The following is a 205861-nucleotide window of genomic DNA, read 5'->3' as shown; positions in this document are numbered from 1 at the left end:
CTGCCCTTCTCCATTTCAGGCGCAAAATTTATGGGAGGCGAGTATTTAAATCATCAGAGTCATTATTTATCACTCCCAAAAAATCACGTATTAAACCAGGCGCTAACTGGTAGATTGCATTGTTCATTATGGAAATGATCCGGTTGAGTGTTTAACATTCCACAGCCATCTGCGCTTTTATGGAATTGCGCTCTCACCCTAATTTGCCTTGTTTAGTAAATCTGGCCCTTAAAGCCACAATATGAAATTTTCCCCCGTTACTAGAGGCCGCTTATTCAAAACAAACGCAGATGACCGCTTCCGCTTCCTCTGGTCATGTGTATGTGGGGTAACGCAGAAAACGATACATTTGAGTGTGTTGAAATGTATTTTACACTGCTATCCTGTGCGTTCGCCCGACGCCTATGAAACACTTGCTGCTCACTGCTGTAAGCTAGATCATAGTAAAACATGTACTTGCAGTAAATTATGAAAACCAGATTTAAACAAAAGACTAACTGTGTTGAGCTATATAACGATTCGTTTTCAGTCAATGAATGTATCCAAACAGTTGCTCACTTTTCTAATAAAACACAATACATCTTTTGATATAAAATCACAATATTTTTTGTGTTTCCATGGTTAAATTAAAATAAAACCTGAAAACGACGATAATGATTTATTTGATAAATGACTCATGGGCATGATCCGTGTCCTGGTTAAAATAGCTTGTTTCTCTGGATTACAATTTTTTTTGGAAACATTTGAGATAATGCTAGTACAAGTCAACAAAATATTTAACTTTTAGAGGTTTTTGCTTTTCCAGCAGCCATATCACCCTGTAGCCCAAGACTGGTTTCCCACTGAAGCTTAGCAGGGCTGAGCCTGGTCACTACCTGGATGGGAGACCAACTCGGAAAACTAGGATGCTGCTGGTAGAGGTGTTAGGCTGCATTTACACTGCTGGTCTTGATGCACAATTCCGATTTGGTGACTATATCTGATTTTTTTTGACGACTTGCTTACATCATCTTTTAAAAGCGACTCATATCCGATATTTGCATTTACACTGTACATCGGCGAAACAGCCCAAAACGTTCTTAACCGGAAAAGGAAGCAAAGCGGCGCGATATGCAACGGATGCACACAAAATGATTATACAATGTTTCGCTTAAAGCACTTTTCTACACATCTTTAAAGGTCAGCAAAACATTTCTCTCACAAGGTGGAGAAAAAGTGGAGAGCCCTTGATCGCAGTTCGTGTCCACTCGAGTCGACGTCCTTCGCTTCCGTCCCTTTTTCAACGCCGTACGACTCACATTTACTGGGGAATATCCTATTTGACCACTTACATGGCAGACACAAATGCATGTATCCCATTTATTTCGGATTTATTACCACATGAGTGAGGCTTGAATCCGATCTGAGGATATCGGAATCCATGTGTTTTTCCCCCCTGCTTACACGTTCACGTCATATCCGATCTGTGCCACGTGAGAGGAAAAAAATCGGAATTGGGTCACTTGATCCGTGCAGTGTAAATGGGGCCATAGTGAGGCCAGCAGGGGGCGCTAACCCTGTGCACCCTGGGGTGGGTCCTAACACCCCAGTATAGTGATGGGGACACTGTACTGTAACAAGCACCATCCTTCAGATGAGACGTTAAACTGAGGTCCTGACTCTCTGTGGTCATTAAAAATCCCATGGCACTTCTCGTAAAGAGTAGGGGTGTAACCCCGGTGTCCAGGCCAAATTCCCTCCATCGGCCCTTACCAATCATGGACTCCTAATAATCCCATCCACTGAATTGGCTCTATCACCCTCTCTCCTCTCCACCTATCTCTGGTGTGTGGTGAGTGCACTGGCGCCGTTGTACTGTCGCTGCCGTCGCATCATCCAAGTGGAGCTTCACACTGGTGGAGGTTGAGGAGAGACCCCTGACATGAGTGTAAAGTGCTTTGGGTGTACAGTAGTACATATAAATGCCTCATTCATTCATTCATTCAATCATTCTTGAATCCAAAAATCTTAGATGTGCCTTTAATTAAACCAAAACAAATCTATTTTGAGTTGAGTGTCCCATGTGGAGCACTATATAGTGCACAGTTAGTGTAGTGCTCTCCAAATCACTCACTTTTACAACTTTTTGTGAAATATACATACAAACACACACTCTTCAAATAAACCAGAAAGGAGGAAAAAAAAACACGACACTAATATGCAAAGGTAAACTAAGATCTTTTTTATTTCTTCCATTTTTTTTTTTTTTAATGTATAGATCTATTTTTTTGTTCCTTTTTCTACATACAAGTCCTTTTTTAAAGTATGTCGTCATGCTGGGTGCAGCTTCGGTGAAGTAGCTCATGCAGGTGACCCATGTGGATATTACGAAGGACAGGCAAAAGACGGGATGGACCGAGATCGAGCTGGACCACCACCGGACTCCACTGTACAGTCACCAAATCACAAGACGTTTAGAAACGGGCTGGCCGGGACCAGGAGGATGAAAAGTCAGGACTTTTTGCCAAGACGGGGCTCAGATTCCCAAAAGAACACAACAAAGGAATAATCATGACATCATCCGCTGGCGTCTCGCGCCATCAAAACTCTCCGTAACAGAAGACGCGTTGAAGAGAAGGTGAAGACGAAATTAGGATGATGAGAAAGAAAGAACGTTTTTCTAAAACCCCATAAGTCTCCCGTCCTTGAAAAGTGTCACCAGCAGAAAGAGCTACTTTTTGCTGAGCCACATTTATGTAGAGCCGCCTGTGCTCATTAATTTCAGGCCGTAATCGTTTCCATTAGAGCAAAAGGGAGTCAAAGTCTACAGTCATTAATCATTACAGTACCGCAGATCCCCACACGCTCATATGGGTCCGTCAGAAATACATTACGGCCCAAACCACGGCCACGCTCTGCAAGGACACGGCAGCCCTGGCATTTTGAGTAAAGACCTTAAAACGAAATTGCATGTTGCTTTTTGAGTGAAAAATTAAAATTAGTAATACATATGCAAGGAGTCTACTGTAACGGCATTGGAGAGGGTCACAATATATTTACAGCAGTGCACCAGAATACCGAGGATGACGAGAACGTCCCAAAGCCAGTCCCGACCGATCCCACTCAAATGCACGTAATAAAAGACAAGACAAAAAATACATTAGTGAATATGAAAGGACAAAACTCAACCAAGGCTGAACTGTAAAATGCTGAACAATCTTTGCACCAATAACGTTCTCGTCTTTTAAAAAATAGTCTCCGTTTGTTTAAATGCTTCAAAAGGAAAATGAATTGACATCTTTGGTGAAGATTCCACAGCAATCTCTCAGTCTTGGTGCCGTGACGTCTCTGGGCTCAGCAGAAGGTGCACGAACGAACACACTCGAACCAACGGACGGACAAACACGCATACTGCTGGTTTCTTTAAAAGGTTCAAAATCAACAACAATCCTGCTGGAGAAACCTGACGCCGTTGAGCGGGAAATGGAATGATAGCACTGGCAGAGTGAAGCAGGTCTGATTTCATAGAAGTCTCATGGAAGAACAGGCTCTGCGACCCATCGAAGGAAAACAAAAATCCAAACCTGTATGTGGTTATCTTTTCATTAGGACTACATATGAGAGCTTTTGAAGAGTCTTCACGCAGCTTTTCATGATGACCATGGTGTAAAAAACAAACAAAACACTGTAAAATATTCTTTTTTTATCTTTTGACAAATCAACTTCAGATAATATATTTTGAGTTTCTATTTATTAAACCAATCTCCTTCATTGTATTACCTCAATGATTTATTTTATTTCAATTAACTCAATGTTAAGGCAACCAGGTAACTTACTTTTTACATAATTACGTAACTTACGTAATTTAAGTTAAACCAACAATAATGTCATATATGTCAATATTCATTATTTATGACTTTACCAATGCAAAATCTTTCCTTCTGCTTGTTTAACATACAGTAATAAAAAAACATACTTTTAATCATAAAGGATGCATTCAATTGATCAAAAGATACAGATAAGATATTTATAGCATTACAAACGACTTTTATTTTAAATAAATGCTGTTCTTTTGAACTTTCTATTCATCAAAGAATCCAAAAAATATTACGCAGAATAAATGTTTTAAACATTAATTATAATAATAAAGTGTTTCTTGAGCACCAAATGATTTCTGAAGGATCATGTGACACTGAAGACTGGAGTAATGATACTGAAAATCCAGCTTTGATCACAGGAATAAATTACATTTAAATATATATTCAAATAGAAAAGTGTTAGTTTCTATTGTAATAATATTTCACAATTTTTACTGTATTTCTGATCAAATAAACATCATTTTGGTGAGCATAAGAGACTTCTTTCAAAAACATTTAAAATTCTTACCACCTGAATGACAATGCACAGAATATTCCAAACTGCAACTTCAGTAATTTAATGGATGGGAAATTAATTAGAGAATGATTTCTAATATTTTAGTCTGTTCCTCACACAATTGTTTCCTGCGATCTGATTATGCTGGTTTTATGGTGACGATTTGTCCTTTTTGAGCCTTTTGTCCTGTCATTAGCTATGTTTCCATACAAAGACTTTTTTTTTGTGTTCAATATTTACAAAAGTATATAATGTGAATGTACATCATGAATCCTTTCTCCAAACCATTTTTTTGTCTTACCCTTAATCATTATGGTACAGTTATAATTAATGTTTATATAGGGACTATTTCAGGCCAGACTGGTAGGTTCCGCTGTGGAGGAGCACAGTACCTGCGTGATCTGCCATAGACATAATCAGAGAGAAGTAGCTCCGGCTGCAATGTTCTTCCGCAAGACGCATGCAGTTCTGTTTATTAACCGCTTGAGCCCAAAAAGTTATGGACAGCATCTTTAACTTTAACTTAACTTTAAAAAATGGGCTGCAGTAGAAGCCATTATATATAATAATTTTGTATATAATAAAAAACTTGCACCTCCGAGCGCACAGACGAAACGCAATCGAGTTATCTTGCTTTCGGATACGGACGTCTGCTGTTTGGGAACACAGTTGTGTAAGACAGTTCTGGAAGGTAATTATCCTGAACCACCTGACAGACTTTGTTCAGGCATTTCAGATGCTGCGTGTGCAACGAGAACGGTCCACTGGTTGGTCCAATTTTGCTGTCCCAAGTCACATGACATTATTGATGTGCATTGAGGAATTTATTCCGTTAATATGTATCCACTGCAGTTTATGCTCATACATGCTTATCCTATCGGATAAAACGTTTATCTGACTAATTTGAGCATTTGAGCACATACTTTTTTGAATGCACATTTTTAGAATTTACATGTATTTTGCATAGTGTTTTTTTTATTTATTTTTTATCCAATATTCCAAAATGCCCATTAAAATAGGTGGATGGAAACATAGCTATGGTCACTATGAACTGCTGTTGTACTGAAAAGAGCTGCATGAAGATCCTTCAAAAATCTCCTTTTGTGTTCCAAGGAAAAAAACTAAGCATACAGGTTTTATGCTGAGCAACTCCTTTTTGGGTCAGCTACGCAGCCTTGTATCTTTCATCTTGTGTGTCAAATCATATGACTGAAATGTAATAAATCCTACCAGGAGTTTATATTATACAGCAACACTCCTGGAGTCTGAAAACCACCAAAGCTCAACTTTAAAAAATAATGATCGGTACAGAAAATAGTTCTGCTTCCTAGCTCTCCATAACCTTACCCAGTCAAACATGCTGCACTGGATAAGCCATAAATCAAAGAGCGCCTGAGCTCCTGGCTCAGACCTTCCGACAGCAGGGAAAACCTCATTCTCGAGGACACAGCTGAATTCAGCCTTACAGAGACCGTCTCGGAGGATTCAGGTCTATGCAGGAAAAGAAAAGATCCTCGAAACAAGACGCAAGGATAAAGTGAAAGTCAGAGACGCCCCTGCAAACACTCACTTCCGCATGCAGAGATGACTTTTGTCAATAATAAACGTGCATCGTTTTTCAGACCATTCTGCCATCTTGGAAAAACTCCCACAATGCCCTGCTCTTAAACCTGCAGTGACTAAATGCAGCATGAATGTCGAAGGACGAGTTCAACCAGAAACAAGCGGATTATTCACTCACCTACATGTCGTTTCAAATGGTGCTGGTCATGCAAAGTTATTATTTGACTTCAGAAGATTTGGAATAAAGTCATATGGAGTGCTTTTATGGAGCTTTGGAACGACATGTGGGTGAATTTTCATATTTGGACGAACTGTTCCTTTCGACCACATGAGCAGATCAGGCTTTCTGGGAAATCTGCCGTCTGAGTGATCCGATGGACTCCATGCAGCTTAAAGTCAATACAGTGTAGAGACGTAAAAGAAAATTAGGGCTTCTAAAATGGTCCATTACAGTATTTAGCCCAGATAAAGGGCTTTCTTTGAGTGAGGCCGGAGCCTTACATAATTCACACATGCATTTAAGACCTCTGAGAAATTTAAATAGCCACGCCACGTCATTTAATAAGATCAATGCCATTTGGTTGCATCCATAAGACTACTCCAATTCAAATAACCGTTTGAGAATACAGTTTTCGCTTCCAAGCGCTCAAGGAACCATATGCAAAAGTTCAAGTTTCCCTCTGAGGTCAAATTAAAATATGAAATCTATTCCGACTAGAAATACGGCGAATGCTAATTCTACACTATAGTCCTGACAAAAGTGTGTCTATCTAAAGGGACCATGCTGTATAATTATGATCAATGTGAATTTTTTCCCCTTTTAAAAATCCGGAGGGAACGGAATAAAAAATATAAATATGCTTATGTTTTGCATATCGAGGAGAATCATGCTCAAAAAGGTGAGCCAGCATTTGGGTAGGCTGGACCAGGAAACCTTCAGACCCGTGCGCACAGCTGTGTGGTCGACCTGAAGCCACGTAACGTACACGTTTACGGCGTCGAGGTTTTGTCAGAACAACCCTCTCTCGTGAAAATAGTTTGAAAAACTAAAAAGAATATTTTTCCAGTTACAAATGACATTACATCCTGTTATCTGCTGAAGGCTAATGCCGCTAACTTCAAAAACAAACATACGTTAAATGACAACCTGCTTCTACATTACAAATTAAAAAGGCAAAGTCATGATTCACACAAAGAGAGCAAAAAGACAGACACTAAAGGGCTCTTAGTTTGTCTGAGAACAAACAGCAACACACGCACGCGTACAGGCACACACGCGCACGCACGCACACACACACACACACACACACACACACACACACACACACACCAAGTGAAGTATTAACAGCTGGTTGTTGTCATGTCCTGGTCGTTTTATGTCCCCTCTTCAAGAGTTCAGGGAGAACTGGTCCTGTTCTATGGGCTTTTTCACCCAGGCACCCAGGCCCGCTTTGTGAAAGGCCTTGATGAGCGTTTGCTTCGCCGTGTGATACTCCACCGCTGCTTGTTTGGCTTCATGGTATGAGCTGGGCTTGGGCACTTTGATTCGCAGAGTCGATGAGAGCTGCCAAGAGGAAAAAAATTACTATGATGTTTTGTGTTTATTTTTGTAATATTTTGTAATATAACGCAACACTCATTAAAGGACAACTCCGGTGAGAAATGAACCTAGGGGTAATTAACAGATGGTTACCGAGTAGATCGTTCTGTGGGATGCGTTTTCATGAAAATCAAATGTAAAGAGTTTTATCTCTAAAAAAAGATTAGCTTATAACACTAGTCTATGGGGCACAGGGTGGTAAAATTAAATCGCTAGGTAATAGGCTCAAAATAGCCTCACACTAACACAGTAGCATAATGAGAGTCCCTACATGCAAACGGAAGCATTGAGAACTTTGTTAGTGAACAAACAGTTTAATAAGAAGATACTTTGTAAACACAGTGCATTAAGCGTTCACGGACAGGCGCCATCTTGGAAAACAGTCTTGAAGAGTCGAGCCACAAGCGCTGTGCTAAGTGATGAACTGTGACTTGGAGTCTCATATGGTCCGTTGTTTCCGGAAGAAAGCACTGAACGCAACAGAGAAAATAATGGCACCTGTCCGTGAACCGTGATTATAACTTACAAAGTTTTCAATGCTTCGGTTTGCCCTCATTATGCTACTGTGTTAGTGTGAGGCTATTTTGAGCCTTGTTAGTGGTATTAACTAGAGATTTAATTTTACTACCCTGCCTGTGGCCCATAGACAAGCGTTATAAGCTAATCTGTTTTTAAAGATAAAAAAAACGCATCCCACAGAACGATCTACTTGGTAACCATCTGTTAATTACCCCTAGGTTCATTTCTCACCAGAGTTGTCCTTTAAGCCGTTTATTTTTACACTTAAAATAAAATTAATAAATTAAAATTTAACTTTTTTCCACGATGCCACAATTATTTGAACATTCATGAAACCTCTATATTAAGGCACACTGTAATGCACGGATCCAATATAATGTTACACATGTAATGTTTTTTCCCCTAACAGTTAACCAAACGTTTAATTAAGATATAACAGATGATGTTTACATGAATACTCGCCATGACAAATATTTTGAAATACTGTAATTCTGTGTATATGTGAATATCAGGATCACGCACTGTCGGTATCACGATACCAAACTTATGCTGAGGGGGAAGCGCCTTCGAGAAGCGTGGACAAAGGAAAGGTTCTCCTCTCAGAAACCGTACAAACAAATATACGTATATATTAAAACAGATACTTTTAGATGTTTAATTGCTATCTGGAACATTGGGATCGCTAGATGAGGGTTTAATGAATTTATTTTTGCGAAAACTTCAAATTCGACATCTTTTATTTGGTTTGCCTGTAGCTTGAAATAACCTGTGCGCATTCTTAACTAATTTTGTCAGCACAGGTCACACACTCACAAACACAAATATATATGTAACTATAATAGTAAAAAATGATATAAAATGCTTCACGTTTTGCAAAAAAAATTATAACGCTAAAAAATATTTAACAATCTATATTTTTATAATATATATACGCTGGATATCATCTAAAATGTGCTGTGACTTACTGGCCATTTACACTGCACTGTTTTCAATTTAAAAAACTGAAAACTTTTTATGAGTTATGGCCGTTTGTTTACACGACAACTTTTTGAGATCCTGAAAATGCAAAATTTTGCAAATTATTATACTTTTTTTAACACGATACATTTATTGTGTTTGTACAAAAACGTGAATTTGTGAAAATGGTCATGTCATATGTATTACATTACATAAGCGCGTAGTGGCCTGGCTGCATAACACAGCGTTATTTTAAATGACAATGTTGTCGTCTGTATGCGAAAAATGCGAAGGATTTTTTTTTTTTTTTTTACATTTTTGCACTTACAGCTCTGAAAAAAAAGAAAAGAGACCACTTAACATTGAGAAGTGTTTCATTTTTTCCCAGGGCTGTATATTCCAAAGCACTTATATAATGCAATTAACATCAAGCATGCAAAACAGGCACCAAGTGCACACATTTGGATTCAGAGAAAGAGAGAGATACCCAAATGTGCCCAAATGTTACACACATTTTACACACAGCAGTTTTAGTTTCGCTTTAAATAAATTTGATTAGGCTTAGAGTTTTTAATAATTATTGTTTATAAATACCACTATATTTTTGTTTTATACTTATTTTTTTATTTTTGTTCTGTATAAAGGATTTGTTGTAGAGATAGGTAACTAAATACTTCTTTATAGTGTTTATAACATGCTTAGCGTTTACATTTTTTAAAACACAAGATGTGATAGTCGTACCTTAGTGTGAAGTGGCACCCAGCGGCTGTATAGGGCGTGCTTACAGAGACGTGAGGGTCTGCCCATGTCATCCTTGCCTGTGGTGGCGTTAATGACTTCTAGAGCCTGATCTCCCACCGTCCAGTTCACACTGAAGTTGGGAGCCTTTCCTGGCTGCCGGGCCTCAGCATTACTGATTCCTGCAAACACACAAATACACTCATCATAGTAGAAGACTAAACCCAGAGATGGCCTTGGTGCATTTGTTGCAAACATCCAGTGTGGCCCCTTTTTATGCAAACTAATACATTTCCTGAACGCATACAAAGAAATTTATTTCAAGGCTTCTATTTTTAATGAAAGAACACGAATACAACAATGTGTTCAAGGTTGTTTATTCAGTGGATGTGTTAAAATGTCTTTGCCGAGTTTCAATGTGAGAAATTCACATTTATTTTCCAGAAAAAGTCCGTCACTTTTGACAGTTCCAGGGCTTTAGTGAAAACTACAGATTACATTTATGCATTCCCGCCCATGGACAGTCAGATCGACCAGGGGGTTAATAACAGAACAGTTCATTTAAGGGTGGCTTTAGCACTGAAAATTGTATTGTTCTATGTCTACTCTTTAAATAGCATTATGGTAATAATGGTAACAAGCTTTGGGCGGAACTGACAGAACAGCAGTTTCTTTCAGTTTTCCCCTCTGTTTGGCCTTAAACACTGTGTTCATGGTCATCCAGTTTGAAATGTTGGCTAGTTACGATTCGTTGCAGCCTTTAGCCACTGCCTACAATGCGCTGCTTCCTTCACTGGAAACCTAAAGTAACTTACTCCCTGCACTCAGGAACAACACAAATTGACAATCTAACACAAGCAAGGCAGTATTTGACTCTGGTCAAGTGCATCCATAACAATTGCTGGGAGTGGCCTGGGACATGCCCAGTGCATTATGGGTGTTGAAGTTTTCCTACCTATTTGGCAAAAGGGAAGATTGCTGCCTTATTTCTCTGTTTTCTCTAGTCTGGAAGCACCAATTAAATTCCCCCCCCCCAAATTTTCTTAAAAGCCTGTTTTGTCAGCGGTGAAGTATCCCTTTAAGCTTTAGGGTTCCAATACTTTGTAACCAATGAATGTCAGTGACTTACATACATTTTTTTTAGATTATTGCTGGAGTGGATTTCCATTGGCATGTCAGCCAACAATAATTTGAACAAACTGATTTAAACAATTCAGTACTTATAGGCAGGGCCGTGTTAAGCCTTTGCGGAGCCCTGGGCTAAGCCTTTGCGGGGCCCTGGGCTAAGCTTTTGCGGGGCCCTTGCCCCCAATCCCAGATATACAAAATAACCAGATTATCACTTCAATGCATGTTTATTTTAATGCGAACAACGTTCTATCACTTTAATTCAGCGCGTCCAGCACAAAATAAACTCTGTGCAGAAATGTCGACGCGCTGCTGCAGACGCACCTGGAAAGCACTGCCGGACCGCACCCGTGTGTATTGAGAGCTGAAATCCGTTAACATTGGGACGTATAACAGGCGATCTATTCATGATCAAACTATTTGTGTTGCAGATCTAAGCAGTTTATAGGAGTCACTTGTTGGACTACTACACAATAATTGAAAGACGTGTTATATTGCTATTCTCTCATCACATTTGAAGTGCCGCTAATGTAAATCTGTAGAGGAACAATTTATATTTTATGCATTGGGAATTTGGGATACACTAGCTGCCTGCTGGGGTGGCAATGGTCTTTCTTTTAGAGTGACAGTTGAAACCCTGGTAGATCCGCCCGTGTCATATTTTCTTACATTTTCGTTCGACATGTTGAGGTGACGATGTACTGGGTGTCCGCTGTGACTCGACAATGATGCTCAACGTACGCATAATTACCTCGATCCCAAAAAAAAAAAGAAAAAAAAGGATAACACATAAAAGAATTGTCTCGGGGGCCCCCTGGTGTTCGGGGCCCTGGGCTGCAGCCCATGTTGCCCATTAGGATAACGTGGCCCTGCTTATAGGTGCAAAGGTTTCCAATAAAATCCTAAACAACAGGACTGTGTCTTACACAACTCAAAAAAGGTAATACCCAACCAACAACATTTTTTTACAGAACAAAACAGAAACTGTCTTAATTACCTGAAGCAATGGTAATTAATTGAAAAACACTTGAAGGTTATATGGTATTATTTTAATCTTTTGTTCTTTAAAATTTATATACTTATTAAGATAAAAATAATATTAAATTATTACATATTAATCGTATAATATGTAATCTTACAATACTATTTCAATTAAGCTCTCAAAAAATGGCTCAATCCCTTTACTTATTGACGACATGAACAAAAAGAGTTGACAAGTGCAGTTACGCTTCAACCTCCCACAACACATCATCAAATGGAGATTTTCAGCAGTAAGCCATTAAAAACAAGTTCTGCTAAGAATCTGATGTAACTTAGTGCAAAAGCGGAGGGTGTTTCTCATGAGGAACAAAAGTGGGAAAGGAAACGTTCTCTCCAAGAGCAGCCGACATCTCCCTGATGACGCTTTGAAACTCAAGCAAGTATTTCATGAGGTAACCTAAGCGTCTATCTATACCCAGTGCTGGGTAGAAAGAAACTAGCTAAAAGTTGTGACGCTACTAACTAACCAAAGTATTTCAGAGGCATAAAAATTGTTCACCCTTTTTATAAAAAAAATCTCAAGGATCGATATCAGGGTCAATTATCTACTGAACGGTATCGGCTATTCTAAGCCAGATCCTTTACTTCTGCTGTCATGCATTTGTATTACAGTAGGTGGCAATGTGCACCTTCAAGTGGGTTTGCCATCCGCCATAAGGAAAAGAAGCTAAGGCTACGTTTACATGTGGGCGGCTATTTTAATAAACAGACATTTCAACCTCTCCGGTTTCAACTTTGTGCACATGTCAGTTTTCAGAAAAGCATTCACTTACACGTACCCGTGTATATATGCTGTCAAGAGCATGCTAAACCTGTAGGTGGCGGTGTAACGAGAAGCTCAAGCCAACGTAAGCCAATCAGAATCCTGAAAATAGCGTCGGCGCTGGCGGTGACGTGGTCTGGTTTTTCGTGTTGGAGGGAGAAGTTGTTCCAAAATTGCTGACCTCCGAGCACTCATTCGTCTCTGCTCCTCGACATAATAGAGCAGCTGTATTTGCAAATGCAAACACACAAAAAGAGTTTGCACCAACATAAATGCGACTGCTACTCTGAACGCTTCCACTATCACATGTAAACATAGGTTGCACTTTTGACGTAGGTGCGAGCTCTGGCGCATACTGTGACGTTGGCTGCCTAAACACCCGTTTGTCTCCGTTTACATACAAATGTGCAAACGAAGATTTTCAAAATCTCCACTCTTGCCGGAGTTTTTAGAAAGACTCGTTTTCAGAGGCGAATTCTCCATTTGTGTGTAAACGAAGGGGCGCAAATGAAGGGAAATTTCCCAGTTTTTCAAAATAGCCATAAACGGGGCCTCAAATGTGCACAAGTGACACGCGAGAACCAATTAAGTCTTCTCTAGCGCGTCACACGTCCGAGGTTCAGAGCTTAGAATGTGCACTTTTGTAACAAACCACTCAAAAGTCATTTATTTGCTGTTTTTTGTTTGTCGCCTCAGACGTTGTTGCCTCTACGCATTGCTATGGGTTGCATCTTGCTTCTGACTCCAGACTAGCATTCTGACACCTCGAGCTTCATGCGTTTCTCTTTTTAAATACATTAAGTTTAAATCCGTAGTCCCATATGCGTAATTGTGTCCACAGTACGTTTACAATGTCTACTGTAATACATGTTTACCAAAATTTAAGATCAGGACTCTGTATAGGCAGTCTCTCAGTATTTAATGATTCTGATTGGTTTGGGGGCAAAAAATAAAATAACTTGATAGGGACATACAATACAATATTCATTGTTTTGTACCATGTATAAAAACGCAACCTGTTAAATTCTTTAATTTAATAGTTGTGCATTTGCCTCTATACGTAGACAAACCACTTTAAATTTCCCAACACTGCTATAGAGTGAGTGGGATTACTTTTAAAAAGATTTAAAAAAATTGTGAGAGAAATCATCAGGGGCTTCTGCGATTTCAGGCATGGTATGAATTACTGAAACAGGCTGTCGGTGTGTGATGGTGAGATGAAGAGCAGGCCAATTCCAGTAATTTATCAAACCACAAGGAAATTGAAGGCGAGTGGAGGGAAAATGTCCATCTAGTAAATGGTAATAGAATTTGACATCGGTGCCATTTTCAATGATTTGAGAGTGAAAATGCGAGCCCGCCCTATGATGTTGTCTTACCGCTGAGCAGAGGGCGGTTGAGGGAGAATTGCTGGGGCAGGTCTTCGATGTCAGCAATCCGCTGGTACATGGCTCTGGACAGATGATCAGCGTGATACAGGCTGCCCAGGATGATGCTGGAGAAGTAGAGGGGTTCAGTGAAGTAGCTCATCAGAGAGCCCTGGATGCCCACCACGTTCCACCTGCAAGAACAAACCCAAACACCTCAGATCAAGGCTTCGCTTCTTCAAGACTAAGATTCCCCATTGGACATCAAGTGGTAACTTAACCCAAAAATATATAACACTAATCAACATAGTAATTTATTTCTACTTCTATGAATTGCATAAAACCAACAGTATGCAAAAAACATAGTTTGAGTGGGTATGCAACAATAAAATGTATCTATTTTGAACAATAATTCGTTTTATTATATTTAATTTTCAAATTACATTTTTTATATGCATTTTGCATTGATTTCTCCCTGCTGTATGCAACCCCATCGAAACAGATCTGCGGCCCATTTATAGAATTTATTATTAAATTTAATTATATTTTAAATCTTTTTCAGAACAGACCTGCGGCACATTTTATTACAATAATTTTTACACTTAATTCATTATTTTATTATTGTCATTTTGCAATGTCGCACTCCCCCCTCATTGAATTTCATTAAACTTATTTATAATTATTTTACAATTTTATTACTGTTTTGCATTGATTTGCCCTGCTGCTCGACATCAAACCTGCCAGCCAATTGTATTATATTTAATTCAAAGTTAATTATAATAATAATTTTTATATTTAATGTAGATTTGGAATATAATACTTTCTATTATTGGTTAATATTAATTATTGGTCTATTAATATTTTTTCCTCAGCTGTATGCAGCTCTATCAAAACGGCCTGTTTTTGGGTCACGGTCCACCAGATGACAACCACTGCATTTTACCTTTACTACATTGACTCAGCTGGCTTTTTTAATTTATTTTTTATTTTAAGTTTGTTACTAGCCTGAAGTACTTCCAGCCCTTTTACATAATGGAGTCCTAATTTCACTCCACCAAAAACACTAAAAATTACCATGTAGACGGAGCATATAAGACAATCAGGAACTACAAGAATCACAAAAGATGAAAAACAAGAGAGCAAAGAAACCAATCTGGCCAGCAGCAGCCCAGATGTAAATGAATTTCAAATGCCTGTTATATAAAAAAGCCCCAGTGGATGAATTGTTCAATTAGCGCTGTTCTTCCAAACCACCTCATTTACTTCTTCACAGGTCCCAGACTCACCCACTGGGTTCCCTCCTCAGCCATTCACAATCAAAAGGCCTAATCAAGGCCAAATCTGCTCCCCAAAACAACACCTGCTGAACGCGGCTAAAAAGATTCCAGACTCAAGTGATTGGAGATGTTCTTTTCAGCTTGGCCAATCAACAGCCTCCGACGCCAGAAAGACACAGTTCAACTTTTACTACTGGTACTGTTGGCCGTCAGATATCTAATGTACCTGCTAAGACACTACATCCTGGAAAACTTTTGACAAATGCTGTGTTCGTTTACGTTGCTTCGAAGCCGGCCAATCAGAAAGGAATTTTTTACATGCCTGTGTTTGTGTGTGTATAGGCAGTATGTGGTCAATGAATGGACTTCTGAGACTAGCCTATTACTGGAACACTTGATTCTGATCATAAGACAAGGGCTCTAATCAAAAGCACTGCGATGCAAAAAAGCCACATATTGCATTTTTGGGTAAGAACAAACAACCTATAGGTTAAAACCTCAGTGGCACATAATTCACATGAATAATTTAGGGCTGGAAGAACTCAAAGCTGCAGTTAACACACAAGCATGGGATGGGTGCACAATTTGATGCAAGCCTGCCTTTGATTTCCATAAAGACAGCATATTCAGCAAAGATGCATTCAATCAATCAGAAGACATATTAAAGAACTTAACTGAGGATTTCTAAAGAATCAAGTGACACTGAAGACTGGAGTAACGGCTGCTGAAAATGTTACTTTTTCATCACAGGAATAAATTACATTTTTAAAACATATTAAAATAGAAAACGATTATTTTAAACTGCAATATTTCAGAATATCATCACTTTTTACTGTATTTTTGATTAAAAGCACAGTTCTAGGTTTGTTCTAAACAAAATAAAACAGATGATTAGGAAGAGGGTTTATGTATGACAGACTTAAAGGAGCAATGTGTGATTTTAGCGGCATCTAGTGGTGAGGTTGTGAATTGCACCCTGCTCCCTTTCGAAGCACATAGAGAAGCTACGGTGGCTGACACAGGACAAAAATGTTGTCGTTGGAGACAGCAGAGTGACTAGCACTCTGTAGAGCAGTTTGTCCATTTAGGGCTACTGTAGAAACTTAGCGGCGCAAAATATTGATTTCACTGTAAGGGGACCCACGGTGTATGGAGATAGAAATGGCTCATTGTAAGGTAATAAAAACATAACGGTTCATTATGTAAGGTCTTTATACACCACTTAAAACATAGTTATGTATTGCATTTCTGTCAATAGATCTTTATAAATACTGCACCTTTAAACTAAAGATCAACAAAAAGACATGTACAGTATGTGTCATTTCAACATGTTGCATGTTTTGGAGCTGCTGTTATTCTTATTTCAGACACTGCTGGATCAGCACCTTCCATTAAAAATTCACAGGAACACCTTCCACCCACTGTGTGTCCCAGTTTGAGACTCACATCTGGTCATGTTTCTAGAAGAGCAGGTACAGGCTATGGCGGAGGAGACACAGCATTCTATCAAAACCACACGCTCATTCATCGAAGCAGATGGGCTGCTTTTCCTTGAGTGAGAGCTGTAAACATCAGTTCTGCGGTGTGTGAGTGTGTCAGACCGTCCCTGAGCAACACATAAACTAGCTCAGTTCTCAATAAACACCGCTTTTCACTGAAAACCAAAGCAATAAAGTGAATCAGCAAACAATACTGTATCAAAAAGATACTGAAAACACGAAAGGCTCATTGGCTCTCTAGTTTATCTAGTTCAATACGTCAACGGATGGATCAGACATCAATACATACAGTAATGTATTAAAGGGATAGTTCACCCAAAAATAAAAATTAGCCCATGATTTACACCCCCTCAAGTCATCCTAGGTGTATATTATGACATTTTTCTTTCAGACAAATACAATTGCAGTAATATTAAAAGATGACTTAACATTATTTTGACTTAATAATATTAAAAGATGATTATAATCGTGAATTGCAGCCCAAAATTGGACGCCCAAAAAAGTGCATTCATCACAAAAGTATTACAAAAGTATTCCACAAGGCTTTTGGGGTTAATAAAGGCTTTCTGAAGCTGACCGATGGGTTTGTGAAAGAAAAATATCCATTATTAACATGTTTCTTAGTAAGTTGAATACAGAAGGCGGTCTGGCAACTTGTGATAAATATGAATATTTTTCTTACAAAAACCCATCGATTTGCTTCAGAAGGCCTTTATTAGGCCCCTGAAGCCATGTGGAGCACTTTTTACTAAAAAGACTTCGGATTTGGGTCACTTGAACCATGTAAATGCAGCCTTACTGTCTTAATGAGTGACTTGATTCATTCAAACAGTTGATTCATTTAGGGACAAAGCAAGTGGCCGTCTTTATAAATGGGTCACTGAATCAACTGCTCCCTCGATTCACTAAAAACAACAACAACACAGATTCATTCAGTAATGAAACGCCACTGCACTGTAAAAAATTATTTAGAAAAAAGTTACCTGGCTGCCTTAAAATTTGAGTTAATACAATGAACATTTTTTGAGATTCGACAACCTTTATTAAAATATTATTAAAAGATTTTGTAAGTATATTGGGTAATTGTGTGTGTTTTATTTTTGATGACGCAGTGAAACATGCCAAATAGTGCTATTTTAATGATTTATTCAATTTTTATGTGGTTCAGATACAATAATATTTTGAGTTTCTATTTATTAAACAAATTTCCTTCATTGTATCAACTCAAATTTTTTATTTCAATAAACTCAAAATTTTAAGGCAACCAGGTTACTTCATTTTTTAAGTTAAACCAACAGTTTTTGTACAGTGTGTATGTTGCACACAACTGTTCTGCTGTGGCTTTGTTTGGAACTATTTTCATTGCACTGGACTGTGTTTCATCACACAGTCAGTTATTGCCCTGCATCATGTTCCTCACTAAACTAATAACTAATGTAAGATAACACATTGGCTGAGGCGGGTGCATTAATAATTTTAACAGATTATTTTCCCATAATTAATTGCACCAAATTGACGTGTTAAATTAATAATAATTCATTACATTTATATATCGCTTTTCTAGGCACTCAAAGCGCTTTACATAGAGGGAAGAATCTCCTTAACCACCACCAATGTGCAGCATCCACCTGGATGATGGGACGGCAGCCATATTGCACCAGAACGCTCGCCACACACCAGCTGATTGGTGGAGAGGAGACCGAGTGATGAAGCCAATCAGGATATGGGGATTATTAGGAGGCCATGATGGACAGTGGCCAATGGGCAAATTTGGCCAGGATGCCGGGGTTACACCCCTACTCTTAATCGAAGGACATCCTGGGATTTTTAACGACTATATATATATATATATATAGCAAAGAAGCTTTGCTGTTTTATATTCTATTAATTGAAAACAAAAAATAAGAACAAATTCTGCAGTTTCAATGGAGTTCTACCATTATATAAAAAAAATGATTCAAAATGAAAGTATAATTAAATAAATACGAAGAGACTGCAGGATAAGGATAATGCATACATGTACTACCGAGTGACAGTTAAAGTGTGTGTGTACTGGGTATTCTCTCATTAGCAGGGACAGGACCTGTGCTCTTTGGTCACAGCTGTGTCTGACATGTCCTTATCTCTCCGCTCACAGCTGCTGGGCGGCAGGGACAGACACATCGCCACATTGACCCCACAGGATAAATGAACGCTCCCTCCTACACTGATAATGCTGTCTTCTTTATTTAACTAGGGTTATAGTAATGTTGAACCCATGCACCTCTTTCCCTGTCAATTATGAAGTCCGGTAATAGCCAACAAGCAATTAAATTCACAAAGCCCTTATTCTCTTCCCAACAGTGACAGGTACAGCATCTACCTAGCGCAGTGAGATTAACCAGAAGGTTCCAGACTGCTGGTTTTGCTGAGCTGTCTATTATTCTAATGAAGAGGGCTGACAATAGCTCCAACTTAGTGAGCTGCTTAACTAGGCAGATTTTTAAAAAAAAAAATATCATAGAAGCAAAGGTAGGCAGGAATATTATGCTCATTATGGCCAAAATTTGAATGCAACATTACATCCTTTACAGAGGACATCCCAGAATGCATTGTGATGAACTCAGTGAACAGAATTAGAATATATTATTATTTTGTAACATAGCTAAATTTGATATGGTTATTAGTATGTAAGGTCAGGCACTGCTGTTGGACGAGAAGGCCTGGCTCACAGTCTCCGCTCTAATTCATCCCAAAGGTGATCTATCAGGTTGAGGTCAGGACTCTGTTCTGGCCAGTCAAGTGTGTGTATTATATCTGTGTATTTTATATATGTATATGTATATATATATATGTATATATATATATATATATATATATATATATATATATATATATATATATATATATACTAATGTAAGATAGCGTACATGTCTTGGCTGAGTGATATATATATATATATATATATATATAACTGCACTTTTTTATACTTATAATGTAACAACTAATAGCAACTAGTGAAGACATTAAGTGCAAAACATTACTGGCCTTGGGACAACCTTAAAACGGAGCAACTGGTAAATATTAGTGTTGTTTCTGAGCATCAGATGCCTATATAGGCAGCAGGCAAGACAAGCTCTCTAGGTTTTGGAACAGGACTCGTATGTCAGGGCTTTAGACAAAACATTTAATTAAAGAGCCAATGGCTTCTATAGGAGAAAAAATAGGAGCCAAATTATTAAGTGCCACAAAATAATAAATGTGGTGTTACATCTGCCTTTCTTTCCTTTTTTTGCATTTTCATCCATCATTTGGCCACAGAGCATGGTTTGGCCTTCTCCTAATGCACCCTATGAACAATATGTCTTGTACACACCTATTCATTTTTTCCTTCATTAGTAATATCTGATAGGATAAATTTGGTGAAATGCAGCTCTTCAAATGCAATTATATAGGCAATGTTGAATTTCATTTTTAGCTACTTCCATTCTTTATGTAGAAAACAGATTAAGTAAAAGTATAAAGATTATGTGAACGCATATATTTAGCAAAGTGCCCCTTTCTATAGTTATTTTTCTAGCTGACTAATGAGTTTATGAGCATTGAATGTCTTTTCCGAGGTAAATTTGACATGATTGTTCTTAAGCTGTTTTACACAAGCTCTTTTCCAAGGTCAAAATGCTGATTGAGCAATCTATCAGGCCACATTAAAGGGTGCCAGAATTACATTTATTGCTTCTATTTAATGATAAAATCGACAATTTAGTTTACTAAAATTAACAAACACATTGAAAGCAACATATTAACATTCATTGACGCATCTCCATCTTTTCTATCTCTCTTATGCTGGCACAGTTGTCAGTGTTGTTGTTCGATAGAGCTGAAGGCTTTGGAAAAGCAATACATTTGCATTCTGAGATGTGTTTCTGAAACTGAAGATGATCCTCGCTGTTTCAGTTCATATTTTGACGCTCAAACTCGCTGAGTTGAGTTTTTCCCCCATTGCAACTTTTCTGTGCGTCGACTCATTTTATTACATCAACACAACAAAAGATGTGATGGGCTTCTCGTCACAGAACATGTAACATGTCAGTTATAAGTAAATTCATATGGTCGCCAGTGGCGATCTCAGCAAAAATATAACTCGCAAACTAATATTTATTTGTTGCAAATGCGACCATTATAGTCGCAGTCTGGAGCCCTGTATGTACACGTGTTTGCAGTCTGTTACCTTGCGATTTTGTCACTGCATGACATCGTGAGCAGCCGCTCCCCCTGCAGAACTCCGTCCCATGTCTGTATGGTGTTACTAGATCGCACCGGGATGGTTCCCTCTCCAGACTCGATCTTGGTTCTCAGTTGGCCCCTTGCCTTTCTGTTGGGGTGTCTGTCTCCCTGGTCTGAGGAGAACAGAGTTAAAGAAACATTTTAAAAGAATGAGAGGCACTTCCAGGCAATGTTTCTGAAAATGTAAATCTACTTCAATTAAACAACAGATTTAATCAGCGAATAAGAATATCTTAAAGAAGAGTAATTGTTTTTTTTTGCTTCAGCTGAATAATTGTATGGCCATTAAAGCGACACTCAAGAGCAGAATTAATCAGGCCAAAAGGGGAGTCGACAAAGCCAGCTAATTAAAAACATTGATGAAATTTGTTTTTGAAACGCAGTCAGACAGTCAAGTGAAATTATAATGAAATGCGACCTGATCATAAGAGGGCCTATACTGATCTTAATTGAACACAACTATTCAGTTTTGATCATTAATTTCCAACAAGTGTTTGAGTAAATTAAAGTCCTCATCCACCTCCCGCTTGATCATGCATAAAGAAGTGAATAGTCTGATTGAATAAAGACTCAGTTTCACCCTCTACGCCCGCCTCGTGAGGAGAGAAGATCCGAGCGTCTCCACAGGGCGACGTGCTGATGTAAAGATGAAACTGGACGTTGTCTTTCAGCCGGAAGCCACGTTTGTCACACTGCGTGAATATGGACTTTTGGTGCTCCTCTTTATTGTTGCTAAATTTAGAGAGAAAGAATACAAAAATATAATTTTCCCCACGTTTTTTTTTTTTTGTCATGTACATACAAAACAAAATTATGGCTTGCACGACCATAAACATTGTGACAGTAATTTGAGATACTAAACATTTAAAGGTGTGATCAGTATCCGTATATGTATATATTTGGTGGTTTAAGAAATTGCACAGACCATTTCATTAATAATCACAATTCATTTTGCATCTCTATCTAAAACTGTATACAATAACAAAGTGTAAAATTAAAAATGGTTTATGAGTTTAATTTCCCTTTCTGCAAGACTAAACATCATCCATCATCCTATGAAGACAAACGAGACGTACACACACATGCAAGACAGTGACGCCGGTGTCTCACCTTAAGAAGTGCTCCAGCTGCATGTAGAGATACCTGATCAGGGAGCGACGAGCAATGATTTCAGCGTGACAGTCGTTGAGCGCCAAGCCGCGGTCGCTCATATACTCGCCGTTTATACACTTGGTTCCCGTGGAGACGCAGATGACCTGAGCGTCCTTGACATCAGTGCCTGAGTTAAAAGCAGGAGCAAACATACTAGGACTGAATACCGAACCAACAAAAATCACACAACACTCACTCACACCTGAAAACTATTTTAAAGGAACTGTATGTAAGAAATGTATTTAAATTAATCATAAAATGGCCCTGATATGTCACTAGGCATTAAGAAATCATGTTAATTTCAAATACTTATATCACTGACAACAGTAGTCTGGCCAGGATATAGTAATTTAAAAGTTGTTGCTGCAGCCCTCAACTGATATTGATGTTGTCATGTTGTGTTTTGGCCTGAAGCTCTGCCCTCCACCTATCGACCAATCATGAAGTCAGTAGTGTTTCTGCATCCAGGTTGCCAGATCTGCTCTAGTTACTACAGCTGCAGCTACAAATATTTTCTGTTGGATCATGCAGATATCTGGCAACCTCGAGTCAGAGGGGAGGGGGAGATTCGAAAGTGATTGCAGTACCAGTCTTGACCACAATCTCACATACACTTCCTTTAAAGTCTAGGAATATCTAGAAATGTTACCTTTCTAGTTGTTAAATGATCTGATTCCTCGATTTCATTAAGATTTTTTTTGTTGTTGTTGTAAAAGTAGACTTCAATACAAGTACATGAAAAACCATCATGCAGTCGGCGAGTGATTCATTAGGCTGATTCAAAAAGATTACTAATGAGTTCAAATCTTGACATATTGCTTGTTAAGAATGGTCTCAGAGCCATTTGGTGGCAAAATGCAGATGTTCAGCTTTTAATTTATTTATGCAGAACTCTACCTGTTGTCATGACAACACCCGCCAGAACTTTCCGCCGCGCATGTGGAGACGTGAAGTTGTCAGTGAGCTCGCTGAATTTGTCCACAACCAGACGAGAAACGGCATCTGCAAGAACCTGGTAAAGAGTAAACAGCTGTCAGACTCAGTAATACATGAACACACATGAAAACATCTTTCACACCGCTACAGGCAGACATAAAAACATCAAGTCATCCTTACCCTTTTTATCCTATCCCCTTTAACAAACCTGCATTAATATGTAATACACACTTCTCATGATTTATTCAATTCCAGATGGATCAAATCAAGTCAAGGCCCTACATTTTTCTGGTTGAATATGCTGATTTAACTCAGAAACATTCAAGATTAAAAGTAGAGGTTAACACAGAATAGTACAGACAATTATACTGATTTCTAATAGAATGAACACAAATTAAATTCCATTCAATTGACCCTGCCCTCTATGGATGACTGTAAAGCAGAATTTACCGTAGACCTCAGATTCACCTTCGGCTGCTGCAATATAATATCAATATTTCATCGAAACCCTTCAGGCACCTCGGTGATTCCTTTCCGCTAACAGTGCCCTCCACTTCACATTCCTTAATATGCTGGAAAATGATTATGCCAAGGAAAAATCAATGGCCGAATGGGCATGAATTAGAGACATTAGTCTAACATTGCTTCCCAAATACTTCAGAGTCACTCAGTCGGAGACGGCTAATGGGAGTTTTAAGCGGAGCATCCCGATACATTATCAGGAGATGGCGAAATCTCCCTCCGAACAGAAGGCTGCATTTTTTTCCTCATGATAAAACACACTAGTTTCCACCATCATCTTTATTTGCTTTCATTTTCCATTAGCGCCTGGGGACAGATGACAGAAAATTCACTGGCCAACTAGACACTGACAGATTTCACAGGAGAGCAGTCTGGGAAACTAAGAAAGTGGGAAAAAAAGGACGCTAACGCAGAGATAAAAAAACATTTCAAAGACAAATAACATTCTTGAGAATGTTTCCTATGTTAAATTACATGGAATTAAACCACCAAATGCTATATAAATGTAAAAATGAAATATATTTAAAATAATAAAAATGATAATAATAGAGCTGTCAATTTAATATGTTAATTATGGAAAAAATATTATGTGTTTAGATTATCTGAGCTTGTCTGTCCACATCAGACTTGACGGGACTATGAGATGCAACAAATCGATCAAAAAAATCACAGCCAATCAGAACAGCGGGCTCTCGCTTCAAGTGCACGGCACCAGAGATTAATTGTGACGGCACTCGCAAGAAAATGGATAAGTACATTCAGAAGTACATCAAATTCACATATATGACACCGTTTAAACATTACTAAAAATACACTAATATAGAGTCGTTTAGAGTCACTAAAACAATCTTTGTCATAGAATATACTTGTTTGTTCACAGTTTGAATGTTCTTGTTACCATTTGTTTAATTTCAAGATCTGAGGTGATTTATTCATTGGTTTTTTTTTTGTACGACCATGTTACAAAGCTGGGAGCACTGAATGATATTCAAAGTCACATTACACGCTTTTCACACTATACAAAAGCACATAAACATTACCTGAGATTATCATTAAAAGAGCCTTTTTATACAAAGCCCTCAAGCTATGGAATGTGCTTTCTCTGCCCATCAGAAATGCACCAACGTTGGGTCATTTAAAAAAAGTTTATTAAAGGGTTACTTCAGCGATTAGCACATGGCTTTGTATCAGTAGAAACCCTGGAGTATATTCAAATTATTGTGCTTTTCCCACTCGTATCTCCCTGAGACAAGAGATTTATGCATTTTATTTCTGGAAAAATTCCTCCTATGATGCAAATTGACGATTTTTGCATCATAGGAGGAATGTTTGCCCAAAGGCTTAAGACTACAGCCAGCAGAGGGAGCCATTACCGCATGTTTTGAATCCGCGCATGGGGGATGGGAGATTACACACAGCTTGCAGGGAGAGCTCAGCTGGCAGCTTACAGGCACTCATTTAAACGAAGCTATGGTGAGCAATGTAAGTCTTTTAACTTCTCAAATTAATTTCTATGAAAGTTAAGCTTGTAAAGGCATGAACTGAAAAGTGCCAGACTGAACTCGCGTTGTGAATGTATGCCGCAAGTGTAGTCGCGATTACCTCAGCTCTCATCACTCCTGCAGTTAGTGCTCAGTGCTGTGAGACTCGCGCGGTGACTCACTCATTATATTGAACACACACGTTCAGTTTTTAATTGTAGTGTCTTCTCTAACTCAGTCACTGTAATCAAGTTGGTGGCGTTGGGAATGGCACAGGGCAGCGAAGCATTCTGGGAATTGTAGTCTTTCATCCCCATGGGACAAAAATACATTTTCTGTCTTTTCTCAGTCTAGAAGACACCAAATTAAAAAATAATTTCACATTTCTACTACATTGATGACCCAGTTTAAATACAGATTCATCTTCCCAGCGCTGAAGTACCCCTTTAAGACATATTTGTTTAAGACATTTTACTGCTCATTTTACTGTAGCACTTTGGGTTTAAGAAAAGGGCATCATAAATAAAATGTATTATTATTACCGTCGCAGAGATAGAAACCGTTTCTAAAATCGTCGCATTGCATGTAGTTAGGACACAGTGTAAGAATGCAGTAAAAATGCCACTAAAATTCAAGATATCAGGGCAAAAAAATGCCTCTTCTATGGGTTTTTTAATTGTGCAATATAATTTAACAATCTTACACAATATTGCCTGTTTTTGCTCAATTTCGCCAATTAAATTATTTCCAAACAAAGCCACAGCAGAACTGTTGTGCGCTTCACGACTGAATGAACGAGTCTGCGTTCTTTAAAGAATCCGGTGAGCAGTTTTTTCTGGGACTCATAAAGATGGCCACTTATTTTGTTTCTGAATTAATCCGTCATTTGAAAAAATAAAGTCGTGTGTAATAAATACTGTTGAATCAAAATCTTTTTCTCTAAAGCTACTTTTTATGTAATGGTTATTCAGTTATTTTCTCATCTAACACAATAATTTTAAGTGATCTTTTGGTGCATGATTAATTAATTGTAAATTATTATAACAAATTAATAAAATGAACAGCCCTATAATATGTTTACATTTTATGCAAATTACTGAAAAAGTTTTTTTCTATCATTTTTATATAGTCCAATAAATAAATGTAATACTATTAGTGCTATTAGATAAAAAAGTAACTAATTAAATCACATGTTTTTTGCAATCAATTTGCGATAAATCACACCTAACATATATTTATATTGTAATAATTTGACATTTGAGTCTCAAATTAAATACAAAACATGCATTTTGGCATCATTTTGTGTTTTTGTCCATTCAATCGCTGTCTGATGCAGCTTTTTGTGCACACAAGTGAACTGCGTTCTCTTTTGCGTCTTATCGTGATTGAATGGTTTAAAAGTTTTGGCATGAATAGTGCTAGTCTAAGGATTAAATGGATACTACGTTAAATGGCTTAACATTTTTAAAGTGTTAAACTGAAAGAAAAAATAAATCATGTGCGTTAACATGTTCATTTTGACAGCTCTAAAATATTAGATACTATAGGAAATTTTATATATTATATATATATATATATATATATATATATATATATATATATATATATATATATATATATATATATATATATATATATATATATACACATACACACTGTAAAAATTGTGGTGGTTTTTGTAAGTTTAACTTAAAAAAGTAAGTAACCTGGTTGCCTTAAAATTTTGAGTTTATTGAAATTTGAGTTGATACAATGAAGGAAATTAGTTTAATAAATAGAAACTCAAAATATTTTTGTATCTGAACCACATAAAAAATTTGATAAATCATGAAAATAGCACTATTTGTCATGTTTCACTGCGTCATCAGAAATAACACACACATAATTACCCAATATGCTTACAAAATCTTTTAATAATCTTTTAATAAAGGTTGTCGAATCTCAAAAAATGTTCATAGTATCAACTCAAAATTTTAATTTCAATGAACTCAAAATTAAGGCAACCAGGTAACTTTTTTTCTAAATAAATTTTTACAGTGTATATATGTATATATAAAGTAGTATAACAGTGCTAATCGGTTTAAGTAATTTTAATTTTAATAAGTAATGGTAACAAGTGATATCACAAGATAAAGTCCTTTTACAGTAGAATATCGTCTTTTTTGCTAAATCACACAATCCATCCCAGAGCCCATCTTCATTTCCATTAGGCTTTGTTCCTAATTAAGACGGCCACAATGGCCTATAGCCTTCAACTTTCCATCCTTGATGTAAGGTCAGTACGTATACCCACATGAATGGAGAAAAAAGGAAAACGATCAGTTGTCCCATGATGAGACTATTTAACCTCTTGCCATCTGGTTAAAACAAATACACCTATTTGCCTCTGGACTCATATTGACAACATGTTAAATGTGGGTATCAGATTAGGAATGGATAATTGGGTTTTGCATTCATGGTGCTGTATGTGTCACACAGACAGACAGCTCAAGAGCAATCAGCATCAGAGACAAAACATGCGGCTGACAGGACTGCTCTTTAGTGGACAGGTAGTGGGCAGGCTGAAACAAAATGTTCTTGTTTTGACACGGTTCAGAGGAAGATGTTAATTAAGATTGGGTCGCTTCCAGGCCTGGCCTTATCTCAAAAACAGGATTAACAGAGGATTTTAGAAATGTGTAAATAGACGTCTTCTCAGACAAACGCCAGTCGTCGGTCATTTCGGCTCACTGCATTGTTTCACTGGTAGGGGTGAGTGAAATATTGAATATGCATGACATATTCAAAATGCTCTGCTAGAGACATGACATTACGCAGCATCCCATATACCATAATGATTTAACACGCTTTTTATTAGGCCATTCAAATTTCCTAAAAAGGTCCAAAGTATCAAGGTCCTTCTCACAACTTGCGAGTACAAAAACTGTAAAAGAGAAGCAAGTCATTAGGAGCTGCAGTGTCGTGCACAGACCTCCGCGGGGGCGAGGGGGGTCCCCCTCGGTACGAATCGCGGAAGGAAGGTGTTGGTTTAATCAACTAAATCTATCTAGTATTACTGGTATTATCTAATTTTGTACTTAAATTTAACAGCTGGCAGCTGATTGGTTGATTGTAATCCATTACATACCTTTCTATCAAAGTTATCTGATATTAGCAAGGTGCATTTGTTGCCATGATAATGTGAGAAATGTTGAAGGTGTCTGAATACACTTTGGTTTGACTGTATATACTACAAGTAAGTAAAAAAAAAGAAGAAAAAAAAGCTATTTCACTTATTCCATCCTAATGTTTTAACAGAGCTCATCTTTCATTTCCACTTTGTTCTTGATTAAAATGGTCTAATGTGCCAGAGTTGTGCATTACGGCATAAAGGCTTAGATGATGATCTCTGATAAACTTAAATGGATCAGAAACGTCAATTAAACATTTTTGAGATGTGAAAGACCGATGTCTGTTTTTTATCAGATTGTTACACATCAGATACAATCAGACTTTATAAGACAGTCTGATGTGTGTTTAAAGGAAGCCACAGTACAAGAAAATGTTTAAATGAGTTTCAACATTAAAGTAGTTTCTGCAGTGCTTGTTAAAATAATCTATAACTTTTATTAAACTATAACTGTAATGCAATCTTCTTGTATAATATTTCTTTACCAGTTGAGGCCTGCCTATCTCTAAGGTATAAATAAACCATTATAATACTGCTGCATAGCTAGCTATTAATAATTAAAGTCTCTCAAAAAATGTATAACAAAAGGGCTAAAGGCTGTTTATGAAACAAGGGAATTGATTTGTTGTACTATATCAAGCAGTTTTTAATGCTAGAATTCAACCCTCATTTATATTCCTGCCACATTGCGTCTCAATGTTGCTCATAACATCTAGTCTAGCGTTTTTCAAACAGAACATTATCTCTCTGTGAATGACCACTTAAAGGGTTAGTTCGCCCAACAATAAAATATCTCTTATTAATTATGCAGTCTCATGTCGTTCTAAACCCGCAAGACATTCACTCATCTTTGGAAAACAAATGAAGATATTTTTACTGAAATGCGAAAGCTCTCGGACCCCTCCATAGACAGCTATTTACTTCCAAGGCCCAGAAAGGCAGTAAAGACATGGTTAAAATCATCCATGTGACAGTGGTTCAACCTTTCTTCTAGCCTGTGTAAAACTCTTACGCTGTTGATGCAGTGTAAACAGCGCAGTGCTTCCTAGTTCTACAGCAGAACAACTTGATCGCATGTGTTGTGGCGCTCACGTGAACAACGTCGGCCAATCGTAAGCCAGTGTTCTGGAAGTGCTGCACCATTCACACTGCGTCACCAGCGTAAGAGTCTGACACAGGCTAGAAGAAATTGTTGAATAAAGTCATTATTTATGTTGGTTTTTGCACACAAAAAGTATTCTCGCCGCTTCATCAAATTTGGAGTCACATGGATGATTTTAATGATGTCTTTACTACCTTTCTGGGTCTTGAAAGTGTTAAAGGGTTAGTTCACCCAAAAATTTAAATTATATCAATAATTACTTACCCTAATGTCGTACAACACCCGTAAGACCTCCGTTAGTCTTCGGAACACAAATGAAGATATTAGTGTTGAAATCCGACGGCTCAGAAATGTCTTCATTGACACCAATGTCATTTCCTCTCTCAAGACCAATAAAAGGCACTAAAGACGTCGTTACAAAGACCCTCTCTCTCATTTTATGAAGCGATGAGAATAGTTTGTGTGCGCACAAAAAACCCTAAATAACGACTTATATAGTGATGGGCCGAATTCAAAACAAAGTTTTGAACGTTATGAATCAGTGTATGAATTAATGATTCAGATCTCCAATGTTTTCAGCAGTTTGTCACGCGATCTGAATCATGAATCGATACACTGATTCATAACAGTCGAAACTTTGTTTTGAAATCAGCCCATCACTATATAAGTTATTTAGTTTTTTTGTGCACAAAAACTATTCTCATCGCTTCATAAAATGATTGTAGAGTCACTGTAGTGAGATGGACTTTGTAACGATGTCTTTAGGGCCTTTATAAGTCTTGAGAGAGGAAATGACATTGGTGTCAATCAAGGTATTTCTGACCCATCGGATTTCAACAAAAATATCTTCATTTGTATTCCGAAGATGAACCGAGGTCTTACGGGTGTCGAACGACATTAGGGTAAGTAATTAATGAATGACCCTTTAATTACATTGCTGTCAATGCAGGAACATAAAGCTCAAAAAGATCATCATTTGTGTTCTGAAGATCAACAAAGTCTTACGGGTTTGGAACGACATGAGGGTGAGTAAATAAATATCAGAATTAAAATTTGTGGGTGAACTAACGCTTTAAAATACATCAATCATTCTGTGCAGCAAAGTTTTTGGGCTAATCCTAAAACTAAGGCAAATCTGAGGTTTGAATCTCTTACCTGCGGCAGGTGCAGCTGTAGGCCCTCTCTGGGAATGGGTTGGCGGGACGGGGTCTGGTCCAGTTGCATGTTGAAGAGCGCAGACAGAGCCGCCTGGGCAGCCCGGGCTTTAGCGAGTTTCTTATTTCGGCCCGAGCCCTCGAACGTCTGCGAGTCCACAGTCACCGACATCACAAAGTTCTTTGCATGGCTCTCCCCGCTCTCCGACACAAACTCGTATTTGAGGCCTGGCCGCAGCTCATTGAGAATCATGACGGGGTTCTTGCCGCTGGTCGAGGAGGTGAAGGAGGAGGGTTGCGGCAGGGGCGCCTGCACAAGGCTGTTCGTACCTGGAGCTTGGGGCACGGGATACTCTCCCAGCGGGTTTAAGGAGCCGTTGCCGTTGGAGCCCAGAAAAAATGATTCCTCGGGCGGTGCCGGCGTCTCAAACCCGTTGAAGAGCATGTCAGGGAAGTCAGCCTGGTCGGAGGTGAAATCCGTGTTGACGGTGAGCGTACGGCCCATGGCCAGGTGCGCCTCAGACGCGTTAGGGAACTGAACAAAGGAACGCAGAGCCTTCTCGGCAGCATTCAGCTTGGCCTTTTTCTTTGTGGGGCCCGAGCCCTCGAACAACTGCCCGTTAACCTCGACGGTCATGACGAAAACCGGCGCGTGGACCGGGCCGGTCTGCGAGAGAAGCTTGTACTGCAAGCCTGGTTTGATCTCGTTCAGCTGCATCAGGGCGTTCTTGGGCAGAACCGGCCCTGGCGTTTTCTTACGTTTCTTGGCTCTGAATTTCGAGTGCGCATGGCCATTGTTGCCCTCCTCCAGGGGGCGCTTGCGACCCCCTCCTCCACTACCATTGGGGAGCTGCTCCACCAGGCCAGCTCCCTCCTTAGAAGAGACGTTGTCCAGGTTGCGGTTTTCCTTTACGTCGGTGCTGCATGAACCTGCGGTGCCCAGAAAGAGTAACTTACAACGCCTTCGTTGCAGGATCTTGTAAATGTAAAATTTATAGATTCCTTTATCTTTCTTTGTAACCAAACAAGTGATGTGTGTTCCTTTTTTGTGTGCCGAGATATGCTAGCATGATACATTTTAGACTAATCGTGTGAAACTTTAATATGAGAGGAATTTCAGAGATGACACTGAAAAAAACTATCAAGAAAAAATAACAGATTAATTAACATAATTAAGGAAAACCATGAGGTATGAAATCTAAATGATCATAATCATCAGTTTAATTTAAAGTACAGTTTGAACATTCAGTTTTGCAGGCAATGGCTCGAGCCGAGTCAATCAATCATCTCATTGGAGATAAATTATGTGCTAATGGGGAACAGAAACCAAAGCTTTAAAAGCCTAATAACTAATTAAATGAGGCTCTTTTTGAGTAACAAATGCAACGTCCCTCCATATAAATGGTGGCTATACAACACCAATAATATTGTGTTTACAATAGTTACATTTTTATTTTTAAATAGTAAGTATTGTCAAGATATTGTCATATTTCAACCCAAAATCCAAAAAAAAAAAAAAAAAAAAACTGTCAAAAAGTCACAATAGGGATGTCAATCAATCGTGGTTATTCTTTAATCAGTTAGTTTAAAATACATTTAAAAAATTTAATATATAATATATGCCTACAAGCAATTATTAGGTATTGTGTGCATGTATGGCATTCAATATTTATGCAGTGTCCTTCGCTCATCTGAAGGTTTAAAAAACATCTAATTAAATAAATGCCGTAATTTAAAAAAGGGAAAAAAACAGCATGACAATAAGGCAGTATATTTAATCAATAATGTGTTAACTGCGAGAGCAAAAAATGGACATTATGGTTTTCTGAATGAAAAATATTATTTATATAACATTTGATTTTATTTCGATTTTGGGGTGAAATAGGACTAGGACAAGTTTTCATGAAAATTATTTTCTCGTGTGTATATTTACAGGTCACGATTGCTTTCCCTTAATAAGAAGGTCTTGCAGAGGAAACACACATCATCATGTCCTGTTGACAAAGCTGATGGAACTTTGGCTAAATTTTCATTTATAACATCCTTCAGCAAAAGCTCGCTAGGTTACTGCTTTCAGTGCTCTGGTAGAGAGAATAGCGTCCGTGAACAGTAGGGGAACAGAGTAAGAGCGCTCTGCAAACAGTAGGAGAAACAGGGTGGATAAGGGAGTGGGTGCAAGACAGGAGAAATAAAATCAAGATATCTGAGAAGAGAGAAAGTTGTGTGAGGGAAAACGCAAGGGGGGGGGGGTGAGCAAGAAAGAGAACGTAGAGGACAAATAAAGAGAGGGAGAGCGAGAAGAGAGAGAGAGAGAGAGAGAGAGAGAGAGAGAGAGAGAGAGAGAGAGAGAGAGAGCGAGAGATACAAAATACAGTCTGAAGAAGAATCTGAAAATCAAACCCTTATTGTACATGTCAAATTGTAATACACATTCGCATTGCACCCATGTGCACTCACACACACATGTTGGTATAGGTGGTTTTTGGGAATATTCCATAGACGTGATGGTTTTTATACTGTACAAACTGTATATCGTGCCCCCACTAACCCTTCCACTAAACCTACCAATCACACAAAACTTGTTTCATTTTTACATTTTTTATATTTTTATATTTTTATTTTGCGTTTCGTGACCTGAAACCTGAATATAAACTCATAACGTAGGTCAAACCATTGCACACACACGCTCATGTAAGCGATTACTGATGGAAATCAAGTGTTCTAAAACATCCTAGTTAGATGTCTACAATAGGCAGACCACTTTTAAAATCCATTCATAAAAATAAATAAAAAAATCAGCAAAAACATTCTAATGTACTATTTTGCTTCTTTTTTTTCAGTCAGATCTGAGCTTGCCAAACCTAAATTGCAGTTAAGATGTGTCCTTAGAGTCAATGTTACACTATCAACAAAGAATGCCCAAATGACTTGTGCAATGCAACTTCAACTTTAACAGCCTGGAAAAACAAAAACAGTTTCAAGTTTACTAGAGATATTAAAGCTATCTGTTTATCAGTCTGCCAACCTTCAGCTAAAGAATTAAATCAACTGCACATGCTGGAAAAAGGAACAAGTCCTAAACTGCACTTACTTAACCAGTAAAATGCACTGGCTCACTATAGAAAAAGGAAAAAACGAACACCTGCAGTGGCAACAACAGCTTAAATCACATGCAGACAGGAGCCATGAACTTCAATCTGCACAATGGTCCAGAAACAGCAAAGTGCAGCAATTACTTTCCTCTGTTAGCAATGTCAGAAAGGCCACCATGTTGATTCTCGATTGGTGAACGCCACGGTAATGTAGTCGAATGCATTTCTTATCAAAAATCTATTACATTCTGAAATTCCTATGGAGAAAATGAACGGGGAAACATGGGTAAGACTGCTAAAAAAAAAGAGTGAAAAACAACTTGTTGGTTTTTCACTCAATAGGGCTGGAAAATCAGGTGCTGAATGAGCGTATATAACAGTCACTCTTGCCAAACAATAAATTGCTGCCCAAAATCCTGTAGTTTCCTGCTTCTAACGCCTAAACCTGACTGAGAAATGCACACTGTCAGAGATAGAAAGCTTTTGGATATCAAGTATGCTTATCGGCAGAAAATCTAAATAAGAAAACGTCTGCTCCGCTACAGATCCGCAATAAATGACAGGGACCTCCATTGTCAGTGGCTCTGAACAGAAGCTGCGGAGTGACGGGACAATAGAGCGTAATATTTCCTCTGGGTTAACAACTCTTCCCAGAATCTTCTATTCATTACATTACTGAAAAAAAGAGGAACGGGACTCTGAGACACCCAGAGGAACTCTCTCCATTCTCGAGTCCGGTCAGTCTTCGAATTCATTCAAGTGAAAAGCACAGTCAATTATTAGGCAACGCAAAATTTCTAAGCATCTAGTAATACTGTTTTTTTTGCGCTACCTTCTGTTTTAAAACAAATGAAACTATAATTGTATTATACATTGCATTTTTATTCAGCTACCATTTTTAGCTAAATTTGCAGTGGCACAAGAACGAGAGCTGTAGAAAAATGACACTTAAGGAAATAGTTCACCCAAAAAAATTACAATTCTGTCATCATTTACTCACTGTCATGACGTTTTATGATGTATTCTTCTGTGGAACACAAAAGAAAAAAAATGGAGAAGAGTCAGTACAATAAAAGTTAATGGGGTTCAATGTAGTTTGGACCCCAATGTTCTTCCCTTCTGTTTCATAAAGACAGTCATAAAATGTGAGTAAATGAAGATTCATGTTTGGGTGAACAATCTCTTTAAACAAGATTAAGAAGCAAAATCAAAAAGCAGTAGTAATTTTAAATCGATTAGGAATTGGACATGCTTGAAAGGTAGAAGGTGTAACACCCAATACACAATGCAAGCAATGTTTTACTATATGTAGATAAATCTTTTTATATGCCTTATATGTTTAAATTAATATAAATATTTATACATCAACCACAATGTTACTAAGTTGACTAATATTTCACATTATTTGAGTCAGATAAAAATGTACTGCAATAATAAAAAATGACTAAACAGCTCCAATTCCAAGACCAGTGGTCTGACCACGGACTGAAATTTCAATGTAAAAATTTGGCCCATGTCTAAAAACTCTAGACATCTGTGCTGGGATTGTTTAGCATGATGGGTGTATAGAGGGACAGGAGCGCACATGAACGGTTCACTAAATGACACAGATCAGTAAAGGGGGTGCGCAGGGCTCTGTGCTGGAATTTGAGGTTCAGGTATGGGCACTCACTCATGTTCTCCTCTTCATCAACATCCATGGTGGTGAAACGCCTCGACTGGCCCTGCGCTTGCTGCGCCCCAGCCACACCTGACAGAAAGACAGAGAGAAAGAGAGATCATCATTAGTGCTGTTTGCTAAAGAAAGCTAAACAAATATAATGACAGTTATTTCTGCTTGACCTTGAGGTCAGTGGCTTCGACAAACCCCCGCTAATAAGCATTCACCGTGATAAGCAGCACAATTCACAGAGCAACACATGGGGACTACAGTGCTACAGACATGAATGACAAAATTGATTGAATTCATAATTTTCACCTGGTGGATGGAAGATATTGCATAGAGTTACATAATGTTTCCACCACCGGAAATTTCTCCAAGAACTAGGGACTTTGGGAAGGTACTCTATAGCCCTGTTTCCACCGCAGGAACTTTACCCAGGAAGTTTGGGTGGTACTCGGTGCGTTTTGACCACAGGAACCAGGATCTAAATTAAGTTCCGGGTAAATATGTCCCCCTCCAAACGGCCCTGCTCGTGAGGTAGTACTTTTTCAAAGTTCAGGAACTTTCGAGGGCAGGACTTGGGCGCTGAACATGCTGATTGGTTTAGCATTTTATTTCAACCGCCATTTTTAAAAGTCTTTTGCGAGGTTCGTTCAGCGTTCAGTAAATATCAGTCTTGCTCTCTGTCTGATGGCGCGCGTTCGTCTCAGCCAAGCTTTCTGAATATGCTAGTGCTCTTTTCTGTCGTTGTTAATTACCTCTTTAGTAAACCTATACATAACCAGCAAAAGCAGCACAGCTTGAATCTCTTCCATACTCGTTATTCATTTTTTACAGTCTATTTTTTACCATGTAAACGACCTGACCGATTACTTTTAAGTGTGCGCCCTTACATGACGTGACCGCGCCCGGCGCACTCATGTTGGCAAGAGAGGAAAGTTTATTTTTCTGAGGGGTAAACTTTTTATTTCGTAAGTTATGAAGATAATGTTGGAATAATGACAGCGTATATTGCCCCAGGCAGTTTTTACTTTAACTGCGCCTGACAGAAGACTTTTTTTTTTCTGAGATGATTATTACACTTTACAACAAATAAATAGCTTATATAATACTGTATTAGTCCTGGTGGCTGTTAAGAGTTGCTATGGCTACAGTTAACACATTCCAGCTGCTGGAGAAATCAGCGTTGACATTTTTGATGCGGCAGACAAACTGCATGTGACAAAATGATTGCGATTGAAAGTCATCACATGTAAACACCAGATGGGTTTAGATAACGTCTCATGTAAACATTCCACTAAATCTTTCAATCGGAATGACAAAAAAAGTGTGCTTGTAAACGTGGCTAGTGTCGCGTCAAAATGATTACTGTCCGTCACTGGGTTGGAGGAGCAGTCGCACGCAGTCCTACATCACCGGACTAATTTGCCTAATCCTCACGGAACTTTAGATCGCGGTGGAAACGCAGACAGCTGCAGGTCTGGGGGGAGAAAAGTTCCTGTAAAAAAGTTCCTGGTACAAATTGTTCCGGGTAATTTTGGTGGAAACGGGGCTTATGTGCTTTGACCGCAGGAACCAGGGTCTAAATGAAGTTCTGGGTAAAAAATGTCCCTCTCAAAAAGTCCTTGCTCATGAGGTAGTACTTTTTCAAAGTTCAGGAACTTTTAGGGGTGGGACTTGTACGCCAAACACACACACATTTATTGAGTTCATGCAGTATTTTGATTGGTTGATAAAACAATCTCAACTGGCATTTTAAAAAACTGTTGTGGTGCATGCACACTCTCAGAAAAAATGGTACAGTGCTGTCACTGGGGTGGTCCCCTAAGGTACAAAAGTGAAAAGGTACAGCTTTGTACCTTACTCACCCCCAAATGGTACATATTAGTACCTTAAAAGGTACATAGTAGAACTTTAAAGGTACATATTAGTACCTTTTCGGTTTTGTACCTTAGGGTACTGCCCGAGTGACAGAAATGTACCTTTTTTTCTGACAGTGCAGTAAGAGTGGCTTGCTATTCGAATCAACAATGGAGTTTAAAAAACACGACCAATGGACCAACGATGAGGTTCAGGCTTATTTTAGCTTATATAAAAAGGACAAAATCCAATGGGAACTGAAAAGTCGAGCTCAGTTCTACGTCCCTGGACTAATTTGCCTCATCTTCATGGTTCTTTAAACCGCGATAGAAACACAGACAGCAACGGGTCTGGGGGAAAACAAGTTCCTGGGACAAATTGTTCCGGGTAATTTCGGTGGAAAAGGGGTTATATACACACATTTTGGAGATGGTATGATTTTTAAATGTTTTTGAAAGTCTATTTTCCTCTTTTCTTCAGTTATTTGGATACTAAATACAGTAAAATCTTGTGAAATTATGACTATTTCTATTGGAATATATTTTAAGATGTAATTTATTCCTGTGATGCAAAGCAGAAATTTCAGCATCATTACTCCAGTCTTCAGTGTCACATGATCCTTCAGGAATCATTCTGATATGCTGATTTGCTGCTCAATTATTATTGGTGTTCAATTATTAATCATATCATGTAAAGTATGTTGACAGATAAAGTTACTAAACAGAGACATTGGTAACAAAATATGTCAGCATATCGGACACTTCATAATGAATCATTTTACAATTATCTTTCTGTAATAAAATCATGCATTTTGAATTTATGATGTCTTAATGATCAGCTATATTGTTAGATGTTATAAATATAGGACTCCAACAAATCACAAGACTTTTCCAGTGATTAGTAAGATGCAGATTAAGATTCAAATTTAGAGTGAATCCTAAATGTTTCAGAATTAAAGCAGAAGAATCAATCATGCTGATCTGTGAACTGGCTTGACTGATTCAAACAGACCGGACTGAAAAGAATCAACTCAAAAGTACAATTCGCTCACACACTATGGTCTTGTTCAAACAAGAGCAATAGCTATAGAATTACAGAAAGTTGAAATTACTTTTCCAGGTCTAGAAAACAGCATTTTAAAATGACCTGATACTACCAGATTTTCTAAGATTGTGGAAGAAAAAAACACTTCCGTCCAATCATTAACCTCACTACAGTGCACTTAAAAATAATATTAATAATAAAAATAATAATAATAAAAACACTTTATAGCAAAATATCTGGTGTTGCAAGTATCAAAGAGAAAGTACAGGCAGTCATATAATATCTCTAAAAAATAGCATTGTGCATCCAAAGCTGCTTTATTTAGATGACTGGAGTGGAGCAGGAAGAACAAGAGGAGGAAAAAATGAGAAGAGAGGTGAGAAGAGGACAGAAATGAAAGAGGAGAGTAGAGAATAGGATAGAAGAGGAATGAAACACCATTGACTGAGGTTAAGCCTACAGTAAGTGTATAAATATTCAGCAGGAGAAACTAATCTTTGAGAGAAAGGGCCGTGCTTGACAGGCCGTAATAGCAGGAGCAGTCTATTGTGACTTTAATATCCATTCGATTAGACCTCATCTTCAGCTGCCTCGGAGGAAAAATACAGTTATTGACATCTACGGGCTTTTAGTCCCCCATGACACAGATGCTGCTCGAGATCAGGTGAAAAATACAACACAAACACAAGAGGAAAACTCTACATTTCATTAAAACATTCCTCATAATAGAGGCGAGATGCAGGGCTGTGTTGACTCGAGGCTATAGTGAGGCAGCTTTTATACGGTGATGTGACACAGAGCTGATACAAAGAGCTTCTAGAGTAAAAGAAAAAAGAGATACTGTCAAAAAAATGTCAGTATTCCTGTTTTGTCTTCCTTTAAAATAGACACTTGAAATATTTTAAAGGCATAGTCATTATTTACTCATGTCTTTTCAAATCTGTATGATTTCATTCTTTGAAACACAAAAGGTAAATTGGCAGGTAAGACACCTGAACAAGAGTACAAAACTGTTGATTCGAATTCTTTACCCTCTATAAGTTGTGTGACAAATACGGATGCCTGAAATAATGAAAAGGGAAAATCTATTAAAAATCCAGTATTGGAGTGTCAGAGCCGATGGCCAGCACACGTCAGATGAAGCACAGCTGTGCTGCGGCAGACCAGCGTTTGAGTCCCGGCTCAAGAACCTTTCCCAGTCCTGTCCCTCTCTCTCTCTCTCTCTCTCTCTCTCCCTCCCACTATGCCTTCTGTCCGTCATTTACTATCTTAATAAAGGCCAAAATAAATAAATAAACCAAAAATGTATATATATTATATAAATATAATTGATATAAAAAATCTAGTTATTAAGTTAAATGCAATATTTTATAGAATATCTTATAATATCTTTAGAATAGAATAATTAATTAGAATTTAATTTCATGTGGCTTTAAACACATTTAAAAATGTTTATTTAAAAGATAAATGATGTAACTTTTTTGTTTAAAACATTACATCATAAATCCTGTTTGTCTTTAAAAAAATGTGGTATGCTTAACATAAGGGTTTATATTTTTTAAAGTAATTATGTTTTCACAGAAAATTGCGTACATCGACACTCGTCCATGTATAGATAGAGAAAAATAGAGATACGTTGTTTTTAAAAAACACTGAACAAAGTAGAGTCTGCTGGCAAAAAGATAGAGCTCATAATAAAATGATGATGTGATATCTATTTAGCATTTGAAAACCTGAACACAGTCAAATAAATAAATATAACACAAATATAAAAACTGTGTGTGTGTGTTTGTGTGTGTGTGTGTGTGTGTGTGTATGTGTGTGTATAAGAACAATGTCATATGACTGCTAAACGGCAGTTATTTATTTTGAATTTTTTTACTGCTTATTCAAATAAATAAAAAAAGTTTTAATTTAAAACTACCGTGATTATTTTATTTTCAGATTTTATTTTAATTATTACAATCTCTGGACAGCTATACCATCTAGACAGTTTGAGCACATAAGGAATACTAATAAATTTAACTTTAATTAAAAAATATTGAAATCATTGTTTGCAATAACTTAATATTTCTGGACCATAAAATTAAATGAATAAGAGCAGTATGATGTCATTGAGCAACCATTAAGCAACATTTTCAGCCATCAATACTAAAGCACACACAATACTATATGTGAGACGGCCCAATGAAAGCCATTACAAAGCACATAAAGAAGCCAATCACAGCTCTCTGCTTTTGCTCTGGCCCATTCTTCATGGGCGACACTTTCTTAAGCTAAACTAAATGGCCTAATTAATCTGGTCTAATGGTGGGTGACATCAAATATGCTACCACAATTATTACCCTATTAAAGATTAATATTCCATAAGAAAATTGAAAAGAGTCAGGGGAGTGGTGTTGTGAGAGTATTTGTCTGAGTGGAGCTGAAATTTCAGCAGACGTCAAACGGCTCCTTGATTTTCATCTCTCTGCTCTTTTCTCCTCTTGCTGGTCTGCTAATGGTCTATGGTGTAATGAGCGGCTCGGAGACTTGAGCTCGTTTTGTGTCTGTCGCTTTTGATTTAGCTTCCTCTGCTGTTCTCATTTTGCTCATGAATCCATAAACAGCAATGAGATCAGCTTCAATCTACAAGTGGTAGACACAAAAATCACAGGCGGGGTGCGGGGAGAGCGTTTTAGGAGGCCGCCGAATGTGTCATCTGCATCTGTGGAGCGCAGGAGACTGGAGGATCATTATACCAGGGCAAGAAGGTCATTGTCTCAGCTTCACTTCACATTTATACTGGAAGCTATTGATGTTGTGACTGATCACAGAGCAAAAAAAAAAAGAAAAGTTTGAAGCTAAACTTCTTGAAAAATGGCTATTTAATACAAGAATAATAATATAAATGAATAAACTTTCAAATTAATTATTAGATTATAAGTAATATAAATAATATAATAATTTGTGCTGACAAACCGAATAAATTAGCCTAGAAATCTAGACGCACCCTAGCGGCAGCAAATCTAATTTGCCGTGAGTGTCATCTAGCTACTCTCAATTCACTTCTGAGCTGTAAACGGCAAACTCTGGTCGGGCCAATCACATCGTGTATAGAGTCGGTGGGCGGGGCTTAATATAATGACGAGCGAGTTGCGCTTGCGTGCTACTAGTAAACAGAAACTGGCGAACAGCGGTCTTTCGAATCAGCTATGGCCGTGAGCCCGTGACTCTGGAAGACTTGGAGTTAAGCTTTTCTCTGAGAAAAGAATGGCACTGAAGTCATTCTTAAAAAGGAAGGTCAAAAAAAAAGGTCAACTAGCTCTGTTTCACCTTCATTGCTCTGATTGGTTGTAGCGCTATCCTATCGCGTGCAGAGGGAGTTTGAAAGACAACCGTTTATCCCGCCCCTCGGATTGAGCCCTGTCAATGATGAGTTTCCAGACCAAACATTTTGACGTGGGTCTGGCTTGTCGAATAAATCACATCCCCAAAAAAAGTTTGTGATTACATAATGTGTTTGTGTACTGTGCATAATTACCATATATATTAATATTTTTATAAATATACACTTTTATTTTGGATATTGTAGCATTTGGAGTCTCTCTCTTCAGGATTAAAGATGAGTCAATGCTGACGTTTATGGTCGATAGCTTTTAGCCACATATAAATTAGCGTCCCGATGCCGATGAGTCTGGGGGAGATGACACCTTCAACGGTTTTGTGACCTAGCCGAAGTAGAACAGGCAACACCTTTGAAGTACTGTGACAACTTCAATCAGTTTCAAATCTGGTTTCATGAATCAGAAATGGAATCTGGAATTTGGAATAGAAATGTACCAGTTTTGACACCATCATAAATTAGGCAAATTAAGTCATAAACAGAGACAAAGAAAGTTCTCTCCCGTCTAAAACTCCTACCCATGATTGGCCATTTCAGGAAAGATAGGCATATGTTACTGTACATTTAAATAACAGTAACCCACCTTTTCTCCACTCTTTCTCTGACCTTTCCTCCCGTCCTCTCACCCCTGCTCACCCCTCCCCATGCGATTTCGGCCCTGGCTTGCCGTCGCACCATAGACTTCCCTTGAAGTCGGCAGGCTTCGCTAATCAGTCCTCGGACAAAGGCGGACAGGCACCGAGCTCTCAGCGGTCATGGAACTTCCTCGACTTTGAATTAGACCTTCCTCTCATTTTTGGCAATATTCACTCTCAAACTACCTTGGGAGAACAGAGAGTGTGCTCCAGCTCACAGAACGCTCTGAGAGACTCACAGACACTTTATACTCAACACAAAAGCAGCCCATACAAGTATACATTCCATCGAAATTTAGATGCGTTTTAAGACTAGTAACCCTGTTTAAGGTGATATTGTTCTTTGCTGGCTGTCTGTAGTAATGTTTGCGAAATTGCCATTTTGAACCCTTCCTTTCTCTTCTTTCTCTCTTTCTGTTCTTACTTTTGTTACTTTTCAATATCCTGTATATACATGTATTCTTTATTTAGTCATATGTTTTCGGAGTATCAATTATTAAAACCATTTTATCCACGTTTGATTGTCATTGTTATCGCTCACAAAACATAATTCACTTTAATGTTCAGATCTAGCTACAGCTCTCATAAGTATCTTTGAATACTTTAACTAATATCAATAGTTCGGAAAGTTATACATACATACATACATACATACATATATAATATATATATATACATACATACATACATACATATATGCATACAAGCAGTCACTTATCAGCTTCCATTTCTGTTAGGATGCTACTTGGTGTTGAACCAAACCCACAGACTCAAGAGTAACCACTGAAAAGGTGTTGACACTGGGACTGAAGCAATGCCACATTTGACTCATTTCAAAAGGAGATAACAGGATTTCATGTTTGCACAGCTGTGTCAGGTCCCTCCATCTCTAAGTACACACAGTCCAGCGACAGCTTAACTAGCAGCTGGACACACATCAGTTCATTAATGTTACTAGTTAAACACAAACAGAGAGCAACATCTGCTCTTTCAGTGGGTCCCAAAGCCAGCTTGGAGGTGAAAACTACCAGCATGCAATTCTCAGAGCACATCATATCAGTACACTGTGAGAGGAGACGCTCCTGCTATAACAGAGAAAGAGCAATGCAATATGAAACCAAAAATAACAAACCTCTGCTCGTCTGGCTGATGTAAAAGTGCAGGACTGTGAAATACAGAAACCTGGGAGATGTACATGCACTCGCTGATTTGTTTTTCATTCATCTTGCATGACTGTGGAGGAGATGTCTGGCTATATAAAACTTCTGAAACTTTCTGTCTCTTAATCATCATGTCATGCTCTTATTTTGCAGTGGAAAAGGGGAATTTTTGAAATATCTTTTTAATAAATAAATAAATTCATTAATTCCTTCATTTGTTCAACACATAACATTAATGTTCACTGGCTCATAATAACCAGGCTTCTGTAGCTAAATATTTTTGTGTGAAGAACAGACCTAATCTAACCATCATTCCTTGAAAACCTTCCTGTCGGACTCAACTTTAATATGTATTAGCCATCTTGTATTATATGCTTGTATATATAGCTTGCCATATTCAACACAGAAGTGACTTACATTACATTGAATAAATCCATTTTATCATCCATGGGTTTGATTCTAAGGGAATGCAGACAGTGATTAAATATATATCTTAAATGCAATGCTAGTTTCTTTAACTAAAAACCAATGTATGCCAAATGCATAAAAATATAATGTAAATGTGAAGGGCGACATTTTCAGTGAATTAAGATTCCATAAATTGTCTATTTCTCACAGAGCAACCCTTTCAGATTCAAAACAACATGAGATCATTTTTATTAATGATCTCTTTAAATCATCTGGATTCAGGCAGATTTCCACAATAGAAAGTGCCACCCTGCATTACATGTCACATGTTTTAGTCATAAAAGCATATTTAGCAAAAAACTGAGGTGCCCAAAAAGTCTTAAGTGGATTTTTACCATATTTTCTGCTTAAACTCTATATACAAACACACTTCTACACATTGCCATGATGCTTACACATGCATGAATGCTGTAAAGATGTCAATATGAGCACCAAACCAAGTTTACACCACACAGGTCAAAGGGGAAGAAAGTTTTTTTCTGATTCGTACATCGGCTCCAATGGAAACGAGCATAAAGAGATGATTTTCTCTGAGGTTATGTTTAGCGGCATGTTTGGCATTGAAATTGCCAGAAGCATTCCCCGCTCTCAGTTCTTATCTTTCAAAGATGTGATTTAGAGCAGACTGATGTGCGTTTCGGAATAAAAGCATGTTTGATGAGCCATGGGCAGAGAGAAGAAAAAGGGGGCTATTCACCCTTAGAGTCTTTAATGCCATCACATTCAAATGAAGACTGATCTGCAAGAGTTCAAATCTCTGCTTATTGGACACAGGCATCCCTCCACAGTGTCAACATTACAGATAAAGAAGAGCCAGATGACAGAGGCAAGCAGTGAGATGAGCGTGAGGGCATTCACCGTGATCTGCCACTTTAGAGCGCACTATGTAGTATGTAATTTCACCAAAGTGGCCTTTGGCTGGTATTGACGGACAGATGAAGGGTGACACGCCCAGGGCACTTTGGCCGTACACCTGAGAACATTCTATCACATCTTTAACTTTAACTGTGGCTGTCATGAGTCATGCTGTTAGAGAGAAGCACATATAAAAAGAGAGATGGTCCCGCATCCACATTAAATCACACCCATTACCACTAAACATCACGAGTACAAGGTGTTTTTCCAGATTTGAAACGTTTTTCAAGGTAAAAAGATGTCTTGTGAGTCAGAGCTTTTTTATACATTAAAAATCAGCGTAAGTAAAAATTAAATAAACATTAAATATTATAAAAGGAAATATTAAATTAATATTGCTTAATTAAATATTTTGTATTATTAATAAATATTAAATATATACATCTCCAAATATGTCACATGTAATATCATTTAGATTATTAATTTAAAAACAATTTTGTGCTTGTGTGTGTGTGTGTGTGTGTGTGTGTGTGTGTGTGTATATATATATATAAATATATATACAAAAAGCTGCTTTTGCTGAATTAAAGCCCCCATGCATTGTTCTGATCAAAAAATTGACATGATTATATGAAAAATGTTATGCCAATGTGTTGGACAGCATAAGCAAAAGACGGCCAGTTAGGAAAAAACTTCTACATGATGTAACTTTTTTCAAAAACGGTATCCTAAGTTGTGGAAAATTAAACTGTATGTCGTGCTGAAGTAAATTTCTGGAGTGTTAAAAATTAAAAGAAAAAACAAGAATCATGCCGAACTGAAAACTGTGATAGGAACCGAACCGTGGGTTTTGTGAACCGTGCCACCCCTATTAATTACATTAGGTAATTGTTTTATTTATAAACTACATTCTAGATATACATGCATTATAATTTATATAACATTATATGTGATATATTTTAAAGTAAATCTAATATAATTCATAATAAAATAAATATTATAGCTATTACAATGAAATTAATAATAATAAAATATTTAACAATATATAAACACATTATACACATTTATTTATTATATACTGTGTATGTATGTATGCATGTATATGTATGTATGTGTATATATATATATATATATATATATATATATATATATATATATTATTTTATTATGAATTATATTAGATTTACTTTAAAATATATCACATATAATGTTATATAAATTATAATGCATGTATATCTAGAATGTAGTTTATAAATAAAACAATTACCTAATGTAATTAATAGGGGTGGCACGGTTCACAAAACCCACGGTTCGGTTCCTATCACAGTTTTCAGTTCGGCATGATTCTTGTTTTTTCTTTTAATTTTTAACACTCCAGAAATTTACTTCAGCACGACATACAGTTTAATTTTCCACAATTTAGGATACCGTTTTTGAAAAAAGTTACATCATGTAGAAGTTTTTTCCTAACTGGCCGTCTTTTGCTTATGCTGTCCAACACATTGGCATAACATTTTTCATATAATCATGTCAATTTTTTGATCAGAACAATGCATGGGGGCTTTAATTCAGCAAAAGCAGCTTTTTGCCCAAACTTCAAAGGCCTGTTTAACTTATTAAAACTTAGTTTGAATAACTTAGAAGCTTATCTTAAAGCTACACTGTGTGATATTTCCCCCCATCTAGCGGTGTAAAGGTATATGACCATCCAGAGAATATTAGTTTCTGTTCCTCTCAATTCTGATTTCGTTTTAACTCCTACGGTGGCCGATTTAGTCCAAGATTAACATGGCAATCCCCCTCTTCACATTCGACACGGTGCCATAGAGTGTTAAAACACAAAAGGCGAAGCTTGAATTTATGGATATGTCCCTTTTAGGCTAACATACTTTCAAGATGGAGGGGCAACATGGCAACCGGCATTCGAACCCCTCACCCTTATGTATTTTCAATGGCATATTATAAACTTACGATAATACTTTATTACTTGAAAGAAGTAAATATACATTAAAGGGGGGGTGAAATGCTGTTTCATGCATACTGATCTTTTTACACTGTTAAAGACTTGGAATCCCATACTAAACATGGACAAAGTTTCAAAAGTTAAGGTGGACGTTTGATGGGAGTATTTCTTTGTCAAAAATACTACTTCCGGTTAGTCATAAGTTTCGGCAAGTTTTTTGCGATCATGCGTCCCCATTGACGTTAGTGGGGGCGGAATTTCCTTGTATGGGCCTTACGGACAATTCTACCGGAAGCGTGTGAGAGAGAGAGAGGGAGAGAGAGAGAGGGAGAGAGCGAAAGCAACAGGCTATGCCCATCAAAGCGCTCGTAGGCTGCGCTGCACAGGTAATGTGCACAATTAACAATGACATCAAAAAGTGCGTTTTTGGTTGCCAGACCAAGACAGTCCTGCACAGATTCCCCCAAAACCCCGCGTTAAGGCAACAGTGGATGTAATTTGCTTTTCCGGATCAGCAACTGAGTTGCGCGAATGTTTATATCTGTTCGCTGCATTTCGGTGCCGACTGTTTCATAAACATGGCCCAGCATGACGCCGGATTTTCCAATAGCCTAATGCTGAAGGATGGAGCAGTCCCAACGTTAGAACCGCGGGCGGTGAGTTAGACTGCTTCAAATGTCTGTGTCTATGCTCATCAAGTAGCCCAAACATGATCACGTATAGTTACTATATATATTACTATATATAGAAATTGATCAATGGAGCATGCGATGTGTAGTGCGTGTACATTTGTTTAGCTGGCCACTATATGTGTAACTTTATGTTTGTGTATTGTAAAAGCACTCAACAATACACAAAGAGGGGGGAAATATGTTGAACTAAATAAGCACGCTTCTTCATTCAAATGCGCTACTATTCCGTGTCTATCTATGTAAACACTAACTTAACCTGTCTACACAAACCACGCGTAAACACACAAACACACGTGCACAACTGCACTTCCCACATGTACACCTTCAAAGACAAAAATACGACGATATAATTCAAGTATAAATATGTAAATAACACAAGCCGCTAAGCATATTATATAGTTAGTGTATATCGTACCACATAGAGACGTCCTGCTCTAGTCGTTTTTGCTGCTGCTCCTGTTCAACTGCAGCCTCTGGGTCTGATTCCGGATCATAGATGTATGGCTGTATCTGATTAAAAGCCATATTTTTATTTTGAATAAAGTTTTTTCCCCGCTGTTAGGGATGACAGCTTTACGACGCACTCGACGCACTCAACACAATAGCAGCAGCGAGCACACGTCATTATTTAGCTCCGCTCACACGACACGCCCCCACCCGCTCGGCTTTTTTCGGAAAGACTCGGAACAGCGCATCTTTCTTATATAATTATAAAAAAAATAAAGACTTTTCGGAGATATGCAGGATGCAATGCTACTCTATAGGTACTCAAGATTGACATGACACTGACTGAAACTGAGTGTTTCACCCCCCCTTTAATGAGCACATATATTTTTGAAAGAACTAAGTGTTTTTAGCTAAGAATAAACTAAAAAAGTTACACAGTGTAGCTTTAACTTTAATGTTGCATTTATCATGTCATCATCATCATATCAACTATACTTATACAACATGTTATATGCATGTGTGTTTGGGACAGAGGGGAACACGGTCACATTTGCAGCAAGTATATGCTGCTCATCATAAATCAAAGCAGGAGAAAGACAGATGTGGGAGGAGAACACCGGAAAAGGTGACAGAATGGAAAATTTTCATCTGTATTTGCAATACACAAGCCAGAGTTCAGCTGCGCGAGACAAACGCTGGCATTGTGAATGCGCTCCCGCTCTCCATACGCACTTCTGCTCTGCCACTGCTTGTGTGCGCGTTGGGAAGCCGGCGTTATACGACTCATCCTCCAACTCTGCCGAGCCTTCCTTATCTCTCCCATCTGCCATTTCTACACGTGACCTGCAGCACTCCACTTTTACTGTATATCCACACACGACTCTTATTTCGCGTGAAAAGGACACCCACTCTCTGAGGGCACGAGGCTACATAGCGCATGCGTCGAACCGTGTGACACACATGCTCCGAACCCAGACAAGCCAACCGAACGGTTCGTTTTTTTTCATGTACCGTGCCACCCCTAGTAATTAATTATAATAATAAAAATAATCATCATCATCATCACAACAGTGAACTCAAATTCAACTCAATTTTACAATTTAAAAAGAAAAAAAAAAGTTATGAACTACAATAATGGTGGGTCAAAACTATTGATATAAACTATATATACTAGGTGTGTATAAACTATAAAACTACTTTAACATAACCATTAAAGACTATAATAAATCATTGTATAATGACTTTTTATGATTTCTTTATTTTTGGAGCATAACAGTAAAAATCACAAATTCACATGTGCTCGGCGGAAAAGGCCAACGCAGGCATTATACCTAAAATGCTAATTTACGTTTAACAGAAGAATACTGGCCTTTACTTAATATTCATAAATAGGTGCTGCTAAGTTTGAAACACATTAGCTATTCTTCAGCATGCACTACAACCGCATGTTTTCTACACATATGGTCCTCTGTCAGATTGAGCCAAACACCAGCCCTCAGGACAAATAAATTCAGCTCTCCAAATAAATTGAATAATACTGCTGCTGATATGAGTTCCTGCTCTCCGCCCGCCTGAACGCCAATTACTGTGCTCTAATAGAGTGCTGGGGGGCAGGGTGGCCAAAAGCCCAACATGTGTCAGAGGCTGATGGAACGCACTCCTACAACAAGACCAGGGACTTCAGGACCGTGGACAGGGCTGCAGCCCTCAAACCCCAGCAGAACCAGAGACAAATGGCCTCAGAGATTCATTTGCCTTATTTTGAGTGCGGAATGTAGTACATAACACTTGCTTACCAATTAACATAGAACGTCTCGTCTGAAACACTAAGACTTTCCGCTAGACAAATATCCTCTTTGAGTGTGTCCGAAACATGAAAAATGCTGCCTTTCTAGGTGATATAAGAAGGAACAGGCGTAAGGTTGAATACTTCCATAAATCTGCCCCATCTGGTCTGTTTAAAGACAGCATAGTGTAGATGAAATCTTCTCTTCGCTACATCAACGCAATGAAATTAATTCATAAACGTCCATTTATTCCATTCTTGTCACCTTATGATTGCATTTTTACTGCAAAACAAGCACGGTCGTCATTAAATGACTTTGGTTATGTCTAAAGCTTATACTTGGAAATTAGATTAAACAATTAAATAAAAAGAAATAATATAAAAGCTAATTTAATAAAAATGGAAAATATTACATTAATATTAAATGTAATTTCAACACGCTGTAACTGATACTGAATGAAAATTAATAATTCAATTTACCATAGGATACAAAATTCTCATTACAATTCAATTTCTACTGAGAAGCAATCGCATTAAATATATCTTGATTATGTCTTTACATTATAGTGCCACTCAACATTATATTTTTGTGCTTTGGAAGCTGAAACTAGTTTGTTCATCCAAAAAACATTCCCTGACCGGTTTCAGACAAAGGATGATTATGAATATTCTACGGATTGGAACTCCACGGTTCCAGCAACATCAAGGTTTCTCAAATGATCTGAGGGTTTTCTGAAAAGGCAGATTCCTGCAGCTTGAGCCGAGGGCAGAAACTCTTTTACTGTGTTAGTGGATTTAATAACTGACAGCTGGCTGTTCATCACTCTGTACTAGAGTTGAAAGAATGGCTGGCAAGGAGAACGAGAAAGTGCAGGATGAATTTTTTATATGATAGCTTTATGCGAGATTGCTTTCTGTGGAGGAGATGTGAAAAGCTGAAGGAGTAAGAGAGGGCAAAGATCATCATCTTCAAACCCTCCGTGTGTACACAAATGTATGGAAATACATGCAGAAATTCCAGCAGATTAATAAAACAAAATCTCCCTCTCTTTTATAAACGCCTCTCTCAAAAATATCACATTTTAATCACTGTATGAGTGATTTTATCACTACATCAGTAATTCACAATATAGTTACTCGAAAAATGGGCTTGGGTGAATTATTGTATAGCACAGAAATAATGATACTGTGTGGTCGAAAAGATGCTGCTTCATAGATGACAACTGCTCTCTCTGGCTCAGAGACAACCTGAACAGATTTGAATGAATGTTTGCTGCGATTGTCAAAGATATAATAGACACAGTTGCCATTTAGGAATAAGATGGGTGGGTGTTTGAATCGAGATTACAATCTTTAAAACTTCATACAGACTCTCAAAGTATCCGTCACAGTCTGGAGTCTTGCAGTATAAACAGTAAAGCAAAAGCACATTTCCACCGCCACACAGCCCTACAGCACACAGTTTATACATTACACCCGCCCACCAGGCATAAATCACCCACATGTGTAGCTATGAAAGTCCAGGCACTGGAAGAAGGCCAATAAATGGCTGCTCTCCCAGAGTCCATCATTCCAAGGTCGAGTGACCGCCGCACTCGGGACAGATGACAGCCTACCTACTCTATCAATCCATCCGCCTCGCAGGCTTTAACAGATGCTTCTGTATCCATTCCTTTCTCAGGTCCCCCTTCATTTGTGACCTCCGCTCCATTTAGGCTGAGAAATACAACCCGATGGCACTGAATGCTGTCTCAGATAGTGCTGAGCTAAGGATTTATGCCCCATTGCTTTAGTAGCTTCATAACAAAACTTACAAGGAGACTCTCACTTTTACACACAAGCAGAAATGCAAATGGAGAGGGATATGAGACGTGCAAAAGTTCACAAAAGTATTATCCACACATCAGAAAACCTCGACACGTCTAGGCTAGTAAGTCGGAATCTTAATGTCTCAAGAAAGAAAAAAAACAAAAATAATAAGATTTTTTCCCATGTTTGAACACTTGTCTACATAAATGTGATGCAATAAAATGCAACTCTTTTGAGCTTTTCAGGAAGATTCTTCCAAAGGTGCGGGTTTCAACAGAGGTCGCAGCATGGGTGAGCTTCTGGGAAAAACAGAACAGCTCAATGCCGCGGTGTTAACGGGATTAGAGCGGTCAGCACAGGGAAAACCCGGAGATCTGGGAGCGCAGGCTCAACTCTACACATCATTAGTACAGGAATTAGTATGAAGCATAGGAAACGAGCACTGGTGCAAAATACATTTGCAAACAGGCCTAAACGTTAAACTCCAAGAACTGCACAGCAAAAAAAAAAAAAAAGGTAAGCAGAGAGTTTGTTTGGACACCTTAAAAGGTTCTAACAGCGCTACGTATTTGGAACCCTCTTCTATATAGAACCCTTTTTAAGGGTTCAATCAAAAGAACCCTCTTTGTAACCAGGAAAAAGGTTCTATATGGAACATTTTAGGGATTCATTCATCATTTGTCTTGTCCTTTCTGGATTTTAATATTTCATATTATTGACAAACATTTCACTGCATTATTCAGTGTATTCAAATGTATTTACACTGTAAAAAAAATTGTTGGTTTTTGTTGGTTTAACTTAAAAAAGTAAGTAACCTGGTTGCCTTAAAATTTTGAGTTTATTGAAATAAAAAAAATTGAGTTGATACAATGAAGGAAATTTGTTTAATAAATAGAAACTCAAAATATTATTGTATCTGAACCACATAAAAAATTATTCATGACAATAGCACTATTTGGCATGTTTCATTGCATCATCACAAATAAAACACACACAATTACCCAATACACTTACAAAATCTTTTAATAATATTTTAATGAAGGTTGTTGAATCTCAACATTTTTTCATTGTATTAACTCAATTAATTGTGGAAACTATGATAATTCTGTCAGGATCCTTTGATGAAGGAAAAGACAGCATTAAATGAAATCCAAATCTTTTTTGACCAAGTCTTTTTAAACAGTAGTGTACATGCAGAAAAACAAGACTGGTAAGAACTAAAGGGTTTAAATGAATTTGTGAAAGAAATTAAACGTTTAAAAGTGCATGTAAACACATCAACTGGGTAAAAAAGGGCAGATGCAAATGTGGATTTCAGTCAGTCGCAAGAGTCACCATCATTAATAAAACCCATTACAGAAATAATTAAGAGGAAACCGAAAGAAAAGCTTCAGCTTCTGAACATTTCTTAAAAAAGGAGAGATGATTTAGACTAGAGGACTCTAGCGGCCTTGAGTTTGTATTTTGTTAATTGTATCCAGAGGCCTTGATACTGTATGACCTTGTCTTGCTAAGAAAAAATGCAGTTGGACAAACAAGAGAAGAAAATACTTATGCCAAGGTTCTCTATGCTGAGCTTTTCTCTTTTTTTCCCGCAGTAATGAAATCTGAACATACAAACAAATATGACACAGTCAAGGCTTGGGATTGAAAAACTATTTGCATCTCTTAAAGGAAATACAAAGAAAAGGACCAAGACCATGTATGCAAATAAAAATATGATGCAAGTCTACAAAAACAATTCATAGCACATCTAAGTATCTACAAAACCAAATGTAAATAGAGCCCGTATGTAAAAAACTTTATGAACCTGTCACTCACACGAGATCCACTAATAGCAAACCACAACCATTAAATCTATTCCCCACAGAAACAATTTATGCTGCCTTCACATGCTCTCGGAATTACCGTAAGCAAAAAGTAAAAAGTTTCCTATAGGTAAAAATTGCACATGAACACCCTTTCATTTCAAGATTTGAAAGCAATGAGCTCGTAATCACAACTTCAGTAGTGTGAAGAACCAAATATCCGATAGCACGTGAAGGCGGCTTAAGTCCCGCCCTACATTTTTTCGCCCAAGCAGTTTTACTTAGATATACATTACAGTAGGGAAGAAAAGGATAAATCGCAACTTCCATTTCATGCCAAATGTAATACTATAAACAGACTGTTTGAGAAATATTAATACAAAACCACCTCATAAGCACAGTGACCACACTTTTTTTATATATACTCGCAGTAACTAGGTAATTGCATTTTCAAGGCTACAAACGTTCCAAAAACCAGCCTGTGAGGTGCATCTCATTGCCAACATCTACCGCAGGTCAAAGGGCCCTGTGCAGGAAATGTGTGAGTGAACGAGTGCATAAAAGACAAAAAGAGAGAGGGAGAGTGGACATAGATGGATGGGCTGTGCAAATGGAGAGGGATATGAGACGTGCAAAAGTTCAGCACAGAGTCTGAACCATCATAGCAGCCCCTGTGTGGCCTAACAGAGATGGATCGCTCCACAGCCTCAAACAGCCGGGAAGAAATAAGGGCCTCTTTCCAGAATGGAGGTGCATCCACATTCATTAAGGCCACAGAACTGTATTTTAGAAAAAGTCAATATTTCTCCCTCTTCCTCTCTCATGGCATTCATCACTTTTGTTATCTATAAAAGGTGGAAAAGGCTAATATAACAATAGCAAAGCTGATCAACTAAAATGAACAGAAGTTAATCTGAGTACCAACTACACTGTAATTTTGTGTTTGTTTTTTTGTTGGTTTAACTTAAAGTAACCTGGTTGCCTTAAAATTTTGAGTTTATTGAAATAAAAATTTGAGTTGATACAATGAAGGAAATGTGTTTAATAAATAGAAACTCAAAATATTATTGTATCTGAACCACATAAAAAATTGATAAATCATGAAAATAGCACTATTTGGAATGTTTCACTGCGTCATCACAAATAAAAAACACACAATTACCCAATACACTTACAAAATCTTTTAATAATTATTTTAATAAAGGTTGTCGAACCTCAAAAAAATGTAATTGTATTAACTCAAAATTTTAATTTCAGTGAACTCAAAATTAAGGCAACCAGGTAACTTTTTTTTCTAAATATTTTTTTACAGTGTAGCTGATTACAACAATGAATTACACTTCCATAAGAAACATTTCACCAAAATCTCATCATTACAAATCCCTGCAGTTAGACATTTCAAACTTCTCTGAACTCGAACAGGCTTTGAAAAAAAACTTAAGACTAGTTGGGAAATTATAGAAATGTGATAAAATTGTCTTTAAATAAACATATTTATATGCGTGTAGGACTCTAATGGCAGCAGTCAGTTAGGTTTTCTAGAAGAGGTCGCCCGATTGATCGCTATAAAAATCGGTTTCAATTGTAACAGTTAATATTACAGTACGAGAGTGGCCTCTAGAGGCGAAATTAATACCATCACTGACGCCTCGTGGAGTGTGTTATGACATTGCGCGCTGCACAGCACGGGACACTTCAGATGCAGATTTTAAACAGGCAATAAAAAGGTAGGTATACAGTACACTATTGTACATATCTTCATAAAGTCATTAATTAGTTGACCAGATGCTGCATTAGTGGAGAACAGCAGTATGTTTGCCGTTGTACCTCAAGAGGTTAAAACTATGAAAGTCAGTTTGGACAACTAACTTTTAGTTTATATCCAACTGGTCATTTTTATGCATTCATTATGCAGCGAAGTTGCATATTTAAAGCTAATGACATGAGAAAGGGAACTTTATCGCCATGCAGCCGATGCATTCGATTTCAGTCCTTTTTACATGACTGTAAACACTTGTTTTTTATTAAGATAATCAAGTGTTCGAAAATTAAAAAGCGAATAAAGTGAGAGTATACATACAATAGTGTCTCAATGCTATGGCCTTGTGCATGACTGTTTAGATTATGAAACGTTAACACTTTACAATAAGAGTCCATTTGTAACACTAACTAACGTTAATAAAAATATTGCTTATCGTTAATTTCAACATTTACTTATACATTTTAAAGCTGTATCTCTTAAACTGTTAATGCACTATGAACTAACATGAATGTTCAAGGTATAATTAATAATTTTGACATTTCAAAAGTAAAGTACACTTTTTAATTGTTCAGTATTGTTTTTACATTTGTATAATAAAGTTCAGAACTATTTTGTGTTATTTAAAAAAAAAAAATACAGTATCCATCGGTTGATTAATTGTTATCGGGCAGCGCGGGCCAACCTAGTCATCGGTTAAAAACTAATCGGTTGACCATTAGTTTCTAGGTAAGGTATGCGTGTTTAAATTGTTATTTAACATATTGTTCACTGCAGTTTTTAATTTTGGACAGACATGTTCTCAGCTTTTGTAAGATTCTCCCAATTCATGGTAGTTTTTCATGCAAAAACTTTAACACATTATAAATGAATGATAAAAAGTGATGTGACAAAAAGAATCAAGATTGTGCCCTCCTATGGTTCTTGGAAGTGTCCTCCAGCGCACAAACCAGTCTTTCCTCAAACGTGTCTCCAGAGTCTCTCCTCACCTGCTTCTGCACCTACGTAACGATGCTTAATGGACTACACGTACGGCAGACGCTGGCCGGCCGAGCACCTAATGGAGAAGGGTCCCTGTAGATGGGGCAGGCTGTCGCTCCACCTGATTAAAACTGATGGGCCGGGCATGTTAGGAAGACGAGCGCGGCCACCTCAGAACGGTCCGGGAGTAGCTAAACCACCCCCCTCTTCCCGAATGACTGTCGCCATAGCAACCAGGCGCTGCTGAGAACATCCAGCTCTATTATTGAATTTCAGCACTTTAATGACCAATAACAGATTTGAATTAGTCTGCCAACACTCATTTTTACCTCGCTGCAAATTACAGGGTTTTTAGACCGCAGACACATTTAGGAGTTCCTGAACAAAAGCTTGCGACGAGACACTTTGATAAAGTGGCTTCTAATATCTGGGGCTTGATAAATGAAGCCGCTGTCAAAACGGGAACAGCAGCTGCCAGGCATGTACCTGCAAAGACCTCACGCTAGAACACCACCAGGAGAGACTACAGCCAGCACGAGACCCCTTTAAATCCACAAACTCTACTAAAACTCATGAAATATGTTATGTGACCATGGGCTTATTAGCAGCAATAAAATTAAATTTTCACATTTTCTGAAGATCACTGAATAGTGGTGCTTGTCTGTGCAAAACTCACAGCTATGATCCCAGGGTGGTCAAATAGTTGCTTAGGAATTCTGAATGTCCTGAAGTCCCCATGGACATTTTCTTTTAGTATGAATATGTAAGGTTACTTCAACGATTTAGCATATGGCTTTGTATCAGTATCGTCATTTTGCGTCATCTGAGGATTTTTTCAAGGGGGTAATCTAGCGCTCGGAAAGCGTTCCACCCCTAGGGGCTGCCATTGCTAACCAAGCCATCACCTGCTGTTAGCATCCCATTGACTCCCATTCATTTCTGAGTCACTTTGACAGTGAATAACTTTACATCTGAGATGTTTAAAGACTCCATTTGTCCATTGTTTATTTCTAAAGAAACACGACAATGCATAAAAGGCTCCATTACCTTGTATCTTACACTATCGCCCCGCAGAAGCTGTTTTTGTAAAAATAGGCTAACGATTGCGTCATAACCAACGCGACTCTGTCGCACAGTTGAGAAATTACCGTATAGACCTGAGGAGACGCTCGCAGGCAATCTTTTACTGTCTATGAGACAGTCGGGGGGACGTGGAGACATATAGTCTGATAAAGTCAAGGGGGAAGAATGGGGAGAAGCCCATAGTGAGCCAAAAGCAACGGGAGATAATATTTAAACAACGGGATTCAGCTTTCACTTTCCACATCTACTAGAAGACCTACAGCTGTCAGACAGGAGGCTCACGTCACATCTACGTCGTCAAGCTCAGTCTGAGCCTGCGCAGTTCGCTCAGCCATCAGGAAGTGAGTGCTCCTATACTGACATCACTTAACGCCGTAGAAGGCAATGGGATCCCTCCGTCCATTTCTTTTACTGTCTATGGATTTTTTGGCCAGAGGCTAAAGACTACAGCCAGTAGAGGGAGCTATTTCCGAATGTTTTTAACCCATCCATGGAGGAGTGGAATCGTACTCACAGCGCTGGGCTCGCGCAGGCATTCATGTAAATGGAGCGGTGCGGAGCAAAGTGAGTGTGTCCACTTTCCAAATTAGGAAATCAAGTCCTTTGAAAGTTAAAGGGGTGGCTCCGTGTTTTTTTTTCTAGGCTTGGTTGTGCTTATGTGCTTTTTTAAACTGTAGTTTCTGTTCTCTAACTGAACTGATTTTATGAAAATGGACGTGGCGGGAAAGTAAGGTGTTCCAGTAGCGGTGGCCTTTGGGAGTGGCCTCGTAGGTCAGTGAAGCAAGTGCATTCTGGGAGTGGTTGTCTTTCATCCTCATGAGAAATACATTTTTTGTCTTTTCTCAGTCTAGAAGGCACCAAATAAAAAATAACTTCTCATTTCTACTACATTAATGACCCAGTTTAAATACAAAGCTTAATGCTAAATCACTGAAGTAACATTTTAAGGTCAGGGCTCTAGAGTGCGCCTAATTTGGTCGCACATGCGCCTAAAATTTTTCCTAGGTTCGCACCAGTGCACCTAACGTCCTTGCATCTGCTCAGCTCAGCTGCCTCCACGAACGAAGCGTTTTTTCTCATTTGACGGAACACACACACTCATGGTTGGATCATGTCGTGGTCTAAACCAATCAGAGACAGAGATGGGGCGGGTCTTTGCCTCTGATTGGCTGTGGTCCAGACTCCTGATACTCCTGCTCAGTGCTGTGTGCGGCCTGCGAGTGATTTGAAATTGCGACCTAAGAAGCACCAGGTAGTTAAACAGTATCCGCAAACTAAAGGCGGCGGTTTGTGAGCCCATTTTACTCTGTGTGTGTGTGTGTGTGTGTGAGAGAGAGAGAGCGCTCGTGTGTGTGTAAGAGCGAAAGCATGTGTGTGTGTGTGAGAGAGTGAGCCTAAACTTCTTCATTGTCATGACAACCGCCTGTCAGCAGAGTCAGTGTCAGCTCAGGCGGCACGAGAATCAACATATAGGAATAGATGTTTTAAGCTAATTAAAAACAAAGTCTAACGTTACCATTAAAGTAAAAGAGGGAGCCCTGTACTCACATCGTCAAGAAAACCACCAAAACAAATTAATCGTGTGTACTCTTGAGTTTTGACGTTTGCTGTTTGTAATATTCCTTTGAAGACTGGATCAGAGACTGGCAGATCTCGCTGCAACATTTCCCTCAGCTACGGTAACGATTAACGATAACCCAGTCGGCGACATTATATTCCAAATAACCCATTGCTACATTATATTCCAAATATAATCTCTTTGCGAACGATATTTGCTGATATATCTACTGTCCTAACTGAAACGCTTGTTAATTTGTGGTGCCTGCTGCAATGTTACTTTCTGGCTCTTTGAAAAAAACTTTCCTGTGGTGATATACCCGTAATAATTCATAATTTCATTATAACATTTGTTCCAGTTGGCCCAATTTTATTAAGAAATATAAAAAACTAGTCTACCGCAACCTACTAGTAACATTGCCACATAATTATGACAATCAAAGCGTGATATAATATTGCAGGCAGAGGAAATAAAAAATTCTGTATTTTTATTTATTATGAGCTGTATTTCATTGTTTATTATTTCTTTTTCTTTTTTTATTAATTTATAATGCTTTGTTAAAACTTTTAAAATAGTAGGCTGATGTTCAAAGCATTGTTTTCCTTGATTTTAATTCCTGTGTTACAGCATATATTATGTTGTCATTAACAAAATATATATTAATTTATATGGAACGTGATAAAAAGGTGACCGTGAAATTGGTATTATGCGAGCCGGGGAAATTTTTGGGTGCACCTAAATTTTGGGCTGGTGCGCCTAAATAAAAAAGTTAGGCGCACCAGTGCAACCAAGGCAAAAAGTTAGTCTGGCGCCCTGAAGGTTATCTATAAGCCAAAACGACGACAAAATTCACATTTAGAAAATATAAGCCTTCAAAACGTACTCTCATTTCCGCCAAAATGGATCAATGATTTTCATGACATCACCCTGCACTTCAGCTTTTCATCAGATTTGCTCTGATCTGTTTACACATGGTCACTTCATGGATTTCTACTGATTGGAAATCATTTGGCCATGTGTCCACGCTACATGCACATTTAATGAAGTACACATAAACAAAAGAAAAACATATGAGCTGCATTTTAGATCAAAGACAGCAATAGAAGAAAGAGCAGCATCAGCACTGCTAAGATTATTTTAGTCTCACTATTTTTTAATGAAGATGATTGTGTGTTGACTGTCAGCAGCTTTCAGCTTCATTTCCGGCAGTTTACTTACTCTTTGGCTTGCTGACAAGATACTCGGCTGATCTGCAGCGACACGTGTTAAAGTAGTGCTATCATATCATATAACACATAAAAAAAATGACATGTGGTTTTAACAGTCAGATACATTTACTGATACTGATTAAGCTCCAGTTCTAACCAAAACATACTAATAACGTGCTTTCTTTCAGTGAGAGGGACACACAACAGTACAGGCAATATTCATCTTGAGTCTTTAGTGTTTCAGTAAAAGGAAATATAAATAAATTAAATGAAAGACAAATCCATATTTCATCTCTGGAAGCCGGGCTAAGTGAGCAAACCCCATTACTGCACTCCGGACATGTTAGAGGTGTGTGATACCTCAAAAATCCAAACACACGACCTTGTTGCAAGTGTTAAGTGACACATTACACATCTCTAGGCCAGACCCTCAGTCACTCCTCAGACCAAATATACACTTTAGAAAACAAGAAACTAAAAGAAAAATAACAACTGGAAAGAATCATTATAATAATATAGAAAGATAAATATTGATTAAGGCTTTGATTATGAAGTTAATTAGGATATATGTACTATATAAAGGAGCGGCAGCGGATTTCAGAATTGCCCTTTCACTGGTGAACGGCGGTCTTTCGAATCGGCTTTGACCGCCACTCTGGAAGACGTGGAGTTGGGGGGGGGGGGGACCAGGAAAACACGGAGCAGGAAAGATATCAATTGGATAGACCTACAACCAATCAGATCAACGAAGCGACGCATTACATTAGTTGTCAAATGTCAATAGAGCTCAACTGCACTGTTGACATTTGACAACTAATGTAATGCGTCGCTTCGTTGCTCTGATTGGTTGTAGGTCTATCCAATTGAGGTCTTTCCTGGTTCGGTTTAAACACCCCCCATAATAACAGCCCAATGGAGCAGTTTCAGACTCATATTCTGACTAGAATTGAGTATGACCATGTCAGGCTAACAAAGAGCGGCACTGAAGTAATTCTTATAAAAAGGGAAGATGTGTTCAGAATACGGTGAAAGTTTAATCTATCAACGAGCTCTGCTTCACCTTCGTTGCTCTGGTTGGTTGTAGCGCTATCCTATCGTGTGCAGAGGGAGTTTGAAAGACAGCCGTTTATCCCGCCCCTCGGATTGAGCCCTGTCAATGGTGAGTTTCCAGACCAAACATCTTGATGTGGGTCAGGCTTGTCAGGCTATTGCTTTCTAAGAATACCATAATGAAATATTAGCTATATGAATGTTGCTACCAAAAATAATTGTATCGGAATACATTTTACTTTTCAATGGAAATAGATGCCCCCAGAACCATGACCCTTGTGTGGGAGGGTAGGGATTGACGTGGCATCTTGAAGCATGACAAATTGCTTCAAAATCTTGGTTATGAGCACAGATGAGCCTCAGCTTATATCCAGCTCTGTGTGTGTTTAATCCTCAGCTTTCCTAACCTACACCGGACAGACAGGAAGTTTGCTGGCCTCAGCACTATGTATCGATCTGCAGTTTTCCTCCCTCTCTCTCTCTCTCTCTCTCTCTCTCTCTCTCTCTCTCTCTCTCTCTCTCTCTCTCTCTCTCTCTCTCTCTCTCTGCCTCTCTCTCTCTCTCTCTCTCTCTGCTCATCTCCTTCCTTGCCTATTTTCCTCGCCTCAGCGGCCCCCGCTGCTCACAACAGATGACTATCACTGTACTCCTAATTCAAGGCCAGGTCAGTTACTCCAATATCCACCGGGAGGAAGGCAGCGCTGGGTGCGTGTACATGCCTGAGTGGATTAGCCGGTGAATTTTACAGCCGGTGGCTGGGTTATTAACAGCTCTGAAGGTAACCGTGATGGACAGGCAGGAGCCGAGCATCTGAAACATCACAGAGATAAGACAGACAGATGGATGGAGAGACAGGACTAACCAAAACGCGCTAATACTGTCAACACTGTCATTGATTATTGGGGAAACAGACAAAGACAGAACGAAACTATAATGGAAATGGATAATTAAAAGAGGAATGAAAGAATGAAAGTTAATGAAAAAAAAGAATCAGAATATAATGGAAAAAAAGGAATAAAATGAAAAATAATAAAATTAAAGAACAATAAATGAACAAAAGAACAACACTTGCAAATGTGATATGACCAGGAAAGAAAGAACAAGAAACAAAATCAAATAAAAGAAAATTGACGCACAAAGGAACTAACATTGTAGAGTGAATAGGAGTGAATAAAACAACAAGAAGTGACAAAGAAAACATTAACCAAAGAGAATGGATAAACAGACAAAAGATCAAATGAAAACAAGAACAATGAAATGGAACCAAAAAGTAAAACAATTTGAAAAATGAAAGAAGGAAAAAACTAAGTGATAGATAGAGAGGGTTAGAGATAGAGAGAGATAGAGATAGAGAGACAGAGACAGAGACAGAGACAGAGACAGAGACAGAGAGAGAGAGAGAGAGAGAGAGAGAGAGAGAGAGAGAGAGAGAGAGAGAGAGAGAGAGAGAGAGAGAGAGGGAGAGGGAGAGGAAAACTGCAGATCGATACATAGTGCTGAGTGCTATATGTGTGTATATATATGTTAAAATACTGTGGGATCAAATGTTCTAATTTGTTACACCGGTTATTTAAGTTCAAGTTATGTTATACTGTGTTGTAATATTTTCTTTATTATTACCATCAATTATTATTATTTATGTCAATATGTATTATTATTTATGTAATTCGCTTTGGCAATATTGTATTTTTACATTCATGCCAATAAAGCAATCTTGAATTGAATTTAATTGAATTGAATTGAGAGAGAGAGAGAGAGAGAGAGAGAGAGAGAGAGAGAGAGAGAGAGAGAGAGAGAGAGAGAGAGAGAGAGAGAGAGAGAGAGAGAGAGAGAGAGAGATGAGTGTTGGTGGCCTGCATTGAGTGAGTCATTAACTGTGGGTGGGCAGCTTGTTTAAGAATTATTTCAGAAACATTAGCAGTTATTCAGACTGCAACCTGCAGTTAATGAGCCTGAGAAATGAAGGGATGGAGGATGACAAAAGCAGCATGTGCACGCACACGCGCACAGACACACACACACACGCGCACAGACACACACACACACGCGCGCAGACACACACACACACACGCGCAGACACACACACACACACACACACACACACGCACACACACAGACACACAGACACACAGACACACAGACACACAGACACACAGACACACAGACACACAGACACCTCTTCCTCACTGATCCAGGCTAATTATGTCATCTCAACTTGACAATTGAGACTCTTTGAGTCTCAATTAGACGCGAGAGCTGCAGCATTTTGATAGTCTGTTTTCCAGTGGCATTAGCTAATCGATAAGCACAGAAAAGGTTAATGGTATCACTTAAGAGGAATGAGAACTGCTCTTTTAATTGCTTTTAATTATGAATTAATTGCCTGATCGACAGGGTATTGCCAATTGGGTTACTGCGCAAACTTATTACATCCCATTAGCTGTAATTATTTCAGTGCTTATCTGCTCATTTTAGGCTTTTTAAGCAAAAGACCCAAAATCTTTAGATTTCCACAACAAATTGCATCTTAATGACAAATAAGGATTTCAGATTTTACAAAAAAGGAACAAAAAGCTTTTAAAAATCTAGTTAAATGTGCAAGTTCTCAGAAAAATAATTTATAGTCTAGAATTTATAATCTCGATTTGAAACATTATTGAAAAACATTCACACACTTTTCTGGAGAAATTTAAATGTAATGAAAATGTGACATAACCAACTAAAATATTTTCTAAAATAACACCCTATCCAAGTATGTGAACAACAGATGATTCTAGCTTCATGTGTCGATGCATTCTCAACATTGCCAAAAGGACATTATACAGCAGCTACAATGGTCAGATGTTTCAGGTTGTAGTTGAGTAAGAGTTTAAAGACAATCATACTGAGTAAGTTCAAGCATGTTTATAAAAATTAAATCCAATATCCAGTTTAATGGACATCAGAAGATTTTAAAGAGAGATGTATGTAAAGCTGCTGCGTGTGTTCATAAATCATAAAGTGAGGAGAGCAATGGTGATCTTCCCCAGATACACCATTATCAAACTGCACACAACCCATTCACTCCATCAGAGAAGCTTCATTTCCTCCAGTCTGCTGGCTGGGCAGAAAACTCTCCTCCACATGTCATCAGCGGCCCGCTGGAGAGGGTTAAATGACATGGGAGACACAGCATCTCAACTCCCAGACGCTTACATTTACATAGTCCTTGGACAATCTGCAAGATATTATATATATATATATATATATATATATATATATATATATATATATATATATATATATATATATATATATATATATATATATATATATATAATTTATTTTAGAATTTTTGTATACTATTATAGTAACATTCTATAGTATATATAACATTCAGGATAACTGGGGACATTTTTCCCAATCATCTCAACAGCAAAAAGTGTCCCAATTTACTTGAATTAACATAAAAATATACAATATTAACAGGTGTTTTTGTGTTTTTATAAATTATAATATTAGCTCTCATTTTTATATCTTAAGTTTTATTTAAATTTACGTAATTTTGTCATTTGTTTTAAATATTTCAGGACTTTAGACTAAACTTGCCAATGCTCATTTCACGTTTAAGCATTTCATGCAATATTTACATTTCATTACAGCTTTATTTCAATAAACAAAAATTATAACATCTTTGAGACTCTGCAAGGTGGTGTGAACTTATGAGCAGAACGGTGTACAGATTCTCAGCTTGGACTACTATTTACACCTAATTTTAACACCCATAATGTCATTGTGATTTTCAACACAACATCCTCACAGCACGTTTATTACCATCACCACCAATGCTGCAGGAACCATGAGTGACGCAAAGCCCCTAAAGTTCCAAAGATAACTTGGAGCCAGCTCAACGTCAGGCTTCAACCGCACTGAAAGACGGTGCAGACACAATGTGGCCCAATCAGGTCCGTGAGTGAGGGAATTACATTAGCAGAAGACTTCTTAAAGAGAATCACGCCTCCGTTTTTCTGCCTCCTTTCGGCATCCTGCCCCAGATAAGAGGAGGAGGAGACAAACTCACGGGTTTGACAAAGCCGCCTTAAGTTGCCAGGCCGCATTAGGGGGTGTGAGGCATGCTGAAAACGCCACTTCAGCAGCGGAGGATTTGCTTGGATGACAGGTCTCAGTTCTCAACCCGCGCCGCTCAGAATGTAAAGGCAAATGGAGAATGCTCAGATAATACCTCTAAAAGCACACCTCAGCGGCTGCCGCCACACCCTCCTGCCTGGGCTTATCCGCGCACTGCCTGAGTGTGACACCCAATACCTCACCCCGTTCCCGGACAGGTGGAGAAACGCATGAGCTGTGCTCCAATAACTAGTGAGCTGCCTACTAGGACAGTCTGTTTTCCCCTGGTTTTCCCCCCGGTTTCAAAAACAAGGCTTAAGCCTATAGTTCCAGACTAAAATGCATGTTTGAGCCATTTTACTTGAACGCTAAAATGACAAGAAAAACTCTGTGTATATAAATACACATTTAAAAATGTATACTGGTATTTAGACTTATAACTCGCTTTACTAAATAAATACCGTGTGTGATGTGTACTTTTGTTTTTAATAAAATTATTGTTATCACCATAACAACAATAGATAGTTTTAGTATAGAGCTAATACTAAACTTGCGCTGGTGCCTAAATAGAGCATTTCGAAACACTTGTGAGGTTTCATATGTTAGGATGCTACCTTCGAAGTCACCAGTAACGGCTCCTGACCGCAAGTAATGATATGGCAGATTCTGGGTCTTTGCGCTGTAGTTTAAGTGAAGCATTTTGTATATTCTAATCGCTGAATAAGCAGAAACACTTTTGGAAAAGTGTGATATATAAAAGGTCATGGTAATATAAGAATATTCTTTAAGTTTCAGAGCTGAAAACTTCCTTGTTATTCAAAGAAAAGCTTTTATAGACACCAGGCCCAGAAAACGAGGCTCTCAAATCAATGACGTATTAGAAGGGTGAAACAGCGCCTCTATGTGTACGCTGCTTCTATAGCCCCGCCCACCGACACTGGAGCCAAACTGAAGATAGCAAGATAACGTTTTTAAACAAGACAGGTTGACACTGGATTTGCAAACATATTGAGATTAAAACCTTCTATATACGACAGGAATGGTGCAGCACACTTATGTGAGTAAAACATGTTTTTTTATATGCGATAGTAGCTATTGCATTAACAGATTGTATTGATTATGTGTACGTGACATGTCTAACAGAGCAGGCTGGAAAAATTCCTTATGTGTTGGTTCATTGCGAGATCAGACTCCCAGGGCTCGCAAAGCCCAACGTCCCAGGGCCATGTGTTTTCCAGACGGGATACCAAAATGTAAGGACGTCGGCAGGCCAGTAAATCTTAAATAGTGAAATAAAATCAATTTCTTGATTTCCGGTAAGCTTGAAGAGTGCGCAGCGATCAGGCGGGCCAAGTTATAAAAAAAAAGTGAATCACGGGTGGATGAGAGATAAATCAATGTGTTTGTTTGGTAAATACGTTTCGAGACTGAGCCTTGTCAGATTATTATTCCGGTTGCTTTCAAATAAATCCCTCATGTGAACTGACAGGGTAGCAGAAGCTAATTAAATATGCAAATCTTAGCCAATCCTAGCCGTGGGCGTTTACTTCCAAGTCTCCAGTGCGGCACGCCCAACAAAGCCCAGCGTTCAGGAGAGAGCCTCAAAACCAGTGTAGACCTACCAGTGTAGGTTTTTGAATGTAAAAATCATGCAAATGTCATAAGTTGACCTCAGACAACAATATACATTTTTAATAAGCCAGTTCATGACACCTATAATGTAGCATTTACTGCCTCAGAATGCCGTTTTAGAATATTAAAAGTTGTGGATAAATTCCAGAGGAGGAAAAGAATGTCATGTCTATTCTCAGAACAACAACAAAAAAGTTTGATAAGCTATTTAATATAGGACGAACAGATATGTCAGCTACTTACTGACCTAATGCAGACTAATATACACATAGCTGAAGCAAATGAATATGGCCTTGGTCTGGGAGCTAGATTTACGTAAAGTAATGCAACAATAAGCGGGACAGTCTGTATGGCTCTAGATTAGAGGGTACAGCGGTTCCATTTTTCAGATTTACATAGGAAAATTGTGGAGTGCTGTGGTGCTGGGGAGGACTCAGGCACCAGCTCCCCTTCTTAGGGCCCTATTTTAATGATCTGAGCGCATGGTTTGAAGCGCATGGCACAGGTGCGCTTAGTGCGTGTCTGAATGCACTTTTGCTTGTTTAACGGCAGGAAAAAAGGTTGGCCTGCACAACGCATGGTCTAAAAAGGCATGGTCCATGGCAGATTTGCTATTTACATGGTGGAATTTGCAAGCAGAAAGGCTGAACACTTCTCCAGAGAGGAATCCTTTTATTTTTATATTTAAAAATGTTGGTGTGCTGTTGGACATCCATGTGTGTGTGTGTAATAAGCACGTTGTTCACAGCCTACAAGCGCCCTTTAAATAAAACAAAAATGACTGCGCTTTTGACTTTAGACCAGGTTTTTGTGGGTTAATGGTGCAGACAATCTTTTAATATTCGCTCTATTGTATTTATTTGTGCCGTTGCTTATCATTTGATTATTTGTTTTTATTTTCATCATTTTTATTTTTTCCTGAACATAGTACATACTGTACCACATCGAAACCAGGACCCTAAAACCATTATACAAACCGAAGTAATTTTACCCTTTATACCCCTAATATAAACACACACACTGTAAAGTGCACTTAAACCAACTACGGTGAGTAACATTCCAAAGTAGGACAGAATTATTACGCACATTAACTAAAAATAAGATGAAAACTTCCAAAAAGTCCTCAAAGCAGATTTGGGTCAAAGAAGCTGAAATGTGGATCTCAAACCAATATTAACAAACTTCGGATTCATTACCTGCTGCAAAAAGCAGATAATTAACTTTAACATTTCAATACACACTTTAGCTCATGTAAAATCTGATGACTGTGCAAAAGAAAAAAAAGCTTTTCAAATAATGTTCCCATTTTAAATACGATTTCACACCTACCAAGACGGAATTGAGTTAACATTTTAAAAGAAACCATTAAAAAAAAAAGAGCAAGTTAAAAGTTACTGAAAGCTATGCTTCCTAGCTATGTTTAGACTAGTTCTCTCTAAAATACCACCCTTATATGACGACTGACAGGGAGAGAGTGCCTTCATTTTTGCTCTTGACAGTTGTCAAAGAGACAAGTGACATCTCAGGAACTAATATCTGTCAGAGAGCAGGGACAGTCACTGCAGAATTTTCCATAAAAATATCTTTGTGTGTGCGTGCGTGCACATACATACATACATACATACATACATACATACATACATACATACATACATACATATATATACACACACACACACTTAATTCAATCTTTTTTCCCTGTTTGTGGCTCATCACCATGGTGATCCATCAGACACGCAACAAGCTGCTCATTCCACAGCAGACTATAACAATTTCAGCGAGAACAGGATCTTACTTCATCATTTCACCTAAACTCACCACAGAAATGTAAATCATTCATAAAACTGCAAAAATAAAAGAGAACTCCTGCAATAAGAAACTGAATCATGCATAAATCCAAACCATAAAAGAAAAAGCTGTCTTTATACATTTTTTATGCCAATGCAAAACATGTGAGCCTAGTTTTCTGTCTGTCTGTCTGTCTGTCTGTCTGTCTATCTATCTATCCACACACACTCTCACAGGATATCTGCATATTTAAGGGAATGAAAAAAATAAATAAAAAAGATTAAGCCTAAAGACAAAGAACCTCGTCAAGTCATGGAATAGTGATGTTTTAACATGGAAATATATGTTTATACATACACTCACCTTTTAATGATATACAAATGTTTGAGTTGCATGGTATCAAAAAGTTTTTTTTAAGATGAACTGTAATCTTGACCACATCAATATTCATAAATTGGGTGGGGGTGGAGATGCAATATATCAAAGCTATATGTTAAAGTGAGAACTTTACATTTAAGACTTATTATATTACATGTAAAAGTTGATGAAGATAAGAAAGATCATAAATGTAAAATAATTTGAAAGAACCTGCAACAACACCCTGGCATTTCTAAACTTCTAGTGGTTAAAATCTATTTCTGAATTTTCCTAAATTTTCGCAAAGCATGGCTTTATTATCCAGAAGATGATTCTAAAACTTCGATACAAGCTTTAGAACAGGCAGAACAATAAAAAGTCCCTAGATCATTTCAAATGATCCAGCAGTGTGACAAATTAAAGCTACAAATATGGCATGAAGTCACGCATAAATTATAGAAGAATTACAGTTTAAAATAGTTCACACTTCAGTACACTAAAGAAAATTTGGGGTAGACTTTCTTTCTTTTTTTTACCATGTAACACCGCAGTACACGTCAACTCACCTAAAGTATTTTATCTATACTACTCTTATATGTTTATCTAGAAATGCAAATCACACGGACTGAAGAAAGCACTGCGTACGATCAAGTTTTAGAATGGGAAAACCCATTCCCAGATCTCCACCAGGCCTGTTAAATAAAGCATTCTGACCTTTCCGCTCCGACCGCTTCTTGCGTCGCCGCTTGAATCGGGTCCTAACGAGACAGTAGTAGGCCCCCATGCAGTGTGTGGCGTCCACAACCAAGGCCATGTCCAGGTTGACCCTGACGCTCGAGTCGAAGACAGGAAGCTACCTGACTGCACTGTCCTGTTCTGTTTCTGAGCCACTCACAGTGAAGGTGTGCGCCGCAAGCCCCCTTCCCTCGCTCCACACTTTCAGCTCTACCACACACACGCGCGCGCGGTCTCCTCCCCCTCCTCTCCTTTTGGTACTTTGTAAGAGGAGAGAGAGAGAAGCAGGAGGCTCGGAGGAGAGGACACTAGTAGATCTTTACAAGGTTAGACAGAGTAAACAGAGACCGCTGGAGATTTTGTGCCGTATTTGTTTTCTCACTTCTCTTCTCTTCTCACATATCCTGCTATTTTACCTGAGGCAAGAGCAGTCTGCTCTCGCCGGTCCAGGTAACGACATCTCCAAACCCTCAGCCAATCAAAAGCAAGGGTTCATTTCATCATATGGCCAACAAAAACTTGTTCACTCCCCTGACATTCTTTCACCAAGATGACCTCTTGGTAATATATGATGAAACTGCATTTATTCCACATTTTAATCCCTGTTCTGCTGCAGTATGCGCTTAAACCATATTGAAAAAAATGGTTACTTAAAAGGTACAATATATAACTATCTCAAAATTGAAATATGTCAATACGAATACATTAATCTTTCATTCAAGACCTGTTTTTGTCTTACCCTGATTGACCATGGAAAGCCTATAATAAGGGTTTTTTATGTTAGACCTGACAGGATTGTATTCATGGGAAATTGTAAATTGTAAATAGAGAAAAGTCCCTCCGGCTACTTTGACGAGTGTATGGTGTGGGAGTGGCATAGGTTAGAGGAGAGTCTGCTGGCATAAAAAGAGAACGTGAAAGAGCTCGTAATAAAACCAGAATCAACATTGACTTGGCTTTTGAGAGATGTAGAGAACTAAGGGGTTTTAAATGTTGTTGATGCTGAGGTGTTTTTATTACTCAACAGGTGAGTAGGGGTTTAATACACCAAAAACACTAAAATATTAGCATATCCATCTCAAGAAAATAGAGTTATATCAGCTCCCGTCACACTGTTCAGAGCGAGCGGAAGTGTGGACTCATTTTAGCTTCCGCTATAAAGAATAAAAAAATTAACACTAAGACCTTAGATTAGGACCTAAGACTTAGATTTAGGTTTAAATATGTAAAGCAGATATGTAAGCTTTCCTCTGTGTGAGAAACAAGTTTGCACAAGCTCTGCAATTCAGCACTCCAGTCGCTTCATGTTTACTTATGTAGTGCTTTATATAATAAATTGCTTTAAAGCAAGCAGCTTTACAGTATTAAATATGAAGTGGACTATGCACTTTCTGTAATAAAACTGTACCTGTAAAGGAGCACTGGGTACATTTTAGCGGCATCTAGATGTGAGGTTGTGAATCCCTTTTGAAGCACAGAAAAGCTACGGTGGCTGACACAGGACAAAGATGTCGACTGGGACAGCAGAGTGTAGCTAGCGCTCTGTAGAGCAGTTTGTCCGTTTAGGGGTACTGTAGAAACATGGTGCCGCTAACTGGTGACTTCACTGTAAGGGGAGCCGCGGTGTATGGAGATAGAAATGGCACATTGTAAGGTGTCAATAGATCATCCTAAATATTACACACTGCACCTTTAAAGCAGGGTACCAGAATATAAAAACTATATCTAAAGAAGCCTGCAGGCACTTTACTTAGTTTTTCCTTTACTTAGTAACAAATGCAAATGCTGTAAGGTATTTTATTGAACGCATAAATCGCCCTATCTAGATCTCTAACAGAGTTCAAATGTTCCTTGATCTTCTGCCAATTAAAATCACCATAGACCTCAAGCTGGAAAGAAAGATGGTGGCAAAGTTTCTAAAATGTAGTAATTATAGTGTAAAGGGTTGTTCACACAGAAGGTATTCACATTTTTATTTTTATAGATATTCCCATTTTAGTAGCTAAGAGGGTAAAAGAAAACATCAGAGACTTAATACATTCTCGCTCACTATCAGATATGTTTAAGGGGTTTTTCCCCCCTCCTATATGTCTAATACTTCATTCAAATCACACATCCATGCAACTTCTGAAGAAGCTCAGAGACAATATTTGATGTTGGGCAACAGGGAATCTTTGAAAAAAAAAGAAGAAAAAAAAGAAAAGAAAAAAAGAAGTAATTTTCCAAAGCAACCAGCCAAATAGTAGTTCCACTTTAAACAGCCATGATCACTAGAATATTAAATGCAACAGCTGTTTAGAGCAATTAAAGAAATCTTTAATCATTAAGCAGTCCATCTCCATATCTGCTCCTGTTAAGCTTCAGCATGAAGATCTGGAAGTAACTCTAACGCCATCATGAGGACAAAGCAAACCACTGCACCTCATCCAGTAATATTACTATACAGAAAACACCCAATGACCCACACATTCAGGTGCAACTATTTGAAATAAAATACCAATAAATCAAGATTCTAGTACACTAACACATCCACTGATATTTCAGGCTTCATCAATAAACAGCCCAGACCCGTGATCCTCGACTATCCTCAAGAGCCTTAAAACTTGGACTAGAAAACGACAGCTTAATATCTTTACTAATGTCCTTCAGCTTTGTTCAGACCCCCCCAAAAAAAGAACAAAAAAAAAGTTTTTGATCTGTAAGATTTTTGATGCAAAATTTTGGTAATGCAGCAAAACCTCATATGCAGTAAAAAAAAAAAAAAAAGGGTTCATTCAGGGACACCATTCCCACCTAATAGAAAGCATCAGCAAACATTTTTTTTAGGTTCTGTGCATAAAAAGCAAGATGGCAGTTGCTCTGTAGACCTGTATAATTTCTGCAGTAAAAAAGCAGGTTGCCACAACTGAACACAGAATGAGAATGTTTCAAAGGAGCCCTCTAACGGACTAACGCGGAACTACAGCATTACCTCAAAGACATTCGAGAATGCATTGACTGTGTGTGAATACAAACAAGCAAACCTACTCACTAACATTACTGACCTGGGAAACACACTACAGTAAACACATCAGTATAGTACATCACAAGTTTGAGGTCAGTAAGTTTAAAAAAGAATGCATTAAATTGGCAAAAGTGGCAGTAATGACATTTATAATGCTACACAAGATTTACATTTCAAATAAATGCTGTTCTTTTGAAATGATATTAAAAAATAATTAAACTAGGTTTTTTTAACCTAGATAAGAAATGTTTCTTGAGAACACTTCACATATTAGATTTCCAAAGGATCATGTGACACTGAAGACTGGAGTAATGCTGAAAATTTAGCTTTGCCATCACATAAATCAATTATATTGTACAATATATTACAATAGCAAAATAGTTTTTTTCTTTCTTTTTTTTACATTATAATATTACTATTTATTTACTGTAATTCTGATCTTAAGCTGACTTGGTCAGCATAAGTGACTTCTTTCAAAAACAAAAAAATTCTAAATGGATTAATAGATAGATTACAGAATGATAGCATCAAGATCAGTAATTGGTAAACATGCTGAATCTGTCCATCAGTGCATGAACTGTCACAACTCACACTGTCTGAACGCCACTGAACAGCAGCACAAGAACCAATTATATCATACCACATATTCTTTTATTACAGGAATATCACACAATCCCACGTGAGACTAGAGGAAATCAGAAGATACACACCTGGGTTTCCACTTGCTGTCAGAGCAGCGCTCCTGCTTGATCACCTAGCCTGCATAGACACAAGAAAGAAAGAGAATAAGATTTTAGAACCAAATTCCAGTATGACAGTGCATTTCTAAATAAACTACAACCATAAGTTTCTACCTTTGTGTAAAGCGACATTACACATCACTGACACATTATCTATTCTCATACTGCCAGTGGCTTTAGATGCAATCTCCAGCTACTGCATATTTAGTTTCAATCCCGTCACGTCATCAACTTTCCAAGTTACATAGAGTCTAAAAACTTTCACCTGCAGGTGAACGCCGCAAAAACGGCTGTGCTAAACGCATCAGGTGACGTGTCGCGAGCACGAGAACAATATGACCTCAGCTGTAAATGTCCCTCATAAAAAAGTAGAAGAAGAAAAATAACAGTCGCTCGATCCAAAGGCCTGGCCAAGCAGCGGGAGGAATGACCTGGAATCAGAAGGGAGTGTGGGAGATGCAACATGAGTCAAGAAAAAACAAGGAAGGGTGATAATCTCAAAATAACAGCCAGTCAATATTTGCAACCAGAAACGCTAAAAAGTAGGAGCTTCCCTCCTTTGAGCTTCTTAAAATCACTGTTTGCAACACTAGGAAAATCTGCAGAGCAAAAGCAGCAGCAGGACATTTTATAGAGGAAAAATAAACGGCAGCCCAATAAAGAGAAGCCAGTGAAACCTGTACATCTGCCTGCAGCACGTTTCTTTAACCCTGACAGCATCGCGTTCACTCAGGATATTTAGCAGCGATGCTGCATCAGTGCTGATTCTACAGGGGCACATCAGACAATGTTTTACTTCAGCTGGAAGTTTGCAGGATGAATTAAAGGATTAGTTCCCTTTAAAATTACCCCATGATTTACTCAACCTCAGGCCATCCTAGGTCTATTATGACATTATTCTTTCTGATGAGCACAATCTGAGTTATATTAATAAATATTCTGATGTTTTCAAGCTTTATAATGTCAGTGACATGATCCATTTAGTTAATAAAAAATAAATAAAAATAAGCTAAAAAAAAAGTGCATCCATCCATAATAAACACACTCCACATGGCTCCGGGGGTTAATAAAGGCCTTCTAAAGTGAAACGATCAAGTTTTTAAAAATATCCATATTTAAAACTATACAAATATCTAGCACCGTCAGACGATCTTTGGTATTCAGCTTATGAAAAAAGCTTAACTATTGTGACGTATGGAATTCAAAAAGTAGACCAATTTTGCGCAAGTTGAATACGGAAGACGATCTTGCGGAAGCTAAATATTTTATTTTATAAAGTTTAAAATAATATGGATATTTTTCTAATAAACCCCGTCAATTTGCTTCAGAAGGCGTGTATTAACCCCCTGGAGCCATGTGGAGTATGAATCACTTTTACATACATTGAAAATTAATGAGGATTGGTCTCCAAAATGCTAAAAAAAAAAAAAAAAAAAAAAAAAAACATAAATTTATATTATTATGTAAAAATGTGATAACAGTGAACCAATAAGTTTTAGTCTGTTCCTCACACAAAGCTTTCATACAAGTCTTGATAAGAAATGAAATTGAAAGTATTAAAGTCTTTTATATTTTAAATAATATATAATCCCTGGTCAACTAGCATTCACTTTCATCACTTGAAAATATTTCTTCTTTTATTCCACAGAAGAATGCGATCTAGGTTTGGAAAGACATGTGAGGTGCTCTCTCCTGACACATTGGAGTTAAGTCTGAATGCATCCATCACTCCATTTCTTGCAAACACACTTTTTATTTAGGACAGCTGAGATTCAGAAAGTGATCCGTGAAGCATATAAAAATCCTGTCTTTCACTTATGGTCAGCTGAGATCAGCACAGACGGAAGAGAAGCACTCAGCATCTTTCTGAAGCTTTCGTCAAACACCAAAGAGAGCAAGTTGGGCCACTGGGAAACCAGCGGGAAAGCACACTTGAAAAGTGAGCACTGAACTTTTTTTAAGGTCAGTTGCAGTCTGCATTAAATGTCTGAGATTATTTAAAAGTATTGCCATTTTAGGTCTTCTAAAATAAAAGGAAACAGTCACTAATACCTTTTTTTAGTGAAGAAAAAAAGCATCACAGTGTGTTTTCTTGAATCTTGAAAGACCTTTTGCCTAATTCTAATATTCAAAAAGAGGTTAGATCAGTTGTAATCATTGTAGCTCAACTGGCACTAGCAAAAGCTACTTTGGATAGAAACATCAGCTAGATTAATAAATATATAATCCAAAAACAAATCACGTTATATAAAATGGTTTCTGATTGAACAACGGGACAGAACAAGCTATGAAAATAGTGTTTGGGTCACCGGGGGGTGCTGTTTCCCTTTCTTTTCTTTTCTTTTTTTTTGCTGGTTCTTGCAACTGCCAAATGGTTTTCTTCCGACAAGCTTCTACTACATATTACAGAGAATATCCAATCAAACATGTTATGCTTTTAAAACCGCTATACATTAAACTAGTGTGACTAAAATCTAAAGACTAAGAGAAACAAAAAAAATGGTGTAATGTGCTGTCCAAGCGTCCTTTCAGCCAGTTTCTTCAGGGTCAGATTTATTTCCATTATTGTAATACATTTTGATGGTTGAACAACAGCTTTAGGGCTGGAAATGCCAGAGGGTCCCTATGGGGCCATAGCATCAAATGAGATGAAGAAAAACTTTCTACCACAGAGCAAATAAGCATGATAGCAGCCATGCAACGCACCGCAATCTGCATTCAAGAGCATTGTGTGACCACAGTTAAATTGTGTAGTGGGGGATCTTTAACCAGCACAGACATTTAGACGACGGGCTCCTCAGTCAGGCTAAATGGGATGAGGGAGTCACGCATGTTTGGATCCGAGGGCCTGAACTTCAGCTGTAGAGGACAAAAGGCTAATTGCAGATACACTCTTCATTACAACGATAAAATTACTCCTCTGTCAACCCTCGCATTTTTTCCAGTGGTCTAAGGACTGGCGATAACGAGCTCTAACTGTCCTGTGCGCTCGCTTTACTTCTTGTGAAGATTTACGGGAACAGTTCCCATTTAAAGCTCTAAGTTACATTTTTGGCACATGCGAGTTTAGCAACCAGCAGAGCAGGTAAAACATCCCAGCCAATTACAAGCCTTCTCATTTTCGAGTATCACACATGCTAAGTGGTTTCATAAATCACACACGTTTGCCATGCCTTTAACAGCGTTTGATTGTCTTAAGATCAAAGCAGACCAGAGGAGATGGGTTTTAATGCTGCCAATGAAACTGAGAAAACTGCTAAGCACCTCTGCCATATTTAGTTTAAACAAAGCACAGGAATTCAATAAAAGTATACATAAATCACACATCCAGACAGAGCAAAGAGCTCTCTAAGAGAGGAGAAAAAAATACAGATAAAGGAATGAGGAATCCCTGCCAACAACAGACAGCTTAGGTGAGAAATCAGTCACGTTTGAAACGGTTCCCATAAAACAAGAACCGTCTGGTTTGCAACCCACAGTTTGATCCATGTTAGTACTGGGGTTAATCTAATGTTTAGTGATACCTCTTAAATAATAAAATGTGTCTATTTTTAAAACTAATTACAGTGATGGTCTCCATTGCAGAGGTCCTGTCCTGTATAAAATGAAACCGCTGAGGTTAATAATGAAACATGCTGACTTAAGATTTTAAAATGTAAAATAAAAACAAAGACATGAAATAAAGAAATAATAAAAATATAATAATAATAGTTATTATTACATAAATTGATCATGATTATTACCTAAAGTCCCTATGAAATCAATATTTAAGTGCTAGTGAGCTCCAAAACAATTGCAAAATTCACATTTAGAAGCATTTGAAACTCTTTCACTTCCACCAACATGGATCAACTATGTTGATTATATCACACTGCACTTTAGCTTCTCACCAGATACTTCAAAATTGTTAGGCCGACTACACACTGGCTGGGTGGCGTGAACGTGTCAGCTGCATGTTAGTTTTTCATGTTAACAGATTAGAGATTGCACACTGCCTGCGTGACGCGTGACTCGGGCCAAGAAATAGAGCCGACGCCTATTTTTCACACGATACGCAAGCGTGTTGAAAGCGTTTGTCATTTTAACATGAACACATATTAATAAATTATATTTTGATGTTTGAAAGTCTCTAGGTGTTGACATGCAGATATAATTGTAATTTAAAATATATATATATATATTCAAATATTGCACTTTTCAATACAGAACAAAACATTCTTAGCCTATTTTGCCGTCAATACTGCCAGCGTTTTCTTTTCTGTTTCAGTAGGTTATATATTTATGTTATTGCACAAGCCATTTCAATGCAACGGTGATGATAAAATGTGATAAAATGGCCAATTTGAATTATATTGAGAATGTAGTAAAACACTACAGAGAAAGTCAAACCTGATCGAAAACAACCACTAAAATGACTGATGAAAAGAGGGGAAAACATCATCCTGCAAGCTTTTTAAACTCATGGTTTCTACATTTACTGGAATGTATCTTATTTATTTTGGTAAATTTTGACTAGTTGTAGAATTTATAATAGATTTTTCACTAAAGATGTATTTACACCAGTGGCATGTTTTAGCAACAGTTTCTAACCATGCTGCTATTTTTCATAAATGCTATAGATAAAAAGAAAAAAGGAAAAAAAAGTTAACATTGGCCTGCATGGTAATGAGGAGCCACCAATGGTCTTGCTTTGGAAATAAACCCTTATTGTAACAAATGCTATATTTAAACAATTACAAAAACTGTTATAAAGCGCTTTAAAATATGGGCCTTCTTGAATTATTGACTAAACAATCCTCCATAACCACATTAAATAAGACTGCATGTTCCAAGGCACTTCAGTGGGCCTATAAGTTGACCTTAATAGAGGCAATACCACCTTCTTCCTAAAGGGGGCACAAGCACTCAGACTCACTGAAACCTACAGATGGGAACTCCTACTGTATGTACCAGAGATTACATGGAGGTGGCGGCTGCCTAGAAGATGCTACAGTAGAGTGCACATGAACCTCAGAGAAGAACAGAGGCATTCTGCTGTCAGTCATCACCAGACTCAGAGGCCTTCCTCGGGGCGACAGAACCTGCTATGAAGAATGACCAGCGAGAGCGAGAGCGAGAGCGAGAGCGAGAGCGAGAGCGAGAGCGAGAGCGAGAGCGAGAGCGAGAGCGAGAGCGAGAGCGAGAGCGAGAGAGAGAGAGAGAGAGAGAGAGAGAGAGAGAGAGAGAGAGAGAGAGAGAGAGAGAGAGAGAGAGAGAGAGAGAGAGAGAGAGAGAGAGAGAGAGAGAGATGGGCGGGAGATGGAGAGAGGCTATTTTCCCACAGGGAATCAAGTCTGCAGATTCTCATGAAGGTGACGTAGAGATAGCATCTCTGCTGCAGTGCACTTCCAGGCTGTTTCCTCCTGCTCCCAGCAGCTATGCTGGCAGAGTGGGCAGGAAATATAAAGCCATTAGACAGTGAAAAGACATGAGGGAAAAATTACTGTTGCTGCCCCGAGTGCGAACTTCCGACAGCCAAGTCGGTAGGATATGAATTTTATTTAAAGAGGCCTGGCTAATATCCTCTGTAGCCTAGTCAACACTGCATATACAGGCAAGGTGCAAACATAGATCATAGAAAGTGTAAACATTTCGTCAAAGTGCACCTTGCAAACTAGCTCCTCTGTAATATCAACTATTGGTTCCTGTGTTGAAAGTACAGGTATCGAGGGACGTAGTAAACTTGCAGGGTATTGCTTGCTGTGCGCTAACAAGTGGAGGAGAAAACCGATACCATTTACAGACGTATGGCCTTCTCTTATTCTCCAGTTACGCCACAAGAGATTGGAAGCTTTGGTCCATTAGCAAGAGTCATTAACACAAGTCTAAGTGCAAGTGTTCTAACACAACAACAGCACTGCTGCAGACTCGCTGGCTCCAAAGTAGGATAAGATATTCTGGTCTAGTTGAAACAAAGCAGAAAAAAAACAGACTTCTTTGGATTGAGTACCATCGCTGGCCACCGTGTGAGTTCTTGGCAAGGCATTGCAATAGTCCAGCATGCGGCAGGACTGGGCATGAGAATAATGCTCTGCTGTTTCTCCTTTGGAAAACAACATTCACTGGTTCAAACTTAGAAGTGGAGACAATCTCAAACGTTGACCACACTGCCTGAAACAACACTGTCAACTCCCAAAGGACCCCCAGAATGAGGGTTACGACAACCAGAGCGAAGCAAAGCAACAGGTCACAGTGTGGAATGATGGGTAAGTCCATGTTTAATCTACTTCCTGAAACCTAAAAATCCAAATCCATTCTTTACTTGCACTTGACAGATTGGGGTTGTGCGTTTGCGGCGTGTTTCAACGTTCTCTGGGGCTTACTATTTGGGTCATATCTCCAGGGAGATGCACGGATAGTCTGCAGAAACCAGCTGGCCGGCACAGCTGGGCTCATGGAACCCACCGGGTGACATCTGCAGTTCTGAGGCCAAGGGCGGGTACCTAACTTTGCCACCTGGGCACTGATTAGGCCTTCAGGGAGCAAGAAAACTCAGTAGAAGACCCTTGAAATGGAGAATGTGATCTGTCAAATATGCTTTGAGCAGAACACTGTAGTGTATCTATAGCTAAACTTTTCCAATCCTTAAAGAGTGGCCTTGTACTGTGACAAAATGACGGGTGACGCAGTACACCTCACACTCAACAAAGAAGTCTTCCAGGCCAGGACAAATAAGCGAAGTATCACAACCCCCCCCACACACACACAAACACTGTGCTCCAACAATGCCTGCTCTGTAAATTTGTCAATGAGACTTAACCTGTTTCTACTGAGCCAGGAGTTTTGCTTTTTGGCAGAAACCAAAACCCAGTGATTACCAAGGTCCAGAACCAACCTGTGACAATCCAGACCGGGTACACCTCTGAGGATAAGATCTTTCACAACACTGTTCACCACTCTTGTCGGAGCAGCAGAACAATGCCCCTGAATTCTTCCCACGCAGGATCTTCTAAGGTGCTCCAGCTTGTGTTACATTAGTTGTCTTTAAGTAGGCCAGGAGTGTCTAAAAGAAAGATCGAAAGAGTAAGAAGGATCTTACACTTTGCTCGAGGGGGAACTGGGGTTGAACCAGCCAGAAATGGAACAGTCATAATTTCCTCCCCCTTTTGTCATTTCTAACCTGCATGCTCTCTATCTTCTGCAGAATACAATATGTTGAATAATGTTCCAGTAGTTTAGGTCCATATTATGAAAGTCGGCAGAGTTTAAAACTTTCAAGCTCAAGCTCATGTTGTCTGAAGCAACATGATAATTTGTAAGATGAGTCTTTATTCACTCTAAAATCAAAAGCTTAAATCAATGCACACAGACTACATTCAAATATGGCGACAGGAACCTCAAATTCGATGACACTTGGTTACATGATAAACTAGTGAGTTATGTTAAATGTTAAGTATTCAGTAAAAAGTGGAAATTCATTTCACAATGAATGAAACAAATATTTATATATTTTTGTGTTGCTGAAGAAAGTCAGTCATACATTTTTTGAACCCCGTTAGGGTAAGTAAAATATCCCTTTAAGAATAGTAAAAGTGAGGGGAAAGTGAACTGAAGGGGAAAATATGTCCAGAAATATCTAACTTTAATTAAAACTTAAAACTAAAGATCTGAAAATTCTTCTTGGGCCCTAATCGGAGCAGTTTTCCCAAAGAAGGAGTCTTGGAGTACCACCAACAATACACATTTTGGATGTCTCCCTTATCTGACAGATTCATTTCAGATCTTGGAGTCTACTATTGAGCAGATGAGCTGAATTAGGTGTGTTTGATCAGGGAGATAAAGTGTTGAAGGTACTTGGGAGACACGTAAATAGATTTTCTTCCAACCAGCATCTAACTGATAAAAACAGAAAAACAAGTTAATACTACCCAAGCTTGACCTTAAACCGACAGACCAGAATAAAGCAAACTAGTTCATACAATGCTGTTGCATGACGAGAAACAGGAAGGAAAACATTGAACAGTGATGGCTGGCTGCCGGTCTGCCCTGCATTCATCTCTCCAATCAGTGGGCACTCTAAAGCAAACACAGCCATTTCCGCTGAACATGGAAGTAAGGGCTGCTTGTAATTCCTAAATAGCATCATGGGGGAAGGGGCATGTCTGCGTCAGTGGTATGAGACCTTGTTCTCCGTCCAATCTGATTCGGTCTTAAGCTCAGAGCGACAAGACAAGCTTTCCTCCATCCAACGTCAACATCAGGCTGCTCTCTATTCGGTCTCGATCCCAACACTACACAACATCTGGCAATGTGCAACACTCCAGACACTACTGCAAGCCAGGCAAACACATGCCAAACCTAGGCTACTGTTAGCCTGACAGATAGACTGATATCCACAAAGAGTCCATTTAATCTGCTGTATATCATTGCACAGAAGAAAACCTCATTAACCCTACCTGCAATTTTGTGACACACAAAGCCCTGAGGAAGAAAAAAAAAAAGGTGCTGGAGGTGGTAAATTGCTTCAGAGGACCTGGGGCAACATCAGATCAGTCATTAGCATATAGCGACCATCATCCCAATCACACACAACCTTCAGATGATCTTTTGAGGGAGCAGGTGATCATACAATGGCACAAATAAGAAACCAGAATGCCTGGTTGTGTTTGCACTGTGCTAACATTTATTTTATACAGGCTTGTTTATTTTTCTTAACCTACTGCGAGGGTTTTTAGTGTAGACTGCACTGCAGAGAAACGGCATGTCACTGTTCTCATGCACCCTCGACCTGTCATTAAATATATAAAGTCCCATATCCATGTTTTACACAACTCTTTCATTACATGCCTCTCTTGCTCTCTGAGCCTCTCTGAAATATTTACAAGCTCATTGAGACGTCAGAAAGGCAAGGAGCACTCTCTTTTAATTCTAGTTTTCAGTACCAACTCACAAACGCTTTGAAAAAACTGCTGCACTGAGCCAACGGGATAAGGTTACATAACACAACTGCATTAGAGTACAACCAGAGAACTCAGGGTACCAGGATTCATTCATACCATATTAATATGGTCAACGATAGGTTCAGGGCTTAAAACAGTCAGGATTTAAGAATTAGTACACTTTTAAATCATCAGTTTGCTTTTGAATTGGGCACACCCAGAGGAAGTGGAATGAATAAGAATTTAGATCTTAGAAGAATAAAGAATTGGCTCCCTTTTAATTAATCAGATGGATTTTAAATGGAATTAGCCACAGCAACAGGAAGTTGAATTGGAATTTTACATTCTCTGGATTTACTAAGATCCACAAAATATGGAATAAGTCCACCTAGGCCTACAGTACTTATACCCAACGACTTCACAAAGTGATTTAGTCATGTACCTCAAATTCACAGAAACAAAGACATGCTTTGCTACTCCCGAAAATCAATATTCAGTGTTCATATTTTACATTCAAGGCATCACCAATGGATTGGCAGCATAATCCATTATGATGACATTTTCTATCATCTCTCTTTAAACACATCATCACTTCAGCTCGAGGCTCTAATCAATTCAGTCAGAGCCTTTCCGTGGGGTCAACCATGCAGAACAGCAGCAGCTGTGACGAGGTAATTTGGAGCCCCAGCGGCACCCACTGATGGGCCACAAGGCATTGTGGGTAGATTCTCAATGGCCCTCAATGACAAACGGAGCTCCTGTGAAATGGAAACACGTTCTGGTTTCACCTCAGTAAGAGAAAATAATGAGAGACTATTACGAGAGGTAACTCTGCTGGTGTTAAAAGACAAGGTACGCTAAGTGTAATGTGCTCAGATTACAACTGACGAGGAAAGTCCGCTCTCAACACCAAAGGAAATAATTTGGGATTTTAAAGGAATATTTCAACCAAAAATGATAAATCTATCGCCATTTACTCACCCTTCTATCGTTACAAACCCCTATTTAGTTACTCGTTTCTGTGGAACCCAAATGGAGGATTTTTGAAGACTTCAAAATAGTTTTCATGCAATTACAATAACAACAAGCAACAAAACACTTGTACAAAACACCACAAACGTATCAAAAACATGGTTTGTGAGTGTGACTTGTGAAGAAATAGACCATTTAACTCGTTTCTCAACCAAAAATCTTGACTTCCACCCCAGCTCTCCTTGAAGCATTCATGAAAGTTGACAGGAGATAAACTGTGAAGTCTGATTTGTGAATAAATTAATTATTTTGAATCCAATCCTTTTCAGTTTCATTCAGCTCACTATAGATTTTCAGTGGATATCTTGCAGTCATCATACAAATTTAGACGACTTTGAATATAATGAATGAGTCATATGGACTACTTTCATGATCATTTTGCATCCTTTTTTTGAAGCTTGAATGCTTTGATTCCCCATTTAATGGGAAAGAAAGATTAGCACAGTTTTCAGAATTTCATTTAGCATCCCATTATTAAGCATTATTTGACAAACTGCCATATTGACCCCTAATCAAAACACATCTATTCTGTCTTTGCCACAAACCAAAGGCTGAAGCAGAACTCAAAAACCTTTCATCCACTCACACTCCTAACACAACAATATCTGACACCACCACTCTGATCAGATAGCGCTGAACCATCTTCCCAAATCTGTGAAACAGGACCGATATATGGGCTACGATTTCAAATATCACACAATAAATCACACACAGACATATCCCTCACCGCAGAAATGCCAGTGGTTTCTTGGAGGAATTTGAGAACAAAGCTGCCATTCTGTTTTTCTCAGAAAAAGGTTTGCATATCATAACTGCGTCTTCCTTCCCTTGGATCAATTTCAACTCAGGCCCGTTTATGATCTGAATTATATGCTATTAAAATGCCTATGTAAGTCCATGATTCTAATAGACAGGAAGGTAGCATTTACCCAATTCCCACAAAATAGTGTGCACCATGGGGACTTCAGCTACAACCACCCTGACAATTAATTTAATTCAATTTGCCCTCTAAAGGACATAGCAAACTTGATAATGAAAAAAAACAAACACTTAAAACATATTTTTTTCCCTCACAGGGTTATGAAAAAAGATTTTTGTTATGTGTTGAATTCCAATGAAGATAAAGACGAGACTTCGGTCCTGACGATCAGCTGAGACAGGTCATTAGTACCTCCTGCCTGAGAGACAGACACTCACACTCATTAATAAGTAGGATATTTTCCCTCAGGGAGCTCAAGGCATCATTCCTCTTGTGTTTTTTTTTTTTTCTTTCAAGCCCTGCTGTGAAATTCCCACTTCGCTGAACTTGCAAAAAGCTCCCACATCCCTGAGCAGCCCCAGGTTGAATGAGCGATCCACTGGCAAGTCACTAGAGTACTAAAAATGGCAGGACTAAGAGGAAAAATGTAAGGCATGGAAATGGCTTTTTGAATTGTTTAAACTCTGGCAAACGTGAGGAACATTCTTAAATGTTACAGAAGGAAATTGGTTGAAAACAAATGCTGGTCAGAGCTGAGTCCTAGTTAGTCTGCATGCCTTAAACATGTGGGACTTGTGTGTGACGTGGATTTCATAATGATTTTGCAAATCGATCTGTCTCGTAAAATATATTCTTTTGTTGTCAGTATAGTTTTTAATAGTACAGTTTTTTCCACTGAACATAAAGTGAGTTTTTGAAGAAAATCCAACTTTTTCCATATAATCAAAGTCAGTTAAATCGGGGCTGTCATGCTACAAAAAAGTGGTTCATGTGATTACATTGCTGTATTATAAGTCTTCTGAAGCCATGAGAAAGCGTTCTAACTTTTTGAAGTAACTTTCTAAATAATTTTATTCAACAATTATGCATTGAAATTGATATGATTTCGCTGAACCCTAAAAAAGTTAGGGTTATTTGTTAACATTAGTTAATGTACTGTAAACTAACATGAACAAACAATGAAGAGTTGTATTTTTATTTAGTAATAAATAACATCATACATGTATTGCTCGTTGTTTGTTAATGTTAGTTAATACAGTCTCACGTAGTCAGACCTTCAGACTTATTGAAGAAGGTCTGGACTCCATCGCGGCTTTCATTTGTCAAGGACCGCCCAAGAGGACATTTGACTAACATGTAACTCAACCAATCACAGTTTGCTTTGTTCCACATCACGTTTAGAGGCATAAAAAATAACATAATTTTAAATTATGAAGTCGATGACCGGCATGCATCTTCAAATGATTCATTCATGGACGTTGCTCAACATCCTGTAGAAATCAACCAATCTGATGCAACTCCAGAAATGTTTCCAGAAAAGTGTGCCATATGCATCAGATGTTAAGACAACAGTCCGTGGGTGTGACGTCTGAGGCTAGTTAATACATTAGACCTTAATGTAAATAGTTACCAATATTCTATATAAGCTATATAGGCATTCACCCAAACATGAGAGTTAATAAATTCATGAACATCAATTTCACAAGACTAGCCAATCATTTGTGAAATGAGACTGATTCAGCTTTCAGTGATTAAAGCAGCACTAGGTAACTTTTCAACCTTCATAATATATTTTCAAGACTCTTGTGATGATACATCGACTTACAATAGGTTGAATGACACGTCTGCCATAGCCTGATGGGGTCTGTATCGTTTTTAATCGTACTTTTAAACTTCGGGTTTCGGGTAGTAACCCGAGAACAAAAAGAACTACAAAATTCGACTGCGTTACGGCATATACGTCACTTCCACCAACACCCACACTTCCTTAAATTCGGACGTGCGAGCCCAACTTTGTTCGTCGGATAAAATAGTCATGTCCGAAGCAGCACAGACAAATAAGAAAGAAAAGGATTTGTTGGAGGAAAGCAATAAGAGGAAACGAAAAAGTGATGTGATTAAAGGCAGGACAAGGATCAACATTGGACCAGCGTTTGCTTATCGGCGTGAGCTGAAGGAGGCGTGTCCGACCGATGCTGTCCTGCTTGTTATGGTGATTACCTACCACTCAAACATTGAATTGAAGTATCATATAGATTCTGTAAAACTGTAACCAATAGACTACTATAATGACGCTGGCTATTAAACATGAGCATTGTGATTATTTGGTGTTTGAAAAAAATAAAACCCATGACATTATATTCACATGACATGCTGAAACATGCCACCGACTGTACCTGGGATGAAGACATTTCACACGCGCCGCCAGAAGAACACCTGCATGTGAACTCCTCTTGCAGTGTTCAGGGGAACTGTTAGTGCTGCACCAACCCGCGGGGACGCTTTTATGAAGTTATTTGGCCCGCCCCGCACCACTGTAAAAATTTTTACAACCGCCCCGCACCCACGACCATTAAATAGACATACGGGGTCCGCGGGTTATGAGACGACCCTCGCATTACTAGTTCAGGACTATCAGGGCTGTCATGTCAACAAATGCACGCGCGATGGCATCCCCTGTTGTAGGATAACAGCTTACGACTGTAGTTGAGGACATTATTTTTTTCCCAACTGTAGAGGGACCCCGAGAGCAAAAGTTGCCAAGTGCTGCTTTAACAAACAGAGTGAGTAGAAACCTGTATATAACATAACCCTCTGTAGGGGTTCATTTCAACAAAAGCCAGGCCTCGGAGTCATCAATACGAGCATATGAATTGTTAATAAGTGCTGGACGATGTGTACTTTTGAAAAAAAAAAAAAAAAAACATGCTTGAGGGATCACAGCTCTCTGAAGCTACAAAAACAAAGGTATGAAGCCCTGCTACTGGTGTAATATAATATTCTATGTGCCTCTCTGCTCATCACAGAATATCAGACTGCTCAGAGCAAAAAACAAAATGCTAAGGACACAAACAGAGAGAGAGAGAATAGCTTGTTAAGGCCATTATTTGACATCAATAGACGCTGAGGTCATGTTCCTCTTGTGTACTGGTCACTGGTGCCTTTGGCCCGCACGACCCGTGGTACTTTGAGAAGTGTGGTGTAGTGCAGAACTGTCTGATCCTTTTAACGGGGAGCTCAGAGGCCAAAGCCTCCAGCACTGCGCTCTCCTCACCTGGCTCTCCACAACTGCAGTGCAATTTACTCCAGCAGGAGCGAAACGCATACACAAGCAGCTGTGAGAATACTGACCCATCAGTTTGTCAAGCAAGTCTGCAGAACAAGGAGAAAAAAAAAACAGAGGAGAGGGTAAGGGAAAGGAGAGGAGTATGAAAAGACATGTAAAAAGAAAAGGTAAACAAATTAGGGAAGGGGAAGGGGAAGGGGAAGGGGAAGGGGAAGGGGAAGGGGAAGGGGAAGGGGAAGGGGAAGGGGAAGGGGTTTGTCAAGCCATCAGTTTGTCAAGCAAGTCTGCAGAACAAGGAGAAAAAAAAACAGAGGAGAGGGTAAGGGAAAGGAGAGGAGTATGAAAAGACATGTAAAAAGAAAAGGTAAACAAATTCGGGAAGGGGAAGGGGAAGGGGAAGGGGAAGGGGAAGGGGAAGGGGAAGGGGAAGGGGAAGGGAAGGGAAGGGAAGGGAAGGGAAGGGAAGGGAAGGGAAGGGAAGGGAAGGGAAGGGAAGGGAAGGGAAGGGAAGGGAAGGGAAGGGAAGGGAAGGGAAGGGAAGGGAAGGGAAGGGAAGGGAAGGGAAGGGAAGGGAAGGGAAGGGAAGGGAAGGGAAGGGAAGGGAAGGGAAGGGAAGGGAAGGGAAGGGAAGGGAAGGGAAGGGAAGGGAAGGGAAGGGAAGGGAAGGGAAGGGAAGGGAAGGGAAGGGAAGGGAAGGGAAGGGAAGGGAAGGGAAGGGAAGGGAAGGGAAGGGAAGGGAAGGGAAGGGAAGGGAAGGGAAGGGAAGGGAAGGGAAGGGAAGGGAAGGGAAGGGAAGGGAAGGGAAGGGAAGGGAAGGGAAGGGAAGGGAAGGGAAGGGAAGGGAAGGGAAGGGAAGGGAAGGGATTATGAAGTTGAAGATAGAAGTACAATTAAAGAGGAAATGACAAAATGAAAGGGTAAGGAAATGAAAGAGGAAGCTGAACGAAAGGAAAGGTATCAGGAAAAGCAAGGAAGGAAAGGAGATAACGGAGGTAAATGAGAGAAGACAAATAAATGATAAAAAGTACAAAGAAAATGTAAAATGACAAAAAAGGGGACCGATATAGAAAGGAAAGAGGAAATGAAAAAGGATAAGGAAAGAAAAGGCAAAACAAATAAGTAAATTTAATGGGAAATGCAATTGAAATGTAAAAAGAGGCAAAAGAAAAGGTAAAATGAAGAGGCCAAAAAAGTGTCAAAGAAAATGAAATGAAAGTAAAATAGCAAGTAAATGAGAGTAAAAGCTAAGCAAAAGGTAAAGAGAAAAGTGACAAAATATGGTTAAAGAAAAAGAACAGAAATAAGAAAAGCAAGAAAAATGGAAGGGCATTAACCGTGTTCCAAACACAAATACACCAAGTTGTCCATCTGAACTGATTTTTCTGAGAGGTGAGAGAAACTACGGCCAACAGAAGCTCCAGGATCCTCTCCGGGCCGGACAGCAGAATGAAGAACTCATCAAGTTTGGATGCTGAGGCAGGCTCACTCAGCACAAGTGTTGAGAAATGGCCTCTTATTTCATACAGGATTCAAACGAGGCAGACAAGCGCAAGCGAAGTGCTTCCTCTCCTCATTCTTGCTCAGTTCAGGAGTTCACTCTGTACAAGTGGCACTTTCCCTCAGGTCCTTCGTAAAAAAAACACATCAGCTCTCTCATTGCACCTGCAAGTTGCGGTTTGGCTATTACGACTCCATTTCACACTGATATAGTGTTTATGGTTAGCAGTTCCAGAATGATAATTGACTAAAATATTAGCATATGGTACAGCATGTAGAGGGAGGAAAAAAACTGAAGTGTAAACGGCACTGCATTTTAATGAGCTGTTGCTGTTCTGTTATTAGCTCTGCGTGTAGGAGTTGACGTTTATTAAAAACAAAAAAATTATTCCATTTCAGTCCCAAACCACAAGTGCACACAAGCAGGCTAAAATAATGTCTTTTATGAATGCGTTAAAAAAGACATGCACAGGTAAAGCAGATAAAATAAAATACTGCTGCATTCCCATCCAAATGAAAATTCAGGTTTGCCCTCACAGGATTTAACTACGTTTTAAAATATATTGAAATAAAAATCAGTTATTTTAATTTGAAAAAATATATTTAACAATATTTATTTAAAAAAAATTATAACAGTAGTGTATATCTAATAAATAAAACACATATAAAATTTAATATTATATTTATTTAATATTATATGTACTATATAAGCTTGAGACAGACAGACTAAAGGTTAATTTGTGTTTCAAAGACTTTCTGAGTAAAATAAACCCGGTACTGCAGGAATCCCATCTGCTGCAGATAACTCAATCTCATACGAATCACATGAAATTGCAGACGTACGCTTAATTTTGTTTGGACAACTAATCTCACCCGAAAAGTCCTCAAGTCACCTGGTCCACTGCAGATGCTTGCCTAGGTCTACTAAGACAAGCTCTGACTTAATTTGATCTCGAGTACATTACAATTCCAATCATATTACGAGGTCAGGATAGATGCTCTTATGTCTATGTTGTATGGTTGTATAAGGGAGGTTGAATGGAAGGAAAAGGACAATGGAGGACAGGGAATCTGCAGGGTGTTTTCACTCTGTCACAGAGACCTGAATGAAAACGAGTGTGGAAGCATGGCCAGCATATTAATAGATGATGCCCAACAGGTTGGTACAAGGACAAATTTCAGCACACTGTCTGTCATATATATTTAGCATAGTAATTAAAGCAAGCTAATTGAAGTGCTGCTTCTAAAGAGATTACAACAACAACAAAAAACTTAAAGCTTGTGGACTTCACTAATCAGCTAGTTGGTTGCTGAATGACTAGTTATCAATTGACAGATGCCAAACATGTTGCAAACACTCACAGATATTTCCCCCCATAACTTTATCTACTTATAAAGGCCCTCCTTAAATTGTTACAAAGGTTTTTATTTTTGTCCACACAATGAAAGTAGAGCTGCAACTAACGATTATTTTTTCTGTCGACTAATCTAACGATTATTTTTTCGATTAGTCGACTAATCTAACGATTTATTTTTTTACCCTTTGAAATTTTTCACAATTCTGTGGCACCCCCTCGCATAAGTTACGCTAGAGGTGTAACAGTACAGACTGCTCACAGTTCGCTTTGTATCACGGTTTAAGGTTCACGTTTCAGTACAGTTCGGTATTTGCTATGTTCAGGGGAAAAAGGACTACTGTCAAATGAAAATAAAGAAAATAAGAACAGATAACTTAAATAGAAGCAGCAGCACAAATAAATACTATTGAGCAAAGATGAGAACAAAATAAACAATGGTTTTCAGGTAGGTCTAACATTAGTTTTTAGGTAGAGAAATTGAATGAAGTAATCAAAAGTAAAATAACCACACATTTAACTGTATAAAATTAAAAAAAATAATCCTTATTAAACTTACAAAAGCTATTCAGTCAGGAGCAGTGAGTGATGTCTTTATCTTTTGTTTGACATTAAACAGACAGCAGTGAATGCTACTGCCCCTTTAAGACCCACGGATAGTCGTCGTATTTTCTGTATAAAGTTCAGTTAAGGCATAGAGTAGGCTATGACATTTTGACATACTTTTTGTGAGTTTGTCCGTTTAAGCACAGGATTTGAAAGATAACTCAATATTTGCGTGCTTTGGGACGAGTGCACAGAGACAGATCTTCTCATTCGCGTCTCCTGGCTAACGTACACGGGGGTGATGACGGTGAAAATGACTGCTCATATTCGGACGTACGGCAGCACTCGCATGCGTTTTATAAAGTTTACAAAGAGAGACCGTTTTGCCCACGTTTTTCTTTTATTATCGCTGTTGTTGTAGTGTATACCTGAGGAGTCAGCACGTGTATCCATCGACAGAAACATACATACAGCATTATTTTCAAGTTACAACCCATATTAAAGATGCGTCATCAGATGCGAGATGAACCGAAGTGTAAGTGCGTCCCCACAACTTTTGCTCGGGATCCCGGTTGGGAAACACTGGTCTGTATTGATTGACATCGCGCTGGTTTGTTTAGAATTATATGAGCGCCGTGACCGCGCACTGCCACGTGATGAAGGCGTGTCGCAACTCTGTTATTCAACTGCTCTGGTTTTAAAAGCTATGTCTAAATGCGACAAAATGCAATAAAACTTGTTTTACGGTCGAATGCAACGCGTGTGTGTGTGAGTGAGTAAGAGACGCGCAAAAGGGCGGAGAGAGAGCTTAAGGAAATGCAGCTAAACGAATATGCGTGCGTCTTTTAAAAATGAATGAATGACGAATGTGGCGGCCGTTATTGATTATGTGGCAGTCCGCCACAAATTAGTCTATGTGTGGGAAACACTGTTTGGCCTCTGTTTAAAGTATTCCCATACTTTTGATATTCGCGGTCTAGGTTTTTGTGATAATAATAATAATAGATTTTATTTATAATGCACTTTTCATTCCGAAGAATCTCAAGAATCTCAATAGAACCAGGAGCAGAAGCCAACATTACGCGAGATGAACGCCTGACACAACGCGTCGACGCATTTCACGAACGTCGACGTATTTCCGTAGTCGACGTCATCGATGACGTCGACGCGTCGTTGCAGCACTAAATGAAAGTCAAAAGAGGTTAATGTTGTCTAGACCTATTCTGACAAGCCAGACCCACATCAAGATGTTTGGTCTGGAAACTCACCATTGACAGGGCTCAATCCGAGGGGCGGGATAAATGGCTGTCTTTCAAACTCCCTCTGCAAGCGATAGGATAGCGCAACAACCAACCAGAGCAACGAAGGTGAAGCGGCGCGAACGTTAGTTGACAGATTAAACTTTCGCTGTATACGGTCGGCAAAACTCAGAACACATCTTCCCTTCTTAAGAATGACTTCAGTGCCGTTCTTTGTTCTTTTCTCAGAGAAAAGCTCAACTTCAAGTCTTCCAGAGTCGCGGGCTCGCAGCCAAAGCTGATTCGAAAGGCCGCCGTTCGCCAGTTTCTGTGTTTACTAGCATGCAAAGCACAACTCAGCCGTCATTATATTAAGCCCCGCCCACCGACTCTATACATGACGTGATAGGCCCAACCAGAGTTGGGCTTTTACAGCTCAGAAGTGTATTGAGAGACACTCACGGCAGATTAGATTTGCTGCTGCTAGGGTGCGTCTAGATTTCTAGGTTAGTCTAGACCCCAAAGGTCTTCAAAATATAGTAGGGCTGTGCAATTAATCAAAATCGAACTCACAATATGGCTGCAATTTAAAAGGGTCATGAACTGAGGAATCATAATTCCCTTGATCTTTTGACATGCATGATATTGCCAGAAGTATTGGGACACCCCTCCAAATTATCGAATTCAGGTGTTACAATCATTTCCATGGCCACGTGTATAAAATCAAGCACATCATGCAGATGCTTCTACAAACATTTATGATAGAATGGGTCGCTCTCAGGAGCTCAGTGAATTCAAGCGTGGTACCGGGATAGGTTGTCACCTGTGCAATAAATACATTTCTGAAATTTCCTCACTACTGTATATTTCACGGTCAACTGTAAGTGGTATTATAACAAAGTGGAAGTAATTGGGAACAACAGCAACTCAGCCACGAAGAGGTAGGCCATGTAAAAATCGGCAACTTTCTGCAGAGTCAACAGCTTCAGACCTCCAAGCTTCATGTGACCTTCAGATTAGTTCAAGAACAGAGCACAAAGAGATTCATGGAATGGGTTTCCATGGCCGAGCAGCTGCATCCAAACCTTACATGACCAAGTGCAATGCAAAGTGTCAGATGAGGTGGTGTAAAGTACAGACTGGACTCTAGAGCAGTTGAGACGTGTTCTCTGGAGTGACAATTCACGATTCTCTGTCTAGCTATCTGATGAATGTGTCTGAGTTTGATAGCTGGCAGCAGAACGGTACTTGTCTGACTGCATTGTGCCATGTGTAAAGTTTGGTGGAGGTGGGATTATGGTGTGAGTTGTTTTTCAAGGGTTGGGCTTGGCCCCTATTTTGAAGTGAAAGGAACTCTTAATGCTTCAGCATACCAAGAGATTTTGGACAATTTCATGCTACCAACTTTATGCACTAAAAAAAACTAACAAAAATGATCTGGGGTAGGGGGGCCTACCATAATGTTGTAGCCCAGGGGCCTCTAGTTATCTTAAGGTACCCCATGACATGTAATCACAATAAGATTTTATGGGCCAAACTGTGAAAGCCATTTACAATTTTTATCAGAAATAATCCAAATGTTTTTCCTCACAAATAGCTCAGCCCCCTTAAAAAAAAAAAAGAGTAAACAATAAACAATGTAAATTTTTAAGTGAACATCGATCTGAATATCATCTACATGGTCTTCAAAGCAGTGGCTACTTCCTGCTCTCTTCCTCACCTCCATCCTCATCAATTACTACTTTTGCTCAGCCCGTCCCTGCAATAAATCACTGTTTCAAAACTACAACAGCCGTTCTGGCAACTAATGCGAAATATGATCCGTAATCACGCTAGCGTTTTCTCTCGGTCACCCGTATCGTGTTGCCTCTCTTCATGCTCGTCTTGCACAAGTCTGATCGGACTTTTATCCTCCAGAAACGAGCAAGATTAAAAGAAGTTAGAACAAAGAAAAACACTGTTGGAGATAATCATGAGAATAATAAGAGCAATTTGCTATCGCTCGCCAGTTAGACCATTTGGAAATGGGCTTGAGGAAAATAATCTTCTATTAAAATGATTTGACATGCTTGTTCTTCCTTTCCGTTCTTTTTTTTGTGGTCTACATTAAAGGGGCCAATTATGAAGACTGTGTTTGTCTCAAGCCTGGAAAAAGATAAAACCTACATGGGGTTACTGTTTGCCATTTGACAGTTATTGCATTGAGTAGTGGTTGTGAAAAGGGACTGTGGAAACGAGAGGGTCAGTCCGGTTAACAGAGTTCCTGCAGAATGGGGTTGATCAGGGATAAAGCTGAGCACAGAGGAACTGGAGACGGGGGAAGGTGGCTCGGGTCTTGCAAAGCTTGCTCTGCCCTAAATTACTGGGATAAACACCAAGTTTGGTAAACCTTTATTTTATCATGACTGCAACTAGAGTGGAGAGAACTCCTTGTGGAAAGAACCCACCTAGCAACTGCACTCTAGACCCAACACTGGGTGCGTTTACATGCGCACCAGTAAGCTGATAACTCCAAAAAATCAGCTTATTGGAATAACCAGTGTTCCCCAGATAAGAGATGCACACTCACCCGGCCATTTACAAGATGTAAAAGAGAAATGTGATTCATCAGACCTCGCCACCTTCTTCCATCACTCCGTGGTTCAGTTCTGATGCTCACGTGCAAACTGTTGTCACTTTCAACACCCCACAAGAGCTGCAGTTTTGGAGATGCTCCGACCCATTCGTCTTTACCATCACAATTTAGCCCTTGTCAAAATTGCTAAAATCCTTATGTTTGCTCATTTTTCCTGCATCTAACACATCAACTTTGAGGACAAAATGCTCACTTGCTGCCTAATATATCCCACCCACTAACAGCTGCTGTGATGAAGAAATAATCAGTGTTCGCCTTAATTCACCTCATAATGTCAATGTTATGCCTGATCAGTATCATCTCCCTTTGGTTAATTGGGCGTCTACCATTACTAAAGTGTTGAACATTTTAAATCAATTAATTTATTAAATTTACATTACATTTGTATGTAATAAACATACATACAAATGTGAGTACTGGTATTATCCTATGAAAACTTTTTCCTTCAAATGTTACCATTTTAATTAAAAAATAAAATAAAAATACAGATCATGTCATCCAGACTCTCTCAATTCATACTGCATAACATACTACTGCACCATGATAAGTGCTTTCAGCTCAGTGTATGACCGCAGACACTCGTGTCGACTGGCATGAAACGGGGAGCACAACAGAGGAACAGTGCTTGTCGTCGTATACTTTAACACACAATGACTGTGTCGGCAGTGAATCTAATCTTAATTTATAGAGAGTCGCTTCAACACTGATTACGTCATGCCCGCTTCATTACATTTGAGTGTTGCAGAAGAGACATGACATGCACGTGCACGCTAGAGCTTCAGAGAACTGTTGTGTTCATGTGATTATTTAACGTGCGCTGAAATTGATTAAATCAACAAACAATCATAATTGATGAATCAATTAATGACAATGAATTAAACACTGGCAGGTTATAAGGTCCTTAAACCCAAACTTAAGGCCCGTTCACACCAGGAAATGTTAACTTAACTATAACAGTAACTAGAAGTGTTCGCACCAGAAAGACAATATCCGTAATGAGTGCTCGCTGCAGTTTATGTCATCTGTCGATTTAAATGCTCGAGCTAAAGCAGGATGGATTATGATTGGCTGTCAATGTTTTTATTATTCATCAGCTAGGAAAAAAAAGGTCCTTTAAGCAGTTATCATTATTCTTGTGGAGTGGACTCTGCTATTCTATTATATTTAGAATAATTGTTAGAGCTATATCTATATCTACATCTATATACACTCTTAGAAGAAAAGGTTATCACCGCTATGTATTTGGAAACCCAAAAAAAATAAAAAATAAAAAATAGAACCCTTTTTAAGTGCCAAAAGAGTAGCCTGACAAGCCTGACCCACATCAAGATGTTTGGTCTGGAAACTCACCATAGACAGGGCTCAAGCCGAGGGGCGGGATAAACGGTTGTCTTTCAAACTCCGTCTGCGCGCGATAGGATAGCGCAACAACCAACCAGAGCAACGAAGGTGAAACAGAGCTTGTTGAAAGATTAAACATTCGCTGTATCCGGTCGGCAAAACTCCGAACACATCTTTCCTTTTTAAGAATGACTTCAGTGCCGTTCTTTGTTCTTTTCTCAGAGAAACAGAGCTTAACTCCAAGTCTTCCAGAGTCGCGGTCAGAGCTGATTCGAAAGACCGCCGTTCGCCAGTTTCTGTGTTTACTAGAAGCAAACGCAACTCAGCTGTCGTCATTATGGCCCCGCCCACCGACTCTATACACAATGTGATTGGCCCGGCAAGAGTTAGGCGAATACAGCTCAGAAGGGTATTGAGAGTTGCTAGACGGCATTCGCGGGCAGATTAGATTTGCTGCCGCTAGGGTGCGTCTAGATTTCTGGGCTACCAAAAGAGTTCTTTGTCATTATAGAACCTTTTTAGCATTAAATGTTCTTTGAAGTTGAATATACTATATAGAACACTGCAAAAATTGCATTTATATGCAAAATAGGTCTAAAATAATCTGCCAATGGGATAAGTAAAATAGTGTTGTTTTAAGATTATTATACTCACCCCAGTGGCAGTTTATTTTGTTTATTTTAAGCAAAAACTCTCTTAATGAGTTATTTTTTCCCAAAACAAGACAATTACTTTTGCTTGTCTAGTAAATACTTGTTTTAAGAATTTTTAGATGTCTGGACTAGAAACAAGACAAAAATATTAAGTAAGAAAAGCATTTTTTGCAGTGAACCTTTTAGGGGTTCCAAATACGTATCACCGATAGAACCTTTTAAGGTTCTATATAGAACCTTTTCTTTTAAGAGTGTAGATATCATCCCAGGTGTGAACCAAGCGGCAACCTCCCGCGATCTCTCGAAGCCAATACGGAAGTAATGTAAACTGCAATTCCTCAACTGGCCACTAGGGACAGGCTCCAGAAGGGAGCAGAATCTCATTGAGCCCCATGTTAAAATTCTCAACTTTAAAGCAGAAAAAAACATGTTTACAGCCTGGTACAAATTGTGGTTTTGGCTTATAAGGCTAATTTTGATCTTCATGACAACTCTGAGGGGGGTGAATTTTTTTATAACTCATTCGTTTACGTTATATAAAGCCTTAAGGTTCTGCATAATTAAGGGCGTGGTTACAAGTGGATAGCCATTTATCCGCCGTCTATAGTCATTGCGTCACCTCAGCTCCGCGCACATCCCGCCTTTTTGCCCATTTTCTGTTATCTGGGAGTGACACGCGATGACTCGCTCACAAGATGGCAACGCCCAGCTCGCCCCTACTTTAAGCTTCAGAACGGCTTATCAGAATCCTATGGGTGACGTCACGGACGCTACGTCCATATTTTTTTACAGTCTATGGTGTGAACAGGCCTTTTGACCCTCAACTAACATATCACAGCCTTTAATGGATTTTTAAACACATTTGTACAATGCGTCACACTGAAATCAAAATCCATTTTTTTATTTTGTATTAGATCCATTATTCTAAGAGAGCGTATGCATGATGAAACTGTGTGTACAGTAGTACATATGAAAGTGCTATATAAATGCCTCATTCATTCATTCATAATAAATGTAATCGTACGAGGTCATCTGACAAATGTAGGACACTGTTACATTCAGTGTTGTCCTGCTCTGTGATGCTGAATTACATCCATGAGTCTTCATGTTTCAGATCCTATAAGCGGCAACCAAATTCTTGGAGCTTAATCCACCAACTGTTCTGGAGCAGATCTCATACATAATCAGAGATCATATTAAATAGCTCATCTGAAGCACAAAGCACCGTATGGCACACAGTCTACCGGCAGTCATCTCCTCAGCTCTCATAGCTTATGACTGACCTACATGAGGTGTAGCATGACCAGCACATGCACCGCAGCTCCTAGAAAGATATTGAATCCTTCCCTGGAGAGAGACATGGATCCTGATGACATCAAGCACTCATTTGACGATTTTGCAAGGTCCCTATAGTGTTCCCTACGAGCAAATGTCGTTTTTTCTTGCAACAGGTCATTACTGTAGAGACAAAATTTGAGTAATGTAGATTAGAATAACCTAATTTAATTTGTCTCAACTGTTAATAATATAAAGCAATATAGCATAACAATTAAGGCTGTCAATCGATAAAAATATTTAATCGCGATTAATTGCATGATTGTCATGAGTTAACTCGCAATTAATCTCAATTTAATCGCACATTTTAAGCAATTGTAAATGTATCTTAAATTAAGTTTAAATTAAGTTTTTAATACTCTAATCAACATGGGTATGGACAAATATGCATGCTTTATGCAAATGTACATTAATTATTAGTGAAACCATACTTTTGGTTGAAGCATGAAGACTAGACGTATCAAAGGTCAGATATTTATCTAAGAAATTGTTCATGTCTTTTTTTACACTAGCAGTTTAATTGAGAGCAGAGCACAGTTCGTATGAAAAATTGGTAATGTGAAAGCTGTCATGTGGACCTGTGAGTGCACCAGAACCACACCATACCTCGAGAAGGTCCATATTCCACAAGTAGGAATATAGTGTAGCCCCTTTAAGAGATCTGCGTTCCCTGTTGAACTGCCGGTATTGTGTGTGTGTGTGTGTGTGTGTGTGTGTGTGTGTGTGTGTGTGTGTGTGTGTGTGTGTGTGTGAGTGAAAAGCTCTATATAACTGCAGTCCATTTATCATTTAACGCTCGTTAATAAATGTAGTGCCGTTAAAATTAATTTGCGTTAACGTGCTATTAACGCGTTAACTTTGACAGCCCTAATAATAATATATATATTGTTAAATAATATATAGATAATACCTATGATAATAAAAATAATAGTAACAACAACAACAATTATAAATAACTATAATAAATAAATAACAATTATTATTTTAGTATTATTATTAACATGTTTTAATTAATATAAATTACACATCCTGAAAACTTTTCAAATGATAAGACTTGCAATGTCTTATCTGCATTGTAAAAAATCCAACTTATGTTTTGTATGACAATTTCCGCTTTTAAAGTTTATTCAACTATTTAACATGAAAAAAGTTGATATAACTCAAAGTTTGTACAACTATTGACCCTAAGTTGAGATGACTCAAATGTTCTGCAGCTGGTTGTCTTATCAATATGATTAAATCGTATACTATAATTTCATTGATTTAAAGAGTTAAAATCAATGAAACTTCAGCGATTAGCATATGGCTTTGTATCAGTAGAAACCCTGGACACACACTCATATCTCAGCTCGCAGCTGCAGGCATTCATTTAAACGGAGCTATGCGGAGCAAATGTAAGTGTTTTAATTTCTCAAATTAATTTCTATGTTAATGTTAATGCTTCCAAAGGCATGAACTGAAAACGCGCCAGACTGAACACGCGTTGTGACTCCTGCAGCATTGTGCTGTGAGACTCACGCGGCGACTCAATCATTATAGTGAACAGAGACGTTCAGTATTTAATTGTAGTGTCTGTTCTTCAACTCAGTCACAGTAATCCAGTAGCGGTGGCTTTGGGTGTGGCCTCGTAGGGCAGCAAAGCATTCTGGGAATTGTTGTCTTTTATCCCCATGAGACAAAAATACATTTTCTGTTTTTTCTCAGTCTAGAAGGCACCAAGTTCAAAAATAATTTCACATTTCTACTACATTAATGACCCAGTTTAAATACAAATTCATCTTTCCAGCGCTGAAGAATATACTTCTAGCCCTTTAATATAATACAATATAATATAATTAATTATTACAATTACATATTTAAAGTTTGACATTTACATATTTTAAATGTAATTCAACATCCTCAAACCATTTCCACTGAATGAAAAGTGACTGCTGTATTTAATTTAAAGGGTTACTTCAGCGATTAGCATATGGCTTTGTATCAGTAGAAACCCTGGAGTATATTCAAATTATTGTGCTTTCCCCCCTCATATCTCCCTGAGACAAGAGATTTATGCATTTTATTTCTGGAAAAATTCCTCCTATGATGCAAATTGACGATTTTTGCATCATAGGAGGAATGTTTGCCCAAAGGCTAAAGACTACAGCCAGCAGAGGGAGCCATTTCCGCATGTTTTGAATCCGCGCATGGGGGATGGGAGATTACACTCAGCTCGCAGGGAGAGCTCAGCTGGCAGCTACAGGCACTCATTTAAACGGAGCTATGGTGTGCAATGTAAGTCTTTTAACTTCTCAAATTAATTTCTATGAAAGTTAAGCTTGTAAAGGCATGAACTGAAACGCGCCAGACTGAACTCGTGTTGTGAATGTATGCCGCGAGTGTAGTCGCGATTACCTCAGCTCTCATCACTCGTGCAGTTAGTGCTCAGTGCTCTGATACTCGCGCGGTGACTCACTCATTATATTGAACAAACAGACACGTTCAGTTTTTAATTTAAGTGTCTTCTCTAACTCAGTCACTGTAATCAAGTTGGTGGCGTTGGGAATGGCACAGGGCAGCGAAGCATTCCGGGAATTGTAGTATTTCATCCCCAAGGGACAAAAATATATTTTCTGTCTTTTCTCAGTCTAAAAGACACCAAATTCAAAAATAATTTCACATTTCTACTGCATTGATGATCCAGTTTAAATACAGATTCATCTTCCCAGCGCTGAAGTACCCCTTTAAAAATAAATGTGATTTAGTTCATTTATTCTGTCCCAACTGTTGTGTGACCCGCTGTCATGATACATTTTAATAATTCACATTTCAAACGATGTGTACAGCAGAGGTGGAGTTCTGTCATGTGATGTAGTAAAGCACACTAGCTCCCTATGCCATTTGCAGACCAAGCATAAACGCTCCCTATGATTTGAAATCACACTTCTGATGGCCAAATACCCTGTGAAGTCCACTGTTGAGTGAACATACCCACGCAGACATCTCAGTATGTGTCCTCGTACTGAAAGAGCATGAGGTCACGCTGTGCTGGGATAAACAGTCTTGAGCGCTGCAGAGCGGCAGATGGGGCCATGACTCAAACTATTAATCCTTTATTACACGCAAGGACGTCTGCGGAGATTCAGCAGGACTGATCGAGTCACAGACACTGGAAATGTAAGAGCATCTGCTTTCAGACGGTCAGCAGAGGAACCAGAGGCATTTCCACTTATCCTTCATGGACACCAGAACACTCGGAGATGCCATGATTCTACTTTTTTTTATTTTATTGTTTGTAACTGTCCAAATAGGAAAATGTCGTAACCATTGCGGTCGTGTTGTTCCAAATCTCAATAACTTTCTTCTGTGGAGCACAAAAGGAAAAACACTGAAAATGGCCACTTTTCAAAAGCAACTGTGCTTCAAAATGACAAATCACTTCTGAAATCATGCAATAGCTTTCTGTGAGAACCAGACTAAAACTCATAATCTTTACCTCATCACACCTGGCTTCAGAAGACTTGGAATATCAAGTCATATGGACTAGTGTTATGGTGCTTTTGCATCTCATACACTATTTGTATTGGGCGAACCATCCCTTAGACTAAATGTGTTATTGCAAGGAAAGAAACCCAATTCCTTTGACAAAAACAAACACTTGTGTGTGTGTGAACATTCTGGATTTATACGAGAACACTGGGCTCCTCCAAGCAAGAGATTCTGGTTATAAAATCTTCATGAGATTTTTGCAGGAAACCGCACATCTGGCACAACTTAATCATGCAAATGCCGCAATATAGAGATGGTTCACCCAAAAATGTGATGACAAAAAAGGAAAATGGTGAAGAGTGGCCAGTCTTTCCAATATAATAAAAAAGGATGACTTTCTAAAATGCTAAAACAAGCACTACAAATGAGCAGCCCATATGACTTGTGCACAATATTCAACATTTTCTGAAGTTATATGATAGCTTTAGGAAAGTTACATTTAAATACGTTTCTTTGACAAAGACATTATATTGCTCAATGCATGCAAACACAAGGAAGCAAGGTCATTAAAAATTGTAATTCAATCTGCTCGTCACACAAAGCTGTCGTATGATTTCAGAAGTTTTGGAATACAATATGAAAATATGTATTGTACATCTGGAGCTTTGCATTCTTTTTGAAGCAAACTACAATACAGGTTTGAGAGAAACATTTAAAATGTTTAGTTGAACATTAAACCTAAATGTGTTTTTTGGAAAAAACTCGATTTCTTTGGCCAAAGAGAGTAATGTGTGGGAACATTCTGGCTTTATACAAGAACACTGGGCTCTTCGAAGCAAGGGATTCTGGCTATAAAATCTTCATGGACATTTTTTTGCAAAACAACTGCACATCTGGCACAACTTAATCATGCAAAAGGAAAAAACACTGGCCTTCGCACAAACAGCAGCCGCTTTTAAACCGGTGTACTGCCTCCATCATATGGTCACCACGCTAACTTTTTATTACGCAAGATAAATGCACATGGATTAGTCCACACAAGAAGGATTTCATCAGACCAAATCATTAAGTGAAAATTAAATCATAAATATTGCATTAGTCTCATGAAAATAAAATAACAAAAAACAAGAATAGACTGTGCGGCCGCATATAAAGATGTGAAAATCTGGCACTGTGCTATATTGGGCTGACAGAGGTCCCCGAGAAACAGATTGCCTTGGCTTTCCTGCTGAGCACTGCATTCTGTCAAATAACTCGGCGCTTGGCTGAACTATCCTTGCTCGTCCTTGCTTTCTGCCCTTATTCAGAAAATAAAGTGGTGTACTGAAGAGCAGAGCATGAGAGTTCTCTATGGGACGCCCATCCTCTTGAGGAGGACACCCACCTCGCGGCTGGCCTGCTGCTCTATGACATACGAGAGGCTTCGTCTTCACCTTCTCTTCTTTAAACCTTCTTCAGCAGCAAGCCGTTCATGCCCCAACAGGATGTAGTGATTACCTTTCCAGTGAAGTGATTTTGAACAAGTTCCTTTGCGTCAGAGGGCACCTGTTTGGTGATGTCAAATGGTCGAATTGTTACATATAGCGTCCCCAAAACGCATTGGGACATTTACGGACTCCTAAAACGTTGAATTCAATCAAATTGGATACAGACTATCATATCAAGTGGCAAACAAATATGCTAGAGTGTTTCTCCTAGCCACTTTGACAATCTTAAACTAACACAGACACAACCGAGTGTTTCAATCTGCTCCCTAAGTTCAGTAGTCAGTACACTAGGGAGGCTATTATTGTGTCTTAAAGGGTTACTTCAGTGATTAGTAGGGCTGGGTTTAGATTCAAATTTCAAGAATCGATTCGATTCCAATACTCAAGATCTTGAATCGATTATCATTATTCGATCCGATCCTTGAGATTTAGATAAGTGTTTTTAAGGAAAGCATTTTTTCCAGCTGTTACCTGAATATTACAGGACTGTAGTTATGCAACATATTGACTATTATTATAGACATTCAACTCCAAATTAATGGAGTATTGATGGTTGTAAAGAACAATCCCCCTTCCAGAGTGCTCTAGTCAGTGAACGCGCGCTGTGGAGAGGGAGCGTTCTGTCATGACAAGGCAGCCATTACAACTTCCTTGGCAGTAAGCGCGCGCTGCAGTGAGAACCATAGACATCATATAGATATGATGTCTATGCTGAGAACGGCTGTGACGTAAGCCGCATTCTCGACATATCCAGCAGCCCGAGTTCACTCGTCTACCTTACTCTAGTATTCTCTGTCCGGGAAAACTCGCTCTGTCCGCGGCGCTTCTTCAGCACTTCAACCTTTTTTTCCTAATGGCGCGACTAAATTTTGTTAGAGGTCGCACTGGTGTGACCACCATGGTGCCCAGCTAGTACGAGTAGCCATCTGTGTTATATATGATAAACCTCAAACAAAAAAAAACAAAAAAAATGCCACAAACGAAAGCCGAACGGAACCGCGTTACTTGGTTGAGCTCGTATACACAGGCCGATCTCGATCACACCACACTGTTACTACATAGAGTAAGAAAGCGTTTAAATCCTCTACAGAATTAATAACATCACTGCTGCGAGATCTAGTGGGAAGCATTATGATATATTTGATATATCTGTTATAAAAAGACCACTATAACCAGTAGTTGGCAGCAGAGGAGCACTAATATGACTTGTTAGCCATTTCCACTCCCCATTCCTAATACATGGAAATGGGGAGTGGAAATGGAAATAGGAAGTCAAAGTCTCATGAAAAACAACTTTTCTACGAATTGTAACTGAATCACACAGAAAACAAGTAAAGAGTGCTTGTTTTATGATTACTGAAGCTGTCGGTGAGTTCAGTGCGAGACTATAGAACAACAATCGTACATTTAATAAGAGCACACCTACTATTTCAATTTTCCCTATAAAAATATAGGTTTTGGCACGTTACTGTTAATAAAAGGCCATTTTATCTGCATATCAATTCAAACAGTGTTTCACTGTTAAATTTCCAATAAAAAAACATGTAATATTATTAGTAATGGCACATATTAACAAAATGCAAAAAAAAGTGTTCTTTTATTATTAAAAACATTTTAATGATAAAAATTAGTTATTTATTATTTTCTTTCCCATTTTTTATTTAAAAAAGATGTACATATAAAGTTTTAGAATTTAAAAACTTCTTGCTAAAAAGTCTTACTTGAAAATTAAGCTATATATGATGTTAAGGCATTGAGTCATCAAGTGTGCCTTACAGCGGGCCCCAAAAAAGCACCTAGACACTTATCAGTTTTCAAAACAGGTTACTTGCTCGCCTCGGGACTCATTTGGTTCCGACTCTATGTTCAGAAAAATTGCCACAGGAGGACAACCACACAACATATCAAACAGACCAGCACGCTGACTGACTTTCTACAACGGCGTGTGGCAGACTTTCAAAATTGGTTGCATTGATCCAAAAAGGGGGGAGTCGGGGGAGAAATAAATGTCTTTCCAACCATGCAGCCTCTAATCCATAGAGGGTAATGTTGGTTGTATTAATGTGCTCTATGCACTAACATTCAGACCTCAAACCAAAGTCACTGCAAAGAGGAGGAGGGCAAGACAGAGTGAGTGAGACAGGAATGATGACGTTCAGCTATAGTGACAGTGTCTTCCATTCCCAGTCTCTGTAAGGCAGCATGAGACGCATTAAATCAACCTGCCTCTACATTTCCAGATCTCAGCCCTCTGGGACATTCTCCTGTGGCTCTCTGAGAGATAAGATAAAACAGCAATGTAAAATCAGCTTAAAGGAATACTATTAGAGAGAGAGAGAGAGAGAGAGAGAGAGAGAGAGAGAGAGAGAGAGAGAGAGAGAGAGAGAGAGAGAGAGAGAGAGAGAGAGAGAGAGAGAGAGAGAGAGAGAGAGAGAGAGAGAGAGAGAGAGAGAGAGAGAGAGAGAGAGAGAGAGAGAGAGAGAGAGAGAGAGAGAGAGAGAGAGAGAGAGAGAGATTTGGACAAGATTTGTTTGCTTGCTAGACGACATCTGAGCTATAATTAACACAATGTCTGCGATTTCAAAAAACTGATTTGTATTGGAACTGTAGTTATTATAATAACTATGGAAAGGTCATGTGATCTGGATGCATGCAAATAACTGTGTGTGTGTATATATATATATATATATATATATATATAAGCCAGAAAGTTGGTCTAAAAACTATTATGAAGATGCACCAGGCAGCTAACTGATGAAGCATATTGTAAAAATCATTAATCAATTTTGTTAAAAAAAACAACTATTTTTATATATAAAATACATAAACATGTATTTATTTTTTAATAAATAATTATCTAAATAATAAAGCTTCTTAGAATGAGCTTCAGAATGTCAAACCAGCATTTTTTAAACACAGCAGGTAATTTGTGCTGTAATTTTGACTGGGGTTTTGGAGGGAGACACAGACATGTTCGATTTGGATGGGATTAAATTTGCAAAGTACATCCGTGAAACTCAAATTTACCTAATCTCCTCAGGGCAAACTATAGAGCTACTAAGAGAGAGAGAGAGAGAGAGAGAGAGAGAGAATCAGTGAGCTGATTTTGTGTTGTAAGAGATACACCTGACCGGGTCATGTTCAGATCGCGCCCTGATCCTCCCTGGCTTGAGAAACATCTGCATTCTGCTCCCCTAATTCAGCGAGTAAGACACACTGATTAATACAGCTGCTGTACTGGACTGCAACTCTTAAAGGGATAGATCACAATAAAATGAAAATGAAAAAAAAATGACGATCTTTAATACATGGCTGTATTATTGAATAAGTATGGTGTCACTAATAATAAACGTGCATTTGCATAAAGCATGCATATTTGTCCATACCCATGTTGATTAGAGTATTAAAAACTTGATTGAAACTTAATTTAAGATACATTTACAACTGAATCGCATAAAAATGTGAGTTAACTCATGACAATCATGTGCTTAAAAAATGTCAGCCCTATTAAAATTATCGAAGAGAAGAGGAGAAAAAAGAAGAGAAGAGAATAAATATTACAAAGGCAATAATATTAAAAAATATATGTGCACAGATGAATAATGCAATTCCATAAAATAAACAAGAATTGTTGATGTTGATAGCATGGTGTCTTTAAATATAGTAGAATGTGTTAAACTGGTAGCTTATATAGAAAGACTAATCTAATTAGCCAAATGACTGTGGGAATGTGTAAAGCTTGGCATATTACAGGCGTTAACATTCTGTGTAGAATCTGTGGCAGAGATGTCTTTCTATCACTATATGCTAAACTGAATGATACAAGCACTATTAGACCTGTAATGTCCTCATTCATCTTTCAACGTCTGATCAAATTCCAACACTTTGAGCTAGAAATCAAGCTGCACTACCTATCTAAGCTTCTTAACTTCCCTCAAGCAGCTGGGAGACGGACAGCAGTCTAAATGAACAGCACACTGAGGTAAGATAACGCCACTATTGTGCAAGATGAAACTGTTACTAATTCCCCCGTCCGCTGTGTCGCGTGTGATCAGTCTGGGTTTCACAGACTAATTGTCTGCACTGCGATCAATATATGATGGACAGGGTTGGTGCAGTCACGGCGGTGGAAACTATCGCGCGTCGCACAGACGGAAAACATGACTGAGCCATATGGCCCACAGCTATGATGGAATCAGGCCATCAGGGTCACATGAGAAGAGTCCAACTCAAATGCACCTCGCAGCAATCCCATCAGGATCAGAGCTCCTGCGGAGATGAACATGTGCTGAACTTCACAGTACAGCTTTATTCTTATGAAAAATGATGCGTTCATGACGTGGCTCATTCTAAGATAAAACTATTATCAACAGAGATAAACCAATAATTATTTTAAACAACTTGTGTGTATGTACTAAATAGACAAGCCTAAAACAGAAATCAAGAATTGGATGTAAAACTTCTAAATGTGATAGAACTAAAATAGAGACAGATCTACCTGAAAAAATAAGATACACCAGCCTAGAAAATCTAATGTATAAAAACACTGCATAAATTAAATATACATTTATTCGTATTAAAGTGACACAAATTGATTCAGTCAAGAGCTCAGATTTTTTTCTAGGGATGCACGCTATATCGGTCACAGTATTAGTATTGGCCAAAATATGTTGATTTTTAAAGGTCATCGGCTCAGTAAGAAAAGTTTGGCCAATATATTAAAGACAATAAATAATGGATTTTGCTGAGATATTTTAGATGCACACAGTTCACCATGATGGTTTTCGATTGCTTGAAATATGATTGAATCGCTTCAAAAAAGGAAAATACATTTAAAGACATCATGTAAAGCGCAAGTCTGTCATATAAGGTACATACAATTATAATAAAAACATTATAATTGTATGCTTTAGACATGGATTTTAATGGTGAGACTGATCTTTAATCAGGCTCTTAAAAAATATATAAAAATTTAATTAAAAATTAAAAAAAGATTTAAATTTATCTGCCAATATATTAGTTACCACATTTCAACTATAAAGAATTATCAGCCAAAATGTTCATTCCTGACTTTCTATCCTTTTTTGTTTGATTAACATTAAAAACACAGATGACAACAGGTTTATTAGGCAACTATCACTTTAAGACCGACTGCACTAATCCAATATACGGCTACACATGCGTTTTCTTTCTTAATTGTTTATATTCACTTAAAGTTGCAGTATGTAATATTGACTTATTATTGTAATTAGTAATACAGGTACTGCAGTTAAAAAAAAAAAAAAAACTGGAGGGGGTTTCTCTTATTCTGACAAGCCTTACACAGAGTTGATTTATCAACGTTTAATATGCCTCTGGAGCTTTTTAGATGGATGCTATGGCTTTTTAGGTCCAGTAGAATCTGATCTAGTTTATTTGCTGGCTCTGGGGATGCAATTGGCTGTATTTTTCCGCCAACCCGGGGTGTCGAAATACTATTGGTTAAATTGGCAGCGGGCGGGATCACACAGACCAAAACAAAAACGGACATTCTGACCCGGAACGTACTTTTCAAAGTAGAATAACTGAGCAATACCATGGTTTTCAGAGAGTATGTGAAAAAAAAAAATTCATTAAGCACCTTTAAGAAGTAATCGACCATGCTTATGAGGATACTTGTAAAGACGGGCATTTTAACACATAAGTATGTGTATTCAACTGTTTAAGCACAATTGCTTAAAAGTGCTGAGGAAAGCTCACACAGCACATCAGCGTCAACAAACATCTACCTGTATATCACCCACCCCCCTCAATAGTGGCACTGACTAGTGACATTTAGCCTAGAAATCTAGACGCACCATAGAGGCAGCAAATCTAATCTGCCACTCTGCAACTCTCAATACACCTTTGAGCTCTAAAAACCAAACTCTTGTCAGGCAAATCACATCGTGTATAGAGTCGGTGGGCGGGGCTTAACATAATGACGGCAGAGTTGCGCTTGCGTGCTACTAGTAAACACAGAAGCTGGCGAACGGCGGTCTTCCGAATCGGCTTTGACCGCGACTCCGGAAGATTTGGAGTTAAGCTTTTCTCTGAGAAAAGAACGGCACTGAAGTTATTCTTAAAAAGGGAAGATGTGTTCGGAGTTTTGCCGACCGGATACGGCGAATGTTTAATCTATCAACTAGCTCCGCTTCACCTTCGTTGCTCTGGTTGGTTGTAGCGCTATCCTATCGCGTGCAGAGGGAGTTTGAAAGACAACCGTTTATCCCGCCCCTCAGATTGAGCCCTGTCAATGGTGAGTTTCCAGACCAAACATCTTGATCTCAAAAAACAGGACCTGCATTCATGCCATGTTGTAATTACCGCAAATAAAGCGGCACACGTTTTTGAATCACTCTAATGGTACTCGGAGGTCCTACACCGATCGGTCTGCAAAACGCTGCTTCAAATCTGCAGTGGTCTGGTGCATAGTTCTCAAAAAATGATGAGTTTACATGCTGTAATTACAAGTTCTACAAGGCATGTGAAGGCTTTTTAGTTCAGAAACGTTACAGTAATTATGACATACGCACCTTGAGAACGAGAGAGAGAGAGAGAGAGAGAGAGAGAGAGAGAGAGAGAGAGAGAGAGAGAGAGAGAGAGAGAGAGAGAGAGAGAGAGAGAGAGAGAGAGAGAGAGAGAGAGAGAGAGAGAGAGAGAGAGAGAGAGAGAGAGAGAGAGAGAGAGAGAGAGAGAGAGAGAGAGAGAGAGAGAGAGAGAATAGAAGACTGCAAGAATGATATTTTCATCCTTCCCCCTGAGGGCACTGAAGCCCAACTCCAAATATGTGAAATACTGTTTCATTTATTATTGACTATACGGACAGGATTAGTTTACTAGACGACATCTGAGCTACAATTAACACAGTAAGAGAAGGACACGCCCCCTGCTCTGGCCTGCAGAATGAATCCCTACAGGTTGCAGGTGCAGAGAGGAGCCTGACTGTGCAGACACAGAAACAAACAACGTCTGCTCTCATTACATCAGCAGCATTTATCTAGTGAACGTGTTTCTATGCTTCCACCAACTTCTACTCTCCCTGCCTGATGAAATCACTGCGGCAGCAACCCTGCTAAGAAAACGCATTGCTATTCAGCTTATATGGAGGAGTTACTGATTACAAACAAGCAAGCGTGAGCATTAACAATCTGATTTGATTCTGCACAGCAATGGCATGAACGAAACAGCTGTTCATTTGCACGGCTGATTTAAGGGAGGAGAAGTTAATTTAGGGCTATTCGGAGATATCCAACTTCATAAAAACTCAGCATGCATGAAAGTCTGACAGCTAAAATGGAGTGTAAATAAAACAAATTAAAAGCTACACTCTAAAAAATGCTGGGTTAAAAACAACCCAAGTTGGGTTGAAAATGCACTAACCCAACAATTGAGTTGTTTTAACCCAATGGTTGAGTTGTTTTAACCCAGTGGTTGGGTTACATGTTGCTTAAGACAACCCAATTGCTGGGTAAGAACAACTCAACCATTGGGTTAAAACAACCCAATTGTTGGGTTGGTGCATTTTCAACCCAACTTCGGTTGTTTTTAACCCAGCATTTTTTAGAGTGTATGAAACAATATAAAAAGATTATTATTATTATTATATTAGCAATATATAAGGCAAAATGAAAAACAAAATAGCTGATATGGAGGGTAAATAAAACATGTATTTATCAAAGTCATTTCTCTCATAAAATTATTTCTTTTTTGCTCACTCTCAATGATTCTCTCGTATGCCAGATTTTTGCTCACCCTCGTCACATTCAATCGCACCAAATCAGCTCAATTCAAGTCATCAAAAATAAAGCCACCAATACTGTTCTGGCCTTTAGGGAGAGGGGGGGGCTCAGGCAATGATTGCTGTGTTAAGGGCAAAATGACCTTTAGAACAAAAAATAAAAAGTAACAAAGTACCTGAAAGAAAAAAAGAAGAGAGAAAGTCCTTTTTTGTAAAACCATCCTGAAAAACAGGCATGATGGCTGGGCAGCAAACAGAAGGGAGAAAGCCAGCGATAAATAAAACCAAGTTGTAAATTTTTGGACAAATCATTTTGTTAGTTAGTTAGTTAAAAAGCATAAATAATAGGTTTCCACCTATACAAACGGACTGAAATAAACTTTTGCCAGACATTTTTACATTTATTTACTTTATTTTATATATTTTTTAAGGGGCCCACTTTATATTAGGTGGCCATAATTACTATCTACTAACATTTAAATTAATCATTTGATACAATGGACTTATTGTGTTACAAACATGTTAATACATTGTACTGACATTTTTAGAAATACCTACATGTAATTAATTTCTGTAGTTACATTTATAATTATATTATTGACACTTCCCCTATACCTAACCTACCCTTAAACTAACCCATACCACCACACCTGTCCCTAACCGTACCCATAAACTAACCTATACCACCACACCTGTCCCTAACCGTACTCTTAAACCCATACCACCACACCTGTCCCTAACCGTACTCTTAAACCTATACCACCACACCTGTCCCTAACCGTACTCTTAAACCCATACCACCACACCTGTCCCTAACCGTACTCTTAAACCCATACCACCACACCTGTCCCTAACCGTACTCTTAAACCCATACCACCACACCTGTCCCTAAACGTACTCTTAAACCCATACCACCACACCGGTCCCTAACCGTACTCTTAAACCCATACCACCACACCGGTCCCTAACCGTACTCTTAAACCCATACCACCACACCGGGTCCCTAACCGTACTCTTAAACCCATACCACCACACCGGTCCCTAACCGTACTCTTAAACCCATACCACCACACCTGTCCCTAACCGTACTCTTAAACCTATACCACCACACCGGTCCCTAACTGTACTCTTAAACCTATACCACCACACCTGTCCCTAACCGTACCCTTAAACCTATACCACCACACCTGTCCCTAACCGTACTCTTAAACCTATACCACCACACCTGTCCCTAACCGTACCCTTAAAACCTATACCACCACACCTGTCCCTAACCGTACTCTTAAACCTATACCACCACACCTGTCCCTAACCGTACTCTTAAACCTATACCACCACACCGGTCCCTAACCGTACTCTTAAACCCATACCACCACACCGGTCCCTAACCGTACTCTTAAACCCATACCACCACACGGCCCTAACCGTACTCTTAACCCATACCACCACACCTGTCCCTAACCGTACTCTTAAACCCATACCACCACACCTGTCCCTAACCGTACTCTTAAACCCATACCACCACACCCGATCCTAACCGTACTCTTAAACCCATACCACCACACCTGTCCCTAACCGTACTCTTAAACCCATACCACCACACGGCCCTAACCGTACTCTTAAACCCATACCACCACACCTGTCCCTAACCGTACTCTTAAACCCATTACCACCACACCTGTCCCCTAACCGTACTCTTAAACCCATACCACCACACCTGTCCCTAACCGTACTCTTAAACCCATACCACCACACCTGTCCCTAACCGTACTCTTAAACCTATACCACCACACCGGTCCCTAACCGTACTCTTAAACCTATACCACCACACCTGTCCCTAACCGTACTCTTAACCCATACCACCACACCTGTCCTAACCGTACTCTTAAACCCATACCACCACACCTGTCCCTAACCGTACTCTTAAACATATACCACCACACCTGTCCCTAAACGTACTCTTAAACCTATACCACCACACCTGTCCCTAACCGTACTTCTTAAACCTATACCACCACACCTGTCCCTAACCGTACCCTTAAACCTATACCACCACACCCGATCCTAACCGTACTCTTAAACCTATACCACCACACCTGTCCCTAACCGTACTCTTAAACCCATACCACCACGCCTGTCTTTAACCCTACCCATATCCCACCTCAATATCAGTAAGTTGAGTTGTGTAATGTATTTATGAGCACAATAAGTACATTTAACTTTCTTTTTTTTTGATGCAAAGTAAGGCCACCTAATATAAACTGGGCCAAAGAAGGATTTCTTTAACTGTATTTTTTATTTTATATAATTTTAAAACATTTCCCTTGACAGACGAATTATTCAGATTTCCCAAGCTAAATATGGTTCAAATCAAAGTTGATTTGGAAGGAGGAGGGTTTTGATTTACATAATCAAGAACTGAACCCCAGCATCCTTTCTGAGTGAACGTCTTCAGGCCCTTATGAGACACGGCCGGGGTCTTTTCTCAGCTTAGTGGAAATGACTTCTGTGGACCCGTGGCTTTGATGTTTAATGCCACGTACGGTCTGCCCAGCAGTCAGGAAAGGGCTGATTCACAGGCTAAGGCATTGTGGGCCAAAGGCAGTCTACACAGCTCATGATCATAACAGCCCTTTGCTAGCCCCGTACTAACACATACATATGTGCCCTATAACTCAAAAACATAAAGGGTGTGGGGATTTCATATAGTGCACAGATGTGAAACCAGCAGTTGTGCCCTACCGAAACCAGCATGTTGCAGCTGAGCGTCTATCCTAAAAGCAAATAGCAAAATAAATGTTCAGATGACAACTGCTGCTTTGTAGCATTAATAGGGAGTTCTTACGGTTTTCAAATGGGTATTTTAAATTGAATACCTCTTATTATTATTATATGAGATGGGGTAACAAAAGGCCTCACTCACCGTCTCACTCTCAAATCCAGGGATTTTTGTGTGGTTGCTTAATAGCCAAAACAAAAAGCTCAAAGAAGTCCAGGACTTTTCTAATGATGTACGAATATTACAATTCTGGCAAATACTAGAGCTGCATGATTAACTGTTAAATGATCTCGATTCAAACACCCAAGCGATATTATTCCTAGATGACAATGATTCGACGGTGTCTATTAAACTTTTGACAAAAAAAAATAAAAATTCACAATCCGCGTTGACCCAGAGAAAGCAGTTATCATGTATAGGTATGAACAAACACACGTTGTTATTTCTGTGTTACAATTATTGATATTAAATCATAGAAGCTAAAAACGTATAGCTCAGAAAAAAAACATTATATGTCTATGGAAGCAAATCACTTTTTGAAAGTAACGTTCAAATAACGATTGTATCAATTACATTACACCTCCACCTGATAACCGTCACGAGGACGAGGACGCACTGAAGGTCTCTTTGTTTAAATTAGCTCAAAATTACTATCAGATGTAAGTAATTACCTTGACAAACTATACATCATTAAAAAGATCTAAGACTAAAGTTTAATTTTTTTACCTCTGTTTTATTCTCAAAGTCTTATAGTGACCGTAATGTGTTAATATGTTCCAGGAGTTATGAATATGATCTTGGGCGTCGCTACCTTTTGATTGTAATATGCGCGTCATTTGCTCCCATTCATAAAAAAATCCTCCTTGGTCGTCATGAAGACACTCGACAAAACAACTTCCCTCAGGGCTTTTACTTCAAAAGTGTGCAGATGTGGAGAAATATTGATAGATTCTCACACGTTTGAGTCAAATTTCTATACAGAGAAGTATTATTTATTCAATCTTTATCCAAAATCCGCGGATGTATGATTATGAGAGCAGTAGGCTGTGATATGCTGTGTTTTCAATTCATTCTGGCAGCCGGAGGGCGCTGGAAAGCTGTACTACTGAAAATTCACCCCATGGGGAACACATGAAGAACAGACACACCATGTGACATTCAGGAAGTATCTGACATATGGACATATCCACACAGCTCCCTGGGATCGTCAGATCGCTATTTTATGCAGATAAACACGTTTTAAGACAATAAACACACAATCGCGGCAATATATGGTTGGTCTGTGTTCTTTATGCCATGTTGGGTGGTTTCATAATAGATGATATTTATAATGCAATGCTATTCCACATAGCTTTTAGCATTGTATATTTTCTGTCAGATTTTTTGACCCGAAGCTATATGAGATCACATATTGTTATATAAAACACTCTACATATAAAATATAAAGTGATATGAAGCAAGTTTTGAATAAAACATGATTTTAATCGTATAAATTGTTGTTTTGCTGGTGTGCTAAGCTAACATGCTAGCTTGCCCTAGATGCACCTGCCACTGAGTAAATACTTTATTTTTATGAACATTTTCTAAATGTAAAACTACTGAAATGCTTATTTGGACGAAATGCATTCAATAGAGTCTCAGTGAGGGTAAAGTGAGAGGTTTGATTTAGAAATGAGGTTTGAATAGAACAGTTTGAATAGAGAATCGTTAGTAATTATAATGCAGACAAAAGAATAATAATTGGAGCCATAACCAGTCCGCAGAAGTGTGAATGCCGGGGAGACAAACTGAATGGGGCAGTTTGCACCTCTAAACAATAGAGGCAATACAGCGACTGAAAGCTGAGAAGATGTGGCAATAAACATCAGTTGATATTTCAGCGATATCTCAAAATAAAATCACATGAAACGATCTTGTAAAACGTTTAATAAAATGCAGAGTTTTAGACTGATCATCTTCAGATCTGAAATATAACATGGTCAGACTTGTGGCTTTAGCTGTAGTGCATTTCTAGATTTCTCCAAGGCCCACTTCAATTTTATTTTCATAAAGATATATAATACAAATAAATTTCTAATAACTTTACAAAACTTTGAAGCTTATTATAGCTTTTTTTTTATTATAAAAAATATTATCATTTTGACTTTACAGTAAACTGCCAGGTGTCTGCTTTCAAATGAGACCATAATTATGCTTTTAGTGCAAAGGATTCACAAACTGTATTTGTTTTAGTCTGAGTATACATTTCTTAGGATTTTTTCAAAATTTAGAAATCAGCTTAACAGGTTAAAACAAGTGACTGTAAAAAATGTATTTGTCATTGAATCGGCTAATTCTGCCCTTCAAGACAAGTGTGAGGGGGGTGAATTTTCTCTATAACTCATCCGTTTAAATTGCAATTATCATAATTATATAATTGATCAAACAGGCACCTCAGCTCCACCCAAGTCCCGCCTCTTTGCCCATTGTCATTTATCCGGGAGTGAAGCGCTTTTACAGTCTATGGTCTTGGCTGACAGAGCTGAATGTTTTACATTTCAAAGTAAAAATAACCAAACAGTAATATTGTGAAATATATTTACAATTGAAACATTTTTTATTTTTTTTTGCAAAGCTGAATTGTCAGCAACATTACTCAAGTCTTCAGTGTCACATGATCCTTCAGAAATCATTCTAATATGCTGATTTGCTGCTCAATTTTATTATTACCAAACTTGAAAATAGTTAATATTTTGTGGAAACTGTGATACTTTTGTTTAGCTTTATTGATGAATAGAAAATAACATTATTTATTTAAAACAGAAACATTTTGTAATATGATTGTCTTTACTGTCACATGATTAATTTAAAGGAAGTATATGTAAGATTGTGGCTAAAACTGGTACTGCAAATCACCATCCCCTCTACCAGCACCAAATCATCATATTAGAATGATTTCTGAAGGATCATGTGACACTGAAGACTGGAGTAATGATGCTGAAAATTCAGCTTTGCCATCACAGCAATCTATTAAAATGCATTTTTTTTAAAGGAAGTTTATGTAAGATTGTGGCCAAAACTGGTACTGCAAACCCTATCCCCTCTCCCCCCTCCCTCCTGACTCGATAGGGTGCAGGATCCAGCAGGAACGTTTGTATCTGCAGCTGTGGTAACTAGAGCAGATCTGGCAACCAAGAGGCCGAAACACTAATGACTTCATGATTGGTCGATAGGTGGAGGGCGGAGCTTCAGGGCAAAACACAACATGTCAACATCAGTTGAGGGCTGCAACAACAACTTTTAAATGACAATATCCTGGCCGGACTACTGTTGTCAGTGATAGAAGTATTTGAAGTGAACATGATTTCTTAATATCTAGTGACATATCAGGGCCATTTTATGATTAATTGAAATACATTTCTTACATACAGTTCCTTTAATGCATCCTTAAAAGTATGAATTTCTACCCCCCAAAAAATTACTGACCCCAAACTTTAGAACAGTAGCGTACATTTCCGTAAATTATTCTGTGAGAAAGGATGTGCATGAACTATAAACTGGAAACACATTTACTGATTAAATTCCAATATGTGCACCATAATGTCATGTGACTTTGCCTCAAGTTATGTGACTGAATAAATCCAAACCGCAAGTAATTTACTACATTCAATAAAAATAGCCACAGTGGATACAACTTCTATTTCCATTGCCATTTCCCCAGAAGTGACGAGTTTCTGATTTATTGGCATAATGTTTTTGTGATATTCAGATTTTGCACATAAATTGTGCATGGAAACAGCTAGTGAAGAGCTCTGGATCCAGCAGCACACTGATCAGATAGCACTGTGTTCACTGCTGCTTTAGAAAACGATAGTGTTCATGTCGTCAAACACATCTGCACTGAATATTCCAGATAAGACAACACTCTGGAGAACCAGAGTCCCCGGGTAAAGATCTGCAATATCATTGACAGCGTGCAACTTCTTATCCAAATGAAAAAAAAAGTGTTATTATAGTGACTGATTCAACAAGCCTCTTTCGCAAAATCCACACTTTTTTGATAAAAGATAGATCTAAAGCTGTATGAAAGCTCCGTCAAGGGTCTTAAATAACAAATAGAGGACTATCTGGCAGAGGTCAAAAATGTTTGATTAAAACCATGGCAGATGGGACATGTATTGGGTTTTCCTTACACTACCCGGTCCACATGACAAAAATCACACACATCTACATAATTGGCAATATTGACACGTCTGCAAAGGCAGAGGTGGAGCGTTATCCGGACGGGTCCAAGCCTCCAGGGCTTCAGCTATGATTTGTGTTATGGGAGATGATAGGATGGCAGCTGCCCTTAGATTTCACTGCACTTATTTATATTGACAGGAAATTCAATAATGAACTCACACGCCACGTCCCCACTCCCACAGGAACGCGAATGAACCCAGATACCCCCTATTTGTCACACCCATAATGAAAATAAATGATGCTAAAAGGAAAAAGGCATAATTTCATTCCCTCATTATTGTACCGGTCACATTTGCTGCAGGATGTCAGCAGTGCTGTGGTTCAGCCAAATAAATAAAATGGATTTCAAACGGATACTGACCACCCAGTTTGGTATATCATCTACGCAAATAAAAATGGTTTAAAAAAAGAAAAAAACTAGAATGAAGTTTAACTCTTTCACACGTACGTTTAAAATAATGTGGTTGACCCCCAGCACAAGTTTAAGGCGACACGGTGAAGTGTAAATGCTTGTCACGTGACACACTGCAGTCACAATAGTGCTGTATGACGGATGATCCGATTTCATTTAAAATAATCAGAAATGCTGTCCGATTATAAATGGAAAGAATTATTGCTGCCATATCTTTATATATGTATTCGATATTGAAAAACAAATATTTTTAGTTTAACTATTTTAACCTTGATATACTATTATTAGTATATAATATTACATACATACATACATACATACATACATACATACATATATATATATATATATATATGTTATTATTAAAAAAATATATATAAAAAAGTAAAAGGAAAAAAAAGTATTGCTCAGATTGAGACAACCATGTAGACTTCAAGTTCCAGAAGTCCTTTCTAGTCTCGACCTGTATCGCACCGCGAGGAGCAGTTACCCTGTGAAAATGATCGATGAAAGCTTTATTCGACATTGCCAGTTCTGACATATATAAAGTACTGGACCATTATAGAATTTAATGCCTCACTACCCACATATGAAATAAAAGAGAGATTTTAATATCGCTGTGAAAAGATGTATTGCTGTTCTACATAACAAAGGACAGCAGCACAAGGAGATTTATCTCTCTTCAATTTCGTTAGCTGCTGCAGAAGTCCCAGATCTGCATTTGTAACCGTAAAACGCATGACGCTGCACTGCAGTCCTGCATCTCTTTATCAGCGGGGTCATCCATCAATAGTGAGGAGGAGCGGGAGGCGGCAACCAGGACGGAAGAAACTATATTGATGTCAGCGACTTGTAGGCACAGAGGGGATCTCTGGGTGACTACACAGGCAACAAGAAAGAGTAACAGCGACTGCTCTCTATATTAGTGGCCTTGGTTACAAAAAACATTTTTCCCATTCAGTTTCTCCATAGACATAAAAAAAATCCTTTGAACCAAACCAACCAGCATGAAGATGAATGGCATTAAAACCTTTGATTTGAAGCAAAAAATATATATAAACAGTAGTAACAATAGTACTGTGTCAATGAAATTGAGTTGAATAATCCTTACATATATATATAAGGATTATTCAACTCAATTTGATGGAATTTTACTATTAATTGAAAAGCGTAAGTCTTAAAAAAGGCTTACATTATTTTGAGTGTACAATATATTTTAAGTGTACTGCAAAATTGTTTCCAATTATATGTTGTTTGAGATTGCAGAGAGGCCACCTCACTTTCTCACTGAAGAAAACAGATGGGTTTTATTAGCCTAGAAATCTAGACGCACCCTAGCGGCAGCAAATTTAATCTGCCCGCAAGTGTCGTCTAAGAACTCTCAATACCCATCTGAGCTGTATTCCTCAGAATCTGGACGGGCCAATCACATCATGTATAGAGTCGGCGGGCGGGGCCATAATGACGACGGCCGAGTTGCGTTTGCGTGCTTCTGTTGTCTAGTAAACACAGAAACTGGCGAACGGCGGCGGTCTTTCGAATCAGTTTTGACTGGGATTCTGGAATACTTGGAGTTAAGTTTTTTTCTGAGAAAAGAACAAAGAACGGCACTGAAGTCATTCTTAAAAAGGGAAGATGTGTTCGGAGTTTTGCCGACCGGATACGGCGAATGTTTAATCTGTCAGCGAGCTCTGTTTCACCTTCGCTGCTCTGGTTGGTTGTAGCGCTATCCTATCGCGTGCAGAGGGAATTTGAAAGACATCCGTTTATCCCGCCTATGGGATTGAGCCTAGGGTTTTATACTTCCAGAACCACACTTATATTCTATAGTGGTCCGGCTGTTATTCCAAGTTCATGGCACTGATCCAGGTATCGGATTGTTGGGAGTCTGGGCAGAACTTCCTCCAAAATCTCTCAAATGAGAACAAGATGGCTCTTTTTGTAAAGCAGGGAGTAGATTTATAATAAGGTCTAGAGGGAGCAACTGTGTTCATACCTGATCAATAAACAGCCAGAGAACAGCTAAATAAGCTTTTACAAAATTCAGACCTGAGCAATAAAGTTAGCTTTATCAGATATGAAACGGGATTGGGCCAAAACAGTCGGATTAGAAGCCACATTTCCCATACGAGCCAAAGTGAAAAGTGTATATGTGTCTAATATATGTTAGACACTGAATGTATACATCATACGGGACAGTTGTTATTTTGAAAGGTCATTGAAGATCCCTTACAGTCCAAGACAGCTCCTTCTAAATCTAAAGGAAGGCCTGATTACAGCAATGGATAACAGAAAGAAAGATCAAACCTGAAAGTGCATATCTGCCTTCAGGGTTTCATTCCTGCTCCTGTGTTCTATAATACATGTAACAAGGAGAATGGATGTAATCTGTGAAAAACAGTAAGTAAGGGAGCAAGAGCAGACTGCAGACCACATTGTGAAACATCAAAGGTTTAAGATCTAAACAACAAAAATGAGAGATGGTCTCAAACAATGTGAAGAAACATTGAGTAAAGTAAATCCTAAACAAGTAATAAAGGCAAAACTGTTGGTGTTTGCTCATATTGATATTTCATTTGATTGACGTTTGGTTACTTAGCTTCGACTGGGCAAACAACAATTGTTTTGGGTTGATACCATAACAAAAAAATATTACAACTAGGGGTGCAATATAAAAATATTACCAAATATTTATTTAAAAAAAAGAAAAAAAAAGAGATCATTGTGATTTGCTAAATATTATTCCTTTTAACAATGTTTATTAGCTAAAATTTTAGTTTGAGTCCTAGATAAATTGCAATATGTATTTACACACACACACACACACACACACACACACACACACACACACACACACACACACACACACACACACACACACACACACACACACACACACACACAAGCCCTGAGAGGCATGGACTCCACTAGACCCTGAACTGTTGTTCTCCTCAAACCCTTCCTGAACCATTACTGCTTTGTGGCAGGATTATCCTGCTGAAAGAATACGTTCTATTTCCCATTTCCAGGGAACACCATTTTCATGAAAGGGTGCACATGGTCTGCAACAATGCTTAGGTGGTACGTGTCAAAGTAACATGGATGGCAGGACCCAAGGTTTCCCAGCAGAACATTGCCCAAAGCATCACTGCCTCCGTCGGCTTGCCTTCTTCCCATAGTGCATACTGGTGCAATGTGTTCCCCAGGTAAGCCTTCATGTAAAAGAAAATTCATCAGAGCAGGCCACCTTCTTCCATTGCTTTGTGGACCAGTTCTGATGCTCACATGCCCAATTTGAGCTACAGTAGCTCGTCTGTTTGATCAGACCACACGGGCAAGCCTTCACTCCCCATGTGCATCAATGAGCCTTGGCCGCCCATGACCCTGTCGCCGGTTCGCCATTTCTTCCTTAGACCACTTTTGATAGATACTGACCTCTGCACATCACAAACACCCCAGAAGAGTTGCAGTTTTGGAGATGATCTGACCCTGTCATCTAGTCATCACAATTTGGCCCTTGTCAAACTCGCTCAAATCTTTATGCTTGCCCATTTTTCCAGCTTCTAACACATCAACTTCGAGGACAAAATGTTCAAAATGCTGCCTAAAATATCCCACCCACTAACAGGTGTCGTGATGAAGAGAAAATCAGTGTTTCTCACTTCCCCTGTCATAATGTTATGCCTGATCGGTATCCTTATTCATAACAAATAAAATAAGATGAAGCATGTTTTAATGAATTTCCAACTACATTGTGATAAATCCTGATGCTGTGAATGATGATGCCCATCTGTTAAATTACTCATACGTTTTTGGTCACAACACCAACCTCTATTGTGGGAAGTGAGAATGTCACTGAAAAAGAGATTATGTATTTAATTAATCTTATTTAGTGGTAGAAAGTGAATGCCCTTGATTTGGAATCTCTGCTTGTCTGCAGCGTCTTCTCGCACATCACCTGCAGAGCTCCAGCGAGCAGGTGCTCGTCTGCTCTCTCCACCCTGCTGCTCCCATGAGCCCCCGCTGCAGTCTTAAAGCTGTCGTTTTGTCAGACAGTTAATTCCTCAAAGCAAATGAAAGAAACCTCGAAGGGCCCAGAATCACAGAATACTCCAGACCCTAGGCACCCATGTCTTTAGATGGCTTACTTCTAAAACAAGAGGCGCTTTTCACCAGGGACGTGCAAAGCTCCGAGGTTTTGTTAAGCCGCTGCAACAAGCAACGACTCTGTGGAAACGGCTCTCAAAGAATGCAATCTTTGAAAAGCCATCCCTATCAGCCTGAATGAACATGCTAAACTCCCTCAAATCTGACAGGCTTCTTGGTAGGATGCTGAGCGGATCATAATAAAATCAGTGACTTTGACAGAAGGGACGAAAAGACCCTGCTCTATTAATCGCTTTAAAATAGCACAGAAATGATGTAAGACCTGAGAGGGCACAGTAAATACTTAACCGCTGCTAATCAAAGTGTATTACACTGGGTAAAACCATTGATTTCTTACTTTGAATAATCCGGTATTGACTCTTAACTTTTTTTTTTTTTTATCCAATAAGATATACGATTAAACTATGATGAAAACACCTAATATATTTTGCCGAATAAATCTGGACTAACCAGTGGACCAGTTTTATTGCACAGCATCTCAAGTGTTCTTTTAAAGGGTTAGTTTGCACAAAAATGAAAATTCTGTCATTAATTCCTCACCCTCATGTCGTTCAACACCCGTAAGACCTTTGTTCATCTTCATAAAATGAAGATATTTTTGTTGAAATCCGATGGCTCAAAAAGGCCTTCATTGACACCAATGTCATTTCCTCTCTTAAGTCCCTTAAAAGGCACTAAAGGCGTTCAAAAGTCCATCTCACTACAGTGGCTCTACAATCATTTGTGCACACGCTACCTATCGATGATTGAGAGTATTCTTACATATAACACGTTTAATGGTACGGTGATCTAACAGTTAAACAAAAGTAACTTTCACAAATAATTAATTAAGCAAATACTATAAGATCATTGGACATAAACAACATTCACTTCAGGGCTTATTTGACTGTTTTATGGAAAACATGGCAATTGCTATTTTTAAAGATCATACCCACCCCTTCAGTCTACTTTTAAAATGCTTCCATCTGGGCGCAGACTCAAAATTCCTTTGGCCAGAAGAAACGTGTATTAAAAAAAAAAAAAAAGTCTGTCCCAATGGCACTAATTATCTTAAATCATACTATTATATGGGGCGGCAGTGGCTCAGTGGTTCATGTAGATTGTCTACAAACCGAAAGGTTGGTGGTTCGATCCCCGGTTCCACCTGACCAAGTGTCGAAGTGTCCATGAGCAAGACACCTAACCCCAGCATGCTCCCGATGAGCTGGATGGCGCCTTGCATGGCTGACATCGCCGTCGGTGTATGAATGGGTGAATGTGAGGCAAAAATGTAAAGCGCTTTGGATAAAGGCGCTATATAAATGCAGTCCATTTACTATTATCTTAAGTTTTTTTTTATGGATTGGTATGTTAGATGTTGTCTTTACATATCCATTTTTGTGGATGATTTGATGATTGTGCATGATTATTATTATTGTGGAATACACTTTTGAAATGTGTAAGGACTGATGGAGAATGTTGTGTTTGTGTTGCTAATGTGTGACGTGATTTTTAAACTATGTCCCCAGTGTCAAAGATAAATTCCTGCTCTGTGACAAACAGAATAGACAATAAATGTTCAATTAAACTTTTTTAGAAGTAAAATTTGCAACTAGAAACAGCTAATGGTGAATTAGATTTACATAAATGCCATGACCACTGGCCCAGCTCATTGAAAATAAATTGTGTCCTAGCATGCAACTTCTTCCATGCAGCTTTTTAATATGCTTCTTATTCCAAATCTGGAAGTATGCTGTCATCCGTGTCATTATATTAGCATTGTGCAGTAACCTGTAACAACTAAAATTATTAGTATATACGAGGGGGGGAGGAGTGCATCACCAGTGTGCGATCAAGCGCCGATACAATAACTAAAACAAGCCTGTTGACACTGCAACAGAATCATCCATCTACATACTGTAGAAATCTGAAATAAATCAGTAACCCAGTTACCCAGCCTTAAAGCTTATACGCTCTGACTGGTAACTGGCGTCAATAACAGAACTTGACACACGTCATGAGAGTTGAAAAGTGAGAGGTAAATGAATCCAGGCCCGTGTAATTTCATCTCTGAGGCTGCCGTATGTCTCTTCTGGCAAGTCATGGAAACCTAGCACAAAGGCTATATTCATACCTCCTTTGTTAAATAAATTAATGCAACTCTTTAATTCTTAAAAAGTTGAGTCATATTACCATGAGAAATAAATGTCATTTTCCATTGCTCATCCGCAATTTAAATCAGAGAACCGACAGACTGCGTGATGTTTGAAAAATTACATTTTAAAAAATACGATTTTGCACTTTAAATAAAAACTTTGTAAGGTTTTGAAACCTGCCAACTGAACTTATCAACACTTTTTTGCTGCTGAGATCAGCAGACACTTCTTAACAAACTCACACATGAGTCCAAAGACCATTGACAAAAACACGATGCATTAAAATCACTGCGTTTGTTAGTTTCAATATAAAGCCTGGCACTAGTGCCTAGAGTTCTGATCAAGCTCTTGGAGAAACATCAGTTTCTTTTGTTTGCACAAGATTTTATTAACTACATCCTACTAGCCGTGTTCCACCTTTCTTTCTTTACATCTCTGTTTGGACACGTTTTACTGCAGATTCACTTACCCACTTTTCTAAAGCAGCGGACTGCGCTCCGATCTCTCACAGCCTTGAACAAGATCTTCCTGCTGTGTGAGTCTCCACGTCTTTCTGGAACACAAAGGAGAATAAAACATCAGAACAGAGCTAAAGCGGCTCTCTCTCAGATCCTGATCCTAAGAATGAATGGTGAGAGAAATGGAGAAATTCCCCTAAACACAGATGTCATATTTTATACTTCATTTACACTTAACAATCACCGTTTTAACAACTCCTCTCCGCTTCCACATAAGCTGCAATAAGCTTCAGTAATTCTTCACACAAAAAAATAAAGACAAACTGTATATACACACCCATATATAAACTACCAGTCAAAAGAGGTTTTTTCTTCTCTTACGCTCAACCCAGGATGCATTTATTATAACATTAAAAATGGAAAAACTAAATGTAAAATGTATAGAATTTAAAATAACTATTTTCAATGATAATATATGACCTGTGCAGGCATAATGATTCGCACATTTTCAAAAATGAGTTTTTTTCATTCTCAATTACAAAACCTTTAAAATGATGTATGATTTAATAAAAAATTACAGATCTACACCTGTTTAAAGTCATAAGAGTCAGCAAAGTCAATTTTGAGAGTTAAAGTTTTCTAAAGGTTCTAAAACAAAAATCACCCAGCAACCATTCCTTAAAATCCCTGGTAATAACAGCAAATCTTTTCAAAATCAAATTTTCTACAGGAAAAATATATTCAACACTTTTTCCCCATGATACCGCAAGTGTTTAATAAACATTAATAAAAAAAATAAACAACAGACAGCCTATTAAGTCCTACTGTAATGCACGGATCTGATATAATATCACGCATCAGAGGTTTTTCCCTAACAGTTAACCAAACATTCACATAAGACATAACAGATAATGTTTCATGAATTCTCGCCAGGACAGATATTTTGAAATTCTATAAATCTGTGTATATGTGTATTGCACACTGTCTGAGGAGTCTCTCCTCTCCGAAACCATACAAATAAAGACACTTTTAGATGGAGCATTGGGATTACGAGACGAGGGCTTCATGCTTTTTGTGAAAAACTTGAAATCAATAATTTTTTGTTTGTTGTTTTGCCTGTAACTCAAAATTATCCCATGATAGTGATCCAAATTATCCTGAAAATTATGTATGATGGCAAAAACTGGTTTCCAACATTGATAAGACAGCTTTACATATATAAATAGAGTATCAAGTTGACTTAAACGATTAATAATGAAATATATAGCCTAATATAGAAAATGACTAATAGAAACAGCGGGTGGCATCTTTTAAGTGGCATTAACTAGGGCGTTTTGAAAATTGTATCTTACTGATGTCATTGCACAAATGTCAAGGTTGAGTTCCTGGCAGTGTGCTTGTTGGCATGAGATGCCAACAAAACAGACTGCAATCTTTAAGGGCCTCAGACTGTAGTTCATAGTGAAAATTGGTTCACCCTCCATCATCTACAGTGTAAAGAAACCCTGTCAAAAGAGAGACTACCTCTCTTTGTTATCATAAATTCAGCCCTGAGAGCTAAGGAAAGAAAACTCAATAGAGGTTTCAAAATAGATGACAATAAGGCCACCCCGAAATGGAGGTCTGAAAATAGGAAGCATGTCCTGCCAAGGAGAATGACAACATTCATTTAGGCGGCTTAGGAAAGAGAAAGGCAGATGTATAGAGACTGAAAACATACCTCCTTTCACACACATTACAGCCATCTGACATCTTTTATTACCTGCTTTTTTTCACTGGTGGATGCTTTTCTTTCATTTTGATCTATTGAACCACAGTTGCGTGGTAGTATAATACCAGGACACTATATATAATATATATTATATATATATAATATATATATATATATATATATATATATATATATATATATATATATATATATATATATATATATATATATATATATATATATATATATATATATATATATATATATATATATATATATATATATATATATATAACCTTTTGGGTCATTATTAAGGGGATTATTTTTTCAGTATTTTGATAGCTTTTGTGTTCTCCAGCTCTGTCAAATAGATGAATCTTTCGTAAAATACAGGTTTGTGTACATTTTATTTTATCTATAAATTCTTTATTGAGTTGTATATAATTTAAGTTTATGCAAAGCAACAAACAGTGGCATGATGTGGGTCTTTTCGGAAGATGAAAACACTCGATGCCTCGCATAAAATGTTATACAGAATACAGATAAAGAATATAAATACTTAAGATGTTAAAACGTGCTCAGAACTGTACACTGATTGTTTATGGACATATTACGGAGCCAGTCACCGCATATTTCAGCTACGAGTGAAACGCAGAGAAGCGGTGTAAAGTAAGAAGTTCCCACACTAAACAGGATGCAAGCCCCGGCACGAGATCCAGCACCGTTATGGTGGAAAAGGACAACAGGGACCGGACGATTATGCTTTAAATAATTCTAAAAGTGTTATATTTACTTCTAATACTTGTTAAACAAGCTTGAATGTCAGCTATATGAATTAGAAAACAATATAAAATATGCTATACTGTAAAATGATATAAAACATAAGGAATTAGCAAGCAAGCCAGCGGTTGTGTAGAGTATTTTAAAGTTTAGAGGATTTAATTTAATCCGTAAACATTAATTCATGTATGAAGAAACAAAATAACCTAGTATTATAGGAAAAATTCAATCAACTATGCTGGGTTAAAATTAACACGTGTTCTGTCCTATATTTACCCAGCCCTTAACCCAGTGATTTTCAAAGTGTAGAGAAAGAAAATACATGTATAACAGTATAATGGATCCGTGCATCAGGTCTTAAAGTGACAGCAGCCTAATATAAATGCTGCCATATTATGAGATATTAAAAATATCTACCGGTATATGGCAGTTTTTTACCTTCGTATCAATGTCAAAATTGTGGCAAGTGAAAATGCTGAGGAAGTGTGAAGTGAATAAAAAGGAAAGCAAGATGGTCTTATTTTCTGCCTCGATGCAACACAGCAAAGCTAAACTTGATGGCTTGCATTTTCACCAACTTTTTGTGAAACGTCAATGTCCAGTCTAGTTGAAACCAAGAGAAGAAAAGAATTGGTTTAGCAGCTGACATGAATTGCTGCCGAAATACTTGTCAGCATGTGAATAATAGATGTGTTTTGAGATTCAGAGAGCAGAAAACAAAGGATGGATCAGGTTATGGGCAGTACCTGTTCTAGGGTGTTCAGGTGGAGGAAAGAAACAATGTGTAGGCAGGAGGCCAAGAGTTCAGTCAGGATCTGGGTACAGTTGCACATGGGAATCAGGTTAGAAGTTATTCCACAGGGAGGAGTTACAGTTCAGATGAAGCAAAACATAAGAATAAGATATAGAGTGCCAAAAAAGGAAGACAGACAAGATCTTGCACAGATCACAAATAGCTCAAGCTACAAATATTACATAAAACAATGAATTTGACTGTAATTGAAGATTTGTTGTAGTTTCTTTATACTGCTGTCTTTGCAGTGAACTTCATCTGTGTGCGGTTCGTTTATCAGCTCGGACCAATAATAGACAACGTTACACGGGCCGACCTCTATCACACAAGGAGAACCTGATAGAAAGCGTTTGAATTTACCACAGAATTAATAACATGGCTACTGTGAGAACCAGTGGGAAACAGCACTGAAGTGGAAACCTGGAGAAAACGATGCATAAATGAAGTTCGTGTCAGGCTTCGTAAAACCTTGAGAGTGCCCCTTCATCCCAAGCTCTAAATAGTATACAATTTTAATGTTACTTTTGATGATTTGCAAAACTAAAAATAGTTTAAAGGTGTAGGCCACTTTGTGCCAAACAAGCACTTTTATTTAAAAACAGACATGAAATTACCACTATAACCAGTATATAGCGGCAGAGGAGCATTGCTTGTCTTGCTAGTAATTTCCACTCCTTAAAGGGTAACTAAACCCTAAACCAACTTTTTTTAGTTAAGGATCTGCAAGACTGGGGCTTTAATAATGCTGTTTATTGATTCGAGTAAATGTTTTGACATTTGGGTATAAAGTGTTTTAATTCTATAATATATGGTGTAAAAACGTCTTAGTGCTGCCCTCTTAAGGTTGAACGGTGGCTACTGCAGTTGAATTTTCCTATTGGACGTTGTGGTGCATCGTGACGTAGGATGGTACTTCCAACGGCTCACTACCACGCCCCTGGCACGAGCTCACCACGCCCTAAGAAATGTTTTCCCATGATCACATGATGAGAACGGCTTCAGTCCAGTATGAGCGCTCATGTTACATGAAGTAGAAACACTATGAATGAAACTTTCTCGTCACTTGCTTTTAACATCGTAATGAAGAAAATGCAGATAAATAATGCAGTTGTAAGTACGTTAGGCTTTTCTTGTGACATTTTTGCCACCCGTCATGTCTACAGATAATTTTTATACTTCAGACACTTTCAGACAAACCCTGACATGCAAATGGTTGCCGTGGTAACTGACAACAATACCGTAACGTGCTGGCATATAACGTTACAGTCTAACTTTTATTTGAGGAAATCTGTTGTAATTAGGTTTGAACTTATTGGTCCTGCGCTTTTTTAGTGGAGAAAAGTCCTCTACTTTAGATGACCGCTCTGTTGCAAAGCTACTGTCCTCCCTCCAGTCACTATCCATCTTTGCGAGTCTGACAGCTGTCAAACAAGTTGTCACTACGGGTCTCAGGTGCACGCCCCCCCGCTCAGCCCCGCCCTCGTCTCGTCCCTTCTGTCTCTGCTTTTGCAGCATTTTTCAAATATTGCCAGTGGGCGGAGTTAGGCTGTGAACAGGGGTTTAGTTACCCTTTAAAGGTGCTATAAGCGATGTCACACGTTAAGGCCAAAAATTTGTCACATTTGCAAAAAAAAATTCTGCTAGCTGCCTGTCCCCTGAACACACTGTAAAAAATAACACTGTCTCTGTAGTGAGCAAAAGTGGGAACAAAAACAAACTTGGGCAGTCTGGACAAATAAACATAATAAGCAGTGCTCCAGCCAATAACCGACAAGAATCATTTGGGTGGAGGTTTGGGGTTAGTGCATGCGCACATGAGAAGCATAAAGAGGGAAGTTCAAATTATATGATATTAATATGGTCGTCACACGGCCAAAAAGACAATGTTCTGATGAGCAACTTGAAACGAAAATTGAAAAGGAGAAGGAACACAGAAAACCAGTAAAGAGTGCACCTTTTATTATGACAGAAGCTGTTGGTCAGTTCAGTGTGATGCAATAGAATAACAACGGTAGCCTACATTTAAGAGCAGAATATTTAAACTTGTAGCTTTTTGCAAATTACTGTTGTTAATTAAAGTTAATTTTACCTGCATATCAATTCATAAACCTTTGTTTGACCAGTTTATTCTGAACCCACTAACATGTGGCAACAGTAGCTGATTATCTGAGTTTCTATCGTTAGCATCCCTCTTCAGACATTCGACCGCAGTAACAGAGTGATCATTGACTGTGGTCGGCACTGACACTGTTCACCCGTGTGGTCAGTCTGCCCGAAAAACCACAGCGTCTGCAATTCACATCAGCTCAACAAAATGTGGCTTTGTCCTGAAATACTCTGCATGCTTCTTAACAAAAAAACAAAAATAACAGCCCTTTTCTGAAAACACAAAGTCCATTTATATAAATCGCTAATAACGTTCAGCAAATCAGCAAATTTTCCAGTGTTACACAGGAATGCGTGAGATTGTGTAATTTAGTTCCTGCCTGGAAAAATAAATATCCGATAATATAAATAACCCTGTAGTCAAAATGCACTCTCAGCGCTGCAGTCGCTTTAAAAATTCAGCTTTCCCAGAAATAAAAATGAAATGAGTGCAAAAGCCCAGATGTGATCTATGAAAATTAAACTCTACCCACGGAAAAAAGGGTCGATGTCAGTCAATTAGCTTATTAACCCAACAGGCATCAATTGTGTGATGCATTTCAGAAGGTGAAATATTAGAGATGTCATTATGGCTTTGTAGAGGAGAGAATTAAGACATTACAGGCCTAATGAGTCCTAAACCACCAAAGAAGAGCCGCCGACTCAGCAGAAACAGACTGCAGTCGCCTGAAACAATGAGATCCAAAGCATCGCTGGCTCTGCATACTAAAACAGATCACACAATTACCACTCTCTCTCATGAGGCACTGTGAAAAGATTGCCATCATCATCCTCATTAAACATAAACACTGTTGATCATTTGCATTTAAACAACTTTACTCTGCTTGCCTCGAGCGACAGAAAAACACTCCCAAAAAATGACTCGCCAAAAACCAAACGACTTTCTTACATGGACAAGTCGAGATGAAGTAGAATGTAAGTAATGTCCAACGAGTGAAATTTATTTTGATTTGGTTTCTTTTTTTATGGATGTTCTCAAACCAGTTCTGAATGATTTATTCACAAACAACACTAATCAGATTAACTCGATTTCTCAGTAAAGGCTTAAAATGAGGTCTGCTTGTAACAAAATGTCATTGTATGGGTTCAGAAGACTTGAAATATAAGTTGACATATTAACTTTTTTTATAATACTTTAAAGACTTTATAATATTTTGTTTCTTGAAAAATGTGTTATATTAAATATTGTATACTTATTTCATATTGTTTTGCTTGAAAAATTGGTTGCCCAAACTAATTATTTAATCATTTCTTGTAGTTTTTTTTTTTAGTTTGAATGCTTCTGTCCCCATTCACTGTAATTGGTGAAAAAGAAAAAAAACTGTCTCTCAGTCATGAACTGAGAAATCCATAAGAGATCGATTTGACATTAGAGATCATCATACTATAAGAATACCCTGTACGCTTCGGAACCGAAAACTTCCTTGTTAGTCCAAAAACAGGTTTAATTTTGACCAAGCCCAATGACTCCTTGAAGAATGTGCCTACAGAAAGGTGAAAGTCCACCTTTGTAGAGGAAAAACAATGAAAACTTTATCATTGACACTTTGGCCCCACCCACTGGAGTGTTAATAAGATGACAAGGAGAGAATAGAAATACAGGACGGACTAAAAATAACATTAGGGAAAGAAAAAAAAACTTCCCAAATGATCCCTATTTTTTTTCAACAATGTGCATTATTTATTTGTATTTGGTACATTTCACTGTGGATTCTGGTAAATCTGTTATTTAAACTAGGGCTGTGCGATATGGAAGAAAAATGTGATATGCAATATCTTGTTAAATAATGCGATATTCCATATGCGATACGATATTGCTATTAGTGTGTATAATCTATTTAAATTATATTTTAAAAAGTATTTAAAAACTGAGAATGATATTATTTATGTGCTTCACATTCTTTCTGGGACAAGAAAGCATTGCTGCAACTTCTAAAAGTGACCAGCAGTGCTTTAGCAAAAATACATTTTAACATCAATGTAAACAAACAAAAAATCTAATGGAAATATTTAAATACCAAAAACTCTTTGACATGCATTCAGCTTCTTTCTGATATCGCTCGCATAACCGACTGAGTTTACATTTATACTCGTCAAGACAGCCATTTTGACATAACTGTGTGTGTTGACAGATAAGTAACTGTCACATAAGTAACAGTCATGTGCCCAATATTCTCTGCTATATGCCGACCTAAAACGTACACTTTTCACAATGTTGAAGCAGCCTATAAAAATCTTTCAGCTATTTTGTGCCTTTGCAATATGCATATTGTAGTATGAACATTTGCGATATTTCGATAATTTCAATATATTGCACAGCCCTAATTTAAACTGTTTAAATTATATATAGAAAGCAATCAAAGAACACAATCAATGCTGTCAATCAAACAGCACCAGTTTAGCAGCGACTCATCCCAAAACTCGCATAATAACATTGGCCAATCACAACAGTGGGCGTTTACACTGAAGTCTAACCGCAGACACGTCCTTTAAAACAAAGCGTTCAAATCAGTGTAGGAAAAATGCCTTTTATTTCCAAATGATGACAATTTTTGATATCATTTTTGACAAAAAACACCACACTAACATTAGAAGTGCACCACAGAAAACTTTATAAAACAATGCAGTTCATGACCCCTTTAAGGTAACTACCATTCATCAGTTTTAAAGCAAAAATGCTGGGTTCAGACTACTCAATATTTTTTGCCTCACTGTTATGCAATTTTGACTCTAAATATTGTTGTGTTGTGTACAAGGAACAGGTCAGACTACACGTTGCTTCCAGACCAATCACCACTTGCTGTCTTTAACAACGTGTGTGATGTCATTGAGAAGGCGGAACTAGCAACTTACTTCCAGAAACGAGAGTGTAAACAAACGATGGCTAATGAAACTGTGTTAGTTTGATGCTAATTCTAGTACTCTCCGGGTTGCTAAAGCAACTCCGCTATCATTCGGTCAGCAGTTATCTTTTTTATTCCCTCTAGGAAACATCATAAAGACTGGAGTATAGCTCCATAAACCTTTTCTCCATTGCATAATTCCACCTAACAACACCGACCACCATTGTCTCTCTTTCGCTTCGCCATGTTTGAAAGCTATGTACGGGAGAGCTTCTGTGGAGAAGCCCATCGCGGAGTACAGAAAAAATTAAACGTCAGTCTGTCAGGACTCACGGCGTCCTGACAGAAAGAAAGTCGGGAGTCGGTTGTTGTCCAGTCCACTGATAGCACTCTATACGAGATAACGCCCTGACCAAACGGCAACCTCCCGCAGTTTCTTTTGAAGCAAATATGGAAGTAACTTAAACTGCAATTCATCAACTGACTCCAGAAGGGAGCAAAATCTCACTGAGCCCCATGTTAAAATTTCCAACTTTACAGCAGAAAAAGACATGTTTACAGCCTTGTACAAATTGTGTTTTTTGTCTATACGGCTAATTTTGCCCTTCATGACAACTGTGAGGGGGGTGATTTTTTTTTTATAACTCATTTGTTTACATTATATAAAGCCTTAAAGTTCTGCATAATTAAGGGCGTGGCCACTTTGATCGACAGGTGGATTGCCATTAATGTGGTGTCTGTTAGTCATCGTGTCACCTAAGCTCCGCCCACGCCCCACCTCTTTGCCCATTTTCTGTTATCCGGGCGTGACGCATGATGACACCTCGTCTCTACTTTGCGCTTCAAAACTGCACTTCAGAATCCTATAGGTGACGTCACGGACACTACGTCCATATTTTTTTTTACAGTCTATGGTCCTGACCCCCAATGTCATTTGCATAATAACCACGGCATGACTCTACATCAAAGAGATTGTGGCAAAACAGAGTTGATAATCGTGTGGTGTGAACCCAGCATAAGACCTGATCCCGTAACATCCCTCAAACACGTCAGCACTACTCCTGCTAGAAAACTGTGCAGTCACCAAATCAATGGGCATCTCTCAAGCGACCTTATTAATATCGTCCAAACATGATTTATTATTTATTGCAGCTGAATGTCTACAAGAGTCCATGGTAAGTCTTGATGGATATCTGTGCGACAGGAGCCCATTATTTCCAGCATGTCATATTGAATTCTGCAGGAGTGCACTCAATTTTCCCTGAGCCGTAGGCCCGGGGCCAGGGGGACCATTTCAGCTGGGCTGCCACAGTGGCAAGGGGAAATCTGACAGGATCTCGCTCTGTCAAAACTGCATTTCAGTCAGATGGAGACGGCCCCTCTGCATGCCGCTAATGGATTGGTCTTTTTTCGCCCTGATGGAACGGAGAATCGATGACATCACGGCTGCGGGGACAGCGGCTCCGGATTCAATGAGCGCTGATGACTGTTTGAGAAGCATCAAGCCTTTGATCTGTGCCTGAACCTTCGGTAATGAGGAAGATCAATTTTGATTGTTGTAGCAGATGAACTATGAGTCTGAGGGCAATTTTATATTCATGCCGAGGCGGCCGTTTGTGGCGTCTAATTGAGCATGGGCTTAATTAAAATTCATCTCGCTACATGCGGTCTCTATTTTGGGGAGGTTCAAGTAACAGCTCCGTCACGCAAATTGGCTCAGGCGAAAAGTTTTGAAACAGTTAATCAGCAGGGGGAGCGATAATGTACCACCAGGAATGGGCTGGCTTGAAAAAAACAACTATATGACAAGCTTCACATTGAAGTAAACATCAATCTGATTTAATGAGACAATGTCATTACAGGGACCTGAAGGGATTTATTTAAAAGAAACATGTAAAAATGTGTGGGTATGAGGATTTCCCATACAATGAGAGCGGAATTGGTGAAATTTGAATCGGGTTATGTGGAGGAAATCAGAGTAATTGCTTATTGATTTATTTATACAAATGTGTTGCATTGTGGCTAAAAGCTACTTAAAGGAATAATTCAACCAAAAATGAAAATGATCCCATAATTTACCTCAAGCCATCCTAGGTGTATATGACTCTTCATCTAGCTGAACACAATCATAATTATATTAAATCATATTCTGGCTCTCTCCATCTAAGTAATGGCATTAAACAGCTTTTGAATCTACAAAAAACACATTCATCCATTATAAAAAAAATACTACATACGACTCTAGGAGGTCAATGAAGGCCTTCTGAAGCGAAGCAATGCACTTTTGTAAGAAAAATACCCATATTTAAAACTATAAAATCTCTGGCTTCCGGCAATAGCCATACACAAGTCTCGACGTATGACGTAGGCATAGCATAAGCTTAGGTGAGAAGTGATGAACGCACAAAACAAAACGCTGGTTAAGAATTAGAAGTATAAAACGAGAAGAAATTTTTGGGTGAACTATTCCTTTAATAAAAGTAATATAGTACAAAAACGAACAAAAAAAGAAAAATAATACATTACAAATTACAGGTCAACAAAAGCAAACAATTATAAATATTAATAAAAAAAATACGAGTAAAATAACCGATAAATAAAAGCAAACAATTGACAAATAATAATAAAAAATAAAATACAAATATTAAAATACAAATAATTATAAAAAAATAATAAAATAAAAATAAATATTTAAAATAAAAAAGGTTAAATAAGCTAATAAAATAACACAAATACATAAAACAGCACTGAAACTAACCGATAAACAAAAGCAAAGAATTAACAAATAATAAAGAAACAAAAATAAAACTAAATTAAAATACGAATAATAATAAAAAAATGTAATAAAATAAATAATAAATAATTTAAAATAAAATATGGTTAAGTTAGTTAATAAAAATAAATACATAAAACAATGCTAAAACTAACAATAAACAAAAAGCTAACAATTAACAAATAATAAAACAATAAAATACAAATATAGATTTAAAATAAAATAAAAATGGTTAAGTTAATAAATAAATAAATACAGATAACCACAATAAGATAAAAAAACAAAACACACACACACAAACCCTGAATAAATAACCATCCAGCTATCACACTGAGGTACAAGAAATCAGTCAGCTCCCTGACTTGGACTCTCAACATCAGTTGTACCGAAAAAGCGATTAGCCAGTGTCTCATTCAGAGAGGCTTCCCATTTACAGACAACAGGCCAGCTAGCGTCCAACTGTGAAATGGAAACGACTGAAAAGAAACACTGCCGTTTTGTTTGAATATGACGGATTCCTCTTTTTAAGGAAAAAAATGGCTAAGGAGTAGAGGAGGTTCTTCTATGGTTCTTTTGAGCAATAACGTGCAATTACGTTAAGCATGGCATTCAGAATGAACCCTACCAAGACAGGCAGTCAGTCTTAATCCCTCCTTTTATAGTGGCTGCAAATTACATATTGCTAAGGATCAGTTACATTATGAAAACATTACAAGCAATTCTAGTGAATTATCTATAATGACCACAATGCAGTGTGCTTCAAAAGAGCCATTTAAACAGGCTAGCCTATGGAAACTTCAAACATTTAATAATAGCAAGGGTATCCATCAAACAATAATGTCGTAAAAAACTTGTGCATTCTACTTAACTGCTGTAAAAGCATTACAAATCAATCAGTAAATTAAAATATTAAATCAAATATCAATCAGTGTCAAAAACATATACAAAATATAAATAAATAGGGCTACCCCAGACTAAAGCTTTTTCTAGTAGACTAGGGGTGTCACGGTACACGTATTCATACCGAACCGTTTCGGTAGAGGGCTTTCAGTTCGGTGCACGTAGGGTTCCTAATGCAATCTTTAATAGTCAGACTGTTTAAAGTAGAGGTCGGCCGATAGTTTTACCGATACCGATAGCTAGGTTGGACCATGCTTGCCGATAACCGATTAATCGACCGATAGTTAAAAAAAAAATTAGATTAAAATAATAATAATAGTAATAATAATAATAATAACAAATTAAAACACACACAAAACAGTGCTGAACTTTATTACAAGAAATAAAAAAAAATGTACTGAACCATGAAAATGTTCTAAATTTCATATGTAAATATGAATATATTAAAATGACAAGATCTACCAGAAAAAAATCTACAGAAAATAACTAAAACATTAAAATATTACAAATAAATGTTTCTTTAGCTATAACCTAGAAACATGTAAGTGAATGTCAGGTAACAGACTGCACGTCCCATTTATTAACAAGGATTTATTAGCTTATTTAGCTAGCTTACGTGAATGATATGCAATAAACATTTTACACCGTGTAATAATAGTCAATTCATAGTGCATAAAAAGGTTAACAAATAAAACTAACAATGAATACTTCTACAGCATTTATTAACCGTACTTAATGTTACAAATGGAATATTGGATATAATGTATTATAATGGATTATTGTAGGCCTATTATATTAAGTGTCATTTCATATAAATCCAAACATTTGGTTTTTTAGAGCACTTGACGGTTTTCTTATCAAAATAACATATGTATTGAAATCGATTCTGACGTGTTTATATATTCTTTCATCACCTAGTTGTTAAATCACTTTAACTACTTGAGGTAAATGTTACTGCTTATATTAGCATTCTCTCAGCTTCGACGACAAAGTAAAGTACATACATACTGCGGTTCTTACGCTGCTCAAGCATCTAGTCACCAAAAAAATAACTTTATAATGATTTGGCAACATGTAATGAAGAGTTCTGTTTTCATACCGTTTTCCTTTCGCTGTTTTAAACGCGCGTCAGATGTGTCAGCGCGCTCTGTGCAGCGTTCACGTGTCCTCACGTGTTGATGTAAACAGTGATAGTTTTTCATTTGTCCTCTAGAGGCCGCTTTCACGCTATATAATGCCAGCAGACCCTTCTCAGAGCTCTCGTAGGCTGCTGTGTAATGACAGAACCCTTCTCAGCTGCTCCCGCAATGGACGCAAACCGGAAAAACTATTGGTATTGATTTTTGACGATAACCGATTGTTCCGCCGATTAATCGGCAAATCCGATGAATCGGTCGACCCATAGTTTAAAACGCAGAACACACGTCAATCAGAGTTCCCACACAAAGAAAATAAGCATCCATTTGATCACAAAATGCTGTTTTGACGTGAACACGATCATCTCTTCCTAAAGAATAAACATGAATTAATATCTCTTAAGGTATGTTGAGGATACATTACAACTTAGCGAAATGTTGCCTAGGTCGTATAATCGCTCAATCAGGCTTTCAACCACGGAAAGACAATAAAACAGCTTGAGAACCTCACATTTACCTCAGGAGTCCATCAGTGTCTATAGCTCTTAGTTCACTAGAGAGATTAAATCTTTTGCTAAATATATGCTCGATATTAACCTATATATTCAATATATTTGTGTTTTACATTGTATATTGTTTGAACTCATCAAAATAAGTTAAAAGGTCAGTTTAACAATTTAAGTTGAGATCCAAGTAAATTTTACTTAAACATTTTTTTTACTGTTTTTTTTACAGTTATTTTTTTTTTTACAGTGAACAGCATATTTTAGTTACAACTTAATAAATTTAAAGAACAGACAAAAAAAAAAAAAAAAAATCAGTAAACCACTGTTGAATAAAAATAAAGCAATTTTGTAAAACTGCTGTACCGAAACCGTAATATCAAAACCGAGGTAGCCTACATACCAAACGCCTAGTTTTGTGTACCGTTACACACCTATTTAGACTAGTTTTTTTTTTTTTTTTTAAGCCATTATTCGTCTAGTCACATGTTTATTATATTATTTTAATTACTTACATATATACTGGTGGGTGGCAACAAGGGCGGGTAAGAAAGATTGTTACATGTAAGATTGCTAACATTGTTCTAAAAACTAGATCCACCTTATTAATACTCAACAACGAGCCTTTAAAATATAAATTAAAGAACTCGAAACTTGCCGCAGTGCACAGGAAAAAAGAAAGAAAGGACACTGTCGGAACATTTTAATTTATTGTGTACATTTTGTATAATAAAAATACAAAAATAATCAATAATAATAGTAATAATTAACCTAATAATAATTATTCATATTATAAAAAATGAAAGAAAAAAAAAACTGATTAATACTTACTGAAATCGCCCACACTTCAGTATGCGACAATCATCAGTTGAAGTGTGCTTAAGAGACCAAATACAGTTATCTAAAAGTGCACCATTACACTGATTCATTGACATTTTGGCCAGAAATCATTACATTTTCTCACCTTTATGCAAATTGGACCCGTATAATAATAACACCTGTATATGGCTACTTAATTGCTGTCAGTGTAAACGCACATTTCAGAGACAAAAATGAGGTCTTGGCAGGGACGAGACAACAGAAATGCTTACAAACCCATTACTGCAGACCATCTGAATGGGAAATAGGCGTTATTTATGTACACGTCAGCTTCCCTTCAATTGTGAGGCCATCATTAGTCCACTGCAACTCCATTGATTCTCCAGCCCAGGGCTTGACTGCAGTGCTAAAAACCTTCGGGCAGTCCCAGTGATGGACATTCCTGCAGTCTCGATGTCAAGGCAGCTCTTCCCATCCAGTGACATGAGCAGATACGATGAATTCAGAGTGTAATCTAGTAGCCTTCACCAATGAACAACCAAAATACACCCCAGACGCGGGATTGCAGAGGTGTGCTGTCGGTGTTGATAGCGTGCGCAGTGTTGCAAACAACAGGCCACCGCCTCTCACATACCGATTCACTGAAGTTGCATCCTGGGCGCCTGAAGGAATATTTGCTATTCCAGCATGGCACATTCATGCGTCTTTGAGTAAATGAAAAGCATCAGCGTAATCTGGAGCTGATCTACCGTCGCTCTGGGAGTGCAGGCAACGGACGTGACTATGGAGATGATCTGGATCCTCTCAAAAGTCCAGTATTTCACATGGCTCCGCTCTGAGAGTCTACAGGCGCTCACATAGAGGTCATGTTTTCAGGAAACAGTTGGAAGAAGAAAAAAAAAGGAAGAACCAAAGAACAAACAAAAAATGGAATGAAGAAAGAATGAAAGGAAAGGAAAAAAAAAAACTACAGCTGCCCCCTAAAAGTCGACTAGATGTTTTATTTGACGAGAAGAGGCTTGGTCGACTAAATCATAATCTTGAGCCAGCCATTTTGTCACTGCATGTCACCACAGCCAGAGATTCGCTAGTGGGCGTTCCCACTACGGGTAGCATATAAACGTCATTAAATAGTACCGTTTTTATTACTAGTGTTTTGCAGAACATAGCAAGTTATTAGAATACATACACACTGTACTGTAAAAGGTAGACCATATTGCATGCAGTTTAGTCAAAACTTACATTAATATCCCCACAATCCCAGACATTTTTTTCCATAATATTTCCCCCCCATGAAATCAACTTCTCCTCCATGACACGACACCGCAGTACAGCAGACGGATCACGTGCACTCCACTGACTTCACTCCTATTGGTTGTCGCTCGAAAAATCGCTTCTCATTTGCATAAAGATGCAATTTCTAAACTTTTGTCGCGTCTCACGTCGCTTGACACGCCCACATTCTGTCGCCAACGGTCACTGTCGCTGGTGTCAACGGAAGTTACCAGCGCTCCACTGAAATGAATGGGATCATGTCGCTGGCGGTGCGAACGAGGCTTTAGTCATTAGGTTAGAAAAAACCCTCACGGGGATTGGTGTAGCCATCATTAACATGACTGATCCATGCGGTAACAGGACAGAAGATCCAATGGGTGGGAAGATTTCAAGACGGTAAAGAATGACCACAAAAAGGTGACGTGTGAGCTTAAATACAACTTACTTTTTAACTGAATTAAATGTTATATTTGAATTTTATATTCAAGCGATAATCCACAGTCAACTGTGCATTAAGTAAGGGATAATGTACACCCAGCCGGTTGTTATCGCAGAATAAACCCCGACAGAGTGATCAGGACCCCGACGCGAAGCGGAGGGGTTTTGCATCACTCTGAAGGGGTTTATTCTGCGATAAAAACCGGCTGGGTGTACATTATCCCGCTTATTACACGGCTACTAGTCTCAAATAAATAATTATTAGACACAAAATATTGTCTCGAGATTAAATATTTAGATTAAATATATAGCTCTTACGCAAAGCTTCCGCGAAGGAAAACAGTTTCAAACTGCTTTAAGCCTTTATCTATTGCTGAAGATTTGCCATATGCCCTTGCTAAATGTTGAAAATGAATGCTGAAAGGGTTTAGTTCACCCAAAAATGAAACCAAGCCCATGATTTACTCACCCTCAAGTTTTCGTAGGTGTATATGACATTCTTCTTTCAAACAAATACAATCGGAGTTATATAAAAAGTCCAGGCTAACGTTATTCCCAGCAGTAGTTGTAGTTGTGTTTGAAGTCCATAAAAATGCAGCTGTCCATCAAATAACGTGCTCCACACGGCTCCGATGGGTTAATAGAGCCTTCTGATTCGAATCGATGCGTTGTGTAAGAAAAAGATCTATATTAAAAACGTTATAAAGGAAACCTGCCTTGAAGTCTTCCATTGTAACCCACGGCTGCTTAAGCCACAAGATGGCGCCAGCGTTAAGAATAGAAGTAGTACCGGTCAAGATATCTCGTAGTACCCGTATGAGCGGGTGTTATCTGGAAATAAAATACCGCTGGAATGCGCGATTGACCAATCAGAATCAAGTATTTCACAGAGCCGTGTAATAAACCATTTTAATGCACGTCGTGGAGGCGAGAAAACCACCTGACTCAAAGCAGAGGGTGGTTGCCTCTGAAAAGGATGTTAAAATGATTTAAAATGCACAGCTAGTTGTGGATTATGCCACTAATACCATGCTCATTTGCTACCATTGATAACAAAGCCGTTATAGATGTTTGCGGCCCAATATTTGACCACAAGGTACAACAGTTATTACAGTTATTTTGATCAGTTATGGCTTGTCAGTCCAAGCATCACGCCAGCTTTGAATTAGACAGAGAGACAGAAAGACAGACAGAGAGACATTTGAAGAATCCATCACTGTTCTCACGTCGCTGACTACGATCCTTCTCATGTCTATGTGAAAGAAATAAGATCTAGGGTAACTACGTCAGCTCATTCAGACAGACCCTGCCCTCCCCTTGCACAGAAAGTCCATCATCCCGCCACAATCCACAGCTAAAGACGTCAATGCTGCCGGCAGCCAGCAATCTGCTAAAAACCAGGACAGCGCTCCGTTATCCCCATCCCCCTTTAAGACGCAAAGGAGAGAGAGACCCTTAATGCAGAGCACCACGGGCGGTTACTATATTCATATTCTTTTAACCTACAGGGATCACGTCTGTGAAGCGCCCCATAACACGCCAGGCAGGGCAGCCATTACCAAACGCAACTTCTTCCATACTGACCCACAAACGGAGACGGATGGACATGACACTCCGGATGCCTCTATACTCATCCCGTGAAGCGCAGAAAAGGAAGTGGATTGAGGCAGGGGCAAGCTTTCCCGCCACCGTGGACTGTAATGAACAAACTGAGGCTGTGACTCCTATTGTTAGGTCAGGAGGACTGGGCTCAGAAAAATTAAACTTCTGATGAACCCATTACAACTAACTATTTTTACTCACTGTCATTTACATTTGTCTGAAGATGTATATAAAAATCTTCTGGTCTATGAGAGACTAGACAGCTAAAAAACATCTGAGAGAGTGAGCGGGGAGTAAAGGGTCTATATTAGCTATTAATCCATGCATTTGTTAGTTTATATTTATTCACACTTATTCACACACACACACACACACACACACACACACACACACACACACACACACACACACACACACACACACACACACACACACACACACACACACACACACACACACACACACACACACACACACACACACACACACACACACACACACACACACACACACACACACACACACACACACACACACACACACACACACACACACACACACACACACACACACCTTTCTTTAAAACGTTCTATTCAAAGAATCCGGAAAAAAATGCTGAAAATTCAGCTTTTATCACAGGAATAAATTGCATTTTAAAATATATTCAAATAGAAAATTAAATTGTAAAATATTATTGTTTAATATATTGTTTAATCAAATATATATAAAAAAAATATTGATTACATATATCATTTTCCAGAATAATTGTTGGTAACACTTTAGTTCAGGGTCTAATTCTCACTATTAACTAGTTGCTGATTAGCATGCATATTACTAGGATATTGGCTGTTTATTAGTACTTATGCAGAATGAGGCATTAATAAGTGTGATGACCTTATTCTACCAATACCTAAACTTAACAAGTACCTTACTAAATTAACAAGCAGTAATTAGGGGTTTGAGGCAAAAGTCATAGTTCGTTGTTAGTTAATAGTGAGAATTGGACCCTAATCTAAAGTGTGACCAAACTGTTTAATCCATTTATCATGGTAAGTATTCATTGAACATCAGAGTGCTTTTATAAAACTGCGGCAACAGCAATGAGCCACTCGAGGCCCTGTGTTATGGTCTTTTTACCACAGCTCTCGTGGCTTATTGCTTTACTTTATCAGTCCACGATGGCAGAACTTAATTTCATCGACTCGGCCGACTGAAAACCATCCCCAGTCAAACTAAAGTAAAGCCAGATGAAAGATGTTTTTTTTAAACGACTTTGGGTGCAGTCCATCGCGCTCTTCTTCAAACGGCACACACTTGAGCCTCCACCCGTGAGCCGTTCAACAGACAAAATCTCTCTGAGATGTCAATATGTTGTATTGATCTCAATAAAACATGAAATTAAATATTGACTGACTGCTCTCTTCCAGCGCCGCAGCAGAAATAGCTAATTCAAAGTCCTGAAAATTCAGGCCAAAGCACACAAAGCCTGATTGTTCTTTGGAAATATTTGCACTTTGCATTTCTGGATTCGCATTCCAAGCTGTTTCACTTGAATAAACACATATGAATTTGGTTCAGGATTAATTATAGAGTAGTAGCGTTTTAACCTATCGAAACGACATAAGCGGCATAAGTGGGTGACATATCGTTGGCTTCAGAAGGCACACACACTCTTAACCCTGGAGTTGTGCCTTTCCTGACATGGAACGCTGCATTTGCCCAAGCATTTCACCCTGTGACAGCTTTCCTCCCCCAATCCCAGAGGATAAATGCACTTCATATGGACAGAGGAGGAAAAAAAGCTGAATAAGAAAGTGATGAGAGTGTCTAAGAGAGGAAGAGTAGATAAAGATGACTTTTTTCTTTGAGTCTGTAGTCCAGATTTTCATTGGCCACAACATGTCAGCATTTTTACTTGTAGTTTATAAAAAATAAAAATAAAATCCCCCACATTGGCCTTTGCACATTTACCAATTAAATATCCGTTGAGTCCGTGCAATCAGTTACCTATAAGAGTTGGGTATAGTCTCTGCAGTTTAAGAATCAGTTCACTTTTAAATACACTTTTCATGATAATTTACTCACCCCCATGTCATCCAAGATGTCCACCTTTTTCAGTCGAAAAGAAATTAATGTTATTGATGAAAACATTATAGGATTTTTGGTTGGACTTCACTGATTGATTTCTAAATGACAGTTTCAGTGCAGCTTCAAAGGGCTTTAAACGATACCAGACGATGAATAAGGGTCTTATCTAGCGAAACGATCAGTCATCATCATTTTTTAAAAAGTTTAGGTTTTAAAAGCACAAATGCACGCCTTGCTCTGTAATGCGCGTAATACGCAATTACGTTGAAAAGGTCACGCTTGACATAGGCAGAAGTACCGAGTCAGTGTTTACAAATGTGTAGAAGGAGGACCATATACACATATTAAAACGCCTTTATGTCAGTTTATCGTTTAAAACTTTTTTTTAACGAACATTGTAAACACTGACTCAGAACTTCCGCCTATGTCAAGTGTGACCATTTCAACGTAAATGCGTATTATGTGACGTCACAAAAGAGCAAGGCGAGCATTTGTGCTAATAAAACATCGACATTTTAATTTATTTTTAAATGACCAATCGTTTCACAAGACAAGTCCCTTATTCATCGTCTGGTATAGTTTAAAGCTGCACTGAAACTGTAATTTGGACCCTGAACAGTTTGGTGCCCAGTAAAGTGATCATATGGAGAAAAAACCTGGAATGTTTTCATCAAAAACCTTAACTTCATTTCGACTGAAGAAAGAAAGACATGGACATCTAGAATGACAGGGGTGAGTAAAATATCAGGAAAAGTTTATTTAAACATGAACTAATCCTTTAATAACTCATTTACCATATTACAATACATTCCACGCAATTTACACAAAAATTGCAGGTTCCATTCAACGCTTTCAATACAAGATTTGTTTTATGATTCTTTGATGAATATGAAGTTAAAAGTGCATTAAGCAAGACAGGAAAGAGAAGAACATGCATTAGCAAACTATACTGTGCGTATCAGATTTGCACCAAAACACGGTCAACTAGCCTACACACAAAAAATGTCAAAATGCCGCTTTGGCAAGTATCCTCGTAAACAGTCGGTTTTGTCTTCAAGTGGATTTATGTCTTCAGCCTAATATTACAGCTTCGGTCGCTGTCACTGTGTCATTAACTTTAGTAAAACAACAAAAGACAAAGATGGATATTGCTGACTGCTTACTCATCCTTTGTATGTAATTTTCTGTAAAAAAAAAGAGTCCAAACACTATCATCATGTTTGGGTCCGCCACATTTTGAAAGCCTGATAAGATTTTTTAAATCGTATAGTGTGGGCCAGAATTGATTATACAAGGGAGGCATAGAAAAGCATTCACAAGATCAACAAATAAGATGTAGTGGCAATGGAGCAACGGTTCAGCAGGGCAAGTGACAGGCCTGAACCTCTCTCTCATCCTTCATTACCTCAAGACACCTCCCTCACTGAGAGACTGATGTGACCTTGAGGAAACACTGGGGTTAGGGCTGGACAATAATTCAATATCAATATATATCGCGATATAATTTTTTTCAATAACGGTGATATGATTTTTAAACACATTTCCGATATTTCGATATGACTGACGTTCAGGGCGCATGCCATCAGAAAGAGCAGAACACGATTGGCTTCTTGCGTGATGACGTAGGCCTACACCACGGACACGCAGCCAGTGCTCAGCAGGGGGGGGGCCAAGATGGCGCTGATCTGAGCAGACGTGCTGTGTTATTAATCCTCAGACTTCATCGTGATTTACATGCAATAAGTTAGGAAAACTAAATTTTATTTTATTTGTTTGACACTGACATCTTAGGGACCAATATTAGCTTATATCTGTTTTGAATACTCAGTCATATGGGCAAACGAAAAGCGAAACATCACTCTGAGGCGAGTATGGAGAAAAATGGAAATATCGCGCCATCCCAACTCTTCGCCCCGTACCCTGATGATGCAATGCTGATAGCTTCTAATGATTTGGCTGACACTGTAGATCCAGAGAAAACTTTGGCCACTCCATTGCCGTGCACCCCAGCTAAAAGCCCAGCGTCAAAGAAAGGAAAGATCAACTCTTCTGACTCCGATTTCAACAAGGTAATGGCCGCCATTCAATCTCTTTCCGCAAAATGTGAAATCATTTTTGAAAAAGTTACATCTATGGAGACAACGGTGAGAAACACAGACCATGCTATTACTTTTCTGAACGATTCAGTGGAGAAACTTATCAAAGATTCGGCAAACCACAGTGAGAGGATTTCTGCATTGGAAAAGAAGACCGTGGAGTTAAAAGAAGAAAACAAACAACTCAAACTTCAATTGCTGGAGGCGAATAGCTATCGAAGAAGATGGGGCCTGAGATTACACGGGATGAAGGAGGAAGGTCAAGAAAACACCCGGGATCTGGCGATTAAGGTTCTTAGCAAACTTTCCCCAAAAATTGCTGAGAAACTACCTGAGGTGGTGGACTCAGTGCACAGAATTGGAAAAATCAAGGATGGCAATTCAGCGAGAGTCATAATCATTCAATTCAGCATGCGTCATTTTCGTGATATTGTATGGAGGGATGCAAAAGGCTCGAAATTCTTGGAGGAAGCCCATCTCCGCTTAAAAGAAGATCTATCCCCTGAAGAAAGAGCGGCTCGGGCAAAAGCTTGGCCTTTGGTTCAGAAGGCCAGAGAAGAAGGTAAAAGAGCATCATTCGTCGGAGCTTTTGCTTATATAGAAGGTAAAAAGGTAAATATTGATGTTTAACAAACGCAACGGACACATCGATAAAGACTTGATGCTCTGATGATGATTGTCCCTAATAACACATTGAGGACTTTGGAACCTTGTTTGATATGTTGCATGTAAGATCCCGATGGGTCTAGTTGTTTCATTGTAAGAAGTAGTTAAATCCAGTTTTGGGAGGTCTTATTTTTATTCTTTATTTTTATTGTTTTTATTTTCTTTTTTATTATATAGTTCTTCTTGGATGACAATATTTAATTTTGGGAAGTTAAATTGTATCTCTCTTAATGTCAGAGGTTTAAGGGATTCTTATAAAAGGAAGGCACTTTTTCTTTTCATTAAACAAAAAGGGGCCCAAATAATTTTGTTCCAAGAAACACATTCCTGTGATACTGACCAAAAGTTTTGGAAATCGCAATGGGGCGACTCTATATATCTTTGTCATGGAACCAATCATTCTGCAGGGGTCGCTGTTCTTTTAAATAAACTGAAGGGAGATATAGTAGAAACGGTTTATTCAGAAGAAGGGAGATGGTTAATACTCATTTTAAATATAGATAATACAAATTTTATAATTTGCAATGTTTACGGACACAACAGCCATTCTCTAAATGTATCTATGTTCAAGAAACTTAGTCTGAGTTTATCAGACCTAAAAGGAAAATACACAGATGCTTACTTATTGATAGGAGGTGACTTTAATGAAACACCCAATGACTTGGTAGACAGATTCCCTCCAAAAAAACATACGTCTAAAATCTTTGACTTACTTTGTGATAATTTACAGGTTACTGACGTCTGGCGTTTTTTACACCCTTATGATAAGGAATATACATGGACAAATAATGCACTTACAAGCAAATCAAGAATTGACTTTTGGCTTTTATCGACTAATGCAATTCAATTTGTATCAGATACTTCGATTGATTATTCACCCTTATCAGATCATAGATCCATCTCAATCTCTTTAATTGGTAATACTGAGGGTGGTAGGAAAATTCGGGGTTATTGGAAATTTAATAATAAGTTGCTCTCAGATGCAAAATTTATAGAATCTGTTAAAAATACTGCCTATATTTTGAAAGATGAATCTATTGGAAATGTACAACGATGGGAATTTTTTAAATTTAAAGTTAGACAACTGGCAATGTATAGAGGCAAAGAACTTAAAGAAGCTAATTCGTATAGATGTCAAGATATTCTCAATGAGCTTGATAAATTATTATCTAAAGAAACTCTTAACACAGATGAGGAAACACATTTATCTAGTTTGCGAAATGAAATAGATGACTTTTATATAGATCTGGCTAAAGGTGCGTTCATAAGATCTAGAGCCAGATGGTTGGAAATGGGAGAGAAAAATACTAGTTATTTTTTTGCGTTGGAAAAGAGGAACATAAAAAGGAATTGTTTAGCAGCTCTAGAAATTGATAACAATCTAAATAAAAATCCCTCTCAAATAAATAATTATGTATTTTCTTTTTTTAACAAATTATATAGCTCAAATTATAATGAAAATTATGCAAAACCTTTTATACAAAATATCAAACCCTACACTCCAGTGATTTCAAATGAGTTTAAAACTATTTGTGAGAATGACCTTTCTTTGGTTGAAATTACAATGGCAATGAAGTCTATGAAGAAAGGTAAATCTCCTGGCCCAGATGGCCTAACCCTTGAGTTTTATGCACACTTTTGGGAAATTATTAAGGGACCTTTACTTAAAACGTACAATGAATGCATTATTAATGAAGAATTATGTACTTCCATGAAACAAGGGCTCATCACCTTGATACCAAAACCAGGTAAAGACATTCTTTCCCTTGAAAACTGGAGACCAATAACTTTATTAAATTTAGACTACAAAATCTTATCATTAGTTTTAGCTAAAAGATTAAAAACCGGTTTATCTGAAATAATAAACGAAACCCAAACCGGTTTTATGTCAAAAAGACATATAAGCTGCAATATTAGGCTGGTTCTGGATCTTATTGATTATGCACACCACATTAAATCAGATGCAATCATACTGTTCCTAGATTTTTACAAAGCATTTGATACAATTGAACATAATTTTTTGTTTTCTACTCTAGAGTTGTTTGGATTTGGTGAAAAGTTTATTAAAATGATAAAAATGATATATAAAGATATTAATAGTTCAGTTCTCTTACAATTTGACACATCTAAAAGATTCCCGATTAACAGGGGAGTTAGACAGGGTTGTGGACTATCACCCTTTTTATTCCTGTTAGTTGTGGAATTACTCTCTCTAAATATTTTGAATAATCCGGATATTAAAGGGTTGTCCATTTTTGACCGAGAGATTAGAATTTCACAACTCGCGGATGACACAACCCTGTTTTTAGAAAATACTAATCAGATAACAAAAGCCCTTGAAATTATTACATCCTTTTCAGAAGCTTCTGGCTTAAAACTTAACATTCCTAAATGCGAAATTCTTTGTTTATTTGATAACATTGAAACCTCTGTTTGTAATATACCCATCAAAGACAATGTGAAATATCTTGGCATCTATATAAGTAAGAAAATCAACTTGAGGCAAGAAATGAATTTTCTTCCTAAAGTTAAAAAGACAAAACTAATATTTAACAATTGGCTTCAAAGAGATTTATCACTTCTTGGTCGAATTCTCTTAATAAAAGCTGAAGGTCTATCTCGCTTCATATATCCATCCCTTTCACTGTTTGTCCATAATAATACTTGTAAACAAATCAATAGTTTAATGTTCATTTTTTTTTGGAAAAACAAACATCAACATTTGAAAAAACAGGTTTTATGCGGTAAAAAGGCTGATGGAGGCTTTGACATGCTTGATTTTGTTGATATTAATAATACTTTCAAAGTGAAATGGGTAAAGAATTGTGTTAATTCACCAGACTCAATTTGGTATTTTATCCCTCACAATATCTTTAAAAAAGTTGGAGGTCTTAATTTCCTTTTAACCTGTAACTTCTCTTCTTCTAAAGTACCTATAAAACTCTCTAAATTTCATGGACAAGCTCTTCTGGCATGGAAACTTTGTTTTGTTCACAATTTCTCCCCCCATAAAGTGAAGCTATGGAATAATGAGGACATCTTAGTTAAGAACAAGTCGATATTCCTTGAACATTGGCATGAAAAGGGTATTGATTATCTTTGTGATATCCTAGATCCTCAAGGGAATCTTTATTCTTATTATGATTTCATGTCCAAACATAATTTTCCTGTTGTACATAAAGAATTTCTCACAGTGGTTAAAGCTATACCGAAAGGACTTGGTCATTTAATGAGATGTCATTTAGCTTTTGATAAGATAGCTAAAATTGAACAAAATTTTCTGATAGAAGACAAGAGCATTCATGACCCAAAATGTAGTAATAAATCTATAAGAAATGTATTTCAGTTAAGAAAAAGAATCACCCCAAGAGGAAAATTTTTTTGGAACTCTTTAATTGATAAAATAAATTGGAAAAAGGCGTGGTTATTACCTTATAAATTTTGTATACCAAATAAAGTTAAAGAAATACACTTAAAAATTCTACATAACATTTACCCAACCAATGAGATTACTTCTAAATTTGGTAATGTTCATTTGAATTGTAAATTTTGTAATTCCAATACTGAGTCAGTAGATCATCTTTTCTTCAAATGCCCCTTTATCAAAGAATTCTGGTCTGATTTGTCAAAATTTCTTGCTTCTAATTCCAGTTTTGTCATTGATTTTACCATGTGCGATATAATTTGTTATTTTTCTCATTGCAATCATAGTATAGAGTACATTGGGAATGTATGTATCTTGATGGCAAAATACTATATTCATAAATGTAAATTTTCATCATTGATACCCAAATTGAATAATTACCTTTGTGACTTAAACTACTTAATTAAGACACTTAAAAAAATTAACACAAAAAAAAGTGTCAAACTTGTGGAACTATACAATGACTTGTTAGAAATGATATAACTTACTTATTGCCTCTGTAATTTATTTCTTTATCTTTTTTTTTCTTTTTTTTTTCTCTTCCCTTCCTTACCATTGTTCTACTTATAGAACCTTGTCATCCATTGTTGCTTGTTAAGATAATTGAATGTAATGTTTATTCATTTCTGCAATTAAAAAAAAAAAAAAAAAAAAAAAAAAAAAAAGTGCTCAGCAGGAGTAGGCTGATAGATCCAACGCGGCACGTTTTAGCTACAAAGAGAGTTTCCCTGACCGCAACACAAATGTGACTGAACGAGCTTCCACAAGTAAGGAGAAATACATAGTTGATAAGAGAAGAAAGACTAACTTTCTTTAGTGGCGTGGAAGTGGTTCGTCTATCTAAAGCACTATTCGCACGGGATTAGTATTATCTAGGGACCTCTGTGATTGAGAAATGACTCCTCCACATCTGAGTTTTGCGTGGCGCATTCGCACAGGATAAGCAAAGACTGTGATTTTACTCGAATTTACTGACTTCTCCCGGATATGATGTTCTTTATAGATAGCTGTATGAAATCATAAACAGGCATCGATATCGTTTTGATTATTTTACAGTAGCCTAATAAATAAATATAATTTCGTTCAGTTAGCAAACAGACGCCATGAACTGAGCTCAGACCGGCGGCAGGAATCAGATTTCATTTATCACGAGTAGGAAGCTGACAATAGCCTACGGCGGAAGATTCAGTTTCAAAACTAAATGTAAAAGCACCTATTTAAACAAGATTGTCATTGTACTATACTGTTCTGTTATGTTTTTCATTCAGAACAGTATTGATGTTAATATTAAACACACCATTCAATCAGATTACTCTCAAATTGATACTCATTCTAAAGTGAAAGTATAATCCGTGTGGGCGCGGCTGCACTAACGGTGCGCATTATGAATGCAGACTTTATTCTTCGTGAAAGATAAAGATAGAAATGCTCACAGGGAGAAAAAAAGCTTGCAAAAAGTATATACAATCCGCCTAATCCTGGCCAAATCACAGAGATGTCGATTCGCACGGGACTAATGTTATCACAGGACCTCGGTGTTCGGCGAAAGATGGTAGGTAGGCTAATTTGCGGGGGAATTTTTACTTTACAAATTACAGACATGGCCGATTCGCACGGGATTAAGATCACAGACATTCTCTGCAATTATTACAAATCACCAGAGGTCCCCAGATAATACGAATCCCGTGCGAATGGGGCTGATATTAAACTTGTGCCGGAGAGGTGCCGACTAGGGGTGTAACAATACATCGACATAGATGCATCAATCTAATGTCTTACGATGCCAAGCGTTACAAATAATCCATGTAGACTATTTAGGCTATATGTAAGAGGCAAGTGGCACATTTGTTTTAATACTTTCCACATTTGCACACAATGTCATGTATTAACACCAATGCGTTCATTCTCGTTTAAATTACCTTATCAAAGCTTGTGAAAGACGGTCAGACATGGCTTCACGAAAATGTATCATTTTCTCCTGTTTAAAGCCTTGCAAAAAGCAGCGTGCACTCATCTCAAACAGAGCACAAATAGGCCACTGAATTGAGTCTTCTTTTATTTATTTTTTGTGCATCAGTAGATAAAGGTGTAGTTTTGCATAAAAGGAGAATATAGCGCTATGAATCGTTCTTCACTGAAATTTAAAACTTAAAAGAAAAGGCTCAATAAACTGCGTCTGCGAAGTGAGAGTCTTATGTTTATTTGACGGTGATTTCACAATTCTTGTTCGTATAAAGGCTAAATACAAATAAAAGGTGAACATTAATTTATTTGTACCGTTTTTATTTCTAAAATATTATATAGTTTTATAGGAGGAGGTTTCATAGACTTGGCAAATTAATTTGTCAGAAGTTTGTAGGTACAGAAATCCTTTGTGGCAGTTCTTGGTAGTTTTTCTAAAGCTTTTATATAGTTCATATCGATATCGAAATTATATCGTATCGACCAAAATTAAGAAATATATCGTGATATAAATTTTGTCCATATCGTCCAGCCCTAACTGGGGTGTATTCATCCAGCATGCAATCGCTCATTAGAGCAGAGCCAGAGTTCATGCTAGAATTTATTATTCACATCCTTCTTTTGATTCAGTGACTGATATCACAGACAGCAGTGTACAACGCTCAATCAAGTACATGCATCACCATCAAATAAAACAAATTCAGTGTGACAAAATCTGTACAGGAATAAACTAGCATGAAATTTCTGTCAGATCAGTGTGTTGCACCTGTCACATCTGCTGCCGCTTGTTTTCGCCAATCGAACATCTTGAATCGGCGTATGTCGGGTCTTGGATTGTCTAAAAAGTGATGTATTGTAATCTGGTGACTGCAATCTGGCATTGGTCAGCGTCTGTCAGTGAAATGGTCTTTATTCTACTTTAAGCATTTTGAAAACAAAAGGCAAGAATGACAGTTTAGTTGATTCCCAAACCAAAAGGGGAACAGGGAAACCCTGAGTGTTAACGCATAGATCATTAAATCAATTAGAAAATGTGCATATTGTGAGCAATCAGCCAGCGCTCAACAGATTTTCCCACAAGACATCAACACTAATCAATACGAGAAAACAAACACTCAAATGTATGCTACTCGTTTCCTCTTTAACATCTTCTGAAGGCAGAAGATTACATCACTAATAATACAGGAAATCATCCAAGTAAAGACTAGGCCAAGTGCATTATGGTTATCAACTAGGGGGTGTAACGATATATTGTTAAATTATAAATCGCAATATAAAAATGTGTCGATATATGTATCGTTGCTGGAAACGATGATTCGCGACAGTTGTTTTATCCAAGGCTGAACTAGCTCTAGTAAGCCTCTAGTAGAAGGTATAATTCACACAAACACAAATTTACAAATGTACCACAAAAAACTGTCATCGTGTACTCACCATCATGTCGTTTTCATTTAAAGTCCATTATTCCTCTCAAATGTCAAAGACCAAAAAAAAAAATATATATATATATATATATATATATATATATATATATACACACACACACACACATATACACACATATATATACACACATATATATATTTTTCTCATTAATGTTCGTCAACTCTTAAGGTAAAGTTTTCCTAACCTTAAACTATACTTAGGAAAATGACAGTTAAGGGGCTTTATGCAACACTTAACGGTTTTTAAGGGATTGCTTAAGTGAAAAATAGACATTTGAGGATAATATGGTTTATGACGGGTCATATTATAATATGGGATAGGGTTTATGACGTTTCAGTTTAAGACGACCCCCAAACTCTGAATTCAAGCCACAGTACACAGTGAAGACAGTGAAGCATGGAGGTGCAAGCATCATGATATGGGCATGTTTCTCCTACTATGGTGTTGGGCCTATTTATCGCATACCAGGGATCATGGATCAGTTTGCATATGTTAAAATACTTGAAGAGGTCATGTTGCCCTATGCTGAAGAGGACATGCCCTTGAAACGGTTGTTTCAACAAGACAATGACCCCAAAACACACTAGTAAACGGGCAAAGTCTTGGTTCCAAACCAACAAAATTAATGTTATGGAGTGGCCAGCCCAATCTCCAGACCTTAATCCAATTGAGAACTTGTGGGGTGATATCAAAAATGCTGTTTCTGAAGCAAAATCAAGAAATGTGAATGAATTGTGGAATGTTGTTAAAGAATCATGGAGTGGAATAACAGCTGAGAGGTGCCACAAGTTGGTTGACTTCATGCCACACAGATGTCAAGCAGTTTTAAAAAACTGTGGTCATACAACTAAATATTAGTTTAGTGATTCACAGGATTGCTAAATCCCAGAAAAAAAAATGTCTATCTGTCTATCTATCTATCTATCTATCTATCTATCTATCTATCTATCTATCTATCTATCTATCTATCTATCTATCTATCTATCTATCTATCTATCTATCTATCTATCTATCTATCTATCTATCTATCTATCTATCTATCTATCTATCTATCTATCTATCTATCTATCTATCTATCTATCTATCGGGGGAATATTTGTGGATCCTAATAATAATACACAAATAATAATATTTTAATAAAAAAAAAACCTCTTCGTGTTGGCTTAAAATATTCGGATACATATTGTATTGTGAGTTTAGTATTGTGATAGTATATTGATTTAATATCGTGATATATATTGATGAAGTTTACAAGCTTAATTTCTTCTTAATTAGCGACAGCACACAAGCTAAATCTCTCTGTGTGTGTGTGTGTGTGTGTGTGTGTGTGTGTGTGTGTGTGTGTGTGTGTGTGTGTGTGTGTGTGTGTGTGTGTGTGTGTGTGTGTGTGTGTGTGTGTGTGAATCCCAGATGTGTAAATTAGCAAAACAAGAAGTGCAAAAGATAAACCTTTACTCTATGATGGTTAAATTTTGCAATTAATCCGTGAAATCACATGTATCCTGGACCGTGGGGCCTGGTCAGTATGGATCAGGGATCAAATGCTATACGTTGCACCTCTAACAAAAAACAAACAAAAAGCAAAAAACAACACAACACACATAAAACAAAGACACGACAAGACAAGACGGCGGAGTGACTCCGAAATGTGTCAGATTAGGGAAGTAAAATAGTTTGCAAACGACAATTCACGCAGATTTGAAATTGGTTGACTGAAAAGAGCATCAGTCCAACAGCAGGCAAAGAATGAAGCCCACTTATCTTCATGCTTCAACAGCATTAGAAGAACCAAATACCAAAATGTCACATCTAGGGATGGAGGCTGACAAATAACTCAGACCAAACTATCAATCACAACTATCAACATCAGTGCAACTGACAGCAGCTCACAGCCGCCACGGTCCCCTGAAAGAGCTGCCTCTCGAAATGACACTCACTCCGCGTCTCAGCTCATTGGCTGACTAATTAACCAACGCCCACTTCATCTCTGACACATCAACTCCAAAGGGTTTGGAAGAAAGTCTGAGAAGACCAAAGACATTTGCCTGAAGAAGGCAGAACGTAATTGAAAGTCCTCACCACATGCTGATCTTCACTTTGTCTTGAGGGGGTGAAAAAATATTTACTAAGTATAAGCATTAATTATTAAAGTCTCTCCATGACCTTAAGCAAAGAAAATATTAGGTTTGAGGGAGCCGTACATCAGCAGAGCCAGTTGAAAAATTAAATGATTCTGCAGTGCTGGAAAAGAGAGAGCGGCCCTTCAAAATACAAGATTTGTACCCATTTGTAAATGTGTCTGGCCAAAGGACATTAAAGTCAACACGTCAAAGTGTCCTTGCAACACACATCTCCAATGTGTTTTCAAATAAAACAATATTTAAGATTTTTTGTTTTTTAAAGGAAAGTAGTGTTCCCTTCATCACATTTAATAAACCAATAAAAATGTCCAAATAACATTACTAAAGCTGCAGTAGGGAGTTTTAAGAAAGCATTGACTTAGCCTAAAATTTTTAACAAGCACAATACACAGGTCACTCCCCCCTTCTCTCTGCTGCGCTACAGCCTCCCTCCACAGCTCCTCCTCCTCCACAGCTCCTCCCCCTCCACAGCCCCTCCTCCATCACAACAGAGCCTGACATGAACGCGCAGGCTAGTAAGCAAGCAGGGCCACCGATGATGGCGGATAAACAGTTGACACATTCACTGGTACAGACAAACCATTTACATTAAATATGGCCTGCCCATATTTTGACTACAAACTTGGAACATTATGTATTGTGCAATACATGTAATGTAACTATGACATTGTACTACTTCTAAGTGTAATAACTAGCTAGTAAGATAATATAACGGTAACTAAAGTTACAGTATGCAAGTAATTATTCAATTGATATGTAATGCTAAATAAGGTTTGCTAGTACATTATTTAAACACCATGACAAGCCGGTGAATTAGTAGGTTTCAATAGTTGCTTTGCACAGTGCGTGACATTTTATCTGTATGTTATGCGGCTAGAGTTTTGATTCCGAGTCAATGGGCTCCGACGAGGAATTCACACCTACAGCGATCTTAGTTGTGTAGTTCTTAAAAAATGAAACAAATGGCATCGGTTTTTAATCCTTTAAGGACACGTAACTCCCTTTACCTCGGAAAAGCCGCTCCAATATTTACCCTCCTTTTATTTCGGGCTCAAACTAATTCTCTTTCTGTCTTTTCTTATCATCGTCATCTGTCTTTTTCCGTTTACCCGTCTTTATTTTATGAGCAGGTGCCACTCGAGGAACTGGAAGTTTGGATTGTTTGTCCGCCATAAGCTAAGCTGTGGCACAGCGGTAATCTTGAATTTGAACGCCTGACTGTACACGCTGTGCCAGCACACGAGAGGGGTGTGATCAGGGCACACACACAAGCTTGATTGACACCGCTAAGACACACCTCCTGGCTCTGATTGGTTGTTTCTTACCGGGAGTGGTGTATTTCTGCAAATGGCAATGGACCACTGGGAGGAGCCAGAGGGGCTTGATTTTTTCACAGATTATCTGTCTCATATTCTACTGTCAGGACATAATGACAGGTTTAACAAATATGTACAAAATACATTTTTACAAAAGTTACATACTGCAGCTTTAATCAGCAAAAAAAACATCCATCCATCCATTCATGCAAGAAGTAATAGATGGTTTTACTATTGGAGCACTGAGATAATTAATTGCAAATGTTTTTTTTAATCACCGAACCTTTCCAAGATGCCCTGAATATAAAAAAGACTAAGTAAGTCATGTTTAATAAAGTAGAGGAGACACTCATGAAATGAAACCGCCTCAGTTGTATGATTTGTATGATATGGGTCTGTCTGTGCTGTGAGTGAAGAACAGGCTATTTAACAAGCTCTAAAAGTGTACAGGGAATTAGGCGAGGGTTTCCACTCCCCTCAACAGCTGACTTTTACTGCTCCTCCAGAGACTTTACACCCATAATCCCTTGCCTGTTAGACAGGGCCATGGCCCAGACTGAAGCTCCAAGTGTGTGCGTGTGTATACAAATAGACTTTTATTCATACAAGTTGGTGATTTAGGGTTGCAGGGAAATCCTTTCTGTCAAGTGTCTCTCCTTTATCACAAGACCCTGGTCATGAATTACGGAAAGTGCCGAGACCTGCAGAGGAACCTGACAGCATTACACGCTCCCATCTGCCCTAACACAGACACACACACACAGACACAGAGCGATAGATTTCTGGAAAGCCACAAAACCAAATTGAATAGAGAGGAACACTAATATTCATCTCTGGATGAGATGGCATGTGAGAAAAGAGTCAGTAGTGAATAAACAGTTTTTGTTGTCTCAGACACAACACTTAAGGTCTGTCAAAATTAAGAGGTTTCATTCCTAGTAGGTTCCAAGAGACAATATTTTACCCAGTGTGCGACCTGTGGATAGCTTCAGGCCGTTCACACGGGGAGCAAAGTTTACTACAGCGTTTTTAAAGGCTGACATCAGTGCAGAAATCTAGAGATCAGGATCAATGCAATTCGGATACACTGGAGATGTTTTGACATGCCCTAACATTTGTGCGTTTTTCAGTTGCTTGCGTAAAATCATCATATTGATAAAGTCTGATGACACTATTTTCAGCACAAACTCTGCTATGATAATACAATCCATGGTTGTTAAAAAAAAAAGCATACGCATATGCAAACAAATGCAGCCTTCGTGTAGCCTGACAAGCCAGATCCACATCAAGATGTTTGGTCTGGAAACTCACCATAGACAGGGCTCAATCTGAGGGGCGGGATAAACGGTTGTCTTTCAAACTCCCTCTGCACGCGATAGGATAGCGCTACACCAACCGGAGCAACGACGGTGAAGGGGAGCTCTCTGACTGATTAAACATTCGCCGTATCCGGTCGGCTAAACTCCGAACACATCTTCCCTTTTTAAGAATGACTTCAGTGCCGCTCTGTTCTTTTCTCAGAGGAAAGCTTAACTCCAAGTCTTCCGGAGGCGCGGGCAGAGCTGATTCGAAAGACCACCGCTGTTCGCCAGTTTCTGTGTTGACTAGAAGACTGTGTTACTAGAAGCACGCAAACGCAACTCGGCCGTCGTCATTATGGCCCCGCCCGCCGACTCTATAGCCTACCTACACGATGTGATTGGGCCGTCCAGATTCTGAGGAATACAGCTCAGATAGGAATTGAGAGTTGCTAGACCACACTTGCGGGCAAATTAAATTTGCTGCCGCTAGGGTGCGTCTAGATTTCTAGGCTAGCCTTCGTGAGCATAATCTTTCAAAAAAAAAAAAAAAAACTTTGTTTAAAGGGTTACTCCACCGCTTTTTCATATTAAAATGTTATTCCCTTAACTTAAACGAGTTAATACATACCTCTCTCATCTCAGTGCGTGCTCTTAATCACTCTGACGCGCGGTGACGATCTGATAGCATTGAGCTTAGCCCACTAAGCCCAGTTCATTCACAATGGTACCAAACAGAGATCCAGTTAGAAGCGACCAAACACCTCCACGTTTTTCCTATTTAATTACAGTTACACAAGTAGTTGAACGATCAAGTATAGTGACACAAAATAAAACATGGCGCTTTTTTAAGCGGATTAAAAAGAAGTATTATAATGTGCGGCGGAATAGACCTTCTGAGAGTACTTTGACTCGACGCAGTAAAAAGTCTCGGCTGAAACATCCTCCCTCACATCTCCCCCTCCCCCCATTGACAGAAATAAGAGAATATGAACATGTACGCTATTTACATGTTGCTCACATATTATCAAAGCACAGTTTTAGCTGAATACAGAGTAATCAGATTTATCTATCAATGTGTTTCTTATACGTAAGCAACTGACACATGCTACAAACACACTTTTTTGGAGTAAAATGACAACTGGAAGGCCAAGCAGAAGCTTCTGCCAAACGGTTGCGTTGGCAACAAGCGAGCTCTCTGCCACGATCCTATTATAACTAATGCTTATTTACCAAAGTCTGCCTGTCAGCGAGTCCTGTAGGACTTCTGGGTGAACGTCATGTCATGTAATTCATATTCATGAATCAGGCTGAGTAGTTTTATAATGGTGTCCCCCAGCATTTCAGATGGTCAAGTACCCGCTTCAGTGCAAAAGAGGACTGTTCTAGTGACCCTGATGAAATGAGGGCGGCAAAAATGTTATGCTTTTGCCCAGAGCACGACACGTTTTGTCACCATCTTGAAGATGTCCCGAGACCTCATGAAGTGGAACGGATTACGTGTTGGCTGACACCCTTGAACCAAAGACTCATTGTTTTGTGGTGCCAAGGGGGCTCTTTCAGAGGGGCCCTGGGGCCTTTTTCGCTTTAGACTGGAGGCCAGACAATCTCAGGGTGCCTTTTTATTCCATATCCAAACAAACCAAATTTGGTCTTCTGACATTTTTTGATGTTTGGCTGCTAGAGAACCACAATAAGGATCATCCAAATAGATGGCTGATTTGGGCCTGCCGCTTCCAAAAGCAATTAAAGAGTTGGCGTAATAACAGACCCCCCTTCCCGCCTGGAAGGCTGAGGCTGTCAGATCAAATCGCAATGAATGCATAATTACGAATTTAAATACCATTTGCAGTAGACGGCAAGCTAAAATTATCCCATTTGTCCCATGGATTTTTCCACTTATTCATTCTGCACTCAAGTATACAGCCTAGAGGTGTGGTAAAGTCCCGCCATGCATGCGGTATGTTTAAATCTGGGCTGACACCCGTGTTCGTCACTCTTCTTTCTGCGCATGGGGTTCATTCAAAAATCGGATCCCTTCTGCAAAGGTTCTCTGTCTTCTTGCAGTGTCACGCTGCTGGAGCTCGAGTCCTAGGCTCGTCGATACTTGTTGCATGGCTAAGATCAAATCAAACCAACAAGATTGTTTTCAGCTTTGTTGTTGTTGTTGTTCGGCTGTGTAGTGAATTAATCGCTGTGGCTAACTCGTGGAAAAGTTTGCCTACTTTAATGTGTAAAACTACGAACAGTGGTTATTGGGTTGACTGGCAAACAGAAAGGTCACGATGGGCTAACAAAGTGCCACAAAGTGGGCTAGTGCACCCAAAAATGAAAATTCAGTCATTCCCATACCTTCCTGTTGTTCAAGTTTCTTTCTTCTGTTAAACACAAAGGAAGATATTTTATATATATATATATACAGTATATGGCCCATCAACTGTTTGGTTAAAAATATCTTGTGTCCAGTAGAAGAAGAAATTAAAACAAAAAATATTCACACAGGTTTGGAACAAACTGAGGGTGAGTAAATGACCATTTAAAAGGTGCCCTAGAATTATTTGAAACAATATGTTAAATTGTTCTCTGATATCTACATAGAGGGTATGTGGCTTATTTAAGGGCAAAAATTGTCCAGATACAGTTTTACGGGTCCATTTACAACCCGATTAATTGTCCCTAGGATGTAATGCTCTGTTTTTGCCTTATTTGGAAGGGTCATGAATATTAATGTTGAGCTCTCAGGGAACTACACTGCGACCAAAATGGTCGCATATGCGACCTTTTGAAATGCCATTGCGACCCGAATTTCTATGGGGTCGCAAATGTATCACTGATTATTTTTGTACCTACCTTATGTTTTAGGCAATATACTATGATTTACTATGAGCATTTATTAATACAGAAATGTGTATTTTAAGAAAACATTTTATAACGTGCTCTGAGCATTCAACACATCAAGTTGGCTTCAACCCCGCGACCCCCGCCCCCTCCCAAAATGTAGGCGAGGCGTACGTTGATTAAAAATAATATAGGCTACCTCTCGTTAAGACACACACAGCAATCGCATATATATCTCAACATAGCCTAAGTTACAATCTGTACGTGTTGAAATTAAGCGGACAATTGACTCATATTGTAAGAAGGGAAGTTCAAGTGTAACATTTTTACGGTCTATGAACAGAACCATCACTTGATGTCGATGCGACATGTCAAACGGAGCCTGTGAGTGGGAATGATGTGGCTGAGGGGATTCGTCAGGGAAAGCACACGCGGGAAAAACGAAACGGACATATGAATTTCGACACCAGTGGCTCGAAGAATAAGTTACCAGTGGTTAAGGTACCAAGACGGAGCAATGCACTGTATGTACTGTAAATTCTGTGGGCCATCAATTGCTTGCAGGACTGTCCAAATTTGTAACTGCGTCAAAACAATTCAAACACGAATCATTAACGTTAGCCGCCACGTTTACATGCACACTTTTTTGTCATTCCAATTAAAATAATTATGATTGAAAGATTCAGTGGACTGTTTACATGAGACGTTATCTAAACCGAGCTGACTTTCAATCGCAATCATCACAGAGCAGTTTGTCTGCCGCTTCAGAAATGTCGACGCTTCTCTACAGCAGCTGAATGTGTTCACGGATGCCATAGCAACTCTCAACAGCCACCAGGACTTACACGGTTTTATAAAAGCTATTTATTTGTTGTAAAGTGTAATAATCATCTCAGAAAAAATAAATTCTTCTGTCAGGCGCAGTTAAAGTAAAAAGTGCCTGGGACAAACGCTGTCAAGATGAGAGGATGTAGCCAGGCTATGTCTGTCATTATGCCAACATTATCTTCATACGTTCTTAAGAAATAAAAAGTTTACCCCTCAGAAAAATAAACTTTCCTCTCAACATTATAGCCTGCGTTTGAGCGCGGCGCGCAGTCAGTAGTGAAGGCGCGCGCTGTATCATGTCATATAAGGACGCACACTGAAAAGTAATCCGGTCAGGTCGTTTAACATGGTTACATTTTTCATGAAAAGGTTTATCCCACCCCTCTCAAACTGATTACAATTTCATTCGGTTTGGGCATTTTTATTCAGATTGAGGTGTGTATATGGAGCATTTTCATTTGGATTGGACTTTTAAACCGATTATAGTGCTCCATGTAAACGCACTGAAGCTTCACAATGATAGTATTTTTCTTATTATTTTATGGATTATATTTATTTTATTTTTCCTTAAGAGTTCAGGAGTCTGCCCATCTGTGCCCACCACAGCATGTTGAAATGCAAAAGAAATTCATTTTGCACTTTATTGTGTACTGTATTTTTTATTGCAATAAATCTATCCCAACCATTGTTAAAGAAAACAAGAAGGCATGTGGTTTAAAAGATGGCAAGTAAAAAAAAAAAAGCACATCGGTATGCAATACAGTTTTATTATTGTTATTATCCAGAGTGGCTTACTATAAATAATTTGTGCGACCAAATCATGTTTTGTGCCAGTAACTGAAAAAGTTAGTAGCGCAAGTGCCACCAGTGGAAAAGGTTAGTGTAGTTCCCTGGCTCTGCCCTGATTGGCTAATTTCAGGAGCTCACAGCAGTTCAGTAAAGCGGCTCGTGAGTCCTGAGCGTCTGACACAACACAGACCGACTAAATGACACTTTAAGCAGAACATCTCAAACAGAGATTGATAAAATGCAGCTTGCTTGTTTATTGGTGTTTTCAGATTGCCAGATTTGTAATTAAATCCCCCAAACAGAGCTTTTCTGTGAAAAGAACTCGTATAGTATCCAGTGTTTAACCTAAACATGTCCAATCTGGCAACCATATGCACACAAGCTCTCTCTCGCGCACAGGTGATCTGAAAACACCAATAAACAAGTAAGCTGCCTTTTACCAATCTCCATTGACTATCGTTTTAACTTATATGGTGGAAAAGGTGACGTTTGCTAGAAGGATCGTGTGAACGATCTGTAAGCAAAGTATGTACGGTTGTATTTTGTAATACAAAATAATATTAACCTTGAGAATATTAACACTATTTAGTTTTGTATGGTACTTGGAGTATCCTATTGTTACTGTAGTAGCATCTTGCGTTATCTATCGAAGAAACTTTCAATTTAATCAGAAATTGTTTAAACAGCTAGTCAATAAGTGGATAAATTACTTACTGCTTGCAGGAATATAGTAGCCCCTTTCTTCAGTGAAGACGCTGAGTGAAGCTTGCTTGAAATGGGCCGACCAAACGAACGATTTGTTATGGTATCCGATTAGAATAAACCATCTTCAAGTGCCTTGTTTACCATCAGTAGATTCGGCTTGTTGGACAGATGTTGGGGGCATATAAATGATCCCCAACGCTTACGTCATGGTTGGGTTTATGTTGAGAAGCACTTTTTTTCTGTTCAGTTTTTGATTTACGAGATTTACATAAGAAATAGGAGGCAACGGTGTTTGAGACTCACAGTATGTAATGTCCATGTTCTGAACTCTTATTATTTCACTATGGCAAGGTTAATTAAATTTTTCATTCTAGGGCACCTTAAAATTTTTGGGTGCACTATCCCTTTAATGGCTGTTATGTGCCTGATTGAGAAACCAAATGCGTTTTAGGGTGAGGACTAGGGATGTCAGTACAAATACGCAGTTGGTTTCCTTGTGCAGATCAGAAAACAGCTCCTGGTCACACAGAAATGACATTAAATATGATAGAAGAATGCATTAGTGAAAAACTGCAGTAGGAATGACAACCTCCAGATACATAGTGCCGTGATAATTTTTCATCTGAGATGTTCTAGGTTCTGTGAGCAGACAAAATCAGATGCCAGGGAATCCCAGTGGCATTCTGTGCTTCGGCGCCCTATATTTAGCTGACAGACCCTTTCAGAGATCCTTCAAGAACCGTGCTGACGCAGTCCTGAGCTCCTGGCTGACACAGTTTCATAACCCTCAGCAATAAAATCATCATCTTTTCAATGTAATCATCATGCAATCGGCAGCATCCCTATGTAATATCTACATTAAATAAATAAATAAAAATAAATAAAGAAGTGGTGTCCTTCACGTTCTGATTCACAAACACAAAGGACTTGCATGTAATAACAGCCGTAACTGCATGGAAAATCCATGCGCGATAAAGCACACCAACATATACGACAAATAAATATTTTTGTCATTTAATTAGAGGTTGCAGTTCAGAGTTAGTTCTTTATTTTGCAGGAGTCACACTGAGTTATGATCTTAATTCTATGCAGGTTGTTTAATTAAAGCTATTTGCAACACGATGGTGGTGAATCACTAGGGAGTAATGCAGAATATTTATGGTTTATAGGGCCGCACAATTAATCGCATAAATTATCGAGATTATGTTTATGGCTAAAAGCTTTAATTACAGCATTCTATTCTGGTCTACTCACAGTGTGTCAAACTTTTCTTTTTGCAGCAGTCCAGCATTGTAACAAGTGAGACATCAGAATCAGAAGCCTTTAAATTAGACTTATGGGTCCTGCACACTGTGCGATTTTTCAAAATCCTTTGTGAATGTCCCTTGTCAGACTGTACGGACATGATCCCCGATGTAAGCCATGTCACACTAAGATCTCAGTTGGCATTAATATCAGACTGCACGATCGTGAAGGCACACTAAAACGGACGCGTGCAAGAAAACTCATCCGGAGTTTTATATCATCAATGAATGACGCGTTGGGTGACAGTGAGCTGCATTACAGAGAAATCTCTAGCTCTCGTTTTGGTCATAGTTTGTCTTGAAAAACCGAGATATTTGACAATTGTCGTAGAAGTCACACTGCAGGATTGTGTGCCAAATCTTCTGACACTGCCAGAATTTTGTCTGAGGTCAAATTTGATCGCAGCGCTCATTAATCGGCTGCCGGTGAACATGTCAAACTAACGACCAAAGACGTCAGATTTTAGCCTAGGATCAGAGGAATCTTTTAGGATTTGCTAAATTTGTCTCAGACGGCCAAATCGTGGCCAAAATCGCACAGTGTGCACCCGGCTTTAAGCAACAAGAAGTCTTAAAGTAACAGTGTAATTGTTTTTAAGTTTCACTTTTGTAAGAAACATAAAGGTGCTTTTCGGAACCTGGTGCATTTCTCCCTTGGCATATGTGAAGATTGCAATCTCTCGGATACACACAAAAACCTGCCTGAACAAGGTGGTCTTGGCCTGATTGCAAACAAACTTTTGGGTGGTTCACTTGAGGTGTGAAACCAAATGGTATTATAATTCATAACAGAAAATGTCCAATATAAAAAAGCAGTGTCTGATTCTGTGAGTGAGCAAATTAGTTCTCTGTTTTCTCTGTTTGAAGGATCTATTATTATTATTATAATTAGTCATCACCGTTGAAAACCAAAAGAGAACCTCTTCATTAAAATGTTGTGTAATTGCACTCCCCTGTGTGAGAATGCTGTCCCGTGAAGCCTTGATTCCTGCTCTAGATGCATCATAACAATGTGTTTGTGTTTGTGCGTGTCTTGACCAGGGCTCGAAATTAAGCCTGTTCATGTGCTTTTCCTTTGTACTCAGTGGACTGAGAAAACATCACAACTGAAGTACACCAAAAACAGAGAATCCATTTTCAAGACCTGGTACAAATGTGAATGCGAAAAAAATTGGGTTTCACACCGTTCACTTTTGGGTCAACTGAAAGAGGTTTGAGACTGGTTGTTGTGAAAACCCTTAAAACTAAAAAACAAATTGTTGTTTTTAAAAAAAACCACTGTCGTTTTGTGGCTTTTTATTTTATTTTATTATGTTTTTATATCGGTTACAGGCACCAGTACCATTTTAAAAGTATCAATTTGGCACCGTTATTATAAAAAACCCAAATGATACCCAACCCTAGTTGATCATTGATACCCAAACAAAGTTTAGAAACGGTTATGAATCAGTTTATCGATTCATGATTCGGATCGCCAATGTCACGTGATTTCAGCAGTTTGACATGGGATCCGAATCATGAATCAATACCCTGATTCATAACTGTTTCTAAACTTTGTTTTCAATTCGGCCCATCACTATACAAGTCTTTTTTGAGCACAAAACTATTCTTGTCACTTCATTAAATGATTGTAGAGCCACTGTAGTGAGATGGGCTTTGTAACGACGTCTTTAGTGACCTTTATGGGTCTTGAGAGAGGAAATGACATTGGTGTCAAGGAAGGCCTTTCTGAGCCATCGGATTTCAACAAAAATATCTTCATTTGTGTTCTGAAGATAATCTGAGGTCTCACGGGTGTTGAATGACATTAGGGTAAGTAAGTAATGACAGAAGTTTCATGTGGTGAACTTACCTGTGAACGGGGCTTTCAATCACCTTTCAAATCGCAATGTTTCAAAATAGGAAGAAAATTTGTCTGTGGTAAAGTGCTGCAAGGTATTACGTTAGTGTGTCCAGCAATTTCCTTACATCAGCAAAACATGTTGCTCATTTGTTACAGCATGTCGATCTAATTTCCGGCCACTCATCATAAATAAATACCCACCAGCAGCAGGCGGCCCATTTTTACCATTACAGAGCAGTGAGATCTTTGCACAAGACCGAAACACCATTGATCTGTGTGCAAGCAGATCGAGGGAGTCCACTCGGCAGCCCAGCGGGTGCAACGTTTCAACGTGTGATTTCTTACAGGGAGACAAAGACAGAGTCTTAGCTAAACCTTGAACAAACAGACAGCATCTAAGCCGCCAATGTGGCCGTTTCCCCAATCGCGAACCGCATCACTCACAAAAACGGTAGGAACGTCCAGGCCCTCGGGCCGACCAGAGCGAGCGCGAGGGATAGAAAACGACCGCAAACATTTCCAACCGTGGCAAAAAGCAAACAGGGAAAATAAACTGGCTTGCTTTGAAATAATTATGCACAGCTCAGCGCACAAAGAAGAAAATCTGCAGAAGAGGTCTCGGGGTCCACAGCTGCTCGCAAGACTGGAGACGTCGACAGAAAAGACACACTGTATTGCGCTGGATTAGAGCTGCGCACTCCGCCATCCCTGTAAACTAAAGCACGCTCATGTCAAAAACACAATTGCTGAGAAGGCTTAGAATAGCTAAATCCCCACAGACTGCAGTCTGACACAAACCTCCCACAGAGAGACGAGCGGTCCGCCGGCCGCCACACCAGAGACATCCCTCAAGGACACGTTACAAAGCGCAAAGCAAACAAGCATTACGGTGCAGCTCTGAGGAGATAAGAAAGGAGGACATTATTTCTCCTCATCTTTGACCATTTGCAATGCTGTTGGGCTCTATGATTTCTGCAATTTCGGAAAAACGCGGGCGGTATCTCGGAATCCAGTGGTGGGAATGGAATTTACACCAATACGGAATGTAATGGAATTCTGCAAATTTTCAATGAATAAACCAAAATTAGGACTTAATTGAATCACAGTACGATTAAAGGTGCAGTGTGGAATAATTTATGAGGATCTATTGATAGAAATGCAGTATAATATGCTTAACTATGTTTTCAGTGGTTAAAAAATACCTTACAAAATGAATTATGTGTTTATTACCTTACAATGAGCCATTTCTATCTCCATACACCACAGGTCCCCTTACAGTGAAGTCACCATTTAGCGCCGCCATGTTTCTACAGTAGCCCTAAATGGACAAACTGCTCTACAGAGTGCTAGCTACACACTCTGCCGTCTCAGATGATGGCATCTTTGTCCTGTTTCTGCCATCGTATCTCGTCTCAGACACGGAAAGATCTTTACAAAAAAATGTATGTTGAATTTAACTTGAAGAAATTGTGACCAAAATATATTACTATTGTACAGCAGAATGTACTTTATTTAATTGAAATCTTTTTCTTCTTTTTTTTACAATTAAATTTATTAAATTAAACAAACATGGCCTTTTATTTTTATTTTTTTATTTAATTACACACACAAAAATGAATCCAGGAATATTTAAATGGGGGGACTGATTTTATAGGGCCCTAAAATAATATTTTCGTTAATAAAAATGTACAATTACAAGATCAAACATGATTTTTAATTAAAACAGAATCCATGAATAAAATAAAATGATTTTCATAGAGCCCTAACATGTTGCACGGGGATTCTGCAGTGGAAACGGTGCCAGATGTGGCAGGGTCTCTGGAGCTGATTCACAGAGACAGGGACTGAAACGCTCCAGCTTCCCCCAGGGCTTGAACATTCTCCACCGCCAAGACCATTCGAGAGCTTGTGCTCGTAAACTCCTCTGCAGCTCCTCTCTATCGAGCCTGAAACGTCTGCTTGGTTTACCAGCTTTGAATTACTACAGCTAAACACAACATCATGTAGCTCGTCCACCGAGGCCATTGTTTAGCGGAGGAGATGTGGGGCTTTACTCAGACCAGGCGGTTTTTGAACTGTAGAGACGATAACAAAAGGGCTGAACTTCTTTCCTGAATAAATACTGGCCATCTGTCATCTAGATCAAAGGAGCCCATCATTTTAACCATGGGCCCTCATATCTTTTCACTGGGAAAAATTTATATCCTCAAATATAGGATACAGAGAATCCATATTCTTATAATTTATAACCAAAACCCTTAAAGATCAATTGAAATCAATATATAACTAATACTCTTGACCATTCAAATATTGTAAACCAATAATATGGTGTTATTTTTTGTATCCTAGATATAGAAAAGTAAAAACATTTAATAATTACTTTTTATTACATAAACATATCATTGCTAATAGGTTAACATTTCTATGCAAATACAGTAAAATAACCACTAAATCTAGAAAATAATAACAATGATAATTAAGTATGCACAAAAATATTGGTGATCATATTGGTTTCATCTAAAATAATAAGTAAATTCAGTACAGTTATGATTATGTTAATATTAGAAGCAGTTGTATATTAGTGTTTTTATTGAGTAAAAAGATTTACTCTGGCTATATTAACCATAACCAATCATTTCTAAAAGTCAAAGAAAATGGATAAAACAACCTTTTTATATTTTTGGGCATTAATATCAACACTTCCACATCAGTGCACCCCTAAATTGATGTTAACTAAAATAATACAATATAAATGAAAAATCTGGGGTTCACAATATACTATTACCATGAATTCAGGGTGATTGGGACACTCGGGTGAAACCCTGAATTCACCCTATATACATTTGTTAAAAAAAAAAAAACATTATTGGACTATGTAAAATATCCATATCATCAGTGCATCAAATGTATTTATGCATACATGTAAATTACATATGATCTTAATTTAACTTAAGTATAAATCTAAATGCACAATGCATAGGTTACCATTTACTATTGGGAAAAAACTGGCATTAGATAATTAAACATTTGCACCCATTATTACAACTAATAGAATAATGAATATCTTGTAAATGAATTGTCAGGCATCCATATCTCACGAGAACTGAGATGCTCTACATGCCTGCTTATCGTATAGCACAAAGCCACTGTTTTTCCCCAGACTCTCACACTCAATACAGCAATTAAACCATCATCGCTGAAGCCCATATTTCTGCATAATTGACACTTTCTAAACCAGGAACTGTAAAATATGGACAATATTCTTCATTCAGGTTCACACATTACTAATGCAGACAATTTCTGCCTAACAAGCTCCAAACAATTAGGCCTTTCAGAGGGAGGAAGTTCCATCCTGCATCATTAGGAGGAATCTAGCAGGAACTGTAATTCACTGTCAGCTGTGCAACAGGAGCCTGTAAGTTTATCCTGCACGGTAACACGGGCGACACAGCACGCGCTCAAGACGGCTGAATTTCCACCACATAACAAGCGAAGGTCGCCCAGGGTTCAATAAAGAGACACGCTCGACCTAACTACTATGTTTTCTAGGATTAAAAAATTGCAGATGCAGAGAGACAGCAATGACAAGGTCTTTGTCAGCAGAACGATGTCCTTACAGGCATGATGTGTCAGAGGACACTCATAGATTGGTCATTTTCCTCCAGACCACAAGGTCAGGGCAAAGTCATATAAAGGGAGGGTGTGTGTGGAGCTCAAGAGGAGGGAGGTGGTGAAAGAGTGTTTAAAATCAGTCTCTAGTGAGGTCCATATGTCCCATATGTTCTCTATAAAAGTCTGCTACTGTCACACTTATTGTGTGTTAGGGGGATTGTGATTGTTCACCCATATGAATATTTCTTTAGATAAACACAAATCCTTGCACTGCTCTGCTGCACTACATTACGTAGCATTCTGTATGTTGGGACGACAAAAAGGTTTAAAATTTACATTTTTAGTATGCCTCAGTGGTCTAAAAGTGCTCAATGTCAAAATGGGATGGCCAATCAAATCAAAGCAGGCAGGATTTACATTTCACTTTTGGCTCGTGCACAGTCTTCAGAGAGAAGAGTTCATTTTAATGAGAGAAGAAAATAAAAAAATAAAAATAAAAATAATAATAATAATAATATGAGGCCAGATTAGAACCCGGCACATTTGCCTCTGTTTACAAAAATTCTACCACCAAACCACTAGTGAATCCAAATGTGAATGGTGGATTCATGCATTTATTTACCATCTACTATAAGAATCTCAGGACTAACAATATATTTGATGCAAATGTATGCAAATACTATTCGCAAATAGTCCCAAAATGATTATTTCCAAACTAGATTTAGACCTATATTTGAATTTATGTTCAGGTTCTTTATGCTTTATAAAAATAAAATAAAATCTCTTAAAAAGTACTCTGCCAATATGCACTACCCTTAACTTTGTATACTGACATGGAGCAAAGTTGATTCTTTTATGACTTAAGGATTTTGACTAATTTAGCATGTAATATGCAGTTTAACAAAGATTTAAAAAAAGGTGAAAATTATTATTTTCTCCTTTTTTTTATTTTTTGGCTATTTTATTTTTTATTTTATTTTTTATTTTTCACCTTTTTTAGAGGTGAAAAATATTATTTTCACTTCTAATTTAGCATGTAATATGCAGTTTAACAAAGATTTAAAAAAAGGTGAAAATGTCCCACGGATGACCATAACTGCAGCAGCTCTACACACACGTCTACAGCTGCTGAGGGAAACTGGCCTGCTATACTGTATTCACCAGCCCATAAATAAAAGACCACGAGAAACCCAACCGCCAAGAATCTAAGAGGAAATCCAAGCCTTTACAATAAACCAGCTCTTGAATAATTGATGCTGTAGCATTTTCACAAAACAGCTTAATCAGATCCCAGCGTGTGCAAATTACTATAAAAATGTATATAAATGTGCGCAGACACACAGGCTGAGGTAATATTCCTGTCTGCACGGCGAGAGCGGGACACTGGGAAGCTTTGTTCCAACTTCCTATTGAGGTTAAAAATAAGCATTAACACCAGACGCCCACGACGATCCATAACTGCACACTGTGAGAGCGGCAGAAAGACCCGGAATCAAACAGCTCGAGAACACGACTGGCTAAGCAACAGACAAATCAAACAGACAGTCATATCCTGCTGAGGTTGGTGTCATTATCTGGCCACAAAACAGCAATTACTTAAACACCAAGATTATATTTACATGCAGATTCTTATGGAGGTGAACAATCTCATTCACCCTCAAATCTGGTGGCGTAAACATAGGGTGGCGAGGAACGTGGTTGTTGCTTCATTAAATAATAATGGTGCTAGTCAAGAGGCTTTTGTCTCAAATGCAGAGTGTTTAGCTGAAGTGCTCTACATAAAAACTGCACATTTAATTTTTCACATTTTTACCTGAATACATTTCTGAGCCTAAATGTTCTTATGGGAAGCAATGGCTCTTCTTAACCTTCCATAATTCAAACCGCAATACTTTGGAGTGCAGTGCGAGCAGACACAACAGACTCAGACAAACATCTAAATACGGATGTGTTTGTTTTAACAAGCCAGATTAAAGCGATTATCAAGTGCAAGATTAGCATACATAAGATTCGCTTGCCAAGAAAAGTGCTTTCAAAAGCATTTTAAACAAACACTTAAGGTAGTCACATTACATTTACTGCCTTTTTTCAGGCCAAATACAGAATCCACACAATTGGAATTTTGTGCGAAGGCAAAAGACTTTCCCATGCAGATTTCACAACAGTTTACAGACAAAATTCAAACTAATTGGTTTGAAAGTAAATTCTGTGTGAGCTGTGCTTATACTTCTCTACACTATTGACAAAAGGCAATGGAATTTGTCTGCACCTTCAGTCAATACAAAGGAAACAGGAAAGGCTCTGTATACTAACATACTAAAGCTTTTTTTGTTGTATAATACAGGGTTGCTTAGGTCAAACAGATGGCATTTGACTAAATCTAACGTTATTTAATAAAGATATGGAATTTGCAATGCATGACTTAAGTAGGAATCTAGGAATATCCAGGAGGACTTTTAAAAGTGCAGAGTTGGATTTACAAAACGCCTACGGTGCCGTAAAATACTGCCTTAGTAATTCTATAATTAGATGCACATTTTGCACTTAAAAAAGTTGAGGGAAAAAAAATGTTCACTAACAGAAATTATTTCCAGTATCTGATTGAAAACGTTACATTTGAATAAATTCAGTTCTTGCTAAATACAAGTTACTTTTTTTTTTTTTTTTTTTTTTTTACTTTTAAAGGGGTTATGAATTGAGGAATCATCACCTCTTCCTAGAGCTTTTGATATATAAAAGGTCATGGCAATATAAGAGTATCCTGTAAGTTTCAGAGCTGAAAACTTCCTTGTTATGGGTCCTGCACACTGTGCGATTTTTCTAAATCCTTTGCGAATGTCCCTTGTCAGACTGTACGAACATGATCCCCGATGTAAGCCATGTCACACTGTAAGATCTCAGTTGGCATTAATGTCAGACTGCACGATCGTGAAGGCACGCTAAAACGGACACGCACAAGAAAACTCATCCAGTTTTATATCATCAATGAATGACGCGTTGGGTGACAGTGAGCTGCATTACACGCGGGACTGAAATGGTGCTTACAGAGAAATCTCTAGCTCTCGTTTTGGTCATAGTTTGTCTTGAAAAACTGAGATATTTGACTGTCGTCGTAGGAGAAGTCACACTGCAGGATTGTGTGCCAAATCTTCTGACACTGCCAGAATTTTGTCTGAGGTAAAATTTGATCGCAGCGCTCATTAATCGGCTGCCGGTGAACATGTCAAACTAACGACCAAAGACATCAGATTTTAGCCTAGGATCAGAGGAATCTTTTAGGATTTGCTAAATTTGTCTCAGACTGCCAAATCGTGGGCAAAAATCGCAGTGTGCACCCGGCTTTAGTCAAAGAAAAGCTTTTATAGACACCAGGCTCAGCAAACGGTCCTGTGCTTTATACTGACGTCACTGCGCGACGAAACACACCTCTACAGCGCGTCTAATCCAGTAGCCCCGCCCACCGACTCATGGAGGGCTCGTGCTAGCTGATCAACAACAATAAACATGCAGAGGAAGATTAAGATGTTGCGCTATTCCTGGTTGTGGAAGAACACAGTCGCTGCATAAGCTTCCTCCTGATCCTAATATTAGGAATGAGTGGTTGAACTTACAGCTCACGTGGGGAAGACATATTCACTTCAGTTCACTGCGGAATCGTTTGTAACAAATCTCCGGTCGATGCTGGATTTGGATCCGACAGGAATGGTGCAACACACACGTGAGTAAAACGTGTTTTTATATGTAATTGTACTGCATTGTTATAGATCGTTTTGCTTATGTGTACGTGCCTAAGGGTGCTTTCACATCTCTAGTTCGGTTCATTTGGTCCGAACCAAGGGCAAACAATTATACATTGTTGCATTTTTCAGCTTTTTTGGTTCCTTTTCACACCACACTGATTGCTTTAGTCCGAACCAGTTGAAACGAACCAAAATGCAGGCACGTGACAACATCCACATCACACATTGGCCATGGCGTATTTCCTAAACTGCTTTTCGATTGGTCAGAATTTACGTGTGGGAAAATTCCAACAGAAGACGCAAAGCCAGCAAACTATAATAACACTATGGAGAGACGACGGGCCAGTTTTGTCCCTGGCCATAATCTACTACACTGTGTGTATTTACCACAGTATGCAAACAAAGCATTTCTATAATGAAGCGCGGATGCGACATGAAAACACCGCTCTAATCCACTGCAGACGGCGAGCGCACATCGCTCGTCAATTCAAGAGGAGGCGTGCATTAATTATTAACTCTTGACATGCTCATCTTCCGAAAATATTGCCAACGATCTATCAGGTAATAATATCATGCACACAATGTCGGCGCAGCTAACTACGGCAGCTGGTTCAGTCCAAAAATTATCAGTACTTTTGCAGTTGGTTCTGTTTGAGGTCGGATCACGTTCTCACCACAAACAAACCGCTCCAGAGTTCGTTTGAAATCGTACCGAGACCACCTCTTCAAGGAGGTCTCGGTACGCTTGTTTGGTCCGCTTTTGGTGCGCACCCGAGTGCGATTGCTGCTTTCAGACCTGACCAAACGAGCCGCACCAAAGAGGGAAACGAACTCTAGTACGATTCAACCGAACTAAATGAGGCAGGTGTGAAAGCACCCTAACAGAGCATACCTTTAGCACGCTGGACTCAGACTCGTATGGGCCAGGGCTCGCAAAGCCCGGCAGGCCGAGGAACCTCTTAATATTCCGTTCTTGTTCTGCCATTCTCTCTCGAGTTGACATATAAAGGGCAGCTCGCACACCGAACGTGTATAAAACATTGTGTTTATTTGATGAAGACGTTTACGAGCCCTGTGATTAAGATAATCATTCTGGTTGCCGCTTCTTCATTCTCTCCTTTCCCTGAACTGACAGGGGAGCTTAAGCTCATTAAATATGCAAATCTTATCCAATCCTAGCCGTGGGCGTTTACTTCCAAATCTCCTGTGCGTCACGCCCATCAAAACCCAGCATTCAGGAGAGAGCCTCGAAACCAGCGTAGAAAATAGCCTATTACTTATGATGTTTTTGAATGTAAAAACCACACGAATGTCATTAGTTGACCTCAGACAACAGTATACATTTTTTTTTAAAAGCCAGTTCATGACACCTTTAACAGAAAAAAAGAATTCTTGATAGTATTGATTGTCAACTCTGTTACAATGTTGACCGTATGTATAACATAATTGACAGTAACAATGTTACTCTACTTTGGTAAAAGAGTTTGACAGCAACAAAATTGAGGCAATTTCAGGCTTTTTAGAAAAAAACTCTAGCCTAGAAATCTACACCCACCCTAGCGGCAGCAAATCTAATCTGCCCCGAGTGTCATCTAGAAACTCTCAATACCCTTCTGAGCTGTTAACGGCAAACTCTTGCCGGGCCAATCACATTGTGTATAGAGTCGGTGGGCGGGCCATAACGACAACGTACGAGTTTCGTTTGCGTGCTTCTAGTCAACACAGAAACTGGCGAACGGCGGTCTTTCGAATCAGCTTTGACCGCGACTCTGGAAGACTTGGAGTTAAGCTTTTCTCTGAGAAAAAAACAAAGAACAGCACTGAAGTCATTCTTAAAAAGGAAAGATGTGTTCAGAGTTTTGCCGACCAGATACGGCAAATGTTTAATCTTTCAACAAGCTCTGTTTCACCTTCGTTGCTCTGGTTGGTTGTAGCGCTATCCTATCGCTATTGAAAGACTACCGTTAATCCCGGCCCTCGGCTTGAGCCCTGTCAATGGTGAGTTTCCAGACCAAACATCTTGATGTGGGTCTGGCTTGTCAGGCTAAAAAATTTCACTTGCTAACATAAATGCTAAGAGCACATGGCACTAATGAAATCATGATTAAAAGACTTTTAAACAATCCACTATGTGAACAGTGATAAAATCTGGTTTCCTTTTGATATTGTAGTAAAATTTTACAACAATAAAAAAAAAAATGTTTTAAACAATTTAATGATGCAGAATTAGGAAAATTACTATTTAGGAAATATTACCAAAACCTGTAACATCTTGTAATCCATGTTAATGAGTAACACATTATTAAAATATAAACATTTGAAAAAAAAGCTGAAAAAGGTACCTGCAATTAAAGAAATCACCCCTATGCAGTCCAATTTATATGAAGCTCACCTCAAATACGTTTCAAGTACTTATAGCATTGTACATTGTCCTCACATTATCCACCTCAAGTAAAACCTGACCGAGGCGAGGCATGCCATGGAAACTGTAACAGAATGCAAAACTCTCCATCATTAACAAATGAAGAGGTAACCGATTAGTGGAAAGTGCAAACAGACATCGTGGCCACCTTATTTTAACCACAACAGCTACATCCACGAGACCTGAGACAGACAAAAAGATCACATTTTTGTCTCAGTCCTTGTATTCCCAATATGTCACAGACAGCCTGTCAGCAGTGCTAAGAAAGGAGAGGAAACAATTCTCCATGGCTGGAGCGCTCCCGGCGGAAGCTGTCACTCAGATGCTGAGAGTCTGTGAGACAGGAGACGGAGAGAGACACAGACAGAAGGAGAGGAAGTCTAGCATGTATTTCCAGATAAACAAGGCACCGCATTCATACCCAAAACAGAAGCTGCAAGAAGCATTTAGGTTTGACATGAAAAATTATTCTTTCTGATTGGATAAGCCTCAATAAAAGTCAGTCAAAAGTTTAAATAAAAAAAGCCAAACCCCTAACCACAAATTCAATGGAGATTAGAGTTCAGACAGTTAACAACGAGATATATTGGGTGGCCCTTTAATCCAATTGGTCAAGCGCCATACCAAGAGAGCAGACATTACTGGGGCAAACCACGGATTTACTGTAGTAACAGTAAGTGCACCATGGTATTATGGAAGAAATGTGGGATATTCATATTTAATTGTATTATATTGTTAATGTAGAGATGCATTAAAGCAGTAATTGAACATAATTACAGTATCTTTTGTGATTAAACTATATCGTGCATTTATACAAAATTAAGCCTATTTTAGGATAGTGTTTTTCAGTTTTTCATACAAATCCCATAGAAACCATAGTTACATTATACTATGGTATAGAGACAGTGCATGTAGCCCCCGCATGTGGGTGGGGGGGGGACAATCCACCGCTCTCCTTTGACTTTGTATTGCATTAAGCGGTCAAGGTGTACAGCAAATAAGCTAGAAAAAACACAGAACTATGTTTTTATAAACTGTTGATATGCATGGTTATTATAATCTAAATTTATGCTACTATGGAAGACCAATGTTTTAAACTCAATCAATCAGCTTTTTCAGATTACTGCCTTTACTTACTTACAGTTACTATCTTTGTTAATAAATATAAATGTACATCTGCATTCTAAATTAAGCTACTATTTTACATTTCTAAGAGACAAAACATCTAATATATTTATAATTGCCGTCTGCATGGTAAACTGTGAAGAATACATGCTAAATAACTAAGAAATTGTTTTTCTTTTAAAATTTATTTATTTTGTTAAGGAAAAATTACTCGAAAAGTGTGAAGATTCCAAACACAGCAAATAATGCATATGCCTCAATTGCATAAAAACAATAACCCAAGAAAGGATTGCCCTAGCACTACAGTGTTTTTACTTTGACCAAAGGTGTTTTAAGCAACAGAAAGCATCATGCCTACAGCGTATCGTGGCTTACTGCTTTATAAAAGCAGCAAGTGCAGTAAAATATACACAGAGAACAGTTGGCAGTGATTGACATGAACTAGAAAACACTGCTGCATCACACTCATCCTTGCTGAGTGCACCACTAGAGACGCATAGAGAGGGAGAGGGAGCAAAAACATGCTGACAAATCCCAAAGAGGAGAGCCAGAAATACACACACAATCTCAGCAAGGCAGATGACAACAGCAAAATAAACAGGAACCCTCTGCTTGTCCACAGCACACCTCATTGCACTTGACATTGTTTTGGTATTCCGGTTTCATTACCGGGCCACGTTCAAAATCTGCGGGCACTCATTGAAATGTGACCCTGATGACAAACAGGATGGTCAAAACACAGGAACATTACTGTGCATAAAAGGAGTGCCATTTCAAGCAAAGCAAAAGAGGAATTCATTTCCTTTCCCTAAAAAAAAAACATGATGCAACCTGTAATCCATAGAGTTTGTTCCAGAACAGAAGAAAGAGTAGAGACTTACTTTAAAAGGAATTCATTTTAGCGCTGCCCCCAGTTGTTCATTTAAGCAAACAGTCAACTAATCGCAAGTTTACAATATTGATATAATAATTACTAAATAACATTGGATACTTTAAAAAAATGAATCCATTTTTCCATTAAGAATCCATTAAAGTTACACAAGTTAATCAGTCAATAGGAGTATTGATTGTTTGTCTTTTTGTAGACACATGAATCCAAAATACTGTTCCTGTCATGCATTCTTCCTGAACTGTTTACAACTGTGTTTACATTAATAGATGAAATAGATGAGCATTGGGACATTATTTTTGAGTGTATTTAACCATTAATAAGCTGGGAAAAGGAGCTAATTTTTGCACTTGTATGTCAGAGGCGGCTTTATTCATGTATGTGTGCACGCTTCAGATGAGAGCGTGAAATCTGCGGGAATGAGTGGAATTATATGCAAATGCTTTCCAGCATGAAACACACACCCATCACACCAAAACTATTTAACCGGAGTGAATTAATTTTTCAAGGGTTGGGTTTGCCCCCCTAATTCGAGTCAAAGGAACTCTTAATGCTCCAGCATACCAAGACATTTTGGATAAGTTCCTGCTTCTAACTTTGTGGAGGAACTTGACTGGCCAGCACAGAGTCCTGACCTCAACCCGACAGATCACCTTTGGAATGAATTAAAAGCGGAGAGAGCAAGCCAGGCCTTCTCGTCCAACATCAGTGCCTGACCTATCAAATGTACTTCTAGAAGAAAGGTCAAAAATTCCCATAAACACACAATTCTTGTGGAAATCCTTCCCAGAATAGCTGAAGCTGTAAAAGGGTGGGACAACTCCATATTAAACCTTATGGATTAAGAATGGGATGTCATTAAAGTTCATGTGCAAGTAAAGACAGGCATCCCAAAACAGGACAATCTCTTTGAGGTAACAGAGTCTTGCAGCAGTAAGTCACTAAAGGCCATGTGATTATTATGACCATATTTACCGACAAAAATTGAGGTGATAATATTTCACAAAAACTCATAGGCAGGGTGTGAGGGCAAAACTAAACACTGAAATTGCCCATGGGAACCAATTTACCAAACCATTTCTTGTTAGTGAATTCAGCCCTTCTACAGTGCTATTTTTAGGCACTATATTAACATGCTGACACAATAAAAAAAATTGTTTGTGTAAGTGCTGACAAGAAAGTTCAGACTATGAATGAAAGAAGAAGTCAGCTTTGATTAGCTTGATTATGTTAATGTGTATTTTGTGTTTTATAATGCAACTACAACTCCTTGAATGGAAAATCTTAAAAATGTTAAATAAAATAGATTTAAATTATAGCAATAAAATAAAAAGTAGTCCATATGTGACATCAGTTAGTTGATTAGTCTCTTGAAGCATCGAAAATACATTTTGGTCCAAAAATATAAAAAACTACGACTTTATTCAGCATTGTCTTCTCCTTCATGTGCCTCCAAAAAGAATCAAACGGTTGAATCAGTGAATCAGTGAATCGATCAAAGAGCCAATGTCACGTGATTTCAGCAGTTCGGATCGTGTCAAACCACCAAACTGCTGAAATCATGTGACATTGGCGACCCAAATCTTTGATCGATTCACTGATTCATTAACCGTTTGATTCTTTTTGGAGGCACATGGAGGAGAAGACAATGCTAAATAAAATCGTAGTTTTTGATATATTTGGACCAAAATGTATTTTCGATGCTTCAAGAGACTCTAATCAACCAACTGATGTCACATATGGACTACTTTGATTATGTTTTTATTCCCTTTCTGGACATGGACAGTAAAGTGCATTTGACTGCATTATGCTCTGGGGCTTAAATATAAAATATCTTAAACTGTGTTTCGATGATGAACCGAGGTCTTACGGGTGTGGAACGACATTAGGGTGAGTCATTAATGACATCAATTTAATTTTCGTGTGAACTAACCCTTTAATAAATTAACGTGTATGTTTATAGAGTAATTTAAAATGGCTTCAAATGCAGCTCAACCAATAAGAATCAAGAACCTTAACCATCCGTTTTATAAATCGCATACTCTTAAAACTACTCAAATTACAATTTAAAGACCTATTCAGCATGTTACTAGTTTAAAAACAAGTTTACTAGTATAAAAACATGCATTATGCCTCTATTTCAGTTGGCTCTTTTAACTGAAATGTGGGAGTTTAATTCCTACCGACGCCATACTGATTACAGTGATTTTTTCGCATTCATTTTTCAACAAGTGGTCCATCTCCTTCCTCATGCTGCCTCATATGCACCAACCCCTGCACCATACACAGAGAAAAACTGGGTCACATTAAATGTTTCTACTGAGAGAACGTGTTAAAAAGCACCCAACTGAAAATCCTCCAGCCTTCAAAACCTGTAAGGAGTGCAGTTGACAACCTATATATTCCAGCCATTTCATTGTTTTTTCATTAGTGGATTTCAGGTCCACCTGCCCTAGACGGTTTTCTCCAGGTACCAGGGTGGAATGCAGGCATGTAGCTCCATACATCCTACAGAAACGAGATCTGGGTGAATTGGGAAGTGCTGCATAAGTGTAATTTACCTCAACTCCTGGTAGTATCAGTTGTTGTTCAGACAATCTCTGCAAAAAACTAACTCAAATCTCAAATCATTTCAAGCTACCATCAACCTCTGCCCTGAAGTAGAGATCAAGCAGAGGAAGGGGGACGGAGGGGGGAGGAATGGTGGGGTTACTGACTCATCCATCAAACACACATATAAAAAAAGCAAGCTTTGAACAGTCATGACAGAAATGAAGAGTTAGAAGATGACAGTTCGTCTGAGGACTCTGCTAACTAGGGCTGGGAATCGGGAGCTTGCCGAGTTTGTAATCTGAACAGAACGTGACGAGAAAGTTATTGCTGCAAAACCAGAAGAAAAAAAACTAGCATAGCTGGTAACAAACATAACCATAAGCAGCATAACCAGTGAGTGTAATTGGATTGCATGAATGACTCTCATGAATAGATTCTTCTCAAAATATTTGTCAAAAATACTCATGATTAAGTCTCAAACTTGTGAGTTATCAAGTGTTTTCAGTTTTATGATTACAGACTGGTTGTTTGTGTGTCAACATGTAGAGACGCTTTCAGAACTGCTTTATCATTTTAATCGGTACATTATTATATATATATATATATATATAGGTTTTTTTTTAAAAAAAAGGTTGTAATATCAATATTTTGATACATTGCCATTTCATAATTCTTATCACCATTTTCAATAACACTGGCCTAAAAAAACCTCAAGCTTACTGTGACTAGGTAAACAGTGATAAAGAAAGAGAAAGAAAAAAGACAATAGAACAAAAACAAGTGAAATAGACTGAAAAACTTCAAGCAATAGAAATACTACCTAAAATGCACACAGTAATCAAATGTATAAAAGAATGCAGTCTTTATTGTGTAAATTAAATATAAATGTATTACAATTATTAAAGATATTAAAACTACAAAAGAGCAGTGAACGATTTTCTCTATTTTGTTGTTTGATTAGCATTATCAATGACAGCAGATCATTTGGAAACCTACTAGCCACCGCCAGGGTTTTTGACCATTTGTACAAAAATGTTATAGCCCATAGAATATTTTGTTTTGTGAATATCTGAATATGCAATACATCAAGAGCTGAACCTCTTCTTTTAAACAAAAAAACAACTTATTTTAGCTTCATGCATTCTTTTTTTTATTTTTATCAACGCTTGAATATGGGTAAGTTTCATAAAAAACAAAAGCAATATTTTGAATAAAAAGCTGAGAAAAGCCTTTGTGAAAGTCTACATCCAGATCAGATTCAGAGCGATGATCAAACACAGATGGAGTAGATCGAGTCCATCAACACCCCTAATGATGTCACAGTCCTGTAGCTGTCCTGGGTCAACATTTCATTTTCTTAACATGAGACAGTTTTGATTTATAATCTGTTTAATGTTGATGATCATATTATTTTGCATATGCATTTGCTTACATACAATCGCTTGTTTTACTGCGTCTTCCTCTCGGGTCTTTTTATCAGGAGATTCAGTATTTATTCAGAAGATCCGTAATAGCGCCCCCCTAGCATCTAACAGTGCAAACACAGAAAATTCAGTTTTGGGCCAGGAAAGTGTTTTTTCTTCTTTTTTTCCCTCACAAATAATGGAAAAATCTGTGTTTGTCAGGGAAAGAGTTAAGATTCCCATTCCTTCTGCTAACTGCAGTTTCCATACCCATAAAAACATTGAGCCTAAATTCACGCTTTATGAATATAATTCCCTCTTTGAAAAGTAAAGTTGTGTAACAGTCTTTTCAGTTCAGCAACACCATAAAACAAAACCTTCCACAGCCTCAGGTGACCATGACTAGTCAGCATTCACATGAAGGCGACTGTGATCAATTATTCATTACATTAATTCCTGAAAGCCAATCCACCGACCCACATAATTGGGGTGATGTCTACAGCAGCCTCTCGCTTAGTCACGACAGAGGCCAAAAGCCAAGAACATCCAAGTTTTGTGTTGCGTTACGCCGCGCGAGATGCTTTGTGAACAAAACAAACGATTTCTCCCTTCAATTATCAAAGAAACACCCCATCATGTACCTACAAACAATAACGCATTATTGCCGCATCGCTACTGCAGTTAAGCATGTGTGTGAGAAAATGAAGTACATTTGTAAGCAGTTCCTGAGACAAATAAAAGCAGACAACAGTCCCACACGGTACGCACCCTACGCCACAGCCTTCACTGCAAGCCACAGGAGCGTGTGATGAAGTTTCCATAAGCATCTGACAATGCAGTGGGAGACGGAGGATGGACAGACACAGCGAGGCAGATTGTGCAAAGACACCGAGGAAAGAGCAGATGGCCTCGCTGCCTCTAACAGAACAATGGCTCCCAGGGAATCCACCGTCAGCCAATCGTGAGATGCTCGTTTCAGCCTTGCGTGCCACAGAACACTAGAGGAAACCGCAGGACAGGCCAGAGAAAGGCAGTAAATCTGAGCACTGTGAATGAGTGAGTCGTTGATTCTTAAATTGGTAAGAACAGGAAGAGCAAAAAAACATTTGAAAAGATAATCAAGGTCTTAATAGTGAGGTCAAAAACATGCTTTAAAAAGGCCACAATTAAAGTATCGACTCATTTTTTCAGGAAAAAACAGGCAATGTGGCTTTAAAAAAAAAAATCTAATTAACCAAAGAAATAACAGAACTTTATTCAAAAGCAATTTTATTTTTAAATATATTAATTTTGGGGTTAGTATATTATTTTTAATCAATGCTTTTATTTAGCAAGAATTAATTTGATCAAACGTGACAGTAAAGATAAAGCTACAAAAGATTTCTATTTCATATAAATGCTGTTCTTTTCAAAAGTATCACTCTTTCCCACAAATTTTAAGCAGCACAATCATTTTCAACATTGCTAATAATATGTAATTGGTATATTAGAATGATCTCTGTAGGATCATGTGAGACTGGAATAATGCTGAAATTTCAGAATTGATCAGGTATTCAAATAGAAAAGTCATTTTTCACAATATTACCGTTTTAACTGTATTTTGATCAAATAAATGCACAGCGGCGCGGACGCCTGGAAAAAACGTGCACATCTACATTTAAAATAATGATCAAAAGATGTCACGTGAACTGTAGTGTGTAATCTGAATACAGCGCTCCTCAAGCTAGCAAAAGAGCAGAACAGAGTATGTTTACCATTAGGCCATGGAAGAAAGAACAAAAACATGGAAGGAGATTTCAGGGCAGGATAAGGACCAAAGAAATGAGAGATGAGGAATCAGATCCAGGTCATTTGCGAGAGACCTGTCAAACTTTCACGGCGGCAAAACGGAGTATTAAGAGCCATTCACACAGAATGCATTTGTGTCATTAAAAACTCGAGATGCTGGTCTAGAGATGTGTTTTTTTTAAATGATTTTACTATGAGCATCACGTAAAACAAAATATTAAGAATGTTACATTTATATAGCACTTTTTCTGGGTCCTCAAAGCACTTAACATGGAGGGAATCTCCTCAGCCACCACCAATGTGCAGCATCCACCTGGATGATGCGAAGTCAACCATCTTGCGCCAGAATGCTCATCACACACCAGCTGATTGGTGGAGAGGAGGCCGAGTGATTAAGCCAATCAGGAGAGGGGGGACGGCATGTTTAACGTCTCATCAAAAGGCTGGTGCTCTTTGACAATATCGTGTCCCCATCACTATACTGGGGTGTTAGGACCCACACAGACCACGGGGTGAGCGCCCCCTGCTGGCCTCACTAACACTCACTTGTGTTAGTGTTAAAACATTGTATCATGTGCGAGATGTTGCAAAAGATGCAGAAAAAAACAGTTCAGAAAGGCATAACGCAATAAATAACGTCACAATATAATTTATGCAAAGACTGTGCTTGCAAATACTGGCAATAAAGCTAACTTTTAAAAAAATGTGTATGTGTGTAAGGAAATATTGTTTCAAAATTGTAATTAAAAATCGAAATAAAAAATAAAAAAATCTCACCAAATCTCTGTCCATCTCACAGCCCCACATTTGATCCAAATGTTATCCATAATATGTTTATATTATCCCTGGCTAAACGAAATCCTTCATGTAACAAGTATTTTTTTTCATATGAACAGTAAATTTAATGGGATCCTCTAAAGAGTAGGCACTTCATAACACAACGTATATATTATTCATTATAGACTTCAATTTCGAGGGAGCCCATTTCCTAATTAACCTAAGAAATTAAATTAAAATTAATAAACTAACAAAATAGTTGCTCTCATGATGAGAACTGCAATCTCAAGTTCGTTATGAACCCAAGGCCCTCAGGGTAAGATATCTGCTGTTTCCATTCAGCCAAACATACTCTTCTTTTTTTCTGTCAGTAATTCAACTACACTATTTTGACACTAGACTAAATAACAAGAAAATATAAACTATTTTGTTTAGTCAATAAATTAACCCTACATTACAGGGGCTTTTTAGCCCACAGCAAACATTGCGTTCCAACGAAGAAACATTTCCACAGGATACTAAAGCACCCAGTCTATGCCAGTGAAGAAAACAAACAAGAGCGGGTTTTCCCCCAGAGGCACATCCATGTATATTATTATGGATCTTTCATTCCATCTAAAACACAAGTCTTCCTCGATTATGGATCCAACTAAACACACACGACTTGCAGATATGTGCTTGTCCTACACTGCACACTGAAAACAAAAGGCTTGAATTATTGTGAAATGCACTTCGCTGACAGAAGCTTTCACCAATGCTAGTTGAGGAAGCCCTCGGACAGCCTTTCTCAGAAGCAATAACCACATTTCAGGAAAACTAAAGATCAACCCTGTAGTCAAAGTGAAGATAATCAAGCTGAGCTGCTAAAGGTCTGGCAGTTGCATCTTAGCATTGCGCCATGACTCATTGTGGCTGAGGCCCTGATATTAAAATCTGCCTTGAACACACACAAACCAAACAAACCACTTTGTGCAGGATCAGAGAAGCCGTATCAAAGCCTAAACCGGTATCTTTAATCACTCTCGAGTGCCTCCATGCAAGCAGACCGTTCTCCTGGCCGTAGCTTCAGATGTCCAGGTACATTTGTCACTGGTGCTTACTGCTAACTCGTGTCATCTAAATCGTAGGGCGAGACCTCATCTCGCTGGTCGTGTCTTGCTGCATTTAATCACATTCTTTAAACATTCAGCAAGAGCAAAGCCATATAAAGACACTTCAGGGAGATGATCCACTTCAGGGATTTAGCTTTACAGGCAAAAGCACCTTTCGATTCAAACAAACTATCACTTGTCCCGCAAGGAGAAAGTCAAAAGCTATGAATGCAGTTGAAAAGATGAACCAAAGAGAGCTCAGAAAGAAGTGTTTGGCTAAGAAATGTGCAAAGGCAAAACACCTGCCTGAACTTGTGACGGCGATGGCAAACAATAGAAATATTGCAATATGTCACACTTCTTACAGTAATCGCAATATAGTGTATCATAACCCCAGTATTGGAACACCAGATAATTAGCAATACACATCCCTTAAAGTCATTAATTTTAAACTTAGCCTTTTTAGCTTAAAGGTTCAGTGTGTAATATTTATGAGGATCTATTGACAGAAATGCAATAAAATATACATAACTATGTTATCAGTGGTGTATAAAAACATTACATAATGAACCGTTACTTTTTTATTACCTACAATGTGCCATTTCTATCTCCATACACCGCGGGTCCCCTTACAGTGAAGTCCCATTTAGCGCTGCCATGTTTCTACAGTAGCCCTAAACGGACAAACGGCTCTACAGAGCGCTAGCTACACCCTGCTGTCTCCGGTGACGACATCTTTGTCCCGTATTGGCCACCGTAGCTTCTGTGCTTCGAAAGGGAAGGGTGAGTGGAGGGTGTTCGCAATTCGCAACCTCACCGCTAGATGCCGCTAAAATTTACACAGTGCACCTTAGGGATGCGCGGTATACCGGTACTGGAAAAATACTGGTATATATTTTATTTCAAACGGTATGATATCATGATTTTGCATGTTTCGGTATATGCTGCTTTTCCGAAGTTCACCGCTAGATGGCAGCGCGCTACCCCAACTGACCCGAAACAACCGGCAAATGTGACAACAACATAGACGAACAAAATGGATAACGCAGTTGAATCTCACTCAAGATGCCCAAAACGAATTAATAAAGAGAGGAGTAGAAGTGAAATTTGTAATTACTTTGCTTATAAAACTGATGAAGAACCACCAAACCTAGCCAAGCATCTGTCACTATCCTGACTTCTTAAGAGATCGACAGGTCAGTAAATCATTCAAACCATCTCATTTAGACATTTGTTTTCTTTTTACACTGATTAACGCACATACAGAGCCTAACATAAGATCGAATATCACAATCTCCAGCTTTCGTTTCAACCAATGACATTCAGATCTCATAATATTTGCATGCGTCCTAGTGCACAATTTACATTCGCATTAGACACAACCGACTGTGGTTATGTGAATACTCACTAAAGACGGACATTTGTACATAATTCTGTGTATTTGACTGTTTGAGGAAATTTAATTTGTAATGTGCGAGCTCTACGTTACAGGAGTGTGTGTGTCGTTGTTATGAGCTCATGTCTCCTGTAACGTTAACTGTTATTACGAAATGCTTATAAAATCGCTTGCATGTTCAAATGATTTCCGTTATCCAGCCCGAGACGAAGGTGAAATGTTGAATCGGATTATGCAGATTGCTTTAGTGTAGGTGCGATTTCTTTTCAACCAAGAAGCAATTTGCTAATTTTTAGAGATTTTTGCTGCAATTATTTCTCACAAGAAACTTTTCAAATGACTGATTTGATGTGATAAGCTTTGCTAATTAATTTACTAATAAACATTTGTGGTGATTTTCCACTTTATAAACTCAAAACTTGCATAATTGTACTCATTCTTGTGCAATATACCCGCGCTAATATCAGACCGCGTGGTATCGCTTTAATATCGGTACTTCGGTATTAGATTGTGGTACCTTACCGAAGCCAAAATTGTGGTATCGAGCCATCCCTAGTGCACCTTTAAACGTTTGAGAAAACTCAAGAATCGCAAAACAAATCTGGATAGATATTATTGCATAAAAATAATACATTTATAATTTTAAGCTTAACAGACAGCTCAAAACAAACTATTTTATTGCAAAAACTTTACATAATTACATAAGGATGATGATGACATAGGGCTGGGCGATAAAACGATAATTATCACGATATAATTTTCCTTGATAAACCGATAACAACAGTTTGATAAATTCTCGATATAATGCTTACGCGCTATGCGTTATGCTACGTGTGTGTATTGCAGACCGGGCTTCTGGGTGCCCCACGCGTTGTTGTTTACAGTCAGTGGCTGACAGGCTTGGAGGATCGGCGTGAAGTGGAGCGAGAAAAAGGAGAGAGAGTGAAGAAAACTCAGAGCTCACGACCAGCTCGGATGAGACGGATATCGTTGACAAGTTAGTTCGCTCAACTTCAGTGGTTTGGATATGTTTTGGCGATCCCATTCCAACATAAAATAGAGCGACGTGCGTGGACTACATTAACTACATTCATGCACGTGCTTATCACCTTGTTAGTTGTAGTGGGTGACTTACAACAAGCTAATGTTAACAAACTATAATCACTAAAATATCGGACTTGTACATCGCTATCATAATTGTTTGTCTTTGGTGATGTAATAATGACTCCGCATCGCCTGTATCAAAAGAGAAATCATTTCCATCCAATGTTTAAAATGAATAAAACAGACTAGACAGCCCTTACTGGAGATTCACAAATACTGAACTTTGCTCTCTCCCAACTCTCGCGACCAGCCCACTCTCTGTGAGGTGTGTGTGTCAGTGAGATGCATGCGTGTATGTGTGTGTGTGATGCACGGTGGACAATCCACTGTTATGCAAGAGGGGGGGACTCAAAATGTTTCTCAACTTAAAACGCATTTTTTTGCTTTTTTAGTGTTTTACTACTTACACAATTAAGTATATATAATGATATTATTGATAAATAGTGTAGAGTAAAAAAAATGCTGACCACAGTTAATATTTTAATAAATAAATCTACCTCAGTTGTAATAAATTGTTCACCTGTTTGGGAAGTGTTTGTCATGTTTTGACAATAAAGGATAGTTTAAAACCACATTTAACTGTCTGTTTTAAACATCTTCCACTTGAGCAAAAATATGCCTTCAAACTTTAAAGAAATAAAGATTTAACATTTATCGTGATATTTATCCATATCAACTGATATGGAAAACTGTGATAATTTTTTTGTGCCATAATCACCCAGCCCTATGATGACAATTCATTTTGATCATATAAAAAAAAAAAAAAAATAAAAAAAAAAAAACATACAATGGAATTGTAATCAACTAATTAATTAAAAACAATATCAGTCAATCTATAAAAACCACAAAACATTTAAATATTTAAAAAAAAATAAAAAATACGCACACAGCATATAGTTAATTAGTATGTGTAGCAGTCATAGGAATAGTTATCTTCACTACGTAGGCCGCAACATTGGTGAATAAAGCATTTGGAACCAACTGGAGCAAGCATTTAAACATTCTGTGGCTGTGCACTATAAATATTGATGACACACCACCATGTTAAATGCTGAAAGATGTCTCCTAAAGGTGTGTTGTGATTGTGGTCAAACATCTGTACACTAAGGAAAAACCTTTGAGCGCTGGAACTACTCCTACTAGGGGGTTCGGAGAAGTCCTCTGACGCGCTTCACAGATCCCGACACCGTCATATGCGAGAAGCCATTTCCCCCTCTTTGCCAATGGTTGATTCCTTTTGTGTAAGAAGTTATGAAACGGGCTGGCCGTGCCCCAGCCCTTCTATGTGCAGCTGATGGGATCGGTGTACTTTCTTAAGGCCTTGTACTTGTTCTAAAAGGAGTTATGCAACCGCAGTTTCAAAATACAAACTTATTCAGCATGAGTAATCGCTGCAAATCTGCAGATTTTGCGCCGCCCAGTTTTTGTGACGAGGAGATGGGGCGGCAATGATGTGCCCTCTGGGAAGCTTTCAGGACGTCCCAGCCATGTTAGCCTCGGTTTCATCATCAGACTCATGACAAAAACCCTGCATCCTGCTCCTCCATTTCCATCGGCCATGCTGCTGCCCAATTAGTCAGCCTAAAGAAGCAACCACCCACCCACCCATCCCTGTGACCGAAGGGCCAATACTTCCAGTCCAATAAATCTACTCTTAAAACTTTACTCACCAGCTTTAACACAACTTGAGTCACACTTTCCAAATATTAACACAGAACAAAGCAAGAAATGAAAGAAAAAGCAAGCAACGTCAACAGTGAGACTGAATTTTACTGCAAGATACCAGATACCGACAACCAGAATACTGCAGCAAAGACCGTTTGGTCTTTTTAAAGGCCCGGGTATACTTTATTTCTGTTACGGTACGTCTTACACACAGTTGAGTGCGCAAGCCTTTCAACGTATACTCCTTTGGCTGTGAGCGCAGCCACTCCTTTGGTTTTCTAGTGCTCAAGTCACCTGCACATGCGCAGTTGTACACGCACAATTTCTCTCTCTTTGGGTTGATATTGGCTAAACAACAAAGCCTTAAGCCCAAAACACACATTGGCCAGTGTGAAGCGACGGTCAGCGGACATCCGCAGACATAAAAATTGGGTTGCACGCTGACCGAGTGTGTGGATGTCTGCTGACCGAATATGAGGATGTCCGCTGACCTTCGCTTAACACGGACGGCCAATGTGTGCTTTGGGCTTAAGGCTTTGTTGTTTAGCCAATGAATATCAACCCAAAAAAGACAAAACAAATGTCCACATTAAAGAAAGTAAAACAGAAGTATTCAATTTTATTAATATTAGGGATGTAGTTTCATAAAATGTAACAATATTAGAAACATTTAAAAAAATAAACATAATAAAAATAATAAAGAATAGTAATTAGGGATAGGGATGCAACGATATGAACATTTTGGCTGATATTTCTTCATTTTTGAAAGCTGATAACTGATGTACAAGACAAAATTCTCACCATTAAAAACCATGTTCCAAGCACACAATTATGTTATCATTATGATTTTATGTAGCCTAAATGACAAACTTGGGCTGCACATGCTGCACATGCTGCACTTCCTTTTTGAAGTGTTTCCAATCATATTTCAAGCAATTCAAACCCATCATGGCGAACAGTGTGCATCTGAAGGAAATAATCCAATATCAGCTTTAATATATCAGGTCGGCATTCATTTTCTTATTAAACTAACATTAAAAATAACACACATCAGCAGATACCGATATGGTGGCCTATTTTTCATGCATCCATAATAGCAATTGATCGATCTAGTTTAAGAATGCTATTGGACAGCTGAAATGAGAGATTAAAAAATATATATAATAACAAGGAATTATGAAGAAAAAGTATAGATCAACTTGGGGAAAAAAATAAAATAAAAATCACACTGCCAACTGTCACACTGTTGATAAAAAAAAAAAAAAAAAAAAAAAACCAAATCAAATACCTGAATGTGTCAAAACCCAAATCAAATACCTGAACCAAATTACAAAAAAAAAAGAACACTGACTTTTTTATATTTATTAGTGAATTTGGGTATAAAATATGAAACGGGGTGGAGGTGCAACTGTATTAGAATGATCAATCATTACAGTACTCGTGCACATCCCTGTTGACCATGTCAATAAAAGAAGCTCATTATGTTGTAGTAGTAAGTGATTTGGGGATATGCTATCAATGCATTAGTAACAACTCAGTGTAGCACTTTCTTGAGATTTCAGCTAAGTATTCACTCCATTAACACTTGAAACGTCCTTATATTTGAAGTATTAATGATGCAGATATCATGAACAGAGCTCAAGACGGGGGTAGAATGAGGACATGAATAGAGCTGCAGCTTTCATATCCTGACACACATAGCTCCTTTGTGTTCATTATTTATGTGCATCACACCATACAATAACTTACTGTATTTACTGCTGCTGACATCCATTATTCAATCTTCCCTCTAGACTAACTAGAAATCAGTGCTGGTAGTTTCCATCTCACTAACTATCTAAGATGTGCTGAACATCCAGTATTGTACTACAGCAACAGACCAGAAAATACCGCACACAGGGTTGAGCGATATAACAAACGTGAATATTATATGTGACTAGTTTCACAATTGTTTGTCCATTGCCTAGCGACAAAAGTATAAGAGTGGTTTTAATTTAACACAAAATAAAACTAAACTTACAGAATCAAATTTAACATCAGCATTGGAAAGATTGATTAATTTCTATAAATTGATTTAAACTCAATTTCAAATAAATAAACATACATATACACTAGGGCTGCACGATTTGGGGAAAATATATAATTGCAATTATTCTGGATAAAATTGCGATTGCGATTTAAAATGCGATTATTGTTATTATTATTTTTTTTTACAAATGTAAAGTGTGTGTATATAACATTTTGTGTTTTTAAATTAATGTGACTAATAATAATTATTATGAATATTATTACTGCTAAAATATTTTAAAAAATAAGATGTATTACCATTACAATAACATTTTCATAATTACAAATAAAAAGAGTATGTCAGAATAAATATAACACTAATACTAATTATTATTATTTTTGTAATATTTTACAGAAAACTTATTTTACAAAAAAAAAAACAAAAAAAACTGCTGGGTTATCTATTAATATGCAGACAGCCTATAACTAAAAACATTAGAAAGGTCTAAGCCTAAAGGGTCCTGCACACTGTGCGATTTTTCAAAATCCTTTGCGAATGTCCCTTGTCAGACTGTACGAACATGATCGCCATGTCACACTGTAAGATCTCAGTTGATATTAATGTCAGACTGCACGATAGTGAAGGCGCGCTAAAAACGGACGCGCGCAAGAAAACTCACCCGGAGTTCATATCATCAATGAATGATGCGTTCGGTGACAGTGAGCTGCATTACACGCGGGACTGAAATGGTGCTTACAGAGAAATCTCTAGCTCTCGTTTTGGTCATAGTTTGTCTTGAAAAACCGAGATATTTGACTGTCGTCGTAGGAGAAGTCACACTGCAGGATTGTGTGCCAAATCTTCTGACACTGCCAGAATTTTGTCTGAGGTAAAATTTGATCGCAGCTCATTAATCGGCTGCCGGTGAACATGTCAAACTAACGACCAAAGACGTCAGATTTTAGCCTAGGATCAGAGGAATCTTTTAGGATTTGCTAAATTTGTCCCAGACGGCCAAATCGTGGCCAAAATCGCACAGTGTGCACCCGGCTTAAGGAGTTATTGTAAAAAAATAAAATAAAAGATTTTTTTGAGAAAGTAAAAATACAGCATGTTTCCTGTGATGGGTAGGTTTAGGGGCAGGGGCAGTGTAAGGGGATAGAAAATACAGTTTGTACGGTATAAAAACCATTATGCCTATGGAGAGTCCTGTGTTTCACACACATTTCAGTCATATTAATAATTTTTTATGTGTTCTTGTCTTGTATTTGTGCATCTGTGAACTGTTCTGTGTTTATCTTGCTGCAAAACCAATTGCCCTATGGGGACAAATAAAGTCTAAAGTGTGTGTGTTGTTTATCTGTAATTTCAATTTCTTAAAGTCTGTCTTTAATATGAAATATTAACCTCTTGTGCATCCACTGTGGGGGAAAAAACTCCTGTATATTGAAGAAAAACATGGATTGTCCAGTAAATTTATAATTTAAGTTTATTAAGTTTTAAAAGGTATTAAGTATAATTTTTTCTTATTATTGATTATCCAAAGTTTTTAATTCATACTGAAAGCTAGAGGGCGCCCTTGAGCGGAAAACGCCACATTTGCCTCAGAGAAGTAATGACGTTCTGTAAACAGAAGTTTGAGACGCTTTGATTAAAGATGACGACAATAAACACGACTGCAGCAAAATATGGTGTATTTGAGTTATTCAAGCCGTCAAGGGTATTTTCATAATAATAAAGTGTATTATAATGCAGTGCTGATTGACATAGAATACTATAAAATAACGCCTCGTCTGCCTCACACTGATGATGAGAAGCCACATCAGCTCACACACACTCGACTGACGATATGAAGTGAGGTAAAACATGTTATTAAACGTTGTCTTTTGTTGAACAGGTTTATGAACGCTTCACTAGTTTGTGAAGATGTTTGACTCGTGTTGCTTTTTCAAACGCACGTTATAAACGACTCAAACTCACAGTCTTTCAGACGGAGCAGCGTTGATCACAAAGCCGCTCTTCGCTAACACACTGGACATTTATTTATTTAATTAAAATCGCAGCCTTTGAGCTTTCATAATCGCACACAAGCCAAATCGCGATTGCGGTTCGATTTCGATTAATCGTGCAGCCCTAATATACACACATCTATAAGATTATTTGGTGATGTAAAGAAAATCAAAAGATAAGGTCTCATAAACGGTATCATATTTATTTACAATTTAAAAATGCAGTTTGGTTGCTATATACATATATAATAGTTTAAATAAATTTACCAAAAAAAAAGACACGTAATCAGTAATCAAATAAGAAAAAACAAACTGCAAACAATAGCACAAATAAATACAATAGAATAAGAGACAAATTAAATTTAACAAGGCTTCAAGGTTTTCAGGTGGGTCTGACAGTTGTATTCAGGTAAGAAATAATACAGTAATTAAAGCAATCAAATGTTAAAGACTATTCAGTGTTATTTTATTGTAAAAATTAAATGCTTACAAAAGTATTTTGTTCTTGATTAACATAACAGGCAGCAGCAAGGTTATTAGGCTGCTGTCACTTTAAGAGTTTATGCACAGATCCAATACAGTTACACAACATGCGTTCTTTTTCAACTATTAATTTACATTCCAAAACTGACTGTATTTATCTAAATACTTAGCAAGGATGTGCATGTTGACATCATTTTGTATGCATTTGACCGTTTAAGTAGCCTAGAAATCTAGACGCACCCTAGCGGCAGCTAATTTAATCTGCCCGCGAATGTCATCTAGCAACTCTCAATACCCTTCTGAGCTGTATTCGCCTAACTCTTGCCGGGCCAATCACATTGGCCCTCATTTATCAATCTTGCGTAGAAACTGGTGTATATGTTGGCGTAAGATTATGCTTACACTCCTCTCACCGCCTGATTTATGAAGCTGTGCGTACCTCTGCAATCCAGGTGTACGCAATACTTGCCCTTGATAAATGTGGCGGCTGAAAACGATCGTCATTAGAATAATACGCCCCTATATATTCAAGTCTCCGCCTCCCCCACGCCCTCATTTTACACCATGGACAAACAGAAGACGGCAAAGAAGCGAAACTTCTCCGACGTGGAGATCGGGCGGGCTCAATCATCTCACTAGTCCACTAGTCAGGGCACTGATTAGGACATAAGTCAATGGGCTGACTCCCTGATCAGTGCTCTGACTAGTGAACTATTGAGATGATTGAGACGCGCCCATCGAGACCATCACCAGGGAAGTGGAAAAAAAACCCGAAATTGTTTTATTTGGGAGTTTAAAGAGTGGAATTAAAGGCACCAACAAAAACAAAATATGGACCCAAATTACGAGAACTCTTAATAATGTGGGGGTTGAGAAGCGCACTCCAGCAGTTTAAAGCTGTTTGGATGATAAATTACCATCACAATGCATTATTTTACAGCACGTTTTGAAAAAATTAGCATTTAATTTCGTATCACGGCACATGTATTGGGGTGTACAATAGTGATGTGATGTGGAGTAAGATTCATTCACAGATTAATAATTACATGACAATTTGTAAGATTCTTATTCTTATTATTATGATTATTATTCTTAATGACGCTTGTTATTTAGAAGAAGAATGTCGTTTTTATTGGTTTTATTATTATTTAAAAGAAAAAGGTCATTTTTATTATTTTGTCAGTCTGAATTATTTTAGTCCCAGTCCGTGCGCAGCTGCCGGGCCAGGCGGGCGTGAAACGTCAGATAAAGCGCACAGGCTCGCGACTGGAGGAAGCATAAGCCTACAAATCAAACGCTTTGGTAAAGTCACAAAAATTAAACATTGACGTTCATGTTGCACAAAAATAAACACTGAATGTTGTTGTTGTGGTTTTTAACAGTGGGTCATATAGCATATCTTGCCAGTGCGTTTTGTGGTGTTAGGACTTGTTTTTCTGCGCATTTTCCCACTAACTCAAACGTGCATACACCACCTCCTGAGCTGGCGTAGGATTTGAGCGTGGCGTACGCCAACGTCCATATTGATAAATCTCAAAGTCACCGTGGGTTTGGCCATTGTGTATAGTCGGTGGGCGGGGCCATAATGACGACAGCCGAGTTGCGTTTGCGTGCTTCTAGTAAACACAGAAACTGGCGAACGGCGGTCTTTCGAATCAGCTTTGACCGCGACTCTGGAAGACTTGGAGTTAAGCTTTTCTCTGAGAAAACAACAAAGAACGGCACTGAAGTCATTCTTAAAAAGGGAAGATGTGTTTGGAGTTTTGCTGACCGGATACGGCGAATGTTTAATCTTTCAACAAGCTCTACTTCACCTTCGTTGCTCTGGTTGGTTGTAGCGCTATCCTATCGCGTACAGAGGGAGTTTGAAAGACAACCGTTTATCCCGCCCCTCGGATTGAGCCCTGTCAATGGTGAGTTTCCAGACCAAACATCTTGATGTGGGTCTGGCTTGTCAGGCTACTGTTTAAGTGCAATAAACCATGAAAAATAAGTCAATTTGGTATTCACAAGCTGTTTCGGAGGCGGCTTTATGAGAGCGCTACTTAGCTCACGCTTTTGGTGTGAGCGTCAATTATGAGTACAATTATGCGCAACACAAGCACTGCAGACCAGAGTGAATGAGACGAGTGACTGACAGGAGGCGACGCATATCAATATTTTTACTGCACTGATAAGTAGATTAAGCTTTTGCCCAGCCCACTTGCAAACGGTATAAAAGATTTCACTCCAGATCATTATGTCAGCAGCTCAAACAATCAGACTACACTACCCGTGTCACTTCCTGCATATTTAGCTAGTAGCCCAATGGACAAATTGAAGCAAATTGACTCGAGATGAAATTCAATCTGACACGTCTGGCGCAACAAAGTGCCACAGAGAAGAACAAATACACAGCTAAGCCTAACCTTCAACTTTGAACTTGACATCAAATGAGACACCCAATACTCAATGGCACTTTTTGTGTGCCCTGTGGCTATACTCGTCTGTCCAACCAATAGAGATTGCAGCGCAGGAATCTCTCCACGTCACAGTAAACGAGCAGGTCGAAAACGTATTAACTGATGCACTGCTCATGTAGACAATGGCATGACCCTAAAACAAGCTGTTAACAAGGATGCAGTGATACCATGTGACGGATTACACACTTCTTTAACAGGCAGGGTGGCCGACAGGCCAAACATAAGCAGCACCTCGGTGCGTCAGAGTGGCGAGCACATTGTCGGAGAAATTTAATGCATAAATGATACTGACAGCACGTGCCGAATTCAACTTAACGTCCAAATAAAAACAGCTAGTCAAATCAATGCTCTTAAACTTCATTTCCACATAATCTGCTTATAATGTCTTTACACATCGGATTGGTGCAGCCAGGTCATTACTAGGAGACAAATATGAGTTGAGTCTTCAGGGCATATATGACTAAGGAGATGTAAGCAGTATGAGATTGGCTGTCTCTAAGTGAATCATACACTTATGCTCCGCAGAGGACAACAGCCTTCATCGGGTTCTCTCACGGGCTACTCTGAGGCTGAATGGTTAAGCTGCTTTGATAGCTGCTCATCCCCCACGATATTAAAACTATTTTATATGAGACCACAATGGCATTAATAACTTAAGTAGGGCATCAGAATAATAGAGCTGCTTTGACATACAGTACTAAACAATTGCATTTGTGTTTAAATTGCTAGTTAAATGGCCCAGTGTTTAGACAAAACACAGAGACCCCACAAGAGTATCACAGTCAAAAGCAGGAGACTAAGCAGTACTGATATGAGGATTAAAACATGACTGCTGTCTTTTGATGAAAAGACAAAACCAAAGTAGGAAAAAAAACTCCAACAACTGTACACTCCTGTTAAGTGACAAGTGCATAAAACAGGAAAACACTGTGAAACTGAACAATGCACAGCAGGTGCACTGGTCAAACCGGTGAAGATAATTACTAAGTGAACAAATCAGCCACTCAGACATCACAATCTGTGGTCACATCCAAAAGGAAATGTACTTAAAAATGACTTGAGATGCAACAAGATCTGCTAGTTTTCAGCTGCACCGGCTGTCACCCTTAATACACACTTTGGTGTTTATTGAGAATTTGATGACTAACGGTCTGGGTGGGAAAAGGTGACTTAATAATAACAACGGCCAAACAATTTTATGTGGTAAGATACGGAAAATATGTGTGTTTCTTTTCTTGTGGTAGCTATAATTTAGTAGAAAAAAAAACTGATGAGACAAGTGACTTAAATGTAACAGTAAATAAATTATATCTAAACAAAACTGAAATATCGCTGACTATTTCATGTTAATATTTAATTATGGTTAAAGTAATTACAATAATAATTGTTGAAAGTAGGCTAATAATGCACTTTTTCAGGGTAAATGGGCTACTATGGCTACTGGACTATACTGGTAGGCTACTCGTAACATACACTTTTTTTTTCTTTTTTTTTTTGGACAGCTGTCACCATATGCCTTTGACGTTTTGTTAACTCATTTTGTGTTTTTTTCAGGGTGGGTATTATTAGTGCTTTTCAAATGATTTGCGGAAAGAGCGACTTAACTGAGGTGGCCAAATTTAGACTGAATGCACTGAATGGGTGATTTCTGCCACGGCGCTTCACACGAATACATTTTTCGACAGAAATATTATTGGGAAGTTGCATTGCAAACGCACTTGACTAAAAACATCGCGTCGGAGTCGTGTTTTTATCCAGAACAAGCCCCTTTATTAACACAAGCGCGTTCTTTTCTATCCATCTATCCTCCATGCGCGTTTCCATTGTGGACTGTGGAACTGCATTATGACAGGCTCGCGTGCCCCGCTTCCGTTTAGAGCTGCAGCGATGCATCGCGTTCATTATTACAGTTTCACACTACACGCGCGTTCCCGTTCAGCACTAAACACCACAGTGTGCACCTTCCAGCAGCGGGGGCGGGTTAACATCTACTATAGTCCAGTTCTACGTTTTTTAGCCCTCTAGAATAACCAAATGAACAACTTGCGTCAGGATTCAAGGAGCTCTCGGTTACAAAATATCCGTTTGCGTTACATAAACACAGCGGGAACACGCGCGAAATATCCAGCGTCTAAAAATAACACAAGAGTGGAGAAACGTCAATACTCACGGGTGTGAATGCGGCGATCGGCACCTCAATACAGATTCAAAGGACACCCGTCCGCCATTGGAATAAAGTTCAGAGCCCACCTCTAATCTCGATGATGTTCCCGGGAACGGAGTAGATCTGTTTGATCACACGAGCGGCCTAGAATACTCTCGCGGGGTCGCCCCTCGGTAGCGCGCAACGTGGTTAAAGAAACACACTGTGATTGGCTGAGGGATTGCAGGGACCGCCCATAATGTGTCAGTCAGGGTGGGAGGCTGAACCCAAGCGACGAATCTGATTGGCGGAGCACACTAAAGCGAAACAGATTGGCTGTAAACACAACGGATGATTACATTTGTAAGAAAGAAAAGCAAATTTGTTGTGTTTAATTAATTATATCTGTAAACGACAGAGTGATGATGATCAGTTGGCTTGGCTGCAGCTATTACAGGGTTGCAGTGTAATAAAATATTTACATTAGTTTAATATTGAGTTCCCACTTCGTGCACTGATTCCTGTCCCATGTCCTTGACGTTAGTTTTTAAAATACAACATTTCCAGTTTGATAATAATCAGATATGATCACAATAATGTTCTTAACATGCATTTCGTCTTATTTAGTCTTTATTTTATGAAAAGATGGCATTTATCATGCACCCACTACACTAAAGAGCTAACTTATAGGTCTATTACACCTGAAACAGAAAAAAAACATAGGCTATCAATATTTTAAAGACATTCTACTTTTTTACATACATTTGAGTACATTTGAGAAATGTCTATTTTTTTTTTTACAACTTTTGTTTCACTTATCAAAAAATGCTGGGTAAAAAACAACCTAAGTTGCGTTTAAAATGGACAAACCCAGCAAGTGGGTTGTTTTAAACCATGCAGCAGTTGGGTTAAAAGTTTGCTTAAAACAACCCAAACGCTGGGTTTGTCCATTTTCATCCCAGCTTTTTTCTGAGTGTATACCATTAGACAACATCAAAGTCTTCATCCTGACTGCTCTGTCTATTCACTAGCAATTCATCTATGCATTTATTTCGATAATAGTTTAGTTTATTATCTGACTGTGTTTACAAGGTGCAAAGAAAAGCATTTCGTGAGAAAATGAAAGATGCAGAAGTTCTGAACTTGTTGAACAGATTAATCTTAAATAATTAATGTAACATAAACCCTCAACACAACAAGGGCTGCATCCAAAATCACATAACTCTCTTGATTATGGGAACTTATTTTGAATACTTTATAAAAGCTACATTTACCATATTGTCTTTGTCATGTGCAGTGTTGGGCAGTCCTACATGTAACAGAGTTACAAAATCAATCTAACTGTAATCCGTTTCAGTTACTGAGAAAATGTGTAATTCAATTTCAGTTATAAAGTATACCCATCGCACCACGTCTGCCAATGACATCAATCCACAGTGCTGAAAGTGTCTGAGAGTTATAAAAATCCAGCCCAGTGCTGGAAATTTTAAAAACATTTAATCCAGAAATCTGTATTTAACCTCAAACCGATCTCAAAGTAAAAGAGAGGCTAAAGTCTGATTTTGTGGTGGCTGTGCTTTCAAATGTAATTATTATAATCTTAAATCAAGTGATGAAGGATTTTAAAAATCTGACAGTAATCAGTGTTGAGGACTACTGTAAGGTCAACCCTGCCTGCTTTAAATGTTGAAAATGATTGAGAACATCATGTTAAAAATGCAATCAGTTACAAACATTACTTTAATAAAGCCATTGAAATAATAGTGATGCTACTTATTACATTTATTACAATTTGTAATCTATAATCTATTACATTTCCATGAGAGTAAGCTTCCCAACACTGGTCATGTGACCTACCAGCATCAGCGTTGGTGCTTCACTGCCATTTCCAAATCCTCTCCCGTGGTCTCATGGGATAGTAGTGTTCATCATACACACACTTCAGAAACTTTTCAGAAGTAGTAGATCGCTTATTTGGCTATTTTCAATGAGTACTGTTAATTCTGACGTACTTCTTTGGTCACATTTCAATATAGGGGAGTACATGATTTTAGACACAGTGCAAGCAATCAGAAAGAGTGATATCTAGCCAAATAAATGTTTACATATTTTAAATCATGACTTTTCAAATCCCATTTTTATAAATGTTTTCTGTGAGTATGGGGGGAAAAAGTGAAATGAAAATGTTGTTGCCTTTTACCAACACAGATTGCACTTTACACCTATTTGTTTATCCTCGTTTTTGCTAATTTGGTCAATTAAGTAGGGCACATCTGATCTGCAACTGTAGGCTGTCCGTTGAGCTCTGTGTCCAGACCAAATTGGAACGACAAATGGGGAGAAATCAATAGAGCAAATGTTTTTTAGGTTTTTTTTAACAATTGCACTGCTTATTGATTTTCCCATCATTGGATATTGAGGGCAATAATTAGGGGTTTGAAGTATGTCAGAGTGTGTGTGTGTGTGTGTGTGTGTGTGTGTGTGGGGGCTGATAATCCCTACATAATGGGGACAAACTCTCCCCACAAAGATGGCAATATCAAAAAAAAACATGTCCTTGTGGGGACATTTTTTGGTCCCCATGAAGTAAACATCTTATAAATCATACAGAAGCAGGTTTTTTTGAGAAAGTAAAAATGCAGAATGTTTCCTGTGATGGGTAGGTTTAGGGGTACGGGCAGTGTAAGGGGATAGAAAATACGGTTTGTACAGTATAAAAACCATTATGCCTATGGAAAGTCCCCATAAAACATGGAAACACTACACTGTAAAAAATTATTTAGAAAAAAAGTTACCTGGTTGCCTTAAAATTTGGAGTTCATAATTAAAATTGTGAGTTAATACAATGAACATTTTTTGAGTTTCGACAACCTTTATTCAAATATTATTAAAAGATTTTGTAAGCATATTGAGTAATTGTGTGTGTTTTATTTGTGATGACGCAGAGAAACATGACAAATAGTGCTATTGTCATGATTTATCAAAATGTTTTATGTGGTTCAGATACAAACATATTTTGAGTTTCTATTTATTAAACCAATTTATTATCATTGTATCAACTCATTTGCCTAAAATTTTAAGGCAACCAGGTTACTTACTTTTTTAAGTTAAACCAACAAAAACCAACATTTTTTTTTTTACTGTGTGTGTGTGTGTGTGTGTGTGTGTGTGTATGTATGGGGGGCGGCTTGGTGTGTCAGGGCAACTTTGGACCCAAGACACTGCCGACGTGAGCCAGCTCAGCAGTTTGCTTTCATCGCCACTAGTTGATCGGCGTCAGCTTGGTGTGTTCATAGTTTACAGGACTGTGGATGACACAATATGCTCCTGCTCTGTTCATTATGCTGAAATATCAGAAATATACCTTTAAGCTTTTAAAAAAAGCACTATAAAAGTATCATGCAGGTGATCCAAACAACTTGCTATTTTAAAAGTGTGTTAATATAAATATAGTAAAAAAAATCTGTATAAATAAAATTATAATATATATTATTATTTAATCTTGTTTATTGTCATAAGTAATAATAATGATAATCATAATGCATTTTGTGCCATATTCCAAGTCTTCTGCAAGAGTGACATTTTCAGTTCTCGTTCACTTTCATTACATGCCCACTTTTGTTTCTATGTCAAAGAAAAAGTCATACAGGTTTGGAATAACATAATCAGTATAGACATAATGTCAAAATGTTTGATTTTTAGTGATAAACTGTTTCTTTGAGAAATTGTGCAGTTAAAGCAAATTGAATGTATGCACAGGTCATTTTGTAAATGTATTTTATTTTCACTATCAGTGAATAAAAGACAACCTTGTCCACCCCTCGACTTACCTTATCAAAGCCTTGGGTGAATATGTTAAAAATTTCCATACTCTGTCCTCTTTGCCCGACAAACAGAAAGACATTGGAAGGAATTTAAAATATTGCACACCATTGCGTCAGTGGGAGTTTTGACAGGAATACTTTATGGTCACTGATTTTGTGAAAAGCTCAATTGGACCATCAATATAGTTTCTCAAACGATAAAGAGCTGTGCTCAAAATCCTCATTAACTAACCCGTGTCATTAATTCACAGTAAAAGTTCAAATTCATTAACCTTGAAACTACTTGTGTCATGTCTCAACAGTCAACTAGATGGCTGATATCCAGACATATATACTTAATCAAAAATGGTTCTTCAATTTCATTGTTGTAAAAGAAAAAAATGTTTACTAAGGTATTTTTTTATTCTAACAAATCCCCTAACCAGTCAGACCAATCAAGTGATGAGGGTAATTTTCTGGGTATCCTAAGCCTAATCAGTCTAATTGTATATTAAACATTACGGGCCCTACCATACACCCGGCGCAATGCGACGCCAGGTGCGATGCAAGTGTTTTTTGCTAGTTTCAGCCAAAAGCAGTGATCATTTTCATGTTCAACGTCATGTTGTTTAACAAAAGCCTGTTCTAAAAACCTGGTCTAAAGTCAATAGCGCATTTTTTGTGTGTTATTTAAAGGGCATGTTAGTAATATAGGCCTATAGCTTATTATACACACAGGGACACGCAGCAGTACACTTTTAAATATTACAGTTTTTCTCAGTCACTTTGGTACATTTCTCAGATCAGAAATGAAATTCTCAAAACTACCTGTTCAATTGTCCTGTTCATCATTGTGTCACTTGTGCACATCAAAAAAGCAGTTTCTCATTTCTTTGAACAAGTTGTAAATTCTTTGGTACATCCATGCACATGATTATGTACAATTCTCTGTTTATCCTACATTATCAGTCATGTTGATCAAAATGTATTATATTGGGTCTCTGTTGAATAGTCTCACCCCCCACAACTTAAGGCACAAGCTCATAGTATTTACATGCAAAATGGTTGAACAAGTTATCATAATATGTCAAGCATATATATTTCCATTAGACTTTTTTCTAAATCTGTCCTAAATTGCTCTCAGGTGAATCTTGACTTTCTCTAACAAAGGTGCTTCTCATGAAACATCAACTAGCATATATATATTTTCTTTATATATATATATAAAGCACCGCATGCACAGTTTTTCCTATGTTCACATTTCTTCTTTAGGTTTTTTTTTTTGTGTGCTATTCAGTGCTGTCTTTTCATTTCTGTCTCTCAATGACATGTTCTGTCAATAAAATACATTACAAACAGTAAGTACTGTGTAAATTTGAATCTTTTCCATTCTCTTGCAATTCCACTCACACATACACTAAGATGTAACTTACAATTGACAATAATTGTCATCAAAACTTTAGCCGTAGTTTCTATCAGAACATCCCTCCAGAGTAAACTGTTATATTGACAACATGACTAAACAATTAGACTGTCTTATCCATACACAATGACACAAGGACTTGTCATTCTGATGGCACTGACATGTTCATTGACACAGATATTTACTTTTGAGAGATGAACTAAGGATTTTGAGCAAGAGAGTGGCTTTTGCAGGTTATCCATGGTGTTTTGCCAGTTGCACAAATTGCTTTGAGAAATGCACTTACTGTTTTGCAAAATGGGAGTTTGATTTGAGAAATGTACCAAAGCGACTGAGAAAAAAATGTAAATATAAAAGGATTCCTCTCTGGAGATAGTTTGGTCTTTCCGCTTTGTAATGTAAATAGCGAAGCCGACATGGTACAGGTGCAACTGAATTTTAAAGGAATACTCCACTTTTAAAAAAAAAATAGGCTCATTTTCCAAGTCCCTTTGAGTTTTACCGTTTTTGAATCCATTCAGCTGGTCTCTGTATCTGGCACCTTTAGCATAGCTTAGCATATATCATTGAATCGGATTAGACCATTAGCATTGTGCTCAAATTAAAAAAAGACTTTATTTTCTCAAAGATAATATTTTTCCAATTTAAAACTTTACGATTCTGTAGTTACATCATGTACTAAGACCAACCAAAAAAGAAAAGTTTTGATTTTTAGACCGATTATAGATAGGAACTATTCTC

The 205861-nt window shown here is 38.2% G+C and overlaps 1 protein-coding gene across 3 annotated transcripts; it reads right to left on the bottom strand.

Moving 5' to 3' along the window:
- Positions 1-2198: 2198 nt before the first annotated feature.
- Positions 2199-200101, bottom strand: adarb1b (adenosine deaminase RNA specific B1b). Of its 3 annotated transcripts, none has more exons than XM_067444472.1 (13): positions 199922-200101; positions 124753-124836; positions 73227-73275; positions 35352-35429; positions 34680-34706; positions 30589-31517; positions 23121-23235; positions 22182-22350; positions 21652-21803; positions 21016-21184; positions 14042-14223; positions 9734-9912; positions 2199-7480 (listed from the first exon to the last, which is right to left on the bottom strand). In XM_067444472.1, the coding sequence occupies exons 4-13, from the start codon at positions 35377-35379 to the stop codon at positions 7304-7306; spliced, it is 2127 nt and encodes a 708-aa protein (XP_067300573.1). In that variant the 5' UTR covers positions 35380-35429; positions 73227-73275; positions 124753-124836; positions 199922-200101; the 3' UTR covers positions 2199-7303. The 3 variants fall into 3 exon arrangements, with proteins under 3 accessions (XP_067300573.1, XP_067300574.1, XP_067300575.1); XM_067444473.1 differs by having other exon boundaries at positions 124757-124836; XM_067444474.1 differs by lacking the exon at positions 34680-34706.
- Between the last annotated feature and the right edge of the window lie 5760 nt (positions 200102-205861).

The sequence above is a fragment of the Pseudorasbora parva genome, chromosome 5 (genome assembly GCF_024679245.1).
Source record: "Pseudorasbora parva isolate DD20220531a chromosome 5, ASM2467924v1, whole genome shotgun sequence".
In the NCBI taxonomy this organism is placed as follows: domain Eukaryota; kingdom Metazoa; phylum Chordata; class Actinopteri; order Cypriniformes; family Gobionidae; genus Pseudorasbora; species Pseudorasbora parva.
Note: the sequence above shows the minus strand (reverse complement) of the source record. Positions and strands in the feature narration are given on the sequence as shown.

Bases quoted from the DNA above. Each gene is read 5' to 3' on its own strand.
- adarb1b (XM_067444472.1), bottom strand. From the start codon at position 35,379: ATGGATGTTGATGAAGAGGAGAACATGA. The intron at 31,518-34,679 runs GTGAGTAAATGA...TGGGCACCGCAG, and splicing joins CATCATAAAACGTCATGACA to GTTCATGCAGCACCGACGTA. The intron at 14,224-21,015 runs GTAACAGACTGC...TTGTTCTTGCAG, and splicing joins TGCAGTGACAAAATCGCAAG to GTGGAACGTGGTGGGCATCC.